This window comes from Gallinula chloropus (assembly GCF_964237585.1).
Source record: "Gallinula chloropus genome assembly, chromosome: 1".
Taxonomy (NCBI): domain Eukaryota; kingdom Metazoa; phylum Chordata; class Aves; order Gruiformes; family Rallidae; genus Gallinula; species Gallinula chloropus.
Genome location: NC_140085.1, coordinates 129,223,792 through 129,512,149, shown reverse-complemented (window position 1 = coordinate 129,512,149; position 288,358 = coordinate 129,223,792). Strand labels below are relative to the sequence as shown.

General features: G+C 40.9%; 2 protein-coding genes across 5 annotated transcripts; one reads left to right on the top strand and one right to left on the bottom strand.

Annotated features, from left to right (window-relative positions):
- Positions 1 to 48,519: 48,519 nt before the first annotated feature.
- On the top strand, positions 48,520 to 270,852 carry CNKSR2 (connector enhancer of kinase suppressor of Ras 2; the record flags this gene model as incomplete). Of its 4 annotated transcripts, XM_084274853.1 has the most annotated exons (22): positions 48,520 to 48,583; positions 85,310 to 85,473; positions 98,072 to 98,274; positions 114,035 to 114,122; positions 129,500 to 129,541; positions 141,544 to 141,663; positions 148,087 to 148,146; positions 152,834 to 152,902; positions 170,502 to 170,648; positions 180,567 to 180,700; positions 184,532 to 184,743; positions 190,481 to 190,570; positions 192,194 to 192,408; positions 213,533 to 213,581; positions 214,427 to 214,599; positions 216,480 to 216,553; positions 219,008 to 219,079; positions 225,137 to 225,204; positions 230,447 to 230,547; positions 231,536 to 232,076; positions 267,315 to 267,511; positions 270,637 to 270,852. In XM_084274853.1, the coding sequence occupies 22 exons, from the start codon at positions 48,520 to 48,522 to the stop codon at positions 270,850 to 270,852; spliced, it is 3,099 nt and encodes a 1,032-aa protein (XP_084130979.1). The 4 variants fall into 4 exon arrangements, with proteins under 4 accessions (XP_084130979.1, XP_084130981.1, XP_084130980.1 ...); XM_084274855.1 differs by lacking the exon at positions 170,502 to 170,648; XM_084274854.1 differs by lacking the exon at positions 190,481 to 190,570.
- Positions 270,853 to 272,863: 2,011 nt separating this feature from the next.
- Positions 272,864 to 276,117, bottom strand: KLHL34 (kelch like family member 34; the record flags this gene model as incomplete). The annotated part of the gene is made up of 1 exon (XM_084279358.1): positions 272,864 to 276,117. One exon carries the CDS (start codon positions 276,115 to 276,117, stop codon positions 274,330 to 274,332), a length of 1,788 nt encoding a protein of 595 aa, XP_084135484.1. The 3' UTR covers positions 272,864 to 274,329.
- Positions 276,118 to 288,358: the final 12,241 nt, after the last annotated feature.

Here is a 288,358-nt window from a genome sequence, read left to right as displayed (position 1 = left end):
GCATTGCAGCTCTTGTTAAAAGGGATTCAGGTATTTTTAATGATTTTATTACTGCAATAACTGGAGGGTGTAGTAAGAGCTTAGTCTTCCATTGCTCTAAACGCACCTCTGAAAACCAAGGAATCCAAAATTAGTCTGTGCTTCAAAGGGTGCACGTTTTAGGGTTGTAAATGTAGATGGAACAGATGATAAGATAGAAAGAGGGAGAGTGAAGAAGGGAAAAGTGCAGGTTAAATACATAAAAATGAACATATGGCTAAAATTGATTGCATCGATAGCTTCAGCTCACCTCATGCTGAATCCTTTAGTCTTTCATTTCCTGGTCTATGAAGGAAAAGGAAATAATGAGGATGCAATGAATAATGCATATTCATATGTCAGCCTGGGAGTACAGACTAGCACTTTTGGTAATTTGTAATTTAACAATATTCTGTGGAATGAACAATGAAATTCTCTTAGTCAGGAGTCTGGCTCTGAGTCATTATGCAAGCTCACAAGTCAGCTTTCTCTTCAATTTTTAGGAGAGTCCTGTTCCCAGACGTTAGATACAATTAGGAACACTGCTGAGCTTTCACAGAAGTCACTTCCTGATTATTTCTTGGCTTTTGTTGGCAGAGCCGTTCACTCAGAAGAAGACTTAATGGAAGCCTACAACAAACTGTCCGTTTAAGAGAGATTATAATGAACAAGTGGGAAATGTGCAGGTAAGCAGCAGCATTAATAAGAGGCAAGCCTGTTATGCAAATTAGTTTTAATTAAAAAGGTTCTATTTCTTTCACAATTGATTAAAATATCAGCACCAATTTTTATACTTTAATTTCTATATTAGTCTCAGAGAATTACCAGGCGGTAAGAGAATTTTTGGTCTTTTAATTTACTTTTATTCTCTCTTGCTCCAGTGTTAGACAAAGTAAGAAAAATACAGTGTAAGAGAATCTCATCACGATTTAAAATGAAAACATGAAATATTTTTTCTAATTCTAATGCTGAAAATCCTCAATATAAAACAACCTGATAGAACCCACCACGTTATTCCAGCAAAACATGTTTCCAAACCTAGTTTTTAAAAAAATTCTTTGTCTTGGCAAAATCAGTGAGGTCTAATCAAGCTCCAGAACCCAGAGTTCAAAGTGCCAGGCTCTCATGGTTAAACTGTGTTGTTGGGACAACCTGTACAAGTGGCAAATGTCTGTGCGATTACCCATAGTCAAAGAAGAATCAGGCAAGGAGATGAGTGGTGGAACAGGACCTTGGGATGTTTGCAATCTACCCAAGAGTTGGCTTCTAATACAAATTCCTTGCTCTCATTTCTTCAGGCCCCTAACACAGAAAAATGTGTGGGGATACCTAATACAGGTTTGTTAGACTAAAGGTCTAGCACCTTGATTTTCAGACAAGAACATCCAGGATAAAATCTTCCGGGATTTGAAGTCATCACAGCTCCACTGATTTATTTAGAGACATGCCTGCAAAGGATGCAGCTCTTCAGTTTTTGGAAAGGTAGTCTAAGAATGTAATACCAATAATTTGTATTGATGGGCTTTTAAATGACAACACCTAAAGCAAGAGCACTTGTGGTTACCACAAAATAGTAATTTTCAATGTCTTGGTGCTAACAGAGGAAACTCAGCTATTGCAAATACAGCAGTCTTTTGTAATACATGACACAACCCAGGGGGAACGCCATTCCTGAGCTACTGCATCTCAACCCAATGGAATTTTCTCATTCCACAGAAGATTGTTCTTGGGATCCCAAGATTTCTATTTCTAGACACTGCCTCTCTTTTTATCTGTGAAAATCCTACATGTGATTTGCAAGCTGCTGTTCAGTTTCCAAAAAATCCCCACTGTAATGCATGTGCAGAGTTTGACAGTGGCACTGTGCTCATGATGTTGGGCTCCAGGAGGGAGGTGGTCTCTTTTGTGAGACAGACTGATGCTTGGCAAGAGCCACACCAAGCTTTCCTGCCTGTTGGCCTCATGCAAGAGTCCCTGGCCCAGAAGCTTCCTTCAAATTTTCCATGGCTATTAGCTATATATTACACAGCTTCCTGCAATCACCATCATGTTGCATACATTTTCAGGTGCAAGGCATGCCCTGGAAGGGTATATTATGCTTTGTCTTCCTGCAAATCTCCCTTTCCATCCCTTTATTGAAGGCTTCTGATCAAGACAGCTGAAGTGGTACCAAACCAGCCATTTAAACACAGCCTGAAATGGCTAGTCTCCTGTCTCCTTGAGTAAGATTCCCAACCTCTCCAGTTCTGTCCCTTTCTTCCCTGCACACTGGAAAAGCTTCCCTGGAAAGAAGAGGACGTTGAGGGTTTATGTTTGAGGAATGCAGGACTGGGATTGATGCTTGTGGCAATTAGTTACTCGGGGGAGCTGCAAGTGCACACTAATTTTCCTGAGGCTTGACATCACTGGTACACAGGCATACGGGGAATTTTACTCACCTGAAAATTCTCCTTTTACCTGAATAGGACTCCAAGCTTCAATAAAGCTGGTCACATATATAAAGATGGGAAGCTTATAACTCTAAAGCAGTAAAATCAACTGCATTTACAAGACCTTAACCTTGAAATATAATCCTGAAGTGTAACAAATAAACCAAGTAGAGAACAACCTCACTTTGAGCTTGAGAGAAGTCAAAACCCCTCGTCCCTCACTACCGACCTAATTGCCAGGCAATGGTAGGTCCCTCATGGCTTGCGTAATCTGCCGCAAACGATGATCTCGCAAGATGTACGAAGAGCATTTCTGGAATGTGAACACACATAGAACTTATAATATCCATTTTATGCCTCCTTCATGCAAAAGTAAACTGTATTTAGAGGCATTATACATGCTTGCTATGTAATTACATTAATCAGAGCGAGCTGCTTCTCTGCGTTCCCCTGCTGTTGCCATAGCAGCATCCCCATGTTTGCAAAGTGCAGAGCACCCATTCTTAATTATACTTACAAAGCAGCTACATTTCAAAGGAATACAATAAATACAAAGTTAAAGAAGTGAGGATGGTGCACAGAAGTGATACAAACAAACACGGTTTTATCACATCTCCATCTCGTGCACGCTTCACACCCATTATTAGAGCATTCTGCCTAATTCCCAGTTTCCTTCTGGGCATTGAGATTTTTGTCTGCCAGTGTCTGCTTCAGGACCCAGAGCTATCTCTCCTTCTAACCTGGGAGCTGATCGTTGTGAAACCCAAGCAATTTTGGAAGATCCTTTATTCTGCACTTACCAAAATACGGCAACTGGAAATACTTTCTAATTCTCCACAAACCAGTGCAAATGACATTACTGCTCTCTCTTCCTGCTGGTGCTCAGCAGATGCCCAGTGAGGAGCCTCCTTGTTGCAGTCACCCATCTCGATGTCACTGAGCCAGTTTTGGTGGCAGAGTGGGGGCCTCACCACAGTCAGTCTGCGATGCCAACATGACGTTGATCAAGCAGAACATATTTCTGATCTCACACATGAACCACCCGCTCGGTGCAGCACACGCCACCAGCACAGTCCTTGCTTCCTTGTGGATGAATAACATGGAAATTGCAGTCGACATGGAAATTTTTACCCCTCTGAAGAAATAAGGGATTCCCTCATTCTGAAATTAATGTTCTCCCTGAAGTTGAACAAAGCTTATACAGATGCTGGATTGCTGATATGAATTATGTATTTTCTGGGGGTGGAATGTCATGCAATTTTAGTGTTATTCAAGCCACAAAGATCCATTGGGGGAGAAGTAATTAGAATATTTCAGAGCCCCAGATTTACATTTCTTAAGCTCGTGAGTGAAATGAAATTGGCTGCCTCCAATTTACATGTCTGCAATCACACCATGAAAAACCTGTCAGATCTCAGCTTTTGGATCTGAAGCCTCTGGGGGAAAACCAGGTGTGCTGGCAAATAATGGTGTTGCTTTGGTGTCACTTGCGTACAGCTAATTCTGAAACAAATCTCAGCTGAGGAGTAGAGGGCACTGTGTTACTGCACGTATACGACCAGGGGTAGTAAAAGCCATCAGATCAGATTTGCAAGGCAGAAGCCCTATTTTCTGGCTTATTTATTTTCTATTCTTAATTTATTTTCTAGTGTGTATTTATTTTTCACATTGTTATGGGAAACTGTGGTATTTTCACATGGGTATATGCACTTAGCAGTAGAAAAGGGAAGCAATTCTGCCCTCTTAATGAATAACGATCTGACTTAATTTATGTGGGTAAACAACGTGGCCTGGACAGGTCTGGTGTATAAGGACATGTGAGCAGTGATGTTCCCTTTTATTTTAAAAGGGAAAATTATTCTACAATTTGGCCTATGAGCTGCAGCCACATACTGTATTCTTTCTGGCTCTCTGTATTTGTCCTGCCCAGATTGCTGCCACAGCTCCCTTAAAATTGTGTTGACTTCTAGATACGCTATCTGTATCCTCAGACCCCAGCCTGCCAAGATGGGCTGCCAAAGCCTTTGGGTTGCCCTGATTGGAACTGTGGAAGCCACAAGATCATTGCAGTGAAGGAGCTGGTTGTTTCTTGAACCACATGCTGATTCTCAGCACCGGGCTCTGCAGGAGCACTTGCTGTTCTTACTCTGCCAGCAGAAGACGAGTGGTTTGGGCTACTAGCATGAGGGATTTTCTTTTGCCCTGCCTTGTGCAGGCTCACATTTCCACAGCTTTTGGTCTGCAATCAGGTATCCCCATGGATTTGAGAAATGTACTGCTGGAAGCAGACACTACACAATTAACATGGATTTGCCTCTACAAATATTCAAGAATACACATGCATACATATAGGCATACATGTATGTGTATACATACACGTATATGTGATGCCTGTCCCTCTGCCACCCTTATGTAGAGCACAGATGTTACATAATGCTTCCAGCCGGGAAGAGAGAAGCAGGGATATGACTAAGCAACAGAGCGTGACTTATGAATAACAAATTGTGCATATTCCCAAAGATATTTCTCTAGCTGATCTCCAAGGAAAGAAATATGCAAAATTAATACATCTGAGAAATCTCCCACCTCCTGGAGGACTACGTGGAGATGCTGGAGGACAATGAGCTAACAGAAAAGTAGACAGAAATTATTCCTTGTATTTACAGTGCTCCTTGTTGGTTACTCACTTGCCTCTGACAGTGACATCATGTGTTGATTCAGATGATTAATATGTGGATCAAGAGTTTTCACCCACTGCGCAGGAATGAGTGCGGTGAGATTGAACTCCTGTTTGCAACTGAGGCAGAAGGCAAACTCTGCACAGGCGCCAAAGGGCAGTTTGGGGTAGATTAAGACTCAGCAGGGTGAGATCTAGGGAATTTGCTCTCTTCCTTCTACTTGACCAGAAACCTGCTTACAGACACCTCCAGCTTTGTCACCTTGTGGTGTTAAAAACCTCCTGCCTTGCTTCTTTGGGTTGTTAGTACCTCCTGAATGAGCTAGCATCTGAAGAAGCCTATGAAGATACCAATTTGCACAGCAAGGGCCCTGCAAAGTGGCAACATCAGCAAGGCAGGCACTTCTAAATTCTTCAATCCTTGCCTAAAAGAAATCAGCAGAGCTCCAGTGTCACCAATGAAGCTGTGCCAACTGACTCCTGTTGGGGCTCTCAGCCTCGAATTTCCCAGAGAAAAGAAACCTAATTGTTGATAGAATGAGAGAGGAGGAGGAAAAGCTTTTAAATGCCTGAAAGACGAAGACAGAAAAGGAAAGGCTGGGGGCAAAGAAACAAGGGCGCGTTTGAAATGATTCAATAAGCAAATGGGGAAAAAGATGAAAGAAATATCACAGATAATGAGAGGAGGGTGATTATTTTCTATCTCCGCTCTGAATCCACATTTTGTCAAAGCAATCATGGCTTTCCCATGGAGACGATCCGACCGCCTGATCCAAGGAGCTGTGATTTAGATAAGACATCTGCTTGCAATAGCATCCTCTCAGCCCTGGGATCCTTACTTGGCTTGGAGCTGATCGGGTGATTATACAATACTGTTATCTGCTGAATTTCTAAAACGCTCCCCTTGGAGCGGGTGTGCCTACACAAGCACCGCAGGACAAAAGGGAGTGCTGAGCTCCAGCTCCTCTTTGCTGGTCAAACAAAGCTGAGTCAGTACAAAGCACTCTGCAGTTTATGGCAGGCCAGGCTCAGCAAAGGGGAGCGCCCGGGGAAGGGTGCCATGAAAGGTTGGCTCCGGAGCGCAGCGTTCTCTTTGGGCAGAGCTGGTGCAGTCATGCTCTTCACAAAGGCACGACCAGGCCAAGTCTTTTCAGATGCTCACCAGTACTGCTGCTCTTTATTTCCTCTCACATCAGCCTCCTCATCTGTACTGGGTCTCTCTGCCATTCCCATTGCTCATTCCCCAGGACAATGCTGTGTGATCTCATTTAGGCTTGCTAACAAGGTCTTTATCTTCTCCCAATCCCTTTTGTTCTCTTCTTCACTCTTCTTTTAATCCCAAGGAAGGTTTGCTTCAGTCTATCCATTTCATAGTTCACTATGATCTTATTTCCCCCCATGCAGGGAAGTACCCCATGATATGTGGGGGCTCTTGGTTCCTGGGGACGGGAATTTGGATTCCTGAGTGACAGAAAGCTCAGAAGAGTTCAAGGCTCTGTCCAGTCCAATATGATGCTGTTCTGGACAATGAGGGCAGGGTAACTGTTGTTGATAATTTGGGGCTGACTGACTGCAATCTGGGCTGGACGAGTTTTGACCAAACCAATTGGCTGTCTGTAACAGATGCTAATAATTTTTATGACGTGGATACAACTTAGATCTTTGTGTTAAGCCTGAATGTAAAAAAAGTTCATAAACTACCCCAAGGAAATAAAACAAACACCTGTAGTTTGCCCAGGAACTGTTCAAAGGTGTGCTAAGGCTAAAGTATTTGAGGTCCACCATGAAGGGGAAAGGGATGCATGTTTGGGCAGACTTCTGCAATCTTTAGTTCCAAAAGAGCTACTACCTAATTTGGAAGGACTTCAAATATCTGGAGGATGAGCTCTGTGTGTATTCAGCATCCAATTATCCAAAGAACTAAAATGAGTGCACACTATAAATCTTGCCTCAGTGATATTTGTGTCAGAACTGATGATAAGGCAGCAGCACCAAGATGACAATTTGGACAAGTCTCCTTTTTTATGCCTCATTTCATAACTTGGACCAACGCTCTGAGCTTCCCTGCAGCTGTCAGCTCTGGTGAGATTTATTCACCATCAATAAAGATTCCAGGCATTCCCAGGAACTTGCCTAAACATTTACACCAACTTGATCCCCTGTTCCCATTAACCCTCGTCTGTGTCCATGCCCTCTCTTCCCATCTACATTTCTCTGCGACATTTCCATTCCTTAGGTAGGGCAGGACAGTGACTCCTCTTTCCTTCCATCAAGTGTTTCTGAATGTGGCCACTCTTAGAGTCAGCAGTGGTGAAAACGTGCCATAGCAGAGACAGCAGTGTTTCTCCCTTGGGATTGATCTATTTCTCTCAAGGCATAATTGTATTGTGCAGCAGATAACACAGTTAAGCATAGCTAAGACCAAACATAGCTAAGACCAAGCACAGCTAAGACCAACTGAACAAGCTTCAGAAGTAGCACAGCAGGGTTAGCCTAGCTATCTGCCCACCAGAAATAAACCTAAAGCACCGGGCTGGTTCTTCTGAGCATCTCTGTGTCATGTCTTCAGGGGCTTTGAACACACCTCTTCAGCAAGGTATAGGGAGGTGCTTCCCACCTGGGGAGGGATTTCAAGTATTCTGAGCTGGAAAATGGAAGGGAATTTCAATGCCGCCGTACATGGCAGTGCTACTGAAGAAATGCAGGCTGCAGCACTCCAATTTCTTTCCCACATGGAATTTATTTCCTCTTGGTTCCTTCTAATATCTAGGTGTACATGAAGATAGCCTCTCACAGTCTTGTGCCTCTTTGGTTACCGCTAATAAAAAAATAAAGCTCTCATCATCAAACACTCCAATTAGCTGTTCATGGAGCAAACAGTCCTATTTATTGTTATCGTTTTAGGAAGAAGGGTTGGCCTTTTGGCAACTAACAAGAGTTGTAGCTTTTCTTCTATTGTATTTTTGCCTTTTTGGCAGGGGAAAGAAAAGATAGAGCATTTTCTAGATCTTGTATATTCTACTGAATGTGCTAACATTTTATGACCTTTCTGTACATGAGCATTCTTGCTTAGCCTGTGTCTTATACTTTGAGGAGTCATTTTAATGAAGAATTACATGTGTGAATATTTTCCTTTACTTTCGTGAGAGCAAGCACTGTACACATTGCTAGTTTTAAGGCAGGTTGTACAACTTAAGATGTTTGCTTTCTTAGAGTAAACAGGCACTTCTGGTTCTGCTGTTTAGTTTGGTCCCAAAGTATTACCAGCCATCCCCAGCATGATATTTACACAGAAGGAATGCAAACTCTCATCCAGCTCAAGTGATTTTTATGGTCCAGTGAGTAACAAGATATTAGTCACCAGAAGGTCTTTTGACCTCATTCATTTTTACCTTCTTTTCTGCTAATAAATATATTCTTCTGGTTATGAACTGCCTACTTTTTATGCAGGAAAGTCACCTTCCTAGCAAAATCTGCCAAATGCAAGTCTTTTTCAGATTGTTACTGTGGAAGTGAAGACAAATTAGTGCTGTATTAACTCAGACACAAAGTTTTTAAAGCAACAAGTAATAATCACCCTAAAGGCATTCTTCTGACCTTTCAGGAGGCACAGGAATATGGAAGCAAGGGCTTTGTTCACACTGGCCACAGGAAATACCTGAACTCCTGCATGCTTAATCCCTGGATGTGGGATCTCTGGGCTGCTTATAGGAACCGCCCCAGATCTTTTCCAGCTGAGCAACAAAGAGGGCCATCTGGCCCAGACAACCCTGGCTGTTGGAGGAACAACACAATAGTTTTGCAACAGGAATGGAGGGTAAAGAGTGACAGGTTGCAAATTTCTCAGAGCTGGCATGGTGGGGGGGGGAGATTTTTTCACTTGTGAGACAGTGTTAAACAGGCTACTTGCATAGCCCTAACTTCTCCCAGGACCTCTGCTGGAGCAAGGGTCCAGTCTGGAAGCAGCATCCTGCCATGTTAGCATATGGGCACGAGTAAGGCAGCCAAAAGACCAGAGAAAAATGGATGCTTATGGAGAGATCTCAGAAAGAGAGTTCATTGCAACTGAAGGATGCAGACAGCTGTTAACAAGTTCGTAGACTGCAGTGGAGAGAAATAATTGTAACATGACTGCACAGAAATAGGGAACTAGGATTAAGACCTCAGCAACAGAAAAACAGGTTTCTGGACTGTGAATCACCAGCAGACATCTACTGTTCTTTGTGAAAGCAGCTTCATTACCTTCTGTGGACAACACCATGTCTGGCCACAAGAAGAGGCTGGAATGAAACACCTTACTGCCCAAGTTGGGATAATATCCTTGCTGAGACCATATGCAGCTCCATGCTAGCACTCAGCAGGAGCACAGCCATCGAAATCTTCCTCAATACCATCAGGAAAAAATGCCTGGAACTTCTCAGCTCTGCAGCCTCTGCAGTATCACAGAACATTGTCAAGAGCTTCTAACTGTGCGCTATAAGAAAAATGGTAGAATTAGTCTGTTTGCCAACTGGTAGTACCCAATCTGCCAATTTTAGTGTCAGCTGCTATCTATGGATAATATAAGCTGCTCTTCTGCTGCAGTAATAGTACAGTCTAATAAAATTGTAAGCTTTGCCACTGAAACACGCTATTGTGTATTTCTGTGTCTTTATTAGGAACTGTGAGATTTAATTAGATATAATGTGAGCAACATATCTTGTCAGTCCTACTGACACAAGACCCGAAACGTGCAACTTCATTGGGCGCAGATGCTCTTCCTAGAGACTCTGTTCTGCCCTAGCTGTTAATCCCACCACTTCTCCTCTGCTTTTTGATAAGTTTGTATTTAATTGCATACAGGGTTTTTGTCACAGTGATTGTTAGGATATGTTTTAGTGTAGGTCATATCAGCACTCAGTATATTCTGAAGCCTTCTTGTACACGTATGGCAGGAGAGCTCCTGCCACAAGCAGCTAATGAAGGAGACAAGAACTTCTATTTGAGTGCAGGTTTAATAGTGTTTCAGGGATGGATGCAGACAGGTTACATGGAATTGCTATCTGCAGCAGTCTTCAAGGAGGTGATATGAAAGTTTTCAGAATTGTCTGGAGAATAAAGATGCCCATCTGAATGCTTGGAAAGAACCCCGTTTCTGAAGGGTTGTTGATTTTCAATTTCTGAAGGATCCAGGCTTACCAAGATGTTCGAAATGGGTCCCAGTGAGCAGAGGAATGCAAGCGCTAATGTCTCTTCTGTCAGTCCAAGCTATATATGTTACTTGCTATTATATCTTACCCATTCTTTGAGCCTTTTCTGGCTCTCACAGCTAAATAGACTGCAGCAAGCATTTCCTACTCTGCTTTTAATAGATTCCATCATCTTCAAAAAGAGAGAGATTTAACCTAACAAAGTGCTTAAGTTAGTGCATACCTGGGAACATAGAAGTAATTCTCTTGAAGTCCGGGAGGAATAGCACATAGCTGAAGTCAATGTAGAGTGAAATCTTTTGCTAGATCAGGCCTTGCAAGGGCTGCTGATGGGAGAGGCTAGGAGATGCCTGGTATTCCTCAAACACATCCTACCACTTCTTGTGCAGTAAGAAGGTGCAGCTGGAGCTGTGGTTCCTGGGTCAGTTCTCGCTGAAAGGAGATTCAGCATCCAGAGTTAAGACAACCAAGGGTTTGTGTCAATGTGCAGACTGACTTGGAAGATTAAATACCCTCAAGCATACCTAGGAGTGATACTGCAATATTGGCTTTAGCCCGAGAGCAGGAATCCCTCTGTGCCACCTTTGTTCCCTCCATGGTGCAGGGCAGGATAAGCATGTCTAAAGGGTTTGCTGCTAAGGCGCTGAGGGTCTTGGCATCTAAAGAAGGATTCAGAAAACACTGGAGACACCAGAGTTTCCAGAATTACATGCTTCAGTGCCTACATCCTTTAGGGATGGATCCAGCCCTAAGTGTAACTGGCTGCTGGCTTTTTGCTACAAATCCATGTGCCTGTTTCAGTCCTCACCTGGAACGACTGCTGCCAATCCAGTCTCTGTGTCAAGCCTCTGACTGTTGAGCCCACCAAGAGACGATGACAGCTCTGATTTTTGTAGTTTGTGCTGTGCTAGAAACTGTTCTTGCCAGCTGACAGGTAAAAACTGCTTTTGCTTGTGGTGAACCCGAGTTAATTTAAAGACAAGACCATTGCGTGAAAGTTTCTATTGTCCACTACCCCAACATCTTAGATACTCAGCCACTTCATAACCAAGCAGATAATTACTTTTCCTTTCATAAAAAAAGAGCCCAGATACACACTTCGAAGCAGCAGTATCACTTATTAAATGATGCGCAAGCCCCTACCCTTAATGGATGATAGCCTGGAAAAAAACATGACCTTACTTATAATAGTACAGTGAGGCTTTTCTTTAGCTTTTATTGTGAAAGCTGCTGTTTGGGTAGTCCAGTGTGGCTCACTGAAGACTCAGAGGTGTTCGAGCTTCCTCATCAGGGCTGGGATTGCAGAGGAGCCCTGGGAACACGTTGCTGATGTGTGGGCGTAGCTGTCCCTCGGCTGGTGGTAAAGTATTATGATTTTAGTCACTGGTAAAAGGGGAGGGCAAACAAACAAGAAGAAATTCAAAGAGAAACATCAAACCACTGTAAGCAACCTGAATTATGCAGGAGTCATAGAGAGAAGACCAAGAGACTTGGATAGGAAAATTATTGAAAAATGTATAGCAACATCTGTCTTGTGTCTGTATCAGACTTGAGGCAGAGCTGAGAAAAACCTGTTTTGATGACATGCCAGGTGAAACTAAACTGTTCCCTACCCCTCAAAGAAAATAAATATGGAAAAATGCTTCTCACTCTTTCTCCTGTCCTGCCACAGTAACCCTTTCAGGCTTGCCTATACATATTTGCAGGTCTTAGGAATTCAGAGGAGGCAGCACCAGCACTACAGCAGTGCTGATTCAGCTGGACTGGGAGCTGAGACAGACAGCAGGTAGCTAGCTGCCAAGGAGAAGGCAGCCTGGTGCTGAAAAGGGGGAAGCCACTCTCCTGTCACCATGAAATATTTCCACCCTGGGCAGAGGACCAAAGCTCCGAGCTGAAAGGATGGCCAGCAAGCATGGGAATGGATGGGATACAGCATCAGTGCCAGAAATGGTGTGGCTGCAAGGATGCTGTACCCCAGCTACAGGGTTGGCAGACCTCAGTTAGAAAATCTTCCTGTTTGGTCCAGCTTTGAGCACAGAAATTGCTCAGGGAAGGTGGAAAGGTGGTGCCTGCTCTGTCTCCCAGGTTTTTTGCTGTAAAACTCATAAAGGAAAGGGTGTAGCAATGCCTCCTCCTCAGCTGGATCTGCATTTTAGCAACGAAGCACCCTTATACTCAAGGTGAGGTTTGCCAAGCCCTCAAAGGGCACATGTGGGGCACACAGGCATCACACAGGCACCTCTGCATGGCGTTTGGTACCATCTGCAAAGATGTTGGGGAGCAAAACACAATCCAGATTACATTATTAGAGCAAAATAAATAACCTAACAGTCTAGTTTTCCAGGGCAGTGCCATTGTCATCAACCAATTACAATTTTTAAAATATACCTTATAAAAGGCTGGATTTAACATCTTTGAAGCATTTTGAAAAAGAAACAAGATCTTTTGGTATCCTTCCTTTTTTAACCTTTTGCTTTTTTAAAAAATAAATTTTATAAGTCTCATTCAGTTTTTCTGCCTGAAGTACATTAGTTTCTATGGAAACATTGTAGTCATTTGTGTGCATGGTGTTTTCTGACATCCATATGTGGAGCATAAAGACAAGTTCTGTTGCTGTTGTGAAATGTAGGCATTTATGTGATGCTTATCATGGCTCTGTGTGCAAGAGAGAGGATACCCTCAGACTGTTGTATAATAGAAGCAAAAGTCCAGATGCAGGGGTGCAGCAACGAGCTGAGTTGTGGAACTAAACACACTCGATACATCAGTAGCCCCATGGGAGAAAAATGTGAATATTTTGATCTTGCATATTTGGTACAACTATGCCCATCCTCAGTATTTAGAGCAACACTGAAACCTCAGTGAATTAATTACCACAAATCATCTTATGATGTAACTTATCCTTCCTGCGACAGCATCCAGTAGTGCTGAAGGAAAGATAAAGAGAACAATCACGCTGTTTCTTCCTTCATGAAAAAAGAGAAAATGATATTGTGACACAAAGTGTGAGTAACAGAACCAAAGCCATTGGCTCCAAGTGTCTCATTCAGCAGCACAAAACAAGCTTTCCAGTGAGCGATGCTTGTTTCTTACGTTTTAATCAGGCTTTTATGAATCCACATTTTGTATCTTCTGAAGGGTGAGTGGAATCCTCCCTATTTGAAGTGTGTTTTAAAAAGCAGTGCTGTGGCAGTCTAGGATACTTAGAGAATAAAATCAGTGCTGCACCTTGGGCATGCTAGAGAGCTAGGGTGCACCCACACAAATCCTTTGGCTACTGTGTGGGAAAACTGCAGCCTAGGAGGTGGCACTGCTCACTGGAATTACCATAATGTTGCTTCTTCCACATCTTTTTACTTTTGATTTTTAATATGCAGAATGTAATTTGACAATTTGTTATAATTTCTACTATTAATTTCCTCTATCAAGACATGGAAATCAGCTTCCTTGAATATACCTCTGCAATGCAAATTGAACTGCAATGGGAATATTAATCTCTGATGTACAAATCAGGTGATGCTACACGTATTACCATGATACTAACAGCTGGCAGAAAGCTGTAGCAATGTGACAGGTAAGATGAATTAAACCTAGCAAGCAACTGAAACCAGGTGGAGTTATTTGCTAAGAAGATACAACAGTATTGATAAGGTTTTCGTTTTCTGTGGTCAGCACAAAGATAAAAATGTTTTCTCAGGCTCCTCTGGTTGATGTATGGGATTGGGCATATTCTTTCTTCTTGAAAAATATGCAGATTTCAAATGTATCTGATGAATCCTGCCTTACAGGGAGAAGATGTATTTTCTCTAAGAACACCATTAAGAGTGACATAAGTTTCTCTTTTGTCCACATTTCCCTGTCAGACCACCTTCAAGTGCCCTTTCAGTGGATTTAGGAAGGGCTGCCAACTCCAACAGGAGCTTGAGATGAAGAGAGACAGTTGTCACGATGGCTCACGGCAGGACAGCCCAGCGGCTCCCAGAGCATTCGCCCACTCTTCGGCAGAGCAGAACAGAACAGAGGCCCTGTTTAGCCACATTAGAGAATATGATCAGGGTTGGGCTCCCAGATGGTTTAACACCATCAGAACCACACGAATCGAAAGGGCTTTTTGAGGTATAGTAACACCTGTTTGTAGTGTGCGGCTCCAGGTGACTTTGCCATGCCTGGATCGGGCATGATTTGAACCCAAATTCTCAGCATAAGACAACTCTACAGGCAGGCCCTTGTTGTTTCAGGTCAAATTAATAGAAAATAAAAAATCTATTGACACAGTGGCAAATTAATCCAAACTGTTGAAACTGTGGGATCATGGAACTAACAGGAACAAGACTGTTATTTTTTCGTAGCTCTTGACTTCATTAGGAAACCCATGACGTCCAGGATAAGGTAGGTTGTGATGGCTGTCCTGGTTTCATCAGGGATAGAGTTCATTTTCTTTCTGATAGCTTGTACAGTGCTGTGTTTTGGATTTAGGATGAGAACAATCTTGATAACACAGTTGTTGCTAAGCAGTCAAGGAGTTCTCAGCTTCTCCTACTGACCTGCCAATGAGAAAGCAGGGGGTACCCAAAAATTTGAGAGGGCATACAGCTAGGGCAGCTGGGCCAAATTGACCAAAGGGATGTTCCATATCATATGATATCATGTTCTATTTATAACTGGGAGTTGGGCTGGGAGGCTTGGCAGCTTGGCATCTTACATAGCATCAACTTTGGGTAGTGGGAAATTGTCCTGTTCATCACTTTCTTTGCATATTATCATCATCATCATCATCTTCCTTTTTTCTTTGTCCTATTAAAATATCTTTATCTCAACCCATGAGTTTTCTCACTTTCACTCTTTGATTCTCTCCCCCATCCCATTGCTGGGGGAGTTAGCTAGTGGTTGCGTGGTGCTTAGATGCTGTCTGGGGCTAAAACCACAACACTGGTTCTTGTAGGTGTTTATTGAGCTGAAGGAGTGTTTTTACCTGATGTGATTTGGCATTACCAGCTAGCTTTGGCTCTTAGGCACATAACAGCAGTGGCATCTAAGCTGTGGCCACCTTGCTGGCAGCCCAGCCTTGCTGGCTGCTGTTCCCTCCCTGTTCAGGGTCTGAGATTAGCCCAATGTGTCTTGTGATGGTGATGAACACATGAACCTCTGAGAAGAAAAGTACTGCAAATGTCTGCAGCAGCACTGGTGAGTTTATGCTGCCTTCAATTTGCACTGAATCTAACCATTGGATGAGTCTTCAGTGACATGTTTCACTTAGTATCACCCTTCTCTACATTGTGTCTAGTTCCTTGTGGTTTAACCATCAAGGTTGCTAGGGATCTGACTTGCCATGGCTGTGGGGAAGAACGTGCTGGAGAAGGCTTTATATTGTGTCTATGTTGCCTGACAACAATATAACAACAGTGGAGTGACCTGTGTCTGAATTAATTTTAGGTTGAGAAACTATTTTTGAAAGGAATGCTAAAGTACCTGTCCTGATGCAGGGAAACCTGACCTTGAAGTATGGGACTGGCAGTGCTATAGGATAAAGCTACTGCTGAGTGTAGAATTTATTTTGTCAGTGCTTGGTACACTAAGTCCTGTATCACAGCTTCAACCTCACCTTTTTTAACTTCTTTCTGTCGGCCTTCCAAGGAGAACTGTCTGTTATTGGCAGGAACATCAGATGGGTCAACTTGGAAACAAACAGCCTGGTGAAAGAGGAACAAGAAATGTGGAGTGAAGGGAAATAGTGAATGTTTGTCTTCTTGTTGGCTCTGGGAATGGTTCCAGACTTCAGCTACATGGTTCTGTGTCAGCAGGCCCACCGACCATCACACTAAGCTTCTCCTCACAGGATTGCCTTCCATTTCCAGCCCAGCAAATCAACAGCTTAGATATTTCCTAGGACAAGCTGTGGGTTTCTCAACATATTTCCTGAATGAATTTCATAAAATGCTGCAGGTAACATTATCTGGTATTCCCTAATATCACCAAGGGACAAGGGTGGAGTGGATCTGTGTGTGCAATATGGTGGGTTATCCCTCAAGAGGCTGCTGTTAACATTCTGGGCGTATGGCTATGGAAAACAAACGGTGTCTCTGTCAGACCTGAGGAAAGTTGATCTTATTTAGGTTACATTTATTCAACTATCTGTAAATTGGTCCTTTTCACTCTATTGTCCTTTAAAGATAGCTATGAATTTCTCCTCTCTTAGAGCTTTCCTCTGTCACTTACTGCTATAACATATGAAAGTGCTTCATGCAAAATCAATAGCAACAGCAAATTCCCCAGTGGAGTCTCCTGCTTGTTACAAAGCCAAATCTCTGCCTGAGAAAGCTGCTTTGACTGGTGATTTTGCTCTGTTTCATCCTGGGAAAAGTGAAAGGAGCTGAGCTGACTAAATGGGCCAGTTTATTTGTTAGCACCGCAACTGGACCATAGCCTTTCCCTCAGTGGTCACCTGCCTTCCTAACCACAGGCTCCCAGCATTGAGATGTTGCTCCAGTGGCAAATGGTCTTCCACAACACAGCGGATTTTCCCATGTTTCTGGCCCTCTCACTCCCACCATTCCCCAGGGTCAGAGCTGTTGTCAGAAATTTTGGATAGGTAGGGATTTCTACGTCCATTAACTGATTTGAAAATAGAAGCCAACATATCTTCCTGGTGCTGGATGCCAACTGAGACTGAAGCCAGGTTGGGGAGCTCCCAACAGCCAAAGGCCAAGGATGGTAGCCAGCCACAATCCCAGCTGGAGGCAGCCCTTGGCTTCAGCAAGTTACGGTGTGCCAGCATGGAGGAGTCAAATGTGATGGCCAAGCCCTTGTCAAGATTACTAGCAAAGAGGAGATTCAAGAAGGCATTTTTGAAAACTTAGTCCAACTCATCACACATTGTCAGAAGTAAACCAGATGGAAACCCAGGGCCTTGCACCAGATGGCCAAGTGAGGGTCTGGTGCCCTGGCCAGAAACTGAGAACAAAGTATTGTTTTTTAAAGACATCTCTTACTGACCAGCATCACCTGAAACTTGTCCGAGCTCAGCTTCAGCCAAGTGCTCTTCTGCCATTTTAATAGGTTTAGTGGCATCAGATGATATCTTAATATCTCTGTATTTCTAAATGTATAGCTCTGTGTCTATATATCCAGTAGATTATATATATGTAAATACACACACACACGCATACACACACACAGATATACATACATCATCACCATCATGGCTAAGCTCTGCAGTATGCTGTCATCTCCTAAGGGGTTCCTGTAGCTTTTGATGAGAAGACAGGATATTATGAATATTTTTAGGACTTAACTCTGAGTTTTCACTGCCTTTTTTGTTTTGTTTTGTTTTGTTTTGTTTTGTTTTTTTCCCCAAAGGATGTTCCAGAGGGTATAGTTCAGAGTTTTGCAGGTATTGCTAGAAGCACTCTCAGACAGAGCCAGCATGGCACAGGATAAAACTGAAGTGAGGATCTTCTCTTCTCACTCCTTTTATATTATGTTAATATTTAACTACAATTTATCAACAAGCTTGCATAGATTGACATTTTTTTGGAAATGGGATTGTTTTACAATATCCTTTCAGAGTAGGGAATGACGATCATCATCCAATAGCTGGGGAGCAGTAGTATCTCTCCAAAGGCAAGTCTCATCCCCGTCACACAGGAAGAAGCCACAGACAGCAGCAATGGTAAGTTGTGCCCCAACCATCACAAACCCCTTCTTCTTCCAAAGCCATGAGGTTTACAGGGACACTTTCCAGTGGATGCCTGAGCTGCTGTGCGAGCAGATGAGTGTAAATGAGGAACTCCCTTCCCTACTTGTGCCTCTCAAAACAGCTTCTCCAAGAAGAGCCCTTACCAGTCCATGCTGCAAGAGAGGGAAAGAAGGTAAGAGCAATCCAGCACCCAGAAGTCTCCAGATGCAAATGGCATTTTGTACTGATCCAGCCAAATTACATTAAAAGGATTTCAACTATGGGATGAGCTTCTTTACTGAAATGTAAGGTAGAACCTTGGTGATGGAAATCATATTTATGCAAACAGCTATTTATCGCTTTCAAAAGGCAGCACTCCATGCTTTTTCTGGACAACTCTATTTTACTTTTAAAAAATGAAAAATATTATGAAAGCATCAATTTCTAGTGCTTTGTGGTATATGGGAATTGTCGTCAACTTGTCAGCAGGAACCTGAATGCTTTTCTCAAGAAATCTGAAAAATCAAAGAGACTAGACTTTACCACCACATGCTATGGGAATATGATGACTGGTTTCTAGCAAGTGTATGCCTTCAGTTGACTTTATTTTCAACTGTTTTTATTTTCTGTTTTGTGTTAAGGCCAAAATGCAAAAGTTTCAGTCTACATGACTGTGATTTCCTCTAGTCATAATTGATATAAAAACCCAGCATCTGTGATAGAGATTCAAAAAGCAATATTCAAAGATGCCCGATGCCCAAAACCCACCTAAAGAGAAAATAGCGTCTAAAACAGTATTATCATCAAAATAACCTTGATTTTTCTCCAGTTCTATTTGACTACACTTCAAACCAAAAATGCCAGCTGTTAAGATTACTCTGTATGACACAGTCTCTGTGTAGGAGTTGGATCCTTTCTCAGTCTCCAGCATGGGCCCCTTTCAAGTGGGAGGTCGGCGTTTCCACTGTGCTTTGCACATGCAGTCCACTTTCTCTTTCACATACCCATGCCCGTCAGGATACTGAATTACCCAAACATTTGCTTGTGGTTTGGTTGGTTAGAAATCAATTTACTATGGTGAACAGACACATCCCTGCAGTCTCGCCTATGCTTGTTATCCTCCAGAAGCCCCTCAGAAGCTGCAACTTCTCCCTTCCCTGCTTCGAGGAAACAAGTCAGGGCATGAGGGCTATGCACGTTGGCTCTCCACCAGCCCGTGGCAGTCTGCAGCCGCTGGTAACTTCCTCCCTGCCCCACTTTCTGCAGGGCAAGAACTTTTGGCTCGCTGCTGCCTTTTTGATCTCCAGCTTGGAAAAACAGCTCACCATGGAGCTGAGCGCAAGTTGTGGATTCTGTGCAGCTCTAACCCAAGCTCCTTGCGGAGAACTTGTGCTCCTTGATTGTGTGGTGACCTTATGTCCGTCCTAACCTAAATCTAAGAAACACAAAAACAAACATCCACATATCCACACCATACTAGCTAACAGATTTATTTCGGATTATAAATTATGTGGCTATGCTAGGAGGCAAATTCCAAATATGGAGCAAATATAAACTTATTTTTGCCATGGAGTAGGAAGCATCTTAATAAGAGAATGGAGATGCATAAAGAAAGAAGTGTGGCATCCTGAAAAGGATATTTTTATACAGGATATTTAAATGGTATGCATCACACTGTATACGAAATATCGATGAAATACTAAAATAACTCCATTTAATACAGTGCTGTTCAGATAAACACAGTGGTTCAGGTACTCAAGGTATTTAAACCAGAAGATTGGTCTCAAGACCCACTTCTAATGCCTGTACATGTCAGACCTCAGCAAGACAGTCTGGGCAGGCAGCTGGGATCCAGGGCTGAGGGGATGCAAGGCATTGTTGAGGAAGTGTATGAACATGTAGATAAAACTTAACGTCTTACTCCATTCAATATTTCATCTAAAAACTACCTTTGTTTTCCAGTGCAGCTGGTCCAGTGTGACGAACAGTGGAATTAGGTGGGCATAGTCCAGCTAATGAGTGGAGATTTATAAAAATGCATTGAGATTTCAAACTGGGTAAATCCTTCCCTTGAGCACACCAGATGTTTGTACTCCATCCTCCCTCTGATCTCACCAGAGCGGTTCTGCCAAGGCATCCAGGAGCTGGACTTGAGGAAGGGGTGCAGCCTCCCCCCCCAGACAGGCTCTGCCTCCTGCCTGCCTGCAGTCCTGTGGCCCTGCACTGCACACAGGACAAGGCGCAGCTCAGCACTGTCATTCATCCTGTGCAACAACATGAGGTAGGAAGTGAAAAGTGCTGTATCCTGCTAGGGGAACTCTGATAGGTAGAGTAATTACTTACTCTGAAATTAGGCCAGAAAGAAAACTCAGCCTAACTGCACCTGCAGTGAATTGCATGTGAACTGCACGGTATTTCAAATTCCTGGCTACTTAAAACATCCTGAGATTTGTGCTGACCAGAGCTAGCTAGAAACTCACTTTTACATTTTCACCGATTCCAGTGTTATAGCTGTCATTCTTAATTAGTTGTGGTTAAAAAGCACTCGAAGAGCAGCACTTTGTATATAAACACGCATGCCCTGTCATTCCAAGGGCCACAGTCGAGGACAGGTCACTGGGGCACTCACAAGGCTGTGGGGTGGATGTCTCTGATGATATCTCAGCGCCTTCTGGCTGCAGAGTGCCTCTCGTTTACCTGTGGGGTGGGATCCACCTCGTCCAACGCTGGTTGCGCCAGCCAGGCGCTGAGCCCAAGCCTGTCTCTCTGCAGCCGGTGAAGAAAGAGGGACATTCAGAAGGCAATTTAACTCATCTATCTCAAATGCTATTTCCAGGTGACAAGTGATTCTTCAAAGCACCGTTTCTTTACCAGCTGACCACAAGAGGAGTCTATGGAGTTACCCATCCACCCAGTGTGCCATTACAAGGAATAAAAAACCTGAAAGCCTTGGGAGGAAGAGGTGTTGATAAAGAAAATAACTAGATATGTTTCTATGAATCAATTTGAGATCTTACAAACTCGATTCACATGTGAAGGCAGAACCTATATTCAGCCAATAGCTTTCGGAGTCTTGATTAAAATACAGTAAGGTTGCAGGAGAGCGGCTGAAAGATAACATTTTGTAATGTTAAAGGGACATTTAGACATCATAGAAATGTTGTCATAGACTGGTAATGTAATTTTCTATATGCTAAGTAATTACATAAATGGATCTTTATGTAATTTACACCTGCTGAGTGATATAAACGTACCAGTGTGGAATTGGGGCTGTCTCTAATTTTGTTCATGTCCTTTGGTTTCCTGGCAGCTTGCAGACATTACCCAGATAATATGCCCCATTAGACCCATATCATACTCTGCACTGAACAAAGTCAGATTCATTGTATTTACATAGAATAATCAGGTAAAAAATTTTTTTCTGCATAAATAACTAAATAACAAATGCATGCACAGCGCACGGTTTTGATGAATGGGACCCTAAAAGGCTACATTATCAACTCTAACACTTCAACTGTAGTTTTCTTTGTTTTCCATGGCTGGAACTGTACACGTCAAGTGTTCCAAAAAAGGCACCCTAATAAGAGGATGCCCCTTCTCCAGAGAGCCCCTGAGTAAGCTGTGGCACACATATTTGCACAATACTGCAGGTGTAGATCTGAAGAATCAGAGATGCTCCTTGTATCCAGGCTAGCAAACAAACTACTGAAAAATGTGTCCTGTTAATCTTTTGCAAATCACCGCTGATTTTCTTCTCCCTACTGTTTTCGAACACAGCCTCCTTCGCATTCCTCTGTACCTTGTTGATAACTATTTGATCAAGCAAATGTAATTCTACCCGGTCATCACAGCTACCTCTTCATACTTCAAAGAAAAGCCTGCATATTCTTCAGGAAAATTATTTTCTATTTCATAGAGTGCTTTATTTTTCTTTAATGAGTGGGTGAATAGAACATTCTGTACCAGCATGCAAAAGCCATAGACTGGAGAGGTTTGCTTGCAGGTTTAGCAAACAAAACAAATGTTTATTAAGGGGTTTGTTTTTCACACTTTCCTGAGATAAGAATACAGATTGTCAACCTGTGGTTTCAGGATAGGTAGATAGGAAGCTAGCCTTTTCTTTTTTGCTGTTCTTTCTCTGTAAGTCCATACAGGAATTGTGCATAACCACAACTAAAAAATTCTAGTACCTGAAACTTTCTTAAAAGTCCAAGTTCTTGTCCCTTAAAAAAAATAACAATGTGGCATTATTTTGGTTTATGAGCCAGAATACATATGGATTTTTTAAAAAATGGAAACAGGCCTGTGTGTGTTGCTTGAGAGAATGTATTCCTTCTGCATAGCACTCAGTGACAGGGAGACAAATTGCAAACACACCTACAGCTTCTGAATTACCTTCTGGGTAAAAAATGCTGTGAGATGGAGAATCAGTGCCTTACATTATGAATGAGCATCAGAATAAAAAGCACAAGGTCTATTCTTAAAAACGGCAGCAGTGATCTGGCAGTACTTCTATGCATGTGCTCAAAGTTACCTGTGTGAATATTTCTTGTTATTACAAGTGTATGTTTAAGTGTTTTTCCAGATCAGAGCCGTAACCTCTGCCCATTCCTATTGTGAGAGACTCCCTGTCCTGTGCTTCCATACAAGTATTTGTGCCAGGTCTTGCACATTCGTGTCTTTCAAGTTCTGAAGACAAGAGGTTAACCAAAATTAAATTGTGCAAATTGAGTCAGATAGGAAGGAGAGAAAATTGTTATTTGAAGCTGACAATGTGGCTGCACTTTGGGAATGAAATGCAAGTTTAAATAGGAAGCAGTGAGAAGAGATAAGAGAACACAGGTGTGTTCCATGTTACCTAGCAATGAAAGCCCTCTGTGATAGGAAAATAGAGAATTCATTTGGAAAGGATGAAAATAGCTAGACAGGGATGTACTGAACAGCAGCAAAAAAAAAAATAAATCATAACTTTTCATCAGAAATAATTCTGAAGTTCTTTGTGCATTTGACTGATGAAAATCGCACACCTCAGGATTGGAATCTGGCCATGACAGAACAGTTTGCTACAAGTCTGTGATTCTGTGAAGTCTAAGCAAAAGAACATTACATCGCTGGAAAGAAGGTGTAATTCTTCCAGGGGTGAAATTCCCAGAAACCGGGGGGTGAAATCGAGCTTCTGCTGAAAACATGTCTTCCAGTGTCACCTTGCTCCATCCTGGAGCCTCTCCTTGGATTTAACGTTAATTGCAAAGGACCGCAGGCACAGCCGGGCAGGAGCCCCTCAACCTGCAGGAGACAGCTGAGCCACAGGGGACGCGCAGCCGATTCATGCAGCTGGGACCGCACCATTTGTGGCCACAGCCTCGGTGCAGGAGAGCCCATCCTGCGTGAGACTACCCTAAATTAGCTTCTTTTGTCCCCTTGACAGACCCATACCCGGTACCCCTGGGCACACTGTGCTTAGAGCCGCAGAGTAGGTTTCCTTTCGCAGGTTTGTGTTTCCTCTTGTAGTCTCCTCCTGGGAAGAACATTAAAGAGAACTGCACGTGGAGACCCTGGGGAAGGGCCCGTATCCGGCTAATAAAATGGAAATGCTGTATTGTATTATCCCCAAATTGATCGACAATAAATTCCCTTTGGCTTCTTTGGGGCATCTGGGAAGGGACAACAACAGATTGTCTGTGGAGATTTCATTATCGTGAGCGGAACAGTTCATTCATCATACCATGGAGTGTTTTTTAGCAAATCTGAGACATGTAAAGTGGTACTGAAAAGGTCATGCTGTTTAATGTAGGATAAATAAATGTGATCTTATTTTAGTAAAAGTCAATCATATTCTGGTGTTGTTAAGCCAAAGACCATGTCAAATGCCAGCATCTTTAGTAAGCAGGTTTGTTTATTGCTTTATGTATTTCACAGAGAGCAGAGAATGACTTTGCTTGGAAGAAAAGTACTGATAATATGTCAAAACAATATTAACGTCTTTCTCAGATTTCCCAGGCTTTCTTACTCCAAGTGGCCAAGTTTATCAAAACCAAAGCAAAGAAATCAATAAGAGGGAGCGTGATGTTATGAAGTCTAAGACAGAAGGGAAGTGCAGAAGCAGCAATACAGCTTGGCAATAAGGTAAATATATATTTATTTACAGAGATCCATTATGATATATTTTATTCTATTGTACAGTGAGTTGAAATGTGCATAATGAGGAACCAAAAAGGGATAATTTATTAATAAATTTATGAATTCATTCTTTATTCTCTTTCAAAAGTCCAACTGTATGACTGAATATTTAAGGTGGAACATTCGAGGCGCACGTGATACAAACATTTTAATACGGTATTAAAATACTTTATTCAGAATGCCTAACCTAATTATCAGACTGGTCAGCTCAATATACCAGCTACAAATTGCTTTTGATAGTAAGTTGCCAAACTTTTCAACTCCAGAAAACCAGAACAGATGCTCTCTGGGATAAACAATCTGGGTCATTTTTCTAATTACGCATTTGCATGAGAACCAAATCTCTGTAGAATGAAATATTTTTTCGGACGGCATTGCTTGTTAGTCATTAAGCCAAGTGACCCAACCAGCTTTTTGGCCTTCCTGTTCTACAATATTCACTTCAGTGAACTCCTTAATTATTCAGTTAACCTGTAAAAGATAGAAAGGACAAGCAAAGTCTATGTGGTTAGCCTGTATGTAGCATGAATAATGGGAATTATCTTTAAGAAGCCAGGAAGTTTGATGTTCACCTCAACAGGCTAGAAAATCCTCATCTAAAAATTTTGAGAGCTGGTTTCTCTCAAAATCCACCAGAGGAAAGTAAATAATGCATGTGAGAAATTAAACTGTCCAACAAGCAAAATCACATTAAAAAAAACCCACTACTTTGACTACTTTTCCTTCCAGAAGCCCATGAGTAACATGGGAAACCACAAATTTCCCAGATCTGCTCAAATCAGTCTGGTTTTGTCCATATGGGTAAATCCCACTGTAAGATAGCAATGTGCCTTGTACTAACCAGCAGTAAATTTACTTTCCCATAAATTATCTCTTCTGCTCTCTAATAGGCAGGGGCAGGAAGATGGTGGAGAGAGAAGAAAAAGGAGACGGGCAAAGTGAAAATATGTAACTGGGGGAGGTATGACAAGCATCTAAACATAGTGAGGCTTGATACTCACACTAGTTTCTCCTTGTTGATTGCAATCTAAGAAAAGGTTTATCTGAATGTTAAAATTTAGGGCTGTTCCTACAGTAATGTATTAATTCATTGCTTAGAAGGGTGTGACGTTGCTGCTGCTTTCTATCAAAAGCATTCTATATGTGCTGTGCCCCCATGAGACACACTCAGATGTTCATTCTCTTCCTGAAATGTTTGCTTTCATGTTAAATCAATATGACATTAAAAAATATATTCAAATGTTGCAGGTGTTTAGTTTGAGATAGTTTTCAGAAAAGGTCAATATTCAGACAGTGCTACGAATATGCACAGCTTCATGTGAAATTACTGGGAGATATAGATACTCTAAAAATTAGTCATTTCTAGAAAAGTGAACACTCAAATGCAAAAACATTTAACAGTTCATTTTGTAGAATTTATAACAAGTCAAGAGTTCAAAGAAATAAAGTCTTTTAAATTCTCTATATTAGAGAAATGCGTCAAGATCAACAGATATTTTCAGTCATTGCTTCATTCTAGAAAATCTCTCACTCATTTTTCAGTTTGTCTCACACTCCTTGCCCTTCCTGTCATTGGAGAAAGTGAAGAAATCAAAACTAAAGGAGGAGGAAGAGGAGGAAGACTTTTCCTTGTTTCTCATTAAAAAAAAAGTTAAGTTTAGTTAACTAAAAGTTAAATTTAGTTCACTGAGTGATAGAAAAAGTGTATATTTGAAAATTTAAAATGTTCTTCTTATTTTTATAGAGTTCTACATTTCATTCACATTTCCAGCTGGGGAGGGGACGTGGGAAGAACGAGGGGACAGAAGCATTTGCCATTATTTCAACATAAAAATGTCAAACACTGTAAAAATATTTTCCTGATTTTTCTAGGAATGGTATTGATACACAGTATGTTGACACCACAGTCTTTCGAAAATATTCTCATTTAAGGTGCCAGATGTTTCAGTTAACACTTTGAATGAGTTGAAAGGTATTAGCTTTCAAACGTAAGGCTCACTGAATTACCACACCTTAAGATCACATCCACCAAAGACTTCAGGGATGTGAAATGAGATTAAGATGCAAGTTAAACAAGTAGTGTGCTTCTGCAGCTCCCAAAAAGCCACTGCCCAGTCCTGGGGAGGGGCGGGGTGCGACACACACACACACATCCACTGCTGGATCTTTTCCTCAGCAACCTTTCCATGAGTGGGGTATCGCTGGGTCCCCACCTGTGAGGTGGGTGCTACACAGTTAGGGACCTACCCAGGCTCAAACTGCTTCACATTGATTTAGTTGGTGGCTCCTGCATGCAAGGAGGTCCACGCCACACTGTCTTTCTGATCAAAAATAAAAAATAAATTAAAGAAAAGCCTGAAGTCAGATGTACCCTGGGGCCTGGATTTGAAGTGACTTAGGGAAGGGATATAAACTGGTCTCCTGAAGAAGGGGAAGCTGGGTCTTGCCCCGAGGTGAGCATTGAAGCAGTCATGCTGGAAAGCTGTTCCCTTTCTCCCGCTTAAGCTTCAGAGGAAGCAAAAAAGCCAACCCCAAACCACGTCAGCAGTTAATCGAGTTCCCCCTCACCTAACCTCATGACCTCTGCATGCTCGAGGTGAGTGGCGAAAGAAAAGGGCTCTGTGCCCCTATGACCTGAAATGCAGGCTGTCCCCCTGGGAGCCCCTGAGCTCTGGATGGGCTCTCCACAGCTAATTTGGCATCTTGTGTAGAAAGAAACCCCCATGTGTCCCTCTGTGCCCGCAGCATGGCCAGGCTGTGACCTCCATCCAGACTCAGGCATGGGGCAGGCCAGCTCTTCAGTGAGCGGTGCGTATGGCACAACAGAGTGGCTGCTTATTCGATCTCTTTTCATAAAACAGCCCCAGCCACCTTTCCTCCTGTTTATTGTTTAAGTGATTTATCAGACTCAGTGGCGAAAGCAAGGCCTGCTAGGGAAGGAGTCTCTGTCAGATCGCTTCTGTCAGTTTCGTCCTAAAACAAATTTAAATAATTTTTTAATGCTGTAAAAGACCTCAGTTAGACATGCATTAAAAAGTCCGAACCACTGCCTCCAGCACAAGCACAAATCAGAGTGTGAAGTATTTTATGATCTCAGTCAGTTTTAGGCCTGTGTGAAAATATAGCTTTATTCTGGGTGAACCGAGCAGCATAAATAACCAAGCTAACTCTTCAGGGAGAAGTCTGAAGGTGCAAAAGAAGCCTGAGAAAAGCAAAGCCAAAATCAATATAGCTGTGGTACATCAGGCAAAAAACTTTGAAGAAGTGTCAGCGTGAAAAAAATAAATTAAAATAGCAAACATGTATGAGAGGACATACTTCAGTCCTAGCTACTATTCTTAAAGAAATAAAATACTTCCAGCAACTATCCTTAACACCATTTCATAAATTCGATATAAGCATCCCCTCTCCACCTAGATTTAGAAAGACATTGGAGAACTTTGTTCCCACTTCTCTAGTGAAAAACAAAAAACCCAAACAACACATTTCCAAGGTGTGCTGGAAAAAAATTTCTTCCATAGATTTCCTATTCACCGGCTGTGTTTGGTACACCAAGACAGCAATGCACGTCACCGTCAGGACTCACACCGTGCACTCGCACAGCCCTGCAACACGGCATTGCTGCTGCCAGCATCAGGCTGTGGGTTTTGTGCTGAGTTTGCCAGACCTCAGGGCCGAAGCCTGCCTGGCTTGTTCTGACCTGCCTGCAGCTTCACTTTAACCAGCTTTAGCCACAACTACCGTATTTGTCCCGGCCAGGGTGGCCATAGCTGATCTGTTCTACTGTGCTTATCACTGTGCCGTGCCAACGCAGCTTTGTGGGTGCACGGTAGCCACGCAGTAGGAGACATACTAGTTTGGTGGGACTGCAGAGGCTCCAGAACACCCAGATGTGCAGGGGAGTCCTTGCACAGGGTGGCAGGAGAAGGGGCGCAGGTTTGGCACTGGAGACCCCAAAGCTATAAACAACTCACTGGTGTCAGCTAAAGAAATGCAGACCCAGAGCTGGACAAAACTGGTTTTAGGGACAAGGAGAAGAACAAAGAAACAGTGTATATCAGGTACACATACAGGTCTCTGTGCTTAGCAAATTCAGATCTGTTGTGGGACTCAGACCAATTCAGAAAGAACAAAGATGTAAATGTATGTCAGCTAACATGCAAACATGAACCCGATTCTAGAGTGAGGAAAAAGAAATTGTCCATGTGAACATCAAATTTCTCCTGGTGAAGGACTACAGATGCCAACATCTGCTTGTAACTCCCCCAGCTCCAACACCTGAAAAAAAACAACAGCTGGGGATGTGGGAACTTTACACAAAAAGTAACTAAGGGGGATATGCATCTCACACTTTTAGCTGTATTTTTATTACTACTATGATCTAAACTTTTCCCACATAGACATATTATTTCTTTTTTCTGTAATAATTGTGATAATGACTCCTGGATTAGACTGCCAAGGTTCCAATTATACTACCAATAAATTCCTGTCTTATATGTAAGTTGTTTCCTCTTTGCCCATAAAACAAAATACTGAGTGTAAGGACTAGCTTCACAAGCTTTAAGTTAAGCTGTAAAAATGTTACTCAACATTACTGAGACAGTGTCTCTCTCTTGTTAGTTTAATATGAAAACTAAACTCTCTTACAGCTTTTAACCAAAACCTGTTATCAGCTGAAGTTTCATCTCTGTTTTGCCAAACTGAAAGGAAACCCAGAGGTCAGATTTTCTGGTGATGGAAACAGCTTTTGCTTTTTGATTGTGTGGAAAAAGTGAAGCCCTGACTTCAGGCTCCAGGACACATGGCTTCCTTGAAAACCTGTGGTCTGGAAGGATAATAACATCCTAAGGGTAGAATCTTGCTCCCTCTGAAGTCAGTAGGAATTTTGCCACTCACTCACACAAGGAAATTTCACCCAAAACCAAACCCTTCACCCAAAGAAGAGGAGGAAGAGATCAGAATGGGTCACAGCCATGGATCAAGCTTGAGCCCACTGTTGGGACTGAATATCACTGCTCTCCCCTGTACACAGCTTGAAACAAAAGCGTGGTGAGACGGCCACACAAAGCACTACAGCTTTGAAGGTCACCAGCTCAAACCGAGGTACTTAAAAGTTTGCTTACTTAAGGCTGAGCACGATGCATCCCTCTCAAAGTCTGTAGCACACAGTGTTTGTGAAATCTTGCCTGTATCTAATCAGGAGGTCATAAAACAGTATCATGTGCTGTGTGACTGTAAAGATTGCTGTAAATTGGACTGTTTGGGATCCTATACCTATTAAAATTGGAGTTTTATTGCCTAATTGCTGGTCAGATAATGATTTGAGTAACTAATTCTAACCAAGGTATATGATACGTTGGAACCATTTCACACATATTATTAAAAAATTCCTCTCCAGCATCTAAGCCATTCAGCAGAAAACAAATCCCTATGATCAATTAGAATTTTAAATCATTGTTTTAATTTACATATATATTTTAATTGCCTTTTAGATTTAAATGAACATATGAATGCTTTAAAAAATAAAAAATAAACCCCACCTAATTATCTGTACTATGTGGAGCATAGAACAAACTCAAACCTTTGCAAATGGTCATCCCAATAGCATTTCATTAGCATGTTTTTAACACTCATTCATTTTTGACAATTTTACTGTGAAGTCACCAGTCTGTGGGCATCAGTCACGGGATGATGCCCATCGCTAAGCTACATGCTATAAAACCATCTTTAAATGCAACAGTGAGCTTAACATAGTGGGAAAACATTGTAATCTCTGATTGTGAAGCTATTTTAATGGAGTAATTTAGGACAGAGGAGCAGAGCTTAGGAGTAACCTCCAGAGTGCTGCTTCTCTGCCAGATGGAAAACCTCAGGGGCGACACGTTCGGTCCCTGGTGGGAAGGATGCCGGCCCCTTTGACAGCCCATCAACTCCACACCGACTGCATCAGCCTTGGAGGGGATTACAGCTCCCACCCTCTCGCCAGAGGAAAGGCTGTTGCAGCAATAAATGGAGGAAGAAATACCAGGGCTGCGTTTGCGTGCAATGGGAAGGCAAACAGCGATGTTAGGAGCTGCCAAAGGCAGCAGGCTGACAGAGGCGAGGCTGCCGCAGCTCCCCGGATCCGGCCAGCAGCCAGGCAGGGCGGGTGATCCCAGCGGGATATATCCCACATATGCATATGTGCAACACACTTGTACACATCAATATGGACAGACACACAGATCAGTGTGGACTGAGATGCTCAGCACTCGCACAAACACAAAGAGCACCAGTGGCCTCATCCTGCTCCCCTCTCTGGCTGATTGGGATGAAAACCAGGCAAGGGTAAATCTATATGCACAGGGATTCCTCCAGAACTCAGACCTACACATACAAGCACACGAAGAGACACATATGCACTACAGGTCCCTCCAGCAATGGGCCATAGGTACCCAGTGCACCCAGCTGCTCCAGTTGCTGGGACTTAGACCCTCCATACGCACACTTGTACCTGGAACAGAGTGCCCTACAGCCAGAAAATAGTCAGAAATCAAGTTTAATAAGGAGAAGGAGCAGACTGCACTGACAAGCCCCTGCTGACCTGCAGCTAGCCCCATTTATTCTTTTTACTTTCACATGTTTGTTCCTCTCCAAATTATGACTCCTCCCTTTCCCACTTTTGGTTTGTCCCCTGAACATCCGATAATAAGTTGTGCACAATCCCCAAATGTTCTTCCCCTGAATTCAAGTCCCATCCCACCACAGGCAATGCTCCTCTCAGCCTGTAAGACGCTCTGGAGAGCTTCTGCTTTGTCCCGTGGCAATGGATGTTCCCCAGACCATGGGGTCAGTCATCTCCTGTGGCAGTCTGGAGAGTGGTGGGGACTTGGACCCCTTTCTGATACAGTTACTGCACAATCCGTCCCCTCTGCCTGCCCCTCTGCCCCTTTGTGTGTGGGGAGACCAGCCTTTAATCACATGAGCCAACAAACACATACCAAATTAATTCCAGATAAACGAAACCAGTGGGAGCAAATCTACAAAGAAGCTGGAAGCTCTGAGTGTGGCATGGTGTGTATTTCATGAAGCAGGGAGACGTTGGGTTAACAGAGACACATACACTAGAGTAAGGATGGCGGAGAAGTTCTTTCCCCTCCTTTTTCTCATTTATTTATTATTATTATCTCCTCATTTGTAATCCTGCTTTTGAATTTCCAAAATCTGTGGGGTTTTTTTCCTTTTTTTGCTGTTACTGCCCTTCCAAACCAATGTACTTGACACTAACTCTCAGACTTCAATGAGACCATACCCTGATGCTGGAAAACCAAGTGCACCTTGGGGCCAGCCACATAGTTCCTCTTGGTATTCAGTCATCCCTGCAAAATGATGTGACAGTAGTGGGAAGCTAAGGATTTTAAAAGGTGTAATACCTGGTACCAAACTCCAAGTTTACATCTGGAAGTGGGCACGGGGAATTGTGAGTTTCATTAACTCAAAGCATCTCTGGTCTGATCCCCAGGCTGCAAATTCCCATGCAGCTGGAGGGCATCAGCTCTGCCACTGGACCTTCTCTCCTCATGTGTTTTTGTCCAAAAGAAATTCAGTTTCTGCACTCAAAGACTCATCTTCATAAATAATCAAAGCACGGTAGGTTGTGATTACCCACAAACCCACTTCAACAGTGCACTCTTGCTATGGATGCAAATGTGACTGTAGATGGTGGAAAAGACACAAGAAGATGGTTTCTAATTTCAAATAGAGGGGAAAAATATATAGAGAAAGCATGTCACGTGGCACACACGACCACATGTAATGCATTCCTAACATTAGAGTTAGTTCAAAGAAAATCTAAAATACGTATAGTGTGTGCGACCTACCCTGGCTCCAGAGGGTTGTCTTTGGTGAGCACACCAACATACCCCCTACCTGCTAACAGACATACTCCCTGTAGGGTAGAGGCAGCTGAACCTGGTCCAGTGTCACCCCACTGCCTTTCTGGAGGTGGGACAAGCATCCTCAAAAGTGCAGACATATTTTGTTTCAGGGAGAACTTGTAGGTTCATGCCAAATAAGCCTGAGCCTGGACTAACATAGATGATTAAAGGACTGAACCTAGGAATGAACCGAGGAGATATCTGACAGCATAGATGTACCTGATGAGGTCAGTATTCTCTGGGGAAAAAAAAAATAATTATTCACCCACATGCTCATTTGAGTTGGAGAGCTAGTCCCAGTGTAGTATGTCATGTTTTACTTGGAAAGTAGAAGTGTTTAATCTTGTGTATTTATTAAGCGGCTATTACAGCAATTTTAGTGCAATTACAGTTAGCGATGGATTCCACGTTAGTTTATAAACAAGGAATGGTGTTTGTAAAAGTAGCGTGCTTCAGGCTCTCTGAACCAACTGAAAAATCATAGGCCATGCCTATTACAAAGGCACGCAGGAAAGTTAATCAAATAAAGGTGGAATGCAAGTATGCCTAAACTGCAGGTCGATAAGCACCATATGGGTGCTCTTATGCAGGAATAAAATGGCTTTCATTTTCTGTAGTTTAATTCTGTTTAAATTGCTGCAAACTCCAGCCTCTTTATTCTGAGTGAAAACACATGTCCGAGGAGTTTAACGTGCTTGAACTTATGCCTGTTAACTTTACCGCTTGATTATCCATTACTTTCCCAAGTCTCCCCACCCAGTCTCGCCATCAAAACGAGCTATTGCTCCTACTCAGATGCAAAGTGTCGAAGCCAGCATAGCAGTGTGCTCCACGCAAGCTGCTGCGTGTCAGCCATGCGGAGCTCTGCTGAGGGGCACCTTCCCTCACCTTCACATGTGTTTTTGGTTGTTTAAACTCCCAAAGGCAGAAAGAGAACTTGTTGAAAGAGTTCAAAGACTTCTGTCCCCTTTCCGTGCACCTTTTCTGAACTTGTCCCAGGGCCACCAGACCCACTTCTTTCTTTTGCGTGAAAAAAAGATGCAAGAATAGCAATGCACATCAAAAAAGACCATGGTAGACTAAAGTTGATGTCAAGCATTACTGAGAGTGCTGCTTCCCTGCCCTCACCTCTAACAAATTCCTCAGGAAGACAAGCTACAAGTTGTTCCATTGCATCTTACCTCCAAAATGTCCTTCAACATTCAGAGAAGAAATACTTCTTGATACGCTGCTTCTGATTTAATTTAAATGTTTAGCAATGATATTCCTTATTAGTTAAAAATGTGGGAAGTAATAAAGATGGGGGTGGGGAGGAACAGCAATGAATGCAAACTGATTGATGGCTGAGGTTGCAGCCTATGGCCCAAACAGTCTGGCACGCGTTTGATGTACAGGATGATGGGAAAAATTTCCAACAGCTATGTCACTTCTGTGTCCCTAAATAGGGCAAGGATATTCAGAGGAAATGCATCACCACTAAATAATTCACTCATTGCAGGTCTTGTTCTTTGGAGCACAAAGGCAATAATACTGCCTTGATCTATTTTGGTGCAGACTGACATCAGCCGTGGTTTCCCACCTGTGGCAGGAGTGCCACCGGCATCCCACAAACCACTTCCAAGGCCGTAGCCACGCGGCCTCCCTCTTCCTATATGGATGCTGATTTGAATTTCCCAGGAACTGCCTGCTCCAGGGCTACTACCAGTAGCTGTTTACACAGGCATCCGCCCCGCGGCTCAGCTTGGGCCATTACTGCCTGCGTGCCCCGACAGATCTCAGCCGCCGCTGTTGCTGACCTGATTTACAGACACCTGGGCTTTGACAGATGGAGGTGGCGGGAGGGGGACTGCAGGGCTGACACCCCTGTGTGAGAGTACGCAGCAGGAGAAGGTGCAGACAGCAGGGGTAGAGCCGGTACTTGGTGCCACTGCCGGTGACACCTGCCCAATCTGGATGTGAGCAGCCCTGCCACACGGCAGTGAGTCCAGAGTGCCTTTCAGTGACGACACGGGAAACAATTTAGAGGCAAATGATGAAATCTGTACCTCTGTACAACTCTGCTTGCTACACGGCTCCATATTTTCATTGTCTCTCAGAAAGTTTTACATCTGCTGTGTAACCTAGAGGGGAAAAAATCCAAACCTGTCTCCTCCGGATGGAAAAGTCTAAGCTCCATGGATACTGTTGCTATAATACATCTTCATAACTGTAGCTGGACTCTAGGTTCCCTGTGAAAACAGACCTTTGATGAGAAAATCTGACTGTTTTGGAAACTCTAGAATCGTATCAAGAAAATAACAGAATATTAAAATTGTATCAAGGATTACAGAGATTGGAATTATATGAAAAAAAGCACAGACTAGCTTCATTTTTACTAAATTAAACTCTAGATTTTGTTGCTAAATCTTGCATCTCATAGTAAATTTACATTATTTAATATAAACATATAAAACATCTCAAATTGTGCCAAGGAGTTTTGGGTGACCTCAGATTCAACCTTTAAGGAACCTCAAATATGAAAGGAATAAAGCACTCGCTTTCTGAACAATTTATAATCAAATGTATTAAAAAAAAGCATGGGGAAACTGAGACAGAACAGGAAGAGTTAAAAAATATTTGTCATGGTACCAAATATTAGGAAAAAGTAAAGACTTGTGAGTGTTCAGAAGTGTTGCATATGTTCTTTATTTTTAGATTTCTTTACACTTCTGGTGATCTGAAAAACTTACAGAAAGCAAAGACTACTTGAAAACATAATTGCAAACTTATTAATGTATACTTGCTGCATACCCTGACATATTGGTTGAAAGAATACACCTAATTTGGGAGGGGATCAAAATTTCTGAGGCACCCTACATGACGACGAGTGAATTTCATGCGGAGTTAGAGGCAACTGCATGCACCTCCCTCTTGACTCTGGGTTTCCCTTTCACCACAGACACATGGATGTGGCAGCAAGCCTGCGGAAGCATGGAGGAGTCAGGCTGCAGAGAGATCCTGATAGCTACAGAGACCAGAAACTCAGTGATATGGCTGAATAATTCACAGACGTGCTCTCCTTATCAGCTCCATGCGCAGGTTGGGGGGGGGGGGGTAAGACCTCCTTTATGAAAGCAGTGAAGAGCTAGGTGCTCCACTATAGTATCCACCACTGATGTGAGTCACCCACTTGGATGCCACGTGGGACCCAGCTTCAAAGAGAGAGGTGGCAGAGGGGGGCTGCCCAGCCAGCACTTACTCCTGCATCCCACACCACGGAGGACTTTCTGCCCCAAACGTGCTGGGGGCAGCAGCCTCTACCCCTCTGTCCACCAGTAAGTCAGAGCATCCTCCCAGGGATACCAGTGTTTTGTTGGGTTTCTCACTATAGAAAATCTCATGAGATAAAAATCTTGGGAGTGTTGTGGAACAGTCTTTTGGGAGTGTCTCTGGGAATTAATGGCTTGCTTTCTGCAATGCCTAACAGGGAAAAGAGCCTTGTGGCTATGAGGTTGGGAGCCAGGACTTTGGGGCTGCCAAAGTATGCCTTTGTGGGCCATATTTTCCACCTCCACAAGAAGATTATAAATATTTCAGAGGAATATTACACATTTTCTTGTGTTAATGTTCACACTGCCTGAGACCCCTGAATGAGAGATGCTCTACAAATACTAAGGCAGTGACCAGTGATTATGTCAAGCATCAGGACAGAAAGCTTTTAAAGCTCATTCCAAACATGCACATATGTGTGCATGCAGGAAAAGAAAATCTCAGCTTACTCAAGGCATCGATGGGCACCTCAGGAGTTAGCAGGAATTAACAGTCACCCGGATGAATACCATCAAGCAAGCAAAACTGGAAACAGTTAAATGAGTCTTCCTGCTCCGTTCTGTGGCAGAAACATAAACTACATGCTCTCTGCATTCAAATGTCATGTTAAAAGACTTGGTGCATAAATTTGGATAGGCTGTTATGGAAAAATAATTCTGGAGTACAGGAATGTTAATTCACTGGTCAATCTGGCCCCAGCACAGCACTTAAAAAAAAATTAACCTTCTCCCAGTACCAACTTCCTATCGATTATGTGATTGACAAATGCTAATGTTATGAATTTTTAACTCTTGTAAACGACTATGAGTGCCTTCAGTTGGGTGCCAATGTACGCAATCCTTTTTTACAGTCTGACATAATTTTCTCTGATGCTTTGAGCTCCACTAAGCCACTTGACTACAAATTATAACACACTTGACTTTTTCTATATAAAAGCTTGAGATATTTTGAAGCTTTATTCAAAGTGTGAGCAGTGCATGCACTGGATTAATATCTGTGGAAGGCTTCAGTATTTACTCTTACCATAAATGTTCTCTTTCATCTCCGAAAACAAAATGAGACAATAAAAGGTAACCTCGTGTTTTTACCACTGTATTTGCATCAGTGTTTTGGTATGTGTTTTCCTGTTGCAGCTGTTCCTTTAGAAAGAGCTGATGTGACTGATGGAGGCTTCTGATGCACGATGATGAAATGAACTAATTGACTTTTAGGAGAAAAAGAGCAGAACAATTTATCCTACTACTATATATCTTTTTCTGTGCAGAAAGGTCATGATGACAAAGTAACAAAATTGAAAAATGATACAACTTTCAAAAACATGAAAAAAACCCACTACTCTTCTCTTTGACAAGATAGTGACAAAGATGAGACTAAACCAAACCTCCAGATACTCGATATTAATAGGCAGTGATGAATGATGAGGGTCTCGCTCCCCTCACGTGCAAGGTTATTCTGGGGAAAGCAACGCTACTGAAGCCAATACACTAAATTCCATCTTCTGTACGCTTATTACTCACTTGCTGGGTGCTTTGAAGTTAATGGGGCTATTCTAGAGTTAATTGGGTTTAACTCCGACGAAAATTGGACCCACTAGAATGAGTGCTAGCTAACACAAAAGGCTTTGGAAGCAGGCCTGGGTTGCTGGTCAGAGAGATTAAGAGTGTGGAGGAAAAAGAACCTCATAGAAAGGAAGAAGGACACAAGGGTGATGCAGAGGAAACTTGCCCGCTGCTTTGAATTGGCAGCTGTACAACACGCTGGTGGGGAGCCACGCAGCACCACTCTCCGACAGTTCCAATCTAATATCCTCTCGGTTCTTCATCACAAAAGCGATGTGTATGAGGTAGGAGGAGCAAAAGAGAACTATCTCAGTGGTTAGCACAGGTCTGAGCAGATGTGGGATAATGTTTACAGAAATCAAAATTATTCATATCTGATGCTTTGAATTTATACGTGCAACTGTGTCAGACAGCACTTTTATTGCACGTTGCTTAAAAACATCTCTCCACCTTAAAAGATGATATAAATTCTGGCTTCTCCTAGTGACATTGGATCAGTTGGTCAAAAGAATTTTTATGATCTCAAACTAAGAGTGATGCCACTGGCTATACCCTAAATTGCTTCCACTGTTACCGTGTGTATTTGCATACTAGTTGCATTTACAGTACAGTATGCAAATCCATATGAAGTGCCCCAAATAAAACTTGTCCCTAAGACTTTTACATCCTCAAATAGCTGCATATTAACCAGGGTGGCTTTATCTTTCACATCCTGACTCATTTCCTTCTTCAGTAAATGATCACTGTGTATCCCATTGAGTTTCTCCACGATTATTGGCAGCTATAAGAAAGGTATCTTGCACTAACAATAAGTTAGGTGCCATGGAAATTGGGATACATTCATGTTGCTTTATACATTTGTGAAGAATTTAGCCTGTAATTACTGGAGATGTTTATGGCAATTTTCTGTAGAGTGCGGGAGGACGTGTCAGATGTAAAACCTGCTCAACATTTTCCCCTGTCATGCTGTTACTTTTTCTCTTCTGGATTGGAAAGAAGGAAAAAAAAAGAAAAAAAAGAAAAAGGGTGATTGGCAACTTTTCAAATGCATCACACTGAGTTCATCTTAGATTCATTGCTACCATTGCCAGCAGGGAGTACCTTTCCTCTTGATATGAACCACAGACATAGGCCATGCTTTTGGTTGTCTAAGGCATATGGCATAGCTCTTGCTTGGCAAATACTGCTGCTGGCTGCCAAATCTCTTTCTTCAAAACAGAGACACATCATGGTCATTCAGGCCACAACGACCATTCAAGCCATCTTAAAATTATCTCTGAAGGTTAGAGGAACACCTGCACCTCCTTCTCTACAGACTTTGCCTGTGGAATTACATAGGCATCTCCTCTTCTGTTTGCTGCCTGAACATAACTGCTAGTGTGCTGCAGCTGTAGGCTGGTACCTGCCGTGTGAAGGTGACACAGTGTGGGGGATATAAGCCAATGGGGGTTGAGTGGGCAAGCCAGGACTACAAAAGCTTCTGTCCCTCCCAGCAGCACTGGCTGGCATAGGATGTCATCTGTGTCAAATGAACAGATCTGGTCAGGTGGCTGTGGAGCTTCTGTATGTAGATTCCATACGGTCCTGAAATGTTACCTTCAGATAAGGGTTTCAGCTGTGGGATCATCACAGACTTTGCTATTCGATTTTCCAGTAGTCAAGATTGATAGAAAAATATTTCTTCATCTGGGGATGGTAGGAGACCATGGCTCTCAGAATTGATTCTGAGCATTGTTGACTTCCAAAGTGGACAGATGCAATCCAGTCAACTCAGAAATCACCTCAACTATGTAAAGGAAAATGTAAAATTCAGCAGCTGACCTGCAAAGAAAAGCAAAGCGTACAAAATAAATCATTGTGGTGCCTCCAGACTCTGACCTGACCTTCAGCAGTCCCTGTAGACTCATTCCAGACTATGTGCAAGATGACTTATTTCTAAAAAGCCATATGACCACATTTGCACAATAGCAATTTGCATCAGCATAATGCATTATGCAAGGTCTGATTGAACGTGTGCACGGATGCAAGGCAGGACCCAAAATTAACACGGTTCCATTTTGGGTATGCAAGCATGTCCACTGCAGCAGTGGAAACATTAATATGCACCTGTGCTACACACCTGCAACTGAAAAGCTGTTTAAACAAATCTGGACATGCTAGTGCAAAGTTCTCCAGTGTTGCTCAACACCATGAGAGGAAAGCTCTCTCTGGGCTTCCCTCCTTTGAGACACTGAAAGAGCTACAGATATTGATGCCCTCTGGCTGAAATGCAGAATTCCTCTCTATCATTGCCTTCTCATTGCAATAACTTTAATAATAATAATAAAAGTAGAAGAATTATGTGACTTCTCCTCCTGCTTGTGTTGAGCAAGAAGAGAACCAAAGATCAATATTAATTAGATTATGTAGTAGACTCATTTAATTCTCTAAGATGCTCAGAATGCTACAGAGGAGAGCACAATGGAAATGCCTTGGAAGATTAGATTAGGTAGGTGTGATACCTGCCTGTCACTGGGATTAATAGGGTTTTTAGAATTGGGATGGTTAGACTAATGTGAAATAAGTCTGTGGCTTGCATTTTTGCTGAGCAATTATTCAAAGAATGATGGAGAGCTTTGCCAAAGTTTCAGATCTGTGGCTCCTCTTTCCTGACTTCCCAGTGCTGGTCTTTGCCAGCTGCAGAAACAAAGGCTTCAGGAGACTGCAGGCCTGGGGCAGTGCTTGTGATTAACATTAGACTGAGTAGGAGGATGGCAACTTTCGGGTGGGACTTTGAGGCTGTGAAGCTAGAGGGAGATAACAAATGAGAGGAAACGATTTTATCTGTAGTGCGGTATTGACTATTTGTCCTCATTCTTCTGCTTTGTCAAGCAGAGGTGTGTATAGGTACCTTGAGGGAAAGCAAGTTGTTGTAACACTTCCAGTTCATTATAAATAGTTTCTTTGAGAGTGCAGTCAGATCACCTCCTCAGGTCACATCCAGAGTACCCTGGGGTTGTCTTTTGGGATTTATGACACGTCCAGGACATCCTTGATTGTTGGTTGCCAAAGTATAGGGATTGGATGACTAGCTGGAGACTGTCTAGGCCTCTGTCCAACCTTGTCTTCACTACTGTGGGGAACAGATGCTGCCAACTCTAGTCTGATGTTAACACTAGAGTACAGCAGAGTATGAACCTAGACGTGGAAAGCAATGCTTGAGCCTGTGGTAGGCTCCCTTCATAATTCTCCAGCAGTAAATCCATCAAGGTGTTGGAATATTTCCAGCCATGAGAACACTTGTGTTACCAAACTGCTCAAATATTCCCTAACACAACTTGGGGCTAGGCCAACTGACACCTCCAAAACAAGTCCCAAGTGCTGTTTGGGTGTCAGCATGGCCGGGAACCATTCAAAATAACAGGTTGCATCCGGCCACTTGGTTTTGGAGGTAAAGGCTGCCTACTGCTATGGACATGAGCCACTGGATATGAGACCAGTGATAGAGAATAAGCCAGGCACGTTCAATTCAGCAAAGTTCAATTCATTAGCTCTAGTCCATGAAGAACAAGAAAAATTACATCAAAAAAAGTCACTTGATCTGTGTATGTTTTGTGAGAAGCTTTCTTGCTTCTCTGAATAATTAAGGTTATTTTGACTCCTTCTCTGTGGCTTAATTCCTGCTGAGTCACTTCAGATATTTCAAATCTACCCTGTCCAATCTACCTGCCTTCTTAAAATTCTTTTCTTCTCAAACCTGTCCATGTGTTGGATGTTTTGGCTTTGATGATAATATACTTACATTTTCTCTTTTATTTTCTTCCAGTTTCAATACTCTTCCATATCTTCCCACTTCACTGCTTTCTCACTCTTTTAACCCTCCCCACCCTTAATTCCAGCTGTAGTGTATTCCCTGTCAGTCCACTTCACTGTTTTTATAATACCACCTTTTCACCTTGACCGATCATTTCGTTCTGTACTGATACTTACCCTTCTTTATTACAATTCTTTGACACTAGAAAAGTTCCTTCCCTTGCAAAACCATTCCTCTCGCTTCCCTTTCATAAAACAGTATCCCTTTGCCTTATCCTTATTTTTTACACTTTTACCAGGTCCAACTGCAAAAAGCAGTACAAAAAGAACATCAAGGACACTGTAGTGTAGTAGTCCAAACTACAGTACAGGGGCAACATCCAAACAGCTTGCGTATTTACGTAAGTCTAACCCTTGCTTAAGTACTCTGGTTAATATTGATCTTGATATTGATGCTTTTGGTTTGACCACCAGCCTGTCTAAATTTTCTTTGATTCCAATGTGACTCCATATGGATGGACCTTTAGGTCTATGCACAGTCCCAACACAGCCCCAGGGAGAATGGACCTTAGGTCACAAATTTCTCAAGCTGTAAACATGAAGCTTCATGTAAATGCATGAAATTTCAAGTAAGTTCTAATCACAGCAGCATCAGGGCACAGAGGGGCATATTTAATTGCAACATGGATATGCTGCTTTGCACCAGGGATATTTGAAAATTCATGTCTTTTTTCCTTTTCTTGTGAAATACATTTGAAAGTAGAAAATGCTTCTTTAGCTTGGGAAGTGCGGGAGCATTTCTGTAGCAATAGCTTTTAGAGAAAGTTGTCAGGTCTGAGAAATAAAGCAAACCTGTCAGGTTTCCCAGGTCGTTAGAAACCAAATTGCTCCTGCCCACTTCATCCTCAAAAGCTGGCTGATACGAAGTCTTGTGGCACTGCAAGATTTATTCTGTCTTTAATTTTTTTCAGAATACTGTCCAAGCGGGACGGAGCCCGCACAGCATGAACAAAGAACACACTACATTTGAGAGGCCATGTCTGACTTGGAAGACATATGGCAATGCTTCCTGAAGTCAGAAATAAAATGTAATACTTGTAATATGGCATGTAATACTTTCTGTACTCCACCAAATTACCGGGGAGACAGATTGTGCTTTTCTGAGTATACTGACAAATGTCCCTTCTCATTATGGTTTTGCCCTTTTTATATTACCATATCATTATTCTTTTTCTTTTGTACTCCAGCGTGCAATTTAGATGACTACATTCTTCAGCAATTCTAGAATGTGGTTTTATTTTTGGGATTGCTTATAAAATGATCAGATATTTATTATTCTTTCCCTAATACAAATTCATCAGTAAAAATATATACCTCGAGGGGAGCCACCCATTGCATTTAGCCAAGCCACCCAACCATTCCAAAGGTAATAAACCAACATTTATAACCAGGAATAAACTGTGACATTTATTTCTAATGAGATTTCAGAGCTGACTCTTGTTGGCAGCCATTTTACATTTGTGATGCTAATAATGAGTAGGAACCTGATGTTAATAATTAGCAGCTGTTTTCTTTTATAATTTTCTAATAATTTTAGCACAGAAACACACTTCCCTCAGGTTTCTTATTGTTTCAAGGGGGGCATTTGTGTTGCAGCAGCATAAATGCAGCCTTAGCCTAGCACGGTAGCTGAATAACAGCCTCCTCGAGCTCTTGCCTAAAAAAAGAAAGGCCCACATAATGCCACCTATGTGTATTTATTTTCATGAAGTAACAGAAGACTGTTCTTTTGAGATGGAAGCTTCCCCCACAACTCCAAACGGGTAGCTAATGCTCCTGAAAACCCCTCTGCATCTTCAGGGACATGTCCACTGCCCCTCTGCCACAGGCTCACACCTTCCCCACAGCAGCAGTGCTCTTTTTCCTGTCTCGGTATCACATCGCCGTGAAGCTGCACCGAGACCATCAGCTGGGAGCAACCATGGGATGCAGAAAGACAAGAGCCAATCACATTGTCAGGGATTCCTGTTCTTTTCAGAGACAAAATGAACCAGCCACTTGACTCCATATGGGAGGAAATGAGAAATGAGTACAATTTGGTGTGGAGAAGAGATATGATGGGAGAAATAATAATTCACCTTGCCGCAGGAAAGGCTGGGTGAAATTCTTTGACAGGCATCAATGTAGGAGGACACGTCAGATGGCTGAGGTGGTCCCTCCTGATCTTAAAAATCTATTAAGCTGTTGCACATCCCCACAAACCTGAGGAACAGGGAGATCTCAGCACGCAATTACTTGAGCCCACTGCTGAAGAATGGCAGTGGGACTCAAACTGTGCAAGGAGCAGGTTTTTTTTTTTTATTTTAAATGAAGAAACCTAATTAAAAAGATAGGAATTTCCCGGGGAAATTCTCGGCCTGCTCATTTTTTAAGAGCCTTTGTATTACAAAAGGTGTTTGAAGTCCTTGAATTTTTACCCTTTAGCCACCATTAATCTAATTTCTAATCTCTTAATAGCCTTAATTGTATTCTGAATGTTTTAAATTATTTAACATCTCTGGAGGATTATGGTCTATATTTTTGATTATACAAAAACAATATCAACTGTACCTATCCCCCCCCCATCTGTCTCAAATCGAACCATCAGTAGTGTAAGAGATATACTTTAAGACCAAGACTTATACTTAGAATCATAGAATCATAGAATCATAGAATTGTAGGGGTTGGAAGGGACCTCAAGAGATCATCGGGTCCAACCCCCCCTGCCAAAGCAGTCTCCCTAGGACATATCACTCAGATAGGTGTCCAGACGGGTCTTGAGTATCTCCAGAGTTGGAGACTCCACAACCCCCCTGGGCAGCCTGTCCCAGGGCTCTGTCACCCTCACTGTGAAAAAGTTCTTCCGCATGTTGGTGCGGAACTTCCTGTGCTCCAACTTGCAGCCATTGCCCCTTGTCCTGTCCCCACAGACCACTGAAAAGGGGCTGGATACTTTTGGGCTGTTTGAAGGAGATGAGTGTTGAGGAACAAGGAAACAGTGAGACTTCAGTGTGGGCCCCAGGCTAAGTGAGCCTCATTGTCTTTTTGGCCTTTGTTGTACAGGTAGTGGATGCCCATGGATGTGGAGTAAGTGACAGCTGGCTGCCAGTGGGGCAGTGGGTCACACAGCCCACCGTGACACAAGTGGAAGTGCTCCTCTCTGCTGGGACGGACCTTCTTCACATTCTGCGGTCTTCACACCTCCCCACTGCTCCAGTGCCAGGGACAACTGCTCAGTATGGTGTGTCCCTCTAAGCTGGCTTGGGTCTCCAACTCCATCTAAGCCCCTTTGCCTCTGCCCTGCCTTTACCCTCCTCACAGGCTTACTATCACTGTAGCCCTGCTCTGCCAGGGGACAATGGACACTTCTCCTTTACTTGTCCATGGCCCCCTGACACCAAAGCTATTTATATTCCCCTCTTCCTCCCCATCATCCTCACTTCTTGGCAGACACCTGCCCTGGCAGGGACAGCAATCCTTGCACTGATGAGGCATCAACTCAGATGCCACTCTGAAGGCAAAAAAGACTCTGGGGAACAAAGGACATGCAGCAGCCCTACCCGACAAAGAACGAATCTTTATTCAAGGAGAGTAGCAACTTGTTTTACACATCATCCCAAACTGCGGAATAAAATATTCTGGAGCAATGCTGATAAAGCATCCAAAGTAGACATTTGTAGCATGAACTAATACCAGCAGAACACTTCAATTTTTATCTAATAAAGCCTTCCTTGTAAAAATCAGGAATTTATTTCTTCCTGAAACACAAACAAGCTTTCATAACTTGAAGAAAGTATCAGCTTTTTCACTTTGTGTTTATTGTTTTTTTAATCCAACTGAGTTTATTAGACCTCAGTTTTAGTTACAGGTTTTTTTACTGCATTTACCTCCACTTGTTTTCATTTCCTTCCTCTAGAAGAATTGGTTTTAATATCCAGCACCAGAAAAAAACATCTTTTGAGAGCTAAATTCCTTCCTATATCTTCAGGGCAAGACATCAACTTGTCATTGCTGAATATCTTCTATGTTTTCTAGAGACAGTAGCAGAAAATCCATGAGGTTTCTGGAGAACCCAGTGTTATGCTTATATCTGTCCCTGGTACTCGCTGTAGAGTCTGGCTTCATATACATAAAACAAATGCCCATCCAATGTACCAGTGTTAAGCTTAATCCCACCACTATTATTCAGGCTGAGCAGTGCTGCTGTACTTCAGGAATTGCCCTATTGAAATAGGCACAATCCCCACATTATTAGACAGACTTGAACTATTTACTGGGATTATTTATGATTTGCATGGCTGTCACTGCTATGATTGCAAATTGAACCCTAGGGAGTGGGTTTTTTTGACAGTGTACCACAACAGAAAGGCAACAGCTTCTCCTGTGAGCTTGCAGGCTGAGGTGCTGATCCAAAATGTGCATGTGCCCAAACTTACCTGCTGGGCCTGTCCAACCGCTGTCCACAGGTGTTTGGAGAATGGATATTTTAGGCAGTTATACAGTCTATACTGCTGAGTTCAGGCTTGCACTTCAGTTGTACACTCATTCCTGTTCTTTTTATTTTTCTTTCAATATTGAATTTTGCTGTGTAGTTACTTTTACATTTACTACCCAATAAATTGAGACTTACCTAACAAGGACATGTATGTTTAGATATATAGGCATTTAAACACAGTAATTTTTAATGCATTATATGGACCAGACTAATTATAAAAGATGAGTTAGGACGTAATCCCGCAGTTCAGCATCTGTGCAGAAGCCTGTCCCATACACTGTACATAAAAGGCCTGAGTCACACAGGTGTGACAGCAAGATGAGAGACGTCAAACTGAAAGATGAAAACAGCCAGAAGACTTTGTTGGGGCATTCTGGCTCAGACACTTTAGTTTAAGAAGGTCAGCGTGAAAAGTCAGTCAGCTCTCCTTTTGACTTCTTACCCTAGAAAGTGAGAGCAATAATAAAATGAGGCAGCAATAAATTTAGAGCAAATTAAAAAAAATACTTTTATGTAGCACATGTCCTGACTCCAGAATTCATTGCTGTAATAGGTCACCAAGTTAAATACCATGGCTGGATAATTTTATCATCACTCATAATGAGCCAAATCCTCCCCACCACAGCCAAACCAAGGCTCTTTGGTGACACTGCAACAAAAACGTTTGCCTGGGCAAAACAGTAGGATTTACCCAGTATTTATGAGGTAGCTATGCTGTATGAGAAGAACAATGAAGGTAATTAAGTCCCATGTTCAACACATCGTCCCTTTAGTGAAGTGGGGGAGGAAGTTCCCCCTTGTACGGTTCCAAACTTTGCTAGAACCACTATAGAGGGGCTTTAAAAGTGATACTGACCACTGGGACAGTACCGGGGCACAGATGCTTTACTGAAAAACTTGCTCTGGCTACTAATTAGCCTGGCAAGCTACAGGGATCCCAGTGCGTTCTGTAATTACGAACTATGGGACCTCATACATATGCACTGAGAACTTACTTCCCTCTGCTCACTCATGAAGAACTTTTCCGCACAATGAGAATTACACAATGGTGTTATAAATTATATGCCAGGTTTCAATCTGATCTGGGGTATTTACTTCTAAACCTTTCAAACTGCTGGTTTCTAATTAAAATTATGACACGCTCTTTCAACAACAATAACCCGGGATGTAAGGATCCTGCATACCTTTCAAACCTCTCATAAGGAAAAAAGTCAGCCTTAATTTGCAAGTGAGGTTTATTGTTTCAGTGGCTTGAGGTAACACAACCTCTTTAGAAGCAGACTGCCTCATCAGTGTGCTGGCAGGAATGTGACACGGGAGACACATGTCTAGAGCCAAATTCAAGCAAAGTTACAGTGTCAGAGCCCCAGTTTTCAATGAAGTTTCTTCTTACGGATAAGCACCACCTTTATTGTGAGGGTCAAGCCAAACTAGTGCTGCCGGGCAGGCTCTTCCTGGAACCCCAGGGAGAGGTGTTACCAACCTAGGAGTGCCTTACTGGCCCTCATCTCTTAGTATGTCAATCCCACGGACCGAAATGGGAGAGCTTCTGTCGCTGGCCATACCACGCATAAGGATGCCTTTGCTGTTGCTGCTCCTGGGCTGAGGGAATCCTGTATTTTTTTCTCAAGTACAGATATAAAATGTTGGCAGCTGGTGCTCAGCAGCCGACACTGTCGGAGGGAATGTCTCGATGGCCGTCGATCGCCTCAGCCTTGGCAGGAGAAGCAGGGCGAATGCAAATGCAGGCGAAGCTGTGCACCGGCCAACTCCCTAGCAGGAAAACACCCTTCAGCCCTATTTATCCTCTGCCTGGAGCTCCAGGGGGCCTGCCACCTCCTCAGAAGACAGGCTTCTAGGAATGGGTGCCTGAAAAGCACCCACGCCTGCCCCGGCTGCTTTTTGGGAGAGTCTCATACAGACACGGTGGCACAGGGTCTGTGGGAATTGCCCCCCTTGGGGTAGCCTCTGGGACGGGACGGTGCAGCCGGGGCCGGGGGGGGGGGTTGGGGCACAACGAGAAGATAAACAGCTCCAGCAGCAGCGATGGTCCCCCGCGGGGGCGGTCGATTTTGACACCTGCAGCCACCGTACCTTGGTGTTGGTGGTGCAACTCAGGGGGACGAGCTGCCAGTTGTCTAATTCTTACCCATATATTGTGCTGCTTCCAGTTGTCCCCGTTGCTGCACCTTCGGGGCGAGGCAGGCAGAATAACAAAGCGCAGCTCCTCTCCTCTCCCTCTCTCCTCTCCCGGCCGCCAGCGAACCCCGGCAGAAGGCCACCACCCCCTCTGAGCTGCCCGGCACGGCTCCCTCCAGGCGCTGGGTGCCACCGTCCATCACAGCCATTTTACAGTCGGGCTGTTTTTGAATTAAAAAACCCAAACCAAAAAAAAAACCCAATCCCCCCCCCCCCCCCCCAACCTTTCCCGCCCACGCAGCGATGCCTTCTTGAAGGAACTTCCCCCACTCCCTCCTCCCCCCTCTCCCCCCCCCCCCCCCCCCGCCAAGCCTATTCGCCAGCGCGGTGCCGCTGGCTGCGCCCCCCCCGCAGGCACCCCCGCAGGCACCCCCTCTGCCCCCAGCTCGGCGGGAGCAGGTGCTCAATGCTGCCGCCGCCCCAGGCGCGCCCCGCCTCCTCCCCCCCTCCCCGTCGGCGGCACCTTACGAGTCATCTCGCCCCCCCCCCCAGCTCCCCGCCCCGGGCGGCCGTCGGGTGTCGCTTCCCATTCCACTTGGAGATATTTTCGGGTGGCGGGAGCCGCCTCGTCATTTCCGCCAGGAGAAAAAGACACCGGTGCGGGAGCCGCGGCCGCGGAGAGCCGCGGGAACCGGCGAACGCAACCGGGCACAGCCGCGACGGGGTAGTTTCCCCCCGCTCATCGCTCCGCCGCCGCCTGGGGACCGACCCCTCGGCGAGGCCGGGAGCCGCCGCCGCTGCCCGCGGGTTCGCGGGGGCGGGAGGCGTCGGAGCGTGCCGCCGCCTCCTCCCCCTTCCTCCTCCTCCTCCTCCTCCTCCTCCTCCTCCCCGCCGAGCCGGCAACATGAACTGAAATCCCCAGAGAGGCACAGAGGCGGCGAGCGAGCGGAGCGGAGTGGAGGCAAACAAGCGGGGATTTAGCGGCTCTCTCCTCCCGCCGCCGCCGCTCGGGCTCCGGGCAGCGCGGTCCCGCCGCTCCACACAGCCTCGCCCTTCGCCCGGAGAGCAGCGGCCGCCCGAGCCCCGCGCCCCCGAGCCCCCCATGGCCCTCATCATGGAGCCCGTCAGTAAGTGGTCGCCGAGCCAAGTCGTCGACTGGATGAAAGGTGAGGAACGGCGCCGGAGCTGCGCGGTGTCCCTTTCCCATCACCCGCCATCCCCGCAGGTGCGGAGACCTCCGTGGCATCCCCCGCGCGGGGGTCCCGCCTCCCGGCACGGCACTGCCGGCTCCCCCCCACATTTCTGCTGGGGGTTGGAAGGGAGGAGGGGGGCCGTCGGGGCCGCGCCGCCGATGCGAGAGAGTACAGCGTGGGGGCCGGGGTCCCCGGGCTGCCCCGGTGCTCGGGGCTGCGCTTCCCCCTCCGCCCCCGGGCGCAGAGGGGCGGGGGCGGGGAGGGGGGGAGGGGGGGAAAGGGATGCACGGTTGGCGACCCTCGGCGGCCCGTGAAGCCGGGAGTGGGGGCGGGGAGAAGTCTGTGCCCGGGAGAGCCCGGGATGCTCCCGAGCGGCGGCAGCGGTGTGGCGATGGGGCTGCCCCCCGGCAGCAGCGAGGGGATGCGAGGAGCGCGGCCGGCTGCGCCTGGCAGATGCTGCGCGGAATGACTCGCGAAATAAAAAGTTGAGCCTAACGTGGGCGCTCGGCCGTGCGGGGGGCACGGCTGCAGCCGCACCCCGGCGCTTGGGAGGACGGCGGGGGGCGGTTCGCAGGCGGCGGGGTCGGTGGGTCGGTCCGCGCCCTCGAGAGCGGCGGGGCCGCCCCCTCTTCCCCCGCCAGTCCCCCGCCTCCGGTTGCCCTGAAGCCGCGTTGCCGGGAGAAGAGCGCCCAGCCCGCTCCTCCGGCCGGGCCGAGGGCACCCACCCGTGTGTGGAGGGGTCGCGATCCCCGTCCCCAGGGGCGGCATGAAAAGATGCGTGATTTACAGTAGCCTGGGAGAGTCCTCGGGGCTGACGTGTGTTTGTACTGCTGCTCTGCTGCTCCTGCTCCCCCACCTGTCCTCCCCCGAAATAAAGTCTCATGAGAATAAAATTCGGACTTTCTGGAAGTGCTTCTCTGTTTTCTGCGTGCACTGACATGGCTTTGACCACTGTAATACCGACATGGATTTGACCACTGTAATTAAAAAGGGTCTTTTTGTGGTTTTCTTTTTTTTTGTGGGTGATTTTTTTGGTTGGTTTTTGGTTGTGGGGTTTTTTTATTTCTTTTTTTTTTTTTGGTGGTGTTATTACCTTTAACTTAGGCTGCAGCTGTGTTTTGAATAAATCACCATAAAGTGTTACATATCTTTTCGTAAAGATAGAATGACCGGATGGGGTACAACTTTTGAACAACTGCTACATTGTAGGAGTTCCTTATAACATGCTGTGTGCTACTAATGTGACAGTTTCATCATCCTTAAAATTTCAAGCATATAGCATATGTTTTCAGTTATTCCATCATGGCATTTATAGCTGTTGAGTTATAATTATACACAGTAACATACATAGTTTTGCCGTTTCTGAAGCAATCGCAATCCACAGAAGAGGAATAATGAAAAAGAATAATGCGATACTTCATATCCTAAGTAATTAGTAAATATTAATAAAAAACTCGGAGCTACAGATGATGGTTATTAAAAGCAAACCTTTCAACTTCAAAATGTTTTATTACAGCTATTCAGCTTCCAACATTTTTACATCTGGGGGAAAAAAATGAAAAAAAAAAGATTGTGTAGGAGTTTTTTTTCAAATCAGTGTCTGAGATACCTCCCCCATATTTTGGGAATGCAGAAAAAATAACGAGTTTGCAGATCGTGCATGTTTAAAACACTTCAGAAATGTAATACATGAAATAGTTTTCATAAATGACAGGTGAAGTACACTGCTGCTCTGCTTTTGTGTTGCATCAATATATAATCAGTTGTTTAAAAACAGCAGGCTCACTAAATAATAACGTTGAAAATGGTGAGGCTGGATAAAGGTTTGGAGTTAGAAACCTGTGACTAACACACAAGAGCTGTAGATCTGTTTTTAAAAATAATTACGTGACCTTTAAAATAAAACAACAAACATTTATTTTGCGATCGTGCCTACTTTTTGGATTACCAAGCTTGCTTCTTAGCATTGAACCTGTTTATTTTGGTGCGAATGCTCCATTGTTTCTCAGGAGTACTTTCATTTTTACTGAGCAAACACGTACATGTTGCTCCAAGCTTTCACTTCTTCATTTGGTAGTCTGAATTGCAGATGAACCTTCCTTTAGAGTGAGGTGCAGAAGAGATGGTAAAGCACGCAGTGTACCAGTACTGGTTGAGGACCACCTAGGTAGCCACCGTAGTTTCAGAAGTTGAGGCTGGACAGGAGTAAGTCTGGCAGCTGTGGGCAAGTCTGGTCCTGGCTGACGGATCGCACCTTGCAGAGTTTGGAGGGAGGATAAGGAGTGGATAAGGGCAAGTGGCCTTGGCTGCAACTACTTCATTTTCCTCGTGTATAATCTGTAGTGTTGCAAACATTGTTATTGAGGTCTGGGTGAAAATAGGTTCTTCTGCTGCTTTAAACACACAGTCTCCAGGAAACTACGCTTCTGAAAGCCTCTGTGTTTTAGGAGGTACCCGTGACAGTTCAGTGAGTAAAACACGAACATGTCTTTGTCATCAGAACTTTGGGGTGAGTGCATTAGTGGTCTTTGCATAAGTGGCAGTCAAGTCTGGTTTGCATAAATTACATTAAACTTCAAGATGTGAGAATATTTCACTGACGTACTGGGGTTGTTTTACAGAATTATAAATGTGGAACTTGGTTTTAACCTCTTCCTTGAAGTAAGTGCCCTGCTATCTAAAGTGCCTGCTCAGAGCAGCTCTGTAAAGAACATTCTTCAAAACAGATTTCAACTTCCCAAGCAAAATCTTCTGTAAGAAAGGAAAATCTTACTGTTTAACATTGTTTACAGTTATCTGAAAGTAAGGGGAAATGAAACACTGTAGTTTTTATTGCTCCCGGTGTTTTTGTGATGGTCTTGCTGGTATGACCTGAACGTTTGCAATAAAAGGCCCTGTCTGGAAGTCTTTATTTAGGTGAAAGAGCCATTACCTCAGTGGCATTTTGTTCAGGGCAGTGATAAAGCACGGGGCCTAATAGGAAAAGATGTAAGAAATGAAGACAGGGAAAATATTCCCATTTGGAAGTGTTAGATAAAAGTGCCGAGCTCTGGGTTGAATGTCTGGATAGGGAGCAGGCTCAAGACCTCAAGTATATGTGGAATAGGTGCAGTGCCTCCAAGATCATCTCATTTGTTTTAATTCCTTGATGTACACAGTTGGTCCGTGGATCCTTTAATAGCCAATGGACTCTAATGCTGCTGAGAACCGTACCTGGAATTGGTTATGCAAATAAACACCTGCCTAAATTTCAGCCTGTGGAAATGTGTGTGTTAAGAAGTTGTGGATCAAAGTACCAGTTAAAACTTTGGGAATGAAAAGGACAAAAGGAGCGGAGCCCATGTCAGCATGAGAGTTTCTGTATGGGTTAAAATGAACCCACCAACAGAAGATTAACTGTCATAGAGTTGGAAAAAGAGCAGATGGATTAGCTCATCTCTCCCACAGGATGGCATATTGTAAGTGGAGGATAAAATGAATATTTAAATTGATTCAAACTGTGTATTATTTTGCATTTCATATATTTAGTACTAATTTTAAAGGCCCTGCATGGATCAGTGAGCTGAAAAGTGTGTCAATCACCTCCTCTGCCTGCCCTTTGGAGGACATGTGTGGATTCCACTGCCACGTTGCAAGACGTTGACACGTTGCATAGGCAAGTGCCATCGAACGTCATGGCTTTCACTGACTCAGGAAGGGAACATGTCAGATGTGTTTTATATTTCTGAGGTGCTGAGAAAACTCAAAGACATACAATTACTTCCCAAGCATCAGGATATTTTTAACTGAGTCTTATAATTCAACTTCTTTTTTCCGAGGGTGTTTATAATGGCTGTAGTTTGATAAGGCCTTGCTGCTTTTAACAATATTCTAGTTCTAATTCAATACCAATCTCTCAATGGCACAGTGTTCAAAAAGGCAATCCACCTGGAAAAATCGATATTACTTTATCTAACAAAGCTTAAATATTTATTTTTTGTGTGTGTGTGTGTGTGCTGAATGACAGCTTGTAGAGCTTGTACTAAGCTCCCATAGCTTACAGTGGTGTAATGGTAGTCATACTCAAGAAGCTGACATCTGAGGCATGGAGTTGCTCTAAAGGCTTCTAATGCTAAGGAAAGCGGGCTTTTTCCCCCTACAAAGTCTAATTTCCCAGTGTTTAGAAGGATGTAAATATTTAGGAAGTCTGGGGAAAGAGAAGGAGAAACATGAAATGTACTAGCAAAGCAAAACCCAAATGCAAAAGTTCCCCATTTGTGTGATGGAGTATTACATGGATTTAAGAACTGAATTTCTGTCTGCCCTTCATCTACAGAAGCCCATGTTCAGTAGTGTGTGTCTAGCATGGAGTCATCACGAGCTGCCAGCAGTTGTACTCTGCTTGGCATAATGGGAATTATGTGTTTTCCATCAAGAAAATGGAAGAGTTTGTGGGAATGCTCTCAAACAAAAGACACTAATACTTAACAATGATTTTAAAAACATATTGCTGTGTGGGAACTTTTACTCCCGTTCCTGTATGTGTGGAGCCTGAGGACTTTTGTGGCAACACCCAGGTCCTCCTGCAGGTCTCGAACTGGTAACAGGAAAACTCATCAATGAAGGCATGAATTCTCTCTCAGTGCTGGGATCTAGCAGATGGATTCATCTCCTAGATGTTCATCCTGAAGAAGAGAAGGCTTCCTGGAGACCTAATTACGGCCTACTGATACTTAAAAGGGGCCCTACAGGAAAGTGGGAGAGGGACTGTTCACCAGGGAGTGTAGTGACAGGACAAGGGCCAATGGCTTCAAGCTGAAAGAGGGCAGGGTTAGGTTACCTGTTAGGAAGAAATTCTTTACAATGAGGGTGGTGAGGCCCTGGCACAGGTTGCCCAAAGAGGCCGTAGAAGCCCCCTCCATGGCAGTGTTCAAGGCTAGGTTGGATGGGGCTTTGGGCAGCCTTGCCTAGTGAGGGTGTCCCTGCCTGTGGCAGGGGGGCTTGGAACTAGATGGTCTTTGAGGTTCCTTCCAATTCAACACATTCTGTGAGTCTATGATATGATATAGGTTATACAAACAGTAAGGATTATTCCTATATCCAAGGTCACTGCCAGACCTACCTAATTTTTTGCCTTGGCTTTCTCTGAAGAAGTCTGTGTTATGGATTGAGTTTAGGAAAGAGCTTTTTTTGAAGTGTAGGCTGGACTATGTAGTGCTGCAAAGGCCTGTGAGCATCTACTTTACGGTGGAGAGGAAGTACGCTTGCACATCTGTATGCCCCTCATTTTAGGCTTTCAGTTTTGTCTGTCTTTTGGGTTTTTTTCCAGTGGTTTATGGAGTTAAAGGTGCTTTCTTGAGCTGCTTCCCTTCATATAGTCTTTTGGTATGGCCCTTAACAAATGTGACTATTGGAAATTACATGGAAAAGGCAGAGTTGTGTCATGGGAACAAAATGGGAACAAAAGCTGGGTATTTAAGAGTACCAGAAATACTTGGACTCTCAAACTTTAGTTCCCTGTGAAGCTTACGTAGATGACTGATGAGCTGCAGAATACTCATCAACTTGAACAGTCATTGCTTAGCGCCATATGTGGAATAGATCAGGTGTTTTACAATTTGTCAGCAATAAAAGGGGTTTTTTTTTCCTCCTAAGAAAAGCAAACTGAAATTTTTCAGTATCGGAGGGTACATATACTACTCCATTAGCTTTGAAGTGATGCTATTAAATGGAGTTATGACTTTTACTGTTATACCTAGCAAGAAACATAGCTGTAGAAACTTATGAAATAGTGCCATAGTTGGAGCACAATTTTGATGACCTCCTGAACTTTTAAATTTCTAGTTACTTAGTCCATTTGTAAGAAAGAAATAAGAATGCTCATAATATAAGTTGGGGGTCTTTTTTGGCAAGGGGAGTCTTTACAAAGACTGACAGGCAAGAGTCAAACTGCACTATTCCAAACTGGTTTTAAGGACTCCAGCTTTAAAGCCATAGGGAAAGCAGAGCTGGGAGATCTCTCTCTTCAGCTTGTTTATTTTTCCCGTGGATCTCTGACTTTTTGCTTGCCCTTCTGACATTAGGAGCTTTCCCAGCATCAGTGGCCACCACCATCAGTCACAGTGATGTGTTATAAGAGCACCTTGGACTGTGATTAGAAAACCTCTCCTGCCATTGTTTGTCAGCAGAAAATGAAGCTGCAGTTGAAGTGGGGATGTGACAAAGCCTAACAGCCCTGGTGTTGCCATAGCAAATGCAACGTTACATAAGCAGCTGCTCTGCAAATAATTCATGCAGCCAAATTTTAGGCATAACTTGAGTATTCATTTCTACATTAATGATCTTTACGGGAGCAAGCTCTCCTATATGAGGTGATCTCACTCGCTACCGACATTAATGTGCTAGTTGTGAAGCTCTTTTAACACTGCCCGTTTACACCTTTATTTTGTTTGAACATATTGTTCTGTTTCTGAAACATCTGTTAGTTTAAATATGGCCTCACAATATGTTTTCTCAAGTGGTTTTTTGCAACAGTTCAGCGAAGCTCTATATTCTGATCTTACTCAGATTTATTTGCACACTGCAGTATTAAACCGGGCAATTTACAAATGCCTTTTCTGGGTAATAGGTGTCAAGAATTTTGCAAGGCAGCGATATAAACCAGATCACTTTTCAGAGGAGAGTTTTGAAATATATATACAGATGTATTTTTAGAATCTTTGCAAGTTAGTTGTCTTTTAGCACTCCAGCAATAATAAACCAGGCAGTTTTATCTTCTAAAACCCAAACCGGCAAATGGCCTAGACTTTCAGTCTGATCCTCAGAAGTGCAGATAACCATTTAACCTCAGTGAAGTTACTGTAGCATTTGATTGTACTGTATTTCTGAGGGTCAAGTGGTAATATTTATTACTGATTTCCAGAGGAATAGGGAAAAGCTGTTTCCTGAAAAAATCTTCATCTGTACGCTTGTATTCGAAGGTATGAAACAAGGAGAAAGAGAAAGCTTGTTCCTCAGGCTTCCTTCCAACTACAGGGTAGTTGCTTGGGGTTTTTTTTCCAAGAAGTTACCATTTCCTCATTAAATCATAGGATAACTATATCAGTGATCACATGTCGCAAGGATTTACCTTTAGCCGGTTAAATTAGCTTTGTATTTCTAGATCCAAATAAACTGCAGCTGTGCTGCCATCACACTTGCTGCTTAAATGACTGACTTAATGAAACTGTTAGACCTTCAGTTTAGAAGGTGAATAGTTGTCAAGTCAAATGCTGTAGGGTAAGGGTTCCCAGCTACTTTACTAAAAAATACCCAATTCCATAAAGGCTGTGTGATGAAACTATGAAATACCAGGTGTCATCTTTTCCAGCTTTTCAGATGCATCCACTTTTTCTAAAAAGGTGAAGCAGAGAGATGGAGATGAGTTGCATTTTTCAAGAAGAAAACAGCTGGCGGCCCAATATTAGGCCCATGTTATGGTCAAAATGCAGAGGAAAACAACTGTCATGTGAACCTTCTTGTAGCACTGTGCAGGGAGCCTGAATTCCTCTTGTGGGATAGTTGGACCTGAGAGGACATTTGCTCTTAAATTTAAAATAGCTGACTGTCCAAAAGCAAGCATCCACTGCTCCTCATAATGCTCCTTTCTTGCAATTGAGGGGTGGCAGGCTGTAAGACACAGTTCCGTTGCTCTGGTGCACCCAAGATGCGGAATGCTACATGAGCGTCCACTCATACGCACATCTTACCCTCTCCATATTTGGGGATTAGCAGATGTCTGGTGGATGAGACAAATCATTCCATGAGGTTTCCAGTGCAGGCATTTCTCTTACGCAAAGGGAATTTGGTGTATCAAGACATTTTAAAGCACCGGAGGCTTGAAAATCTTGCCCTTTTAGTTCTGATTATCTGCCAAATAATATTATCTTTCAGATAACAGCTGTGAGTGTGATACTGTAGGGTACTCGGCGTTTCCAGTTTATCCTTTAAGTAGAAATTTAGGGCACTTGGTACCTCAGATGAAGTGCCTAGAACAGTAATTTCAGAGTGTTTGGCCTTACACGATTAACATCTGCTACGGTACCATATGGTGGGAATTTCCAAGTAAACTGTTAATTAATATATGAGTGTACCAGCGTAAGCCGTAATTAAAATATATTTGGCTGAAGTGTATTATTTTAATATAGTAGGATGCAAAGTGTTGTACTTTTTGTATTATACTTTTTCTGTTGTGTGAAGAAGAGGGCAAAAAGTTGATGAGAATTAATTGAGCCTTTAAATTAAAGGTTCAAGTAGCTTTTTTTAATGAATGACATAAGACTCACATCAGCATTCCATCGATTGAAGTGGAATAGGGTCTTTGGTAATGCTGAATACTTGATTGTGAATACTGTGGAGACACCTCTGCTAAGATTTTACTGGTGTCTGCTGTTGGTGCTCAGTGGATGTCCAGCTGAGATACGCAAGCATATAAGCCATTTTCATTTAACTGCAGATATTGCTGATGGGACTATGCCTGCACTGCTTCATCTAGTACCACTGGTAGAGCAAAATCATCCTCTGTGAACTGTCGAAAATGGTCTGGAGAAGCACTGGGATGGGAGCTAAGGGTGCACAGCAGAGAGGATAATGTTTGAACCTCCTCCTTGGCCCTCTTGTTTCTGGAAGGATGAACACGCCCATGGATAGTGTGGGGCAGGTGGCTAGGTCACCTCTGAAGGCCTCTTGCCTCCCACAGAGGACGATCGTTGGCTACATAGAAGTTTATAATATTACTGTTCTTGTTAAAGTGTAGAACTTATTTTTAGTTTGGCCACATCCACCAGTTGCCAATAGCTACAGCTATAAATGACCTATTTTTAAAATAGATTCTTCTTCCCTGGCCTTCCTTCCTTTTCTCTTTCCCTTCTCTCCTGATAATCTTCATGTCAGTAAGAAGGTGAAGAAAACCTTCCTCTGCATAATGAGGCCAGGTAAATATAGGTGGGACCTGCCAGTGTTGTCTGAGTAATTCACTAGATGGCATTCTTCCCTCTGAGTCAACACTGAAACCGTTCATGGGAATGACAAAAGACCTTATTAGGGAGAGGTGAACCTGAAATCTTGGCCAGGTGTGGTTGCTAAAGGCTCGCTGGCATTCTTCATAGTAGTGGGAAAGGTAACTCTACCACCCCTATTAAATTCCATGTTAATAATTAAAATCCTTTGTAACTGGACTCCCATCACTGATATCCATGACTGAGATGTGCCTTCCTTACTTTAGTTAATTGCATTGTAGTTTTGTTGAGTGTTTTCACACTGTTGATATTTTGATTTGCAAGATGCAGTGCTGTGCTGCTTCTTGTTTTGCTTCAGATAATAAAAAAATAGTGGTTGAATGCAAAGGAGAAGTTGTTGTCTGAAAAAAATAACTTAGGTTGTACCTTTACTTGTCCAACTTTGCGTACCCCTTTTAAACACAAAACAAATAATGTTTTCCTTGTTGTCTTAATCTCATTAATGTGTGACTAAAGTATAAAGTGCAATATACAAAAAGTACCTCCTTGAGTGTCCATCACCATTTGACTTCTGGATGGCTTGTTTATTGTTTCTTTATGATTACAGACAGAGCCGTGTGCCCTTTCCTATGCTTCTCTTCAGAGATCAAGCAGACCTCTTTTTGGTATTTTTTTATTAGAGCTAATATGAAAAAAAATACAAATATGTTGGTGTGTTTTTCTTTTTGTAGTCTGCTTCTACTTGTTTCTAAAACTTTTTGTGAGGCCACGATGGTGAAGTGGCCATTATTGCTTCTCAGTGAGGTGTTTATTGCCCTTTTCAAATATTGCAGTCCTCAAATATTTTCAAGTAAAACAAACTATATATGTTCTCTTAACCTAGAATGTAGAGGCTTATTGTTTCTTAAATTTCTCTTTATGGTTTTTAGTGTAGTTTTGAGTGTTGTGCCCCACAAGCCCTCTTGAAAATACCCGTGATCAGCAGTATCACTGTTGGGTGCTGGATTCCAAAGTCAGATGTAGTTTTCATGACTTCAGCTGTTATTTCATTGTATGTTTTAAACCATACGGATCGTAGCTGCTTAATGCAGTCTGTGGTCAAAAGCCTAATTCTGGAGCCCTGGTAATAACTGAGTCCAAGAGCACAGTGTAGTGTGAATAATTTGTCATGCTCTGCATGTGGATTTGAGGGGGAGAGGTACAGTCTGGAAGCACAATCATTGCACATAAGAAATTTCCATCTAAGTGTCAATCTGAACCTTTCAAGGAAGGAAAAGAATTTATTATTAGAAAAATAAGACAGCTAGAGGTACACGACAGAACTCCCTGAGAGCAAAAAACTCTTTTTTTTAAAGGACTGGATATTTCATAGCCCTCAAAGGATTGTTTTAAACGTTTGCTTTAGCAAATTGCATTGTTGGCATAGCATTTGGATGCTTGCGTGAGTTATGATGCAGCTACCCTTAGCAACTATAGAAAGTAAAATGGTGCATATGCAGTCATGAAACTTCTGTATTCCTAGGATTAACATGTGTCCTTGTAACTTTTTGTGCTTGGTTGTTTGGGTTTTTTGTTTTCTTTTAAATAAAGTGTTTGTTGTTTCTGGTTACTATGTTGACTTGAACAAGAAAGCAGAAGAGTTGTGACAAAGCTAATGAAGCTGTGCTAGCCATCTCCCTGATGGAAATATCAGTATTTGCAAATGGTCCTACCACCTTACAACCCAAGTTGGCCTTGGGAAAAAAAAAACAACCCAACAACATTGGTGCAAGACAAAAAAAAAAGCAACCCTTTTCTGTGAAAATATAGCCTCTGTGCTGTGTAGTATTCATGAGGTGAACGAAAGGTGAAATTTGTTGCAGAAGGATAAAGGTAATTTCATTTACTGAAAGTTTACCAATTTAATTTACAAGGAACTCACTATTTCCTTGTGTGTTCTGTCTTCATCGATAAAACCTTTTTCTGTTACTAATTTGGACATCACCCAGTTTCTCTCTTTCATCCTAATCGTTGTCCTTCAGCTTACTGTAAGCCATGCTGAACTATTCAATTATGAACTGTAGGTAGCTAACGCTAATGAGATATGAATGAATAAACCTGAACAGACTGGACAATTAGTGACTGCCTCTGGAAGTGTTATCAGATCATAGGGTTTTGTCTGCCTTCCTGAGATGATGCTTTAGAAAGCAGGGTGCTATGGCGTGCTGTAGGTGGCTGCGAGGGCATCTGACAGCCAGGAACTGCAGAACAGGGACGTGAGTTTGCAGGATCCTGTGTCATGAATGTTTTTTACCTCTGCAAATCTGTGCAAACTCCTGGTTAGGAGAAGACGCAATGTCTGTGTAGTAGAATATCTGAAAAGACAACGTTGATATATCGTGCATTCCTTCAAAAGTACAAAAATTAATCAAAAATTTGTTTTCTAGTTGGAAAGAAGGTAAAGCAGAATAAAAAGCTTTGTTGCCCAGTTCCTTAGTTAAGGAAATAATTAAAAGAACCTTACTTTAGAAAACATTTGTTTTTCAGCTGGTAATATTTTTCAGGCTGTGGTGAGAATAGTGACATTTTAGATCCAAAGGAAAAACAAACATGCTCATAACTCTTCAGTTGCCTATATATGAAATTAATTCAACTAATAAGCAGAATTAAATAGCATCTTGTAATAGTGTCTTGTCATTTCATTAGATTGTCTCACTTTGTGTATGTTCGGTAATGTGGTCTAAAGGTAGCTGATTTGTATTTATCCCAAGAAGTAAAATTAAATCTTAAGCTGGTACCCTCTCATATTGTTCTCTCAAACATTGGAAGAGGTTTCCTGCAGAAAACTGTATTGATAAATCTCACCAAATCAAAATTCATCTTGAGAAAGAATTAAAATGGGACCTCTGAAGGAAAAGACTGATGTGCGTTGGGATTTAGTTTAATCAATGATAAAACTGCTGCTAAAATTACAGATCTATCTAATTTACTTTTCTTTTGATAGAATCTTTTAAGTATTAAGGCAGTTGACAAAGTTGTAGCTCAAAGTTTTTGAGTTCAAAGCGTCACAGTAATGTTGAATGTTATGATTGTACTTCCTAGAAAGAAAATGGCTTCCAGATTACAGTAATTTAAACATGAGAAAATAGATAGAAATAGCTTTTCAGTGGCATGATTAGGTATTTAAATCTCAAGAGGTCATTTGTTTTTGTTTACTGCTCACTGTTTTCGGATTTTTGTGTCACTGTGGAGCAGCACTAAATGGTAAATTGTAAGTGGTTTAATGGTAAAAATCAGCCGTCAGCGTTGATAAAAATAAATCCGTGTAGGTCCTCTGGAAAAGCGCACCCTTCTTGTGTGTAATCAAGCACCGTAAGAACAATTGAGTTGAATTAACTTTTGATGAGTTCTTAAATGTGCTCCCTTTAAAGTTTTTATCATATGACAGATGGGAAGTAAACTAGCTGGGAGTTCAGAGAGGTCGGATAAGGCCAGCTATAAAGAGTTGTCTGCCTGTTGTTTTTTTCTTACCCTTTATTTTCTCCCTCCCTTAATGACTTTTTGCTGTGGCATATGTGACTTTATTTAAGTTTGCTCTGTGCACTCTAATCCAATTGCTTTGTTTAGTCAAATGAATGTTTTTGGGTTTGTTTTGAATTTTATGTTTTGTTTTTTAGCATTAAACGTGCATATTTAATTAGGATATGTTATTAAAGATTAGATTCTCACAATGGGATGTGTGCCAGCTCTTGAAATGAAGTCATGCTTGTCAGAAGATAGTAAATAATAAGCTTAGGAAGGTTTAAAAGATGTGTCTTGCAAAACATTAGCCCCTGTAATGAGTGCAAAGTGGCAACAGCACATAAATATCAATTGTTTTTCTCCAGTGGATCCATTTGAATATGAGTTTTCTTAATTTGAATTAAATTTTCTTTTGCCAGTTTAATGAAACAAGGAAGAAGGGATGTTTGTCTTTTGAGAAACCGCAGTTTCCCATCCCAGAACAATGGCTTGTTTTGAACTGAAGGGGAACAATCCAACATTCATACAATATCTTGTAATCTCTGTTCCCAAAACCATGTTAAAAATAAGAAACTGCTGTCCAGCAAATCCCCATTTAGCTGTAAGGGGGACTCTTGGATTCCCAGCTTTGCTTTCAGGACTGTCCATATTTTGTTCTTCATTTTATCCAGAATTTTGTAATATTCCTCAGAGCAGGGGCTTGGAGCATAAGGTTTTGTGTGCTTTTAAATACCTTAAGCATCCTGCCTGGTGTGTGTGTATGCATGTGGCTGGTGGGCCCAGGATGGCACTCGCACGAACAGGATTTGGAGATAAGGATGGGTCTGTCTCCATCCTAATTTGATCAGACAAAACTGTTTGCAGTCACGCCCTGAAAAATTAAGAGTGGCTTTTAGTGACTCTGGTCTTAAATTCAGGCATCTAATTTCTGCCTTTAAGTGCGTGAGTCTATGTGGGCCTGAGCAGAGTTGCTCCTCTGCTAATAATCTGTGCAGTGGGTTTTCCATTGATGTTTCTGATGTGTCCCCTGGCCCTTGTGGGAGAAGGAAGAGCCGGTGCAGCCCTTCTTCAAGATGCACCTCTAGCCCAAAGCAAGGGGGGAAATGGGAACAGTATGTGAGGATATAATTGTATGTACTGTCTGTCTGTATGTACTGTACTGTCTGTATGGTGGTGGAAAGCAGAGTAGTGTAAGTGAAGAGGAGAAAAAAGGTGTACTATGCACACATACACACATATTCTCAGGCACTTTTTTTTAATTTTTTTTTTTTCATTTTTTAAGTTATATTTGTAACATTTTTGAAATTGCATGTATAAGTGCTTGACTCAGGAGCCGTGCAGTGTGAGTTGTAACCCAAGGAAAGAGAAGCTGACTTTGCTAAGATTAATAAAAGAAAAAACAAACCCAACAAGTAATGAAGAAAATTCACCTTGTTTAATAATATTGGGATGGTTTACCAAGTAGCCAAAACCTGTGGTGTCTGGTGCTGAAACTAAGTAGCCATTAGGCAAAGTAACAGCATATTGCTGCAGGTACCACACTGTAGAGGCAGGGCTTTTGGCCAACACACACCCTTTATACTCAATGGTGGAGGGTCTTAAAACCTCTGCATTTCATTTTGTAGAAACTCTTATCCCAGGTGACTGAACAAAATTACAGAAAATGGTCCTTTATATGGTTGGTTTTTTTCCCATATGCTGCTGGACCCTCTGTACTGTTCGTATTCCTGGGGGTTAGCAGTATTTTGACAGCAGGTGAAGGGGCTGCTCATCATCTGCTCTATCCCCAGTCCTCCAGCTCCTCCTCATTACAGTGGAGGGAGAAGGTTAAATGCCTTGTGTCATCTTTACTTTAAGTGCACCGAAGCATTTCTAACTGTCTGGCTGCTTTTTTTAATGAAAGAAATTTGTCTTGTAACAGCTTTATATGCCCAGCTAATTAAAACCACTCCATTATATTACTCTCCATGTATCCTGTTTGGTAGGCAGAAATTGTTTGCTCTTTGGCAGATTCATTTCTTGTTGATGTTGGCTTTGTAGGATGCTGCTGTCTTGGACTTGTATAACTTAGAAATAATAAGACATTAAGGCTTTTTATATATTGGAAAATAGAAAGATTTGTTAATCATTAACACAGAAAACATTATTGGTCTTGTTTAGCATCATAAGATACAGTTTGCTCTGTGTGTGTAAACGCCTCAACTTTATGGCAAGTCCAAGATGAGTGACATTGAGTTTGATACATGAGGGTTGGGAAAGTGTTTTAAATAAAGAAATCATTGCAACATAGTATTCATTTGCTAGCAACCTTTTAAAAAGCTCTCAGGCAAGAAAAATATCTTTTTTTTCTTCACTGAAGAGGCAAGCTTGTCTGTACCTTCGTAGACACTCAGTGTTGGTGGATGCCCTTCAGGTTATTTGAAGCCTTGTATGTTTTTCCAGTGGTGTCCTCATTGCAGCGCTTTGATTTCTTCCATACGGATCTGAGTGTGCACAGGTGGGACTTGAAGACTGCCATGCTGCCTGTCATTCCTGATTTGAGACCTGGAGTTCTGAGGAACTTCACCCAGCTGGGAAACTGCGGTGGCTGTTGAGATGGAATCACCTTATAAACAAATCATGCGTACCTTGCTTATCCTCCTACCTTTTTCTTGTGCCAAAAGCTGTGGGGTGGACTGAGGATTAAGAACCCCAATAAATGTTGTCCCACTTGTCAAGCCTTCCCCTGGTAAATTCTCTGGTGGTCATGTTGGTACAGATTCTCTAACACATTGAAAAGGGAAAAAATAAATTATTAGTGGCTAAAAATTTCACAAATGTGGTCTCTATTCACTATGTTGTTGCTCAGCCTATTGACCAAACAAGTCGGGTTAATATGCAAATACAAGAGTCTTAAAAATGAAGACCAACTGTTCCCACCTCCCCAAAAGGAAGGGATGGAGAGGGGCTTGAGTAGGTACCTTTCTTCCTCCCTAAGTAGAGATTCGTTCCCCAAGGAATTTAAGGCCTGAGTGACACAACAGAAAAGGTCAAGTACGTTATTGGGTAGCTTATTTGGAGGGAGAGATCCGGTGAGCAAATGATAATTGCACACACTTCTGGCTGAGCAGTAGAAGCTGTCACAATTTGCCATCTGGTTCACCATTATTCTGTCTGAATGTAGGAGAGGAAAGAGTCTTTGTAATTCATAACGTGGTATTTTGGGAGAGGCTTGATGCCGGAAACCAACCAAAGGTGTCCCTGTTGTCTTTGGCTCTCTGAAATGTAGGCCCTATATAACCTAGTTTGTCATACAGGAAAAGAGAGCAGCAATGCATGAATAGAAGGACAAAGAAGAGTACTGCAAGTTTGTTGTCTCATATAGATAATCTGATTAAATTATTTTGAGTAATAAGGAACCCTTCAGTGTAAAATTCCTGGTTGCTGTAAACCATAGGTCTGCTTTCATCTTGCTCAGTGCTTATCACTATTAGAATGGTCAGTGACACACTACAAAACAAATTTGTGCTGATGAAAAATAAACAAATACACCATCAAAATCTATTTCAGAAGATCCTTGAAGCTGTATGAGAAATATCAGTGCTTTGACCAAGTACTAATACTTGGTGTTGCTGTGGATATTGGCTGGATCTGCATCCTATTTCTTAGAAGGGCGGGATGGGCTTCAGTATATATTGCTCAGTTATCAACTAGGTCATAATAGGACTTTGAAGATTTTTAAAAGTGCTCTACAGATAAGATAAGATTAATAGAACATTTGTTGGGTCTGTAGTATATGTTCATGTGTTAAAACAAACTCAAAATATCAGTTGGGGTCCTGAAGAGAATTCATTATTAATAACATCACAGTGACTGTTTATATTTTTGTAAGCTCTAGCTTTTATTCCTACCAATATTTGTGATGGCTTTTAAAGGAATGTTTTGAAGGGCATTTATGGAGTTAATGAAGGAAAATTTGAAATGACATCATCTTACAGTTCAAAAATAAGCCTTTTCTGGTTTTGAGTTTGCATAAAATAATTGATAGTACTGAAATACCAAGACTGGTAGAAAAAGAAGCAAACCCATTCTACACATACAAATATAGACAAACAAACCACTGCCATTCGTCTTGAATAAACTATGCACCATTTTTCTTTTTAGATCTCATAACGGTAAAAGCTTATAGTATTTACCATACCCCAAGACACATAGCAGGGAAGAGCAGGTGGAGAGACTTTATGCTTTTGGTAGAGGAACTAAAAGGTGTTCCTTGGCTTTGGCCACAGTTTGAAGTTGCTGGTGTGGGCACCAAGCTTCTCAATGTACCAAGTAGAGTCACCGTGTCTCCAGTGGGGTCACTGCTAGTGGTTCTCTGGCGGCATCAGGGCAGCTCTGGTGTGGAGCTGCTGGCAGGCAGGGAGAGGTATCTCTTTGGTAGCCCCATGCCTCCCTGCAGATCTTGGGTCATAAAAACCCCATGCAATACCATAGGCTTGGGGATGAGTGGCTGGAAAGCTGCCCAGTGGAAAAGGACCTGGGGGTGTTGGTTAATATCTGGTTGAACATGAGCCAGCAGTGTGCCCAGGTGGCCAAGAAGGCCAACAGCATCCTGGCCTACATCAGAAATAGTGTGGCCAGCAGGAGTGGGTGTTCCCCTTTACTCCGCACTGGTGAGGCAGCACCTTGAGTGCTGTGTTCAGTTTTGGGTCCCCAGGGACCTTGAGCTGCTGGAACATGCCTAGAGAAGGGCAAGGAAGCAGGTGAAGGGTTTGGAGCACAAGTGTTATGAGGAGCAGCTGAGGGAACTGGGACTGTTTTGCCTGGAGAAAAGGAGGCTGATACATATCGCTCTCCACAGCTCCCTGAAAGGAGGTTGTAGACAGGTAGATGTTGGTCTCTTCTCCCAGGTAACAAGTTCTAGCACAAGAGGAAATGGCCTCAAGTTGCACCAGAGGAGGTTTAGGTTGGATATTGGGAAAAATTCCTCCCCTGGAAAGGTTGTCAAGTGCTGGATAGGGCTGCTCAAGAAAGTGCTCGAGTCACCATCCCCAGAGTTAATTAAAACATGTAGCTGTGGTGTTTAGGGACGTGGTATAGTGGTGGGCTTGGCAGTACTAGGTTAATGATTGGACTTGATGATCTTAAAGGTCTTTTGCAACCAAAACAATTCTATGATTCTATGATTCATGGGTTATTAATGTACTCACTGGAGAGTGAAATTACCTGGCACATGATACAGGTTTGCATCCAAAAAAAAGTGGACAGTAAACTGTCATGGCTAACAAAGAAACCTCTTCTGGTTGATTAAGCTGTAGAAGGCTGGGGGGGGTTAACACTGTGTTTTTAGAGTTGCTGAAATTGGTGGCTTCTGTTGTAAAGAAGCGCGGACTGTGGAGCAGAGGGAAATCAGAAAGTGACCTGAGATGCTTGTCAGAAAAAGTCTTACAAAGAGTAACTCCGTCATATCAGCTATCAGGTCTGCAATGTTCCAGTTCCAAATGAAGCAAACAAAAATCTTAAGTTTATTCATCGCTCTGAAGTGTAGTGAGAAGCAGTGGAACAATTGAGATTTTTGTCATGTCTTGAACACTCATTAGCACTTTGGATTAGCTATTAAAGGACATGAAACGTTTAATCACCACGTCTTTTCTTGTTAGCAATAGTCACTAATGCAATGCTTTTTTTTTAAAAAAAAAAGTAATTAAGTAAAATAATTGAACTTTAACCATTTTACTTGGGATGCAGGAATTTCAGGTGTTGAGCAAACTACATTTTCTTCTCCCTGCAATAATGTTTTTGATCTCTCGAAATCTTAAAATAGTAATAAAATAACTCTAAATGTCATGCAGGAGCCTAGAAGATCCTCTTTCACTGCCTCTAAATGTTTGGCCATTTTTAGTGTTTGGTGCAAAGGCGAATACTTTTTTGGTCATGACTGAAACTAATGATTTCTCATCTTCTAAAGGTCTACTATTTAATGAAATATTATAAGTGTGATAAAACATTGATTCTGTAACAGTGACACATTCATTGAATTGCTTTTTTTTCTTCTGTAGTTCTAGTCAGCTATTTAAAAAGCTGTTTGGAATAGACTTCTGGCAAACTTGTAAAAGGAGCTCTGTCAATTATAAATTAAAGGGAAATTTTTAAGGCTCAGAAATCCTCAAAATACTGAAGCTCAGTCTTTTATTATGCTTTCAGTCTGATATTCAGAAGGTTCCAAATAACAGTAAAATAAAGCAGTTAATTCTTTCAGGGGTCCAGAATTGTAGGACCTTTTTCTTAAATCAAGATCTATTGCTCTGTGCAAAATTGACATTTAATCAAAATAATTTTAATGTAACTACTTGTGTTCCAAAAATACAGAACATGTGAAAGATTAAAAGCAAACACTCATTTTTAATAGTATATTCTGGGGAACTCTGAAGGGAATGCCATGAAAAATGTCAGTGAAAGTTTGCTAATCAGCCCCTCTCTTTCCTTTTACTATTGTAAATGCCAAAGACCTGCCCCAAGCTGTGGTGGGAGTCTTCACAATGAATTTCTTCTGCCAGCTTTGCTGATCACAAGCGTGGGGGCAGCTCCATACCTGCATCGATGCCTGAGTGGTGCATGGTGAGGCAGCATGTGGCATCCCATCCTGTGGGAAGAAGGGAGAAGGGGAGAGGATGAAATGCAAAGTGAAAGCTGGAAGAGGGGCGCTCTGGGTTGCAGAGCTTGCAGCTTCTTCCCCAGCCTTGTGGGGAGCAGTCTTGCCCTCCGCGGGGGGAAGGGTCTGAGCAGAGGTCAGATCAGTTTTGGGTAGAGATATAGGGGGTGGTCACACCACAGGTTTCCCCGGTTGGAACAGACGCAGTGAGGGTTCCAGAGTATCCATGCTGCAAGATGCGGGTAGGGTGGAGTAGCTGTGGGTTTGTACATTGGAATTAGGGGTGAGAGAGGTGACTTTTCTGGTGGTGTTCCTACTTGGATTGATGAGTTGGGACTGGGCTGAAACACTCTTCTTTCTCCTTTCCTCCGCTACCCATGGAGAATGACAGTGGACTGCAGGTGATGACTGCTGCAGTCAGAGGTCTTGGGAGGAACTGAGATGCAGGGAAAATAGATTTTTGTTTCCTCTTAATGCTGAATGGTGAAGTTTTCCTTCAGAAGTAACTGTGAAAACCTGACCAAGAGAAACAATACCTTGTTGTGTTTTTCCTGTGTGCTGCTGGGGTAAATTTTCCTATTGGCATTTAGAGGATGCTGAGTGATGACGATGAGGTTTGCAGAGGAAAAATCTTCTCATTCTCTCTGGAGGTTAGCTTTTTTCATACAGAGTGGGAAAAAACGACCTCTCCACCCACCTGGCTGAAGTGTAACCTTGGTGGTAGGCAGTGAGGAAGGTGAAATTGAAGGGTAAATTACAAACCATAAAAAGGTCAGTTATTACTAAAAGATAAATATTTTTTTGTGGGCTTGACAATACAGAAGAGTTTTCTTTTAAAAAGGGAAGAAGGACTGTATATACTTTGCAGCTTGTAGAATCCTAAAAACATGTCTCTTCTTGTCAAAATGTCTGAAGGTCTCAGAAACTATGTTACAAGCTCCACACCAGAAGGCACCTGGAACTGTGCAGGGTTGGAGCTGGAAGACCTTCTTCCTGTGGCCAGTGCATTAGGTTTTGAGGTTTTATGCAGAGGCAAGTTCACTGAAATTTAATTACCAGTTATTACATGTTCAAAACACTTGTTGATTTATTTTTTGAGTTTTGGGTTTTTCTCTTAATGTATAAACATGGAACATTCTTGAAGACCAAGTTCAGAAAAAATGAGAATCGAGTTATTTTACCTGTTTTAAAGCATTTCTGGGTAAAAAGCAAAAACAAAGGAAGAAGTCAGTGGGCCTTATGGCTGTGTAATACTGTATTAGAGTTCATTTTGGAACACATTCTATATATTAACGCTGACTAATAATGCATGCTTAATGGGAAAGCTTTTTATTAAAAATATCTCCAAATGCTGGTGCTTTTGAGATTCTCTCAATATTCCAAGGTAATGACATTAATTTCTGAGAGAGGTTGTAAAGGGCATACTCAGGTCTGACGTTTATACCTTCCATAACATCAATTAAGTTATTTAGTCTCCGTCGGCTAAAAGCTGAGAGGACATCAGTAGCTCCACAACTTTCCACTACAGCTAAATCTTCATCACCTAACAAGATGCGAAGCTCACACTTGCATTAGCATGATCTGCTCTGGTTTCGGTGAGAGTATTCACAGCCTTGACCTTAAAACTGCGGATGGTGGGGGAAATGAGGCCTGTATTTCAGAACTACAGTGTCGCTGAGGTACATATACCTCAGAAACCTTGCTCTAGGGATCTTCTGGTTTTGATTTGATTATTTCTGCAGTGTTAATACTGCATTCATGGTAGCATCTAGCATTCACTTCGCATGTACCTAGTCCTCAGTTCTTTTATTGAGAGCGGTAGGCTTTTGGGTCACCAGTAGCTGTGAAGATACTGCAATAATGAACAGTCCTGCAAAAGTACCTGTGTACTGACACTGTTCCTCTCTTTTATCTGGGATGGAAGGCTTACTTTCTGGGAAGCTACAAAAAGCAGTAGCTGTTTTTTAGGTCTGTACCATCAGAAACTTTTTCTAGCTGTTCTCACCCAAAGCATTTTTAAAATATTACTTTCTTATTGCTTTTGTTTAATTGCCTTTAACTGTTTAAAAACACTTGGGCATTCACAGGGCACTTCTTACCTCAAGATGGGAATAGACTTTCTTGAGGTGATTTAGAAGTACTTTTGCTAACAACTGTCTCAGACATAAGCTGAAACGTCTAATTTACTTATTAAAATTCCTTCAAAACTCAAAAATGTTAGGATCTACAGATTTAAGTTGTGTTACTAAAACCTGTAATTCTCTGCATCCAAATTAGCCTTCCTCATCCTATGTGCAGAAAGGAGGGGAGAGAGACATTTTGGGATGGAGTTCAATAGCATCAGGCCAAACATTGAAAGATTGTTTGCACAGCTGTGTCTAAGCAGTGACCAAACTGCTAAACAACCTTGCGGGGCAAAAATGAATAGAAACTCCTGTTGGCCAGAGGACTGAGTTTCCTGGACAGTGCTCAGGACGGTATGAAGTCATTGCACATGCTGGGTCAAGGTTTTTGCCCGTATTTTCCCCTCGTGCTTGGGAATAATTCATACCTCGCTTTTTTTCGTGGCAATATAATTGGCTTAAAGCATCTGAACAAAATTCTGTATGGATGAATGATGCACTGTAGTGTACTTTACCTATAACTTCAATTAGGGAACCTTTCCCTGCCAGTGAACCGATTCACTGATGCACGAGGAGACAGTGCGTGTCTATCTGTCTCGTGTCCTTGCAAATTTTAGATTATGAAACTGGACTACTGAGCAATAATTTAATCAGTGGCATCAGGAGAGCATTAAGCTCCATTAAACGTTGGGTCACCATCAATGTCAGATGAGTATTAAATTATGGCTTGCAACTTAGCAGTACTCATCCAAAAGGCAGTGCTTAGGTTCTTGGCAAGCAGAGAAGAGTTTATTATGGAACAGATGCTTCAGAGCCTAACATATGACTGAAGTGTCAAGTTGTGTCAGAGACGACGGGCCCAACACTAACGTGGTGCTCAGGCTTTGAGTGACGCATGTTAGCGAATTGCTCCCTACCTGAATGATGTGGCTTGAAAGTGTTTCATTAATAGGATCTCCTGTTGAATGCTTGGAAGTCAAAGCGCTGCTCTGTCTGCCAAAGACTGGTTTATGATGTGAATACGTTATACTAAAATTCTCTCTGCAAATGGCGGAGATGCAGTTCTCCTGGTAAGGAGGGAGGATCCCTGCAGGCTGCTCAGAGTTTAAAACTTTATGTGGAAGGAACATCATTTTCTTTCTATTGCCAGCCTGATGTTTGGAGGATGACTTCAGTACCTCTACTGCTAGATGCAGATTTTCCAATTAACAGCAGTGAGGTGAAACTAGTAACACACTTTCTGGGTGGCTTTGCTGATGTTAGCAGCAGCTCTCATGCAGCAGCTAAATCACTGAGGCTCTTGTCAGTCTGTTTCATGGCTCCTGCCACTTAGGAAAGCTGTGTGCTGCAAGAGATGCTGACCTTGGCACTACAGAGGGAGAGAGAGGAGGATGAAGAAAGGATGCTAGAATAAAACAGTTTTCACATTCTTTTTTAGGTGCAAAGAGAACAAGGAGGAGGTAAAGAAGAGAGGGAGCGGGTTGGGCTGGCAGGGAAACAGAAGTGCTGAGGAAAATTTTTTGCTGATGGCAGTGCTGGGAAAGGAATGAATGAGAGTGATGCTGGCGTAGGTAAAGCTTACCTAGTCTTTATGCAGCTTCTAGCTTGGTGGTAAGATGGGTTCTCCCAGTCGGAATCCTAACAGGATTTCCCTGCCCATCTGCTGAAGATGGTGGTTAGGGTTCTTCCCCCAGTCTTGCGCGTGGTTGGTTAAGAGGGTGGGAATGCTGGACTTCGAGCTGAAGGAGCCTAGGACAGCTGGGCAGAAGGCAGAGGCCTTCAGGGAGGAGTCTGGCTGCAGGGCCCCAGATGTCTCCTTGTGAGGTGCTTGTAACACCTTGTGGTCTCCCAGGATTGGGCTTCTGAGTCAGCTAAGTAACTGTGCGTGTACATGTGCATTGTAAAACACTAGCTTTATAGTACATTTCCACAAAGGTATATAGTGTGCAATACTAGTGGTTAAAGAAGTACCTCATCCACTTTTTGGGAACAAGCTTCAGGACAGGTTTCATACCATTAGTTTAGTGCTATGCAGTTAATAGTTAAAACCAAATTGTTATTAATTTTCTGTGACACATGCACACATTACTTTCCATGTGAACGTTCATTTCTCTTTCCTGGGGATATAACATTGACGAGACTTGAAAGAGACTAATATGTCGCTGTAGATTAATTCAGTCTTTGAAGGGTCTAACTCCTAGTTACTGCTTTTTGCTCATCTGGATAAACTGTATGAGCAAGTCATTATGCAAAATGAGAAACTAGCCAAAGTGTAACTTCAGTTATTGCTTCCACAGATACAGTTCTTTTTTATTTTTTCTGTATTTGTAACTTACGCAAAGGCGACAACATTATTTTTTAAAGTATATTGCCAAAGTAAATGAAACCCCTACTATGCATTGTATGCAATTGTATGGGCTGCACTCCCACTTCACAGGCTTCTGGTTCAGATTGTAGATGTTGCATTGTGGCCTGTGTTCTTCTCTTTGAATGAGCATGAGGGAAAGGGGAGAGAGGCATGTAAAGTTGTGCTCGCACGCACTTTAATGTAAAACTCTCTGCTTTGAATGTAGTTTGAAGCTTAAAACTGAAATGCTTTCGACTTCTTAACATAACAGTGGATCTTTGCATATCGGAGTGCGGTAAAACTGTGCTTGTAAGACTGTTTGTAAAGTTATTTCAGCAGTTATTTCAGATTCTGTTGATGTCATTAGGGTTATGGCTTAATTCTGAAATCCTTTCAGAGAGAAGTCAGATAGAGCCACTGAACACTGGATGATTTTGGGTGTATGAGAAGGAAAATAAAATGTAGAGAAAGGAAGAATAATTTGGAGCATGGATGGAAGTCATAGTAGAAGCACTGCCAATCAAGCCTCGTACCTCAACCACTGTTGCTCCAGCGAGAGGTTCAGTGTAAGCATAGCGAAGCCGAGGAACTGCTCGTATTGCAAAACGCAATGAGTTGCTTTTAACCACACTGCTGGGCTGTGTGAAATCCACACACCCCGTGTGATGGCATTACCAAATTAGTCCTGAGGCCTTACCTGAACCATTAACAGATCTCTCCAGTGGTGGGTGACAGCGTGAAGTACTGAGGTGAAGGAAAGCTTTAACAACTGTTGTATTATTTCTTCAGGGACACGATGTTCCAGCTCTGAAAGGATGTCTTCTGACATCATAAATTCTTGGCTGCAAAGCTGGTTTTCATGGTGAAGAACTATAATAAAGGCTGTGGCAGAGCTTATTTGACTATTTTGCGTAATAGCATGTATTAGCCCATGTGAGGGAGGGAGAAGAGGAGGGCGCTTCTTGTGACAACAACAGTGTGTTTAATGTGGCTGCTCTGGATCACGCTGTAAAAATGCAAACAGGGGAAGGCATTTGAAAGAACAACCAGTACTTATTTACTTACTTGGTTAATGTCAGGGGTGTGCTTGGCTTACATAAACATCTTCTGACTGTCTTCCATATTATACTTGTTTTTTCCCTTTAATATATGATTTATATTTTGCAGAGGGGTGGGATGATTATTGAGGCATCGTACATGAAGTGATGGAAGTGATGAATACTAGGAGTATAGCTGTCCCTTTCTTCTTAAAGACACTCCTACACATATCAAAGTATTTGACCAGTGATTTTAAGTTACAGATGTTTCTTTGTCATGTGGAGGGGGATGTACTGCCTTTTTCTGCCTACAACCCTAAAACCATCCCAAATCTCACACTGTGCTGAATTGTGTGAGCTTCAGCTGAAGAGAACTCCAAGCCTGGGAATTGCATGGGCGTTGCGAGAAGGAAGAATGAATGGGAGTGAGTTCACTCAGAATTTGAAGAAACTTTCCCTCCTGTTTGCCTTCTGTAGGCTTGGACACTTAAGGCTTTTCACTTTCCTATAGTCACGTGCTAGTGAGGAGCACAGCTGCACATAACCATTGGAGACAGGGAAAAGCTATGGAAAATTAATACTTTTTGTATTTTAAGTCCTGAGGGGGTGTTGCAGCTTCATAGCCCCTTCTGAACTGCTGAAGAAGCCAATACCACACCTACTTAGCTGAAACCTCCCATCCTTAGGGGATACGGTGTTTGCATTTCCCTGCTTACAGTAGTATTTGGGAATCTGGTAGGTTGTCATTGTGCAAAATGGTTCAGAGAGCAGGAACTGTGCATTAGTGCAGTTGTGGTTGGGGATGTGCAGCCATAGCCATGGGGCTGGGACAGATGGAGGGTTGGTTTGCCTCGGGCACACTGCACCCTTGCTAGCCCCTTCCAGCCCTGGCACTGTCCTCTTTGGTGGTGTGCCTGAACATGGTGGTGCTTACTTCAGCTTAGTTTAATATTCTTAGTGCCTGCTGCTTGCTTGAGAGACGTGTCAGAGAAGTGGTAAAGCCACACGCTGTTGTTTGATGGACAGTTGCTTCCCCATGTAAACCGGTGGTGAGGCCATTGTGTCTGCAGGCACCAGAATATTGTGTGTTTGGCAGTAAGCTGATTTTTAATCCTGTAAAGTTGCTTCTCACCACTAGAAAAATAAACCTCTAGAAACTCTAGAGTCAGGAGAACACATGCTGAGAAAACCTTTTTGTTGTACTTGTTCATAAACTGCTTTGTATTTTGGGGAGGAACCAATTGGTATTAAAGTTACTCCTTATAGTCTGATGTATGGTAGCAAGGTATTAGAAAATATCAAATCCCTACAGTGGCAGTGATGTAAACAGATGTACAGGGAATCATTTTAGAGGAGAAAAATGTTAGTGTTTGAAATTTCAAATAAAAAACCCCAAACACCTGATGAAACACCAATCAAATAGATGTTAGTTAATGGTATTTAGAACCCCAAATTTATCATGGTTATTGAAAAATGCCCCCATGCTAAGATAGTTGCAATGTGTTCTAGTCATAATTGGGGCAGAAATGTAGTACTTTGTGGAAGAAGTGAAACATTGATTGGATCCAAGAAGACTCCCTGTTCCTGAGGTAGTTTGCGAGCGGGTGCACATGTGAAAAATGGGAAGGAGAGTGATTATGAGAGTGTGAAAACTGCAAAGTGAAACCGTAGAAATAAAAGTAGCTGTTGAGGGGTCTGCCTTTATTAGCTAGCCAGACTGAATTTCATGGAGAAAGAGATATTTATCAAGCATCTTGGGTCAGGGCCACATCTCCTTGTCTATTATTTTGTAGACACTCTAGCATCATGGGACCCTGAATAAGACTAGACTGCCTGCATTCTTGTGTATCATAAAAATATATTACTACATGCAAAGTGACAATGCCGGTTTCTCATCTTGCTTTTTGGAGCTTTGATGGTCAGATCCATGTCCTCAAAGCTGCTTCAAAAATCATGAGGGCATAAATTCAAGTAGGAAAAAAAATTGAGACAATAATGGAATTTCCTCTTTGAAAATTTAAGGGAGTATTTCATTCAGTGTTTATAGTCTTAAAATCTTGATAATCCTTGGAAAACTCAGTGGAGAACTTTTGGTTTTGGTAGAATATGATATGTGAACAAATACTTCTTTGTTCAGAATGTAAGTAGGAATCCTTGGGGGGAAAGAAAAAGGAAAGAAAAAAAATCATTACAGTTTAAATATTTCCACTTTGTCTCTAGATGCCTCCTAAAGTGTGTTGAGCCTCTAACCCCGAGCTTAAAATCTGTCATTTTTGACACTGAATTATGAGGACGAATGCACACTTTCTCATCCTGTCCCCACCATGGCAGCCCTAGGCCCCTGCAGTTGGGTGTAGTAGTGTTTTTCTGGAGTAAATGGATGCCTCCCTTTGATTAGCTTCATTTGAGGGATTCCTGATACTTAATGATGCCGTGGGTTGTTTGGCAAGCTCGTCTCCCTTCCACTAGCAAAGAGATTTCCGCTGCCATTATCAGCCACGCTAACTTTTCAGCACACTTCAGCATTTCTCATGTGCAAAGGCCACAGCTGTAGTTGAACAATGTGGTCGTTGTAATCCAATAATAAGAGTCCTAAATATAACAATAATTATAACCTCTTACTTTGAGAACAATATTGATAATCAGGGATACTAATCCTTGAATTTCATAGAAACAGAGCTCGAGTCTGGTTCTTGCAGTGTTATCCATGTTTTAAGATTTCAAATACTTTGCAAAACTTGTGTGTGCCTGTGTAAAGATTTGGCTTTGCTATACAGATGAGCATAATGGGAACAAAAAGCACACAGAGAAATATGAATGATTACATTTATCAACAGCTAAACAGAACACTTCGGATATTATTCCTGTAATTAACAAGTCTAACTTGCCATAATAAGCCCTGATTATAAGTAGTCTAACAGCAAGGACTGATTTTATTGAAAATATTAGACACTGCACTATGTTCAGTCTTGTGCATCTTGAAATCATGTGTGTAGTTTTGTACACATACACTTTTTGTCTCTCCGTCTCCTTTCTTAAATTCCATTTTCTCGGCTAGTGTGAAATTCTTTGTAAAGCAGAGCTGTTGATGAACCAGGTATGATCCACTCAGTGTGGACATTTCTGCAATTTTTCAGAAATTGCCATTTTTTCCAGAAATGGCCATTTTTTTCAAAATTGCCATTTATTGCCAACACAGTCGTACAGTGAATATATCCGGGTCTCGAAGTAGTGCACAACCATGAAAAGAGAGAGTACCTGTGGGCACAGAAACAGCAGGCACTTCAGAGTGGAGATTCCTTGAACAGGGTTTGATTTTTAATTACAGAATTCACAGTGACTCGAGACAGTACTTCTTTCACCTCAAACTCTTTCAACCCACCGCTGTTGCAGATACACTCCTTGACTCCCAAGTTCTCACCTGGCAGAATGCCATCTCCTTGTTCACTGGTGGCCTTGACTTTGACAGACCACAGGCCCTTCTGGCAAGAACCTTAAAAAGAACAGAGCAACATGCAACATCCGAAATATACTTCTATTTCAATTCCTCATTTTGTGTATCTCTTTAGGAGCTGAGCGTGATACTTTCCTTTCTTACCTCATTGCTGTACACAGTACCTCTCGTCTAGCAGCCAGGGTCTCGGCATTTGTAATCCTGTCAGGAGAGGCTGAATTTGGATTACGTTGTTAGTTCTCATGTTTGCATTGTCTTCTGCCTTTTAAGTTCTTTGTTCTACAAACTTCTGGATTTAGTAGTATATACCCAGTGGATATAAAGTGGTTTGTTTGTTATGTATTGTGATTCTCTTCCATTGTATAAACATGTAGCTTTTAGTTAGAGGCACATCCCAGCTAATTTTTTAGAATCATAGAATGATTTGGATTGGAAGGGACCTTAAAGTTCATCTAGTTCCAACCTCCCCGCCATGGACAGGAACACCTTCACTGGACCAGGCTGCTCAAGGCCCCATACAACCCAGCTTTGAACACCTCCAGGGAGCCTTCTGGGCTGCGAGTGCAGACTGTTGGCTCATGTCAAGCTTCTTATCCACCAGCATACCCAATTCCATCTCTGCAGGGCAGCTCTCTATCAGCTCATCTCTCAGCTTGTATGATTGACTATGAATGGCTGAAGATTCCTAGAAAAAGATACATCTACCCAAACTAAACATGGCAAGTGTGTAATCTCATGCTATATTCTATGAGTAAGCATACGATGCTTGAAGCAATAACTATTTGGATATTCTCGGTCATTTTAAACGTTTGTTTTTATTGCTCTTGGAATTTTCTTTGCTCAGGTATATACAGAAAGAGAGAGAGGCAGCAAGAGATAAAGAATAATTCTGTAGAGTGAAGGACAAACACGTTTTGCAGTTAGAGGGTTTTTGCCTGAAACTGCAGGGTACTGGGGCCCAAAGTGATTGTCCTGCTCTTTTGGAAATAATACTGTAATCTGGGAATTTAACAATACTTTTTTTTTTTTTTAAATCCTGTACCCATTCCTAAATTTGGGGCCTGCAGTTATTTTTTTTCCAGTTTATAATATATTGTAATTTTTTTACCCAATCTGTAATGAAGGCTGCTTCCAGTGTTTCTTTTACTGTCCTACCTGCAATGGTCCTCTGAGATGGGGCATTACTTTTTTGCAGCCGTCCTGACCACAGTAGGCATTTGCCATCTACTGCACTTAAAACATTCTGTTCTTCACTCCATCTTTTGGCACCGATAACTGTGACATCTGTTTGTCACATATGAAGACCAGGAGGTGCTGAAGTCCCCGAAACAGTGATCATCCCTTATGTGGGCAGAGGAGAATTATCTTTGCCTCTCAGGTGGGGAAGCGGCTGGCTTGGTTTGTTCCCCATTTCTCTGGTGACATTCAGACTGTGGGACGTGGAGTGTTTCCAAATGCCCATCTCCCTCGTACAGATTGTGGGGAAACCTGGCCATTCCTAGTCTCCCGTCTTGTGTCCTGGATGTCTTAGAGAGGAAAAATGAGTGTATATCCCAAACGGGAGCTGCTGTGGTGGGGAGAATTGCCCGCTCTGGGCTGCCTGCAGGGTCTGAACCTAGCAGCAGATCTCTGGTTGAGGTGGAAGAGTGGAAGAAAATTTCTAGCTGGGTGTCTTGCTCTTTGACATAAACAAATCTTGCATCTTTGTATTTTTGTACAATTAAAGTCAATAGGCAGTATCCTACCTTAATAGAGCCTCTGTGCAAATGCATAATTCATAATACATTAACTTATCAGTAGCTCAGTTGAACATTTAAGTTTGAAAAATGTGTAGACTCCTGTAGTTTCAAAGGTGGTCAATCTTTAAGAATAGTTTGCTTAAATTTAATGGGTATTTATTGGTGAGCAAGGAGAAAACAACTGTTTGGGTTTTTTTTCCTGTGTGGTTTTTTTTTGTTGTTCCTTCTGTCATGCTAGTATAGGAAAAAATGTTGCAAGTAATAGTTTATAATCTGAAAAATCATTGGATAGTGCTACTAAATACCCATCTTATGTTAAACTCTAGTTTAATTTTTTTTAATGACTTTTAAAATTCTGTGCTACAGTCCATTGCTTGAATTTCTATTTGTTAAGGTATAAAACTGTTTGAGTTCAGGTAGGGTATGAGCTTCCTGTTCAGACTGAAATATGAGTTTGTTTGCCTTGTACTTAAAGAAAAAGCAAAGCCTGAAACTCACCATTTGTTTTTTAGAAAGCTGTGTGTCTTTCCCTCCCATGCAAAATTACCCCCTTCATTGTCTGGGTGTTGCTGCTTTTCAGTAAATGCTGGGTTTCCAGAACAGGGGCTTGCCGAGGGAAGTTGTCAGTTTTCATCCTTGTTCTGATTTACCAGGAGAGCATAAATACATACTCCCTCATCCAGGCTTCAGGTATGGTAGTTAAACCTGTAATGTTCATCATCTTTCCCATAACCCCAAACTGAAAAAGAAGGCTGATACAGATACAATCTCTGCTATTTTTATTGTAGTTTTCCTATCTTGAAGGAAAAAATATTTTGCCACCAATTTGAGTAAGAATATTTACCTAATTGGCCACTGTTTTTAGAGCTGTATCTTCTCATGAATATCTGAGTGGATGATTACACATTTGAGTTCAGATCTAGCCACAGAAAAGGTCTATTTTAATACTTTTTTAGTCTTTTTAGAAGCAGGAGGACTGAACTGCTTGCAGAGGAGGAAAAGACTGTGGGATCAGAACCTGGGGATACATTTCATGGAGAAGGTCATTTGAGTTTGAATTACCACAGATGTACATAACCTGTTCTGACACTGAATTACATGGCCGTTTGTCAGTTTGCTTGTTTCAAAAGATAACCTGTTACACACATCAAAATAAGACAATACCTCAGAGAGACCATGAAGTGTGCAGTTGTGCTGTTAGTTAGGAGATTGCAAGCACGGGAAATTTCCCTGGAGGGTAGTGCTGCATCTTGCAATCTTGTTCCAGAAAATCATGAGTAAAAATATGAAACAAATTGTTTCTTGATCAGTTTCTACTGTACCTTTGTAATAAAAGGAATTCATTGCAGAAGAAATCTGCCAGATTTCACATCTGTGAGCCATTAAATACAGTTAATGATTTGATGAACTCCGGCTTGGCCAACACAAGGTAGGTTTCAGTGACAAGAGTAGGAGGATAAAACAGCTCCAGTGGCCTCTACTTGCAAGAGAAACTTTTCTAGAGAAATTTTAGTATTTTTTAATATTAAAAGCACTGAGTCTTCTAGCAGTTTCATTTGGAGGAGCTTTGTTTACTTTTGTTATTGCTTTGTAGGTGTTTAGACCCACAGATGAGGTAGAGCTTGCTTTAAACTTAATGACAAGAGTTGCTCCTTTCCTGTTGATGTACATAGTCCATGCCAGCTGACAAAAGTGTGCAGTGTAGCGACATCTTGTATGGTCTTCTAAGCCCCAGTCACACTGGCCAAGTAATGAGTGCATAGTGGGATTTGGACAGCATTGCCAGACACCGTGGCTGATAAACTCAGGTGGAAAGAATGAAGGGCAGAGGAGTGCATCTTGAGTAGTTAAGTGTCCTTGGAGGTCTGTGCTATTTTTGGAGCACAAGATGAGGAATCTTTCAATAAAAGAAAATTAAAAAAAGATACACTATACATTGTTTCATTTGAAGAGTAGGTCTAAAAGGAGGAATACCATCGTACAGTTTTACTTTAAACTTTTATTATTGGAACATCTGTGCCTTTACATATACTAAAAAAAAACCTGGGGGCAATTTTCAGTTTAGGAGCAGAGTTCTGGAATATGAGACTGTTACTTGTGTATTGGCATCACAAAACCTGCTTGATACACTATAGGGTCCTATGCATCCAGAATACGGTAACACACGTGACTTTTGGACAGAGGCCACTGTTCTTGAAATATCCAGGACTGCTAGATGCTTGGCAACCTTAATAACACCCATGGCCCTGAACAGGGAATAGTATGTCAAACTGAGTTATTTTCTGAGATGCTGCGGTACGTGGGTTGTATGACATCCTCTGATATGAGGGCACTGGAGAGTAGAGGAGGAGCAGACCGTGACAGCTAGAAAAATGTCATTCTACCTTGAGGTAGGGTGGATGCAGGACTTGCAGGAATATCATAAAAGACAGAGCGCTCTTAAGAAAGCTCTGCTCTCCCCATTAGCTTCCAGGGTTTCTCCCTGGACCACTTGAACCTGATGGCTTTTGGTACATCTTGTCCTGTCCCGAGTGAAACAGCATTATGAGGCAGGAATGCCCCTTCCCTGCAACTCCCTTCCTGTTGATCTGAATGAAGCAGTGGCTGGCTAGCTGCTGGCAGGCAGGGCTCTCTGCTGTGGCTCTGGGGACAAATGGTGTATGCAAGGAATGCTGGTGTCCTTTCATTATTATGGTTGTCATTATTATTATTATTATTATTATTATTATTATTATTATTATTATTATTATTACATATCTGCCCTCAGGTTTGTTTACAAAATGAATCGCTGCTCTTTAATTAAGAAATAAAATGACAGAAATAAATGTCTTTAAAAGGATATTCTATTTAGGGAATGGAGGGGAAGTAATTGTGGCAAGCTATTCTGAAAATGTCATGCAATCTATGGTTAAATTATTTTGTTCTTTCCTGACTGTGGTTTTTATGAAATTGGTGAGTCAAGCGATTGTCAGTAGTATTTTTGTTGTCTTAAATTTTTTTTCTTACCCTGTATGAACTATATGCATCTGTCTATATTACATCTGAATGACAAAAATACATAGATAGCAGGAGGAGGAAGAGTAATGGCTTTATTTAGAATTAACTGTCAGTAAGTGTTTATTAAGTGCATCTGTCATGTCTTATTCTGGATTTGTGTTGCTAGTCTCTTAGCTGGGGATTCATTTTTTTGATACCTGATGACGTTGAATATTTTAATGTTATTATTCTCATTCATCGGTCTGTGTAAGCAGTGTGGGACTTAAGTTCAGGAATATCAGAAGTACTTACTGACTTCTTTTTTAGTCATTTAGTAAAAGCACATCTATGGCCTATTCTAATATATTTTTAGATTAAGTTTTTTATGTATTGTCAAGAATATTCAATTTCTTTCAAAAAATAAATGCCATTATACTTGGGACTGTGCTTGTAAAACAGTTCATGCAGTTAATAGAGCAGATGGAAAACCTGGGCTAAGAAGGGCTTTCGGAGAAAATACATACACATATGGATAAAATAAGAAGACTTAATATCAGATAATTCAAGATAATGATATCATGTGTGTGAACAAGTGAATTCAAGAAGGCTTGAGGACAAATTATGTCCTTTTGCAACTTAAATTTAACATCTAAATGAGTTCTTATAGAGCTGGTACTTGGTAAATAGCCTTTCTTTCAGGTCTCACAGAGAAAAGAATATGTGGGTTTTTTATTGCTGTTTGTTTGTTTGCTAATAATGATGAGCGTTGCCTAGCATTTAACAGAAAAAAAAACAACAGCGTTTGGTTGAATTAAGGCTCCCATTGAAAGGGCTTGGGAATAAACAGGACTTGCTGTCTTTGTCATATTCTGAAGCAGTGGGGTCTGAGAGAGAAATTAAGATCTTGCCCTTTTACATCACACAGACTATGTATATATCATGTTGTTTTACGGTGAAACATTACTTTTTATTGAGAAGCAGTTCTAATACTATTAATTATGTAAGTAAAAAGAGGGAAAAATAAAAAATGCAGTGGAGCACCCCACAAAGGAGCAGGCCATGTTGCTTTGACCTTAAGTGAGTGTTTCTGTCATCTTTTCCATGCATGTGTGGCAGCACACATATTGTCATTTTATGGATCAGTCTCAGTGGTTCTGATAATTTCGTTTCCCCTACTGTAAGGAAATGAAATTTAGGAGAATAAAAGCTTTAGTAGATCATTGCTCTTACTGAAAGTTTAACCATTTGTATTTTCTTTGTTGGAGAATTAAGGAGCAATTTTTAGCTCCTCACAAGACAGCCATGCACATCTGAGACCCAGGCTGTGTGGCAGCATGCGATACACGATCAGTCCTGGATCACTATTTTTGTTCTCCGTTAATATGTTGGAACAGACTATATGGCTGATTGGAGCAACTATTTATTTGATAAGAAAGGGAAATAAGTGGAAGACATGGCTCCAAATGCTTGATTAACCTAGACCTTTAAGTGGGTTTGTTTCAGAGGGCAGGCTCTGGAAGGATGTGGTTGGAGACTGCTGGGGTTGGGGACCTGCTAAGGAGAATTTCCTGTGCCTTGGGCCTGGAGTATTTGATTTACAGTGCGTTTGCGGGTAGTTTAGTTTTGGTGTGTGAATTCTAGAATTAAGAGCCATGTGAAGATTGTTCTGGTGTGTTGTGACGTCACCTTGAGTTGAGGCCGCACCTCGAGTACTGTGTCCAGTTCGGGGCTCCCCACCATAAGAAGGAAATCGAGGTCCTCAAGCTAGTGCAGAGAAGGGCAACCAGGCTGGTGAAGGGGCTGGAGGGCATATCCTATGAGGAGCGCTAAGGGAGCTGGGGATGTTTAGCTTGGAGAGGAAGAGGCTGAGGGGAGACCTTATCACCACCTACAACTACCTTAAGGGAGGTTGTAGAGTGGTGGGCAATGGTCTCTTCAGCCGGGTGACAGGAGACAGGACAAGGGGAGATGGCATGAAGCTGTGCCAGGGCAGGTTCAGATTGGATATTAGAAAAAAAAATTTTACTGAAAGAGTTGTCAGGGCCTGGAACAGGCTGCCCAGGGAGCTGGTTGAGTCACCTTCCCTGGATGTGTTCAAAAAAAGGGTTGATGAGGTACTTAGGGACATGGTTTAGCATAGGATGGGAATGGTTGTACTTGATGATCTTCAAAGGTCTCTTCCAACCTTGTGATTCTGTGATTCTGTGATTCTGTTGCAGCAGGGTGTAGCTTGCCCACAGGCCAAACCAAGAACAGCAGGCTGGCCTGACATCCCTGCCTGAAGTACCAACTTGCCTCCTCATGAGAATCTCTAAGGCTAAGCCTTAAAAGGCAAGAATGAGAACTAAACGTGAAAAAACCTCATCCCGGTTTCAGAGAAGTTTTATGTTGTTATCTGTGTCTCTTGTGAGTCAGATGGAGCTCAGCAGTCAGATGGATCTCTTCTCCTCCCCGTATCCTCAGGTTTTTCAGACAGTTTGATTATCAGGGTAAAATGTTCTCACTTCATTACAACCTAATGAGCAGATATCATTTCAGCATTAGGGAGAGAGATACATGCTGGCTGGATTGTTTGAAGACAACCATCAGAAATGTGGTATCTCTCAAGAAGCTTCTAAATTAATGCATTCAGGCTTTTGTCAAATCCTGCTACTCACTATCAATCATGTTGATCCACTGAAAGGTATTCATGCACAAATTAAATTTTAGATGGACCACCAAATACCCAGGAGTCTCCCCTTGGCCCAGGGATGCATGTGCTGCAGAGCTTCTATATACTGGTCTGGCCCCTTAGCTAGGATTGATGGAGAGGGGATGCATGGTGTATTATCTCACGTGCTCTTTGCTCCAGGCAACAAAAGCACAGTCTGCTCCGTTCTGGTCCTGTAGTGTCCTGCACTCATCTGTGTCCTCAGCAAATGTGTGCACTTCGAGGATCTTTTGGCACAATGGGGCTGTTTTGGCTCCCTGATTACTGTGTACTCTGGGGAGTGCACCCAGGTTTTGTTTGAGTGCCTTTTCATGCTCAGTAAGCGTTTGTCTGTGCTGCGTGACTCCATACAGTTTCTGAACTGTACATTGAGCTGGATCCGCCACTGCAGGAAAGGCCCAGTTTGTGCATTCGCAGTGCTAACATCTTCCTTGTTCTCCAGAGCCCTCTGCAGTTTGTTTTGGGGGCTGGCATGACCTGTGAACTGTCAGGGAGCTCAGCAGGGTATGAATGGTCTTGGGAGTAGCAGAGCTACTATGATGTGGCACTGCTGTTTAGTGCCCCACTGCATGGGGCACTGCAGTCAGGAGTCCAGTGAAAAGATTGGGTCCTAGCAGAGGGCATCAACAGCAGCTCCCTCCTCATCATACAACCTACCATGGCAGAGGTATGCTGGGAGAGAGGTTAAGAGGCACTAGTAGCTAGCTGCTCCTGAATGTATGACTTTAAACATGTTCAAATTTCCATTACACCCTAAGAATTTGTCTCTGGGACACATGCTTTCTCTTGTTTCCAGTCTCTTACACTGCTTAATAACCAGCAGCATCTGTTGATATATCCCTCCCCTTGTTTCCTCTTCTCCTCTCCCCTTCCTGATGTAATGGAGGCATTATTGACATGCCTGTTATTAGGCACTGCCAGACAGGCATTCATAGCATAGTATGCTGCAAGAATTCAGGGCTGTGTTCGGGGTTCAGGAGTGGTTGGTATCATCAACAGGCGGAAAAGCCATGGCTGTCATAGCTTGCCAAATCTTACCATTTCTGGATAGCATATAATTTGGTGCTGTGGTGAAATACTTCTTTTAAAGATATGTCAAATACCCTCCATTGGCTTGATATGTTTGTTCCAGCTGACTGTGACTTCCTACAGCAATACAAAAAGTCAGTAACTTTTGTTGTCCCTTCTCCTGTCCTGTTTCTGCAGGTCTTGATGATTGCCTGCAGCAATACATAAAGAACTTTGAGAGAGAGAAGATTAGCGGTGACCAGCTACTACGCATTACTCATCAAGAACTGGAAGATCTTGGAGTCACACGAATTGGCCATCAGGAGCTTATCTTGGAAGCAGTAGACTTGCTCTGCGCACTGGTAAACTTTTGGGGGCAAAAAAGGGAGGAGTGAAAAGTGTTTGTGCATTCACAGTTTGTTCATTCAAATTTATAGTCCTAAAGACTATTTAAGTGATTCAAGAAAGTTGTGACATGCAATGTATAGACATTACATGAACAATTTTTTGCTTGAAAACAGAGGCAAGATAAAAGCAGCATCTACTGATGGGATGGTGCTTGTTGAATGAATTGGTATCAGAGATTTCAGACTTGCATATCTGTCTTTATTGAAGAAAAGCTTATCTGAAAGCACAAAAGGGCTAGCCTGGGTTTGGTTTGGAATGTAAACCAGTTATAAATGTGAATGCAGTAAACCGAGTGCTGGTTGCCCATTACAAACAAAATGTCCTGATATTAAAATAGCAATGTCATTTTCCAGGATCCTTTCATGCAGAGTATGTTTTAGATTATTATTTGAGCTTGCTGACACATAGCTGCTTGTATCTTACACTAGGAAGGATTAAATGCTGAGATAATTATCTTATGTGTAAATAATACATACGTCTTTGATAGAGTGTACAGAGGGATTTTGGTAATGGTCTTTTCAGTCAGGTTGCGTCATGCGAAGCAGGGATTATCCCCCTGGTGAGGGGTGTGGTGCTGACTTCACCCTCCTTGCAAATTTTTTATGTGTGCCTGTAAAGATTAGTGATAGATTGGGCACATTGTCTGCTGTAGGAAAGATTGTGAACAGCGCTGTTAAGATGTACTTGATTGCCTAAAGTGGTGTTTTGTGGATTTTTAATGCATACTACTTTTCTGAGCCTCAGAAGCAGCTTTAAGAAAGCTGAATCCCAGTAGAGGCAATCAAAGATGGCAAGCTGAAAGGCTCTTCAGAAGGGCTTGTGGATTCTCAGTATGCAGCAGCTTTTCTGAATATCCTGTTGTTGCATCTTTGGGAGACAGAGGTGAGGGGTAACGAAGAGAAGACAGCAAAAAAAAAATGCAAAAGGAAAAGTAAAAAAGGGCAGAAGGTATTTTATTTTCCATACAGAAAGGTTTTAAAGACATCTTAGATCCTCTTCTTTACAGTGGTATTTCTAATACTACTGCAGAGTGGCTCAGTGCAGTAAGTTTTTATTTGTTTTTAAATAATGGGAAGGATGCAATCCTGAAAACAATTTGCTACTGACATAGAAGGCAACATAAAGAGAGTTATTCACAAAGTGCTTTTCTCATCAGACAGCGTGAAAGGAAACAAGAAAGAAAATACTTTAATTAACTGAGACAAAATCTAAGTTAGAGTGAACACTGATGACCATTGTTCCCAGGCACACAGGGAGACAGATTGTGGCTCTTTCAATAATAACCTGTTTTCACAGAAAAAACCTTGCTCATTAGCTGAAATTACAGATGTTATCTTTGAACAAACAAACACAACTTGTCTTTGTAGCTCCTTTATCTTAGGCAAAAGTGTATGGAACTAGGTTGAGTATGAAATTAGAAATTTGCAGCAAAGGCTAACACTTCATCCTTAGGTCATGCAGCAGGTCTCTACCTTCCTGGTCCTTGTTGCACATACTGTGTTGTCTGCTTTCTGAGTTTGTCTGAAAGAGAACTTCATCACTGAAACACAATAGTATGCACTCAGATCATAGCTTCTAATTTAAGCTGTGGTTTTTGCAGTCTCACAACTGGCTCCTGATGTCTCCTCAGGGATACAAACTGTGATTGTGATATTGATTTTGGAGGACTTAATTTGAATTTATTGTTCACCAATCAGATAAACCTCTTAGGAAATTTAATTCAGAGACAATCCTTTTGGCTATACTGGCCCTATACTTACATGCTTTCCTTCTTTTATTGCATCAGTAAGTATCTGTCCTGGTTAGTGCTTGCCCCTTTTTCCAATTACCACTAATGTTGACTGTATTGTTTAGGAGACCTTTAAGCCTATGACTCCCCAAGGTAGGCTGACTGGAAACGCAGGTAGTCACTGTGCCAGGTTTTTCTAATGAAAATTATTAGGTTTCTTTCCTGTTTCACCAGAGTTTGACAGAGGTTTCACGATAGAATTTGTCATGAGTTATAAGTGTATGATCCAAATTGGTTAACATTTATTTGGATGCTGAAGATAATAAATGGCATGATGGGGTAGGAATAATAATGTTAAATTTGTCTTACAAGCATAATCTCTAATTGATTTTAAACTAATCATTAAAAAAGCAAAAGGTTTGTCACTTCAGATTCTCCTCCCTGTTCTGTCTGGGGTAGCGAGTATCCACCTGAACAGTTTTTGGCATTGAGGACAGTTGAGGATGACAGAACCACCTCTCACTGTTCAGTCCTGCTTCCACTCTGCAGGGGAAAGTTTCTGTGACAGAGTTGCCATTGATGAGGAAAGCTTCTGCACTGATGATAACTGATGTGATTTAAGAACTGCCTTCCTCCTGCCCCCCCTTCCCAGCATTGTTTTGGGGCAAACTTCTACTGCAGTTTCTGCTCTGTCAGCTGTGGATACAGCAAATGGCAAACCAGCTGCTTGTGTTGCATGCCTGTAGTTCACAGGACCACATTTTCTTCCTGGAGGAAGGTGGAGAATCTGAACAAGCATATTTGGCTGGTATGGAGAGAGCATGGAACCTCCTTAGCCCAGGCGGAAGCTATTGAACAGTGCTCAGTAGACAACTGCTTGCTGCAATAATAGTTGGGAACCAGTTCTGACTGATAGCACTATTTAAAGGATGTTCTTAATTGATTTTTGACAGAAGGTAGGTGGGTGGCTATGGTCTCTCACAGTATTCCCCTCCTGTCATTAGCACTTGCAACAAACGGATCCTCCAGTGTTCGTTAGCTGATCAGAGAACAAATGGTGGACTGTGCTTCCATCTGAGCAGAGTCTCGCTTGGCTGCCAGCCCGCCATACTGTGCTCGTGACAGGAGGGCAAGCATCCTGGGAGTGAGATTCACAGGTTTTCTTTTCCTGTGGTGCTTCAGAGGAGGAGGAATAACGATTTTGCCCAGCTGCTACTGCTGTTACAGGTCACGCTCGCTGATAATGGTGGGGGCGTACATACCGCATACCATCACTGAAGCTGAACGTGCTCCAGGAGAGAGCAAGCAATGTAACTAATGTGGTTTGTCTCTGCCCTCTCTCCTTCAGTCTTTGAAGGCAGGAGCACGTTCAATAGATTATCTTGCCTCAGTGCAGTTTTGTGTTTTATACAATACACATGTCAGAAGGGCAAGATAAATGAAATGGTCTCTGTGCTTAAAAGAAAGTAGTGAGGTCTCTGATTGTATCTCGTTGGTGCTAAGAGTTTGTTGCGTGGTTTTCGATCAGTCCTTGAGAAACCATCCTGATGGATAGAGGCCTGTAGAGTTGTTCTGTTTCCAGCAAGGCATGTCTCTTGTCTTTTGCTTTCTGTTCAAACTGGGACATGAAACTGAGATCGCACTGATGGCACCAACAGATAGATTCCTGTTTGATGTGGACATGCATGTTTATTCATACTGGCAAAATCTGAAAAAATAATTGACATCCCCTTTTTCACTAGTGACAAGTAATAGGACAAGAGGATGTGGCATCACCAGGGGAGGTTTAGATTGGGTATTAGGAAAAACTTCTTCCCAGAGGGGGTTGTTGAAGCATTGGAATGGGCTGCCTGGGGAAGTGGTGGAGTCTCCATCCCTGAAGGTATTTAAAAGATGGGTAGATGTGGTGCTGAGGGAAATGATTTAGCAGTGGTTGGCAGGTTAAGGATGGTGGTTGGACTCTATAATCTAAAGGGTCCCTTCCAACCAAGACAATTCTGTTGGATCATGATTCTATGATCTCAATATTGTTTGAAAAGAAATGGTAAATTAAGAAACTGCATATCCAGCTCTAGAGATGCAGGAGAAACTTCACAGTTAAGTACCGTGTTGTTTTTCTCTCCACATTACTCCCAGGTGATAAAACACATACTTGTTCATCAGTTGTAAAAATTACTACCCAGATCTAGCCTCCACATAAACCTTTTCAGAATGGATGTTGGTGGTCAAGCTAATCTAAAACTGGTTTACTTTTCATCAGTTAGCAAACAGCAGTGTAGCAGACTGATCCACACACAAATGTGAGCAGCTTTGTTTCTTTGACAGTTGCTTTAAGAACTGGATGTGAATGAACAATGCCAACAGAAAGTAAACTGAGGAAGGATGGAGGTGATGCTTATGCAAAGACAAATGCATACTGAAGAACAGGACATCTAATGCCATCAGATCACTGTATCAGTCTTCAGGTCTGGAGTGTGTCTGTAGGTCTTGTAGCTCCTGAAATCCCGAATTGTGCTGCAGAAAGCAAAGAAATGCACATAATTCTTTTTCCACCATGTCAGGAGATGGAGTTACTTTTATCAAAACCAGGAATGACCATATTGGACTGAAATTTTATGTCTCCTTGGTGTCATATTCTTCCCAGAAAATGCTACCCTTTGCCTCACTGCCTGGAGAATACAAAGACTGAAGACGGCACAGCCAAAGATTTCTTCTGCCATCTTTAAGAAAATGTTCTAGTTTACCTGACTTGTCACCACGGTGTCTTGATACATGAGGATTTTGGTTTTGCTCTCCTTCTCCAAAATACCATGGACCTTTTGTTTGCACAAAGATTAAATTAGTTTCCTTTGATGTTGAACATTTTCAAATATTTTTTTTAAAAGGAGACCTTAAATTGGGAAATATTTTGTCTGGGAAGATAAGAATATTTAGAAAACTTGACAAATAACTTTTGGAGGCTTTAAAGTTTTCCTTAAACAAAAACCTTACTATAGTCCCTGTGAATTAGAAAAATACTTCTTCAGAGTTTGGTTAAAAAAAACAAAACAAAGCCATTTTTGCTTTGTATAGCATAGTGGTTTTAGTACTGGTTTCCTCTAGTTCTTTAAATCTGCTGTGGCTGCACAAGAATTTATTATACACTGTATATTTGAATCTGTAAAGCTAGAAGATTGCACCAGATGAAATAGCATTATTATTTGGCAGAGAAAACATTGGTGTGCACTAACAGCATGAAATTGCTTATCATTTACCAGGAACACAAAACATTTATATGCAAATGAATGTAAAAAATAGACCTACTTTACCCGTGAATGATTCGATTCCTCTTAAGAATTATGCCTTTTATCTTCATCTTCTTGCCATTTCTCAGAGAGAAATGCTTTCCTTTGCCCTTATCTCCAGTCAGATCTTGAAACTACTTTTGTCGGTAATAGTGAATATTAGACTTAATCACCACAGTGCTAAATGAGGAAGACTTCATGTTGGTGTGGAGGTTTGTCTGTCCTGGAGCTGGGATTTATTGTTAATATCCTGCACGCTACCCAGCAGAAAAATTACTTACCCTTTTTACTATGGCACTTTGCAAGAAGTTCTGCTTATATATCATCTGCCTTCAGCCTCAGCTGACTTAACTGCAGACAGGGAAATCCTGAAGTCCATCAGCACATCAATGAAGCTAAGGAGTTGAAGGGTTTCTGACAGCTCATATAGATCACTTGGAAAATGTTGCTGCTGTTAGTAGCAACACAGACTGTGCTTTGCACAGCTGTGCTTCACACAGAACTTCAGCAAACCCTGGGGTACGGCAGTAAACGTCTGTATGCAAAGGGTGAATGTCCTTCGTCCCATCTGCCTGAGAATCCCTGATGTATCACACATATTTTTCTTACTCGCTTTTCTCTTTGAGCAGTTTGCAGTTTTTGGGAGGTATGAAACATGTGCCCCAATTCGGAGTCGTAACATGGTTCGAAGGGACCTTTAAAGCTAGTTAAAAGCAGACTAGGTAAAAAGGGTTGCTAGAATGCAAAATGTTTCAAAGAAGGTAGTGCCTTCATAGCAGTTTACTTATTTCCTCTTTTTTTTTTTTCCTAAAAATCCCCAACTGATGAGTTGTTACTTCGTGAGATGCTGGTAACTGAATATGTAACTAGTACTTTGAATCCTGGAGAAATAAGAGCACTTGGCTGGTCAGGGTCAAAATTACATGAGAAAGTAGAAAAACAAAAGAAATAATGAGCACTTGGTCTTGCAGAGTCTGCTGATTGAATAAGAGTAAGAAGAATAGTTTATGTAATTGCTCTATTAGTGCTACAAAGCATGACCGGGGCTTGGCTTTTTGATGTGCTGCTTGATTGTGCTGCAGAGAGAAAAAGGGCATTTTTCTCAGGAAAGGGGACGATGATGATTATGAATCTTTCCCGGGCTCTGCAGGTCTGTAAGTATTGTCCATCTGAGTTTTTTCTGACTGTAGACATTTAGGACCAATAACTACAGTCTTTGAAACGATCTGCCTTTTGATCAGTATACGTTTAATAATTGCAGTAAATGACAAGTGTCATTCGAGCTGTTTGGCTTTTTCTCCTTATCTACTAATTCTGTGTTTATGAAACAGATGTGTAAGGATCATGTGCTGTGCGCTTCTAAATTACCCCATATGTCAGTGCTATTTGAAGGCGAGATAACCTTAGTGTTGGCATTTCATGAGGCTGGAGGAAGGGCTGTTAGAAATGCATGCTGTAGGCAGATCTGATGAGGTATAAAGTTACATAAGGCACCTTCCGTATGACAAGCTGTGTTCTCAGTTGCTCACAGTGTTGGGTTGGTAAGCTATCTGCCTCGTACTTTGTGGGATGTGTTCAGCCAAGTGTTTTGGAGAATAAGGTTCGGATGCATTTTGTTCATTTTAAAAAACAACTTTGGAGACAAAGGTTGGAGTTCTTGGTGGATTTTTGGCTGTCCCAGATTTTGAGGCCTGGTTTTGAAATGGCTGCCATGTGCTGTGGTATTCATCTGACACTGTTTTAATTAAAAAATGTCATTTCATGAAAAAACTTGTCCTGGTTTACAGAGAACTGAGAACTCTGTGAAGTTTACTGTTTGGAGGTTGCTTGTTTAAAAGCAATAAATATTACATGCAGAAAGATGGTCAAGAATTAAATATGGAAGATAAAAGTACTGAAAATAGTGAGGAACAGAATTAAGCTTGCCTGAGGTTATCTTAAGTCCATTTCTTAGTAGCCTCAGGCCATCCTTACCTAAAACTCCTGCGTCCAGTCTGTGAATCAGTGTAAAAGGACTTCCAAAAAAAGTTTTGTTAGAGAGAAAACTTAACAATTTAATCCTTTTGATTGTTATCCATATTACTGAGAGATACCAGGCATAACTGAGAAGTTACATTTCTTTATATATAATTTATGGTATACTGCACATAATTTATTACATAGTAAAGCTCTCTGGACTATTATTTGTCTTTTCAAAAGGTTGCCATTTTTTCCCTTCTTTAAAAAATAATGTTTGTGTGTGTGGCAACAAATATTTGCCAAAGAAAAATAAATCCTTACCTTCTGTGGTTTATATAGTCATGGCTGCTTTCTCCAGAGGAGCAGCACAAATTAATCGATGTGCGCACTGCTGTCTGCAGTGGAGAAACTTCTCTGCCTGCAAAAATTGGCTTTATTTTCCTTTTTGCCCCCAAGCACCAATGTTACAGTAGTATCTTCAGTTCCCATCTCGTGTTTTCTCAGTGGGAGTTACTGCTCGTCCCTGCATGTCTTTTGTTCCACATGGTTTCCAGCAGCTTTCTGGGCTGAAAGAGAAGAAACAAGTTTTAGGAAGGTAGGCAGAGGGGCCATACGCTCATTTCTCTATCTTGGGTTTTTTGTAGGAGTCAAATGATATCCTTAAACTTGATGAGGCCTTTGTGCTTGGAGATGGAGAGGCATTCGTGGTTGCATGGAAGTTGTGATCAAGACATCCTTTCCAGGGGATTTCTGGATTAGTTAACAGGACTGTGTCTATATCTCTACTGAGTACTGTGTTTAGATGCGGCTTCTTTTGGTATCTGAGCTTGGCTTTTTTAGTTAGCCAAGACATCTTTGCACTTATAATGGGTGCCATAAAAATACCCTAAACTAAAGGTTTCTGCAGTCTCCTGACACCCTGCTTGAGCCATCAGAGATAGTACCATATGAGTTAGGAACGCTTCTGACCCTGTGTTAGCAGTGTGAGGTGCACCTCCCTGCTAACAAAAGCTAAGGGAATTTAACACAGAAAGGAGATCAGATTCTACTTTCTTTTTTTTTTTTTTATTTGGGGGCGGGGGGGATGAACAACTAATGAATATTGATCAAGCTAATCCATAAAAAGGTTCACTTTATTTTCAAAGTTTGCTTCCTACCTTGTGGTGCTGGTGCAAGGATGGGCTGTCAGAGGGACTAGACTGGCTCCTCTCAGCAAAAAAAATAATAAAAAAGGTAAAATTCATCAGCGGTGATTAGAGCAGCTGCTTGTCAGCATGTGAAGAAAAGAGCTGCAATTCATCACTTTCACTGTCATGTGAAGCCACAGAAAAGTAATTAGCAGGTAAATGTCTATTAATAGCTCCCACCACCTTTAGTTGGAACACCTGCTGACAAGCTATTACTCTTGTGTAGCTCAGCTTCTTCAAGTTCTTGTTTTCTGATTGCCAGAAGAGACTCCATTAGAGCCGTTTCTGTTGAGGCGGGATGTCTCTGAAGAGACACTTGCTTCGTGGCCTCTCCTTGAGAAGGCGGATGTGCAGACTTGCTTTGCTTATCGTAATCTCTACAAGCACGCAGAGTGTTCTTTGTGGGTCCTTCAGTGACTGTGAATTTATTTTGCCTAACGAAAGCCACATAACTTGTGTTAGTGCTGGCTAAATGCAGAGAAGGGGAAAACAATGAATTGTCTCCTTTGCCTGCAATTATCTTCTTAGGTTGCTTGAAAAGAATTGCAGCGTATTTCTAAGAAAATGATATTGTTAATAGTGTAGTATCACATATAAAGTATGATTAAACTTGGCAGTTATTATTTGAGCAAGCTTTTTTCCAATACTAGAACATGCAACTCTGTTCATTTTTAATGTGGGCCAGAAATATTAGTGATAAACAAAGTGGGGATTTTGTTAGCTTGGCTGCTGTTCTAGGATCCTTCTACTTGAAGGCATCAATAAACACAGCTGCTCAAAAATATATTCTGCCTGAAATTTATCTCCCTGCTGTCCACCCCTGGCTTTATCTGTTTTATATTACAGGTGGAAACTTTACCAAAATCAGTGCCTTTCCTCATGTAAGACTGGATTTTTATATGTAGCTTAGGCATTACATTTGTCCCTCTTTCTTATGTTAAGCAAACCACACATATTTGACGTATATGTGTGAAAATAGATGTTGGATCTGTTAATATTCTGTCTTCCTTCTCACATATCTGATGGCAAAAAAAGACAGCTGAAAAAAAAGAGTATGTCAGTAGGAGGCCGTCACTTGAAATGTTAGCAAGAGGCCACTACCTTTTTATAGGGATTGATTTTCCAAAGAACCATATGCATATTTTCTTGTTGTAGAATAAATTTCGGAGTATTGTTTTGTTCAGCCCACAGTGTTCAATCTTTCAGGTTTTCTTGTTGCTGGTGCTTTACTTTCTGCTGGGACTGGAGGCCTGTACGCTGCCTATCGGGGTTCCCGCCGTGGTGGGCATGGCCCACCTGTGCACCCTGGTACCCAGCACCTACCTCTCTAAGCGCATGAGGTACAGACGAGGTGATGAATCTGGGGATAGAGAATGAGGGAGGTCAAATAATTTCAAGGGTTGTCAAGGAGGAATGTTGGGATCCAGCCTGGGCACTCAGCTTTGTAGGAACAGGGTCCTGCATAAAGAAGTTCAACATTTGTGTTGGCTAGAAGGCTGCTCAGTGAGGACCTCTGTGGCCAGCCTGTGGTCAGCGGTCACTCCCCTTTTGTTTGGGGGAGGTGAGTGCCATGTTGCACAGGTGTTGTGGGACTCTCTTGAGGTGGAGTTTTGGTTTGGCTGATCTGTAAGAGACTGTGTAACGTATCTTTCAAACTGAATATCTTTCATTTGTTTCTTCCCCTGTTAACTATGCCAAAAAGTGGGCTAGATGCTCAAGAAGCAGGATGAAATAAGAACAAACCTGGTATTTTTTTCCATCTTACTCCTGCCCAGTCCTCCATCTCCATCATGCTCCCTCACCCACAGAAAACAGAGAAAAATGCAGCAAAAACAAATTTATTTTTATCTGATGTTTATCTAATTTGGACTGATTTAATAAGTTATTAGTTATGAGCCATTTAGCTGCATAATAAAGTACATTTCACTTTTGCATCCTAATTTATTGTTTTCATCTTGTAATTCTTTATTTATAACCTATCTGTTGTGTAATTGCTATCGAATATTTACGTGGTGGAAAAGTCATTGCTCAAACATACAGTTTGTCTAATTTGGAACTGAGCGTGGTGGCAGAGGATGGTGCCTACACAGAAATTGCACAGTTGAGAAACATACCCACAAAGCCTTCCATGCCCAAAACTTTGAAAGCAGAGATTTTTAAAATGCAACCATAGCATGAGGTCACCTCCCCCTTAAGTCAAGTCCCAAAGTGCATCCTGTGCTGTGGAAAGATAACTGTCACTTAAGCAGCTCCCTTCCAACTGTGCTTGGTTTATAAGCATGAAGAAGGGCTGGCTGGAAGACAGCCGATGAGCTGTGTGCTGAAGTCCCTCCTTTCTGCAGTGCTCTCCCACTTGCTTGGGAGTGGATGTTGTGGGAGAGCTGGGCACTCATGGGAGGTGGCTTCACTGTAATCTTCCTGCAGTCCTTGTATAATTAAAGAGGAGATTAAGTTCATTTAGTAGATGGTTCAGCAAGGCTAAGTGCCAGGTCCTGCACTTGGGTCATAACAAACCCATGCAATACCACAGGCGTGGGGATGAGTGGCTGGAAAGCTGCCCAGTGGAAAAGGACCTGCAGTGCTGGTTGACAGATGGCTGAACGTGAGCCAGCAGTGTGCTCAGGTGGCCAAGAAGGCCAACAGCATCCTGGCTTGTGTCAGAAATAGTGTGGCCAGCAGGAGTAGGGAAGTGAGTTTCCCCTGTACTGCACTGGTGAGGCTGTACCTCCAGTGCTGTGTTCACTTTTGGACCCCTCACTACAAGAAGGACATTGAGCTGCTGGAGTGTGTCTAGAGAAGGGCAGTGAAGCTGGTGAAGGGTCTGGAGCACAAGTGTTATGAGGAGCAGCTGAAGGAACTGGGGTTGTTTGGCCTGGAGAAAAGGAGGCTGAGGGAAGACCTTATCACTCTCTACAGCTCCCTGAAAGGAGGTTGTAGCCAGGTGGGGGTTCGTCTCTTCTCGCAAGTGACAAGTGATAGGAGGAAAGGAAATGGCCTCCAGTTGCACCAGGGAAGGTTTGGATTGGATATTTCCAACCAAAATGGTTTGGATTAGGAGCACAACAACTTCTGTAAATAATACCCCCCCCCCCCCCCCCCCCCCCCCGCCTGTCTGTTGTGTTGTGTTGTGTGTCCATTCCCCCCATTTCTTATGGAAAAAAGATTAAAGTAAATGAGCTTCAGCAGTCTTAAAGTGGCATTGGCAAGTTCATCCCTTCTCCCATCTTTTGTCCTTGTGGACAAATTAGCATGGGGACCAAAACAGTGGGCCTGTGATGAGAGCTGGTGAGGGCACGGGATGTCATTAGGCAGTAGACTTTTCTGTGCACCTGAGGGGCTTTCTGCATCCTACTTCATCATTTGTTGTAGGAAATACCACAAGTATCTTTGATACTAAGTATCAGTAAGTAGTGAGCACCCCAGGTTGTAAGTCTGTGACCTGGTTAAGGCAAGGAGCACCTCCAGTCCCCACTTTCTCTTGCAGGAACAGTAAGATCAAGTCTATGCAATTGCTTATTCCTTTACAAAGGCAAAATAGTATATCTTGAAATAATTAAAATATTCTTTGCATTTGTTAGTAAAACAAATTATGCCTATTCTAGACATAAGAAATCACTGATGGTACTATGTTGTATTGTCACTTAATGTTAAATTAGGGCATTTTCTATTGCCATTTCAGCAACATTGGTATATTTGAAGGATTTTCAGGTATTATTTATTAATATTTCTGCTTAATTATTTCTGTCTCTATTGCACAGCCAAGGAACGTCATTTATGTTTACGGGATTGACTCTTAAAAGCCAGCAAAGTTTACAACTTGACTTTAAAAGGGCAACACAGACATTGAGCAGAGTAATGCTGTTCTCTGGTCTGTGATTCTGGTGGTCCTTTACTGCTAAAAAGGTGACAAGCAGCATGCTTCTGTCACTGAAACCAATAAAAGCAATTTGGTGTCACACTGCGCCCATACTGCGTACTTCCGGTAGTTGCAAGCCCTCTTGTCTGATGTGATCTGTGTCCTGAGTATGGACAGGAGGGTCTGAGCCCTAATCATCTAATCTACTGAGACAACTGTCCGATCTACTGAGAGTGATGCAGTGCTTTGAAAATCAATCTTCCAGACGAGGGTTTTTCTTCATTTTGAGATGTTTTTCTCAGTGCACTTAAAACCAGCTAAAAGATCACTCATAATTTTGCTCATCTTTTGTTCTATTTTTATGCACTTTAGAAACAGAACATGCCATACATTTAAAAACTAATGAGTGGGTGTATTTCTACCTTAATTATTAGGAATGGTGAAGTTTTGAAGCAGGAGAGCAGTCTTGCTGTTCTCGGTACTTCATGTTCAGCTGCAAAGCTAACTTTTCTTCCCTTTGTCTTTTTTTCCATGCAGAACTACGGTTTGGAAACAGAAAATCTAAAAACCCTTTCTCACAAACTGAATGCATCTGCCAAAAACCTGCAGAACTTCATCACTGGGAGGAGGAGGAGTGGTCACTATGATGGAAGGACCAGCCGCAAATTACCGAACGATTTTCTGACATCAGTAGTGGATCTGATTGGAGCAGCTAAAAGTCTGCTGGCTTGGTTGGACAGGTAAAATCTCCCAAATGTGTCACAGGTAACCAGTTCACGCACATACACAAACCCCAACTTCCTTACAAAATGTAATGTAGACATTAAAACAGAAGAAGAGTTTGTTTACAAATTCTCAGGGAGACTTTGTAGCGATTTTTTTTCTTGTGAAGTCAGCATGTGATCCAGAGAGCATTTCAGCACAGTGCTTTGAAATGTACCACATCCCCACAAATACCTGGCAATATGATATATCAATAGGGTGGCATCATTAAGTTATATACATACTTTATTTTCACCTGTATAACTTCGATTCCCTGTTCTCATAGAATCAAATTCACAAACCTGTGATCATACTTTTTATTACATAGGTGTCAATTTATGTTCCCATTAAGCATGCATGCATATGTGTGTGTGTGTGTGCAAACATGTTTCTAGTGGTAACAAGAGCAGCGAGCAGGTATCTAAAATGATCATTGAAACTCCTGAAGTGGTTAAAATTAGCCCATCTGTTATGTTTTTATAAAATTCATCATAGTGCATTTTTATCAGCAAAAGTAAAACACAGATGAAGTTTTTGTTTGAGTATGATCTTTGTGTAATTCTTAAAATTCAACAAAAGTGTTTGGATTTATTGCTGTGGGTTTTGTTGTGTTTCATTTTCCTGAGGAAAACTGGCTTCTGTCCCATAAATGATTTCCATATGAAAGGTTTAGGTAAGGCATGACTCTTTTCCAGTACGTAAGCTGAACTCCAAACTCTTTCTTTTGTTCAGTAGACTGTAGCTACCACTGCTGCTTCTTTTCTCCTCCCTTTCTAGCTTCCCTCCAAATTTCAAAAATCAGAGTACCTAAAGTTGGGCTCCTAAATTTCTATTTAGATGTCCAATATTAAATGTGCAGAGAAGCAATGAAGTATCTTGGAAAGAGTTTAGCTTTGAGACTTAAAAAATTGAAATATGTATTTACCTCTGGCTTGTTCTTACTCATAAGACCTGTGGGCTTCACGTTTTCTCTCTGCAAATAATTTTAGGCAGAGAACAGCATATCATTCTGGGTTTTAAAATGGAAGAAATGCAGGAGAAAATGTCCTTTTGCATAGGAAGATCAGTGTTTGCTCCTTCTTTCTATGTAGAAATAACCTTGTCTGTTTTCTTATCGGAATTGTGGATAATGGGTAAAGACTTTTAGTTACAAAGTTGAGATTGTGGAGTTAAAAAACTAAACTTTCACATATATGCATTTAACACATTGAAAAACAAGTCCAGAGGTTTGGCATCTTAAAATGAAATTAGCAGTTGAACTTCAGGAAGAAAGCAGTTGTTGATGCTAGGAAACATCTGCATTTGGGCACTGATGTGTCACTGTGTCCAAATTATGCACTTCTAGCATTGAAAGACAAATCCAGTTGTGAGAATTTTTTGTAGCTTGGAAATGTGTTGAGAATTACCTCTTAGTAAAATTATGTTTGCAAAGGCAGCTGTTGTATTTCTCAGAGATGGTTCTGTTACCGAGTTTTAGTGTTAGTGGGGGAGATCTCGAAATAATTTCTAAAAACGTGCATGTCAGTTCTACTCCCAGAAAAATATGTGATGACTTATGCATTTATCTGAAATGACAGCTGATCAGACCCAGGAGAGCCAACAAGTTAAAAATGAGGGCGGCCACGGTGGCAGCCCACTTTTAGTGATATTTTCCTTAGTGTCCAAATACGGCTTCCTAGACTTGATATTTTAATTTCATTCAGATTTCTGGGATCTGTTTGGCTTAAACACCTGGTTTTGGCAAATGCTTTCTGTAACTTTTTACAGATTTTCTGATTTATGAGGATGGAGGGGTTGTTTTTTCTTTTAGGTCAGTTTGTTCTTCCCTCTTTGGGAAGCCCCCAAATGAGGATGATGGCAGGGCGATGACTGCGTTTTTCTCGGGAAGTGGGACCACTGGAGACTGATGGGATTCTGCCTCTTGCATTCTTTCTAAGAAGCTGTGGGGCCACTAGGGGGAGATAGAAAGATTTTTAAAATAGAATGTTTAAAGTCAGGAATATGGATTTAGTTTTATTCTGCACAGCTGTTCCTATTAAATCTGGGCCCCAAATCTTAGTGGGTTGGTTGGTTTCTAACACCATTTCCATCTCTGGGGCATGAGAGTGGGGAGAGCAAACCAGCAGGAGGAATAAAGGTATCCAGGCCATGTAAGATCCTCACTGGGCTGCCCCTGTGCAATGGTTTGCAGGTCATGCCTGGAGAAAGCAGCTGGCAGCAGCTTTGAGTTGCATGGAAGAAGCATGATGTGGTTCTTATGTGTAGGCAATAGCACTGTCTCTATGTGACTCGTGCTTTGCTTGCTGCTCTAGCAAACCTTTCTTATGAGGTTTCTGCAAGACTCTTGCAATTGATATGGACCTTGTTAGGCCAGGCACAATTACCAGAAAGGGTGTGAGAGGAGTCATGATTTGCTGAGTTACCTCCTCCGTGGCTCTTGCAGCAGCACTGTGCAGTGCCGATCCAAGGACATTTTCTGTTCCAGGTCTCTGCCTGGAGCAGTCCTACTTCCACATGTATGTCAGAGATGAGTTGTGCTGAAAATTAGGGTAGCTTTTATGGCCAGGCTTTAAAAGTCTTCTGGTTTAGTTTCATTTACAAACTGGAAAACTTAGTAGAGAATTCTCGCTGTTTTCAAAAGAGGTTGGCTCATGATTTTGAGGAGCATGAAATAACTCTCTAATAGCGTCCTATAAAGAAACTGTTGTCACGCTAATAGATCATTTCCTTAAAATTCTCAGATTAATCTTAACTTCTTGTTACTTTCTCACTCCACAAAATCATTCTTCTCTCCCAGAAGACTTAAAAAAATGTTTAAGTTATTAATGTTTTTTATACTTCCCATAATCTTCAAAATCTTCCAAGCCATTTTGCTGATGAGATTGGTGCTTTTTTGAAAAAATGTGAGAGTCTTTTGTGAGAGTATGGTACATTTCCACTTGACACCTAACTTAGCTCATAGGCTGATGGAAAACCACACTTCAGGCCGTAGCAAAAAACTACTTATCTGATATTCAAAGCAACTTTGCAGTGAAATGTTTGCAGTGATACTTCCCAAGTATTAGAGAATAATATATACAGTCATCTATCTGTGCAATATGAGCTAGGGAGCCTGCTTTGGCAGGGGAGTTGGACCTGATGATCTCTTGAGGTCCCTTCCAACCTCTATGATTCTATGATTCTATGATCCAGATGTTCTAGACTAATAGCTAAGATCCCTGATTTTCTTTTCATTCTTTATTCCTGTAATCCATGAAATTTGTTTTCTTTGGAATAGTAATATATGGCATCTTTCTGAATCCTCCTTCTTCTCTGACATGTCAGGTTCTTGGAAATTCTCCTGCTGTTTATAGGTCTGACATACACCATACTGGTAGAGAGCCCTCAGTACTTCCTGACAGTGTGTTGCCTTTGCCGAGTTTCTATATAGTAGTTCTGATAAATGTATTTTTCAAACTTTCATTTGAATTACGATGAAAAAAACACACAACCTTGCCTTCAATGTCTGGGTAACTTATTTTATATAATGTTATTATTTGGTATAAAAGCAGGAGAGAGATAAATAATGTTAAGCAGCATTCTGGTCAAGCAAGGAAAATTCTTCTTTGTACTCTTGACCATAAAGTACAGTACAGGCTGGAAGCCAAGTGGCAAATATAATGAGTACAGATTTTTTTAATATTTTTTTTTTAAGTACAGTGTTTAAAAATATAAAATAGATAGTCAAAGGTCTAGGAAAACTGGAATGCTGACAATCAAAAGAAACATAGTTGAAAGGAAAATAACCAGAACATTTAAAGAAAACCATTAGAACAAATGAAGAAAAAACACAGATGAAAAATGTATGCAGGTGATCTAAAAACAAAAGGTGAGGTTAAAAGTTTTATGTCCATCAAGCTAAACATAAAGTATAACAGAGGGAATTTTTTCAAGTGTATGATTAAAGTAAGATCGCTGTTATGAGTTTACTACTGTGGATTCACATTGCAATTTAGTGGCATAAAGTTATCTCTAACCTCATAAACCTATTTTTTCTGTACAGTATTATGTCCCGTATTATCTGGACATTTAATTGAAATTATGCATACTTATTTTTGTTAATCCCAGCTAGGGGTTTGCTCTTACAGCACAGGTTTGCAGTCCACCTGAAAATCACTTTATAAAAGTATTGTGTGTGGATGCGCCAGTGTTCATTACCTCTCCGACATTTCTGAATAAGGTACACATCACCTGTCCATGGCTTTCTTGCTTTAAAAACACAGTGAACTCAGGGAGGATTTTGAGTACCAAACTACTTTTTTCTTCTTTGACAAAATTAATGTTAGGATTTTACCATGTTACTTGCATCTTTAGTAACATCTGTGAAAACTTCCCAGTTTTCATCCAGAGGCAAATATGAACTGAAAAGTAATGCTGTCATAGGGCTCCCCGAAAATTCTTCTAAGCTCCAAGTTCAGAGCATGTCTCAATTCTTGCAACTTACTTTCTGGTTAAGATGCAGACAGCTGGTACACTGTACTCACATCTCATTCCTTTTCTACTAATTTGCTACTACCTATTGGTTGTAATGCTGAAATTCTTATGAGTACTGAGTGAAGAGTGCTGAGATTAATCCAGCGCTTTTTCTCCCAGAACTTACCAAACCATCTGACAGACAGACAGAAGGTTGTATTTTCATGAGAATTTGGCGCAACACTGGGTGTTGATTTTGTCTCCTAATGAGTCAGAAGCTGCCGCAAAGTGAAGGCAGCTTTGTGAGCTAAAGCATCTTTTACACATCCTTTCAACAGCCCCATTTTCCCCCTTCATGTTTTTCTTTCATGGGACAGCTAGATTTAAGAGGTAGAGCTCATTACTGTAGTCTTAACTGGGATGAACTGTAATGCTCTTGTGGAAGAGGAAGGATCCTTAGGGGACCTCACCAGGGGTGACATTTGGTGGCAGCTTCATGAGCTCAGTCTTTTCCCATCTCATCTCTTGCTCTGCCAGCACACAGCTTGTTTGCATCCCTTGTGTCTGCTGGTGCCATCTTCTGTGTTGCTCTTGGCTTGATAAGTTGTGTTCATTCACCTCTGCCACACTTCTGCCTTAGCCAGCCAGACCCCCTGGAAATCTGTAGTTTCCGCTGACTGCACTAAGCAGGAAGAATTTCTGAGTTGTGCTTCTGGGCATCCTGCTCCTGTCTACACTGCAGGGCTCAGGCTGTGTTACCTGAAGCAAGGGCTCCTCGAACTGCGTGTCTTGTGCAGCATCAAGAAGAATGTTTTCAATCTTAGCAAATATCTGTATAAACTATAAATGCATGGATTTAGATACTAGGAGTGAGGAAGGGATGGTTGTTCTTAGGGCTTTAATTGAGTCTTCATTAAAGACACAACTAAGATAATGCAGTAGTTTATTTTCCAATTAAGAATTTAAGAAAATATAATCAACTTCCCTTGAGATAACTGCCACAACATTTTGTGTCTGCTGTTGTGTCACAGATTTTAATGGTCGTGAATTAGGATTTGTCAGGGATCACTGGATTTTTTTTTTCTTTTTGCTGTAATGTTTGACTCAGCCATCTGTGTGGGCAGTGATTCAATATGTCTTTCACAGTAACTCTCCTGAATCGCTTGTTTTTCACCCTAGCACTATCCCCCTTTTGGAAATAAAAAACTTAAAACTGCTGCTGTGGGTTACACTGAAGCCTAAGTAGTAGGAACAAAGAGATCTTGTGGAGATAGATTTTTGTATTCCAGACTTTCAGTGCTGTGGCCAGAGAAAAGCGAACAGGCTGACAAATGTGCGCCAGGCTGACTAATTTACCGCTGCTGTCTGGATACATGATACATGGACAAAATGGAACAAGGAGATGCATAAAAAGCCCAACTGTAAATAGAAATTTCTGGTCATACAGAAGATATGAGTCAAACTCCTGATAGTAATAAAAAGTGAAATTTCAGAGTAAAAGGGGTTTCTGTCAAGTTTGTGTCCACTTTTAGGGCCACTTGTAGAGCAGTGGGGTGTAATCCTCTGACTTGTAACCCCAGGTGGGCAAGCCATTTTGTCTTGGGTTTAAATGTGCTAAGATTCCACAGACCACTTATATGTATGCATAATTAAGTAAGGTTAAAACCTGTGCCTAAAGTTAAGGACATCTGAATGCTTCAGTGGCTACATCTGGACAGCAGAACAGGTCCTCCAAGCCTCTCTGTGGGCTGTGTAACTTTTTTTTTGGTGATGCTCTGTGGCCTCCAGAGAAGTGATTCCCGCAGTGATGTAAACACTCTTGTTTATGTATGAACAGATCTAGGTGTTGAGCTTCAGCACCCCCTTTAAGCCTGCTTTGTATGAAAGCACAACAGCAGCAGAACACATTTCCCGCTCAAAAATGAATCTCCCTCTTTTCACCACCGTGACATACACAATGCATATGTTTTCTTCTACTGTAGGTAAAATGTGTCCAGCTGGATTTCTTTGTCTCATTGTTTTCAGTGAATGATCCTTCGTGAGGTTTATGGAGTGACTATTTTGTAGTGCTAAGTAAAGAGGAGAGCATTCATTGTGGAAATTATGCTTGAATGTTTGGAAGACCATAATTCCTTACAAAGAAAAGCATTTTGGAGTCTCCTTTATGAGAAGCTTCATGCAGTCCTGTTAGCTGTGCTCGGTTTTGCTTGTCCTGACAGGGTAGGTCTGGTTTGCACTCAAGGCTGTGATGGAAAACAAATGAAAATCCTGAATAAAAAGAAACAAAAAGAGTTGAGCAATTCTTTACTCACCACACAAATAATGCATTTTCTATCAGTTGGCTTTCAGTCTTAAGCTCCCGAATCTTGTGTTTCCTTTATGCATTTCCCTTTATGCCTGTTTCAGTGGTATGCCAAACCTGCCTGTGCTGCCTAAGAATGCTTATGGGCCTTACCCCCATTGTGCTGCTGGAACAGCTGTAAATGTTTAACAGAGCACTCACTTAAAGAATTCCTTTATCCAGTGTGAATTTTACTGCATTCCTCCCTGATTCTACATAAAGCAGTTCCATTAAAAACACAAATAAAGTATTTGTTTCATGAAAGCCTGAAACTATGAATCTTAGCCAAATCTGGCACAAATACATAAGCAACATACTGTACATTCGGGTTTTTATTTAAGCTTATTTTGTTACTTTTGAAGACTGAGCTGCATTACTGATTTAGGTGCCTCTATTTAAAAGATTTTGGACTATTAAGTTTAATCAAACTGCTCTGAGGATTTTTTCCCTAGTTAGGATGCTAATGTAAGTATGCTATTGGTTTAAAACCCCTCAATTGTCTATTTTTATAAAATAGCTCAGTACTACAGCTAGTAGCAACATACGATTAACTTTTATTTTGGGAAAATGCTTTTGGTAACAGCAGTCTGTATTTGTCCAAAAGGCAACTTTAATTTAAAGTGAAATAGTTATTTCTATACATAATTTTCCCCTAACTGAATGTTATGTGAAGAAGAGAGAGGAGAATGCTGAGGCATAAGAGGGTGAAAATGTTGATAATGTAGAAATACTAAGTGTATGCACCTCCTTCACAATAATCATTTTTTTAATTGTTTGGGAAGGATTTTCCTTCACGTGCAGTCAGCACTTATAAGTATTAGTAGCTGTTGAATTCTATTATTTCTTAATTCTGTAAGGGGATTAGCTGTGCTATATTGATGTAGCTAGCTTTTCTACCAATCCTTCAGGGTGGCTTTATTAATTAATGTTAGATAATTATTTTTTTTTATTATTGTGAAAGATGCTGATAGTGCTAAAGATTTTAATTAGGGCTCAATTCATAAAAATGTATACATACATGTGTATATGTTACAGCCAGCATTACCTGGTCCTGGTTTCAGCTGGGACAGAGGTAATTTTCTTCCTAGTAGCTTGTGTAGTGCTGTGGTTTGAATTTTCTACAAAAATAAGTGCTGTTAATGCACTGGTGTTTCAGTTCTTGCTAAGCAGTGTTTACAATTAAGTCAAGGACTTTTCAGCTTCCCAGACCGCACCAGCAAGGAGACATGAGCCTTCTGCAGGAGGTGTTCTAGAAGCTGGAGGGGACAGCGATGAGATAGCTAACCCAAACTGGCCAAAAGGATGTTTCATATCATATGACAACATGCTCAGTATATAAACTGTTGGGGAGTTGGCTGAAGAGAGCTCAGGGACTATCTTAGTATCATTCAGTGCCTGGTGAGCAGTTATGCTGTGCATCACTTGTTTTATATATTCTTCTCTTAGTTTTATTATCATTATTATTATTATCATTATCTTCCTTTTCTGTCCTATTAAACTGCCTTTGTCTCAACCCACAAATTTTACTTTTTTTTAATTCCCTCCTCCATCCCACTGTGGGGGAGGGAGTGAATGAATGGCTCGCTGGTTGTTTTAGCTGCCCGCTGGGTTAAACCACAACACTCCTTTGGTGCTCAATGTGAGGCTTGAAGCGTTTGAGATAAAGACAAATCCTACCAGAATGTGTTCAAATAGATTTGTTATAAGCATCCATTATATTAGTTTAATAGTCACTGATCACAGTGTTGTATTATTTGTTCTCAGGGCTGTGATGCCTAATGCCTGGCTCACTGTATATGTTCCCTGTGGTGCTGTTTATCATCTCTGCAAGATGGACCAAGGTTACCATTGTGTTGTACTGTGTAACACTGGCTTATGATATGATAAAATTCCTATTTATGAAAGTAATTTGGCATTTGTAGTTGGCATTCCTGTCATCTCCATACTTTGGGATCCATCTCACAAAGACAATTAATAATTATACTCTTCACCTTCTCTCTTTGGAGAACCAGTCTATGGGGAAGACAAGGGAGGACACTTTCCCCTTGTTCCTTCACCTTCCCCTTCTCCTTCAGGGTAGTTACAATAGGTCTTCAGAAATTTGAATATCCTTGAGATGTTCAAATCAGGATGTTCCTGTTGCTGTGCTTCCTGAATGTATTTCAGGTCTTTTTTAGGGGTAAACAACTATTCCAGAATACCATCCAGAGGTCTGCCCCAAGGCTGGATAGTCATGTGGGAGAATATATGCAGGTATCTAGAGAACATCTCACCTCCAATCCTCTGTAATTTCACTCCTGAACAACTACAAGACCCTAATGAAGTAGTTAAATATTTGGAAAAAAATATTAAAAAATTATGAATAGGATTTTAGCAAGAAGGTGCTCTGCCTCCACAGGGCCCTGCTTGCCTGTACTGTTCCTTATAGGGTAAGGACAGTATCCTGTGCATCCTTGGCGTAGTCTGCGTTAGGTGCTGACCCTTTCAAGGACCCAAAAAGGTACTGATGAGCTTTTAGCATACCTGCCTTGGAATCAGAGGAAATTGAACAGCTGTCTACTTTGCTCAGTCTCTCAGAGGACCCTTGTGTTGTGGGGTTGCTCAGGGTTGAAGAACAACAGGTACCAATTGCCACCACGATAGTGCACTGGCAGCAATACCACAGCAACCAAGAACCCCTGATTCCAATCCATAAACTGATTCACCAACTGTGGAGCCAGGGAGTGATCAGCAAGACTTGCTCACCCTTTAACAGTTCAGTATGGCCAGTGTGAATGTCTAATGGAGAGTGGAGACTAATAGTAGCCCATCGTGGCCTGGGTGAAGTCAGGACACTGCTGAGTGCTGCGGTGCCAGAGAGGCTGGAACTTCAGTGTGAACTGGAGTCAGAGGCAGCAAAGTGGTATGCCACAACTGATACTGCTAATGCATTTTTCTCAGTCCCTTTGGCAGCAGAGTGCAGGCCACAGTTTCCTTTCATTTGGACGAGCATCCAGTACACCTGGAATCAACTGCCCCAGGGGTGCATGCACAGTGCCAGCATTTGCCATGGACTAATCCAGACTGCACTAGAACAGGGTGAGGCTCTGGAGCACTTGCAATACATTGATGACATCATCATATGGGGCAACACAGCAGAAGTTTTTGAGAAAGTGAAGGAAATAGTCCAAATCCTTCTGAAAGCCAGGTTTGGCATAAAAAAAAAGCAAGGTCAAGGGATCTGCACAGGAGATTCAGTTTTTAGGAATAAAAAGGCAAGATGAACATCATCACATCCCAATGAATATGATTGACAAAATAGCAGCTGTCTCTACTGACCAACAGAAAGGGAACACAAGCTTTCTTAGGCATTGTGGGTTATAAAGTCCAAATTACAGCTTCTCTCTCTAGTGGAAGAAGAGTGATTTCAAATGGGGCCCAGAGCAGTGACAAGCCTTTGAACAAATCAAACAGAAAAGAGTCTATGCAATAGATCTTGGGCCAGTCTGGGTAGGGCCAGTTGTTAAATATGTGCTCTACACCGCAGCCATGGAGAATGGCCCTACATGGAGTCTTCCTCTGGCAGAAAGCACCAGGGGAAACTCAAGGCAGACCCCTGGTGTTTTGGAGTCAGGAATACAGAGGATCCAAGGCCCACTATACTTCAGCTGAAAATAGGGTATTGTCAGCATATGAAGGGGCTCAAGCTGCTTTGCAGGTGATTGGTACTGTAGGACAGCTCCTCCTGGCACCCTGACTGCTGACACTGGACTGTATCTTCAAAGGGAGGGTCCCAACTACACATCATGCAACTGGTACTATGTGGAGTAAGTGCTTCCCAGTGGTCATGTAGTGGGCTCGAATAGGAATCCCTAATTGCCCAGGAATCCTGGAAGTGATCACAGACTGGCCAGAAAGAAAGATTTTGGAATATCACCAGAGGACAAAGTGATGTGTGCTGAAGAGGTCCCACTGTATAATGAAGTTCCAGAAAATGAGAAGCAATGTTCACTGCTGGTCTTGTCATATTTTGGGAAAGCATTGGAGGTGGAAAGACACCATATGGAGTTCTACATGGTTAGTCACAGAAGCTACTGAATGAGAAGGTGAATTGAACCAGTTTGCAGAGGTGAAAGCACCCAATTAGCTCTGGACATTGCCAAAAGAGAAAGATGGCCAATGCTCTAAGTCTATACTGACTCATGGATAGTGGCCAGTGCACTGTGGGGTGGTTACAGCAGTGGAAACAGAGCAACTGGCAGCACAGATGCAAAACCATCTGGGCTGCTGAATTATGGCAAGATGTTACTGAATTATGACAAGATATTACTGCCTGGCTGGAGAAGCTGGGTGTAAAAGTACATCACATAGATGCCCTCGTACCCAAGAGTTGGGCCATGGAGGAACATCAGGTGGATCAGGCCATTCCCAGGATATTCCCTGTCATATGACATCATGCTCAGTATGTAATGTGTGGAGGAGCTGGCTGAAGAGAGCCACAGATCTGGAACTAGCTGGGCATCAGTCAGTGGGTGGTAAGCAATTGTGCTGTGCATCACTTGATGATGATGATTATTATTATAGTATATAAAACATAATCAGCATCAGCATCTCAACCCACAAATTTGACTTCTTTTTGATTCTCTCCTCCATCCCACTGAGGGAAGTGAGAGAGTGAATGGCTGTGTGGTTGTTTTAACTGCTCACTGTTAAACCACAAGAGATGTATAAATAATAAAACAGCTTCAAAACAGGAATTTGTTTATTTCAAACACTGGTTTAAAAAATGTGGAAAGTACTACTAGCTCTGTCATACCTGATGTTAGTGAAACCATTTTCCTACAGGCTAGGGTCCTGAAGTTACTTCACTTAAAAATTTTAAAAAAAAGTAAGCACCAGTTATAATTTTTTTTTTTTTTTTTTTGCCTATGAATGAGGTATTTAGAAACTTTTCATCTCACTGGAATCTGTGGTGCCTAATAAGGTGCAGGCTCACAATGTGGGTTTGCACAGTGGAAAAATGTGAAAAGGCTCCCACTTTTCCAGCTCCATGAATCATCACAAAACATGTATTAATTATCCTTGAAACCTACTACCCCCCCTCCCAGCCCCCAATTCTGAAAGTGGTTTGAAAGTGGCTAATAGCTTTAAATGCTGGAAAGGAAAAGGCAGAAGAAAAGGTGAGAACAAGGGCAAAATCACCCTGCACATATGTGCAGGAGCATTGATGTATTTTCCAAAATCTCCTTTCCTTAAAATATGAGGGATAGAAGGGGGAAACAAAGAATGGAAAGGAGAATCCAGCAGGGGTCTGAAAGAGGAAAGGAATGGAAAGGGCGTGTTGTTGGTTAGGTGCACTGTGGAGCTACAGGTGTGTTTCAGTGTGGGTGTTGCAAAGAAAGAAAATCACAGGGAGATTTTGAAAGAACAACAAAGGAATTAAAAGAGAAACTGAGTAAAAAAAGGTTCTGCAAATAGGGAAATATATGTGTGGGAAAAGGTCTTGGAAATGAGTGGGAGAGAGGTGAGACAATGTAGAGCTGAGGTCAACATCACAGCAGGAAGTGGGGCAACATGTGGCCCCAGTCCAAGGCAGTTCTTTAGTTCTTGTTTAACTTAAAGAGCGCTGAACTGGGCAGCACATATATTGAAAATTGCAGTTGTTCTCAGGGGCTTTGCTTTACCGGAGCTATAGGAGGTACCTGAGACTGGAAGGTCCAAGGGACTGTGGAAGGTGTGGCTTTGAAATAAAAGAGTAGAAATTGGAAGTTGATAGAAATAGCTCAATCAAGCTAAGGAAATAATTTTATTTTATGTAGAGAGAAGTGATCAAATTAAATGAGGAATTAATTCCTTTTACTTGGTGTGCTTCTGATGCCTTGAGAAGGGGAGTGCTTCAGCAACCAGTTGAAAAGCTGACATGTTTGTAGGCTTTATTTGCATTTATACATACTGTTTCATCTGTTGCAAGTCATGCTGCATTAAAATTACAATCAGTGGATATATCATTAACAAAGAGTGCTTTTGTCAGATTGGTGGTTTATGAAATCCAGATTGTGTCTTTTATGAAATCCAATCAGTGATCCTACAGTGAAATTTCTGTTGATATTTTGGTTAAAATTACAGACATGTTGTTATACTTTCTTACTGGACTTTCACTGTTGAAATTGAGCCGTGGGATGTAATACCAAAATAGCTTTCCTTTGGTAGTAAATATATAAAGAGAATTTTGTCCTTACCATTTCCCCAGCTACTTGTGCAGTCGTGGCTGCATAGCTGTGCCTGTAGATTGCCTCCAGGGAACTGTTCTGAACTGGGGAGGAGGAGGAAATGGAAGTTTGGTTTTACTGGTCCAATTTGTAGCTATACCTCAGAGAGACACCAGCAGAAACTGATGTGAGGGAGTCAGTTTATAAGCTACAGAGACCCACAGAGGAAGCAGCTCAAACATCCCTTCTGTTTTCTGTAGGACCAATGTCCATATAATACGGACCTGTCTCCTTATCCTTCCAAGTTGTGAAGAGCTTTCCAAATATTACATATTAGTTATTGATTTTTAGCTGTCTTCTCCCTCCTGGCACACTTACTGCCTGCTTCATGTGCTGTTTTCAGTAAATCTTCACTGTGTAAACTTCAATGTAACAAAAATGAGTAGTGTCTCAGTCACTTTGCCTGTTCTTTAATGTCAGCAAAGTTTATTAAGGGTATTTCTAATGGTCTTCACTAAGAGCAATGATGATAATGCCATTATTTTCCTCATGAACTGTGAAACTAAACAAAATTGTAAAAGTATGAGGGAAGATGATGCGGTATTAGAAGCCAAAGCCTACCATGCAATTTTGTTGAGAGAAATGCTGGAGGCTTTGAAATGTCAAATAGATTCCAGTTGTGTAATTTGAGGATCAAATTGTATTAACATCCGTACTTAAGGTAAATAATATCATTTGCTGGCTTGATTCCACTTATCTTTAATAAAAGTGAGTTCATAAATGAACATGACCTTTTCAAATCAAGGTTTCAGGTAGATTGCAGAACCTGAACAGCTACAATCTTGAAAGGAAAAATATTGGTATTTTTGTTCGTCTTGGCTAATGTACTTTAAAAAATGCAGTTATGGCTTGTAACCAAGCAGTTCAGTTACTTTTTGTCCTTTAATATATCCACATGTCTCCTGAACTGCAGTAATACCCTGCATGTGTCTATGGGTATGCCTGCTGTAGTGTGTACCTACTGCACAGTTGCTGCCACTTACTGCATAAAGCTGAGACTGTGAATGGTGATTGTACATCTCTGTCGAATTAGCTGCTTTTGCAAGGCACCTTTTGGAACTCACCCATATGCTATCTGCTGAGTCTTTACTCCCTTGTTGCTTTTATGTTTCTTAAGCTCTGCCTGGCTTCCAATTTCTGTACTTTAATTTTAAAAAGAATGCACTTTCTTCCTAGGCAGGAAGTATATGTTGTTGCATGATCCATTGCATCAAATTAAAGCTTCTGGACTTGAGTATGCACTTTAAAATTCATACTGTCTTGTCAACCATCAGGGCTGAATTGGGAGCCCTGGAGAAGAAAGAGGACATTAGAAGAAGCAGGTGGAGATAGGGAAGTTCGCAGGGTTTTTTTAAGGGACAGTCCCTGCACAAAAATTTCTGTAATTCTGCATATGGAAATAAAATTAATTAAAAACATATTAAGAATCAGTAGAACTATATGTGTGGGTATCATTTGGACATGCCTATAGTAGGGTTCTTTATACTGGAAACTTGTCCTGAGCCTCTAATTAAGAAGCCATATACCAATCAGTGCTGTAAAACTCTTAAAAATATATAGGAATATGTATGCTCTAAGATGTGATGAAAGAAGGCAGTTGAGGAAGGGACTAGTCACCCAGCTTTTAATTTAAAGGCAACCACACTTAAAGTATTATTTAGAGATCTTGGCACATTGAATGACAGTAAAATCCTTGTGGTTCTTTGCCCCCTTTATTTGTTTTAAATGTTTAAAGCAGGTATATTAGGGAGAAATGACGTCTTTGCAATGCTAATAATGCCCATGAAACCTCATCTGCATCACCTATGAAGTCAAAATCTTGAATCCTCTCAGAGACAATACTAGTCGTGCCTTGTGTTTGGCTACCTCTTGTATATAAATAAGGGGCCAAGTTGAATTCATAGTTTAGCACAGATTTGTAGTGCAGAAATCAGATGACTGAAAGCCTTACTAACCAAATACATTTTAGCAGAGCCTCTATGAAACAAGAGAGCTGCTTAGTAGGCAAACGTTTTAAACATTCTGACAGGAAGTTTTAAGGGGCAGGATGCATGTAGGGGATGTCTCTACATACCGTATTACATTTTTCATTTCACTAAGCACTTCTGATCGTAGCACCGTGTGTGTGTGTAATTGAAGTTGTGCATCCAGTTTAGCCTCCCTTGGTCTTTTTGTGTTGATGCATCTCTGGCTCTGAATGCTGTTCTCCCTTTTGGATGAAGATTTTACTCCCAAGTCCTTCCAGTACTTTTACCAGGTATTAGGTCAGGTGCCAAGAATCCCACTCAATCAGCCAAGTGCTCCTCTGCTCTGATTCCCATCTGGACACCATTCATATCACAGGTGGAAGCAGTGCCTCTGGTTTCCCTTATGAAGGTATTGCCAAAAAAATGCAGAAGGCAAGGTGGGCTTTTTCTGAGTGAGTAAAGGAAGTCCGGAAGTAAAGCGAAAGACTGTAAGAATTAATGCTGCCATAAATGGAATTTCTTAAAGAGGAGCTTAAAAAGTACAAAACCAAGGAGAGATGAACATTTTATGTGGATATGTATCCTGTATTTTACAATTTTAATAATAGATTTTGGGTATTCTTTGCAAGTTAATATCTCCAGAAGCAACGTGTATTAAGCACATTGTGCACCAGTGAAGCAAGTGGACATATGCTAGTGCTATTCAACTTTTTTTCTTCTTATTTTTTAGATCACCTTTTGCTGCTGTCACAGATTACTCAGTAACAAGAAATAATGTCATACAGCTCTGTCTGGAACTAACAACAATAGTACAACAGGTACGAGACCATCTGCTTAGCTATTTATTTTTTCCTACATTGTACATGGCCATCCCCTTTTCATGCAATTTTGTGTTACTCTGTCTATATCACTGTCTAACAGAAATAAGATCTTGGTGCTTAGTAATTGCTTTATTAAAAAGTCTGCTTCCTGGTTTCATAATACTAGTTTAGGTTGACTTGTATATTCCTTCTGCACATCTCAGTAGTAAGATTCATCTCGGGTTCTCTAGTCTAATATCATCAATATAAATTTGTGAAATCTACTTGATAATTTGCATATTTGATTGCTTATATTTTCTATTTAACTTTTAGTTAACTGTGTAGTTCAAAAGGTGTGCATGTGTTGGATTTCAGTCATCCGCTCTTTCATACAGTTCATATCTTTTAGACATGTTAAGATAACATATGTCATCATAAGGCTAGAATATTTTCTCTTTTTTATGTCCTACCTTCAAGAAACATGTTATTATACAAAATATATATTATAATAACAATAATTTCCCCTCAGTTAGGTATGGAAATTTTAGTGGGGAGATTTTATGTAGAGGTGGAGCATGGGCTATGCCCTCCCCACAGACCACACAGCTAAGGTGCCAGTTTGCTTGCCATGCCCAAGGGCCAAGGGTTGCCTGACCAAGTCCCATCCTTCATCTGCTCTGTGCTCCCCACCGGGCTTCTTGCCATCCCCTGCCTCAAACTGGGACAGAGATGCTGGTGGTGGTGACTGTAGAAGAAGAACAGAGGCCTTTGTTTTCTTGGCTGCCCTTTGATTGATGCATGGTTTTATCTGTTCTCCCATGGCTTGTTGTGCCCTTGAGCTGTGGGAAGGGGTTGGTAGTCTGGAAACAGCAGTAATAGAGGGCATAACTTTCCATAGATGTAGCTGTGTATCACATCAAGTTTTCTAATACAGGGGAGGAGCCACCTGATGCATTTTCATGTGTCCACTGTTAGTGAGAAAGTGGGTAAAATATCAGCTGTGATGGTATTTCCCAGGAACTAGCCCAATATCAGTTCATTTTCTTACAAATTCATGCCTATCCAGGATACTGCTAGTTTGCTATGGTGTAGGTATATTTATGTATATTTTTCAGTGTGAATGAGAGCAGTTCATACTTTGAAGTGAAAAGGTGCATTTGTGTGCCTAAATTTAAGCATGCTCTGAAATTGAATTGGTCTATAGTCAGAAGAATGATAATGAAAAATTCCATTACTAGTCCCAAACACATGTGGCTTGAGCTCTACTTAAAACAAATGCATTTCAGCGTAGCATTTTAAAATGTCTTTGCTGAGCTTTGCTTTTATATGAGGTTTTATTATACAGGCTGCCCAGAGAAGCTGTGGCTGCCCCCTCCCTGGCAGTGTCCAAGGCCAGGTTGGATGGGGCTTTGGGCAACCTGGTCTAGTGGAGGGTGTCCCTGCCTGTGGCAGGGTGTTGGTACTAGATGGTCTTTGAGGTCCCTTCCAAACCAAACCAGCCTGGGACGCTATGATCACTGAAGACAGTGAAAATCCTCATTTTGCTCTCTTAAGGCTGTAAATCCAATGTGTCAGTATCACCTTTGCAAGGTGTTTTTTCTGTCTCAGATTCTGTTGTCTTTCATATGTAAAGTACTTGATAGGATTTCACATTACAATAATTTATAATTTACTTAAAAGATATTTTTTGTCTGTGAAAAACCTACAGAGGATGTTACAATTGTTGTTGTAACAGAAGCTAACAGCAGATTTTTTATGAAGTTTAATAGTTTATTGAAAATTATTCCGTCTGCACATTTTCTTGTACCTTTGGCTTTTCGGTTTAAGACATTCACACAATTTAAAAAAACATCTCCAGTACTTACCATTTCAGTATTCACCTCAGTAATTGAATGCCGTCAGGACTGAAGACAGAGTTTGGTCTTGTTTAAATTACATCCAACATTCAGATTTATCAATCAAAAATTAGTCAAGGTGGAGGGAAAAAACCCTAAAATTAAGTTGGCTTACTTAAATCATTTTGCTTGTTTTGAGGCTAACTGTAATGTCAGTGTTTCATCATAGAATTAAGTGTTGTTGGGTTTCCCCACCTCCCTACCCCACGTTATCAGTGCTAAATGTGTAATGAAAGAAAAAGTGACAGATTAAGGCTCTCTCCTACAAGCATGAAGTCGTAAGAAAATCTGTTGTTGTCTGTGCTTTAACCTTTAAATAATTAGAAAAGTTGGAGTTACAATACCTACTCGGAGACAGTCTGGACTAAACCAGCCCATACTTTGTGTGCACCATTTAATTTTCCATGTTGCAGGTATCCCAGGACCCTGCTAACAGCCCAGCAGGCAGTGGGTATTTGCCAGGGAAAGCAGGTCCCTCAGAGTGCTGCAAGTCGCTGTTGTAACCTGCTTTGCATTCATATTGATCATCTGCTTCTATGCAGCTGTTTTATTTTGGCTTAGGGATTTTTTTCCTCCCCTTTAAGATTTTGGGATATTGTTTCATAACCACTTCCTGCAGGTTTTCACTCTTAATACCATCCCCCTTGCTGATGGCTTATTTAATTCAGGGCTTGCTTCATTTTGATGATCAACTCTTCCCTTGCAGCAGAATACTGGGGGGGGGGGGAAAGGATTTAAATAACAAACAAATCCATGAGACTATCATGATTTTTGTGACTATTTCCTTGCACTCTCTGACATAGGAATCAGAGGCTGAGCATTCTCTGTACTGTTTACACTGCAATAAGTAAAAAAGGCCTGATACAAAATAGGGATAGGGGTATCCAGCTTGAGGGGTATGTGTGAGAGATTGATTTGGGTTGTGCTTTTTTTCCCTTTTGGTTCATTCATGAATTTAGATTTGTGTTGGCTGAATTGTTAGAGTCACAAACATGTATAAGAAAGAACACCAGCAACTCCTTCTCTTCATTGCGTTCATGAAAGTAATGCTGTTGACTTTCTTAGTTGGGGTATTCAGCTTCAGAGGGTGCCAGGAACTGGTCCTTTTAAGTGTGCTTGTTTTGTTTTAGAAAGGTAGCTACAGTGATAACTGTAAGGAATAGAAGATTTATTGTTTTCTTAAGCAAATTGTAGTTAGCTTTTATTATCATTCTCAATGCTCTTATTCCTTAGGAACCCATTAAAGGTTTCACTAAAGAAGCTTTCTTCTTTAGAATTAAAACCCTGGAAATATCTGAAAAGTCTAATTTTGTATTGATTTTGTAAGCTATCAGGCTTTTAAACAAAACTTTGGGCTGAACACTGTAGTTCTTATTACTGCTGTTTAGGAGTGATCATTAGTAGCACTCATCACATGTTTTTTACTTTCCTTAATCAGCTTTCACAATGATTTGCTGTGTTTATTTAGCTTTAAAACCACTGATGTTTATCTCACAGCTTTAATGTCTTGTGGGATTTACTTAGCAAGATGCTCCAGCAGCAGCATAGCTGTAGGCTTGTAAATACTCCTTTATAAAAGCTTCGCTGCAATTACTTCTCTGCCTAAACACCTTTTTGAAGAGGGAGGATGGGGTGGAAACAGTTCTATGTAACAGGGGTGGAAACGGTGAAGAGTCAGTTGGCTGACATGCATCTGGCCTGCACTGTTGCCACAGAACATACTTCTGACATCGTCGATCTCACGGCAACATTTGGAGGTAAACCCTGATTTTTGATGACAAGGGGTTTGAACCTGAGTGATGCTGTTTGGGAAGAGGTGTCCAGGGCGGAAGGTAGCTTGGAAGGACCAAGACAATCATCTGCAAAAGCTCTGTCTGGACATGAAGGCACCTGGGGTTTTCAGCTAAAAGCCCTAATACAGAGCACACACAGAAGTGCCCTGTGCACTGACTGCCTCAGCTGAGTGGTTTGGAGCTTATTCCCATTATAAAGGTGTTTCAGATTTGAAAAACTAAGTGTCTGTACAGTCCATGCCCCAGCTGGGCTTCTAGTCATCGCTATTTTTCAGACAAAAGATACTGAAAAAGATCACAAATTATTTCTTGAGCAATGCACTAATTACGTACGACATCGCGCGTTGCATAATACAGTCACTGTAACTTAGTGACAAATGTTTCAAATATCAAATCTCACTGAGAAATTTTAAGTGCAGGCTTCTTTCTGGTTTAAAGGATAAAAAAGGAATTCACTTTCTTAGTCCCCTGTCCTGACTCAGAACACAAATAATAATGCAAAATGGTTCTATTCATTTTGTTAGGAAAATATCAAATGCATGAATAGAGAAGAATAATTCATATCCTTAGTACTGTTGTTAAAAAGTATCACTCATATAACTTTTTGTCACAATTCCTCACTTTTGTTGTTAAGTCCTAGTTATTAAGGACTTTAAGGACTCACTAAATATAACTTTAAAATTTGAATTTTAGGTCATAGTGAGTAGCTAATTACCTCTGGTATCTTTAGCTAATAAACTGGCTTTAATAGTTTAGGGGTGTGAATGTTTTATTGGATCCTCATTAAAGCTGCTTTGGGCTTCCAGATTGTTGGAATTTTCAAAGCAACGTGTGTTTGATGAAAACAGTTATGTATTAAATTTTCAAGTGTTTAATTTAAATTTTCAACATTATTCCTTCCACCCTAACTTTCTTATCAAATGCTTGGAAGAAAATCTTGGGTACCCTACTGTGGGCTTTTCCCTCTGTCTGCTTATTTTCGATACAAATACTTTCATGGTGAGGAGACTGCATTCTTGGAATTTTATATATATATATATGTATACACGTAGTACATGGTTTATACCAAACGACACACTTCTGAAGGGGGGGTGGGGCTGTAAGCAGGGGTGTAGGTGTACAGTTGGGTAGCTGAATAGATGTGGTGAATATTCAGAAACAGAAGAAAAAAATCCACCTCCCAGCAAACAACACCCCGGCAATATCTGCCTATAGTACGTGGAACCCAAATGGTCATGGGGATATATACATACATATATATATATATATATGAGTATTGGAACTCATTGCAAGTACCAGGGGCAGAATTGTAAACTCACCTTGTGTCCTTCAAGTCCTGTGCTTACTCAAGGTTTTCTGTGAACAAGGTTCAAAGCATGCTCAGGAGTAGTGGTGTTTCAGGAGACGTATTATCCTGTTGTTTTCTTCACATTTAGAAGTCAATGTATAATGTATAAGGTAAAACAGAATTTAAAGGACTGTTGGAAATATGAAACCGTTGTTTACAAGAAGCTATGTCAGAGTAGTTTCAATTTATGCTCTTTAGCAATGCTTTTTTCATAGTAGAGTAGCTTATTTCTCTATAGTGGTATTTTATGGAAAATTTCAGATTTAATTTAATGTAATTTAAAAAGTGCCTAGGGTGCTTAACAAAGATGCTTTTTTTTCTGATTCTGATAGTTTATTTCTGCTGTTTTATTATACTTTTTTCCCCCTTTGAAATGGCTTACTTCTAGATATATTGTTTTCTTTTGATTTAAGTTTTGAAGTTCTTTTTGAAATGGGATTAGGCATGGAATAGCTCTAAGGTTAAAGCATCGCTAATAGTCTATGGATATGAACCACTACTAGAAATAATTTGATGCCTAATTAGTTGTCATTGTGATATATTCTGTAAAGAGCTAAACTTGTGTAGTCTGTGATGTATGATGTGACATTTTTAAAGAAGCTTATGAAGCCACTGCATGCTCTTAATAAAAACCCATCCTGTAAAGTCCTGTGAATTGGTTAGCTGTGTTTTCTTTTCCATTCTTAGAGAAGGTAGTTACTTTTCCTCATGGATGGAAGAAGAAAACAGAAATAAAACCTCAACAAACTCAAAAGATGCTGAGTACATAAGAAACTTGTGATCAGAAAGCAAAAATGGGTTGATGTTGGATTGCTTGGTTTTATGTTTGGTTGTTTTTCTTCCAGATTAATGATTGACAGTCTCTGAACATGGGGAAAAATGAAACACAAAACAGAATAATTTGTGGAAAAAGGAGTAGTCTTTTTTGATGGGACATATGCTTGTAAACCAGTGCAGCTGTTAAATTTTTCCAAGAGATGGAGCCCGAGTGGGTCCAGGTGACAGTGGAAGAGTCAGGGAGTGTTGAGCTAATTCCTTCACTCATGGAAGCACTTGCAGAAAGGAGCAGAAAGGTGGTGGAAACTGAGATAAAGTGTAGACGGAGGGGAAAAATGTGTTTATTGTGTCATGTTTCCTTTTAACAAAACCTTTTTTTCTTGGACTGATTGTTGTGGGCACTGTGTCAGTGCATGTCGACTGGCGTCATTTTCCAGTTGCACTGAGGCAGGCACAGGATATGCTATGCTTCCCATGGAATCCTTTATAAATCCTAAATTTAATCCTTAGTAATGATGGATTAAGATCAAGTTGTATTAGTAGAAGTGAACATCGAGTCTCTGCATTTCTTTGACTCAGGAAACTGATTTCTGTTTCCAGAGATGGTGCACTCTCTGTAACCAGGTGCAGCTAAGCTAGATTTCACTTGGGTATAGTGAATTACAGAAGCTATGTGTTGCTAGGTAGCTAGCAGAAGCCTTGAGCATGAAGAAGTCTAGCCTCAATCTTTATTTCCTTGTATATGTGAGGAACGTGTGTGTGTTTGCTTAAATCCATTAAAAATACATCAAGAATTTCAGACGATCCATTATGAAACCAAGTAGTAGCTGGGCCTGAAATGCCATCAACCTTAATATCATTAATTTTTCTCAAGTTCAATTAATTTTAATTCATCTGTTGGCAGAATAACCACCTAGGCGCTATATGAAACATGAATTGTTTTGTTGCAATTGTGTATAAACCAGATTTTTTTTTTCATGACAGTACTGGAGGAAAAGCAGGAGTGAAAATTTGAGAATTTACTTATCTCCAAGTGGTCTCAGAAGTGACATTGAAAACTGAAGAGCCACACAACATATCACGCTGCCAACTCTGTTTTGCATGTCAGTAAAAAAAGATTTCATTTTGAATGCATGGCACTTATTTTTCTGAATTAGAGGTGTGGAAGAGAAGGATGGTTTGACTTCTTGTCTCCTTTGGATGGAAATATTTTGGCCTCATTTCCATCCTCTCATCTGTTGATAGTTTCAGTGGATGTTATTTTTACCCACCGAGAACATCACTGCGTTCAGAAATCACCCAAAGAGCTGAAATTCAATTTAGACCATGTAAGCGCTTGGATTCTAGCAGGATATATGGGCAAGTATCAGTGTGATTTTAGTTGGTGCTAAAATACTTGCTATGGTTTCTGACCTAATGGTATGCCAACTCATTTTAGAAACAGCATAGCAGGAAGCGTTACTCTCTGTATGCAAATTAAGAACTAATATGTGACCAGATCCCAAAGGAAAGCAAGATGATGTCTTTTACAGAAAGAAGGGTAGAAATAATTGGAAATAGCAAATGAGTTCGGAAAGATAGAAGGAAAGAGCTTAGTGAACACATTGCATCTCCCTTAATCCAGCAAGCAATTTTTCCCAGCAGTTGCTTGATCTGTGGGTGATTTATATAAGTTTGTGTTAAATTTTTACATGAAGTATTCCGTTACTATGGTGATAGGTGCCACTCCACGCAGATTGTTTAAATAAAATTAAGGCAATTCTTTGTACTCAGTAAGCTGGGTAATTGCTAATAGTTTGTACACAAGGCTTATGAACTTAGGGAACTGCAGGTTCATTAAATATTCAGGGAAAGGCTCTAGACTTTTGGGAGCACTTGTGTAGGTTGCATAGGAAATGTCCTTTTCTGTAGAGTTTATTTAATAGCTTGCATTATATTTTTCACAATAGAGATTCCCCCCCCCCCCCCCCTTCGCTTCATATCTCAGATAGTGTGTGCTCACCATTCTCTTTTCTCTCATCTCCGTGGGTTCTTACGCAAGTTTCCGATGGGGGAGGACAGAGTGGGTTGCTGCAGATAGAGATGAGCTCTGGCTCCCGCGTGGAAGGGCAGGGAATAATAATAGAGTGAGGATGCCACAGACCCGGTGTCAAGAAACTGCAGGGATTGAATAATTGTAGCCTAAGTGAGAAAGAAAGCAAATATTTCTGAATGGCAGTGGGAAGAAAATCGACAGGATTTGTGTGGGAGGCGCAGAGGAGTTGAAAATGGCACCCAGGTTGTGAGCTTGTGGGACATAAGGTGGTGGAGTTGTTGACGGAGATAGGGGGAGAAGTGGGGAGCGGGGAGGGTTTGGGAAGAAACGTGATTTCAGCTTTTCAGCATACTGCGTAAGGGCTGGTGGCAAATATCCAGAAGGAGATTCTGAGCTGCGAATGTGAACAGAAGGGACGAGAGATCTGTGACTCATCCGCACAGAGATGATAATTAAAGCAGCATGGTTTTAGGAGGCTGCTGAGCGCTAGGGAAGAGGTTGCAGAAAAGGGGAGACTTGAGGACAGAGCTCCCTGGGACTGTGGCAGTCAGAAGGAGAAAGAACAGCCGTGACAGGAGGGAGAATCTTTTGGAGCCGCTCAGTGGGACGGAATTCAGGGCAAGGACTTATTTTGGGATGTCCACTTAGAAACGCACTATAGGTGTTTAACAATGACTGTGTTGTTTTAAAAATTCATTTTGTATGGCAGCAGTCAAGGATTTACCTATGCAAGCACTGCATTGTTGTAGAGCTGAAGAGGAGCTTGCTATTGCATCTGTTCCAAACAATTGTAATTGTCAGTGTCCCCAGGGCCCACACTTTTTGTATCCAAAAATCTAAGATGTGGTAAAGTACCTGAGGAAGCACTCTACCTGTGCTACACTTGTAATTCTTTGCCCGTTGCTGAAGGGGAATGCTACCTGCTCACCAGCTTCTGCAGTTTTGGGGGTATTGAAGAGTTTTTTGTCTCCCTATTTTTGTTCAGGGGGATTGGAGGGCAGTGGATTGAGCAGAGCTGCTTAGCTGCCATTTTATATTTTTTATTATTCCAGTGACTACACAGACATACCTGTAAATCCCAGTCTGAAGTTCCCTAATATCTTTCAGTTTTCTAATCAGCTTGCTCTACAGAAGACAGCATTTTGCCATAGCCTCTATTATACCCATCAAGTTTATTGTTTCAAAATTGTCATCCTTTAATACTGCTGTCAGCTGTATTAGATATATTTTCCATGCATTTTGTAAGTAGTGAAAGACTAAATTAACTCAATCTAACTTACCCTTGTACCTGTTTGGTTCGAGAAAAGTGATGAAGGGTAATATTAGCTTAGCCAGCAGGACCAGGGGGGTGATCATCCCCCTGTACTCAGCTATGGTGAGGCTGCACCTCGAATACTGTGTTCAGTCTTGGGCCCATTTCTACAAGAAACACCGAGGCACTGGAGCGTGTCCAGAGGAGGGAAAGCAAAGCTGGTGAAGGGTCTGGAACACAAGTCTTATGAGGAGCAGTTGAGGGAACTGGGACTGTTTAGCCTGTAGAAGAGGCGACTCGGGAGAGACCTTACTGCTCTCTACAGCCACCTGAAAGGAGGTTATGGTGAGCTGGGGGCAGCCTCTTCTCAAGGATAAGTAGCGCTAGGATGATAGGGAATGGCTGCAAGTTGCGCCAGGGGAGGGTCAGGTTAGAAATTAGGAGACGTTTCTTCTCATAAAGAGTGGTCAGGCATTGGAAAGGGGTTGCCCAGGGAGGTGGTGGAGTCACCATCACTTAGGTTGTTCAAGGAAAGGTTAGATGAGGTACTTGAGGAAATGGTTTAGTTAGTAATATAGGTGGTAGGGGGATGGTTGGACTAGATGATCCTGGAGGCCTTTTCCAACCTTAATGATTCTATGACTAAGTGAAGGTGCTATGAAAGCTATAAAACATTTGGCTTCTTCATGTGTTGGCAAAGCTTTAGAATTTGTCATCATTGTTTTTGAGGACTTTTGTGAGAACTTTCAGTGACAACTCCAGCAAACTTCAGTTGTGTGGCTCTCTTGCCAGAGCTGAATTGGGCAGAATTCAAACCAAATGAGCCTTTCAAGAGCCAATGGCATAAATCCCCTGGAGATAGTGACACTTGAGCAGGCTCAGAGTGGGCTCCGTGGAGCCCAAACAACTTGGTTTTGATGGTGCGATGCTGAGGCTGAAAGGACTGGGAGTTATGATCTGAGCATTCTCAAGCTAATTATTTTTTATTGTTGCTAATTAGCAAGACCAACAGACCATCCATTTGACTTATGCTGGTATTAAAGGGTTCAGTTACAGTTTTAATCAACTTGAGAAGCAAAAGGATTTAAAGGATGGATTGGCTTAATTCCAACCAGTGGTTACCTTACCCAAGAGAGATTTCATGCCAAAGGTTTGGCAATGCCTGAGAGTCTGAACCCTCTTTTAGCAATCATGTCATTTATTATTTTCATTACAAATAGAGAACTGGAGTTACATAGTTGAGAGCATTTTGCATTTCTTCAAAATAACAGTGACAGCAATTCTATCAGACATCTGTTTCTAAGCAGAACATAAAATCTAGCTGTTGCCATCTTAAAACTAGGTGTGGAGGATGTGTGGGATTGCTCTTGAAAGGTGCATTTCCCAGGCAATTTCACTATTGCTTTTAAAATTGTCTTCCTAACCTTGCCTACATTTTATCAGCAAAATACTGGTAAAATCAGAGGCATATACACGAACACACACACATAAATTGCCTTCATGTAAATTCATTTGGGCTGCAGAGGAAAACAAATGAAAGAAACCATGAAGAACCTCCACCAGAAGCAGCTTGAAAACTGCCTGGAGAACAAACACTTTCATGGCAAGGCCTTGTTCTCCCCAAGGTGCTCCAGTTGGTTACACCTCTGTAGCACCACATAGCCTGTGCAGTGCTGCTATTGGATGGATTCACAGGGAACATTTTGGGGCTAACATGTTACCTGAGTATCAACAGACATGGTTTTGGTTCCTGACAGTCATGTAGCCTGCTTCTGTATCCATTCTGCCTTAGAAATTTCCTTGCCTTGGAGGAAAACAAATAAAATAGGATGACTAAATATACATGAGCAACTAAGGCATTCTGCTGAAAAAGAAAATACAGCGAAAGTACTTCATGCCTCTCTTGAGCACTCTGATCTAAGGGTTACTAGAAGTGCTGAAATGCTTCTGATTTGCTGCTGAAAGAACTAATAAACATATGTCTTCAGTTCTCCCGTTTTGTATCCCTTAATTATTTGTATGCATACATTTCCTTTTCCGAGCTAGCATAACTTTATTCTGAAGTTAAGTCATGGATTTCATAGGAATTTAAGACTGCTGAGAAGAGTGCAGGGCAGCAGCTGCCTAGAATATGTGGCAAAACCACAAATAACAGCAGCAGCAGCAGTAGTAGTAGTAGTAGCAATAATAATACTGCTGATAGTATGATTATAGCCTGCAAGAACCCTGGGAGAAGGAGCGTTTGGCAGGTAACTGCAATAGGTAATTTGACAGGTTGCCAACTTGGACTTGTAAACCAGATCATATATATGCAAAAATAGAAGTGTTTTCTGCTGAACATTGTCCCATAGTTATGGTACTGGAGAACCGCATGAGCTTTTTTCTCTGTGGGGTATATGAGAGGTAGGATGAGCTGGCAGGTCTTCTAGATCTCAGTACTTCACATATTCAGTTCAGATTTAATCAACTCAGATGCAAAGAAGAGGATTAAGTAATAAGAAAAGTACTGGTGTAATTATCTGACCCCATTCCCCACTTCTGTGACATTCTAAGGCAGATGTTTAAAAAGAAAGCAATAATAGTGAGGGGAAAAGAGAATAAAATGGAAAAATTAAGCATCATCAAACTTTTGAAAAATAAAATCCCCAAATACTTGTGTTTTCCATATGTGGCCTCAGGTGTGATTGCTTCTAGCCGTGGCTCCGGCAGGGTGGGGCGAGTGGTGTACATTCTGCAGCATTGTCACCAGTCTGATTCAGCGGGTTTAATTTAAATGTCTTTAGCAATAATTACTTCTGACATTACGATAGAATCTTTGCAGATAAAACTTTTATTTCTTTTGTAGGGATAATGCAGAATTTACAAAGGTCAGAAGTTCTATAAGAAATCTAAGTGATGCCCCTCAGTTGCATAGTAAAACAGATCTTGCTGGTTTTAAAAATTATACTGGGTTTGAAAGTGCAGAAGCCTCTCCCTGGTTGTGGTGATTTGTTCTTGCTTTTCTTATTTTCCTCCCTTACTGCATTCTTCACTTTTTCTTTCAGTTTTGGACCTCATGCTTCCCTTGTCTTTAGGATCTTAGCTGCCTCCACAAAGGTCACTTTTGCCTTTTTGATGCACGAGGCAGAGCTGGAAAGAGTGACCATGAAAACCTGATATTAGTAATTAAGTTGTTCCATCATATTCCCCTTTTGTTTCTCTTCCTTTGCAGAAGATACTGTCCCCATTTTCCTCTCTAAAACTGTTAATGGCCACTATTTTACTATATTTTCAGGAGGTATAAATTAACACAGAAGTGCTTTTGTTGCTTTATTAGCAGTCTGCATTATTAATCTTTTAGAAAATAATGGCCATTTAGAAGATAACCTTATGCTGTTCCAGCTGAAATTTTGTTTAGTCAGTTAGATGAAAATCCTATAGCCTAGCTTTATTTATGGTCTGTCAGTGAATATGTATGTGAAGTCCAGAGAATAAACAGGTAAGAGTAAAACATGTCCTCCTTGCTGTACCTGCATATTTCAGTTCAGGGGCAATCACAGTACTGTTTCAGCAAGTGAATAGCAAATCGTTAGCTTGTGTAGGAGTAAAGCTTGGTTGCAGATTTTTGTGTGTGTTCTTCTTTTTCTAAAGTAGGAAAAAAGTTGATGTTGAACCCGCATATGATCTGTTTCTTACCTTAATTGCAATGTTTTGATAGTGTGGTTAAACAGATATTTAACAGATCTTTCAGGAGGAAGATATGGGCTTGTAATCTAGGTATGGAAGGAAGAGATGCTCTTCAGCTGTGGGTGGTATGCTATTAAGAATACAAATTTATTTCTAATTGCGTAGTTAGTGACTCTTTTTATAGTTCTCAAGTGCTTTAAGCTCTTTTAGTTGAAATGAAATGGGTATGAAAAAGCAATAATTGTAAATGGTAAAGGCCCCTGGTAATAAGCATTCAGCTTATCATTCTACCTAAGGGATGTTTGAAGAGGGTGGGCACAGTTATCCTCAGCACTTGCTTAAAGATAAAGCACAAAGCAGTGGAGAGACTCAAAAAAAATCTAAGGGGAAATAAACTGTTCACTATGAAAGAAAGTGACATGTAGGTTTTGCTTTTGGGATCATTCAGATGTAGTATGAGCCCACATCCCTAGGGATGGCTGCAGGAAGTTGAAATGAGCTTGCTAGGATGCAGGGATCAGCTTGGTGACCTTTTCTAGGTTTCTTTGAATCCTAGACTTCAGGGCTGCTCTGGGCTATGCTGGAATGGATCTTTTGCATTTCCCTGAGTTCATGCTTGATTTGTGTTTAGTTGGATGTCATTTATGTATGGAAAGAGTATGTCATGGAATATATTTTTTTTTTACCTAAACATTGTGTTTTCTCTCCTCCAGTTTTTCTGTCTTTTATGGTTCACAAAACTGCTAGTTTTTCTCTTGCCTAGGCATGGAGATGTAGCATTGAAAATCAGCTGTCTGATATGTGATTAACTCATTTAGCATTCCCTCTTTTCAGACCTTGGTGTAGGGAATTGTGTATTGAGGAGAGAATTAATTTAAGAGTGAAGCCACCTTCCCTTATGCATAGATTGGATGCCTGAGAAGTTTTCCATTTTTGCTTTACTGATATTTCTACATTCAGAAATGTTTTATTTTTTTTATATATGCTCTTGATTTGCCTGAAATAGCATATTTCTTCAGCTTCTTTCGAGACCGTGTTGGAAGAGTTTAATTTCAAGGATGTAGCAGTGTTTCTGTGTTATTTACTGGTTTCTTGCTTGTAATAAATAAATTTCCCCAGCATTTAAGAACCGAGAATTATTCTTCTCTTAGAAGTGAGCCTTCTCAAACAGTATCCTCTTTAAGGTCACTGTTTAAATTTATAGTAAACTCTTCCTATTACCAATGAAATAATTACAACTGCTTAAAAGCACTTCTTTTCTTTTTTCTTCAATGGAAATGTTTCAGTCTCTTCCTGATATTTTTTGCAAAATGATTCATTAGAAATCATGCAGAACATAGATGTATCCATCCCGAAAATGTTACACGCCCTCCCACGTATAACAATGAAATCTGTGTTTTGCCACTAAGATTGCAAATACTTCATTGATGTCTGCATATAATTAAACATGCTAGGTTTTCTTTCCGGCTGTACTTACTGGCAAATGTTTCCTAAATGCCAACAGCTGTCATTAGGAAAACACTCCCTGATCAACCTGTTGCTTCTGCATGCGTTGCTTTATATAAAGCTTCAGAACATATTAGCTTTTCTTGCCTGAGTAACACTAGAAGCTTTTCATGGATTAAAACTTTTTTTTAAAAGAGAAAAAAACCCAAAAAACCACAGTTGCATATAACAAAGCTGGGTTTCTAACAGGATAAACTCATTTTAAAATGAGACTTATAAGAACTTAGTCACAGTTTTCATGTGGGTTATTTGGTAGGTAGCACATAAGGCATTTGTTCTAAAGAGAGCTCATGCTAGTGAGCATAAGGCTACTACATCCTATGGACTGGGAGAAAGTGGCGTCTTCACCACAGTGGTTCTGTTTCATCTGCTCACTGCCTTACTAATTCCATTTCTCTATATCCACTGAGATTTCAGCCTGTCAGAAAAACTTTTGCAGCCCACAACCTAGTCTGTGAGCCTTGCCTATAGAATCTGCCTCATGTGCTACGTGAGGTGACAGACGACTCTGTGCTCACAGCCCCCAGCTGGCTGTGTGCAGCAAGCTGGTCCGACTCAAGGTTTCTGTGTATTTTGTATTTGGTGTTTGTCTTTCCCCCTAGCCATTGCATGGAGTGTTATAAACACTCAGTGGTTCCCTTTTCCTCCTCCCAAGATTTGGCAGGGTGTTCAAACATGCCAGTTCAGTTCAGCTCAGCAGCAACTGTTCAGTTTTGGTTTCTCTCCTACTTACTTAAGGCTATTGCTGGTACCTGTTTTTCAGTGTTACCACTATAAGTGGGTCATTTGTGTCCATGGTCAGGGACTGCTGGTTGAAGCCACTTGTTTGATATACCTGTCACTAGCAGGTATGTGCCAAAGGGATGTAAAGTGAAGGAAAATGATTATCTCAAGGAAGGCAGCAAAAAGAACTAGGGAAAGGAGATAAACATTTATCAGTATTTCCTTTCTGTGTTGGCTTCACATTTTGGTTACATGAAACTTTCCATTCTGTTTGAGACTTTGAAATCTTCTATTTAATCCTAAAAACATCTCAATTCAGTTTAATTGTTTTTAAGGATAAATATAGAAAGCAAGAATGATTGTTATGATTTAACCTGCCTTTTCTGCTTTACTTTCTCAGGATTGCACTGTATATGAAACAGAGAACAAAATTCTTCATGTGGTGAGTAGTGTTTGGATTGCTATTAATGAATATATTTGTATAGAGTACATAGAATTAGAGAGCTTTTTCTGCACAGTGCCAGTGTGATGATGAAGTCTCGGTATGACTGAGCGAATGTGTGGAACTACTTGTGAATAGGTAATGCTGTTATGGAAGATGAGGTTGGCATAGGAGAAGCCAGGAACTTTGCAAGGGCTTTTATCTGGCTCAGACCCACATTCATAAGAATGATTTTGAAAAACGGTGGTGTTTTTTCAAGAGAACTGGTTGCTAGGTTTCTATGAAACCATATATAATTAAGTTGGTGATACAGCTTCAGTTATACAGCGTTATTCCTCATGGGAGCGTGGAATCAGCCTAGTGATAGGAAAATTAATGCAATTTTTTCCTTTTGAATTCTCAGCATAAATACAATGGTCCATTCCCAGAATCTGTCGTGCTATTGATAATGAATAAAGCAGATGAAAGTCATCAGGGCATCAGACCACAGTATTGGTTTTTAAAGGCTGGTACTTTGGTGGATGGAGAGTCAAAAGCTTGAGTATGCTTTGAAAACTGCACCTAAGGCCTAGGTATTAAATAGGTTTTCCTGTTGTGGCTGTAGTTTAGTGGCTATTAAGTTAACCTAGGGCTGGCTTCCAAAATTTATATATGAATATACTCTTCCTAAGAGTGATTAATTAATTGGTTTATTTGTTCACTGTTTACCACATTTAGACAGGTTTTTATATCTTACTCTTCCTATCACTTGCGCTTAAGCAAGAAAATACTGCATTTCTTTATTTTATAACGTGAGGTACACCGTAACATTTACTATAGTTTTGGGTTTTTCAGTGCTTCCATATCAAATGCTTGGCAAGCTGAATTCCATAAGCTTTTGATGCTTTGATTTCATGGTGATGTGGAATAAAATGTCTCCTTGTATTCCTAAGTTTCACTGACATTTTTCCCTGTGGGACACAAAGAATTAGCAATTTTAGGGAGGCTGACATCACCATCTTTGCTAGACTGATCTCTGCAAGTATTTAACTAACAAAGTTTTTAATTGCATAATCTTGCCAAAAGTTGAAGTGCTTTAAGTTTGAAATCATGTATAGCCTGGTATAGCCTGGTTTTCAATGCATGCTTGTTTTCTCCTGTAAGAGCCAAGAGTTCTGACATCTGCTGTATACAATATGCATCTTCTACAAATTAGCAAAAAGGATTGTAAAGGGAACTGGTAGTATTTAGAGCTGATGAAGCATCAGGTAATCCGGTCTTTAGCAGAAAATTTTGAGGAAAAACTGAGAGGCATTTGTTTGAGATATGTGAGTTCCCAAATTTGAGACGAGTTTCAAAAGTTATATTATCTTATATCATTTAGATGCACATAGGCTTATTTCTTTAACCCACAGTAACTTCATTGCGGTGACAGGTGGATATATGTATTATTGTGAAGAGCTTAATTAGCTTCTATGATTAGTGCTTAAGCTTGCAAGGAAACACGAACAGAGCGTTGAATGTTTTACTGAAGCCTAGGATTAAAAATGAGTGTATGTATTACACATAACTTGGATCATTTCCAGCCATGTTGCATTTCAGTTGATGGATGGGATTTCGTGAGGCAAAAGCTGACCAAAAGCAATCAAGGAAAGAGATAAATCTGTGATTAAATAACTAAAGCATGGGATTTGAAATCATATATTGAACTTGAGAGGGAGTATTTTACAAGTGCAGCTGAAACAGTTGGTGTTAGAATTGGAATTGAAAGCAGTCACACTTCCCTTTAACCTCGGAAGACAGAAATAGTGGTGTGACTTTAGCCCATTAGACAATCTGAGGAGGAGCAATCTAATAAGTAGATTAAAAAAAGAGAGGGAAAGCTACCAATGTCAAGATCTTGAGAGAGTGTGTGGTATTTTTATGCCAGTGTCAAAGAAGAGAGGATATTAAATACCTTACTAGGTAACGATATTTGTATGCACAAGTACAAACTAGATTAAAAATGTTCCAGAGGGGGATTAAGAATTTAAGTCTCCTGTTATAGACTGTGCATCTAGTAAATTGAAAGGTAATTGTTAGAAGATTTTCTGATATAAAAAGAATAGTAGTAAATTTTGGCAAAGGCATAGAAAGAACCTTGCATGAGAAATGCTGGGAGAGCTAGGAAGGATTGGGAGGAGAGGACATTTACACAGATACATATGTTAGATTCTGTCTTCTTAAATGCAAAGACCGAGCTATTACAAGTCCATTTTCTGAGTACATTACCCACCTGCAAACCATTCAAACTCCAGGAAGTACCAGAAGTGGTGTCTATCCAGCATCACATCCAGCTGCCTTTGAATGATCAGATATCAACATACAGGTCTGTTCCCTTGGAAGACAGAGAGGGAATTTATTTCAAAACCGTGAGCTCACCCCATTGGATTTCGCATGCCACTTCATGACAGAAAGAAACAAGGTTCCTCACTAAAATGAAAGTCAGTGATTTACAATTAATTAGCAATTCATGGGATTTAGCCTAAGGAAATTATTGTTGCAAGGTATTGTTCCTACTGAGGATTGAAATCAAATTTTAAGGGGTCCTTCTTGTGTAAGGAAAAATTAACTGCAGCTATACAAATGAAAATAAATTAAATGACAGTTATGTGCTCTTATTCTTTAGGACACCAGGACATTTACTACCTTAAGAGCCGATCATTGGATCATAGTTGATTTTTGTCTGTATTACCTATTGGTGGTCCTGTGGTTTACTTCAAGTTCTGGGTTGAACAGCTCCATTGTTCACTTGGTTCAAAGTGTTATTTTGGACTGGTGTGCCATGATTCAGGGGCTGGAGCTCTGTAAGCACACATCTCCTGTGGGGATGCTACCTGGTTTCCCCCAGAACGAACCTATTTTGTGCCAAATTGGGGCTTCAAGAGAGGGTGTGTGGGCACAGGCAGGAGATTACAGACCACTCTACTGATGCTTATGTTTATACCTCCAAAGTTAACCTGTCACTGAGTCATCATGTTTTTCTCTAAAGCATGGCAACATCCCTCACCAAAGGCAAGATTCTCAACTGAATGGCTGATTGGTTTACTTTAATTAGGTAGGGCAAAAAAAAAAAGTTAATGTGCTCATATTCTAGTGGCAGAAGTTTCTTTTGAAAATCAAATGAGTGCCCTCTTTCTTTCAGAGGTGTGGGTGTTCATCTGGAGAGCCTGTTGAATCACCTTGTCCATAGATAGTATTTTTTAATGTCAGTAAGCTTACTCTGATGTGAGCTTTTTTGGTTTCTCTGATAAGTTTAAGAAATGGTATTCTGTGAAGACAGAACTGTATAGCTTCAGCTTTTATTCAAGAAAGAAATATTTTTGTTTACTCCAAGCAATTTGAGTTTTCAAATGCTATATAAAAGCATTTTGATTGTCACTCACAATATTAGGTTAAGTAGCAAACTAATCTTTGTTATTCAACTAAACACATAAAATGTATCTAAAGCAAAAGGTCTTATGGAAAACTGATGAAGTTTTAAGAAGAAATTTCCTACTTCAACTTGTTTATTTCTTCTAAATGGAGTTGCAAAATGTTTTGGGGAAAAATATGTCTCTTCTGTGGTTTTCTGCTCTAGAATTGCAGGTGTGTTGAAATAATTATTTTAAAGACAACTGTATGCATCTTTTTTTTGGCTGTGGATTTGTTCACAGCAACACTTGGTTTCTGTGGAATAAGAAGCATAAAACCACACAGGAGTTACCTGTTGGTTTTGCTCGTTAAAATGTTGATGCTTCAGAAATATTCATGAATACAGATGAATGCTTCATATTTCTGCCACTCAATTTCTCATTATGTTTTTTCCAGGTTACCATTTGCTCAGTAAGAGATGTAAGAGCTACATAATTAAATGATAATAACAGTAAATACTTTGTTAACAAAACCAGAAAGTAAATATCACCAAAAGATAACATCAACAGAAGTAGATGGAAGCAGAAAATATTGACTTAAGATCAACAGGTTTTAAGAAACAGTGAGCCTAAATAAAAATGGACAAGCTATAGGTGTGGTGTTTCCTTCAAAATTGGAAATTGGTATGCTCATGCTAGATTATATTTAGAATCTTTATGTTGGTTTAACTTGAGATGATAGAACATATGGCAAACTGCTTGGCTTAAAAGTGTATCAGTTCTGCTTATTCAGAGAGTTATAAGTTAATCGTTGTGAGAGTCTGAATGGAGCTTTAAAATCTTTGAAGACTCATTCATTGATTCCATCCAGCTGTTTCAGGCTGTATATGATGGAAATATCTAGTTCAGATTAATCCATGTGAAGCAGGGCAGTATTAAAGGGAGAGCAAAGCAAGGACTAATTATAGAAAGTAGAAGCTGGGCTCCAGTCAGATTAATAATACGTTTTAACTGAATTTTCTTCTTAGCTTAATTCTATAAAAAAGAAATGATGTTCCTAAGAAATTTAACTTTCTTAAAATTGCACTGATTTTCCTGAAAAAAGAAAGGTTTTTTGAGTTGTAAAACTGTAGAAAGTAGAACCACAGAGTGACATTAATATTCAGAAGTTTTTGAAAAACAAATGAACTTTTTACATTAAAAAAGAGCTGCTAAATTGAAAAAAAAGAAAGAGCAAGTGACGTATCAGATTGTTCTCTTTTTGCAAAGAGCTTTGCATAAACCGCAGGGACGATAATTCACTCCTGTCCACTTTGTTTTGAATATTTGTTACAGAACTATAATCGACTAAAAATGCAATATCAGAGGTACCATTTTGATAATGTTAAATAAAGAAAAAGTAACCATCTGCTTGCAGGCACCTGGCAGGATGGGCCCAGCCAACCTCACCCTAATGGAAGCCTCTTTTTGCACCTAAGATCTAATTCTCTGTTTAAACTTCTCGTGTGTACAAACACAAATCCAGGCCCAGCCAGTTCTAAGATTTCCAGAGTTCCTGAGGTATTCCCTACCTCGAATGTACAACAAATGCTGTGGACCAAAATTAACTGATTAATAATTATCTGATTTAGCTCAAGCTAAGTAGACTTCACCCTAAACGCTCATGTGGCAATTGCTTTGTCTCAGTCTGCTGTAACTAACTGAGCTTTTTCTTTTTCTCCAAACAGTTTAAATTTGACATTGCCAAGATACTTTTTCTTATTTTAAGCCCTGAATGTCTGTGTTTCTCATTGGCATCATGTCCCTCATCCAAATAACGTAGGTGAAAGGTTAATGGAGGAGACTGGCTCTTCTTGCCCTCAGCCCTGAGAATGTGTTTGAGCCAGGGTGCTGCAATATTGCAAATACTTGGCAAGACAGATTAAAGCCTGGTCTGTAGCCTTGGTAAAATTAAGGACAGGAACAAATAGAAGTATGTTTGCTTGACCAGAAATGCTTTGTGACCCTGGAGCTGCTTGAATTGAACAGGTAACAGATGAACAGTTTGAGGAAAGGCTGTGGCTTGTCAAGGCATCTGAAGCTAGCCATGTCCCAAAAAACTTCAGTCTGCTGCAGAAGAGAGACATGATTTTCAGCACAACTTGAATACAAATTGAAGTAGCTGCAGGGAATCAGACAGATGCAAATGTAGTTTAGTAACCTTTAGGTCCTTATTCCCCTGGCTGAAAGGAGTGCTTGTGGAAAATCTTATCAGAAATCAGTGCACTACAGTTCACAAATACAGGTAGAAACCAAGTATTATTTTTCATGCTCTAGGCTGTAAACTGGTTGCCTACTGAGTGAAAGAAAATGTTTCCCCTTGAATTTCTACCAAATAACTAAATGCTGTATAGTGATTTATTCTTTTGTGTGTTCCTTTGAATCATTTAGCTTTGCACATGAAGCCTGTGGTGAAGCTTCAATCTGCAATTACAAGTTTGTCACCGATTAGCAAGAACTTACTGCTGAAGTGCAGTGATGAGTTACTGTGAAAGGGAACTGAAGTCATTGCTATAAGGCTCATAGTGGCAACAGGGACTGTGGGACAAAAGGGGAAAATGTAGTCATCTGTTGATTTCTCTCAGTTAATTTTCTGTAACTTGCCTTTTTGTTTCCTTTTTTTTGGGCCTGGCCAAATCTCTTTCTTTTGTTCCGCTGCTTTGCCCTTACAGGCTGGAAGCTGAGTCCAGCTTGAGAAAGGCCAGGCATTTTTTATTTCAAATGCCAGCTGATTTTTGGGTGAGTGGTTGGATGCTCATTCTCCTGCCTGTTTTACTGTACCCAGTACTGCATTGCAGCAGGGAATAAACAGTTACAAAAGAGGAAGGAACCTGATCCCCTGAAGAATGTTTTCATAAACAGGAGTGTAGTTTTACAAAGTAACAAGTTTGAGAGAAAAAGGAAATTGCACTATCATCTAATTTTAGGGAAACTTAACATGCATTTCTATGGTACAGCTTGTGCTGAGCAATGTGCCTTCATGTATTATTTGGAACAAAGGGAGTAATAGAAGTGCACTGTCTGCATGCTTTTTTTCCTCTCAAATTAATTGAGCGGCCTATATGCAAAATATTATGTCAGTCCATTGTTTTTCATCAAATAATCATTTAAAAACATTTTTATTAACAACAATAATAAAAAAATACAATAACAACTCCCTCAGTATTTCTCACACCTACGTAATTTGTCAAATTGGCTTTGCATCATCCAAGGTGAAAGCTCCATTGAAGCCTGGGGAGCTTTGGGAAAATTGAGTCAAGCTAGAAGTAAAGTGAAACAGCATCAAACATAACTTCAGATTTAGGCAGGGAGGTTGCTGGTATGAACATTAAATGAAGTCGATGAGGCACACTGTCAAGTGTTTAGGAAGAGAAGCATAAAGAAGTCAAAGGCTGTTCACTTGGCAACTTTCTGCGTACAATAACATGTTCCCTCCGTTAAATTCCCATCGTTCCTGTGCCACGTGGCAGCATCTTTACCATGGAAGGTCCTGATCCATTGACTAAGTCCAAGGTCTTTTCCCATAAAGAGGCTTAATGGAGAGGAAGCATACTCATGGTGACAAGGCCATTTTGTCTGTATGCTGGCTTGTGCTGATCACTATATTAAAAAGCCTTGGCTAAAGAAGTCAGTGGCAGAAATCTGCATGGGATCTGACAGTAGCTACATTCAGAGGCATAGGTTAAACTCTTTTAAACTCAGCTGGCCATACCCTATGCACGTGTCTCAGAGCCGTCCAACCTCTGGTACAACAAAACAACCCTCAGTCCATGGATGAGATCCTTCTGAGAGTAAAGGCAAGGGAAAAAAAAACGTTCTTTTGCTTCTGCAGCCTCTGGGCTTGTTTCTAGTGTGCCCTGTCTTTGCAGAGGGAAGAGCATACCAGCCACGTAAGAGTGGTCTTCTTGCTGCCCTGGCTCTGGACAAACTTAGTCCTACTTACAGCACAACTCTTTAACCATGGAGTGTTTAACCAAAATTATTTAAATGTATACAAGCAGAGGGAGACTTATCATATTCTGTAAGTATTCTAATACAAGCAGGTTTTTTATACTTTCAGAAGAAAACTAAAGGAGTAGTTGGATATTTTCTTGTGGCAGCTGAAAGTTTTGGATGGTTAGGCAGTAGCAGACCCATTTTCTAAAAAATTGCTTTTTATTCCCAAGGTCTTGAAATTATGGTGGAACAAGAAAACTGAAATAAAATGCATAGTGTTAGATGAGTGGCTTATTTAAAACCAAATTAGCTAGTCATTCCTTGAAAATCTGGACAACATTAATATTCCAGTTTGCTGTGCAATGGCAATGAGCCTTAGATTCAAAATCCTCCTTTGGCAAACATCCTTTCCCCTCCAAAGGAGAGGACAGTTCTCACAAGCAAAGCAAAACACATGTGAATGAAGTGAGTTTGATGCGCAGAACTATTTCGTAATTGATAAGCAAATGATGTTGTGATTAGGTCTCGTTATTAGGAGTAACATTTTTGAGAAAATTTCTTTGTGGTTACAGTTAGTTTACGCCATGCTGTCATACTGAATCACTCAGGTCCTCTAGTGCTCTATTAGAAGAAAAAAAACTACTTCAGCAGTGCAGTAATTCAAGGACTTTCATTTTTGGTTTTTTGTACCTTATGTTTTCTTTTCCAGTCATCTCTGATGCTAATAAATACTAATGAACCTGATAACATTTAATGGGGCTTTAAAACTTCTCTGTCTTTAACTGTTGTCTTCACCCTGGTCAGATCTGGGAACTCATGTAATGGAAAAGATTTTATAATAGTGCAGCAGAATTTTGGCCCTAAATATCATTTTGCTGGAAGACAGTTATGTATGCATTCCCACATGTTGAATGGGTGTTTACATTTTGGAAAGGTCATCGAATTTGAAGCCTTAATCTGAAAGAGCATCCTCTAATCATCAGGTCTTCTCTAGAGACTTTGCTGCAGCTCGTGCATTGTGCTTAGAGTGGGCACGATCTTGTGCTGTTGGATGATGATATAAGCATCTAACATAGAAGGAAAGCTTCAAAGACCCAAAAGACAAATAATCTTTTATAAATGCATGGAAGCATATGGCAGACTTTTTTATCATAGTCACTTGGTGATTTTGGCATCCAGTATTCCCAGAATTCCTCTTGGGGAATATTCATACCACCTTGTTTTAGGATTGCTGTTGATATAACCATATTTGGATGCTAATCTCCTTAGGCTTACTGTATAAACTGCCTGTACTCCTCTCTCAGAGAGGCAGAGGGAGAGCAGCTGCTCCAGGGAGCTATTTAATGCATCTCAGCTTAAGTTCTGTTCCAGGGCTCCTCCTGGACGTGCCTTGCTACTTTCCTCATCATCTGTTGAGGCGGTTGAGGACTTTTTTTTTTAGTGAGGAGCCGTGACTGTGAACTTGAAATGACATACCTTGTGTTAGGTGGGAGGAACACTCGTTTTCTGTGCTTTCTGGCATCTCTCTGCAGTGCAATGATTGGGAATAGGAGGGGGAAAAAAAATCATGCGTTAATTTGTTGTAAATAGAAATTTCACTGAAGCTTCTCAGGACCCAATAAGTTTAATATTTTTAAGAGATTGATAGAAAGAGTAGGTGAGTTATCTAAAACTCTATGAAAAATTCAGTTTTCGTAACCAAAGAACAATTTATAATTCTCTTCACTTTGCTTGTGAGGAGCTGTGTGTTCTCTAAGTTTTTAAAAGAAAAGTTTTCTATAAGAGAAGTGAAAATACAAATAAAATGACAACATTCTATTAAATGTTAATAACATAACAGGAAATCAAAGCTTTTGTTTTCGATTCCTCTAATTTTTAACTTTTTAAAATGTCAGCTCCAAGGAGTTTTCATGTATCCAAAATGCGATAAAATCCCAGTTTCGTGATGAAGTTCACTATCACTTTTTCATTTCTTCCTAGCTCAAGTGAAGCACAAAGCATTCTTAACCCCATTTTAAATATTTCTTGACTCCCTTTTTCAGTAATGATTCTGCAACATGATATGAAATACATGAGATGTATTCATATCTGTATTTTCATTTTGATGAAATGATTCTGCATCTGAAAATACAGATAAAGCAGAAGGGGTATGGTGTGTGTATGTGTGTGTGTGTCTATGCTTGAAGGGGATATATATGTAAGAAGGCCATGGTAATGCAAATTTTGTTTTCTGTTTGATTCTGATTTGTTTATTCATTCTGAAACATTATTGTCCAATGAAATAAGCCATCTATATACTAATCTAAACTTCCAACTGTTTGTAAACAATTTAAAGAGGAGAAAATCCCAATGTAATGATCTGTAATGGTCAAGATTAAGATTTCATTGTCACTTGAATTTTTTGTTGCTTTTATCACTTAGGGGTTTTTTCTTTCCCTTTTTCATAAGATATTTGTAGTCTGGCATTTGGGGGTTTTATCCAGTTTTATATTCTTTCTTCAAAGCATTGTAGATATTTTTTACTTCTAAGATGCATGCAATGCCATAGTGGGTTGGCCCTGACAGGAAGCCAGGTACCCCCCAAAGCCTCTGTTTCATTGCCCCCCTCATCTGGGCAGTGGGGAACAAAATATAACAAAAGGTTCCTGGGTCGAGATAAGGGCAGGGAGAGATCCCTCAGCTGTTACCATCACTGGCAAAACAGACTCGACTCAGGAAAACTAATATGATTTATTGCCAGGCAAATCAGAGTAGCAGGAAATATAAACTAAATCCCAAAACACCTCCCCCAACCCCTCCCTTCTCCCCAGGCTTAACTTCTCTCCTGATTTCTCTCCTTCCTCCCCAAACAACACAGGGGGATGGAGAATGGGGCTTCATCACATGTCTCTGCTGCTCCTTCTTCCTCAGGGGGAGGACTCCTAACACTCTTCTCCTGTTCCATTGTGGGGTCCCTCTCATGGAGGAGAGACCTCCATGAACTTCTCCAATATGAGCCCTTTCCATGGGCTGCAGTTCTTCACAAACTGCACTGCATACATGTGGTTCCCTTCCATGGAGTGCAGACCTTCAGGACCGGTGTGGGTCCCTCAGGGTTTTACAAGACCCCCTAGAAAACCTGCTCCAGTTTGGGCTTCTCTCTTCATGGGCTGGGGTTCTGCCAGGAGCTTGCCCCAATGTGGCTTCCCACTGGGTCACAGCCTGCCTTTGGTACATCACCTGCTCCAGCATGGGGTCCTCCAGGGGCTACTGAGAAATCTCTGCTCTAGTACACAGAGGACCTCCTGCCCCTCCTTCTGAACTGATCTTGGTGTCTGCAGAGTTGTTCCTCTCATATATTGTCACTCCTCCGGCTGCAAAATACTTCTGGTTTTGGTTGTTTAGGTTTTCCCTTCTTAGCTCTGTTATCCTAGAGGCAGTACCACCGTCACTGATGGGTTTGGCCTTGGGCAGTGATGCATCCATCTTGGAGCCAGCTGGCATTTTCTCTGTTGGACATGAGGGAAGCTTCTGGCAGCTTCTTATGGAAACCATCCCTGTAATTCCCCTGCTATCAAAACCTTGATATGCAAACCCAGTACAGTTGCGATCTTGGAAGAGTGGTTGGTGCAGCAGTTGTGTGCAGTTGTGTTTCAGGCATTCGAGGAGACTGATTAGGAGGTTTAGTCTTTTAAATTTCAGAGGATTTAAGCTGCTTCTTAATTGATTTTGGAGGTAGCCACAGTTGTGGGACCAGAAGAATGTCCTAATCCCTGAATTTGCTGACAAAACAAACATTTGGAAACCTGAACCAAGAAATCAGTTTTAGATGCTAAAAGGGGGCACGTGGAAAACATTAAAACTCTCAAAAATTGCATAGTTACAGCAATATGAGAGGATGATAGAAAAAAAAATCACTACTTCCCTGTCTCTAAGATGAGAGAGTTCAGGGAGTGAGAGATGGAAGATACACAGTATCTGTTTGACAATCCCAGCCTTTTTAAATTTTTTTTTAATTTGATTGTGCTCTGAGAGGCTGCCAAGGATAACAGTTTTAAGAATTTTCCCATCATGAAGTGGTTGGTTACTGTAAACTTCATTTCTGCACCAGTAAATCATACTTGGCATCAGTAGAATCTAAAAAATACTCAGTCCAAAGTTAATTAGCACATTTTATTACTGTAGAATAAACTTCAGAGTTAATGGGAGTTACCTGTCATCATTAAGAGCCTGATTTTTATCTGTGCTGAACATCTGCACCTTCAACTAAAATTAGCGGGGCTTGAGGGAGCACCTAATGTCTTTGTACAAGATGTGGGCAGAGAGGGGGATGGAGCTCACCCCACGCTCCCTGCACGCCTGAGCACAGCTCGGAGGCAGCGCACCCAACTCCCACAAGTCCCTTTTTCACTACTCAGAGGCAAAAGCATTCACCTCTTGTTCTTCCCCAGTCTGGTGCTGTGTCAGTTTGGGGTCATCACAAAAAAAAAACAGATTTTGTGCCGTGCCACTAACTGAGGCCTTTCCCCCTCTTCCTTCATTCCCTTTGTCTTGTCAATTCAACAGTGTGATTTAGCATGTCCTTTACAAATTCAGTGCTTTACATTGTAGGTTGATATGTGAATAGCAATGGTATGCTTATTCTGACATTTGCTTTTTTTTTTCCTTCCTTCCTAGTGTAAAACTCTCTCTGGCGTCTGTGATCACATTATCTCGCTCTCTTCTGATCCTCTGGTTTCCCAGTCTGCTCACCTTGAAGTGATCCAGCTTACAAACATCAAGCCAAGTGAAGGGCTGGTAAGAAGTACGCAGTTAATCAAACCCATCATCCAGGATGAGAAAGTGATCTTTTTAAAAATAAGTTGTATGCATGGAAAAGGCTAGGACATTCTACCTTTTTTCCATTTGAAAGTGTGAAAAGAGTTTGATTTCTTGTGCTAGTTTGGTTTCTCATGCAGCTTGGGCCAACAGGGAAGTATTTTGTAAGGTTGACCGATGTATGTAATGAGTTTAGTGTACAGGAAGAAGTGAGAGAGAAGTTCTTGCCATTTATACCAGCTTCTGGAAAACGGCTCAGATTGTTCTAGGATCTTGAAGTCTGAAGGGATTTAAATTACTAAGATCAAGTCAACCAAGAAGTTTGCGTGGGCTTATGCACAAAACCTGTCAAATTCTGGAATATGCTTCACAGTATCTCTGGGATATAAAGCTATTTTATAAGTTATTCAAGGGCTCTACAGCACTGCTGAGAAGTAGCTTATTGAATTTTATTTCCAGAACTCTGCACGCTTAATCAGGTGCTTGTAAAAGCTCACTGCAGCCATCCCATGTTTGCTGTTGACCATTGATCTTTTGCTTACTCAAATATCCAACACCCACTGGATGGAAAAAAAAAACAACACTGGTAACAATTATGGCTCTAAAATTTCATATCACTGGTAATATCCCTCCCCTTGGAGGTAGTAGAAGGTGACCAGAATAGAGTTAACCATTTTTTGTCTAATGAAATAGCTTTTGCAACTTCTGACCAAGTTTATGCTCATTCCATTTTTCTTGAATAAGAGGGACTACTGCTGTGCACTTTGCAGCAGGATTTTGAAGATGTTTGGATGGTGAAGTTTTGGAGAGTATTTTGGTTTCTGGGTTGGTTGTTGTGGGGTTTTAGGTTCTGGTTGGGTATTTTGACAAATCTGGTATAACAAGATATTTGAAGCAATTATATACAATATTCATTCTTTCAGCAAATGACAATTAAAATGAGAAACAATTCCAAACATTTGGATGAGTAAATCTTGCCTTATCCTTTGTTTTAGCCTATTTGTTTTTCTTTCCTCCACCGGTTTGCTTTTTTCTCTCTGAATCCATTTTAAACTAGTGCTTCAGGATTTCAGGTTTTTATGGATTCTCTTCTCCCTCTCTTTCTCCTGTAATTTAATCTCTTCAACCAGCACACCACAGTCAACCTTTCAAAACCCTATCGTCTGCTGTAATGAAGAAGTGTTTTTCCCCTTTCTCTCAGACCCCTTTTTTTGGAGTTCTGTCCCTTTTTATCTGAGCTTTTCTTTACTTTTCTTTCTGTCTTGTGACTGTTAGTTTTGGCTTTTTTCCTCATTTAAGTCTTTCTTTAGGGTGTTCTTAACCCCCAGTGACTGAAAGATGTTTAGCAGTATTTTTGTAAATAGGAATGTGTTTCATGGGTCTGTTCCTTCTGGGTAGCTGATCAGATAGAGAAGCTCTTCCCCCTCTGTGCCTCTGTTTTATACCCTCTGTCTGTCTTGTCTGTTTGAACTGGAAGCTCTTAAGGCAGGGTTTTTTCTTTTGATACATATTTGTGAACCAGCTGAACAGGGTCTTCGTGCTGATTGAGGACTTCCATGCCAATGTCATAAAAGTTGTTAATTTTATTTTCTTAAAATGGAAAATACTACCTGTGCAGTATTTGAGCCTTAGAAGGATACAATGCTATATTGATATGGTCTTTCTTTTTTTTCCCCCCACTTCATCCTTGCCTGTATGCCACTATTTTGTTGCCTTTGTATTGTGCTGTGTCTTCTAGATTGTGAGCTCTCCAGAGCAGGAACAACTAAGGGTGATATATTTGCGCCGGGAGCGTAAATATCTACCGTTTCAGTTTGCTACAATGCCAGTTGTACTAATAGGCCATCTTTGTCAGGTTGCTCTTGGTGCTCTGTATGAAAGCTTTGCTTTGGGGTTCTTGGGCTTTTTGTTGGTTTGTTTCTCAACCTAAATCTTACAATTAAGATACAGCAAATGTTAGTGCTGCCCCATTGAGTGCTGAGTGTGTCGGTTTAAGAATTGATGGAGCTTGGAGCTGTGAGTATCCTCTGCACATCAGGAGCACTTGGATGACTGTGAAGCTTGATAACTTCTGGACCTTCTTCCAGGATTTGTGCAGCATTGGAGATGGAAAAATGGATTATTATCAACCTTCTAGATTTTTTATCCATGGGGTAGTTCTGTGCTGACCCTAATGATCACTAAATAAAATCTTCTATATATATGGAAATACTTCAAGCAGAAGGAAAAGGACAAGGATGGCTGCTAACTGTGAAGATTTTTTTTGGTCACGTAGCATAAATAGAATATCTAACGTATCTCAAATTTAATACCTGAGAAGCTCTGGAGAGATAAAAAAGGAAAAGTTTGGAAAACAATGCTATTTCCCTAAACTCATATGGTTAATACAAGAAGGAATTAAGAAAATGGTTGGAGTTTATACAAATTAAAACACGTTGGAGCACTATTATCAGGATATTCTAATCAGCACAAATAATTTTTTCATTTTGTTTGATCTTTTTTTTTTTTCTTCCTGGAAATATATCAGTCAGAGCTCTCTAAAGGTAAATTGACAGACTAATACCTTAATGCAGAAGGAAAAGGTAATTGTGTTGCAGGGTTTACAGCGTCTTGCAGATATTAAAACTAGTTAACACCTATGAGAAAAACACACTAAATAACCTGGCAAGAGAAAAATGTTGTTAAGGTGTGATATGGGAAAACTTGTGTGTACTGAGTAAAGCAGCGTTATTGGTGGGTGGGTTTTGGTTTTGTGGTGGGTTGGTTTTTTTCTTCTTTCCTCCCTCCCTGGTCTGTTTTCCAGGTGTGTGACTGTGTTCCCCAGTGAGTGTTGCTGAGATACAGCCTGTAGTGGCTGTGAAGGGATGGTGAAAACAGAGTTGTCAGAGTAGAAAATTCTAAGAATCTCTGAAATGGATTAATGTGGTCAGCTTTGTGATCACCAACAAGCTCCCATGAGTAATCACTCCTCTTTTTTTTTTCTTTGAGGACTTGGAAGTTGTTTTATGTGCATCTCTAAGTAGAATTAAATTTTGTTTGTTTTTACACTATTGATGTTCTAAACAGAGACAAAGCTCACTAGCTTAGGTAGTATCTTTTGACAGACAGACTTTAAAATACTACTGCTTGACTGAAAACAGTGAGTGTTTTTAGTAAAGTACAATACTATGCTTTTTGTTAGAGAAGAAGCAGGTGACCAAGCTATAGCTACCACTTTTCCATGGGAAGTTTTTCTTTGACAGCCCCTTCCTATTTTATTTTTTTAAGTACAACAGAATATCAGAGAACTGTAGCAACAGTTAAGCCTGAATTTCAATTTTTCCTGCTCATATTATCATTTTACTCCTAGTCAGTTCAGGTGCTATAATATAATTTCAAGTAGCAGCCATTCACCTAGCTCATGAGATCCAGAAGCACCAGAACATGAGCCTGACTGTACCAAGTTCCTCTTTGCCTGTAGAAGCAAACACAAAAAGCACTTAGCTAGTTAAAGGTGCACTGCTGGCTGTCTAGCTAGAAAGTATTTTCCAGGATTAATGTACTACTATTCCTATTGTTTCTCCTGAGTTATTTGGCTTGAAATATTGGAGGAGCTGCAAAAAAATTACAAACAGGGCTCTCAGAACTGTTTGGGGATTGAGGCACATGCAGCTTTGGGGGATTCCATTAAGATGATGTTACAGTGAAAGAGTAAAAATTCAGTTGTGTGTGATAAAATGGAAATTGCCTCTTCTTTTCCATCCAGCATGGGGGAAAATATGTTAATACTATACCAGATTCTGTTTTCATTCTTAGAAAAATATAAAAGAGAGAAAAAGAAAAAAGGTACAAGGTCTCTTTTTTAACCCCATTAACTGAATAATGTTTTACACCAGGATAAAATGTATGGTTTGAAATTAGACTTCTACCCATAGCTGATCAGGAAGCACAATCTGTGATATAATTAAGCGTGAGTTACTCTGTCTTTAATCTAGGCATACATACGTTTGTTCTTGATTCCGAGAGTCGCTACCTTATGGTTATTTTAATAATTTTAACTGAGTTACCTTTCCTTTAATTGGTCCTCACCAGTTCTTGTAAATTCATAGGGACCCTGATGTTGCCTTTGGATGCTGAAGACATTTATCTGCCAATCTGTAGAAATGAACAGCACACACACCAATCTCTCTCATTTTATTGATCCCTAAAAGTACTGTTTTTATCATGCAGCCACAAGGAGGCAGAGAAGGGGAGACTCCTAAATGTCTATAGTATTCTTATTTCCATTCCAGATCCAATAAGCTGGAAAAATTCTCTTCTCTATAGCATTTTCCATATATTGTTCACTTATAATTTGTGTAGAGGGATATGGGTGAAAGGGCAGCTCATCTTTCTCTTGCAAAATGTTACTTCTCTCCATTTAAAAGCTGCTTTGTGAACAGAATTATGTTGGCTCTTGCAAAATTGATGTTGCATAGTACCAGTGTAACATTTATTAATTTTGCACGTTTGGAATAAAAGCAATCTTTTTTTTTTCCCCCACAGCTTTTTTCTTCTTTTTCTTTCCCAACACATGCAAAATCTTGATCTTAGCCCTTAAAGGAAATTCTGCAAAAAATATTTCTTCTCTTTTGCTTCTTCAGAGTCTTTTATGGTTCTAGACAAGGCTAGATTAGATGAGAATTGCACTCCGCCATGGTCACATACTTGAATGACCTGACTATCTGACTATCCTTCACAATAAGGCTTTGCACAAAACTAAACGCTGTGTAACCATTAAGCATGAGACTTTATCTTTGCTTTTATCCTGATGTTTTAGGTTGAAAACATTAACTTGCTGTTGATAATAAAACAGACGTGACTTTAGTCAGAAGTTGCTCTGTGTGTGGACCTGACTCATAGTTCCTGTCACAGTGAAATCACCATGATTTCAAGTCTTGCCATGTCACAGGGTGTGTGGTCAGGTCACTTAGATCCAGATCCCAAGGGGGGATATGGGCCCTGGTTTTTGTTGGTTTGAGGTACATACGAGTACCAAGTAGCAGATAACAATGTACCTTGGCCTCTCGTGTGGCTTATTATCCTGTCTGTAAAATGTGTGTATATTAGTGCTTCCCTACCTCACAGGGGTGTTGTGAGGATAAATGCATAAGGAATTGCCATTCTACATTTGAGATAACTGAATTAAGCATGAAACTACGTTCATGGTGCCAGTCAATGGAAAAATTGCCAAAGGTTCACAGAGGAGCTGAAAGTCAAAGAACGGTGCTAGAGGCAAATTCTTGCTTTGCTCTCTTCTAGCTGTGACAGCCCAACATGACAACTGGGTTTGATGCTTTTACTGCTAAATATTGTGCAGAGCAAAACAGGAGTTTAGTTGGGAGCCTCCTCTTCTGAGAAACTCATAAAATCCCTACTTTTTTTTACAGGAGATATCATCCACCTTATTAGGTGGGGGATATTTCCTTGTCCCTGCTGCCAAAGTGTGTGTGAGTTCTGCTCCCAAATTAGATTATTCCAACCTGATAGGTCTTCTTTGCCTCTTTGACATACTTAATGACGAGTGAGTGCACTGTGCTCCTCAGCTAGAAACGGGCTTCTTTGAGGCACTCTAGGAGGAGAAAAAGTAGGTTATGAAGATGTTTGCTCAAATGCTCAATTTTTACCTGCATTCCCTGAACTGTTTGGGGGAAAGGAAGATTCCTTAGAAGTTGTTGAATGCTCAGTGCATGCCAATTCTCTCACATTTGTCCTTCTCTCATTATCTTAGCGGATGCTGTTAAAATGTTTGAATTATGACTTGACTACCCATGCAGGAACTTCTGTCTGTTCACAAACTATCCCTCCTTTTCTACACATTTTTGAAGGAAGTGGGATAGCTGATGTTTAAATTTCCTTCATTGAGTTTTATAGCTGTTCACTGAGGTGAGGCTATCAGAAAGTCTTGGAGCCAGTTTGCAGGCACACTTCAGAGCATTGGTTCTCAGTTTGAAAGTTGCGTTTGCAGCATCGCTTGCCGAGACTCCAGATCTTTTGAACTCTTCTGTAGCATCCAAAGCAAAAGGAATCGATGGAAAAAGTATTGATCATCCAAAGGAAGATTGTAATTTGTGTTTTCTTTGTAATCAGGTATTGTGGTTGAAGGATATGTTTTTTAAAAATGGGATGTATTTATGGAGGTGACTGTGGTAAAAGTTTTAGTTTGCTATTGGGGCTGTTGTTTTCGAAGTGTATCAGAAAGCACTTTGCTATCCAGAGACAAATTCCTCATGACATATATTAAAAGTCCACATATCTTCAAAAAAAAAAAAGAAAAGAAAGAAAAAAAAAGACTTTTCTTTTAGAGATGTGCAAGTTATGTTTGGATGGTGAATGGTTTGTGAAACACTTTAAAAATTCTTTCCCATGATGTCTTTTTCTTAGGGTATGTACATTAAATCAACATATGATGGTCTCCATGTAATTACTGGAACAACAGAAAATGTAAGTATTGTTAATACTGTATGTTCAGGCCTGGAAGCCTTTTTGACCTTACCTGTGGTTTATGCTTTCCCCTTGCTATAGACTACATTTTGCTTGCAAAAGTGTGCTAGTTGGCTGTTGAGGACCAATAGCATGTTGTGCAGCAGAAACGCTTGTGCTTGTTTACTTCAGAATTGAAAGAGTTGTTCCCAGTTGAGGACCAGGGGAATCAGGTTTGATTTGTTCTTGCAAGACACCTAAAATGCTGCAGTTGATCGAGATAGGAAGTAGCTGTCTTGGAGTTACCTTGCTCTGTGAATAAAAGATAAATGTCCTTATTATGTACAAGCTGAAATGCTGGAGTTTGCTGCAGTGTTAGACAAACAGCTTTTATATTTTCCATCTATCAAGCTTTATTTTGCAGTAAATAAATGCATGGAAATGAGAACATCCCTTCACGTTGACAAATAACCATATATTTCTGCATGAACTTCTGAGTAATGCTTATAGAAAGGAACACTTATTATTACCAGTGTACTAATTCTCACTGAAGGTATTAAAGAGCAAACAAAACATAATAGAATACTGCATTTGAAATGCAACCTCCTTTCCTTGTACACCATATTTAGAGAACTGGCTGTCTGTTAGGAAGCGAGCAAAATGATCATTTTGGGCAGAAAGGCTTCTATCCATAACCTTCAGTGAACATGGAACAAGCCACTAAACAACACTGAACTGTTCCATAATGGCTTAAGCAATTCCTTTCAAAGATTTCCTTAAAATGAAGCTGTCAGAAATGTTTGTTTTATTCTGCTATTGTGTCATGCTGTGGAAAGTGCACACTACCTACATGGTATTTACTGCTGCTGCCTCTGATCTGCAGTGAGGTTCTGTTTACATCTCAATAAAATAGGAATCTTATTTTCGTCCCTTCACAGGAGCTGCGGTCTGATAGCCTTCCTTCTTTCTTTTTTCTTCTGCTGTGGGCAGGATGTCCATGAGTTATACCCAATAGATAGTATCTGTTGTAGAACTTCTGTGAATACCACCTGTCTCAGAATATGGAGGATGTAAGGAATTTCAGTGTTGAAAACAAAATTCTAGGGAGTCAGAGATATCATCAGTGAAGTCAGCAAAAATAAACAAAAGCAACAGAGCCATAGATGAGCTTAATCTAGAAAACATATGAAAGAAAGAGGATGGTTTTTACAGTTGAATTTCTCTCAGATTAAAAAAAAAAAGAACCATTTCTCTTCATGACTTACTAATACTGGATTTAATTTCCCAGGGGCAAAGATAAAAATAAAATCTTAATGCATTCCCTCAAAACTCTTATCTTTTGTGATTCATGAATATAATTTAGAGCCATGTCAGGAAGCTGCAGTCATGATGGGTTTTCTGCTTTTGCTACTTACGCTTTCACTCATTCTAACAGCCTGGAGGTGCCCACAGCAGACCAAGGAACTGCTGTCTGCTGTCTAGGGAAAAACCTCTTGTATGTCAAAGTGTTTGTGAAAATGGGTAATGTCTTAGAGAAAGTAAGGTGTTCCCTGCCTTTAAACACACAGTTGCTAGCAGCTTCTTTCAATCAATTAAAAAAAAAAGAAAAGTATGATTCTGGGAGGAGAAACACCTAAGCAGTCTGTCCAGAGCAAAGCCATGATGGTGCAGGTGTGATCTGACCTATTGATGTATTTACTATTTATGATACAATTTAACTTCCAGGAAACAGTAAGAATCCAAACTTTTTTCCTTTTGAACAAAATTTTGTGGCCCTTTTCTTTCCAATTCTTCTCCAAGTGAGACATCGGCACAACTTTTTGCCTGACACTTTCCTGTAGGATCTCAGGGAAGCAGCTCTCTTTTCAATGAACACAGTAGCATGGCAGTGCTAGCTGCAGTAATGTAATGTAGCCAGTTTTCTAATCACAGTTTGGCTTTTTCTGTTTGCTATACGAGGTGTTCAATGTCCAGCTACAAAGTCTGTTAGAGTCTGCATCTTGCTGTTCAGCATTAGGAGCCACCTCTCCCAACATATCACCCCTGCAGTTCAAAGCAGATGAGCTCTGGAACTTGAGTTGTGAGAGAGCAGGGTTCCTCTCATATCACTGCCCCACAAGAGCTTCTCCTGTACTATTACTGCAAGCTGAGCTTTCTGGTTCATCTCTGTTTTCTTTGGAAGTAATACATCTAAAGGGTACATTGGTCCAGCAGGAGATTGCAGCCTTCTTGTTGAGTAGCCCATTTATACCATGTTGGAGACATTCTTTGACTTCACAAAACAGATGAGTTCTTCAAATAAGGCCATCTTGTAATTTGGGGGTTTTTTTCCAATAGAAAAGAGTATTTTATAAAGTAATAGCATGCAGTACATCTTTAGGAGTGTAACTTTGAAGGGGATGCTCCTAGTGTCCCCACTCCCTGTACATTGGTTGAGTTTGCACTTAGAACTCCAGGAAGAGAGGTTTTTCCGAAGAAATAACACCCAAATCTCCACTTGGGGCATGTACAGCTGTGCTCCAGGGGACCTAAGCTGGTCTTCTGGACAGTGTGGGTATACTGGGGAAATGGGACAAAGGCAACATTTTGCCTACAGGACAAAACAAAATCTTTTCTGAAAAACAAATCCTAAGCAGATGCTGAATACCTTGTGTGGTATCAATGTGTGAGTCTCAGCAACAGGTACTTCCATCTGTTCGACTCCCCGTCGAACCGAATTACCAGCTAATGAAAATATAGCTGTGCTGTGACACACTTTGTTCCTCATAGTAGGACTTGTTGAATGGATGTTTTGCTTGATGATCAGTATATACATCTAAAAAAGGAAAGAGCATATAAATTCTCTCTTTTCCTTAAATAGTGATGATAAAAGACGCTGCTTTTACAGGAAGGACAGTATTCTTTACTTGGGAGGAAAAAACGGTAAGGAGCAAGAGATGCAACCTCTTCATATGACCACAGCCTTGTACAGGAACCTTTGAGGCTCCTGTATAATTGATTCTTTTACCTCACTTTGCAGTGTGTTCGAGGCATAATTGCAATGAGGTTTGTTTTTTTTTTAAGCAGATTTGAAGTTGCTCAGACCGTATTTACTGGCTTGGCAAACTGCTGCAGAAAATAGCTATTTTTTTCAACATTTAAGCTGCAAGTGCTGAAGTTAATACAGGACAAAATTTGTATCATAATGCAGTCCTGCAGAGCTTAAGGGTAATGACACAAGATTCACTTGCATTGACATTTTTAATGTCTTTGGTGTAACTACCTCTGAGCTAAAATAGCAGTGTTACATAGGAGGATTATAAAGTGTTAGAGGTATGAATGAGTAAGTGAGTAGTGAAATGGCAGGCAGAAGGTAGATCATTAGAACATAATTACAAGTGTTAAAATTTTTCCTCACGTCACTCAGCCAACACCTTTATTGTTGAAATAGTTCCAAAAAGTCATGGCTGCTGTTCTTTATGTAAGTAAAATTACATGTTGACCAGCCAAGTTTGAATTGGGATGTTCTGAGCAGTGTCTCCTAGGACTGAGTCATGAGTGGCCCTTCCTTCAGCCTCAGGTTTCTCTTGGATATCTTCCATTTAAACACTGTCCTTAACCTAGGCCATCAGTTACATGGAATTGTACTAGAAAGACCCAGCATAGCTGTGGGACATAGATTTTGAACAGGTATGTGGTAGCTAGGGTACAAACAGTCCGCCTTTCAGACCTGGAGCATATTCTCTAGACAACCTATTATCTCACATGAAAATGAATTTGATTTCCATTCTTTCTGTAAAAATCATAACAGCTTTTCAGAAATCTCTCCCTGTCACTCCTACCTTCTGCCTTTAAGTTGACCAAGTGCCTTCATGGTCTGGCAGTCACACTACTGTGAAAAAAAATCAAAGCATTGTCACTTGAGAAAAGCTGAAGGAACCAGGTTTCTTCCAAAGATATGGATATTTCCCTCAGAAAGCAGTTGGTTTCCTGTAAATACAGAAGGCAGAACAAGGGAAAGTTTTTTTGCGGGGTGTCTCCTTAGAGGAGGGGGGATTGTCATGAGTTTTTTTGTTTGGATTTTTTTTTTGTTCTTGGCTCAGTTTTTTGAGGCAAAAACAAAGAAGAAAACTACTTTGCTCTTCAAAAGTGTAATCATTGCAGGATTTTGATGCTGGTTCAATTTCTTTCACCCTGATAATGACTCAGATAATTAGCTACCATGTAACTTATGATTTTCATAGCTGGTACCTAACCCAATCTCTCCTTGTGTACTCTGTGAAGAATAGTAATTTACTGAAGTTCTCTATACCATATTGAATCATTGTAGACTAAGGCAGCAATGATGTGAAATTTGTTTATGAGGAATTGCTGATTAGTCTTGCTAGATTCAGCCAAAGATTGGCTTTCCAGAACTAAGAAATGTCAGGCAGATTAAAGCACTCTTTTGGCAGAATGAAGTTAAAAGGAAATCCTTAGGACTTGATTACCCTTTAATAAAAATAAAAAAAAATTCAAAACTTTCTTACCATCTCATTGTATTGTACAATAGTACAGAGCATTTTTCTCCAACAACAATTAATTGATTTATTAAATATTTAACTATTTCACAGTAGAATGTAATTATCACTCTAACCTGATATACATAGCTTAGCAATCATACTGCTGAAAGAGAGATGATGACCAGTAAGAACTGTATTCTTGATCATCTCTTTTATTTTAAATTCAGTCACCTGCAGATCGGTGCAAGAAAATCCATGCTGGGGATGAAGTGATTCAAGTTAACCACCAAACTGTGGTAGGTATAACTATGTTCTGTGTCAATTGGAGATAGAGGTGCCATGGTACATCAGCATGTATGGAGAAGAAATGTGTAGAAAAATGTGTTTTTATAAATCATTATTTAACCTGACATATACATATACATATACATATATATTTTCATTTTCTCTTCTGAAACCGCATGGTTCTTAAGTTTGTAAATTAAGCCCCAAACCTCTGAGTATCACTGGAGGTATCAAGTTAGGCTAAATAGCTGTGCCTTGGGAGATACGTTGGGGTGTTTTCTGCTTACCTATGCTGTATTAATAAGTGGTTGGTGTTATATAATAGAAGGTTGTGGGCAAGGCAATGCAAGGACTTGGAACTGTTGTACCCTTGAGGGTTTAAGATCAAGATTGCTTCCTGGCAGCTGGAAGGCTTACTACTTTCTAAACGTGTTGGCATGTGTAGAACACAGTTTTTGAGAACAGAAGCACACAAAATTTCCATAGTGTGCCTAGGGTGTTTAGCTTGATTTAAATACAGATTTTTAAATTTGGAAAGTTAAGATGAAACAAGTAGTTCAGATATAATAGGCAAAAAAACTAATACCATGCAAATTGCTTTTTGTGTGAAAAGATGCATGTTAGTTATTCAGGACTGGTGAACTGTTAAAATCACCTTTCCTAAGGTAGGGCTTAGTAACAGAAAAGAGGAGGCTGTCAGTGTAGAAAGCAACTATTCTTTTCCCAAAGTATAAGGTTTCTTAAGGGTACTGAAAGTCAATATATGGTATTAATTACATGTGTCCTTGTGAGCAATTTAACTGACAGAAAAATATCCTAGATTGCCATTATTAACACAGCAGTCATCTGTTAAAAGTCTGTTTCGTCATTCCCCATGGGGTTTCACTTCTCGCTTTAGGCCATTGTACATCATGTCAGCTCCTCTGCACAAATTAGTGTAATATTTCAGAATGCCCTCCAGCTAAGTTTGATATCGAATGCACTGTACATGTGTGGAACTTAACTGATGAGAAGCTATCTTTTGAGCTGGGCAATATAATTTGATAAATCTAAGCAGATCAGAGTGAATTTTAATACTTTTTTTTTTGGCCATATAGATTCATTATTCAATATGGCCATACAGATTCAAGATGACTTACATGAACAGTTATTTTTCTGCATTGAGAAAGCTTATGGCATCAATTTAATATGAAAAGCATTTTAAGACATTATTTTGACTATCAAAATTTATACACATCTGAAGAAGCAAGTCAATAAGTATTCAGTCCTTACACTAGCTAGCTTTTCCAACAAATTCTGATGGTGTTGTATAGCAAAGTTGCCTTATCAACTGGAAAATTTCCAATCAACTAGGTATATATTGTAGTTTTCTAGGCACACTTACGCTGCATTTATTTGATGGAAAGATCAGATTCTTACTCCTAACACTAATAATTTGACAAACCTTAAGATGAGCTTTGTTACCTAGTTGGATGGAATGTAGGATTTGCGTGTTTTGACTTTTGGATCAGTGAATTCAGGTATTTTGAGATGTACAGAAAAAAGAGTTGATTGAAGTTCTAGGAAAAAGGACCATAGGGACCCAAGACAAACTTAATTTAATTTTTCAGTAGTAACATTCGGTGTAGAGAATATATACAGTAATAGACTAAATCACACATTTATGTGTGGTCTGGCTGTGTTGTATCAATAATATAATTAAAGTAATTGTCAGCTTGGATATTTTATACATGCAACTTCCCTGTATTTTAATGTCATCTTGCCACAGTGAGAGTTAGGTGGTGTTCTCTTAGGAATGTGATTGCACCTCCCATCTTACCTGTGCAAAGGTGCATTTGATTCACTTTCCAATTTATATGGCCCAAGTATTTGATCTCTTTTATAGTTATTGCAGCAATTTTAAAATATTTTTATTTCTTTTGGTGAGAGTCAGTCACTTCTTTTGTACACTGGCCTCTGTCATCAAGGAATTTACTGTTCAGTTCTAGGTATCTGGTTTTTGGGTGGAAGAGTTATTCCTATAGTGGTTCTTACTTAGAGGATCAAGAATTCTGACGGTAGTAGATTTTGTGTTTCATCAATTTTTCTTCATACTTCATATACTCTTCAGCAGTTGAAAACACACAATCTGTTTTTTAACTTCTTCCTTGTAATTTACCATACATTATCACTCATGACTATGGAAATAACAATTACTAAATTTTTAAAAGATCTAAATCTCTAGGGGAGAATTGTTCACACGTAACTTTTTTGGGGGGTGATATCTTGTAATTGGAGAATCAAAATCTAAAAAATCCCCAAACTTTTAATTTAAATGAATTTTAGAGTTCAAATTTTTTTTCCTGTATTTTTCTCAGTTATTTCAGTGTATTGTGTTTATCAAAGTGAAGCTAATACTTGGCTTTCATACTATATATTTCAAAGAATGAATGTCAATATGGGGAAGAGGAATTCCACACAACTAGTTTTAAAATCCAACGTATTAGCCAGCACTTTTTACAAGAATCATATCTTAATAATTATGAAAAAGCTGTTCTTTCAGAAAGCCCACTGGCTTTCAAATAAGCAGCATAACAAAGTATAATAATTAAGTGACTTACATTGACTTTTATTATACACATCCTAATACTGGGTGTCAAATAGTCTTACACTCTTTATTGACATCCTCTGCTTCCTTGTAGTGATGCTTAATCTTCATAATATTTCATTTGGCAGTGAAATCAAAGGATTTCAAGTGATTGCCCTGATCTTTTGTTATGTTGATAGAAAACATGCATAGCAGGATGTATTCCACTTGTTGCTGGCAGGATGTCTGGAATGTAAATGTCTTCTGGATGTTTAAAATAAAAAGAATAATAAGGTTAAGGCTAAATTCTGGGAAAAAATTATGTTCAGAAAATTGTCCTTTAAATTGTGGTTTACTGAGGTTACATAACTATGTGAATCCTCTGCATCGGTTTTATCTTATAGAATAGAATTTTTTCTTAAAAGAGCTCATAACTAAGAGGTATGACTCCATCATTAAAATTCAGAGGATTTAGGCACTGTATTCCCACAAACTTCCCTGTAAATTCCATCCTTAATCTCCTCTAAAAGCCTGCCTGTCTAAAATATTTCCAATGTAAAAAAAACCCCAAAAAAGTCATTTGGATGATTCAGAGTTTGCACTGTACTGCAGTACTCCTGTTTCTGCCTATATATAATTCAAGAGTGTGTTTTGCCTCAAGATAGTCCTCCTTTTAACCAACTGAAAGTGCAGGAAACAATCTAATTGCTTACATGAATTATTACTCTTCACAGTACTCTTTCTGGTTGCGTTGTAGATAAAGCTGTGGATAAAATGCTTCAAGCAGAAAACAGGGATGTATAGAGTCAGGACGGTGTAGGGTTCTTGAATAGAAGGCTGTTCTTGTGTAGTCCCTGTGTATAGTTTCTTTATTTCAAAGGCATTTTTGGCACATTGCATCTAATTCTAATACAAGTATAATATAGCTTAGGGATTTAATATCACTAAGATGACATGTGATAGAGAAACAGATTCCCCAAATTTGTATTTGATGGCTAAAACTCATCAGAACATACATAAATATAGATGATGAAGGAAATATGCTAAATTTGGAAAAAATAAGTGAATATGGTCAGTTATCAATCTGTTTCATGTAGAAGCTAGTATGCTTAATGTTTTTAATGTGTGTAAGTTACAATTTAAATTGTATTTTTTGGAATCACGTAGCATGTAGGTAACACCTAGCTTTTATATGACATGTTCCTTACAGTGGAAACTCCTGTGAGGTGTTGTGGGCCAAGGCAGTTCCACAAAAATGAGTTGCTGGAATCCTTTTTGTATTTACAGAACAAAAAACTTTGAGAGGAGTTTGCTAAAATTCCTCTGAATCAGGATGGACACAATTACAAGATCCTACCTTGCTTTTCAGCAAGGGTAAAGGCTTAAGAAGAGTGTGATGTCTTTATAGATCCTTACCTTATCTTAATCGTTGCTTAGAAAACTGAGGAAGAGATTTTTAAGATTCACTGTATAATTAGTGAGAAGAGATCAACTTCAACAGAACCTTTCAGGGTTTTTTGAGAGCTGGCAAATTCCAACTGATAGGAACCCCTGAACTTGCGGTGCATGCAAATCTCTGGAGTGTGTGCATCCAAAACGGAGTTTGCATAGATGTCTTCTTATTTAGGGAAAAACAAACTGAAATGCCTGCAAGTAGAAAAATGAAGTTGTAAATATTTCTGCTTATTCAGTTTTTCTGCAGAACTAGTTTTGGATCCAAGCTACGTGGGGTTTTTTTGAACACAGGTATTTCATTTAAAGCCTTTTTTAACTTGGCTTTGAAGGAAAAGGTATTTCTAAAGAGGCTCAATGGTGAAGTGGGCTGGAAGAGTATAAGAGCGGGCATAGCAGTGTTAGTCCAAGATTTTGACATTAGATGTTTGACACCTTATACAACAGCTTCCACTAACAACATCTTTCATTTAAAATAATATTTTTATTTTCTTATGGTGCTTGATTTGAACAACAGAACAGTGCCTCAAGATCATAAAAGTTCAAAAGAAACACGCCTCATGCTCATCTTCTTTCTGTTGCTGTCATGTATGTGGTTTTTAGGGAAGAGAAGGTAGAGTAATAGCTCCCAAAACATGATTTTAATCCTTTCCAAACCCTTGGGCTTCCTCTGTTTATAATGGGTTGATAAAAATTAGCAGGAATATCTAATTTTAAAGGTAGGTGGAGTTTATGTCTAAGCTTTTCAGGTCTATTTAGAAACATTAATGGAAGTCTTTCTGGAAGTGACCTGGTTCTCTGCAGAGCTCTTTCCTGAGCTCTCTGTTGTCTATCAGGATATGAGGACAGTACTTTGATTTTGACAAATGTAGTTTACCCTCCAAACTCCCTCTCAAAATTCCAGTTTAATTGCTTATGTTTTCTTTACAGTCTCCAAAAGTATTGTCTCATACTGATAAAGGAACTAAGTTACCATAATCCTCTCAAAAAGAAAAATCTTTTTGTGAATTTTCAATTCCCTTTAATACAGATTTTGTGTTGAGATTGCATGCTGTTATTCATGATGTCTGTACTACATAGATGTGTAAATACACACAGAAATAAGTTATTTTATATCCCATATCTCAGGGAAGTGTGATATTGCAGAAATGAAGTATTTGAGGGAAGATGATATTTTGTTTCCCTGTGGTGAGTGAAAATGTTTTTACATAACTATAAATGAAAAAGAGAAGCAACTTGACAAATTTGACAAATGTAGATGAATTATGTTGTCCTTTCCAAGGAATGTTCTCCAGGGAGAAAGGCTTCTTGTTACTCAGAGAAAGAGGTAGGAGTCAGTCTTTTAAGAGAGTTAGGAAAGTGTGTATGTGTGCGTATGTAGATAGATTTCTTTTTTATTTTCCACAGATATTTTTAACATTAGGTAAATATTTGGAAAAATAAAATTAATGGAGGCCATTGGCAACAGCTCCACAGCTTAAGTATCTGCTTTGAGAACTGTTCTACGGTTGTTTTCAGATTGGTGGAGTTTGAATGGGTGAGGACCTTCCTGCCAGTTCTGCAGCGCAAATGCTGGGTGTTCTTGTCCAGTGAATCTGTTTCGTAGTGATCTCTGAGGCTTGTTGGAGTTGATGTGTGAGATGTGCACCACTTTGATGAGCCCAGGCTCATTTTTATGCAAATAGCGTGCTGTGTCAGTGTGGGCATCCACTCGCACTCCTAACTCTGGCACAACAAATCAGCTAACAAAGAAATCATTGTCACATCTGTGTTAGAGCAGCCAAAGCTTGGCCAGCCCACGCTGCTTCATGTTTTTGCCAAACTTTAAATAATTCCTCTTTGTTCACTCCACATGAAATTTTCACGCTTAACTACACTCCTGTCTCTCCAGCCCAGCAGAGTTAGTTTAGTTGCCGCAGAATGCCACTCTGTGCAGCCTTTCACAGCTAGCCTGTCTCCTAGATGATAACAGAGCTGAACTCTGTCAGTGCTTCTACCTTACCTTAAAGTCAACCTGCTTGACTTACCCGAAAACATTAAACCTGGTTGACTGTGCCCCAAAATGGAAAAAGAACACCAGTATTGTTCCTCACCAGTCACAAGTGGTTGTGAAAAGTCCTCCTTAATGTCTCAGGCTTTATGAGTGGCAAGTTTGGTCCTGAAACCTGGTTGCTGACATCCCACTTGAGTGAGCTCTCTGATCTGTGCTCTGAAGCACCCTGATCCCAACCCTCTGCTGTAGGGTTATGTATCGCACACTGCGGCACTTGAGGAATACATGCTGGGCATTTTAAGCCTCATCCATAAGACTGATGTGCTGTTGGTGGTCAAGTACTGGGAGGTTTATATCACTACTGGAGGCCTTTCAGGAAGCAATAGTGCAAACTGTAGTAGTAAACCAGTGTGACAGGAGGTGCCCGTCCTCTCAGGGCTGGGACATGGGTTCAGTGGCGGTACACTGTATTTCTAGTATTATTCCCTGCTGGCTGACTGTGGTCCTGCTGACCTGTTGCCATTTGCTGTGTCCCACAGCTCACTCAGAAGCATCAATTTATTTTTTTTTTTTCTGTCCTGGGTGTACCCCAGATTGGACAACTATTAGCAGTGGGCTCTCTTAGTTTACCCATGTGATTAGATGTACATCTGTGAGTACCATTCCACAGACTATTTTTTCCATTATTTTTCTTCAGGGAGGGGCAAAAGTTCCTTTATCCTTGACAGTACTGACAGCTTTGTACAGCACTGACTGCAGTTTGGGAATACACACTTGGGCTGACTTTGAAGGCACTGATTTCTCTTTTAGAAGCAGTGTAATTGTAGTAAGGAATCTGATACATTACCAATTGAGTTTTTCTGTGGACATCATCGATGGGCCTTCATAGTTTCAGCACTGGTGATAGCCAAGTCACTGAATCTGTACCCAAGTTGAGTATTTTTATATAAGCTACTCATGCATGACTAGCATGGCTGGGAGCTGGCTGATGTCATTGCAGGACCCCTCTCAATTATTTTTCAACAGTCTTAGGAATCTGGAGATATCCCAGTTGACTGGAAGCTGGCAAACATTGTCCCAATTTTCAAGAAGGGTAAGAAAGAAGATCCTGGTAATTACAGGCCTGTCAGTCTCACCTCAGTTAAACTGATAAAATTGTGGAGAAAAGCATACTGGGTGTTATTGAAAAACACCTAAAGGACAATGCAGTCATTGGTCACAGCCAACATGGTTTCAGAAGAGGAAGGTCTTGTCTATCCAATCTGATTTTCTTTTTCAACAAGGTCACTCAGCTGGCTGACCAAAGGAAACTAGTTGATGTTATTTACTTTTTTCATTTCAGTAAGGCCTTCGATACTGTGTCTCAGAGTATCTCGCTGGACAAAATGTCCAGCAGGCAACTAGACAAAGCCATAACGCGTTGAGTGGGCAGTTGGCTGAAGGGTCAGGCCCAGAAGGTGTTAGTAAATGGGGTTACATCTGGCTGGCAGCCAGTCACTAGTGGGGTTCCCCAGGGAACAGTTGTTTTTAACGTTTTCATAAACGACCCAGACAACTGGACTAGAGGGTGTCTTAAGTAAATTTGCAGATGGCACCAAACTGGGAGGAGCTGTTGACTCCACTGAGGGTGGAGAAGCCTTGCAGAGAGATCTGGACAGATCAGAGCGCTGGGCAGTCACCAACAGCATGAAGTTTAACAAAGTCAAGTGCTGGATCCTGCACCTGGGAAGGGGCAGCCCTAGCTGCACATACAGGGTGAGGGGTCAGACGCTGGAGGCCAGCCATGCTGAGAGGGATTTGGGGCTCTTGGTCGACAGCAAGTTAAGCATGAGCCAGCAGTGTGCCCAGGCAGCCAGCAGGGCCAACCGTATCCTGGGGTGCATCAAGCACGGCATTGACAGGCGGTCCAAGGAGCGGATTGTACACTGCGCTGGTGCAGCCTCACCTCAAGTGCTGGGTGCAATTTTGGGGGCCGCAGTACAAGTGGGACATAAAAATATTGGAAAACATCCAGAGGAGGACAAGGAGGATAGTAAAGGGTCTGGACGGGAAGTCTAATGGGGAGAGGCTGACGTCCCTTGGTTTGTTCAGCCTGGAGGAGATTGAGGGTCTATGACAGGGTATATGGCATCCTGAGGAGGGGGAGCGAAGGGGCAGGTGCTGATCTCCTCTCTTTGGTGGCCAGTGAGAAAACCCAAGGGAACAGCATGAAGCTGTGACAGGGAAGGTTTAGGCTGAATATCGGGAAGAGGTTTTTACTGAGAGGGTGGTTGGGCACTGGAAAAGGCTCCCCAGGGAAGTGGTCACAGCACTGAGCTTGACTGAGTTGAGAAGTGTCTGGACAATGCACTCAGCCCCACGCTCTGACTTGTCTGGCTCTGTGTGGAGCCAGGAGTTGGACTTGATGATCCTTATGGGTCCCTTCCAACTCAGGAGATTCTATGATTCTGTGATTCTATGATCACTGTCCTGAGGATGTATCAGCAAAAACTGCTGCAGTATTTTGTGGAGTTTTCTTACGATCTAATTGTTAAGTTCATCTTTCTGCACAGAACAGAGTGGGAGATGATATATTTTATTTATTTTGTACAGTTGCTTTATGGGGTTTTTTTTTTCCCATATGGTACTGTTTCTGTAGAAAAAAAAAAATTAAGAGGTGCTGCAAGTGGTATTAATATTTCCAGCAGAAATACTGAAAGACTGTGAGCTGCTGTTGTGGTTTTGAGTAGCAAGGTTTTGGCAGAGAAGGGGGAGGCTGAACCATGACAGCTGCCAAAAACTTTGTGCATATATTCTTGATAAAAATTATTTTCATACTCTCACACTAGTTGCTACTGACTACTAATCCTGGTGCAACTTGTATTTGCCGGCAATTTAATTGACAATGTTAACAGTGTGTTTTCCATAGTGAGAGTACTGCAAATTCTACCGTTAAAATAATTCTTTCAAAATTTCTCAGTCTCTGATGTGTGAAATACACGATTAGAGCATAAGTTTCATGCCTAGGTAACAGGTAACTTTTTTATTGGTAATTATGTTGATGCCTGTAGAACAGAATACAGATTACGTTACTTGTTTTGTCTCATAAGAACAGGTTAAAAGGCTTGCTGCTGGTGTAAATTCAGGTATGTGTATTTGGAAAGGAGGGCAGGTATTATTCTGCTGCTAATAATCTTCTTTTTAACTGAGATTGCTGAAAATTGAAGTACACTGTAGACAAGATGAAAGGTAAGGGGTGGTTTTTTCTAAATTGTGGAAATTAATTATCTTGTACTATGATGGTGTGCAGCCTGGACCACATATGAGTTAGGATTCAGTAATTTATAATACCTCTGTGTTTTGGGCAGGTAGCAGCTGTGTAAATTACACAGCCTGCTCTTGTGTTGCATAATTCATTATCTTACTCTGATGAAGTTAGGAGCTAATTGTGAGGAAGTGTAAGACAGTGATAGGTGGTGTAAAAGTAGATCAAAACAGTAAGAAAAGAAAAAAAAAACTTAATGCTGTGTCGCGAGGGAGGAAAAATTAAAGCAGGGGAATTCTATGCCTGATTTGAGTAGATGTACTCTGAATATGGAAATTTTTATTTAAAAAACCCTCAGTACTGGCTTAGAACACCTCAGTGGCTTGAAGGCTGTGCATTGTCTATGGCTAATTATTTTAATAGCAGTAAAATGGAACAAAAAGTGAAAGAACTCTCATGGCTAAGTAATTATTGCTTTATTATGACAATTTCTTGAAACACCCTATCCCTGTCCTTCCTTTAGATAAGTGATGCTATGTAAGTTTTTGGCTCAATTAAAGGCTTTTGGGTTGGGAGGGTGTCAGTTTGCTTGGTTATTAGTGACCTTTAAAGAAATTTTTACAATTTCTTTGTACACATGTTAATTTATTTTCACTGTATGAATTCAGTCTCAAGAAACATCTGTTTCAAGGATAGCAGCACTATTTAGCTGCAGGGCAGCTGGGAATCTCAGGGACTTTATTTATACATTGAAAAATGGGTGGTGTCAAACACTGTTGGAATTACTGACTCACTGGAATATTTCTCAGATATTAAGTTGTGATAATGTAAATTTAATCTGAAACAAAACTATTTATGCATGTGTATGCATGTATGTTTATATACTTATTTATTATTTTAATTCCGGGACAACCATCCTGGCAGTTTAAGTATGAGGGTATGTGGTGCACACGCACACACACAGGCACGCCTCAGATTCCCGTTGTGAGATGTAAGCACATAGCAGTACAAATGAGTTACTGGGAAGCAAACAGGACTCTGGTGGGTTATTACTGCAGGGTCACTCCCAAGGTGCACGTTCCTTATGCCGCATGAAATAAGGAGAACTTGGCTATTCTTTCCCCTCAGGAAGGAGGAGGCCTCCCACATTCATCCCGTAGCTTAATCTGCCAGAAAATGGGGTGCGATCCAGTCTGCCTAAATCCTGGGCCTTCTACTTGGACCACTTACTCTCTGTGCCTGCTGAGGCATTTATCAGCACTGCGCTGCTTAGCCTTAAAGTATCTTTAGTAGTCACCTATGGTCACCAGAGGCTGCTGACATGTCCCAAATGAAAACTCTGGTGGCAGCTTCTTTATTCATAATAGTTTAATGTCTGTACCGTTGCTGATTAACAGGTTGGGTTTGCTCCTCATGGCATGGCTTTCAAAGCCTGTTTCCTGCAGTATGTGCATAGTTTGTATTGCATTTGTATTACACAAACAGTGGTCCCTGGAAATTGGGACCAGAACTCTCATTTTTCCGGATGAGATGAGAAATTTAGAGGTGTCAGATGCTGATGTTGCAGGCACCCTGCCCTCTGTTTCTGCTCACAACGTAGGGACCTGGTGATTTCTTCTCTGTTTTGTGTCTGGGCTTCATACTTGTGTATTCCCATCAGCATGGTGCTTTGCCTTCAGGGAAGCCCTGTAACTTGAAATTATGGACATCTTGGTGCTCAAAACCCTCTAGGTTTTAAAGAGAGAGTTTAGTCCCTCTGAGGCTAAATAATAATGTGCACATTCTGCAAATGGGTAGAAGGCTGGATGAAAACCCTCCAAATTGCCAGTACCTGTCTCTTCTGGTTATCTGTACTTCTGATTGAAGAGTCATTGTGCTGGAGGCACCAGTGACTGTGAGGAAAAGCAGGTATCAAAGTGAGGGAGGATGCCTTAAATGTCAGAGGTGCACCAAAATTGAGCAAATTGAAATCAACCCTGTTTTTTAGAGTCATACCCTGAAACAGGGAAATGAGACCCATTTTTTTCCTCAAAAACTGTGCCTAGTCAGTTACCTTACATCTGTAAAATAGGATATAGTCAAACCCTTGAAGTTGGAGTCTTTGCTGTTCCCAACAAATACACTCATTTATTTGTTCTGGGATTTTGCTAGCAATGACTAGCAAACCAGGGAGGTAGCTCTGAACTGAAGGCTGAGTGTCAGTGAAAAGTGAAAGGTGAACACAGTTACTAAACCATGTCCAAGCTTCAGTACAGAACTGATTCTGTCCCCGGATAATTCAAGTTGCAGTTCCCCTCTGGGTAAAGCAGATGCTTGTCCCCATTAGTGTGGTGCTCTGTACTAGTGCTACTAACATTTGTGAAGTCTGTCAAATTGTGATGGACCTGTGTGAATACCTGAGAAGAGCAAGGTGATAAAATCAGTCAGAAGTTATGCTCTGGATCAGAGCAGCTTAAGGAGAGGCAATAGCCACTGTGTTCAGCTCTTAACTTGGGTCCTAACCCCGTTTATTCTTGGGAAAATCTCTTAATTGTGAGCTTTAGTTTATATAGGCAAAAACAAACATAAAAATTACTAATTTCATAGTTTAGTGGTAGTAAGCAAAGGTTTTGATGAAACATCAGGTTTTGTTCGAGTAAGAGATGTGATTTTTCCTCAATATACTTTACACACAACCTGTGTTGGTGTGACTTGGAACTACATTACAGTGCAGTGTGGTCAGTGACATTCTAAGGATGCAAAGAACCAATTTCTTTAACCTTGGATTAAAATTGCATAGACAAGATACTCTTTAATTAAAATTGTGGCATATGCAATCACAATATTATTAACCTCCTGTTATGCAAGCGTGGACATTCATTATCATGCTAGCCTAAGAAGCTGGATAAAGCCCTGAAAGACATCTGCTACTCTCCTGACACTGCTTCTCAGTGCTACTGCATACATATACAGCTTTCATCTCTGTGGTAGTCCTTCTCATAAGACAGCCTTCTGTGCTTTCCTTACCCAGTAATGTTCTCTGGAGGCTGAAGACCTATGGCCTTCCATTAATTTTTAGCCTTTTCAGTCTTCTGCAGCTGGGGGAAGGGAAGGAGATCCTTGCTGCTAACGTATTTGTTTCATAGGGCTGCCAGCTGACCATCCTCATTTCTGGCCAGTGTTCATAGGAATCAATCTGTTAATTTAACAGCATGACACCAGTTAGTTTCTTGTCAGATTCTGACTTGCTTAACAACCTGCTAGGTTTGATAGACAGTGATTTAAGTGCAGTGTTATGCTTGTGGGTTTTCCTCCTTATGCACTAATTTTTATTTATAAAAATGCAAGATGGTTGATAGATACAGAAGTTCTTTAAAAAACCCACCTATTTCTGAAGGTGAATACAATTTCCTCCTAGAAATTCTATTTTTTTCCTGAAAAGTGGGTAAAAGCTTGGAGCTTGAAATGCTTGATAAGTCAGAGAGCTCTGGCTGCATGCCATCTATAACAGGCAACATTGAAAGAATAAGTATTTTGTTTATCTTCCCATTCCAATAACTTTTTAAAATTAAACACTGGAGTTGATTTTCTTAGCTAGAAAATAGCACATGGCTTTGCAAATTATATTTAGCATGAAGATAAGAAGTTTCCTTCAAAAGTGTAAAGATATTACTACTTTTCCCTTCTACAAAGTCAGGAAATTACTGTAACTGGGAAAAAAACCTAAACCAATATAGTTTTCATGGAAGCAGAAAGCTCTCATTAACTTTCTTGGGACTTTGGTGACCCTTTGACCAGGAATACGCCTGTAAAAATATGAACTCTTCTATTTATCATTTGTCTATAATTCTGCCCTCTAGATAATGTAGCTTCAATGTGTATTAGATTTGCACATCACTTGTAAATGATGCAGCTGTTCCATGGTTTCTTTGGGATATATGTGCTGGATTTTTCAGACTGTAAGTTATTTAGTATTGAATCTTGCAGCATCCTAAAAATACTTGATTTACATAAGTCCATCCATTTGTATTTGAGCTGCCTGCATGTTATAATTTTACAGAGCTGCTCATAACATGCAGAAGTACTCACAGAAATCATGAATGAGCACCAGAGTTTTGGAATGCTGCCATGGGTGTAGCTGTATAAAAACAAACAAAAAGAAAGATTCCATGAACGGTCATGCTTAGTTTCAGAAAAAGGGAGGACCAGTTTTCCAGGTTTTTCATAAAGTGGCAATAGATTCATCTGGGGGAAAAAATCATTACTTTAAGAGCAACTTTTTAACAGTTTAAAATGTTAACATTCTTGGCAATTTAGAATAGGAATTCAAAAGAAAAGTTCTGTTTCAATCTGTTGTTATATTGTCAGTCAGATGTGCCTGCTAAAAGCCTAAGAAACATTGGGGTCTTTTAAAATACGTCTGATCTTGCTTGGGGGCATTTTCTTTTCCCAGATGTTGGCTAGGGGGAGCAGACCTCTAACAGCACCTCCTGCTAAAGCTTTCTGCCTTTTTGAGTAGCGGGTGCTGGGATGTTCCAGGTGGTAGCGAAGCTAGTGGGAGGTGAGGGAGGAGGTGGGGAAGATGAAAAGGATGTATCAGAGCTGAGTGCAACTATGCAGGTTTCCCACATGCCCACCTTGTCCTAGTGAACCAACCTGGGTTGCCCCAAGTGTCTCTGGAGCACACTGGTGAGGCTTCTCAGCCCCTGGCCACAACGTCAGGACATGTAGTGGCAGGATGAGATGAGAAATTTGGAGGTGGTCTGATGCTGATGTTGCAGGCACCCAGCCCTCTGCTTCTCCTGGCACGGAGTGTTGCCCTTCCCTTTCAGAGGCTGAAGTCCCTTCTTGCGCCATCCCTCAGCACTGCTGTTCATCTGATCTTGGGGTATTAGTCCTTAGGTGGTGTGGACATGAGATACCCTGTCTCCCTCTCTTTTACGTTGGCAGTAGGTCCTCCAGCAAAGGTGCTGTAATCTCCTTGGCAGAAACAGCTCAGCACAACCCCTCAGGGCACTCCTGTGATGCTCCCTCGCTCTGTCCCTCTTCCTCTAGCTCCTCTGTCTTTGCATGCCCTGCTTACCTTCCTTCATTGGTCCTTGAGCCCATCCTCCTCCTTCGTTACCAAAAATCCTTTGTGACCTGTCCTGCTCCAAGCTCCACCTTTCCACAAGGTACCCTGTGCTCACTCCGGTGCCCAGGCCTGCACTCATGCAGTGGGTGTGCTTTCCTCCCCTGGGGCTTCCAGCATTACCTGGGGACTCACTGCATTGTGCCTGTGCAGGGCGCCCATCCCACCACAAGCTGCCTGTGGCTGCCTTCAGCCCTCCCTGCCCTCTGCCAGGAGCCACACTGGCAGCCAGGAGTGATTCAGGTGCAGTTTCAGGAATTAAACTTCCTTTTTGCTGTCCATCTTTGTACTACATGGGAAATATAAAGGATGTGGTAGGAACTTTGAAAGGTCTGCCCAAAAACTTGGTGATTAGAAGCTGATTCATAACTGTGGTGGTAATGAGAAAGGGGAAGATCCTGAGAAGATATTGGAGGAAATAAGTTCAAATCACACTTAAAAGAAAGTGTAGATTACATGTGACTGAAGTGGATTTCTGGAAAATGGTTTTCAGATCCAGATATAGTCACCACTTTTTCCTCTTTCCGACCTAACCTCCTCAAATACGATTGCTTCTGGTTAGTCTGTGTCAATATGAAATTTGATGGGATCTAAACTATGTGGGAACTGAAAAGCATGCCTCTTACATGGACATAAATTTCCTTCAATTCATTGTTGACAGCCTCTTACATGACTTGTTCCTCTTAGGCCAATTTCATAATTTCTGTTCAAAAGGTGAGTAGTAACCATGGACTGTCTAAACCAGTCAGAAAGCTTGTCAGGGAACTAAATAACAGCAAAGGATGAGCTTCATTTGAAATTTATAGTAAACTCAGAATTTTCCTGAGAAAAAATAAGTGAAATTGTTTATATTCATGAGCTTCTAAATGAAATACATCAGATTTAGTGCTTTGAAGTGATTTTTTTCTTTAATCCCCCTAACTCTCATAAAGAGACCAGATAATCTCCCATTTACTGCAATGTAAGACATAGTTGAAATATGTGATGCAGTTTATCTCTGCAAAGTATGAAAGTGCATTTAAAATCATTTTTAAACTGCTAGCACAACTAAAGAACCCCATTTTTATTTATATTCCGCTGGCTATTACAGTGAGAAACAGATGGCTTTAAGGGACTGCTTTTGCATGCATCGTCCTACCACTTTAAATGGCAAAAATTTTACATCCTGGCTCCATAACTGGGGCCACGTCATGTTGTCCTGAAGGCTCCCTGTGCTGCTTTATTCAGCAGAAGGAATCCTCTCCAGAAATCTGTCTTCAGTTGTTACATTAGGGAATTAAACTGTACAGTAGCTTGTGTACAGAAGTATTTCATGTGAACTGTAGATTTTTAATTCCTTCTTTTAGGTAGCAAATGAAACCTTACGTATGCCCGAGGTGATGTTATGGAACTATGAGCAATACTTTTTTTCTAAGCAGAGGTGGAAGTCTTTCCAAGTAGGAAAACAGTATTGTAAAATTGTAATATTATGACACAAAGCTTGAGCTTACAGAGACTCCATTTAGATACTGTTGAAGCAAAATGGAGACTTCACCAGGATGTGGGAATTGAGCTTAAGTTGATTACGTTCATATTTCGTTTTAGTCAAAGTATAATAGCCATATACCTAGGACATTGGACTGAAAATAGGAACTTCAGCATGCTTGGAAGTCTTCTGCGGAAGCTGGAAAATATTCCATGAAGATGCATGTTGCCAACACCCTGTTTCTTTGCTAACAATAATGTTACTGTAGAAGTGCATCCTGGATGTAAAGAGCTTTGCTGTGGTGAAAACAGGACAGGTAGGTGAGAGTGGTGAGTCTTGGATCACATTTGTGATTCAGGATTGCTGGTAACAGTGGTGGTTTAAGTGACATGCCCACATGGGAGTATCAACTTTTAACATAAGTGATATTAAGCAAACAAAATGGGTTTCAGCATAGTAGGGAATACAGTTAAAAAGTAAGTAGCAGCAACTGACGTGTTATTACCTTGCATAAAAATAGGTAATGAGTATGGTTGTGTCATACTGCACTATACCATGATAAAGAACATCTGCGTTCCCTTTGTTTGCATTCCCTAGTTGTTGTTGATGTGACATAAGGCAACGTTTTTACAATGATGTTACCTTATCGCTGATGTTCTAAATGTTTTGTCAGTTAGAATTTCACTTCTCAGTCGGATAATTTTCTTAACATTGCTCTTGTGCTAATTGTGAAAGCAGGAAAATACTCATAACTGTGATCCTTTAAAACATCAGGAAAATTTACTTGTTTGTTTAGGGAACTGGGGAGAGAGAAGAAGAAGGTAGAAAAGCTGTCAAGTTCACAGAAATAATCACTTTCTAAGTCTGCAGGCCAGGATTTCCAAGGGATGTATGGTTCTGTGTATTGCTGCTCTAGGTGCCGAACTTGGAAACACAGGGATTTACTACCTTAAAAGTGTTTCAAGATAGATACCTAAAACCAGGGATTCTTTAGTCAGAAAAACACTGTCATGCTTTGTGCTGTTTTAATATTTGAAGTACTTTTTTTCAAAAATGCAAAGTAAATGGTTGAGAAAGTTCTATCCTGGTTTTATAAATAAAGACTTGTTGCGTTCCATGTTAGTGAAGTTAATTAATTTTAGAATATTTTTAAATGCTATAATTAAAATGGGAAAATTTTACTTTGGGTTAATACTCAAGTAGTAGATCGACTGCATTTTAATTTACTGTATTTGTTTCTGAAAGCATCGTGAAATGCTTTTTTATTAAAAAAACCAAAAGGCCTTGTGATGTTGGTTTTATTTTTATAACAGTGTGAAGAGTAAGATATTTCCTCAACTGGTTTGTGCTTGCATTAAGCTGTTAAGAGTAGAAGTAGTATGACTTACATGTGGTTAGTGGTGTTTAAAAAGTAACCATGAAGTATAAAATGCTCAGTGGTGTCGGGGCTGAAGCCAGGGCTTTTTAACCTTCTAAAGACCATGTACCAGAGCTAATTTTGAAATCACTTTGAGATTTAATTGTGCATTTACAGTGGAGTAATGGTAGTTTATTAATTTTAAAACATGAAATGATGCATATCCATCAAAATGCATTATAATTACTTTAGTTGACGTGATTTTTATGCAGTAATTTATTTTTTACACTTCTCGAGTTAATCTCCTAATATATATATATACACAGTCCTATTATGTTATTTTACTAATTTTATTTAAAAGGGGAACATTACATATTGAATACTGTACCTCAATTTTATTGTAACGATTTTACTGGTTACCAGGTGGGGTGGCAGTTGAAAAATTTGGTGAATGCACTACGAGAGGATCCGAGTGGTGTTATCTTAACTTTGAAAAAGCGACCTCAGAGCATGCTTACCTCAGCACCAGCTTTACTGAAAAATATGAGATGGAAGCCCCTTGCTCTGCAGGTAATGAAGCTTAATCATAAGTCATACACCATCATTTTAACTATAGATTATCTCAATGATGCTTTATTGTGCTTCATCTCAGCAGCATATGGATTTACTCTTGTATACTTTGAAAAATTGTTTCTGAAATGATTTCTCTGTAGTTTGTTCTCATAGGCTCAATTGAAATTAAAACTGTTACTAGAACTTTTCAAAGTTAAGAAGTAATCATCCCAGTGTTTTTTTACAACGTGGAACAGTAGCCCCAGATAACTTTTCAAGCCAAAGGGAAACAAACATATTTCCAAAACATTTTAGTTTGACTTCTTCTTAAGCTCTCAGTGCTGCAGAACCTCAAAGAAAGAGTGGAGGAGAAGATCTTAAGTACTCAGTTCGATCAATGGCAGAGTTACAGGACCATTTATAAAGTGATTTTATTCAATAAACCAGTTGACCATCAAAATTTCCTCATGTAAATAAGGTTGTATTCGTGTCAGAGTTGTTCTTGAGCTTAAACCCTTGCACATAAGGTGTGGCACAGGATGCCCAGCTGGGCCTTTAATTTTATTAGGCCTGCAATGTTCTGAAAACCATGGAATGGTTTCATTAAATCTTTCATCTTTCACTCTAGAATAAAATGCCACTGTGAAGGATTACTCTAGGAAATAAAAGTTATGTCCAGACTGATGAAAGCATGTAACCAACAGATGGAACTGACAAATAATCCCTTTTTTCATTCACTTCAGATAGAATAATGTTTATAAATTTATTTTCTTTGCATAAAGAATGCATTCTTCAGGACATTTTTATTATCACAATAAAAAGACTAATTTAAAATTAAGTGCATTTGAGAGAGAAAAGACTTCTTCAAAGTTCAGGCAAAAAATGAGCTATGGAGATGCCACTGCCAGTAGCTGTGGTCTTTGCCATTTGAAAAATAAGATTCACAAAAGGTACTAATGCCATGAAGAACTTCTTTCAAATATGAATATAAACATATATAAATTATTTTGTAATGCCCAAGCGTATCTTTGTCTTTGAACCTTAGGACATTTCTAAATGATATGTCTTGGTGTTTCATATATAAAGCACTGACTAAACACGTGACAAAAAACTTTCAACCAAACTAGCTTCTGAATATAAAATTGCAAATCTGTGTGCACGATACGAGCATATGAATGTCCATTCTTGAAGGATGCATTTTTATCATAGTTTTAGTGAGAATACAAATACAAATGAAAAATGCACGTCATTGTTTAAACATTGGTCTAAATCCTCTTTGGGTGAGTTTGGTATTTTTGGGGTGAATTGAATCATTCTCAGAAGATGCCATGAGAGAAGTTTTTAACGTAGGCCATTGACACAGACAATAGTACATAAGCAACTAACACAGGCTACAAACCAATTTTCCCCGTTTAAACTGAGTCCAGTAGGAAAGTGAGGATCCCTGTGGTTCTCTTACAGCGAATGCAGTCATGAACTAAAGTTATGGCCCGTTTGAAACTCCATGCTCACTTCCAGAAGCAAAAATCCAATCATCTTGTAGCGTGTTATACTGGGCTCTGATTTACATCTCAGCATTCTTAGTTTAATACAGATACTTGGGTGTTATTCAATTGATCTAACTTTAGATACCTACAATGTATATATATATATATGTATCATTCTGGTTTCTCATTTTTCCTCCCTTTGACCAGCAGAACAATTACTGGTTCATTCATCTTGGCCTATTATAAACTAATCTGCATTAGGATGACTTGTGCATGGCTCTTTCTCTCCATTTGATGATAAAGGAAGTCTGGACAGCTATCTTGAATGTAGGTTATCTGTATTAGATAGAAGACTGACTCTAGATAAAGATTTTCTGTATCTGACAGATTAGGGGAGGGGGGTGTAATGGGATAATTGGTTTTGCTTTGGGATTTTTTCTGTCAGAGTTAAAAATAGGAGTATTTGTAAGGCTAATGTGAGTACAAATAGAGATACTGTTGAACATTAGAGATTAATTCTGGTATCATGATGATTTTGCTCCGATTGTATGAAACATGACACCAGGCAAAGGCCAGAACCTCACTCAGCACTTATGTGTGAAGTACACATATGCGTGTCTGCTGTAATTTGTGATTTTAGGGTGAGAAACAACAGTTTTCTTAACTAGACTGAGTGTCAAAAAAGCTCCAGGGTGAAGACAAACTTCTGAAGCTGTGTAATGTGGCAATTTCTGTTGTTAATTTATGCAGATCAGAGGTGAACAGATGTTAAAGTCAGCTGATGTTAAAAGTTTAAAGCAGTGAAAAGCAGTCAGAATGCAATGTAGCTGTATAGCTGTTACAAAATATGAAGAAATTGTGTTTATTTAACAGAATGTACTTCCAAACTATCTGGTAAAAAAAATCAGAAAAGCTACTAGTTTTGTAATTGCAATTTACCCTGTGGCTGTTGTGGTATTTCTTATGTTCCCAATTCATGGATGGGTGTTATTCTTTAATAGGAGCTTGGGAGGTAGCGTGAGAGGAGAGGGGGAGGGTGATGGCAGTTAGGAAAAAAAACAAGGAAAAGCAGTACTTCCATCACCTTTGGAAGCAGGGGAAATTATGATAGCTTGTTTTCCTATATGAGGATGTCATAAAATAATTGAGAATGTTATAACTGTGCTGTCATCCCAGAGCTAAGTTAATTGAACCATATGTATTATTCAACAGACACAAGCTATAAGGAAATTATGACTCAGTAATAATTCTGTTAAAGCACAAAATATGAGCAAAATATTCAAAAGACTCTAGAATAAGATATGGGGATGAAGTTCTGATAAAATGGGAATTAGGAGCTGCAGGCTGGCCACTGTGGGGTTTTGGGTATTCTTGGTTCTGCAAATGGAGTGAACACAGGGAAGATGCAGTGTCATATCCTAATCAAATTGCAGTGAGTGAAGTGCAAAGATTGAAGTTTGCCCTAACGCAAGGAAGCTGATACAGAAGCAGAGACTGAGTTTTTGTATGCACCTTACCAATGAGTATGTTTAACAACCTTTACAGTGAATGTAGAAGGTAAATGTTTCAATAAATTAAATTAAAACACATTTACATTGAGGTTCACATTGGGATGTTTTTATTGAGGACCTTTACAGCTTAATTTCTGCTGAAAGTGAGTAACACTGAGACATTATTGGTAAGTCGCATTCTGCTTCTTCGATCAGCAATTGTATGAAAGAACCTGAAGTCTTCTATTTGCAGCTACATGAAAGACTAGGCTTAATAGAGAGGTACCAAGTATGCCTGGAATTTGGGGAAGTACTGGGTGAACCTTCCAGCTCAGGCAGTATGCAGGCTCTGCCAGTGCGTCAAGCAGTTGGTGTGTGAGTGGCAGGGCATCCTGGTAATTTAATTATGCATTCTGATAATGACATTTTTAAGAGCTTGCTGTCTACTGTCACTGATCTAGATTAGGCATATGCCAGCAAAGTGGTTCATGGTCTCCGAGTGTGGGAAACGCTTTTAGATCATTCAGATATTAACTGGCTACTAATTGGCATAAATTCTTTTTACAACTCTCAGTGGCTTAGTTTGAACAGCTCTGCCTTCACATCACAGTCTTGCCATGAATTACGAGTTAAATCCAGTCTGCATCACAAATGATTAATTCTTTGGGTTTAGTTTTTTTTTTTTCCTTTTAGCAGAAATGTGATATATTCATTCTTTTCACAAATATTCTTATCCTTAGAATAAAGATGAAAAGTTAGAGGAAGGAAAGAAAGAAGAAGAATTATGCATCCTGCATATCGCAGACCTAGAACTGATATCATATGGCTTGATGTACAGTAAAATTATACAATTATCCTCTGGCTATACAACGTACCATTAGATAATGGGTTTGTATTGCAAGTGCATTAATTTCAGCTCTAAAGTCAATCAGTACAGAAAGAAAAACATCCTTTTCTTCCCTTGTGTCCTGATTAAAGGGAGTGCTGGTTGTTTGTTTTTTGTTTTGTTTTCAGTCACTTGATGATTGTCTGTTTTAATATCCATCAGTATCCAACTTCTTGCAGATAATCAAAGTTCTCCCTTGACGCATTCTGGAATCATGTCAGAATTTGTGAAGTCAAGGGATTTTTCAGCTTGTGTTTTCCGTTATTGCTTTTATAACATTTGAATTAGGCAGCTGTGGCCTTGGGGAATTTTGTGGTTGCCTCTGCAATTGAAGGTATTCATTAATTTGGTATTGTACCATAAATATTAAGATGTTATGCCTCCAAGACAACTCTTATTCGATTTGCCTTTCAGTTACTTTTTCTGATGCTCTGATCTGTGCTGTGAAAGCGTAAAATGATATTTCAGAGTGCAATGTTTGTATTTCTGATTCCTACAGAATGTGGTGAGCAAACTAAATAAGTTTAACCCTTTTTTTTTTCTTCCACACTTGACACAGAGGTGACTTAATTATCTTTCAACTCTCCAGATTTTTGTCTGATTCAAAACCTAACTTAAATAAACATTGTCTACTCTAAATTGTCTGTTTGATTTCTCCTTTCCACTTTGTGTTATTTTGGGGAGGTTTCAAAGGGAGGCTCCCCGAAGTGCTGTTTGAACAAGGGTGGAAGGTACGATAACGAAGATTCTCAGAGCGTATGAAATCTTATGTAAGTCGCTGTCATTGCACTAGGAAGAAGCTAGCTGCAAAGTCCTCCTTTGCTTTCTGGAAAAAATGGTTTGGTAATTAATCAAAAGAGACTGGACTTTGACTACAGTGCAGAAGACTCTTCATCCAGTTTCTTTATAATACAGAGAAGGAGTGGGAGAGCAGCGTGCTGCCGTGCTTCGGCTAATTTGGACTACTCCCTGCAGATACCACTGAAAAGGCTGACTGATGTCACTGAGGCTGGGGGCAGGTCCAGCTGCCAGCCACATCTTGTGTGTTGACTTGGGAAAAAACCTTCTGACCCCTCTTAAACACTCTGTCACCCTCTTCACCAAGCTTATTTCAGTGTCGCCTTTTGTATATTTAAAATAGTTGACTGTACTGTTTTGTATGTGATTAAATTGCACCGTTATAAAATCACCAACAGCTCAGTATCTGTAGTTTTATTAACAGACTTTATTTTGGATGAGATATGCATCAACTCTCCACTATGATATGCATTATATTTCCATTACGGTATATTCAGATTTCCAGCCTCCTGAGAAGAAACAGCAACAGTAACAGTAACAACAGAGTCCTTGGTTTGAGAGGAAATGCTACTTTTATTATTTTTATTTACTCTTTTCCTTATTATACTTGATTATATTGCCTCCTCCTTCATTCATCTAGAGGCAATGCTATATTCTGTTTTCATAATTTATAACTAGAATTAATGACCTGATACTTTTTAATCATTACATTTTAATAAAATGCTAACTTGTTTGCTGTGCAATTGCTTAGTTGTCTTTTAACTACATGGGAACTGGTCGTTCTTTGCAGCACTGTTAAAATGGATTCTGACTGGGTTGTCCTACAGCATATGAATTAGTTATAGTATTTCATTACTGCATGTCATGGTTGGTCTTACAAAAAGTTTATTTTATTGGAAACATTCTGTTCGATAAATTGTCATAACCGTGATGCAATATGAAAAATATATTAGCAGTAAAATCTGTTTACTGATGCAAATACTGTGTAAAGATATTGCCACTTTAAATTTTGTATTCTTTTTTCTTACATTTTTAAAAATTGTATATCTTTTTCTGGAGCAGTGTTTCTCAAACTATATACCGCAGCTTCTGAGGGAGTTAATGAAAGGTTCAAAGACTTTTTAAAAACATTAAAAAGAATTCTAAACAGTATATATTAAATATTAATTACATCCATTGTTTACAAAAAAAAAGCAAAAATAATATTCTGACTTACTGGGGACACCAGGATGGGGGATGGGAAAAGCAGCAATAAGTCCTGGCAGCAAGAAGGAGGTAGGGAGGGCAGGGCAGAGCTAGCCAGGGATGGAGCAGCTCCTGGGGGAGAGGGGAGTTGGGTGCCTATGTGCTGTCAGTCAGTACTTGCAGGGACTTCTGATCCCTCTGTGTTAGGGAGGCTGAGCTGCTCTAAGTAAAGATGGTTGCTAAGCTGTTCCTTGGACATCCTTGGACATCCTTGGACACTGATGATCCTGAAGGAGGATGGTGCATCCAAAACGTTTGAGAAATAGTACTCCAGAACATGTTGAGATATGGATTTTATGTCTGTCGTTGTTGATGGGGGGAAGGGTGAGGGGTGGGGTGTTGTGTGACATTTTTGAGGCTATTCCTGTTTCAGGATGTAACTTCTAAACTTTCTCTGTCAGGTTATTCCCATGGGTTGAGTATTTAATTGTTGGACCTGAAAATGTTTTAGTTTTATTGCTGATTCAGCAATCTGACTTGACCTGGCCAGCATACCACAAGGGACTGCAGCAGGAAAAAGCTGCAGGAAAAGGACAAGAGAGTCCTTGGAAGAGAGTTCACTCAGTGACAACACTGATCTCCAGTTCAGAAATACTTGAATGGAGTTCCATATGTTTTTCTTTATAGTCCCCTGAATGGCTCCCATTGAACTGGAGAGCTGCACAAGCTGATTTACTGGCAGATGCACTGATTGACTCAACCAAATAGTTGAAGTCTCTTTAAATTGCAATGCAAAATGCCATGTTGATGCACCACACCAGCGGGGCATGTTCTGAAGGCTCTCTTTTCAACCAGGAGGGCCTGAAGACTTAATTCTTTAAAGTAGGAATAGCTGAACTCTTACAGGGTAAGGTGGTGGTTGCAGCAATGCTCACAGTGCATTGAATTGCTACTGGAAGAGATAATTTGAATGCTTTTACTGTGTAGCAGTTCTTACTGAACTATTGAGTCACTGGTGAAGTGGCAATTAATATTTTAATTATTTTTTTAAGTGGTGACCTATTTTAAAATTTGGATTTCTCCTTTTTTTCTAGTTACACAGCTTTTCTGGTTTTGTGGAAATTAGCTGCAGAGTTGACTTGGGCAATATGACCCAAATATGGAAAAGATATGAGATACCCTGGCATGTTTGGAGGCAATCTTACAGAATTAAGCTTCCACTTGTATGAGATTCTAGCCCCTTAGGATGTTCAGGTGCCCTGGGAAGGTGTACCCACCTTGCCATCTCCTGTGAGATACCACAGTCACTCAGACTCTCTCCAATTACACCCTAATTTTGCCTCTGAAAGTGTGTGACATGGGAATAGTTTGAGGGAAACCGTTTACCTTCAGGTAGCCGGGTAACTTGTGGTTTTCTGTGGTAGCCTGAATGCAATTTCTTTCTATTACACTCACTGTTGTAACCACCTTGCTGAGCCAAAAGATGAATCAAAATATGCATTTGTCAAAGATGCACAAAGCTGATTTCCATCATCTTCCAGAAAACTGTTCTGGAGGACAAACTGAACAATATATCTGCACTGTGTATTAGCAGGGACTGGTGAAGTTACCGAAAAAAATCCTCAGACTTCAGCAAATTTTTAATTTTTTTTTAAATTAGGCCCATATGATTAGTATTTAAAGCTCAGATATTCCGGGCTAGAAATTCTTGATGTGTGTCCTCTAGCCCTCCAGCAGCAAGTCAGGACCACCATGGCTCATCCACCTATTCTAAGTCCAGATCACTGTTGTGCTTGAGCTTGGTTTACGTGACATAAACCATTAACTCCTCTTGACTGCCAGCAGTCTAGTTTCTAGGGCCCCCTTTCCTTTTATCTACCTACTTGGGCAGATAAAGGGCTATCTTCTTCCTCAAAGTGGAGAAGAGCAAATCCATGTACCCAGCTTGTTGTCCTCTCAGTGCGCCTGCCAGTGTGAGCCATGAACAGCAATAGCCTGGACTTAACAAATGTAAGCAGGGTCTAGGTTGTAAAATTCTCTTGGCTCGCAATGAAAATGAATTCTACAAGCTACTAAGCACACCACAAAGTATCCTTGTCACAGAAGTGCAAGGTATCAGAAAGGAAAGAACCGGTTTTGTATTAGTAAGGTGTTCCAGAATAACTTTGCTTATGGTGTTACAGATCAAAATTCAAAGTCTCTCTGAAAGAGGTTGCTATTGGTTTTTATTTTATTTGGTTTTTACCCAGTTTTGCCACCAACTTTATTCTTATTTTTGCAGACGTCTGTCTTCTTGTTTTTAGTGGTTGTAAAGTCTTCTACCTGTCTGGTTTTGTGTGTGTGTCTTTCTCCCTCTCTTCCTGCAAATACTGGCAGTCTTTCACCGGCCTGGCCACAGAATACTCATGGGAACTAATGAGCAAGGAAAGAGTTTAGCAGAATGGCTGTTTAGAGGAGATAGCTTTCTAACATCCAGAAAGAGGAAACTTGTGTCAGTTTATAGCTGTTACTCTAAAGGCAGACTTGCAAAGTTTTAGCAAGGAGATTTCAAGTGTAAATTTTATTACATTTGAGATAAATGGCTTGTGCCACAACTGTTCCTAAAACAAGGACTCATTAGCTGACGAAGGGATGAGGTTCCCTAGGTGGCATGCGTTATTCTTACGTACAGCATGAAAGAGAAGTACACACAGTGGTGGGGGTTGTGCTTGACAAGCGCAGAAGTCGAGCGGCTCATCACTAGATTCTGAAAGGCCAACATTTTGAACGTGTTCTTGCTGTTGAACCCAGGGTTTTCTGCAGTGTAGGCATAATGCTATGGTGTCAAGATTGGTATCTAGCAAATGAGGACTGATTATTCTGCACAGGAGCACCCTGTTGGTCTGTCATGAGGTGGTCTTAATAGTGCTGGCAGAAGGATTGTTCAGTCAGTGTTTAGAGCTTCTCTGCCATCAATTTGATGTGAAATGTCCTCCAGTAGTTATGTAGGTCAGAAATTGCACATACAGTGAACTCTCTTTAATCCTTAAATCTTCTTTCTTAAAGGAGTTCACTTCTGAAAAAATAGTTGGGAAAGAACTATTTCAAAGCATTTGTTTGATATTAGATTAATTTTAGGATATGTGAAGATACTATTAGACTTGCTGTTTGGCCATTCTTCTTCTGCTTGAATTTCTCTATCACACAAGCCAAGCAACATAAGGCTTTATGTTATTTGGCAGACATATTCTTAAGTAGACTAAAGGAATCAAAGTTTTGTTCTCATTTCATTTTTCTGCATCTGTATAGAGGCTGTTAGAAAATATTGCTATAATTTACAGCCCTACAGTGATTTAATAAAGACTTCAAATGCTTAGTCATTATTAGGCTAGCCAAGATAGTTAAGCTGAGGAAGATGAAGGGAGTGGGGGGGTGTTATTAAGAGGAAGGATCCTATTGGGCTGAAATGATCACTAGAATGCATGATTATTCTTCAAGGAGTGTACAGTTTATTTACCTGTGAATCAGTTAATTTGTGAGGAGTGTGCCCAGGGGAGGGAAGAAGAATAATAATCTCCAGTTTATTCTGTCTCATAGTGTGTGTGCTTTGAGGATGCAGTACCTGATTTTACAGCGTCTGCAGACATAAACTGAAGCTTTTACACTTAAGCTGTAGAGCAGATGGGGGGAGATGGCATTTAATTTAATGCCTACTTATGCACCTTTTACTGTAAACACTAGACTTTTTCTTTACAATGTTAGTTTAATTACAGAATTCACTGGATTCTGTATGTTATTTACTCATTAAGATTTCACCAGTGGCTCTACTGATTACTATTTTTATGGGCATTGGCGGTAATCTTGCTGTGCAAAAGGAAGAAAAGATGTAATCAGGAGTCAGTTTTAGAAGCACAATACATGTCCATTCGTACATCTGTCTTCTTAGCATGAGTGTTTTTTTCACTCAGCATGTCAGTTTAAAAGCACACAAAACATTAGAACTGAAAACTTTCTTTACTTTCAGAACTATAGAGCACTTGTAACTTTTTCAGATAAGAACGTATAGTGCATAAGGATAATCTTGATTATTTTTCTCTCTCTTTTGAACCAGCCTCTTATTCCTAGAAGTCCTACAAGCAGTGTTGCTACGCCCTCCAGCACCATCAGCACACCTACAAAAAGAGACAGCTCTGCTCTTCAGGATCTCTACATACCCCCTCCTCCAACAGAACCGTATGTTCCAAGGTAAAAAAGATTATTTGAGGCACAACTTAATGGGAAAAAAAACATTTGTAAAGCAGCTGGCTGTTCTGTTCCTACTTTTTCATCAGCCTTCCCTGCAGCTAAACTAGTTATGAAGGGTAGATATGCTGAATCAGACCCACAGCGGTCTGATTCGGTGTCTTGCCAGCAAAACAGACAGTAGCCTTTACAGAAGGAGACTCAGTACCCTGTTTTCTCAAATAGGGGATAATCTGCTCTCTGTGACAGGCTCATCATATTTCAGAAGAGCAAAAATTACCATGAAACCCTGAATCTATAATTAGGAAAAGAATTTGTATCTGTCGCCTTGCCTAATAACCACAGTGCAACAATGGAGGCTGAGCTAAAAGTAAGAAACTTTTGACTGCAACAAGAGCACTGTTTTGTACTCTCATAGTGTTTTCTTTTTTTAGACTGATTTGATATTGATAGAGCAAATTGCAGGATTGTGTTTCAGTGTGGCCACTCTGCGAGACTCTGCAGCCACTGTGCTGTTGCCTGTAAATACACCTGCCACCTGGAACAGGCATTTTCCTCTCTCCCAGGTCTCTGGGTTTGCTGAGCCAGAAGAGCAGCAGATACTCCTTGCAGATTCATCACCCTACCCTCACACGACCTCAGATGATTCAGTGTGATTCCATAATGTGCACAGATGTTGCTTGCCTAGAATTCTGAGAGAATTATGGCCTATAAATAATATGGAAGTAGTACTGAGAGATCTAGGAATGTATTTAAGAGGAATCCATATTTTTAAACCGTCTGTATTCTTAGACACCCACTATCGTATGTCAAGTCAACGTGTTTTCAAATTACTTCTTGCTTTTCATTTAGTTAACTTTCTTGGAAAGGCTATAAGTGCAGCATGTCTTTTCTTGTACCCGAGTTTCTTGTAGATGTGTTTTTCTTAAACTTTCTTATCAGTAACTCTGATAGCTAATTAATAAGATGTATGACCTGATACTGACATGACTTTCCTGGGGGTTATCCAAGAATGAGGTATATGGCAAATTAAATTGCCTACTGGGGAGGAGAAGCTGTGATTCCATGATAAATTCTTACTCTTCTGAGGTACAAAAAAACCTTCCAGGGCAAAAGAGTGGCTTTCCACTTCATGATTTAGATGAGGTCGCAAGCCTTTGTGAAGCCATAAGCTGTTTTTCATGTTCCTGCCTTGGTTTTTATTTCTTGGGAAAAAAAAAAAAAAAACAACATTTTATTTCAGATGTGACACATATAATGCAGTTGAACTTGCTATCACAATTACTCTTGTGTCTGTATTAAATTGACAAAGAGATAAACAGAATATGTATAGTTCACTTTTTTTTTCTTCTAATTAAAGAAAAACATTGTCAGTCAGGATGCTTGAATTGCTCATAGGGATTGAATGTCTGTTATCTCGCTGATAATGGTATTTTGGGGATTTTTGTAAATGTTTTAAGGACTTGTTTTTCAGAAAATCCACAGAAAAAAATTTCAAGTATCTAATTCTAACGCATTCATGTAAAAATGCTGCTAAAAGAAACCCCAACTGGAACATAATTTTAGGGCTGTCCTTGAATGCAGTAGTTATATGGTAAAGACTTGTTGCTCTGGAAACAGAAACTGTACTGTCTTAAAAGAAGTAGTGCCTTCATACTGATACTGATCTTATTTACCATCACAACAATATTTTTATTTGTTAAGAAATGCATCCCTTTTTTTGAAGTATTTTTAGGGAATATTCACTGTTCAGCAGTTTTTGAGTTCTGCTCTAGAAATTGAGGTCTTCAGAGTACATTTTGATTACTTATTAATAACATTTCTTAAATCACGATGATAATGCAGTCATTTGGACCGATTCTGATTAAATCTTCTAATACATATTTGTACAAGCAGTAATCTTAGAGAGAGATTAAACTATGTACATTTGAAATATTTTTTTTTTTTTGTCAGCTTAATCCTGATGGACTATATTTCACAAACCTGTCACAGTGTACACTGTTTCTGAAGAATCTGTTTTGGCATTTTGTCAGGGTTTTTTTGGTCCATGATTAACTATATATAAGCACGTATTTGTTTCGGGTATTTTCAGATCAGTTCAGCATCTGTTTCTCAGTTTGTTGCTGCAGCTCCAAGGGAAAAAAAAAAAAAAAAAAAAAAAGAAACAAACAGACAAACAAACTCTCCTTTTGTAACTGGAACAGAGTAAAAGACTTGATACTTTGATGTAACTTGTAAAACCCCAAAGCCATGCCTGCTTGATGACAATTCCCACAGATAATACAGCTGCCGACATAATTGCACACAGGTGGCATGAGGAAGAGGGACCAACACTTTCCGTGTCCCAGTTACAAGTGCTGGTCGTGTGTCCCACTCAAATTTGTTAAATCCTTTGGGTGGTGAGAGCTGAATCCTTCATCTCCAGAGGGCTGTGGCAAAGGGTGCTTGCCTGGCGGTCTGCACTTTTGTCCTCACAGTACAGATCCTGCCAGCTCAGGCTGTCCCTCCTTATCATTGAGACTTCCTTGTGCCAGCCTCTCAAGCTAACTGCGGCAGCAATTAGTGTTTGGCTGGGTTGTGTCAGTCTCCATTATGTTACTTGCTGAGGTCTCCTAGCACTGTCACCCCAGAAAGTTTCTCTATGACTAGAGATGAGCTCATAACTTCCCTTGCTAAGATGACACTATCACTGCTCTGGGAATGCAAAGCATAGTGGTCAGTGGGGGTTTGTGATGCTCTGCTGTCACAGCTGAGGCAGGATGGCCCTTTTGCATCTTTTGTGACTACCCAGATCCTACAAGGAGGATTTGCTTTGTCCTCAGACGGAGTCTCAGAATGCCAAGGGGACTGCGGGTCAGTATGCTCCAATAAGGGCATGAGTCCCCTCTTGGCTGCCTGTCAAGCAGTTTGCTGCCCAGAAATTACTGTCTGATTAGGTCTTTTGCAGCCATCTCCAGGCAGGTTTTCTGAGACCTGCTTCATCTACTGCAGGGAGAGGGCTCCTACCCTGGGCACAGCTTACCCCCTTCTTTAATGATTTTGAGTAGTTTGTATTTGCAGGGAGTGGAGTGGGGGTGTGGGGAAGGAAAAGGCAATCATCTTGGGGATCTGTACACAAGCTGCAAAGCATGTGCCTTGCAGTGCATTGCTGTCCAGGGATATCAGCCCATGATCAGGTGCTGCGTGCCATATTTGGTACTGCATGGATGTATTTATACAAATTCTAGTCCTGAATTCGTTGTGCAAGACTGTCAAATATCTGTATATCATCGGTACCAGGTTCTTTTTGCTCTGGAGTTAGTTTGTAAGGAATCAGATTGAGTTACCCTTGCTTGGCATATATGTCTTAAAACTACCAGATTTATTTTAGAATGCAAGTATAAAAAATAAGGTCAGCATTATTTGTCTGCCCTAAATCACAAAATGCTAGAAAGAGAGAAAGAGAGAGAGAGAGAGAAAGAAAGAGAGAGAGAGGGAGAAAGAAGGAGAGAAACAGAGAGAGAAAGAGAGAAAGAAAGAGAGAGAGAGAGAGAGAAAGAAAGAGAGAGAAAGAAAAGTAGCTGCACATCAGCTTAATTTCTGATTCCTTTCAAAAGGAACCAGTAAGATGGATAGTCTAAAAGAAATAAGTAAGCAGAGATATGTGAAAAGACTGGCATGTACATGGATACATATGGATATACAGTGTCTGATTGTGATGTTGGTTGATGGCATCTGTTTCCTGCTCACATGAAATATTGACATATTCCCATGTTTATTGAAATATTCATAGTAAAAAAAAAAACAACCAGTGTCTTATCCAAATATATTAAAAACCTCTCTTGTTTACTAAAGGGATGAAAAAGGAAATCTCCCATGTGATGATGTTGGCAGACATATAGTGGGCAAGCCGGTTCATACAGGATCCGAATCTCCAAACTCATTTCTTGACCAGGAATATCGGAAACGCTTTAACGTGGTTGAAGAAGATGCAGTTTTATACTGCTATGAATACGAGAAAGGAAGAACAAGTGGTCCTGGAAGGAGAGAGAGCACACCAACATATGGTATGCCATTGATCTAATAAGGATAATCACCATTTGTTGATTTTAGGATTTCTGTGCATCTGCTTTTGTTTTTAAGCATGAAAATAGATTTGGTGGCCATTGGTTTTGCTAATAATTCTGTACTACTTTTAATTTCAACCTAACAACTTCTTCTGTGCAAAGAAAAATTAATTATTTACTGTGATAGGGAGGGCAACCCCATATTTATATTGGTGATTTTTCTGAATATGAGTTCAATAACTTTATTTTCAGTTTAATTTTTCAGATTATGTTTCAGCATCATTTTATCAAAAACCCCCAAAGAACTTGCAGAAACCCATATATTTTTACTAAGAAGACAGGATGCAATTTTTCTTCCAGTAAGGGCAATACTTGCGTAGGTTTAGGAATTCAGGATTAGAAAAATTTACCCAGGTATAATATTTTTAAAGATCAAAACCCTTTCAGATTTACCAAGAGATGAAATGCTGCTTTTGTGCAGCACTGCTTTCTAAATTCTTTAACTTCATACATGGAATGTATTGACTCCCCATATATCTAGCAGTTCCTATCCATTTGAGTTTATATGTTATCCAAGGAAGAATTTTGCACTTAAACACCCACATGTATTCATGCTACAGGGATAACCTGCATTTTGGCTTCTTTTGGGTGAGAAATCAGAAACAATCTCTGGGGAGAGTGTTCTTCCTCAAACCTTTATGCACCAGGTTATTTTCTATTTGAACCTGTTGGAATTCTTCCTTTAGCTAGAATTGTAGTTTAAGCTCTGGACTGAGAGAACTGGGTTTCTGTTGCCAAGTATAAAATTGTGCAGTCACAAAGTTGTTAGGCTATAGAATGAAGAGGAAATTTAATGTGTAATAAAGGTATTTTGACTACTATGGTATTAACTGAGCACACACTTGGAATATTTTTTCACTCTACTTGCTGTGTTACTTCAATTTTTTAACTGAGCACAAGCTGTATGTTGGAGTTGTTATAGTGATCCTGACATCATATCCCTTGGAGAAGAAGATAAACTTAATTTGTGAGGAAGTGTAGATTTAGTACATCATGCAGCCAAGCTTGAAAATCACTCAGGAGCCTTGATATTAATCGAACTTGACCTGTGTAAAGTATCCTCAGGACCTGGAGCAACGTGCTTGCACAACATTAAAGGAGGCATTTTCATAAAATGCACCTTTTCTACACAACTACACAATCCTGCTGCAAAATCTTCAGTATCCTTTTTATTTCAAAGTGTTTTCAGGTGTTTTCTAACGATGCCCAGAGTGTACAAAATAACCACTAAGTTTACAAAGGGGATATATCTACTTTGGAAGAGGGACTGGCCACTTGGGAGGAATATGGGGATGTAGTCAGAGAATGTAGAGGTGCAACAAGGAAGGCTAAGGCCCACTTGGAATTAAAAACTGGCAATGCATGTGAAGATCAACAAGATCTTGACTTTTTCAAGTACAGCAGCAGCAACAGGAAGACTAGGGAAAATGTGGGCCCACAGTTGAATGAGGTGGGTGCCTTAGTGATGGAAGACAGAAGGCAGAGTTACTGAATGCCACCTTTGCTTCAGTCTTTGCTGGTAAGGCCAGCCTTCAGGAAACCCAGACCCTGGAGGTAGGAAAAAGTCTGGAGAAAAGAAGACCCACCCTTGGTTGAGGAGGATCAGGTTAGAGAACATCTAAGCAAACTCAACATCCACAAATCCATAGACCCTGTTGGGATGCGTCTACGAGTGCTCAGGGAGCTGTCAGGTATTACTGTTAAGCCATTCTCAATCATCTTGGAGTGGCCAAGGAAAACAGGAGAGGCATCTGAGGACTGGAGGAAACCCAGTGTCACTCTGGTCTTCGAAAAGGTCAAGAAGGAGGACCCAGTAAACTACAGGCCACTCAGCCTCACCTCCATCCTGGAGAGGTGATGGAACAGCTTGTTTTAGGGGCTATTAATAAGCATGTGGAGGAGAAAAAGGTTATCAGGAATGGTCAGCATGGATTCACCAAGTGGAAATCATGTCTCACCAATCTGATAGCTTTCTGTGATGGCATGACCAGCTGGATGGATGAAGAGAGAGCAGTGGGTGTTGTCTACCTTGAGTTCAGCAAGGCTTTTGACACCGTCTCTTATAGCATCCTTGTAAACCAACTTAGGAAGTGTGGGTTGGATCGTTGTATAGTGAGGTGGATTGAGAAACGGCTGAATGGCAGAGCCCAGAGGCTTGTGATCAGCGGTGCAGAGTCTAGTTGGAGGCCTGTAGCCAGTGGTGTGCCCCAAAGGTCAGTTCTTGGTCTGGTCTTTTCAACATATTCATCAATGACCTGGATAAAGGGACAGAGCAGACCCTCAGCAAATACTGGTGTGAGTATTCCTCACAAAACTGGGAGAACAGCTGAGACACCAGAAGGCTGCACGGCCATTCAGTGAGATCTTGACAGACTAGAGAATTGGATGAAGAGGAACCAAATAAAGCTCAACAATGGCAAGCGTAGGGTCCTGCGCCTAAGGAGGAATAACCCCTAGGCATCAGTACAGGTGAGGGGCTGACCTGCTAGGAAGCAGCTCTGTGGAGAAGGACATAGGAGTCCTGGTGGACAATGAGTTCTCCATGACCCAGAAGTGTGCTTTTGTTGCCAACAAGGCCAGTGGTATCCTGGGGTGCCGGAAGAACAGCATGGCCAGCAGGTCAAGGGGTGTTCTCCTCCCCTGCTACTCTGCCCTGGTGAGGCCACATGTGGAATATTGTGTGCAGATCTGGGCTCCCCAGTTCAAGAAAGACAGGGAACTATTGGAGACAGTCCAGCAGAGGGTTACAAGAATGATGAGGGAACTGAAATATCTCTCTTACAAGGAATGGCTGAGAGACCTGGGTCTGTTTAGCCTGAGGAAGACTGAGAAAGAATTTGATTAATGCTTATAAATATCTAAAGAGTTGGTCCCTAGAGTGAGGGTCTAGACTCTTTTCAGTGGTGCCCAGTGACTGGACAAGGGGCAATAGGCACAAACTCTAACACATGAAAATCTGTCTGAATGTGAGGAAAAAAACCTTTGCTCTGAAGGCAGCAGAGCACTGGAAGAGGTTGCCCAGAGAGGTTGTAGAGTCTCCTTCTCTAGACACACTCAAGACGTGCCTGGACACAATCCTGTCCAATGTGCTCTAGGTGACCCTGCTTTAGCGTGGAGGTTGGACTAGGTGATCTTCAGAGGTCTCTGCCAACCCTGACCACTCTATGAATCAGTGAATATCAACTTCATTACTTCATAATCTCAACTGTTAGAATTGGTGGATGCAGCCAGTTCCATTAACAGAGATGCACTCTGTTCCAGTTGTTAAATTTTAATATTGGTGGTCTAGAGTGAAGAACACCTTTCTTCTTCAAGGACTGCTAAATCCATTATTTTGTCACAAGAAAGCTTTTTTAGCCTTTCTTTTTATCAGCAGAAAGGGTTATAAATACATGGATCAAAGACAGCACTGAAAATCAGTCATTCTTTAATACATTTGTTATACAGCCTTTCACTTTTGATCTCACTTCTTTTTTAATGAATTCTCACTATTGAGTCCATTTTTGTTTAAGTGTACTTTATAAGAATATTACTGTTTCAGCATTAAATTCTAAAGTTTCCCACATGGCATTTGTTAACTTATGATTTGTGCTCAGGTATGACCTGAGGATTTCAACAGAAATCAGCAAAATGACAATAACACTCTTCTGGCTTATGGTGACCCATTAAAGAAGGTCAAATAGATTTCCAAGGCTTAGAGGAATAATTGTATTCAACATGTTCTCACCATTAATTATATGGTGGTGTTAATTTTTTCTTTAAATATTTCTCAGTCCTCCTTTGTGAGAGGTTAATAGTGCCCTCCTTGATTTTTGGTTTCCTTTATTGGAAACGTTTTGACGCTTTTTGACAATGTTAACAAAGAGATTTCTGTTTTATGCTCTTAGTGGCTTCCAGCTGTTGTGTAATTGTTGCTAATTGGCCTCAGAAAGCTTCTGTTCATATCCAAAAGAAGATATTTTCCCGAGTGCAGTCACCAGGGAAAATGGATTTAGGGAATCCATGGGGCTTAAGAAGGACGAGATTAGCAGAGGTAGCAGGCAAACCAAACTTGAGTTTGAGGAAAGAAACAACTTTGGTCACTGCGGTTTAACTGCGGGGTCCAAACCCAGGCCCTTTGAACAGCTAGGGAGTCTGTAGACAATTTGTTACGGCCATAGCTTTTGATAACAGTCAGACCTCAGGAGATTTTGTAGCTTTTGTATCTTCAGGTTCTTTCAGTTAGATACTTGAGAGAGTTCAGCCTTCAGGCAGAAGAGAAACTTGTATTTCTAGAAAAAGTAACTGTTGAAAAAGTACTTCTGATCAAGTAAACAAGAGCCAAATACATCCCCACTCAGGAAATGACTTCTTAACTCTGTGCTTCAATTAGACTTAAGTACGTGTCCATAAATAGTAAAATAAGTGATAAATAAAACGTTAAATATATTTATGTTGCATTTCCTGAGCAAGGATGTAGTTGTGATCTGATCCTGTCGTCTGTACAAAACATACACCTTTTTTCTTCAATTTAAGACAATGTAACCTTTTGCCATTGTTCTACCTGCTTGGTACTGGTGTATTTCCCACGGATGCCATACTTCAATAGGTAGATGTACATGTTTGAATATTTCTTTTTATCATAAACACATCTTCCTTTTCACTTTGTCACGGATTTAACCTCCAAAATGTGAAATAAGACTCATCACTTCTATGTAGGACTTCTCTACCTAAATAATTAACAAGACTTCTTTCTGAAGTTTTCACTTTAAGCTCTGCTACTTTTAAAACTAAATTATTTTCCCACTTTTCTGTTTTGTAGTAGATCAATTCAAAAAAGAGTAAGGTCTGACCTTGTTGAGAAAACATTTTGTTTTGTGCCCGCTAGATATTGTGCCATATGCTATGCTACGCTGTGTTTTGTTTCAATAAGCTATTTAAGTTTCTGAAAACTTCTGACCAATTTAAGTAACCCCACTAAGATGCATAGCACACTTTCACTGAATTTCCAACTGTATTTGTGGAATCCTTAAGCAGAAATCACAGGTCACAGCATTTTAAAAAACACAGTTCAGCAGCTTCTAAATCAAAATTTAAAAGCTAGAATAGTCTTCATCTGTTCAGTCTCTTGCTGTCTGAGATCAAATTGAATTTACCAATAGTAATGTACTTTGCATTCTGTGGATGAAATGCTACAAAACAAATAAAACGTAGAGGTTTCCCGTTTCCTTTCTTAGTCACTGATGGATCTTTAAGCCCACCAGCAATGACGCTATTTGTGAAGAGTAGATTAATGATATAGACACATTTCTGTTACAAACAATTCACCTATGCTTTAAAACAGTTCTCTCCACACGTGTGCCAGGGGCTTCCAGAATAATAAATAGATATCATTCAATGAAAACTAAAGTAAATGGAATGCATTTGTAGGTCTGAAACGTCAGTCTGCTGATGATGATTTTGTAGGGCACTGGATTTCTTTTAAAAAATAATAATCTATTAAATACTTAACTGTTTCTCTTCTGTTAAAGAAAAGGAACTCCCATCTTAACCTCTTTTTCAGAGGTGATGCGCGATCCTCTTTCATAAGCAACCCAGTAGAATAGCAGCTTAGCACATCATTCGTTCCTTCTTCAAAAGAATGTTAGTTTAATGCTGCCTTATGGTGCATGATCTCAATTTTTTCCTCTGTTTCCAGGGAAACTAAGGCCTATTTCTATGCCTGTAGAATATAACTGGGTGGGGGATTATGAAGACCCCAATAAAATAAAAAGAGATAGTAGGAGAGGTAAGTGATCTGAACACACATCTTGTATAAGGTGTTATGGGTTTTATCACATTTTAAGCTATATACTTCAACTTCATTTTGATGCTTAATTAGAGAATTATTTTTGCGAACCAGTTTAGGGTCCTTTCATTATGTGTACTTCATTTTTGGCAGAGCCTCTGTTAGGATTGAGGAAGTTACTTAGCCAGGGAAAAGAAAATCATGACTGCAAAGCCCTACAGTTCGGCTTAACTTTTATTGCCATTTCATTAATTCATCTGTATTACCCAGTCTGTTTTGAAACTAACCTTAATTTTATGATACTAGAGGGCAAATATTTGGTTATTACTGATAAATATTGTTATGCTTAAATAAGAATTATATATCACATTTATCTGTCTTTACAAGTTCTTTTTGGATGGAAAACATTCTAGTGCAGCATGGGATTCACATCAGAATCATCGAGGATAAGTTCTTCAAAATTCTGGTTTGAAGCTCAAATACATAACATCACATACGAAATTACAACCTCTGAAATGGCTATTATCACCCAGGAACAAGATATTAGAGTAATGATAGATATTTTCATTACTAAAATTAACTAAATATTCGGTGTGGATCAGAAAAAAAAGAAACACTGTTAGGAATTATGTGAAGAATGCAAGACACATTAAGAAGTATTATTATGCTGCTGTGTAAGTTCTTGCTCACAGTGGGTGGGTGTACAGTTCTGGTCCCTTCATCTATTACAAAAACAGAGTGGAATTGAAGAAGGTTTAAGAGACAACAAAAATGATCAAATGTATGGAGTAGCTTCTAAACCAGAGTCAGTTCAGTAGGCTGGCCATCATCAGTTTGTGAGAATTTAGGCAGGAAAAAATAAAGATTTAAATAATCTTGTGTGTAATGAAGGAAGTATGCTTGTCACTTTTTTCTTTTTCTTTTTTCTTTTTCTCAAAACAAGACCCGAGAGACATCAAATGTCTCCACTGAGTCATGGTTAAAAAGAGCTGTCTCCTTGTTCAGGTTGGGTTAAAGCTAAGGAACCTCTTGTCACAGGAGGTTGTGGATGCTAAAAGTTCACATTAATACAAATAAAGAACAGAGAAATTCGTGAAAGACAAATCTGCTGAGGTTTCCTAAATTCACAAACATTGCTTCTGGTACAGGATGTTCCTCAGCTACAAGCTGGTCGATGCTGAAATAGTATTTGAGGAAAGCATGGATGATATAGTGGGCGATCTCAAATGCGTGCTTAAAGCAAATTACTTTTAAATGTATGGCACCACAGTCATTTGTATTCATTAGGATCTCGTTTTTCAAAGAAATTATAGATGTAAGTGTATCATGGCTCATTTTTTGAAAACCCCCAAGAAAAAAATTATTGATGTGGGGCTTCTTTTACATCCTGTTCCTTTTATTGTCAAAGATACCAAAAAACTGCAAGAACCATGGATTTTCCCTGCTAAGATTGCATGCACATTATATCCAGACCAAAGAAGCAAATGGCTTTTGTTAATAAAGTAGTCTTGAAAAGTTAATATTGTAAATAGATCTTAGCAAGACTATTATCTATTTTGGAAGCAGGATTAACATGCATACAACAATTCACAATGATGTTTTGCATTACTTTTCTTTCAACAGAAAATTCATTGCTTCGCTATATGAGCAATGAGAAAATAGGTCAGGAAGACTACATGTTTCAAAGGAATAGCAAAAAAGATACTGGGAAAAAGTCCAAAAAGAAAGGAGACAAGAGTAGTAGTCCAAGTCATTACTCGCTGTTGCCTAGTTTACAAATGGACTCATTGAGACAAGAAGTCATGGGCACACCTGGACCAGAAACTGCGTTGTACCACGTGAGTAAAACTAACGTTAACAAAATTCGTTGCGCTGTGCATGTGATAAGCGACCGTCTTGTTTTAATGCTGGTGTTGAAACCTTTTTTTGGCCTACAGCTGTTAACACCAATTGCTGTTCTTCAGACAATAACTAATCTCAAACAAATATTTTAGACATCTTTATTATGCTGTTACCAATGTGGGATGGACACTAGTGCTGTATCTCCTCTAACTAGAAGATGTCATGTACGAAGTGGAGTGCGGTATCTCTGCCTTGACATACTTGCTATTGATGGAAAGGGAAGAAGCAACTGTTTCCAGACTGGCTAGAAATCTTCTTCCCAGCATCTCTGTCACTGCAGTATGCTAAGACTTATCAGACAAAACCCTTTATTACGGGTACTTGAAAGGCCTGATAATGGCAGGAAAATTTGGAGGAGGCATTTGTTTTTCCTTTGAGGAAAGGCAGCCCTGATGCATGTAACTATTTTTAACATACAGCCCTCAATAACTCAAATAAAGGAAGGAAGAGATTCTGCTGAACAGGATTAGAAGGAAAATTGAAGTAACTTGCTAGTTTTGAAATGTGTCAAGAAAATGGAATTCTAAAATCACAACATATTTTAGATATAATCTAACGTTCATCCCATAAACGTATTCACATTTGAGTAAAAGACGTCATTGTAGATGAATATACACACAGTAACGGTGCAGCAAAACTAGAGAAATGATTGAAATTATCACAGAATCACAGGGGGTTGGAAGGGACCTCAAAAGATTATCTAGTCCAATCCCCCTGCCAGAGCAGGATCTCCTAGAGTAGTTCACATGGTAACATGTCCAGGTGGTTGTTATGTTCTTACACTAACAAAGATTGCCTGTGTCATAGGGAGGGCAGTGTGGGCTTGCCAGGAAGTCTGCTGTGGAAGACTAGCAGGTGGAGCTTCACTCGGTCTTTAAGAGACAAGTAACTTGGTTTCCTCATGTAAAACATTACTGTGGATTATTGCATTATAATTGGTGTGGATTATTTGAAACTAATGGAGACTTTACCTACTTTTACACCATCCAATCACTTGGTCCACTGGCTTTTAAAACTCCTTAGTGTGCTGCAGCGTATAGGTGACTGATAAACTTCAGAGATGTCCTTTAGTTTTAAAAATAAAAGCTTTTGGTGCATTTTAATTAAATCGGGTCCCAAGATTCAAGTGCTGCTATTCCCTTTCTTTTTCATTTGTAGTAATTTAGGTATGATAATAAACACCTTTTCTTACATTATTATTTCCAAATTTAGTTCTCTTTTTATATGTTGGAAATCTGATGATGGGGGAGATTTCCATTTGCAAAGGCATACTGATAGATAGATCGCTTTTCCCTGATACATGAAGCCAAGGAGATTGTAAGCATCCCCAAACTGTCCTCTTTGTAATGTCTTCAGTCTGTCCTGGAAGGAATCTAATCATTACAAGAGCCCTTGAAATCAAATATTTACAGAACAAAATAGAAAAGTTATTTGTGTAACAGAGGACTTCACACTCTGTGAAGAACAGAGCGGTAAACGTGCAACAATGTATTGAGAGAATACTCAGTCTCTCAGAAACATTTCTTTGTTAGTATATGCTGAATTCCTGACACTATACAGTAAGAAAAGCTTTCTCTTTTTTTTTAAGGTGTCATCTTTGTTTTTCTTTGGTTTCCTCTATTACCCATTATGTCTGGTCTCCAAATTGCCTACACAAATAAATGATATGCACAGAAATTGGGAGATTCTTCAGAATTCTGATGTGGAAGTTAATAAGCAACAGCAAACTTAGAAATGACAACCGTCATTTTTCATGTACTTTGGATATCCATCCACAAAACATCCAAACTGTTAACACCACAAATTCCACCAGTGTCTGCTAATCCTTTTTTCTGCATCATTACCATTAAAGGATGTCTCTGTCTATAATGCCAGTAAATCTTCAGCATCTTTTTAGAAGTTTGTGGGAGCTTATTTATTTTATAAAAATAAATAAAGGTTATCCGTTCTTCAGAATACAAATCAGTATTGATCTGCTAACTGGCTTTGAAGCAAAATGCATGAAATAAACAGAAAGAGGAAGCTTGGCCCATTGATTTGTCCCTGGGGAAATGGGAAGGAGCCCGCCACAAAGCGTTTTCAGCCCTCTGCAGTTGATTGTTGCTGGTCCTATCTCTGGAAGCCACCTGGCTGCCTCTGCGCAGTACAATACAGTTCCCTCTTTGTGGTGATGGCACCCAAGCATGCTGAACTTACAAAACCCAGATCTAGTTTGTAGATGGAGCTGTATGTCAGAGGTTTTGTAATAAATTGGACAGAACTTTTCTTAAGATCTTATATAAATGGTGCAGTGAGCAGATAAAGAACAGGGGAATAGAGATAAAACATAAGGAACTCATATCTGACTGCAGTACAGTTTTATTAAACTATGGGTAACAAATAGAACTAAGAAAGCATACCTTATGCTCAAATTGAAAGTAGCATCTTAAAGATCACTAAAAAGGGGATGCCCTATTGGTAAATATTTTTTTACAAGCACTGGCTACCTAGTTTTCACAAAGACTTTGTGTGATCCGTAAATGGCAGCCTATGGATGAGCAAGAGTTCAGAAGAGTGGTGGTACCTCCCAAAAATGCACAAGTAGTAGTAAAAGATCTAGAGGGTGGAGGGGTGGGTGATGGTTTGGGTTTTCATTTGCTTTTGTTTTGTGGGTTTTTTAAAGTCAGTACTTTCATCATACTAGAATGTCAGATGAAGAGAGAATACTGTGACTCTGTGCTGCATACTACATGTCAGTGGGTTTTCCTGAAGTAAAGTGCAGCTCCTACCAGGTGACTCTAATTCAACTTGTACCTATAGTCACTCAACTGGTTGTATTAGGTCCCAGCAAAAAGGGAATACTCCACCAGTCTTGTTTAGTAGTTCAAATCCCTGGCTGTTCTTGTTATTAAAGGTTTTCCCCTGTTAGCCTGTGTTTACCTGGCTTTATGGCCAATCTTACTTACAAAGGAAGCTTTATTCTCTAGGTTTAGAGGTCTTCTGTTACCAAATTTTGTCTCCCAACATAGGAGTTTATAGGTTGTAGTCAAATCACTTCATAGCCTTCTTGTGCATGAAAGAAATAGAGTGAGCATCCTGGATTTGTCATCAGAGAGCGTGTTTTCATATCCTTTCACCATTCCCATAGTTCATTCAATTCTTTGTATCTAATCCTCACATAGCCTAAGCATCGTAAGCATCCTTCGTAAAGTATGCATGCCAGAACAGGGCATAAATTTCCAGGAGCTGCATAGCAAGATAATATAACCTTTCTATTCCTGGTCATTCCCCTGCTATTTAAATATTTAAAGGACAGTTTACCCGTTTTTAACCATCAACTTGGAATTGGAGTATGTTTATTACTTTGTTTTCACTTTATTTTTTCTCTAATGTCACTTTTCCAAATCACTGATTTGCAAGACTGGTATTCCCAGTCTTATTATTTATATCTTGCATTCTTTGTTCTTAAATATTAACCATTGTGTATGGTTTGCCATGTTTTGAAACTTGTGACTTCTTGGGTATGCTTCCTGAATAGTCTATGTCCCTGAAGCAACCTTAAGTATGAAGTGCCAAATAGTAAGGTCTCTGGACCCTCAAATTGGGTACCCATGATTCCCAAGTCCATAACATGGAGTATTGAAGCACCAGGAATCCGAGGTTTGCTATGGAAATGAACTACCAAAATCCTTGTTTTGAAATTATCTTTTTAATATACATATTCTGTGAAATAAAAAATGAAAATAACCAACCAAACAAAATCCCACCACAAAGAACACACATTTAATTTCCCCCCCCCCCTCTATTTTCTTTTGCCTTTTTTCTGAGTTCCTTGGAATAGAAACCATACTGCTCACTCAGCATTCAGGTCTCATGTCATTCACTCATCTTTGATTATGTTTTACCTTTATTCCATTGAGTTTTCATTCTTTTTTGAGTCCATTGATATAAATTTTAAATAATCTTGGACTAAGAATGCATCCCTGTAGTTAGTGACAAAGTCCCTGTACAATTCCAGGTCTCTTTCCTCTTGAATTTTTCAGCCATTGACATGTGCAGGTTGACTGCCTTTTTACCATGAAGGAAAAGCAGCTTTTACAGTTATGCTGACTTAAAGTCATTGCTTCTACTGCTTTTATAAATGTCTATATAGAAAAGAAAAATCTTTGATCAAAAACTGCACTGAACAATTAAATTCCCACAACAGAATGGGTATGTTTCTGTCCTATAAACAAAATGGTTGGTGTTAAAAAATCACCATGGCAATTGTTGTTTATTTGGTGGTGGTTGTTTATTTGCTAAAAGTTATTTTGAAAAAGTGCCAGCAGATTTGAAATGTTATATTCTGAAGTGATCACAAAAATGTGGCAGTCTAGCATTTCCCTGACTGTCAGAATACTGAATTTGCATTAAATCACTAGTTTTAAGAATTCTGCTTATATCCTTGACCTGCCATTGCAATCAAAAACTCTGTGGTCAAGGGAGCCTTTCAGTATGCAAACAGTATTTACTTGTGTCCACTGAACATAACTGATGTGATCGCTGATAGAGTGGCACCAGAAAAACTAATTTGTGTTAAGTCTGTGAGGTAATCATCTCTTGTATCCATTTAGGGTTGTTATTTTTTTTTTAATCCTCACATACAAAGCCTCTTCCCCACTTTGCTTTGTTTTGTTTCTCGTTCCAGAAAGCATTTCCAGCAAATGTTGTTTTCTAGCCAAGTAGTTGTTTTTGCATTCTATTTTTCTCCCTCAGTATTGCAAAAGAACTACCAACACAGAGTGTTAATGTTTTTATTAAGGCAAGGCAAACTGTTCTAGCTGTTGCTAATCTAGTGTGCAAGCAGGTGTTCAATGTGATCTATTACTGTAGATATAAAACAGTGCAGTTAAAATTGTCTTGGACCTTTGGGGCACAAGAGATGAAAGCTCTGACACATGATTATAGTTTTTTAAGTTCATTATGTTATTCTGTATAGGAATTTCCTTGGTATGTTGTGCTTTGTTTTCATTGCAGGAAAATAATGTGGTTATTTAGGAAGGAGATAGTGTCATGAGTCGAAAGAAGTTCCACATCAGGTTAATAATAATCTGCTCCTATTTGGATCGATATAACTTTCCCTTAGTCTAGAAATAGCATTACTATGGGAAGAGAAGATTGCAGCCTGTTGTATATAGTAGGGAGTTATACAAGAGAAAGTAACCTTTCTTATATACTGTTTCCAAACCTACAACAATAAACTTATATTATTGAGCTTATTCTTTCTCCCTGCCTCCTATCCTTCCTGCTTTTCCAGTGTATGCTTGCTTGTTCATATGTATTTAGCAATACAGAATCACAGATTCGTAGGGGTTGAAAGGGACCTCGAAAGATGATCAGGTCCAAAATCCCTGCTGAAGCAGGTTCCCTAGGACAGGTCACACAGAGAGGCATCCAGACAGGTCTTGAATATTTCCAGAGAAGGAGACTCTACAAACCCCCTGGGCAGCCTGTGCCAGGGCTCAATACCGAATAACTTGCTTGTCATAGGAAAAGTGACAAAAAGTAACAGCTTCTTGCTTTGCTGATCACTGGCCTATTTTTTTTCATTAATTACAGTAGCTTTCTTTGTCATTTTAATTATATTTGAGAATAAAGGATGTTTGGCAGCAAGATGTACCGTTTAAAGTCCATACATCAGGAACAGGTGGCTTGTGAACGGATATAGAAGAAAAACTAAGGATTTGTTCCATAGGGCTTTTGCTGAATTGACATGTGTAGATATGTACACATGCATTATGTTTACTGTTCCAGTTTTACATTAAATAAGGGGGGAATAAAATAAGAACCATCAGTTGGAGGGCTTTTTTGCAAATTCCAAGAACCTGGTACACCTTTGGCAAACTTATTTTTTCTTCTTTAGCAGTATGTAGCTCTCCATGTGGTTGGAGTGCAGCTCAGTGACTTAACTCACGTAATTAATTTTACTTCTTGCTGCTACAAGCACCTAGAGAGAGCCAAACACTCCCCTTTCTGCTTTGCCAGGGAGGACACTGAGGCAATGGCCATGAGGGATTTGGCCAAGCTTGCAATTTCAGTCATCTCTCTCTCCTAGGCCTCGTGAGGATGCCGTACTAGTGTAGCTCAGTGGCTTTGCTCAGCAGACCTCCTGGGTCTGCGTCACCCTGAGAATGCAACTTCCAGTTGGTTGAGACAGTGATCTTGTTGAACATGCTGTGACCTAATGCAAAAATCAGTTTCTAGCTGATAACGTGAATTGGACAGGAGACAGTAAATTAAGAAAAATAACTTGTCTCTTTAAATTATGTGTATTTCCAGATACTTCTTGCTTCCCACCCCTCCAGAGAAAAATACAGGAAAATTCTTTTTTAAAGTTCATTTCAAAATGTACATATTTAGGTGTCCTCATTACAGAGAATTGGCTAAAAGCTTGTGATTTTGAAGTCTAAGTCTACTTAAGTGGATGATTTTCTCTTAGTATACCCCTTCCTCACTGCAGAAAGGCCAAAAGAAAGGAAGGGAAAAGAAAAGGTACTTTATGTTCAAGTACATTTTTAATGAAGATTCTTGAATTGACTACACATGTATTTATGGAACCTTTTAATTGTAGTACTCAGTAGCTAGCATTTAAAAAAGCACTAGAGAGAACATATGAATGTTAGTTTCCGGCAATTTGGTACAAAAATCTTCAGAATAGAAATGGCATCTAATAAGCACTACATACTGCAAAAGCATTATCAAAACAAACTCAAAAGAAAAAAACCCAAACCACCCCACTGAAAAAACTAGAAATGTATTACAATTGTAAGCATTGCAGTTTTTAAAGAATTTCTGCTTGGTGAATTTTTTTATATGGATATTTGTAATTAAACAAAAATAAGTCTGTAGAGAAAGACATTGAAAATCAATTGCACAGATTTTAAGTAGGTGTCTGAAATCTAGAATGTCAGTGTACCATTACAACAGATGGAGTTGGTACATTTTCTTCTTCAGAATGTTTGAAGTCCAACTATGGCAGTATTTAAATATCAAGCATCCCCTTTTCCTTTTTCTCTTCCCTATTCTCACAACTGTCTATAGTTAGGCTTTTAATTACTGTAGAATAACCAAAGGGCATAGTGAAAAATATTTTCTATAAGTATTTCCATTATTTTTATTCCCATTTGAGGTAGTATTACTTCTTCTCTATCGTCTTTCATCTCCATTTAAATACTTATATTAGAATAATACTGAAGCTCGCAGAATGATTACAGACTTGCAGGTATCAATCAGCAGCAAAGGAAATTTTAAACTCCTTGAAAATGTAAGAAATTATTCATTTAAAAAATTATACTTGTGTTTAAGTTAAAAAGCACTGACATTTTTATATTCCCAGCTAAAACACATGGACTGGATTTCAAATAACTGGAAAAAAATTAGCATCAAGATTTAAAAAAAAAAAATCATAACTGGGGAAAAAAAATACATCTTATCTATTACCACAGTAAGAAAGGATTAAAAAGCTCATTTATCTGATGCTTTGTTGCAAATTAGCCTTTCATAGCCTAAATACAATTATGCATGCACTGGCTTCCACTTTAAAGGTAGGAAAATACTAACCTCAGCTGAAGTAGCACCTATGCTCTTGAAATTTCATGAGTGAGAAAATTGTCATTTTTCCCGATGTCTGGCCTTTAAATAAGTAGCTCTCCCAGACAGTACTCCAAGTAGGCTCCTGGGTGCCTCAGTAGAACAAGTCTGAATTGCTGTGACGCCCTAGTTTCTTCTCAAGTACTTGCATGTGATGTTGGCCCAGCGTAACTTGGCTTCAGTAAAAACTAAACACCTGGCTATCGCTCTCTGGAGCTGACTGTAGCATTGATGGCATTTACATCCCTTTCTTCCATAGGTTACACTGGTCACGTGTCACCTTATTTTTTGTAACCTTTTGGGGATGTAGGAGAGTGCTTTGGCCTGTTCTACAGCTTTAATTCCTTGCTCAATTTCCCACCTGTTAGCATGTAACAAGGAAATAAGGCTGTGATGGTATCTAGATCCACACATGTGGAAGTGGAAGGAGCTCACTGTTTTGCAGTAGAAACAGCTGAATAGGTTTATGAAGCTTATAGAATGATCTGATTTTGAGTTAATTTAAAGCACTCAAAGTTTATTCCAGGGCAAAAGTGATGATAAAATGTTTCATATAATGCAATGCAGAGTAGAATATCTAGTTTTGCTATGAAGGTATAATGAACCTCTAGCTTGTATCCACTTCTCTTGTCAGCTTCCTCCAATATATATCAGGTATAGGCGGCCTTTTGCTCTGAGAGACAACAATTAAAAACTCCAGTAAAAGAGAAGATGGGTAAGAGGAAGAAATCTAATGATTAATTCTTACCTAGTGCCTTCATGAGTCTGAAACACCTTCATGGCCCACAGCCATCATCATCCGATTGGCCGTAGACAGCTTTGCCATATTGGCACATGTTGGGTTTCTTTAAGTTGGAGACCCCTGGTTTTACGTGTCTGATTCAGACAGAAGGGTACCATCTCACATGTTCTGCAGCTGGAATAGTGGTTCCAGCCCTTGGCCAGCTTCTTCACTCCAAAAAGAAACTGTCTAAATGATACTATATGTATTCCTTCTTTTGAATGCTGTACTTTATAAATGTAACAAGCATAAACACAAGTCATAAACATAATAGTTATGTTGTTAAACCCAGTGCAGGAACATCATCTAGGCCATAAGGCAAGCATTTAAAACAAACAGAACGGTGAAACACTTAACCAGTAAGCAAATTGTGCCTTACTCTATAAGGTACTTGTGACAATTGGAAGTGATTGGGACAGCCATAAGGTTGTTGTGCCAAAAGGTGAATCCAGATATTCCATCTGGGCTGGGTAGCAGTCTGGTCTGAAATAGATCTTCTACATCTCTGAGAAAAGGCAAGAGAGAAACAGCATGTAAATTCCTTGCTAATGAAAGATGGCATTGTATTATTTTTAGACTAGTGCAATCAACATAGAGAAAAATAGAGAGGCTTCCTGGGTCTAGTCCTCTGCTGTTGCAGTTAATCACCTTCATTTAAACCTATTCAGATATGTACTTAAACTCCACATTCAAACATGGTATGAATTGGTGTTGCTAATGACAGGACCAGTAAAAGATGGTAAACAGGGTAAATGGATGACCAGTTGTCATAATTCCAAGAAAAATGTTCAACAAAGGGGAGAAAAGAGAACAAAATTATAATTACCCTGCCAGCAAGAGAAAAGCATCACTCCTAATGAATTTGCTGCAGAAAAATACTCCAAATGCCTCTGAAACCAGCATAAAGTGCATAGGATAATTGGGTAATTGAGGCTGGGAGGGACCTCTGGAGGTCTCTTCTCGGGGTTTTGGCTCAAAGCAGGGCCAGCTCTGAGGTCAGACAAGACTCCTCAGGGCTTCACCCAGTTGGGTATTGAAAAACTCCGGAGATGGAGACTGCAGGAACTTGCAGCCACTCTGCTGCACTGCTTGTCTCGTGGCAAAAAGAGTTGGAGATGAGCAGTAAGACAGAGATTTCAGCAGCAGCTGAGACGATAGCAGCAGATTTAAGGCAGACTTTCTGTCGTTTTGTTGCTGTTTAGCTAAAATCGTATTGTGAAAGTTCTTGCCTCAGTAATCTCACATTTGTTTTGCCAGTTCCAGACTCTCAGTCCTCCAAACTGAAGATTAAAGAGAGTGGGTGTACACATGCAGCTTTTATACTTGAGCTCTGGTTAAGGATATATTTTGGAAAATAGTTATATTTTGTCTTCTCAGGATGGAATGTGAAGTTCTTTTAATTATACGAAATAATACCTGCAATGTTCATGAGCAATATTATTCCTCTCACAGATGAGAGAATATTTTCACACCTGCATTGCCTCTCGTTGAAAGAAGCAGTTAAAACATGAATTTTGTGTTACTGGGGAAGCTGTTGGCAAAATGAAATTTGAAGGTATTGAATGTGGGAGATTTTAAATCTCTTTCTATATAGCCTGACATTTTTATTAAAATCTGGAGTTAACTAATACAGCAAAGCAAAATGCACTAGAAATGAGGTAAGATTGGTTTATGGGCCATCGTGAAGCGCAATTGGGAGGTTTTTGTGGAAAAATTTTATTTAAAACTTTTTCTATTACCTGACCAGGAGGGGAAACATGGCCTGTTACAATTTCTTCCCATGACGAAGCTGGGAAATTCTTTTAAAAAGAGAGAGATACTGTAAAGGTCATCTTGTCCATCTCTGCTGGTCTAGATTTATTCCTTACTGCATATGATATAATGTTCTGAGAGTGTAATTTTGCAATGTCAAGAGATGTAGATCTATAGACTAATAAATCTCCCAGCTCAGAACATTTCCTAATTTCCTCCATCCCCATCCTGTATTTTTTCTGTTATCTATTTCAATTAATCATTCCTGGTTATATCCTGCATTTCTTACCTGATAGAGGACTTTGGCCTTTGTAGGTACCAACATTGTTTGTACACCAGCCAGCTACTTTGCCTGTGGCTGGTACAATCACGATGGCACTGCTGAGAGATTTGGTTGGTTTGTTGTTGTTGTTGTTTAATGTAGAATAAGTGATTGACTCCCCCAGTTATCCCCCTTTGATAAAGAAGAGATTAAGCGCAGCATGTCGTAGCAAAGCATATGTCAGGCATTGCACAGAGGAGGGGACGTAGCGTGAGATATAGCTGCAGGATGGTGGGGAGCATCACATCTGTGAGAACTTAGATCTAGGTCCTGACTTCCCAACCGGCTCCTCTTCACAATCCTTTCTGCACAAGGCAGAGGGGAGGCCCCAGGCCTCTGAAAGCAGTGAACCAAGGACAGCGGCTGGCGTGCATTCTGAGAAACATGCACCAAGCGGTAAAAGCATTGTTTGCATTGAGGGAGTGCAATTGTCCCTGGACAAGTAATTTCTTTCAAAGTAGTCATTTGGACTCGGCAGGAGTGTCTGTCCTGTTCTCCTGCCCCGCGTGGATGGCAGTGGCCTCTCGAGCTGACACGTAACAGGGGAGATTGTATGGTGGCACCTGGGAGGAAAATGGCTCTTTGCAGCAGTGTGGCTGCTGAACAGAAGCTGTTTTATTCCGTGTTTCTGTTTTACTGGGAGGAAGTGCTTGTTGCTTAGCACCTGATGGCTGAGTCAGCCAATCCATCCCTGCTACTGTGCTGTGGAGGAAAAAAACACCTCTTCTTTTTCATATAGAGAAAACAGTGTTTTGTCCATTCCTCAAGTATATATATCCCTTTGCTTTCAGCTTAACCCAAGCAGATAATATTTCTAGTGCTACAGAATTCTGACTTTAGAATGAAGTGTAAAACTAAGTTTATAAGCTGGTTTGTACCCATTGGGTCACTGTAGCCAGCACAGAACTGAAAAGACATGATGTTATCTTTCCCCACCTTCTCAGAAGTGCTGCTTCATCCTATGCCTAAAGGAAGTGTTACTGAATTCCAGCAAGTAATGTGACTTTTATCCCAGAATGAACTGTTCTTTTTCTACCTTAATTCATAGGTGCAATGGAAGCATTTGGTATGAATTTTAGCACAAAGTATAATGGCTGGGGTACAAACGCACTTTCCGTCATTTCCCCATGGAAACTTGCCCTCTCTTCAAGAGCCTGTCCCTTCCAGTAGTCAGCAGCTACTTGAGTTCAGCCCTGATATGTAACTCTTGCTACAGCTGTTGGTGCGAGCTAATTCCTTGTGCAGCAATGAGGAGGCACAAAGCAATACGGTCTGGAAATGTCATTTTAGTCCCAGAAGGTAAAATACTGAGAAATCTCCGAGCCTTGGAAATTATTATACGACAAGTCCTTAACAGCAATGCAATCAGTAGATAAGGTTTTCTCCTGATGAACAGTACTACTTAAAAGGACAAAATCTGGGGGTTGTATGTTTTATCTTCTAGACATGAATAAGGAAAGCGTTTTGGAGGCTGCAGTTTGTCTCGTGCATCTCCTTTGCTAGGGCTGTATCTTCCACGCACAACTGTGCACTGGTTTCCTGTTTCACCCAACCAGTTTCACCCTCCCTAGCTCCAGAAAAGTACAGTTTTCTGTCTTGTTCGATTTTTCACCAAAAACTTACTATTTTTGAAAGTCAGAATGAGTTTTCTGTTCCTTTCACTGAAAGAACATTATGCCTGAGTACTGACAGAGAACAGCTTGCAAGAGTTTATCTCCCTTAAAGCAAAAATCTGTTTCTCCTGGTTCTGCCCTCATTCGTTAGAGAGCACCCACGTCCCCTGCGTTTTTCTCGGCCACGCGGTCAGACTGAGCAGTGTGAATGAGATGGTGCCCAGGGACACGATCAGAAGTGCTGCTCACTGCCCCTGCAGAAGGAGCTGTGTGTGTGTACTCTTCTCATCACAAGCAAGCTCCTAGGTGTTGTGGGGGGAGCATGGGACCTTTATTTCAAGCTAACGATTTTTCACCTAGAAAGACCATGGGCCCGATGCAAGATTTTCTTAATGCCCTGAGGTTGATTTCTCTGGTGTTCTACAGTAGTTTTACGTTTTCTTCCCAGAGGGTCCAGACAGCCTCTCGAATCTAACATAGGTCATTTGCAGAATAAGTTTCTTAAATGTTCTTGGATAGTCATACTATTCTAATGTTTAGATAAACACACAGAGGGAAATCTACCCTTCCCCTGAATAAGACAGAATTTTTCTAAGCTGAACCAGATTTTTCCTAAAGGAAATTGCATTTGAAAGAGGCTTGTTGGACAGTCTGTTGAGATGCAGCACAGTCTCAGTGATACTTTGTGAAAGGACAAGAGGCACTAGACACAAATTGAAATACAGGAAATTCCATGTAAACATACAAAAAAGCTGCTTTTACTGTGAAGATGGTGTAACTGGAGCAGGTTGCCCATGGAGTTTGTGGAGTCTCCATCTTTGGAGATACCCAGCTGGACTCAGCCCTGAGCAACCTGCTCCTGGGTTGGATAAGACGATCTCCAGAGGTGCCTTCCTGCCTCAGCCATTTTGTGATTCCCCAGCTGCTCTGTTCTCTTCAGTAAAGAGATGAAACTGGGAATTGCTCTGGGGTAGAAATCAAAATAAAGAGTTAAATGCTATTCTGTAATGGGTGATAACGAAGTCTCTTTTTGCATCTTAGAGTGTGGTTGAAACATAGACAGTGATGGAACAACTGATGCATCTTGGACTTTTGCCATTAAAGAATACATCAAGTTTTCAAACCCTCCCATTTTTCTCCTAGATTACTTACTGTCAATAAAAGCAGTGTGGGAGGTACTGAAATTACATGTTTCAAAGTAGATGTAGAGCAGAAGAATGATCTCAGAATAAGTTATTCTAATGAACAGCACTTGTCTAGTTTAACTTTTTATCCTCGCTTGCTTCAGGCAGCTCTGACAGCGGTGTAGTTCTTCCTCTGTCAGTTGAGAAGACAGTGGGGGAATAAGAGAACACTCATTTAAATTTGATATTGTCCAGAAGTTTTACTGCTTCAGTATTTCAATTAAAGAGTCCTGTGGTTTAATGGCTCAGAAGGAAAATCTTTCCCTGATGGTCAAAGGCAGGACCACTGTATGTTATTTTCTCAGCATGGCCTGAAGGTTTTAAAACACTTTCATTTTTTCTGTTCTGCATGCATTATGCTAGTAACTTTGCACAAACAATTTACATTAGCTTATGAAATTAAAAATTTTCATCCAGCTAATGCAATATTTGCCAGAGCCCCACACACAAATTGCAAGAAAAAGTTTAAGGATGGGAGAAGGAATAAGAATCACTGAACAGAAAATCTGTGCTTGCTATCACATCTCTATTCTGTCCTAAGCTAGCATATTCTTCTTGGGTAAGCAGCTATAGGGGCAGTTGTAGCAAAAGATCGATACTGTTAATTTCTTTGATATTGTTAGCCCTTGTCATAAGGAGAGCGTCTGGCAAAGGTAATGTAGCCATTGCCTACAACAGAGGCAGCTAGAAAGTTGGCAGCTTCGGGGTCTCAGGCTACATTTTTTTAGTAGTTAAAAACCTCGTAGCATATTGCTCTCAAGACACATACTTTTTCTTTATCCCTGTGGTCACCAACAAAATGCATGCATTGAGAATTCATGGCCAGAGTTCCAAATTACAGGAACCCAGTTAGAGCTGTGACCCTGCATGGTAGATGGCATCATCATATGCTGTAGACCTCGTACTTCCTAGAAGCCTTTCATGAAGCTGCTGTGGGGAAAGGAGAGAAGGAGTAGGAACAGGGCCATTGGCTGTCAGGTAAATGTAGAAAATTGCCCTGAAAAGAACTTTGTGGATGCTGCCGAGAAAACTATTGCTTGCCCAAATTTTGCAGATACACATTCATTTGGCCTTGGTATTGAAGCACCTTTTTGCAGTTCTGAAAAAAAAAAAGCAAAACTAAAGGAGGAAGAGGAATATAGTGTATAGGATAACATACTGTAGAGGTAGGCTTTCTGGGATCTGTGCTTCTAGTGACTGTTAATATGTCTATGCTTCTCACAACCCGTTTGACAGAATTGGTGATTTATTCTTCTCTCTTTCTGAGGTACCAGTATATTTAGTATAATGATTCTGTCTTACTTGCTGACATTATGTTTTTTTTGTACTACAAAAGCTCATTTGTAGATGTCTGTTCATATATAGTGTTCATATTGTGCTGTGTCTTAGAACCTTAGTGAATGCTGTCCTTCTAAACCCAGGTAGGGTATATGTTTGATAGAGTGTGCTCAAGAGCAGAGTGACCTGTGCAGGGAGACCAGTATCTGTATCTGTTTCCAAAACACAAAAAAAGTCCAGATTTGATTCAATAAATTTTGCTTTTGGGAGGCAAGACTGAAGGTTTCAGGGCATTGTTAACCAACTGTGGCATCCTTGATCTGTAAATCATTTTTCATTCCAGCTCACCATGGATTTATGAATTACTCACAGGTGATGACTGTTTTGTTATCAGCCTATGACTTCAGTGTAGGAAATATTTCAGGAACTGCTTTCATAAATTCACTGCTGTGCTTTTGTATTAGATTGTCTCTCACATGGATCATCCCATTTTTTGCATTTGCATTTTACCTATCCAGGGTGAAGCCCCACTTTTAGACAGGTTGTGTAAACTAGAGCTCTTGCACCATATTACAAATACCTTATTCACAACTTAATGCCACTTGGTACTGGCTTTGGGGCAATTAAATAGTTGTAGCCACAGATAAATCAGAGAACATTGAGTGTATGAGAAGTTCAAAATCCAGAATTAAATTTAAAAAATGGAACAATTATTCAGCAAAATGTAAGAAGAGAATAGACTAGGATTTGGAATAATCTTAACAGGAGTATTTCCTAAAACACCCTGCATGACCTGAGAAATCAGATACGCCAAGCATGGGATTTTTTGCAGATACTCATTCTTCTAGCAGTCTCTGAACCCAAGTGAACACACAAAGCTATTCAAACAAGGCAGTGAAGTCTTTGCCTTCCTAAGTAGGGTCATAACTTAGAGGATATTGTTTCCTTATCCCACTCTTTTAGTAGGTTCCCTTTTCAGCAGTTTCACCCATAGGTGCTTCATTTGACCCTTAGCCCTGGTAATTTGATTCCTTTGGACCATCAAGTCATGCCTTGTCTCTTCTCTGTCCTGTGTGACACAGCTTCAGCTCTTGCTCCAAAATGTGTCTTCAGATGCCCTGTGTGGACTCAGCTAGCTTCAAGCCCCAGCTGGCTACGCACAGTAATCTTTTTGCTTATTTTTGAGGGCTAAACAGAATAACAGGTCAATACCCACTCCTGCTGTAAATGAAACAGTTATTTGTTGTGAATGAAATTCTGCTGCTCATTGGCAGACGGTTTCAAACATCCTGAGCTGCCAGAGGTCTTGTCTCATCATACCTTTGTAACATAGTCCTTGAAATCTGTATTTTCCACAAAATCCCATGAAAATAATTAATGCTATCTATCATTAGCTCTTAATGGAGACTGAACAGGATGACAAGCAAAAAAGATTTTGGCAAAATCCTCTGTTGGGAGTACCCTTAAGCATGAGTTGTGATGGATAGTGTTTCAGTATATTATAAATAGCTTTGAATTTTCTCCCCTTTTCACTCTTCTTTTAGCTCTGAAATTTTGGATGTCAACACACCAAATGCAGAGAAACATGTAGATGTGGTCTATCCAAACTGTGAAAACAGAACATTGCCCGTGTTCTCAAAGAATACTTTGTGAAAGATCAATCAAATAATTGGCAGCACCAACTTTCTCTTTTTTTCTAGATATGGGTTTTTTCCATCTGCAGCAGAAAGTTCCAGTAATCAGAAATGCTGCTGAAACTAGAGAAAGTTATCTTGCAGTGACAGAAGGGAACTGTCTGTCTGTAAATAGTTCCTTAGTGTCTAAACTTGCAGCTTGAGAAAAATTGGATTTGACTTGAGCTCTCAAAAAACCTGTAAAGGTACCTGCCATTTTCCTTCCCAATCAGACTGAGCTCAAATTCAAGGAAAAGAATTGGAGATTATTATTTCCATAACCTGGATCTCTCTTCCAGCATTCTGAAAATGAGCCAGTGGAAAATCCCTGAATAAAAATGAAGAAACAAGCACTTGAAAGAGGATTTTAGGAGCTGCCAAATTTCCTACTAATTGCTATGGTCAATCCAGATCTTCACAGAAACTTCAGCTATGGTCTTTTTTTTTTTTTTTTGGTAGACTTAGAAAGTCTGTAACCATTAAGGTGGTCATGTAACTATAAGAATGTATGTTTTTTGAACACAGATGTCACATGCTGTTGGTCACGCATGCAATTATATTAGAACTTAGGGAAGCCCTTACATAGGGATAGCTTGACCCCAAATCTTTAGTCTTCCTCTTCAGACTATTGAAGTTTGGCAAAAGAACAAGTCCTTCCAAATCCTTTGATAACCAGTCTATTTGTCTTCTACTCTCATTTGAGGTATCTAGTGGAATAGAAATTTTCTATATTTCATCATAACATGAGTTTCATTGAATATTCATCTCTCCTGATAGCAGTTTCACTCCAATTTAATATTGGTATAAGGAGATCAGTTTATCAAGTTTCCTATTCAGCATAAAACAAATAAATTAATGGAAACCCGAATTATTTAACACTTTTATTTAAATACATCTTTTCCAAACAGAGACCTATTAAATTGCTATTAAGTAGTTCATAATAAATACATTTTAAGGCTTGTAAATGTTAATGATTGACTTTCAATCTTGCTTCCTTTCTGAGCGAATGTACAGAAGGCTTGGTACTAACCAAGAAATAATACTTTACCGCAAGAGCTGAAAGCAGATAGGAACTGGATAACTCTGAGGATGACAGAAAAACCTGATAGTCTCATTTCCTGATAATTTTGTGTTCCGCATATGAAGATGCTGATGCATGATTGTATGCATGCAGATGTTGTTGATTATACCATCTATATGTGATTTGTGATTAACGAATACAGTTACAGGTCACTGGTGACCTCTGTTGTTAGCGTGAGCCTCCACCTGGAAGGTTTTTTCCAATGTATTACTGCATTATAATCCTAAAAACATGGAAAGGCATACCCTAGGGCGGATTGCTATTTACAGCTGTGCAGTCTTCTGTCTGATGGGCTTTCAGAACTCTGTCAATCATTTTGAAGAGTGCTAAAGTAAATATAACCCACATAGCAAGTTTGGTAATGAACAGTTTCGGGAAGAGGGGAACTGTTCTGGCTCTTCCATGCAAAATGAAATCTCAATTGACTGATGGATTTGCAGCTAAGACCTCAGAAAAGTAAGGCTAGCACCTTTGTTAAAAAGAACAGATATATAGCAAAAATTCCTTTAATTAAAGGTGTTCCTCTTGAAATAATGTGCTTTGGAGGCTGCCGATATACCCGAAATCATAGAATCCTAGCATACTAGACTGGTTTGGATTGGAAAGGACCTCAAAGCCCATCTAGTTCCAAACCCCTGCTATGGGCAGGGACAACCTCCACCAGACCAGGTTGCCCAAAGGCACGTGCAAATGCCTCTGATTTTCTACTTAGATGTGGATTTGTCAGAGGGCTTAGTTTAGGTTTATTATTAAATATAGCAAGCTCAATCATAATGTATTACAGGAGAAAAATACTGCATTTTAAAAACTGAGGCTCAGGGTATTCAAGGGAGTTTTTTCATATGTTAAACATTAAGTGACACCTTGATTTTGGACAATGGAAAGTTTTGCTAATTTTACTTTCAGCAACTGGAAAGCATTTAATTCAGAATATGACTAAACAGTTTCACATTTTCTTCAGTAGCAACAATTTCCATTTGGGTTAAGGTATTAATCTATTTCATCTTTTCAGTGGCAGTCTTCTTTCCATGTTAATTATTATTTTGAATTAGTAACAACTTTATTTAATATGGAATGCTGTTTTCTATTTCATTTCATTAGTAGGAGAGATGAATTCTTGGAAATTGGGACAAGTTGTATGTGAAAGCAGTTGCTCAAAGATGTATCAGAATCAAAATGTAGTGAACATATGTTGAAATCCGGCCTCGTGGGCGGGTAATTAAACAGTATATTGCAGCTAACTTGCAAGTACAAGTACAACTAAATTTCTGGCTTTGGTGTGAATCTGTATTTTTAGGGTTTGTGTCATTAAAAAGAAGTATTTATATTATTGTCATATTTGCCACATCACAGAATTAAGCTGTAAAAGGGGAAACGTTATGGCAGCCAACATGATGATAGGTTGTTTTAGGAGGCTGTGGGATCTACTTCTTTGGAGATAGTTAGATCCAGGCTGGAAATGACCCTGAAGAACATGATCCAGTGTTGGGTCAAAGGAAGCCTGCCATGACTTCGTTCATCATTCTGTAGTTCTAAACAGCACTGAGAATAACCGAAGAGATGCTGCAGATTGCATTTGATAATTTCCTTTTTAAAAAAAGCAACAAAAGAAAAATTTTTAGATTTCACCCTTACTTGGGGTTTTTTGGAATACAGGTCATATGAGTTTGAAAGTGAATGATGCTAATTAATGCATACTGCTTATACATCTTCTGGGTGAAGAAACCTAACTAGCTGGCACTGCTTTTGCAAAGGGAGAACCAACTTGAATCTTTAAGTCTATATAAAATCTAAAGTGTTAACTAAAATCACTGAAGTCAGCTGAATAGTTCTCAGAAACTTCACTCAGTTGTAGATTTTACCCTTAATTGCAATTTAATTTAATGAGCTAATTTAGAATAATAACTGAATTTTTAAAAAACCTTCTATTTTGCCATATGACATAATGTATGGGAAAATGGCTAGACTTCTAAATTACACGCTGTCTTCCTATTAAAAACTGATACCCTTTTATTACCCTTTCTTCCCAAAAAGCAGCTCAGAAGTTGAGTGGTGCAAGCACACGTTTGCAGGTTCAGTTTACAAATGAAACATTTCACACTGTTCTCATCCACTTCCAGAATCACTTAGAAGAAAACCAAGTGGAGGTTTTCCTTTTCTGTTTTGAAACTCTGAAAATATTAATGCAGAAAAATCACAAGCAGTGGGATGAAATTGTCTGGCTTCTGAACTGCTAAAGCTTTGGGTTTGTGCATATGTGTAGTTTTCAACCTCTTTGAGTTGGGGAAGATTTTCAAAGCATTTAAGAGGAAGTTATTTACGTGCTTCTGCCCAGTCACTCTGCTGTTCCTGGGTCATAAAAGTCTTTCTCAGTCCTATGCAGGTCCGAATGTATCACGTGACATAAGCTGGGATGGTGTTACTGTCTCGGCTTGCTGAGAGCTTGTGCTGATTGAATGGATACTGGTAGCAGAAGAAAAAGGACAAGACCCAGGGAATGAAGACAAATGGGCTCCTTTTTTCTTCCCAGTGGAGATGTATTTAGATTGTCTGAAGTGACAATGTAGTTTAGTAGCTTTCTTCAGATGCAGTCTACAAGGGATCAGCACATCTACTGAGTCAGTTAGTTTTTTATATTACACTTAAGTATCATTGTATTGCTGGTAATTTATCCCCATGGACAGGTTAGTGTTTGCAGCTGTGAGGCAAGACACCCCTTGGAAAGCTGAGTGTCAGCCTCCTGTGGGTGAGCTCAGGTGTTTGGGAAGCAGGGAGGAGAGAATGGAAAGACAAGCAGCTCCTTGAGTTGAAAAGGGAGCCTTGTAAGCTGTAGTGAGGAGGGTTTGTGTTATTGGCTAGGAATAGGATTTGGGCTCACAGGGCTCTCCGTGCCTTTGCTTAGGTTTATTTTTATCAAGTGGCACAACAGCTTTGATTTCTGTATTGATTTGTGGTACGCTGAATTAAGAGGTTTAAATACTCAGCCACTCTAATATGGCCTTTTCTTAGTTTCAACGGTTAATACATTTGTCTGTCCTTATAGAAAACTGCAATTCAAACCAACTTAAAGAATGTCTCTAAACTTGGGAGTGATTAATACAGAATTAATTTTTTAATGTGTGTTATGGTGATTGTCTGAGTCAAAGATTTTTAACAGGACTGACCGTAAAATGTGTTCATATGTATTGTCATTTTTAATAAACTAGGATCTTAAGTAGAGGAATAATTTCCATCCCAATTCATTGCCAAGGCAATGGGTTATTTTCTATTTCAGAATATTTGGGAGACTTTTTCCCATTTAGGGGATGGCAGAATTGTTTTGGTGTCTTTAAAAATATTAGCCCCGTTTCCGAGCAAATTGTCTGATCTTCCAAAGGCTATTGCATAAATTATATTATTATATTAGGTAGTGTGCTAATTTCCATACTTGCATACTTATGTCAGGAAGACCTTAATTGGATGATGTATTAGAAATGCACAGGCTGTGTAGCTTCACTCTCATGCTAACCTTCCTTGCTAACAGAACGAGAGAAAAGCAACCATTTTAGAGAGAAAATCCAGTTGCTTTGGCCAACCAATTTGTTGTCTATTTTCAGGCATTTCACTATGTGCTTTTGCTTTACAACTTTATGAACTTTTTCCTACAAGTCTGTTGTCTGGTATTACCTGGTGATGTCTTCAGTGCCAGCAACGTTACACTTTTATGATGAGGATGTGATTGAATATAAACAGCGTATTTTCACTTCTTCCATTTTGATTTTCTTGTAGACATTTCAGCAGTCTTCTCTACAGCAGAAAAGTAAAAAGAAGAACAAAGGTAAAAAAATAAATTTGTTTTCATGTGTTGGTAAGAAGGGAATTGCCAGCATTAATGTTTGTGGTAAAGCAGTATCTGAGGACCTAGAATTCGTTACCTCCAATCCTATGTTTAGTTCAGTTGATCATGTTGAAAAGGTGTTAGTCCATTAGTGGTGTCTCATAGCTTCCTAATGCTCTTCTACCTGCATATATCTGCTGCTGGTTTGTTTGGGGTTTTCCTTTAATATTTGAACTCTAGCCTCTTCGGGGATGGGGCTGCTGTTTCCAGCTGTGTTCATGTAATGCCTTAGAGCAGCCCTTGCTCATTACCTAGGCTGTCAGGTAATTTATATCATAATAAACTGTTCTACTTTGATTTGGAGGTACAAAGGCCTTAGGAACTGTTTAGTTACAAAAGGAGCTGCCAAGAGAGGCTTTTGAATACCCGCAAAGTAGGATTTCAGTTAGATTTGCTGCCAAGTGTGATAGGACATGAATTTATATGCTGTGTATTTTAAGCTGATGTGAAATATTAATTTGTTAAAAATTACAAGTAACAGTTTTTCTTATTTTTAAATGTATTGCCTTTCTTTCCTTTGCAATATATTAACTTTTTTTTTTTTTGGTCTTATCCATAGAATATGAGCTTTGTGAGGTGCTCAACATTGTTTCTTCTCGTTTGTTTTGGTTTTTAATGTAGAGTGCCTTGCATAGACTTTGTGGTTTGTAATAATTTCTTCATAGCAAATTGAGGTTGTAACTTTTAATTCATTTTCTTAAGCAAATACGTAGTGCTTTCTGGCTAGCCGTCTTGTCAATTTAGTGGACAAGTCAAACACTTTCACATCAACTCGTCATTTTCAGCTCCTATTCCTGGGAAAAGCAAAAGACGGATCTCATGTAAAGATCTTGGTCGAGGGGACTGTGAAGGCTGGCTTTGGAAAAAGAAAGATGCCAAGAGTTATTTCTCACAGAAATGGAAAAAATACTGGTTTGTGCTGAAGGATACATCTCTATACTGGTATATCAATGAAGAGGTAAGCATCTGTGCTCATTGTGCCAGCGGTACCCCATGTAGTGCTGTTGTCATGGTTTAGCAGGAACCCAATGCTTTGAGTGCTTATGTATGTGAATAACTTTGCCCACCCAAATAATCATACTGAAATTAATATTAACTGCCTGACTAAATTACCATTAAGGTCCAGAGGTATTTGCTCCTTCAAATTTACCTTTTACTATGAGGAGAAATAACTCACTTTGCTGCATCCTGCTCACATCAGTCTAGAATAAATCTACCTCAAACCTTTCAAGGGGGAAAGGTAGTTATTTAATCCTGTCATTCAAGCTTAGTCAGGGGAGTGTAAACTTTAATGATAAGCTGCCTGGTGTTCCTTGTTTATTTGTGCCAGCGAAATCACCAAAACCTCTGGCAATTAAGGAAGATGTTTTTATTTTCTCAGTTGCGTTCTCCTGTCATTCCTTCTTTGTAGCTTTTGATATGATTTCAGTGCTCATATAGCCCATGGTCAGGCAGGTGTTCAGCCATCCCGCGACAAGCAGGGCTCTAGTATGTGGGAAGACAAATGCCATCACTATGAGCACTTTCCCCCTCCCTCCTTCTTCCCCCAGCTTTATATGCCGAGCATGACATGATATCGTATGGCATGTCCCTTTGGTAAGTTAGGGTCAGCTGTCCTGGCTGTGTCCCCTCCCAACTCCTTGGGCACCCCCAGCCTCCTCGCTGCTTAGGTGGGGTGAGAAGTGGAAAGGCCTTCCCTGGGCAACCTTGTGTAGATCTAGGCCTGAGGTTGGTGGTCCTGCCTGTGGCAGGGGGTTTGGAGCTCTATGATCCTTGGGGTCCCTTCCAACCCATGCCATTCTATGATTCTATGACTCCGTGTGAGCACTGCTCAGCAGTGATGAAAACATCCCTGTGTTAGCAACACTGTTTTCAGCACAAATCCAAAACACAGCCCTGTACCAGCCACTGTGAAGAAAATGAATCCTTTGCAAGCCAACACCAGTGCAGCAGAACCTGTTACAACCTTGTACCTTCCAGAGAACAACTCTAGGTCCAGTTTGATTTGCTGATTTGTGTCTTTTATTTCCTTGTTTTTTAAGAAAGCATGTAGTCACATGGACTGCATATGCAGCATAAATAACCATGGGGATTCTGAGAAGATGTCATTCTGTGGAATTCCTTAACATGTATTTGTGTTTTCTGCAGCTTCACTTTCATCATCCTTTATTAATTTCTCATGCAAAGTTATGTGCAGTTAAATAGGAGAATCTGTGTTACTGATGTATTAGTGGCTGAAAATAAACAATCCTTTAAATTTGTGAAAAGTAAAGGGAGATTGAACAGCTGATAAACCAAACTCTGCGCATGTCTCAAGAGCAAAGGGGAGGAAAGTCAGATGTCTTCTCTCGCAAGTGTTGGAGAGGGGTGAAAGTAGCTGAAGAGATATCATGCCTCTTAGCTGTGATATGATATATTAAGTTGGTACACAGCACACAATGAAATTGCTTTTTTTCCTATTCCTTCCAGTAGGCTGCTCTTCTCCTTACTAATTAGTCTGTATTCCCCCAAAATTAACTAATTACAATAACTATTTGTCTGAATGCATTTGGTCATTTTGTGTATTTTCAAGTGCTGCTTCAGCTGTGAAATTGTTTGAGAAAATGGAGTATTTCAAATTGTATTTTACACCAAAGGATCTGTCTTACTACTTTGGCACAAGTCCCACTGACTTCTGTGGGAGGTTTGCCAGAGCAGAGCATACATTAGTATTCCTTACGTAAGAAGCAGGCAAGTGAAAATATCTTTAAGTTTTCAGTTTGGTGTGGGTTTGTTGGTGGTTTTGATTTTTTTTTTCTGACACCTTAACAACAGTATTATCAAGGACTGTCTTTGCAGGATGAAAAAGCAGAAGGATTTATCAGTCTACCTGAATTTAAAATTGACAGAGCCAGCGAATGCCGCAAGAAATAGTAAGTGTGCTTAAAAATAATGCAGTGGTGCAGTAGAAAAAGTGGAACAGCGGACAACAGCGTTTTCCCTTAAAACGGTGTCATAATGGACTTTGTTACAGTGATCACTTTGTTGTATCTCAGAATAAGCTCATACAGAACAGGCAAAATCAGTGTGGTTTCTGTGTGCCATCTTTCCTGAAGAAAGTTTTTTTTTTTAATTTCATCATGAATGACAGTGCTTGCCTAGAGCAAAATGAGTTAAGAGTGAGAAGGCTGCTTGATTGCTTCTGTCCCTTTATTTTCCTAGCTTTCATTTCTTCTTTTGTTTCCTTTCTGTTTGGTGGGGGGCAGGGGGAGTGCTCGTTGGGGTTGGAGGCAGTGTCTGTGATACCTTCAAGCTCAGTGAAGAGCTTTAAGATTAATAAAGAGTCCATCCAAATAAGAAAATCCCCATGTTCATGGCCAGGCAACAATCTTCAATCTAACTCCACATTTGTTAGCACCATCTCAAAGTTTGCTGACACAGTATCAGTCCTGAGGCAGAGTAAAAAAAGAGAATGACAGTGATTTGCTGTATTTTTGAGGTTATGACCTAAAGGTCTCAATAACTTTTCCTCTTGCCTACCTGAGTGTGCTGCTGTCCAGATCTGTGCCATTGTGCAAATCCATTTCTTATTTAGATGCAAATTCCAGCCTGTGTAGCGATGTGACAGGTGCACACTCCCACAAAGGTATTTTTAGAGTCGTTATTGCTGAAAACTTTTCCACTTGCCTTCTAATGGCTTTTACTGTTCTTTTAAGTTTATCAAGACTGTGGAATCACTAAAATTTGTACAGAAAAGCAATTGCAGAAGCAATCTGTAGTACATGAAGTTCTAAAGAAGACACTGACCTTGTATCAGTTGGTCTACATATCTCTTCAGGATGAGATCTACTCTTCATGATGGTTTCAAAGGGCAGAAAATTAAAACTGCTTTTTTTTTTTTTTTTTAAAGATACATTAGTTTGGGCTTATTGTCCTGTGTCCTTGGGCTACATTGCCAAAGTGCTTCATTTTTTCTTTTCTGTTGGGGCAGAAGCATAAAGTCAACTCATTTCTGAGAATTGCACCCTACCTTAAACTGTTTATTTTTCTTGATTTGGTATCTGCTGGAGAGTACAACATAAAATATGGCTATTAAAATTCTGTGCTCGGGTGGCAGATAAAGAAAAAAAATCTCTAAGAATCCAGACGACAGATGCTGTAACAATTTTAAGAAGTCAAGTTTTGGGTCTCAGTAACTTGATGATGTCTTTCTAAATTGAGCAGATGTCATCTCATCAAGTACATCTGCTTTCACTTACATAACATTGTGTCATGCTCTAAAGTGTTAGAGGAATTCTTTTTGTCTCAATTTTACATTACCTTCATTAGCAGTAACTTTCCTGAATATCTATTTCATATCCCTGGTTTTTTAAAACCTATTTTGATGTATTTACATGTATGTACACACTCAGACATATATATGGAAATTTGCAAGCATGATGCACATGAAGAACATATTACCATCTTTCTGAGCCATATGGATTAGAGAGCTGAGAATTATTACATTATATCTATTATTATGTATATAAAATCCATTGTGTCTAAGAGAAATTACGAAGATGATCGTCACATATCACATTTTCAGTTTTCCTTATCTTCTCTGGGACTATTACACGGGTTTTTTTCTTTTTTTAAAAGGCTTTCAGGCTGTTCTCAAAAATTATTCTCCTGTACTGTAAATTATTAATTACTTTCAGATGCATTTTCTGGATCTTCAAGTACCTCACGACAAATCTTTATCCAGCACAGTTAAAAAATTCTTTCTAGTAATTTATTTCACATTATGTATGAAATGCAGTAATTCTCTCAGCCCAGTCATGTTGATTACTTTAGTGGAAAGAAAAGATGAGATGTAATTGCCCGTTGCTTAGAATGACCTCAAGAACACGGTGTTGATTTATAACAGCTTTTCAGAAGTCAATCAGTGCATCACATTTTTCTGTTTGAAACGCAGTCATTAGCGTTGAAGGTAATATCAAGGTCACTGGGATGTGAGAAATCACCAGGAGTGAGAGTTTTTCTGTTTTATCAAGTAAATTGCTCAGAAAAAATTGAGACCTATAGGTATATCAGCAAAATTACCTGATATGTAAAATGATATCCTTAACTGGTTAACTTTACCCAAATATAGTGCATCACAGGTGACTGTTGAACAATATTTATGCATACATGAATCAAGCATTATTTAGGAAGGGTGAGTGGAAAAGCACTTTACATGGTGAAATCTGGCACAATCTTAAAAGTTGTATGGTTCCATAATATTTGGAGGCATCCAACAACTCAGGAAATCTGAACTCATCTCATTCCTTGGTGACCACACTATCTCGCATTTTAAAAGTAAAGATTTGTGCCATTACGTTTTTTATAATTATGTTTTTCCTCTACAGTGCATTCAAAGCCTGCCATCCTAAGATCAAAAGTTTTTATTTTGCTGCTGAACATCTAGATGATATGAACAGGTAAGGAAATCTAGAAATAATCAAGGAAACATTCCTTAAATGTGATACTTCTCGAAAATAGCTGGCAGAGTGATAATAGATTACGTATTAATCTAAGAAGTTAAGCTTAATAGGTGAGAAAAGTGCAGAGTAGTATCGTTTCTGAGTGGCAGTATATGCAAAATACTCAATTCATGAAAAAGTTACTTTTTTTTTGAAACAAAGGTTTGAATATTTTTAGAAACAAGACTCCCTCTGCCTAAAAAGAAAGAAATACAGTACATGAAACCACATCCAAACACAATTTCAGAATTCCTGGTTTCTGCTTTTGGCAGTGCAGCACCTGCAACTGTGCAATAGCTCCAACTCTGCTTCCTAACTTACTCCCAAAGACATCTGATGCTTGCTTTGGGGATGCTTCTGTTTCTGACCTTGGAGGTAATGAGAACTTGGAGAAAGATTTAAAGCAGTTACTGATTTTTCTTCTGCCAGTCTTGAAGAAGGAGGTAGAGATTACAAGGAATGAATTTTGTAGATGATCTCTCCTGATAGGAATTTAGCCTACATGTTGAAGGAAAATTTTGGTTGTATTGAATTCAGTGGAGGAAATTTCTTTCAGCAACTCAGAAAGAACAAGGGCTTAAGTCTCAGTTCTTTGGGTACTGAGCTTTGCTATCTCTATTTTAGGCCACCTTTGCAATTTTGGTTGGGTTTTATTTTCTTCCCCAGAAAAATGGTTGATACTTCAGGACAAAATAAACCCAGTTCCTCCTAATTCATCTTATGTCTATTTAAATGTTTGGAGAGTTATTTAATTTATTTTCACAGCAGAAACTGAAGTTCATTCAGTTCAAAATAAAATGGCATATGGCAGAAGACACAAATGAAAATCTATTAATGCAACCTGAGAATTGTTCTGTCTCAGGTAATGTTTATGGACACTTTTAAAACAGGGCAGACAGGAGATAAAACTCAATCCACAAAACTGTTAGCAAGTGCTATAATCACAGTTTAATCTCCCTTGTGTGTACTAGATTCAACTACCTGACAGAGCACCTTCAAGGTACCTCCAGGTCTTTAATGACAATACCTGCCTGGGAATGTATGGTGATACTATGCTTGCTTTCATTGAGCTGCCTGGAAACATTTTTTTCAGAAGTTCATGCATGATTAAGCCTCACTTCAAAAGTCTCTCCTCAGTTTGAAAACTCCAAGCCTTTATATTTGTTTGTAAAATTTTTGGCTTGCCTTTCCTTGATAATTCTGTCAAGCCAGTCACTCAAAATGCAATTTGCTGCGCAGCAAACAGAATAATGGCATGGTCTATTTGGCATATCTGAACTACAGCAGTAGATAAATCATTTCTGTCAGCAGGTCCTCAGTCAGCATGACAAGGCACCTTGTTTCTAGGGATAAAAATTTATATAACTCTTCAGTGATCAGAAAGCAGCAAAAAATATGCATCAATTCTTTAAAAATCTGTTGCACAGACTAAAATCCAAGAACAAAAATATTTTTAACTCCCCAGCACAAATATTTTTATCATGTTTTAAAATAAATGTGTATTTATTAATTTTGAATGAACTTGACCAAATTTTGATCTGAGTTATACACATGTAAGTTTAAAGCAGCTCTATTAAGGTCTATGGAATTACTTGAAAGTCTTACATCTGAGTTGCCATCAGAGTCTCACCAAATACTTGGTGAACTACTACTAAAAGTAGTTAACTTTCACAAACATTGAATAGACTCAATATATTGGGAAACGAGTTACTGAATAATAATCTTTCCAAAACATAGAAGATAAAATGGTGCCTGTCTAAAAAGCTTTTTGTAGCCTAGCTGAACTCAAACACAGAATTAAGTTATTAATGTAAATTAATAGTTTTGATCAATTTCTGTTCTTTTTTTGGCCAGGTTGCTGACATACAGTTTAATTAGGTATCATGCAGTAATTTCAGTTCTGTTTATGTTTGAAGCAGAAGAAACAAACATAGAAAACTGCTAATACATAGTCTAATTGATAGTTCCAAATTGTTCAATTCCTTCATCCCTTGTACACAGTGATTTAGTTGGGGGGGGGGTGTTTTTTACAGTGTATGCAGGTTCTGAAGGTTTTGTTTGTGTCTACTCACATAAAAATAGTATTTTAATATCATGTACCTCTGTCACTATTCAAACTTTCGTACTACTTTTATGACTGTGCCATACCATTATGCGTAAGGAGTCTGGAGAACTATGATGACTGAACTTTATTGTTGTGGCACCTGAAGTTCCTTTCATCTGCATGGTTGCACCTGCAAAAGTGTTCTTTCTACCCAAATAACATTCATAAGCTGGGTGAGAAGGAAGACAAAATATCCTTTATTGTTGCAAAGTACTGTTTTGGTAGAGTAAGCGTATAGTCATAGAAAGGCAGTTGATACATTTCTACTTGATGATACTATATGTAATTTTATTTTGATTTTCCATCGTAACTATGCCTGCTGCTTTATGGACTATTTGTTCTGTACTTAAAACTCCTGATCGTCAACTCAGAGGCGAATGAATCCTTTTGTGGCTGGCTGCTTTCAATACTTACAGTACTCTTATTCTTCCTTTTTATTCTAAACTGTCAGTTTATCAAGATGACACATATGACTACCAAAATGATCTCTTCTAGGCAAGGAAATCAAGTCAGTAACTTCATGTGGAATATTTGTTGGAGGACTTCCTTGACCTGTTGTAACTGAGCTATCCTCTTTTTTTGTGGCACCAAGTTTTGACATTTGTAAGAGTTTTCTTCCTTAGTCTAGCTCTATGATCAGGAGGGAAGATGACAAGTCTGCTTGTAGTGTTAGCGCATGAGATACTGCTTCTGAAAGATTTCAGTGAAGGCGGCCTCTAAAAATTCTCTCACTTCATCTGTAGGCCTCTTCCTTCCAGTTAAACTGCAGTTGGACACTGTAAGGTATTCAAATTCCCATTTAGCAAGTTCATCCCATGTCCCTGAATTTTATGATTAAGGATGATTTGACACCCTGCTTTGACTAAAAGCATTACATCTACCTGGAGTGTGAGATGAGATGAGATGGCAGAATGTTTCCTTCTGTTCTGTGAAAGTGTGTTACCATGCATTCCTCCTTACAGAAGTTACAGGTTTCCAGAAAGATTGGGGATTTGTTAATACTGTGTCATGAAATTGTTTTAATTAAATCCTGACTAGAAATGTATATGCTATTCTGAAAAAGGAAAAAAAAAAAAAGGCAGGAAAAGCTGGGTGAGTCCTGCAAGTACCAGTGCTAGTGTATTTATTGTCATACCTAGTTCTCACAAGAAAATTAAAGCTGCATTTGCAGCCAGGAAGGAATATTTCTCTCAGCCTCTTGCCCTCTAAAAGTTACAGTGGCTACCAGGACACAGCACACCACAGGGGAGAATGATTTAAATCTTCCCGTGTCTTAGGGCTTTGTGTCTTTCAATATTCATAGAAAGGAATATTTGGATAGCTGCATGTTTGGGAATCTGCCCCCAGTGCATTGTAAAGCAGGCACATCTTACTCCTCTTCCATTCTGTCAGACATCTTTATGTTTCCCTGTGATACAAGCCCAGTGCAATGGATTTCTCATATGGTTATAACTTCAATAATCCATAACTCTAGCCACGCTTTATTAAAGCAACACTAATTCCCTAACCATACCCGTTCTAACTGTGTCTGAAGAAGCTTCAGCAGCCATGTATCAGAAAATATGCAGAAGAATTATTTTAGTCTCTAAAGTAGCAAATCTCTCAAAAGCCACATTGGGTAATGGTTTGCAGCCACATTAGAACCTCCTCATTCACCTCCCAGGCATTGCAGTTGATAGTCCAAACCACAACACTGATCCTGATGTGTGGAAAATCATTAAATGTGAAGTCAGTCTGCTGTCACTCTCCCAGACTGATACACAGTCTTATTAGATTATACTTCTCAGGAAATAGCATTTTGTTGGAAACAATCACCTACCATGGCTGTAAGCAGTATCGATTGACTGTTGATAGTGTTTTTTAATTTAATTGGTTACCTCACTCTCGCACACACTTAACATAAAATTTTACTTCATATTCAGGACAGAGTTAAGTTTTCCAGCAGGAGGACCTTTATAGGTATATCATTTAATACTTCATGGCCATCGGTCCTATCTAGAGGGCTTGAATAGGCATGTGTTCCCTGCTGGCTGCACTGGGGGCTTCCAAGCTGTGAGCTGAATTGGGAATGTGAAATCCAAAATAGGTGAGAGGCCAGCAAAGGGCCACCTCCTCTGTCTGCCTTGCTATTTGGCAGAAGAGGCACTTGTCTTCTTACCCTGCTTTACCCTTCAGGCACAGACAAGTCTGTGGCCTTTGCTGGTCCCTCAGCAGCATGGTGCTGGAGTGCTTTGGGTGAGGTTCTGCCTCAGCACCTCATTTGGGATGGCAGAGCTGTCGAGACAGCTGAAGTTTATTCCCCAAAGAAAGCCTTCTCATATCAGGAATGTAAGCCTAAAAGACAGCGTTGTGGTGGATCACCTTTCTGCTGTGAAGATGTAAAATCATTGTCTGAGACATAATTTGTTGGATTTATGTTCCAGTGTGCCAGTTACTTTTATAAGTGTACTACAAACACAACTAACAATTGTGTTAGTAACAATTACAATTAAAATTTTAAGTCTCTTCTTCAATTTCCCCATTCTTCTGGCAGAAATTCTGGTTGCATGTTTACATGAAGTATTTGGTAATCGCTTCAGGGGTGAATCTCTAGCTTTCTTCCCAATGTACTATGGCTTATGGACCACTGATGTGATTTACTGATCATATATGTGGCCACTGTTGGTGGAAGGTCATTGACAGGAGTCAATTTCAAGGAGAGCAACTGTATTTTATGATCTGATGCCTACTTACCCTGCACTGGAATGTCTTGAAGGCTGGCACCCAGGAGTGATTACAAAGGTGTATCCCTTGCTGAGGCAATACCCTGTCTCATTTCCATGCAAATGAAACCCATCAGGCCCAGATTTCTGGTACGGGGGCTGCACATTCCCAAAGAAAACACGAACCTGAATTCAGTCCTTCTGTATACCCTAGCAGGAAAATGGCAAGCCGGTAGGTCAGCAAGGCAGTCCTGTCAAATCCTGATTATGGGATGACTGGAGCAAGTAATGCCAGGTTTTCCATAGAAGGGACAACCACGGGAGATTGTCATGATGGTTTAAAGCCTTGCTGATGGAGGACCTGATTTAGCGTAAGCGTTTGTGTAATGAATATGCTGCCAGCCCCATGGAGAAAGAGGGCAGGTTGAGGCAGAGCATCATTACAGGCAGCAGAGCGTGTGCTTGGCAACAACAGCCCTGCTAGAAGTGAATAGCAATAGTTTGGGGGCTTTTTTGTATTTTTTTTATTATTATTATTTTTTAATTTTGTGCAGCTCATAGCAGCATTTTTTTGAAGTCTAAGTTGAGGTTAAAGCCTTAGATGTGAATCGCACTGAGGCAACTGGCTTTTCTCCCCCGGCTTCTCTGACACAAACACAAAAGTGAATTCTGATATGCCTCCTTTCCTTTGTACTTGGCACTGTAGGTAAGCTTTAAAACACATAATGGCATAATTAAACGTCACTGTCTGTTTGGGAGGGAACCTGTTCTCTTTATTGCTGGTTTCTGCTCTGTTCCTCTGCTAAGTTGCCAATTGAGGCCTTAAAATATTGCTTAAATCTCTGAAAAGTGGTGTTTATTCTTTAGAAATCAGAACAGCAGGAGTATTGGTGTGATGGCATATCTGTGAGCAGCAGACTTAATAGCTCTTTGATTATCTACAAATCCTTTATTTTACAGATGTTTGACATCATACATGGTTTTCCATTTGAAATAAAATCTTTGCTGTGAAAACAATTTGTTCAACACCAAAATCATAGATCTTTGGAGACTCCCTGAGTAAGAGTATCAAAGTAAAGAACTGTCTAATATGAAAAATAACATTGTCCTGAATTGCCTTCAGATGCTCCTAGCTATCTTTTTGGTAGAAATGCACCTGAAAATTAAGAGGCTGGACTGGTATCACCGCTTCTTTTAATATTATTTCAGATGGCTAAACAGAATTAACATGCTCGCTGCTGGCTATGCAGAAAGAGAGAGGATCAAACAAGAGCAAGGTAACGTGTTGTTGTTTTGCTTCCTTCTGTCAGCTCTTACCACAAGTTCACCTCTTCTTTGTTTCCCTGCTGTGCCTCAGGTTTCATTCTTGTCATATGAAAGCGATTCACATACGGGTATCACTGCTGTTGCTTTAGAGAATTCCTTCCCTCTTGAGGGGTTTTATTAGCTGCTTCAGACTCTGGTCCACAGATGTTGGATTATTGCTGAGCAAGGTAGCTAAAAACAGCAAATGTACTGCCAGTGAGCTCCAGTATGTGGTACCAAGGAGTCTGTGTCCCCTATCAGAAGAAACTTAAGAATCTGCAAATTAAAAAATTTAAATAAAAAAATTAAAATTGCATTTGATGTTTGAATTCACAGGGGGCAGGAATGCATGAAATTGTTCTCAGGAAAAAAAAATCATTCTTCTAAAGACTGTTGACATAATTGAATTTCCCCTAAAGACTTTAATTTTAAGGCCATTTCATTTTTTGTGATTTATACTGCTTTTGCTATATTGAGGTGCATGCTAAAGACCTCTTGCCATTTCGTTTGGAGTTGCAGGTTTACAGCATTTCGCATCTGTTTATTTTTGACATCTAATATTTCGTTGGTTTTAAAAAGTGGCTAATATAAGTCATCACTTTTCTTTAGAAATCCTGTTTGCAGGCAGGAAAAAAGTCAATTGTGTTGGGGACGTTGTTTCCTAGGGTTGCCAATGACATGGATCCATCGAAGTGTTCTCTAAGGATGCATCTAGCAGCCGGCACCAGAAAATTGCAGTGGTTGTGATGATCCAGAGCTTATCCTGATGCCTGTCTGCTTGCTGCCCACTGAGTCAAAAACCCTTTTTTTAATTCAGTAGTGCTGCAGCCTCCATCAATAAGGTTCTGTCTTTTGGCCCAAAATACTTAGAGCTGCAGCAGCAATATATTTAATGTAGTCTTTGCTTTACAAAGACTGTATTTCCAACCATTTTGCAGGGAGGGTTGTGTTCAAAATGCTATCATTAGGCTTCAAAATTTGCCATGAGTTGTCCTCCTTACTCCCCCTCCCAAAAGCCATGGTTCTGTACCAACCTACATGACAGCAGTGTTAGCACTGACCTTCTGGTCTGACACCATGAAGACAAAGATGCACATGGTCTGCCCCTCTGCAGTGTGTTGCTGCGGGGCTGTTTTCCTGGGAGACACGATGCAAAACCTCCTTACCCTGGAGGGAAGCAAAAGGGACTTCAGTGGCCAAGTAGAAACATCAAGGGAGTAAGATAGCCTGTCATGTTATAAGATTACAAGACAACATTAGAAAATTATGTCTGCCTTGATTGATCCCCCACTTGCCTCACCACAGAGCATCCTAGAGGGATCAGCCTGGGGTTGAAGAGCAGTGGTTCACAGCATACTGCAATAATTCAGTGGTAGCAGCATGCGTGGGAAGGATTTGGGGTGTTCTGTCATTCTCACACATAACTAGGTTGTACCTGCTGTTGCCTAGTTTCTCATCATGTCTTCCAGTAAGTGCAGCTGCTCATCCTGGGAGTGTTGCCCACACCCTGTTGTAGGCTGATCTGGTCTTTGGCACATCACGTCATCCATAATACCAGACCCTCTTCATTCACACGCCCCAGGATAGCAGCACCGTGCTTACTGTTCCTCCAGTCAAGTTCTCAGTGCCTCATCAGACTTCAAAATCAGTTTGGGAATCTCTGCTTCCCAGGCAGCACTGCCATAACCGATTTGGAGGGACCTGTATCCCATCTGTCACTGCTCAAAGAGGCTGTGAACAATCTGAGTCTCGGAGTCTTCTAGGAAATCCTCTGTGTTAGCATTCAGAGCCAAATTCAAACTTTTATTGACAGCGGATTGGCACTGGAATTACAAGAACATTTGGGACAGTAAGGGAAAAGGTGTATGAACAGTTATACTAACGCTGTCCGAGTGCACAATTGCAGACATGATAGACCTTTCAAAAGCCAGACAGACATAGAGAAATATTTTTGCTACCAAGCAATCACTAAGTAATAAAATAGCAGATGATCCAGCTCCTAGACATGAGATCATGTGCATTCAGGCCTCCTGTTACCTATTATTAAAATGTCTCCCTACTGAAGGTAATCGGTGAGACCCCACTTACTATGGAAATTACATCCCAGGCACTGATGGAGCTCTTTATTACTGCTCTAGCGCCATTCACTCAGATTGATCTGTCATACACAGGTAGGTAAAACTATATCCTCTTTGTGTTGTTGAGTTGCATTTAGTGTGGGAACTAGTATCACGTTCCCCCCTCATTCCCCCCCCATAAAAACACCGTCCGCACAGTGTTTTTGTGCCTCTAGTGATTATCCTTGGCTCCCAGCACAAGGGCTTTTAAACAGCTCAGTAGTGTCCCTAATTAGCAGAGGCATCAAGCTAGCAAAGTAAAACCTTTCTATCACTCCCAAGCATGTCTGCAATTATAAAAAACCCCTGTGCATCTGGAATCTTCCATATTCACTGACTGTAGCAATTGTCATCTACATTTTTGATTTTACAAAAGGTCTTTTATTTCTGCTCAGTTCAGCCCTTTGCAGCAAAGCTTTACAATATCTCTGAAACAATCCGGCAGCAGTTGTCAAACCTGTTTCAATTAAGAGTTGAATGGTTCTGAATCTAATGCACACAAATATATTTCAAGTGCTTCAGAGATGCACGAATCACCAAATTGTGGGTGTGCTGCTGAATAAAATGTCACATTCTGTACAGAACACTTCTATAAAAATACCATCGACTTTCCATATTAAATGCAACGAGTGATAGCAATACGGCAAGGGACTTCCTTGGATGGAGAAGCTCTGTGCTTTCCAGTCACCTGAAATCAGAGAAAAAAAAAAGACATGCTTAGAGAAATAGAAAATATTTATTCAGCAAGTGGCAGGTCAGCATTCGTTTATGTATAATATATACAGTCTGTGGCTCATTCAGCAAGCTTTCCAGGTATGCCCCGTGCATTGAGCTTGTCCCTCACCGAATTGGGCAAAATCTGCAGAGAGAAATACAGCAACGGCTCGATAGCGCTGTGCGCATCTTAGACCGGCTCGTTTAATGAGTCGGTTGCCAAAAGCAGATCATTTTTTAAAAAGAGAGGGAAGCTATGTTTTGTACATTTCTTCTGGAAACTGACCCCTGTGACTGCAGAATTTTTCTTGGCGAGCTGTGGCTTGCCAGCAGAGCTCCCTGCCTGATGGAAGGTACCCAAAAGCATGATCACATGGCGTTCTATTGTATGTGGATTTGATGGCAAGAGCAACCTTGGATTTTTAGCCAAAATTGGAACCTGCACTGAGGCTGCTAAATTTTACTTTCAGAACAAACAGCTGAGCTCCAAGTCTGCAGAAATCTCACTGAGTGATGCAGTTCTGACAGGTGTCTTAGCACTCGTTGTGCCATTAGGCTTTGCTGTAATAGGAGCTAGCGTGCTTACATGCCAGTACTGTCAGGTGTTTTGAGTTGCTGGAAACAAGTTTTCCTAAAACTAGGAGTGGTATCAAAAACAGTTGTCTCTGATTTAGTCTTTCATTCACCAAAAATTCATTACTTTCAGGTTTCCAGAGATGACATTGTTTGGAAGTGTTTATTTCATAGTCATGAAAACTTTATTTGTGCTACTTTATTATACTGTGTGAAGAGAATCTCTCATCTATAAGCTTGCAGGAAACAAATAAAGAGACCCAGAGTTAAAACAGAGGTGTTACTGCTTGAAAAAAATAAATAGATAAATAAGGCTGTCCCCACCATTGCTACAATCTAAAAATATTAATTTGGGGACAGCTGTTTTAAGATGGTGTCATTTTAAGGTAAGTTTTCGGTTTAAATCTTGAAATAAGATTAGGTACAGTAGATCATTCATCATACAACACAGGAATCATCACGGTAACAAAAAAATCATTAAAGTCAAAATTACATGTTGTGCTAACTTGAATTTTTTGTTTAGATCATTTATGAAGCAACAATCAATCTTTTTCTCCTTGTCAGTTAGAGGGAAAGTAGTAATTCATGCAGTTCATTGAACACCTATCAGGCCAAGTGAAAATTGCCTGTGGTTAGTCTGTGAATAGCCTGAGCTAAAGGGTCCTGTTGTACAGTGATTTACCCAAATACACCAAGGTAGTACAGTCGGATACAAAGGGACAACGGAAATGTTTGCCTAGATCATACAATGTGTAGAAATGTTGAAGATAACCACCTTGAGTGGAGTTGGCTTTTAAGTAGTTTTTATTTTGTAAGGAATATTACGGTCTGGTGTCCATGGGGTTACATTCTGTTCTGCTTCAAAAATATTTGCAACAGAATAAATACAAATTCCCATGTGGTATATTCTACCATGTGTTTTCCCCCTTTGACTGAGCTACCAAACATGAAATGTGCTTGGGCAAGACTTGATTTTTTGACAAAAGTGAAACCTCATATCCCGTTAAATTTAGCCCTCAAGCTCTGTATGCATTTTATTTTCTCATCCATCTCTTGAAACTCTCTGCTTAAATGTCATTGTCCTGTTTTTCCTTACCATATCACCTTTGTGTTCTTGCATGGGTAAGAGTGCAGCAGCTGTTTTATGAAGCAGATAGATGATATAAAGTTTCGCTGTCTTACTTAAATGCAGCTGTTTGTTATTAGAAAGAAATAAAAAAAAGACTTGGATAACTGGTAGCATACACCGGAGAAAATGGGTAGGAAAACAATACTGGTTAGTCATGTGCAATAGCCACTGCTTGTTTGACTTGCCAGTTGGTGTTAATTATGTTTGTTAATGTTATTTGCAGTCAACAAGACTTTTGCAAGTTACATTTTTAACCTTTTCTAAAATTAAAGTAAACGACTTGCAGTATTTTCAGGTCAATACATGTGCAACCATAATTATTTTGAGGGCTGTATAAATATTTGAAAAGCTGATACTTGTGTTCAGACTGTTCTGTACAGAGTCTGTATTTTATATGTAAGGGGTGTACAAGAGGTCAGTCTGTGGCTTTTTCACAGGTTGTTGTTTAGTATCTCTGCAGTGGGGCATTAGATTTAGTATACCCCATAATGTTTTGAATTTTCCCTCTTTAGATTAAAGAAACTCCAAATCACAGCAGCTTACGTTTACAGAGTCAGCACTGCCCGGTGCTTAACTCACAGTAATACTGGGGATAGAGTTTCTGGCTGCTTTTGGCAAAGTGAATGTCTGAGTATCAAAACACGTTTGTAGTTTTTCATCTGATCTGTATGTAACTTCCAGATTACTGGAGTGAGAGTGATAAAGAGGAAGCTGACACTCCATCGACACCCAAACAAGACAGCCCACCACCCCCCTACGACACATACCCACGGCCTCCTTCGGTAAGTCACCTACAACCATCTACAGGAATGACTACATAAAGTAGTCATTTGTTAAGTGTACTGGTGGCATTTGTTAAGTAACACACATTGGTAACTTCACCAGCCATCACTGCTGTCTCCACTGGTGCGTAGAGAACACGGATTTATAATCCCAATCGCTGTACAAAATGGATTAAGTTCTTTGTTCGTGATGGACCCCTACGCATCCATGCAATCCCTCACTGCCCCCTTATCATCTCTGATGAAATGTTGTTACCTCAGTAACCCCCCTCTACTGTGCCCTGGTCAGGCCCCACCTGGAGTATTGTGTCCAGTTACGGGCTCACTGGTGTAAAAAAGACAGAGATCTCCTGGAGAGAGTCCAGAGGAGGGCTACAAAGATGATTAAGGGCCTGGAGCATCTCCCCTACGAGGAAAGGCTGAATGAGCTGGGACTTTTCAGCCTAGAGAAAAGAAGACTAAGGGGGGACTCCTTGTGACCTCCATGGTGCTATATTCTGCAAAGTTTTCTGCAAATAATTGTGTTGGCTTATTTTATAGACTAAGAGACATCATAAGAATACTTATTATGACGGATCATCTGTATTTGGCCCACAGGAGTAACACAAGTAGTAGATGTGTGCATGCCTTAAAGTTAGGATCAGCTAGGTTTGTGCCTTGTTAAGAAAAAATTTAAATGTTAGGAAAAAATGTTTTACTGAAAGACTTCTCAGGGCCTGGAACAGGCTGCCCAGGGAGGTGGTTGAGTCACTTTCCCTGAACGTGTTTGAAAAAAGGGTAGATGAGGTAGGGTTTATAGGGATATGGTTTAGCATAGGACAGGAACAGTTGGACTTGACGATCTTAGAGGTCTTTTTCCAACCTTGTGGTTCTGTGATTCTTGACTGCCAAACTAGATGCCACCAGTGACGATGAAAAGTACATGATCTTTACTAGAAGTAGGGTCTCCTACACCCATCTGAAGATTGCCTTTTTGCTGATATTGCAGATGAGCTGCGCAAGCCCTTACGTGGAGCCAAAACACAGCCGACTCTCGTCCACGGAGACCTCCCAGTCGCAGTCGTCGCACGAGGAGTTTCGCCCGGAGGCGGCGGGGAGCGCCACCGACTCGCCGGTGCGCAAGACGGCGAGCCAGCGGCGCTCCTGGCAGGACCTCATAGAGACACCGCTGACCAGCTCAGGACTCCACTACCTGCAGACGCTGCCGCTGGAGGACTCGGTGTTCTCCGAGGCGGCTGTGGTCTCCCCCGAGCACCGGCGGCAGTCGACCTTGCCCACCCAGAAGTGCCACCTGCAAGACCACTACGGCCCCTTCCCCCTCGTGGAGGGTGAGCGGATGCAAGTGCTGAATGGGAATGGGGGAAAGCCCCGAAGTTTCACGCTGCCTCGGGATAGCGGCTTCAACCACTGCTGCCAGAGCCTTTCTGTTGGTGCCGCCGATCACCACGAAGAAGCTCAGCAGAAGGAGGTGGAGGAGGAGGAGGAGGAAGAGGAAGGCAAAGCTGCAGAAGAAAACCAGGAAGATAAAAGTAAGTATGGGACATTTCTGTGGCTTTTCAAGAGTCCTGTTTGTGTAACGTAGCAGTTGTTGTTCCTTTTTCCTATCAAAAAACCCCAACAGCCTTTCAACATCCCCCATGTTTTGCCAGGTCCTCTTTGTTGCACACCCCTCTTTGATCTGCCTGCTGTATAAGGCTTAATAATTGGAGTGCTGCATGACCTCTCATGATCACCAGACACTTCCCCATAGGCTGGTCACCAAGCACCTCCTACTAGTAATTCTTAGTTATAAATGGATTTTGTTTCCATGCTTTTATTCGCACTTCCACTTGCACAGCATCCTGCCCCCACTGACACGTATACGCCTCAGGAAGATTTCCAGCCAACCCCATCTGGGCTGTAAAAAAGCACACAGTGATCCTGGAACACAGGGTCAGGCTGTGATTGTGCAGTGTCCAGGCATGCACATCACGAGACAGCCCAGAAGCTGTAAGAAGTGGAAGAAGAGAGTGTGCTTTCCCCAGTTCCTTACCTTGTGATTTGTAGGGAGAGGAGTTAAAAAAACATTTCAAACAAATAAAAAGAAATCAAAGAGAACAGCGATTGTGACCTCTTACTTGGCACATTAACTCCACAGATATTAGTGCTACTTGTCAAAAATAATCCCAATAAGCAGGGATTGGAGAAGGTTCCTGCTCCTCTTGAACATGTAAACATATTTCTGTGTTGTTTTGTGCTCTGTCCTTCACTGTCATTAATGGAGCTTCTTGGCTTGCGTTGCTAGCAAAGTTTGAGTTCACACCCAAGTTATAGGATCAGTCAACAAAGCCTGCATCCATGAACTGTGGTGTTATGCTGCGATGAAGTTACCTCCAGTAGTAAGGGAAGCAGGATGACCCCCAAAGCTCTCAAAGGGTCTGTGCTATCTTTGAAGGGTTCCTTCAAATTCGGTTTTTTCACTGCAGTGAAGGAGTGAAAAAATGCCAAAGAGATAGGAAAGGGCAATGAAAGCTTTGGATAATTAACTGCCTACCTAAGTTAATTCATTAAGGTTAGCACCTTTTTTGAGCATTAAAATTCATGTGGATGTTGATTAATCTAGTTGGGAGACATCAACAGCTTTCGATTGCCTTTATGCTTTAGTCAGTAGGCTCTAAACATTTCAAATTCTTGCCTTGGAGAAAACAGTGATTTCTTTTGCAGATATTAAATTCGATGCCATTAAAAGCTAAAAAAGGCACGATTTTGGTTGCATTCGTGCATGACACTTTCAAAAAAAAATTCCCCATACATTTATTAGGTAATATTAGACTGTTACTGACTGTGAAATGAAGCTGTCTGATTAACAGGGTTAAATTTCATCAACCATGCAGAATATTTTATCCTATTTTTAGCCTGCAATTTTGGTTTTCAAAAGGATTTTTACCAATAGCAATAAAAGATATTTTGAGAAAAACTCCTCACAGTCAACAAAAAGGGCTGAGGAGACTTCTCCCTGGAGTTCCTGTGCTGTTTGGGCTTTACTCAGAGATACTGTGCAGGGCCTAAGTCGTTAGGTGCTTTAAATCTCAATTTTAAGTCTTTTGGGTTGCTGGATGTAGCATTTAATAACACACGATACTAAGAAAGGGCTAGTGTTTGATTTAATGGGCCAGAACTTGGGCTCTTCGCCATCTTTCTATACCGATTTCCAAAAAGGGAGAAAAATGTTTAATTTTTGAGATGGTCTCCCCTGTATACGCATACTTTTAGTTTGAGTGAGGAGGTTTTCTTGGTTGAAGTGTTAACAGGAGATTGTTTTGGAGACATTAATGACCAGCTCGACAAGTAAAGTGCTCGTGGTGAATTATTGACCATGAAATTATAAAACCAGAAAGAAAATACTGTTTAGTCTGTTGAAGAGTTTAAGTGTTGAATTGCTTGTTGCTATGGCTGCAATGTTCTGTTTGCAATGCTGGCTTTTTCCAGTGCCCTTACCAGTAAAAGGCAGGAGGGATTTTGTGCAAGTGGTGTTTTTAATTGCAAAATCCCTGTTTCTGAGCTGAGAGACTTGCTCATAGTCATTGCTAAGTCATTGCTAATAGGATGGGTGCCCTTGTGCGTGCTACGTCATTGCCTCCCACACCTCCATTGCTCGGGTAAAAGTGAAACGTTGCAACTGGCTGGAGAAGGGGAATCCTCTCCCTTTTAAAAATGTTTTAACCTTGCCTCAAACCTTACCTGACATGGTACCAGATGAACCTTTTAAATGTATTTATTTGCCTTACACATTCGTGGTCCTGACGTAGTTCTGAGCTCTTGGACAATTGTACGTGTTCCTGTGTGTACCTGTGTGTTTTAAAGCTTAATCATTCCAATTGCTCTCTGTGTGGGACAAGGAATGCAGCTCCTTTGCAGTTGTTGCTGTACAAGTCAAATGTCATTGCCGAGAGTTTGTTTTCTCAGCTTTTTTGTTTTTACATCCCCACTTCTAAAACCTCACGAGTTTAAACCAAACCGTAAAATGCAGTCCTGTTTCTTCCAGCTTCTTTTGCAGAACTGTTTTCAAATAACCACACCACAAATTAGGAGCTCCATGCTTTTGTCAGATGCTGAACGCAGCCGCTACGGTTTAACATAGCCCTGTTGGCTTTCTACTAAAGCTACGCAGATTTGCAACAACTGAGAATCTGCTCTCTGTTAATTGCTGCTTTATGCCTTAAATAGCTATTGTATGTCAGCTCTGCCATAATGCCTCGATACCTCATGGTGAACTGAAAATACAGGTTGCCTTTTCTGATGTTCATCCGCTAGGATCTGACCTCGTTGTGTGTTCAGTCGCTTCTTTTTGTCTTGTTATATCACACTAGCATCGCGCTGCTAATCTCCAGTGGATGGTTTTGTTTCCCTAATTAAAAAAAATGACTTGTGTGTATATCGTGTAGATGTTCCATATTGACACCGTCCCGTAATGGTCGCTTGCTTTGTGATCGAAGCGGATTCTCCTGTGGGATATTTGTGTTTGTCCATGTGTTTGCTCCTGAGGCTGAGACAAAGGCAAACGTGCAGGCCTGTGTCGCCAAACACCCCTCCTGCCGTGTTGTTCAGAGGCATCGCACGCACAGAGAGCGGGCCAATGGTTGTGGCGCAGTGCGTTGCGTGTCTGTGATGCAGTTGTGAAGGACAGGTCGGGACATTTCAGGTTTGCCCTCTGCTAGTGGGAGGTAATAGGAGGAGACAGCTGTACACCATAGCACTATCACCCCCATCCCCTCCAGCTCACTGCTGGCTGGGCTCTCTGTTTCAACAAATTTCACCAGGTAACGCCAAAGAACATTTCCAGGACCTTCCTGGGAGGCTGTGTCTGGGTTTTGTCCCAGGAAAACTTGCTTCATTTTTTCCTTTACTTTTCGAAAGCATTTTTGGTGATGGTTCCTTCATTTTCAAAGACTTCTTTGGTTTATTGGAAAGTTACAGGAATGACTAAGGGCTCAGCGTTTAAGAGAAGCAGATAACTGGCTCTCTACAGAGTGTAACTGGCTGTAGATCCCACTGCCCCAGCCGCAGAAAAACCTGCACATTTTTTCCATACTCCCTGACAAAGCCTTTGGAGAGAAGTAGCATCCACGGGAGTCTCTGGTGCTGTCACCTGGTAGGACACTGCTGTGCAGGGAGCTCTGCTGCTGGCTCCATGTGCCATGGGAGTCATATTGACACACCTTCCAGGGCCCTCACACCTGGGTGCAGGGGAGATTTCCACAGCAATATGGACAGAAGAGCGTTGCTGTCTCTGAGTTTGAAAAGGAGCAGGAAGAAATCACGTAGACTGTCTTACCACTGTTCAACCCCTTTTCCTTCTGCATCATTCCTAATCTATTTGTTCTCTTGCTTCTACATGTTTTCTGTCCTTTTCCTGCACTCTAAGTACTGTGATTCCTGCTGACATGTGGTTTAGGGTTTTCTTGTTGCTACCTCCTCAGAATTTTGGAGCATCTTCTGTATAGGATGGACAAAGGATATAACAAAGTCTACTTAAGACTCTGAATATAACAAAGTATGGAAATAACAAAGTTTGAATATAACAAAGTCTTAAGTAAATTTCAGTAAATAAATGGCTGTCCTTTTGGGGCAATTGAAGGGTGGGGACCATTTTTTGCTGCCCTGATTTCCCTCCCCTTCCCCCCCGCAGGGTTTACAAGCTGCAGCAATCTTCCACACGTTACTTTCTTCACCTTGCAAAGGTTTTGCTGTGTCTGGACACACTTGCACGTGTTCCCTGATATTTTGCTTCATCCCAGTAAGCTCTGGTACAGGTTTGGCACATCTGGCAGTCCATGCTTAGTTCCACAGAGTCTAGTGAGTGGTATCCCAGAGGAATGCAATAGCCTCATGCTCCAGACTCTGAAACTTGGCGTTTTACCTTACGCCACTGTAGGAACTTGCCAAAGGCTGGAGCAGGAGCAGGTGCTGACATTTTGCAGCTCAGAGAGATGTCCAGTTCCTGCAAAGGACTTTAGGAAAGCTCCCCTTGATGTCAGTGAGAGCTGGTCGCTGTAAGAGTGAAATGTCTGATTGTGCAAGCACCAGACTTTTTTCCTTCTTTTCACAGTGGAAAAATTAGGAACCAGTGAGAGAAAAATAAAGAGAAACTAAGAGCAGTTCCTCCTACCCCACCTACCAGTCACAGAAATAAAATTCAAGGTGGCACTGCTTTCACAAAGTAGGGCAGATGGGTATAAGGAGTCCCAAGACTATCAACGAGTTTCAGACACTGTGCCCAAGGAGATGTATCTGTGGGACACCCTGGGCAGTGTTTGCCTTCAAGAAGGGGTTTACACTAGTAAAAAAATATACTCTGGATAAGGTCAGGTAGTTCAGATTCTGAAATACAGGTAGAGGGAGGCTTGTCTTTTTGTCACAAGAGGACTGTACTGTGCAGTGCAAATGGTATCTTTCAGAAAGATCAATGTTTGCTCATTAAACACTATATTATGAAGTGGTACACGATGTACCACTTGTAGGTTTTGCTTCTCTGCCTTTTGGAAAGGGTGTCTTTTCACTTTGGCAGGGTTTGGCAACAGTGGAACGTGGGAGTCAGGATGAGTAATGTGTAAAGACTGGATTGAGCACACTAGAGTTGATGGGGATGTGTGTCTGAAATTAATAGGGAGGTTTCCTTCTCCGACAGCCTCTTTCCATTTTAGAGAGCATACCATTAGCAGTGTCCTGTCATCTGACCGCCTAGTTAGTTTTATCCTCACCAAGAGTCAAGGGAGAGACCATTAAGATACCATATCTTCCCCTCTGGAATTATTCAGGTTAGTAGAGGTGTGCATGCCTGGTAGTGTCTTAAATAAGCAGAGCTATGAGAAATTACTTATGTTTCAGATTAGAAATATTCTTTATGAGGCTGGTGGATAGCATGGAGTGCAGCACCCTCTGGGATGCTGGGAAGGATGTTATTCTAACTTACTACATCCACTATCAGTGCTGTACAGACAGAACATTTTACAGGGTTGGGTGTTTTTTTTTTGCTCAACATCCTTCTGAGCAGCACAGCCTGTGCACGCTCAGACACTGAAGTAGACTAATGAAAAGTCTGCTTTTTCTGAGCTTCATTTTCGTGATCTCTTTTTTTGTTTGCAATTCCCATTTAAACCTTCCTGTGGCACCTGACTGGGAGTTTGCAGTCCTGTGGGCTGAGGATCATAGAAGTTTTGTGCCTTGTCTGCTGAGAGGAGCCTTCCCTCCCTCCTTCTCTCCCTCCTTCCTTCCCTCCAGCTCCCAGGTGCTAGCTTTGCTGTTAGCTCAGAATGAATGAGCTTGCCTAAAAATACTGCCTAGTTATGTTCAAAAATACAACCTTAAGCCTGTTGGTTTGTAGGGTCAATAGCTAACGCGCGCTGCTTCGGTATGGAGGGTCTATACATTTACAAAATGATTTTCAGCAATGGCTCAGTGTCAGGAAGGAAGGAACTATGGAAAAGCAGGACAAGACAGTGGCTGCCATGTCAACTGCTCAGCTTTTCAAAGCAAAGGCCATACGTGCAAAACATCTGGTGGAATGGCATGTCCTCCCATTATTTTTTTTTTAACCCATTTAGTGCTTCATTTTTTGTAAGATCCAGTGAGATCCTGTGAAGGATGTTTTATTTGAAAATTAATTAACTGAAGTGGGCAGCATCCTTGGTAATCTAGGTGATAGATCAGGCTAAACTTCTTTAGCCGTGTTAAAATTTAAGATACGTGTTTATCTGAATAGAAATTCCTACAATCTTCCAGCAGCAACTGCATATATGGGAAAACTGTCCCAAACAAGACCTGCTTAATTAGCTTCTAGCTACCATGTATGTGTGCACGTTCAGTAGCATGCATAAAAATGTGGTTTGGACTATTTATTGTATTTTTTTAATATTGGACTTACTTGGATAAACAAATACTGGGAGTAGGCATCTTTCTCTCTGAGTATGTCCTTTAATTCCAACTTTCAACTGTATAAACTAAAGCTTTTCCAATTCTCAAATGCATAAGAAATTCTGTCATAGAAGTAGGTTTGTATTCTAAATAAAAATGATGGGATACAAAACCTCTGTATTCTGCTTTTAAATTTCAGTTTGAGAGGAAAAAGTTGCCTGCAGTATTCCAAATCCAAATATTTAATCATTTACTGAGTAGCAATTCAGAAATCAATATGGGCTGTCAACAAAATTAAACATAGGGATTTTTACTTAGGAATGCAGCTTACCCACAGATACGCCATTGCCACATTTTGAATTTTAGTTCATGTCCATTGCCCATGCTTCTAAAAACAAAAAGGAGAGGAGAATTCCTACTCTTTGGCTTCAGTAGCTTTGGGTGTCTTTGCCATTGAAGGTCATCTACTTTTGCCTGAAATACATGGATTAAATGGTCCTTTTAAAGCAAAAGAAATGACCAAGAGAATTTCTTGCAAGGTATTCTAATTTTGTTACTAAGCTGGGGGCTGTCAATGGAGCCATGTTACCAGAGACACCTTTCGGTCAGGTGGTAGAGCAAGGAATCTATAGATGTGGGAATGTCTTTCTGGGTTTTAATACGTCCTGCATTAATTCTCTCACTAAATGTTATACAGCCAACCTGATTTGCCATTAATTTTTCCGTTCCTTATTGTAAGCAAGCTCTGTCCCTGCTGCTGCCCTGCCAGAGCCAGCCTGGCTGCAGAGATGCTGCTGCCCTGCCAGAGCCAGCCTGGCTGCAGAGATGCTGCTGCCCTGCCAGCGCCAGCCTGGCTGCAGAGATGCTGCTGCCCTGCCAGCGCCAGCCTGGCTGCAGAGATGCTGCTGCCCTGCCAGAGCCAGCCTGGCTGCAGAGATGCTGTCCCTGGGAAAAGAGAACTCGCAAGTGGCAGACCACTTTGCAAGGGACACAGGGAGGTCAGTCCAAACTCTGTAGGGCTCTCTGCTTACCGTACTGAAGGATGTGCGATTGCTTCCCAGACTGCTGGCCTGATATGTCTCAACAGCAGTGTGAAAAAGCCTTTGTTGTGCTTGCAGATTCCACCCCCTCAGTTCCAAATATGATTTCATTCTGAAGGGTAATTTAGTCACGCTTATGAAGCAAGGATATGTAGCTTTTTCTGAAATTATTTTGTGTACAAAAAGGAAAATCAGACTTTTTTTTTTTATAACATATAGTTTCCCATTAAAAAGAACGGGAAATCCTTTCCCAAAATTTATACTCATTTTGATTTCAAAGATGAAAAACATGCATTGTTTTTAATCATTTACATAGATCCTCTCACTGAAACTCACTGAAAATTGCATTAAAGAAACTCTCAGATTGAACCAAGTTTTACTGGGATTTTTGTAGACCTGGGATAGTTTCTCTGAGATGCAGCAGGGATTTAGCCTATTTTGAAAGTTTTTTAATCCAAAGGAAAGACACCTACAATAAACAAAAGTGAATCAATCAGCTGTTCTCTGTGTGAGAATGTTCTTTTAAAGTTTATATTTTAAAAATGTTTATTTTTTTTTATATATTTTTAAAATGGTTAGCTTTTTTTCAGAGCTCTCCTGCCCCCTTTCTATCATTGATTGTAATTAAATCATAAAAATATGACATGGTTCCAGAGGAGGACTAAAATCTTTTCAAATTATATGTATTGCCTCTCCAGGTGGTATCATCTGCTGTTTGTGGCCCTCAAGTTCTTTCAAGGCAACTGCTAAGACATATGCAGGGATGAACTTGAGTCAGCAGTGCTTAGAAGGACATGGGAGGAATATGGTTTGATTAAACTACTACCATGCTGAACTTCTGTAGTGTCACTGTGTAAACGTGCATTCCTCTTTAATTACTGTTCATCATGGGGAGCAGGATGAGACTTTAAAGCCCTCAGTGTGAACAGTCAGCATCCTGCTAGAATTTTTCTTTTGGTTGGACAAGAGACTAGAAAAGCCAAATGTGTTATAAAGCAATTTTATCTGGCTTAATCTATTTAAAAAAAAAAAAAAAAAAGTCCTCCAAGTTATTGAATTTAAAATGGGGATTGTTATGAAGGCCTAGGAAATAAATGTGTCAAGGCAGTTTTCTTTGAATTTTCCTAGTGTCCCAGCCTGGCCTTGGGCTGACTTCCCATCAGCCGCTAGCTGCTGCTCCGGAGGCAGAAATCACGGTGGCCGTGTGTCCGACCTTCCAGCTCTGCTCAACTTCCTTGGATGCTCTTTGACTGTGCTTTTCCTTTCTGATGTATTGGAAAGGAGTTGTGTTTTTTTCCTTCCTAAAGGATATTGAATCATTTCCTCTGTAATCTTAAGCCTAGCATTACCTTTCCATTACAGTACAGTAAACCAAAACCTCTCCGCTACAGCAGCTCTTTTGCGAGCCAAAGGGTTGTTATGAAGGTTGACCTGATTTTTTCTCGCAGACAGTGTTTTCTAGGCTTCTCACCACTCTTGCTGAGCTTCCCTGGGTTTTACATCTGCCTCCCACCTCTTCTGGGATGGCAGTGTCCAAGGCAGGTGCAGCACAGCTGCCTGAGTCCAGGAAGATGGCTTTGTCCTCAGCATTTGATGCCTTGTATCTGTTCTGCAACCACGCTGTACTTTGCTTTTCAGTTTGTGCTGTACAGTATCCCAGATGCTTTTCTGCTTAATGGTTCTTCTTCTAATCATAGCTGAGCTGATTATTCCTGCGCCTCTCACACATCCACATTAAATAGCCCATGTTAATAAAAACCTCAGGTGATTTAAAGTATGTAATTAATTGGGCTCAAACCAAAGAGCCAACCAAAAAAATATGACATTTTATAAAACTAACAGCCTGACTAGACAACTGCAACAAAAAGCCTGACAGGCGAACTTGGTGTTTGCCAAGCGCTGCCCATTAGTATAGCATCTACCATACTGCTACATGAAACGTGGCAAGGGATTTCATCAGTCCAAATCATTCCAACTTCTGAAGCTGTCCCATGGTGTCTAGGAGTCATTTCCACCCAACAGGTTTATTCTCTTCCACCATCCAGGTCATCCTGGGACTGCTTCTGGATGCAGAGCAGCCTGAGGAGTACCCCACATAGTGCAGTTTTCCCTGTTAACAGAGAGCCTCAGGTATCTCCTCAATCTGAGTTTAGCTTTTTCTGTCAGAGGACACCTTGGATACCAGAGATCATAGAATCTCAGAATCGCCTGGGTTGGAAGAGACCCTTTAGATCATCGAGTGCAACCACAGCCTAACTCTGACTAGTCCACCTCTAGATGATGTCCTTAAGCACTTCATCTACACGCCTTTTAAAAACCTCCAGGGATGGTGACTCCACCACCTCCCTGGGCAGCCTGTTCAAATGCCTGAAAACCCTTTCAGTAAAGAAATTCTTCCTGACATCTAACCTAGAAGGCTACTGTCACTCACTTCTGAGTTGAACTTCCCAAAGGAAAAGATTGTGCAATGTCTCACATCCATTCTGCATCTAAACAGCCAAGGAAGGTGTTACATGGAGATAGGTGGGTAACCAAAGGCTCATCCTTTTGGCACTTTGGATTTCATCAGTTCCTCAAAAGAGCTTAATGCTCAGTTTATACTAACCATGTGGGGTTTATTTGTAAGCTCTATTGTTTTTCAGTATCAAGTTCTTTTGCCAGTTCTTATGAAACAAATGTGATAATATGATACTTTATTTTAAAAAAAATAAGCCCTATCGTCAGGCAGTTTTGCAAAGATCTCAGTTCTCAGTAATAATTTTTAAAAAACAGGTTTCTAGCTTTGTTTTTAAAAAGTGTGATTCAAAACCAAGAAGATAAATATTGTTGGTCTCTTTTTGTGGCCTCAGTTTGTGAGTTTTGGATCTTGTTGATGATAGTTAACACTCCCACATTGTTTTACCTAGTGTGGTGCTATGAGCTAGTATGATTTCATGGACAAAATGTAAAACAAGTTCCCTGCAGGATCTCATTGTATTTGCAGGAGGAAAATGTCTGCATTTTAAGCAGGATGGTTGCTTTCCAGCTCCCCATTTTGAGTACTGCTGGCACAAATTAATAGCAGCTAATTCTTTCTTCCAGATTCCAGGAAGATGATCTTTGGCCTTTTGGAATATAAAATATCATCAGTGATGTCTTTAAAAGCATTTGAGTTGTTATCACCATTAGAGAGTGAGGAGAGGAACTGCCAAAAAACTTGGATTTAAACCCAGGGTTTGAAGTGTTGATTTAATCATAGGAAGATTCACAGGCATCAAGGAGGAGGTGAAATTAAGGAAACCTCACTTGGGAGATTCCTCCTGGTTGTAAATCCAAGTTGGACAGAGGTCAGGTAGTGGCACAGCAAGGTCTAGCCACAGAGTGCAAGTGGGAGGAAGTTTGCCCCTGATCGCTTTCCCCAGCAGGAATAATGAGAATAAGCAATTAAAGTTAACCAGGGACCATCATGCCTTTTGTTCCAGGTTCAGTGAAACTCAGATTTGGAGTGAAGCGGGATGGTTGGGGGAGGATCCAGGAACAAGGCGTTTCCTGTACATGAAAGGCCGTCATCATGGGGTACTTGAGAACCGGTGAATGGCAGACCTGGAGAATTAGCGAGTAGTTTCCTGCAGTAAAACCAGCAAAATCTGGTTTAGAATACTCACAACAGTATTTTAATACCCTCCACATTTGGCGTTAAAGTGAGATTTTTGCTGTACTGATGTGAATACTTCATATCCAGTATGAAAATCATATTTATTCTATAAAAAAAGTTTAAGCCCATCATTCTGAGGATTCTTCTCTTTCTTTCCTCCCTGCTAGAATATACCCTGCCATTTTTTCCCCTTTTAATTAAGAAAATAATTTTTATTTTCAAGACTCTTTCCCTTTTCTTTAATCAAGCTAAGTACATGCACATACTTTTGCAGTACAACATTTATATTTTTAACTTTGATGTAATGGCTTTAGGGACAAGTAAGGGTAGGTGGTTTCTGTCTTTTCAGAAGATGGAAGAGACAGTATTTTTATGTATTTATTTCTGGCTATGTCACGAGCCTAGGAAAAATCCATTTAAATTTTACATTCCCATTAAATCTCTCCAAGGTTAAATTTTTTGGTTTGCATTTTCGTGCTACTGAGGAATATGCTTACCTTCTCCAGTGTTACTGTATGATCTTGGTATTTAATGTCATATTTTCTAATGTAGCCTCAAAAGTTTCATATGACTCTTACAGGGGCTAGAAATGCCTATTAATGAACTAGGACAATTTAACCATACCATAAATTTTTTATACCAACACAATGGAAATTTAAATCTCAGAATTTTGACAGTGGTTTATAAAATGGGGAGACTGAAGAATAAAAGTAAAATATAAACCAGAAAATGCAATGTATACATTAGCATGCTATGCATTAATAAATCTATAGTTTTTAAGTTCTCTGCTCACTTTACATTTTTACCTTCTGCAGTCCTGTTCTCAAGTTGTTCCCACAGGTACATCCACCCTAGAGTGTCCATCATGAACCTTATAGAATAAACAGGCTATCCTTTCATCTGTGCAGACTCTAAGAAGTTGAGAAATTTGATTATATGAACATCTTGCATAAAATATGTGTAAAATGTCTTCGTAGTAAAAGAAGAGGAAAAGAGGATGTGTGTTAGTTTTCCTAGGATGGCTGAAATTTTTTGGTTCAGTTAATTTTGAACTGTTGGTAAAATGTGGAAGGAACTTTCAGGATTTTCATAAAGTGAAAAAAAATGTAATTGCCTTGGAGACTCACAATTTGGAAATGTCTTTTACAGTTAATAAAACTCAAAAATGTCAGCCACCTTCTTCTTGCTCTCCTCCATCCCAAAATGCCAATTTTCTGAGCTTGTACATGTTGTGTCTAAACAAGATTATGGGATTTATAGTGAGAGTACAAAAGTCACTTGAAGCAAACATTAGGCTCTTCAGTCAGTTTTGAAAAGAGCACTTGTGTCCTTGATGGGTTTCATTATTCCAGAACTGTAGGGGAGGCTGAAAATCCCAGGCAGCAGCCATGGTCAGATGGCCCCAAGCAGCCAGCACTGCCCCTTGGAGGCCTGTGACACCTGTAGTCTTTGGGTTTCTAGAGGAGTGGAGGAGTGAGGTTTATTTACCACCTAAAGTTGGCTCTTCTACCACAGCAGTGAGAAGATTCTGTGTGTTTCCAAGCATCACTGTTCCCGCGGATGATGGGAAGTAGGAGGTTGTTCAGAGCAACCCAGTAAAGAAAGGAAGGAAAGCACACCTCACCAAGGTGGTGGAGGCTTAATTTACCTGCCTGAAAAGAAAGGAAGTGCTTTTTTACAGGTCATGATCTGTAGTGCTGGCTGGGAGCAGGAAGCAGCTGGGGAAGAGGTGGCAAAATCTAATGGGCTGAGATGGAAGCAAAAGAGTGAAGATTAGAAACAGAGCATGCATCTGTAATGGTGAGAACAAGCTGTGGAACCTGTTTCCTTCAGTTTCCATGATTGGTTTTCCAAACGAAAATCCCACCAGCCTTCGTGCTCTGTGCTACAGCTGAGGATGGTTAGAAAAAAACTGATTAAAAAGCATTTTGTCTTGATAGTGACACATTTCCCTTGCAGGGTAAGCCTGCTGTAAATGCATCCGTGCTGCATTTGACTCTGTTTCCCAGCATTATGCAATGCAGCATGCTGCGCAGGTGGGACGGGGAGATGTGCTGGGGGTCAGGGGGGCCGCATTCTGGTGGGCTGCATCAGTGCACAGAAACATTTCCTCAGCCCAAGTTGTCCGAGGAGGAGGAGAATCTGGCATAACCTCATGATTATTTTGGAAACCCTGTAATATCTCTGTCTGTAACTAGCTGAAGTGGCACTTATTTTTGACAAATAAAGCCGCCTTATTGTGTCCCCTTAGCTTGTATTCCAAAAAGTACTAGCAGAGGCCTTTGATGAGACTTTGTCTTTGCATGAGGTACTTGTTTGTGCCATGTTGAAATGGAGTAGCTATTTTAAAAGTCAAAATCATGAGCCCATTCCTTTATTTTGTCCTTGCATGTTTTGCATTTCTTCAGTCTGCTGTTGCTCATCTTTAGTGGTTGCCATAGCTAGCACTGTTTTTAATGACCAAAAGTATATATCCAGATCTTCATCTGTGTTCCTCCTGGGCCTTATTAATGTCTGTCTCCTCCTTCCAAGGCAAATATAATGGCTGTAGTAGTTCCAGGCTGGACAGGGGAGGCTGTGGTCTTCACTTAGGTGTGCAGCTGTGCATTTCCAGTTCTGAAATCCCCCCAAGGTTTCTGCACACACTTGCTCAGGGGCTGTTCTAAAAACCTTCAGGTTAAGGTGACCATGTGCCTGCTATATTTCGTAGTTCAGAGAAGCCTGGAAATCATGGTCACCAACATTTTTTTTATCACCAGCAGTTATGCTGATATGGTTCCTACCACATGTAATGTAACCAGAACAGATAGAGTCTTGCGTGTTCCATCTTGCATTCTTTCTCATCAAAAGCTTAAATGGAGAAAGTTCTTGTTTTTCCACCCAGTTGTTAAATAGATGTATCATCTAATATACACTGAACTTTGTGTTTACTCTGTAACCACAGTAAAATCTTTAATATGTCAGATGAAATCAAGGACACTATAAAAAGGTAACATGATCCCTGTGTATTTCAAAATTACTTTCCTTGAATCTCTTTCCCAGAAACAATCTTGTTTTCTGTACTTCTTTTACCTTTAGTTCTGAAAGGCATGACACAAATCAAAGATAAATTTGTAGCCTAATTCCACATCATTGCACCAGGATAATTTTTACAGAACCTCTCCACCTATATTTCTGGAATAAAAATCATTTAGGATGATGAACATAAATTCAGCTCTCTGCAAATCACAAAAGCAGTAGTGACAACTCTAACGCTGTGAAAGTTCTTTGGAATATCCAGTTGTAATTACAGCAAGTCCTGGTTTTAAAGAGGAAAATTAGTGAGATTATTGCCATTAGATAATCAACTTCTTTAAGAGGGGTGTTTACTTTCCTCTGAAAAAACAAGTCCTTGCAAAATAAAAAACCCACACAGCTGCTTGTTTTTTCTACTTCAGTTTGCTGTCTATCTTTTCCATTCTGGGCATCAGAAGTGGGATTAGTAAAATTGTCCAGAATGTTGATCTCTGTAGTTCTAAATGAAATTTCAGACTTTGAGCTATTTACATAGCTGAATGGCTTTGAGCCCCATGTTCCAGGTAACCTGGTTACCTTGCCTTGAGCAGTACCTAAAAGCACGTTTCTAGGGATGAGTTGAAGGTGTCTTGCTTGTAACCCATGGTGAATGATTCTTCTAGGCAAGAGTTTTATTGATTTTGATACTTTTAGCTGTATCATGTCACAATACAGAGTTGCAAATTTTAACTCCAGACTGGAGAAAAGTTTCTACTTTGGTTACTTTTGAACCTGCCAACCAAACTTCCAGTTGTTCCTGTTGCTGGAAAAGGCAGTGATCAACATTTTATCACTTTACTTAGTGGGTGAATGTCCTCAACCCATTCTCTGCCCAGCCTGTCGTTGTGCTTGGGATTGCCCTGACCCATGTGCAGGACCTTGCACTTGGCCTTGTTGGACTTCATGATATTCACACGGGCCCACCTCTCAAGCCTGTCATTGGCCCTCTGGACAGCATCCTTTTGCTCCAGTATGTTGACTGCACCACACAACTTGGTGTCATCAGCAAAATTCCTGAAGGTGCACTCAGTACCACTGTCATGTCACCAACAAAGATGTTAAACAGCACCAGTCCCGCCCCTGAGCAGTGCCACTCATCAGTGGTCTCCACTTGGACATCAAGCCATTGACCACAATGCTGAGTGCGCCCATCCAGCCAATTCCTTATCCACCAAGTGATTGATCTGTCAAATCCATATGTCTCCAATTTAGAGATGAGGATACTGTGCAGGACACTGTTAAATGCTTTACACAAGTCTAAGTAGATGAAGTGAGTTGCTCTTCCCTTATCCTCCAATGCTGTATCCCCAACAAAGACAACGACTGAATTTGTTCATGCATGATTTGTCCTTAGTGAAGTCATGTTGGCTGTCAGAAATCACCTCATTTTCCATGTGCCTTAGCATAGTTTCCAGGAGGATTTGCTCCATGTTCTTGCCAGGCACAGAGATGAGACTAACCAGTCTGTAGTTCCCTTGGTCTTCCTTCTTCTGCTTTTTAAAAATGGGGGTTATGTTTCCCCTTTTCCAGTCAGTGGGAACTTTGCCAGTCTGCCACAACTTCCTAATATATGATGGACAGTGGCTTAGGAACTTAACCTGCCAGTTCCCTAAGGACCCACAAATGCATCTCATCAGGTCCCCTGAACTTGTGCACCTTTAGGTTTCTTAGGTATTTTCAAACATGATCTTCTCCTACACTGGGCAGTTCTTCATTCTCCCAGTCTCTGCCTTTGCCTTCTGAAATTTGGGCAGTGTAGCTAGAGCATGTGAATACTGAGGCAGAACAGTCACTGAATGCCTCAGTCTTCTCCATATCCCACATAACCAGGTCTTCTGTTTCCTTCTGAAGAGAGCCCACATTTTCCCTAGTCTTCCTTGTCACTGACATACCCATACAAGCTTTTCTTGTTACCCTTGATGCCGCTGGTGATATTTACTTCTACCAGGGCTTCAGCTTTCCTAACCTGATCCCTGGCTGCTTGGACGCTTTCTTTGTGTTCCGCCCAGGATACCTGTCCTTGCTTCCACCCTCTCTAGGCTTCCTTTTTCCATTTGAGTTTTCCCAGGTGCTCTTTGTTCATCTTTGTAGGCCTTCTCATATTTTTGCCTGATTTCCTCTTTGTTGGGATGCATCGCTCCTGAGCCTGGAGGAGGTGATTCCTGAATACTAACCAGCTTTTTTGGGCCCCTCTTACTTCCAGGTCTTTGTCCCATGGTATTATATGAGCAGGCTAAGGTCTGCTTTCCTGAACTGTATGGTAGTGAGCTTACTGTATGCCCTCCTCACTGTCTGGAGAGACTTGAGCAAATGGAAGGGGGAATGAGTAGCGAATTGCTGGCAATAGATGTTCCCAGCAGAGCAGCCCTGGGTCATGCTAGAGCTTGCCCAGAAGAGGAGTGACCATGCAGGTGGCTGGTCTGGACAGCAGAAACCCCTCAGGACAAGTCTTCTTTGGATGACTGTGCTCTGAGGGAAGGGCACACTTCCCTGGCAGTTTCCAAGGTTGGCTGCATTCATAGGTAACCCTTTCCCCCGTGTCAGAAGGTGTTTTCCCCTCCTAAACTGTGTATTAGGAATATTTCCTTAGCAAGCTTGAAGAGATGCTATCCAATTAAAGAGACCATATTCACTCTAGCATGTTCAGGGATTTGAAATACTCTGTAATTTGTTGTTTGTTGCTGTCTTTGCAACTGAACTACACTGGGGAACCTCTGACATTTTCAGCATTTACCTCCTGCTAAAGGAGTCTTTAGCCTAATGAAATCCCTGTGCAACTCCACCTTTCTCTTATGGCACTGGTGAGAGCATTATTTGGCATAAGATAGGCTTAGGATACACTTCTGTGAAAAATTTGGAGCACCTCTGAAAACAGCTCTTGCATGTTAAAAATACGCAAGCAATTACAATCCCAAAAAAAACCATTAGAGTGTTTGATTTACCAGAAGGGTACCTTACATAAAACCTTTCTGTTTAAGCTTTTTATTTAGAGATAATTATTCTCATTTAAAAAAAAAAAAAAGTTCAATTCACCAGACAAAAATATGTGCTTTTGGGATCTACCAGGTGTGAAACATTTCATCATTAATTCTTCATTTTATATTCCCAAGCAGGTAATGAATTCAATGCAGCAAAGCAAGCAGCTCACTGCTCTGTTGGTCTGATGGGCCTTCAGGACACTGTAGGCACCTGAGAAAGCAGCTGAATCATTGCTTTGAAACAGGAAAGGCTACTTATGCCTTATTTGTATGGAAATCAAATTAATTAGAAGCCAGGTTTCCAGGTTTCTAAAATTGGTTTCTTTATATGCTGATTTTGTGCAGTGTATTTCAGTTTGATGATCTGAGGGAAGGGTTTCAGGTCTGATGGCATTTGTATTCTGAAATACAGAATTACTGACCAGCATGCAGAAGAGATCCTCAGTCAGGATGGAAAATTGCTGCAGCTATCAGCAGCTGTGGCAGGGGCAGCATCTCAGTTCTCTGCCCTTGGATGTGTGCGGGAAGCCGGGAGATGACTGTCTGGCCACACCGTTGTTAAGTCACATGAGTGACTTTGTCAGGGCATCCCTTATTCTTGTTGTCAGCATTGAAGACACCATCAGAAAGAGCAATTTTGTATTTGATGATGGGCTGTTAAAATGTTCTTTATCGAAAGTGGCTTCTCCCCGTTGGAGTAAAAAAACTTGTTTGTGTAAATTTAAATGTGACATGTTATATCTAATTCCATACATTTCTGTGTGCTTTTAAAACCCTGAGCCAGTTAACGTATAAAAATTCCCAGAAACATGCTGCTAATAACAATGATACACAGAATAGTCTCTTATGATAATAGGACCGATTGTCCTTAAATATTCCTTACTAAAAGACTCGATGATACAAATGCAAAAGGTTAGCACAGTACTATTTTTGTGCTGTATGGTGAACTCTTCCACAGGGTGACACCCTGGAACTACACAGTTCTCGCTTTGTGGCCAGGAAATAAAGACATGTCTTCTCAAGTCGTTCTTAGTATAAATTATTCAGGAGGCTTGGTAGATTACTATGAGACAAATTGAGATTATTATGAGATAAATTGAGATTATTATGCCATTACAGTCAGAGCCTGGCTCATTTGTGCCAGTACCAAGGACTGGATTGAAAGGAACCTCTCCTTTAGGTGTGTGCCCCAGGTGCTTGTCTGCTGGGTGTAAGGTAGGCTTCTCCTGGGTGAGGCTTGGCCCACAGGCATGCAAAATTTAGTTTCAGTGTAATCCCACAATTAAACCCTCAAGGTGCAGTAATTTTAATAACAGCTTCAGAATTCATGAATGTCCCAGCGGGACACTAAAGTTCAAATTACCCCTTGCACCCTCTGAACCTGTATAAAACTGCAAGGAATTGGGTCAGCTTCTCTTCTTTTTTATTTCCCTGACCATCATTATTCAACTGTGTCTCACTGTTTATGTCCCAAATTAGAGGGCCTCATCTCTCTGGGAATAACTCTTTGTATTAGTTTACAATGGTTACAAAACAAACTACTACGGAAAAATAACTGCGGGTTTCTGGCAGAGCCACAGCTCGAACTGCTGCGTCTTGGAGCTGTGAACCGTCACTCCAGTACGTCATTAGATGTTTAACTACTGATACCATATCTTTGTTATTTGTTGCACAAGCTGGAAGTTCATAATTTAATGAAACCTCCATGAACAAAGAGCAAATATTGCAGGCGCTTTAGTGGCATTGTCAAAAAAGCTTCTAGTCATTTAGAGAACAGGGTCTTGGTAAAGCGAATGTGTATTCTATATGTAACCTTTTTCCTCAATGCAGAAGGCAGTGCAGAAAGAAGGGTTAGAAACACTTCAGAACTCCATCTCCAGACTTCTAATTCCACTTATTTTACCAAGAACTACCAAGCCCACTTCTTGTACCAGAAGTATCTTCCACGGGGCAGAGAGAGTGCTTTGAGCGAAGGCTGTTGCAGCACACAGTGCCAGTGTGATATCTGCATTTCCACATAGGGACAGAGCAGTGTGAGGCACTACAGCTGCAAGGCTAAGCAAGCCTGGGGAAGGGCATAATCAGGTTATAGGGCTTTTTATTGCAACTCTAAGTGGAATGCTTGCTTACTTGTTTGTTTGAGTGGATTTACTTAGTTCTTTAGTACTGAGTAGATAGATACTTAGCAATAGCTGTGGTATACGAAGCACATACTGGGAGAGCCGGTATGCATGTTCAGAAATACTGGGGTGAGTGGGAGAAAGAATGCCTGCTGATCAGAGCCCTGCAATTTCCCTGCGCTGTGTTCTCATGGGGCACTCATGAAGGAGTAGGTATGTGCTTGTGGAGGTTACGTGTGGGCTGACACCACCATCTGTCCTTCCCATTCACCTCATTGTGGTGCTTTCTCGTACAGCATTTGTGCTCTTGGTGTTCCTTTGTTGAGTTCAGCGAGGACATGAAGGACACTACAGCATCCATCTACTGTACTGTACAGAAGATGTACCTGCCACTGGGCTTAGAGCAGAAGCAGACAGGTAGCAGCCTGTGGGAGGGATTTGTTTTCCCCAGTGTTTGCATTCATACTTACTCAGAGCCTAGTTACTCACACGTAGTATTTACCTCTAGGGGAATATACATAACTAGGCATGTTTCATTATTTGACTAGACAATAGGTAAGAGCTTGTTCTTCTCTATCTCTTGTGAATATATAGGCAGATGTAAAGATATGTACGCAAAATAGTATGCAAATTAATGACAGAGATTCAACAGGCGGTGACGGTTTTACTGGCTGTCACTGTAGATGGGAAGTCTGAAATTTCCTTTGCTGAAACTCCCAAGTACTTATTTCAAAAGTGAGTTTGTTAACATGCTATTATTCGACCTAACCCTTCTCTGGAAAGAGACTTTACCATCAGCATGCTGTTTAATCGTCGGGCATCCGGTAGTCTGTTTAGGCGGAATACACAGAGCGAGCAGTCGTAAGAAAGCGTACTCTCGAGCACCAGCAGTAAAGTGTTGCACATGTGATCCACATCCAAGTGAAAACCCTAACTTAAACTGCCATTCATTAGTTACTCTGGTGTGACTTCATTACTGATAAATAGGTCTCAAAGAGAAAATAAAACAGTTGGTTCACCTTCCATGCCCCTTTCCTTGCATAGGACTTCTGCAAGAGCCATTTTGAGACTGATGAGAACTTTCTCCTCCCCTTCACTTACATTTTTATTGGTTTTTGAGACATGGTGGCAGGCCCAGAAAGACCTGCAGAGCATCCCTTTCCTGATGCTTGTAGGGTTCATCCCAGGCCCAATGGATTCTGTCTCCACCTTTTTCAAAGGGTAAACTGCCTCCCACTGCTGCAGGTTTGCTCAGACGTAAGATTCCTCACATAAGCTGAAGAAATAGGCAGAGATTTATAGCAGGAGCTTTGCTTCCGTAACCTCTCTGGAGAAGTCATTTGCTATAGAGCTCTTCTCATAATGCAAACGTAATTTGGTTAATAAATGCAGTAAGTTCACTTCATTATTTTCCTCGGGCCGCACTCATTTTTGTTCATGAACGGCAGTTGGTCTGTTTCTCAAAATGTTTTCAAGTCTCATGAGTTTCGTAAGTTGTAGTGTCGACAAGTATCCATCCAAAAACATGTTGCTTGTTCTCTGTCTTTTGTATTTGTTCTCCTTTAAAATGAATTTTTAAACCCTTATCTAGAAAGGGAACCATATGCTGGACTTTTTTTCACATAAATCATTTTGCTAGTGCTAGTGATGCAGAAAGAAATACGTGGGGTTTATAACGATAAAGAAAATGTATCTTACTACCAAGAAACAGAAGTTCTAAGCTCTTAATGTGCATCCACACTAATAGGAAATAATGTACAATTAGTTATATCAGTTAGAGTGATACAGTACAATAATGAGAAAATCTTTTTAGAAAAGTCTTTCCCCCCCACGAAAGTGCCTGTTAATTATATTCACCTTCAGAAAAAGAGGACAGCGCGTGCTACCACTTATTGTAAGAGGCCCTCATGAAATGCTGTTTGTGCACACTGTGACTAATCCAAACCAGGGTAGCAAAGAACTGCCAGTGTTTGTTAATAGCCCTATGACAGCCAGAGCTATAATACCAAGTAGCCTTTTCAAAAGGCTTATTGGCAGATTTGGGTTTGTTTGGGTAATTTATTTTTTTCAGAAGTACTCATCTTCTCATGCAAAGTTCAGGTACCTAAGAAAGGTCCTGTCCCACCATCTGGTGAAGATAGCACAGTTCTTCCATAGACAGAGAGGACATGTCCCAGCCAGCCTCAGCAAGGCGCGTGGAAAAGCTGGGCATAGATGTCCACTAGGTAATGTCCCTCACCTTAACTTCAATCACCTGCCTTTATTTCATAACCCCTGCTTCATGGCAACAGAAGTTTCTTTCACCAAAGCCTGACCTTTGAAACAAAACTTCCACATTTTAGAGGCAAAGTTATATGAACAACATCCATGTGACAACAAGTTCTCCTGAAGATGAGGAAGTGCTACACGTGAGGCAGCGGTATCCTCTTTCACTTAGTGCCTGCTTCCAAACAAATCAACAACTCTCATTTTGCTTACTGGGACTCTTTGTAGTATAAAACAGGATGAAATGGAAAAGGATTCCCTTTTGCAGTCTACTGAGTCTCCCTTCTCTCAACCCCATGAGTCCTTGAATGTGGTGGTTTGGCCTTCCGTTTGTCAGGGGTTTGGTTTTGGGGCTTGATGCTGGTTGTTGGGTTTTGGGTTTTGTTTTGTTTCAATTTTTTTTTCATTTTGGTTGTAGAAGCAAATGTTCCTTATTTTAAACAATAAGTTACATAAAATTTCTCTCAACTGCTATACTTAGGTTTTAGTTACATAAACTGTTTTCCTCTCCCTCCTCCTTCCTCCTCTCCCTGTTGAGGCACAGAGTCCCCAGGAAATCTCAGCAGTGGAGGAGAGGCTGAACTTGGTTTGAGTTCTGTACAGCATTTCTCACCCCGTGCCTCTCTGGAAACTCATTTTCCAGTTGCAGCCGTGGGTGGAGTAAATGGCACCAATGTTTCCATCTGGGATCCTTTCCACCTTGTGCCTTCTGTTGCTGAGACAACATTTCTTCTCTGCTTTCCCAGACCTTTTGTGATATGCTCAAGAGCAAAAATGCAATACTTGATATTTTCCTTCCTTTTTCATTCTGTCCTTTTTGGGGGGGTTGAAATCTTTGACAAAGGATAAACAAGTCTCACCAGTGAAATTGGATTGAATTTGTACATCTTTATATTCTGTGCAGTTGAACTTTTTTCCCCAAAGTGTTGGGGTATTTAACAATAAGCCATCCCTCAGAGTTTTGTCCACAATGGATTTCAGGATCCATGAAAGGCTTCATTTTTTATCACAACTAAGTGGAGCGGACAATAGAACAGGGTACGTACTAGAGCAGCCAGGCTTTTGAAGTGCACATCCACACAGAAACTCTAAGCAAACGACTTGGCCGTATGCTGTTTATTCCACCTTTCTCTTTCTCTTTTCTTTGCTAACACAGGTCTGCAAAGATTCTCGAGTTCCCAAGCCCTAGCTTTTGGATGTATGTAATGTCTGTGTGGTTTCAAAATCACATCATTTCCCAGCTCCGTATCTTACCCTTCACCCAACATTGCACAATGCTGGATTGTCAGCTAGGATAATGAAACGAGCCAGATTGTGCTGTGCCACCTCTTTTCCTATTTCATGCATAAGTTGCCAACAGGATATTTTTCTGTGTTTGTAGCACGTTTGGTGGATTTGGGGCACATTCTTTGCTTCCTTTCTCCTCATTCATGTGACCCTTTGTCAGTACTTCCAAATGAGCTAATGTGTCTTCAACATGGAGGAAACCAGCCCAAGTTGGTCAGGATGTGTATTGTTCTCGTTTTATTTGTGGGTTTGTTGTTTTGGTTTATTTTAATCGGTCTTTGTTCTGTTCTTTTCTTTTTCTTTTCTTTTTTTTTTTTTTAAAGCATATCCAGAAAGAGAGAATATATAACTTTCTGCCCTAAATACCTCTTTCGCATCAGGGATGGATATTTTGATGGAGCAAGGTGTCATAGCAGTGCCATGTCTCTGTCCTCACAAGCATAGCTGCATGCAGATTAGAAGAGCTCTCTAGTGCTGCCACTGAATGCCAGATTTGCTATTTGGTCTTGTTTGCATGATAGTATTTCTAATATACTGATATGAAATGGAAATGATGGCACATCACAGTTCTTTCAACATATTGTATCACTGCTTTATCGTATTAGGCTAATACACTGCGAGAGTTGATAGCACCTCTCCATGTCAAATGGGATCCTCTTCTCTTGGCACTGAACCGATTGGACTCAAAGGTTGATAAACTTATCATTAGAGAATTGGCACGACGGAGACTCAACTTCAGCCTCTTGCAAGCGACCTATTGGCCTCCGTTCAGAAAGTCAGTTCTTCTTGAATAACTTTGATGTTTATAACAGAGAACAGACCTGTTAAAGCATAGACAACCACATGCCTGGATATGAGGCCTCCAGGAAGGTGTCAAAGGGCATGGCCAGTCTTTTGAAGAATGCACCCTTTCCACAATGGGACTAGGCACAAAGTCAGATCCAGTCTACACGGAGCACATTTGCAGAAAATACTGCCCCCCGCATGGGAGAACGGAAGGGGAAGAGGGTCTTGGCAGGGGAAGGGCTTTGATGTCACTCAGTTTTGTTCTGCAGACCTCGAGGAATTAAAGAGGGATTCAGCCATGGTAACTGTAAAATCCTGTTGCTTGTACTGAACTCCAGTGAACTTGTTCAGGCCAACCAGGCAGAGTCGTGTCTTTTAAGCGTGCTTCACATTAGTGAAGGAAGTCACCTTACTGTGTCATGCTAAACTTTAAGTGTATTCTGTCAAGTGGAGGTATGTACAGACCTTTCCGAGACTTCCATTTATCTAATGATTCGTAATGAATTACCAGAGGGTACACTGGCACTCGTTTGGATGATGATGGAGAAGATACCTCACGCTGAGATTTATTAGACTCTGCAGATAAACTCTTCGGTTCCTCTTTATCTTCTAGGACTTAAACATGTGAGTGATGCTGCCTGGCCAAGCAGGCACAAAGTATTCTCTGTATAACACCCCGACTCCAGAGGGCTGCTTTGGGGCCAGTATTTGTCTGGATGTCACTCAAAGTAGATTCAGATATTGTATTTATCATTATGTTCTGGGTCCCCTATGGGTTGATGTTTGCCTCTATCTCTGTGGTTAGAATGTGGATTTTCCTTAATATATTTGGCTAAGGGTGTATTGTAATAATGTTAATGCTAATTACTTGATATTTCATACTATCTTACGGGGAGATACTTTTAAAAAATGTATTTTGAAATGTTTTCTTTCTGTTTGCTCAATGTATGGTATTGCATTATGTTAATACCAATAAAATTATATATATATAGATATATATATTTCCCTTTTATAAAGAAGTAAATTATGCTTTTTTGCCTCACGAACAGGAAATGTGCAGTGAATAAAATTACATCATTCTGCCTTACAGCAGGTGACAAAGCTTATAATAGTTTTAATATTCTTTTTTTGAAAAATAAAAAGTATAGTATGACATAAACTAGTTGGAGATTCATCAAAATGCATGTTTTGTGTTTCTGCTCAATGGGACTGTCACAAATCAGCCTATATATTTAACAATGTTGTTTTGGCATCTTTAATTTTTTCCGATCAAAAACATACACTGTATTGCTATTATTGATTACAAAGCTGTACTGTCATAAATTTTTGCCTGTTGGCCAAATAAGACAAACCCACTGAGTTTTTATGACTCTCTTGTCTGTAGGAATTGATTTTTAAATTTAATTCAGTGCTCTTTCCAACGCTTGGCAAAGGCAGAATTTATTTTTTATATAAGGTTGCCTTTGAAGTACCTGCCTCTGCCAGGGCTGATAAATCACCGCTAAGTACATAGAGATTGTGCAACCTGAAGGATATGTCATTAAAGCCTTGTTGGAATGGCCTGCAACCCCAGCCAGTCCTTCACGTTCTGTCATTAAATTCCATAATTAGTTAGAGGTGAAATGTTTTGGAAATGAATTAGAGAAGCAGAAGCAAAGACGTGACTCTGAAATGTCCTTTGGCTGCCATTTGGGGTGACGCTGATGGCTTATTCGCTGCTCGTAGCCGAAGGCCAACATATATCTGTGCTAATATGAATTAGATCGTCTTCAGCTTCCTCTCTTTCTTTTCCCCACCCTTTCTAACATATTGTATCGAGTATCTTTGTTTTGCCGAGGCATTCAGAAGGGCTGTAATTAGCAGTCCCCGGCATTTAATTGCATACACATTTGTTAAATATTTTTCTGTATGCCTTAAAATAAAGTTTAGAAAATGGCAGTAAATGTTTCTTTAATGAAGGCATTTGATTTATTCACGAAGTCAGGATTTTTTGAAGGTGTTATTTTGGGCTTAATAAAGGAAATAAGCCAGCAAATTTTCAGCTTTGCCTGTGCGTAACCATTGTTTGTCAGGGCTGATGTCCATTTCCTTTCTCTTGTTTCTTTTGAGTGCGAACACATTCTTCTTCCCAAGGGATGGGGGAACAGACCTTTCTTCTGCGACAATTCTCGGGCCAGTTCTGAAAGAGCTTTATGTTAAGGTGCATACGTGTTCACAGGTTCATTATGACGCCCAATGACATGAGCCATGTCTAGAAAAGGGCGCACCGCAGCGCTTACAGACTGTGGCAGTGTGATGGGCATTCGGCAGCTGACAGGGGGGTGCTTAATATTTGGCAGTGTGATGCCCTACATAAATAACATGTATACCAGGGTGGAGATTAATTAGTCTGGAATCTAATCAGTCTATCAGTACATGTGCGATTTAAAAGCCAATAAAAAAAATATCTGAATAGCTGAATAAGTACAACGTCTTCTGGGACAGTGATTTCAGAAGTATTTCAGGCCCCTGTCATAAATGCCTTGGGAGGTGCTTCCCCAACGGAGCAGAGTGCATTACAGTGATAACCAAGTCGGCTATTAAACTAATCGGGGCGCCGCCCACGCTAATTTGCCATGTTCCTTTCATGTTGAAAGTAGGATTGCCATTCCTAAGCGATGGGAGCGGTTTGGAAGACTTCATTCTTGGTTTTACATTTTTCATGTAAATAAGCAACCTTGGGCTGTAGCCTGAAGCCAGGGTCATTATTTCCTCGGTGGGCATTGCTCACCAGGAATACATACCCCTTCTGTTCAAGCTTACTTTCAGGTATCAAGCCCTTAAACCTTGACAGGCATCGCTGCTGTGCAAGCGTGACTGTGGCTTGATTCTGGCTGGTGAGTAACGTCGCTGGGTCCATATCATTTGTCGCTCAATCTTTTTCAGCCCCGTGCGCTTTAGCAGCTTAAGCCTGTGGAAAAAAAAAACCTCAACATTTTCCCAAAGGAGTAATTGCTTCCATACATTGCTTGGGAGATGTATCCGTAGGGACCTCCTCATCCCGTTTAAAAGTCACAGCATCCCCAGATGTATAGCAGTTTGCCCAGTTTGCTTCATCTCCCAGCATACCTCATAAATAGAAGACGTTTTTCATTGTTTCTGAACCATGGGGACTGAGGGGAAGCCTACCATCAAAACGTAATTGCTCTGTTTATTTCACTTCAAGCATTGGTAGCTTGCGGTAAAATTAAACAGCACCTTATATCAAAGTGTGGCAGGGAAGAATGTCAGGGTATCCTATTTCATCGTGTTAAAATTCTCCCAAAGAGTCACTAAAACCCGCTCAACAGATGAAGGTTAAACTGATGCCTTCACAGGCAACTTAATGAGTAGAGTACCATGTCCAAATACCGAAGGATGCAATTATAACCCTGCTGCCAAAAAGTTCTGCCACTGAGTGGAGTTCCCTGTTACTTTGGGAAGCTTTGGAGTTATGTTGTCTTCGTTCTTATGCCCTCTCTGAAATCATATCCCACTGATAAAACCTCATGAAACAGCAGATCTGGGAGCAAATCAGGAGCTTCTCCTGATGCTTGTTTGAGGTGCGTAGGAGCTGTCAAGAGGCAGGGTGAACAAAGTGAGCTAATTATTCCCTCTGTCTGTGTTTTCCCTTCTCACTAACATATTAACCCATCTGCTGACACGTGTACTTCATCGCTAAGTGAATGCAGAAGATGCCTGAATGTTACTGTCAGCCCAACAATGCGGGTTTGTGGGGAGAAACCTCGAGGATCCTTTCTTTTTTTTTCCTAATTCCAAGTTTAGTACCAGTGGGTTTTGCATGGAAAGCTGAGGAGTGGTGACCGGCATGGGAGTGAGACTTCTAGTAAGACCAGCTCAAGTGTCTCCTGAAGCCTGCAGGTTGGATATGCTTTGGCCACTAGCTCGCAAGCTGCAGTCTTCAGGGCAGTGGTGGCTCACAAGGCCGTGACAAGGTATAGGAAGCCCGTCATTCAGGTATCACCAGAAAGGTGACCTCAGAGGGAAAGAGATTCACAGGTCTCCACTGATCCAATAAGAAAAGCACTAGTGCCATAAATAGTTCACAAAAAGTATTAGACCATGGATGCCACAACAGAGCTTTAGCATCTCTCAGGCCTTACAAAGGCCAGGGTTAGAAGTTTTAAAAGAGGTTCTGGTACCTAACTGCTTCTGATTGAACTCACTTGTAGTGGAAAATGCCTGAAATACCTTCAGAAATCTGTCCTGTGGGAGATGAGTTTTCCACTTGTCTGCACACTTCAGTTTGTCTCAAGAAACTAATTCGCACTGGCACATGTGAGAGGAGAGGCAGCCTCACATCTCTGGGTGGAAAACTCCAGTGTGTTGCAGAGCTCTGTTTGTGTTGGTGCTTTCAGCAAACACCCTCTCTAGGGAATAACTCTTTTTGCCAGCAGGTTTACATAATAGGAGAGAATAGACTCCGCGTACAACTATCCTGGTAACCAAAAACCTTCCCCTTTAGAGGAAAGAAAGGTATGCAATGCGGATTTAATACTTGTTCTCTGATCCTCCAGCCAGTAGCATTTCACATGGACCAAAGCTTGTTTTTAAGCAGGTGGGGTTTTAGCTGTGTTGGAGGGGAGCTGTGTTCCTCCCTTCCTAGACTCAAGACTTTGGGGAAAATCCTGCATTTTCAGGTACACGGGGCCAGAAAGGATGGGGGATTACACAGATCAGAAAAGGGCAGGCAAAGGGAAGGGATGACAGAGAGACGGGTTGCAGGGACCAGGCACTGCGCAAGAAGCCCCCAGCATTTCTTCAGCTTGCTTAAACTTTTCTTCACTCATGGCAAGCATTAATATATACGTGTGTATATGTATATACATGTATAGATATATAGATATATGCATGCTCACAGGCATACTCACATGCCCAGTCAGGCCTTGACCTTGCCATAACGTGCTGCAGGAGATGACACGGGTTACTATTTGTGCTTTAACAGGGAAATCTGCTCTACATTACCCACAGCAGATGATTAGCAGCTGGCTTCCACCTAGACCTGAACTGCATCTGACTGCACCTCCTCCCTGCTGTACCTTACAAGGCTTGAACACTGTGCTGTTTCTTCCTTTCCTCGGTAACCAGGGATGTGACTTGTAGCATTTTCCTGCCAGGAGCTGACTTTCCATGTCACCGTGGGTCCCCCCATACCTGTGCAGGGGTGACCTCACACACAGCACACAGCTGTGCCAACACCATCTCCTTGTCAACCTTTCATTGATTTCACCATTTTGTTCCTTTTAGCTTGTAGTCTGGAGGGAAAGGAAATACCTAGCTTAGTCTGCCTGCCCTCCATCCAAATAGTGTATGAAATTACTATAATTCCTGGCTCTTTGCATCATAAGCATTTAGCTATGTCTCCCTCTTGTGCAGTTTGGACTTTAATGATTAACCTGAACAGCAGCAAAGATGGATTTAAGCCTTGCACTGAGAAACCAACAACCACTTCTCTGTAGGATTTCTTCTCTCCCCTCTCCTCCAACACAGCTAAAACCTCATCCACTTTCCTTCTATCCTTCTACTTTTCCACATTAAATAAAGGGAGACCCTTTCTGTCTTTCTCATAGCTTTTCTGTGGGGTTTACAAGCCCAGACAGGCTGTTGGACCCTGCAGCCACATTGTCCCCTGCTCCTGCCTGCCTGTCAGCACACTTGGGCCATCAAATAGCCTGGTACAGGGCTCAACAGTCTGCCGTAGGACGCCTTCCCTCCCCAGGGGATCAGCAGACAGATGCACTACCTAGGAGTGACACCATTGCAAGACCAGGAGATTGTGATAGACCTATTAGACAAGACACATGCTTTGTTGGTCCTGGGACTGTATCTCTTACCAGCTACCTGGGGGCAGACAAGCTTCTCTGTTCCCAGGTGGGGACATAGACACAACAGGGTCATAGAGTCACAGACCGGTTTGGCTTGGAAAGGACCTCAAAGTCCATCTAGTTCCAACCTCCCTGCCATGGGCAGGGACACCCTCCACCTGACCAGGTTGCCCAAAGCCCCATCCAACCTGGCCTTGGACGCTGCCAGGGAGAGGGGCAGCCACAGCTTCTCCGGGCAGCCTGTGCCAGGGCCTCACTGCCCTCACAGGGAAGAATTTCTTCCTTATATCTAATCTAAATCTGCCCTGTTTTATTTTAAAGCCATTACCCCTTGTGCTATCACCCCATGCCCTTGTACCCAGTCCCTCTCCATCTTTCCTGTAGGCCCTTTCAGGTGCTGGAAGGACACTGTAAGGTCTCCCTGGAGCTTTCTCTTCTTCAGGCTGAACAAGCCCAATCTCTCAGCCTGTCTCCAGTCCATCTTTGTGGTCATCTTTGTGGCCCTCCTTTGGACTCGCTCCAACAGGTCCTTGTCTTTCTTGTAGTGGGGACCCCAGAGCTAGAGACAGGGTCTCACGAGAGCAGAGTAGAGGCAAAGAGAACCACCCCCCCACACACACACAAAACCAAAAACCCCACAAAACAAACAATCCAGAGATTTATGCTTCAGGGCCTGCTTTATCTAGTTTGAGACCATTTCCTAGAGGACAGGGTTGGGATTTTCATTGTCACGGTGAAACAACACTGACACTCAAAAAGTCTCTGTGAGGCTTCAGGTAGATGCCTCCCCTGTGTGAAAGGTGAAGCAGAAAGGTGTAATTCAAATTGGAAGCAAATCTTTGTGATTTTTAGGGAGGGGAATAGCATACAGCAGTTGTTTTGTAATGTAATTAATTACGTATTTTAACAAAATTTCCTCCTTAAAATCCTCAGAAAGCTGAGCTTAGCTGGCTCCTCTGCCAAAGAAAGTGAGCTCACCAAAAGGAATGAAAATGTGAGTTTAAATTTCAGTGGAGCTGGGGGATTTCAGTCTGACTGCTAGTGCCTTGTTTGCTCCCTGTCACAGACTTCACAGCAGCTCGGCTTTCTCAGGATTTGCAGAGGGTGGTAATTTCTTTCAGACACAGGGCTAATTGCAAGTGAAGTGGGTGTGCAGGAGAGGAGCTGCATGGTGAGGGAAAGCGCGTCTCTAAGCTGTAAAGGTAGTGAAAAGCAGCGAGGATAGCAGGAAAATAGAGGACACTATCGGGGCAGCAGCAGTGTCCATCAGTCAGGACAAGGAGTCTGAAGATGACAGGATGAGCCTGGGTGGCGTCAGGAGGCACTGGCAAAGCACAAAGGGGCCTCAAAGGACAGTGTCAATCATTGAAAAATCCTACCTTGTCAGCACAGTGGGTGACAAAATTTATGATTAACTGCATTGTAGTGTCCTTGCGTGGGCAGCTATGTGCACTTACAGTCCCTGGTGCATCACAGGTTCCCTTGGTACCTCACTGAAAGGGGAAAACCGTGCAAGCTTCTTTCCAGTGGCTTGAGCTTTTACAGGGAAACTGAGTCATGGAAGTACAGGAACCTCCACTGAAAATTATTAGAGGTTATTCCATATATTTAAAGCAGACGAGAAATTTGTGCTTAGAGATCCTCTGTGCCCAATAAGCAACCAAACTGGCTTGCAACGGTGTCCTTCCACATTGCCCTTATCTTCCTGAATCATCAGTTTACATGGATTGATCGTGTCTCAATCCATGTAAATATCAACGTTGACTGCTTCTTCCTGGTCACTTTTTACTCAAGTGCCTGATGTTCTTATTTATTGTTCTGGGGATCATGTTTTGTAAAAGGGAAATAATAGAAAGATGAACAGCCCCAACAGCACCAGGAGGTAGTTACACTTAGTACATCGTGGCTCTCAGTGAATGCTCTTCTCAACAACAAATGACAGCACACTTTAAGAAATCCCATCAGTTTTTCCTGAATCCAAACAACCCAAACCATTCCTGACCTCTTCAAGTTTCACCCACCTGGCCACAATCTCCATCTCTCTCTCCTGAGGAAACATACAAGTAGATACAAATATTTACTGCATTTTAAGAAGCAAGGGCAAAGTAGAGAAAGTTCAGAAACTCTTCCTTGCAGAGAGCAGAATAATGAAAAATAATAATATGCCATTTGCTAAACCAATGTATTCTTTAGCTCCTGGACTGAATGCAAATAGCTTTGCATCCACTTGAAGACAAAGCAGAAGGTTCACTGTTAGCAAATTTAGTGCCTGTGTAGTCTTGTATACGGAAGATACATTTCTGAACCAGATCCTGTTTCCTGCAGAGTTTATGCAGCTTTATTCCTGCTCCAGAGTTACAGAGTTGGGCAGGCTGGAGCAGGGCAGAGGACAAAATCACCATGTCAGAGAAGAGAGCCTCCTTTTTAGTAGTAGCATGTGGAACAGGTACCTGACAGCGTATTCAGAGAAAAAGAGGAGATGCATCCCTATGACTCAGCAGCAGAGAGAAGGTGAAAACCAACCTGCTGTCTTGGCTGCCATTCTGAGGTCATTTGCAAATCCCACTAGGCCACATTTTCTACTTAAACAAGGCATTACCTGAGGCCTTATTCTTCCTTAAGGAGACAGCCCTGCTGTAATAGCATGACTCGCATACAAATCCACCGATTTAAAAAAAGAAAGTATGTTTTAAGCTCAGCTGTATATCTAATCAAGTACCTCAGATGCTTTATGGTGCCAAGGGTTTCACCAACACCTACAGGAAATCAATCAAAGCCTTTAGCAGAAGGGTGAGGGAGGGGAGATTCGTGTATAATCTCATTCCCGCCTACTGAGAGCCATTGAGAGCAGCAGTACCACCACCTTCAGTGTTTCTCTGGAAAATATTAAGGGTTTGGGATGTGTTAGTGTGACGCCCGCTGCCTTCTCCCCAGCCGTGGGTGGAACAACGCGGTGTCTTGCCCTGTTTGAGCTTCCCCAGCTTCAGCAGCAGCAAGACATTTAAGGAAAGAGGCCTGCTGTTTTTCTTGCCTGCTCTTTGCTTCATAGCAAATCTCATCCCCTTTCCTGCACACCGCTCACAGCTACAGCACCAAGGCGGTGACAGAGCCCGGGGGTGGCAGCCCTAGCTGGGTGGAGGTGACGTCCCCGTGCTTTTCAAAGACCTGACGTTCAGTGCGCTACTGCTTAAGTCTGCCCACATCGTGCCCCTGTAGTCCTGTGCCTCTTCCCCTGCAGCCTCAGAGCTGTTACCATTTGGGGCAAGGGTAGAAATCCCCTGCCTGCAGTCCCCCTGAGCAGTAGCTGCCTGCCCAAGGAGGTTACCCTGAGGACTGCCAGCCATGCAGACCTTCGTGACGGTGGCATGGAGAGGGAGGGTCCCTGGCAAGTTTCCCAGCCCAACGTTTCATAGAATCATAGAATCATTGAACCCACATGGGCCATGCTGCCTTCCAGGTTCATTAATAGTACTTGTCATTCAGTATTGAAACTCAGGGTTAAATCCAAATATTGTCCTTCACTGTGGTGGAAGCCTTTGGTGTTTTAGGAAGCCGTGGGTTTTCGATGGCAAGCCTGAATGCAGTGGCTGGTTGCTGGTCCAGGCTGTACATCACCCTAGCAACATAAATTCAGATGACATGGAGTCAAAGCACTGCCTTGCTTCTTCAACAGACTGTCCCGGTACCAATCCCCCGAGGGTACAATGTGCCAATGCTGCTGGGTAGGAGAGACCCCAGGAAAGATCTTTATTGCCTTGCGTAAGGAGAGATAAGAGAAAGAGACAAACAGATGTAAAATACTCACTTGTCAGATCAAGGTGGGTCTTTTTGCTTTGCCCTTTAGCAAATCACTCCCCTTCCCCAGTTGTCAGGCTGGTGGACTTCAGTGTTCAGCGATAGGAACTGATAGGTCCCAAACATCTGATCTCGCTGCTGCGTGGACTTTCTAAGAAAGCATAAATATCAAGACTGCAGGGAATTTTAGCCAGTCTTCAAGTATTCAGCTACTGGATGCTTTGCCCTTTAACACATTAGATATTTTAATAAGAAGTCAACAAGAAAGGGAAATGCATCTCATTTCTATTTTTAAGTCCTGACCATCCCTTACATTAACAAACCCAGCTCTCCATGCAGGGTGCTGTGTGGTGGGAGGATTTAGGTAGCTATGTACATGTTAACAACACCTATATCAATAAAAAGCCTCGAGCCCTTCTTCACTTCCATATGTCTCAAAAAAAAGAAGGAAAAAAGAAAAAAAAAGAGTGCTTTAAAAACAGGTATCTCCTAAAAAAGGCAAAGGAATAAACTGATGAGAGATGTGGCTAGACTGGGATGCTGACCGGGAAATTCTTTGATATGTAAAGTTGTATAACAAATGCAAACACTTTCTGTGATGGGGTGTGGAGGTTTGGGTCTCTGGAGTTCTTGCTTGAGCCTGAGGTGAGTAGTTGCCATGCTGCATGGTATGGGCCTTGGGTAGTGCCTGGTGAGCTAGAAATGTCACTTCTGAACTCTGATTGTCTTCCCTCTCGGTGGCAGCAGAGATGGGTAATGTCTTGGTGCAGGATCAGTCACAGGAAGCCAAACAGTGGTAGCCAGACTTCCTACAAGAGTATCCTGAGGACACGGGCACTTTGGGGGAAAACCCACCCCTGTGAAAACCAAGATTGGATGGCAGGGTACTGAGGGCTCTGGAGACAACCAAGAGGCTGTGCACAGGGGGTGGCTGGCTGTTGCATGTACAGGCGTATCGCTGTGCGACGGGGCAGCTGGGACAGAGCTGCCTACCCATTCAGCTGGCTGCTCCCAAGGGCTGCCCTGGCTTCTCCAGGTCACCGCTCAGCTAATCCTGGAGCCTCACTGGCACCTCTGAGTTTGTACGGAGCCATTAGTTTCTTCTGGGGAAAACGGTGTGTGAGAAGTTAAAATGTTTTGATGCTTTCTAAACAAAGTGTTTAAAAAAAGCTTCTATCAGCGTAACATTTACTGCCCAGTCTTTGCTAGATTTTGGCTTTAGAGAAGTAACACTTTTTTTATTTTTTCCTTTTAAAATGCTCCCAGTACTAGTTAGAACAAATATTTTAAAACCTATAATAAATACAGAAACCTATACTGCAAACAGCTCTGGTTTGGTTTGTAGTGCTGCTTGGTACGCTGTCACGAATGCACTCTTAGGTACAGTCTGTAATCTGCTGCTGAACCTTCAGGTAATGGCAGTGTAAAATAAATACTACAAGTGGTTGTATTTATTAATGATGGTGGAACAACACTCCTGAGTATCAAAAATAAGAGGCAAAAAGAAACCAACTTTTCTAGGGAGGAAAACAACATGTCACTCCAATGCCACCATCATAAACATCATCTGAAATGCCATATCAGTGCTCCAGGGCCAAGATCCGATCCCTGATCACCTTCCTCAGCAGGATGCTTCCAGGGCTTCCTTTCCATGCAGTAACAAAGTCATGACCATATTTAGCTGCAATACCAGAGATGGGATTTCTGACAGTACATTGCTGTAATATCACACCACCTTGCACTGTTTCTCTTTTTTTTTTTATTATTTTCCCTTTGTGCATCAAGACTTTGCGTTCTGGAAAGTCTTCCTCCCTTTCTCCTGAAGGCAATAGTGAGAGGGAGCAGTTATAATTGCAGCACTTTTTTTCCTGCAGCTTAGCAGGTGTGAAATGTTCTCCTTATGGTTTGGTTAAACCAGTAAACATTTTGCAAAGGTTTTTGATACAACTTCCTATAATCACATTAATGATACATTGATCCTTTCTCTATTTTTTCCTCTTCTTATTTTGGTTTTGTTTTGGTTTGGTTTTTTCTCCTTTTTCTCTTTGCAGTTGAAACTATAGAGGAAAGAACAGCAGACTCCTTGCAAGATTTGTACCGAGCCTTGGAGCAGGCCAGCCTCTCTCCTTTAGGAGAACACCGGATTTCCACTAAACTGGAGTATAAGAAATCTTTCATAAAGAGATGTAGCGACCCAGTAGTCAATGAAAAACTGCACCAGCTGCGAATTCTGAAAAGCACTTTAAAGGTGAGATAAAAAGAGGGAGGAAAAATCCTGCCCCAGGGCTGTATGGGACTGTTCTGTGGTCAGAGATTAACTGAGGCTGCTGGAGTCCAGGCCAAACCTAGCATGCAAGGGAAGGGAGTTGCTGTGAAGCACTGGTGTCAAAGCAGAGAAAAATGTGCCCTGGGAGAGCAGTCGAAGTGAGGGCATCAGTTTATTTCTGCACAGATAAAATCTCAGTCAGCTGCTCCTCCTCTAGCTAGTTTAACAGAATTTGACACCAAATTATCAGAGGAGACCTTCATCCCTTCTTTGTCTCTGAACATTTTCATTTACCAAACCCCATTCGCTCTATAATTGCCAAAGTCAAAAGTTAAGCCAAGACAGCTTTTCAAAAGGGAGTTTTTGCAACACTTGATTGTTTTCTGATTACTGAACTTGTCCAGGAGGAAACTGCGTGCTTGCTTTCAGTGTAAATTGATAGGATCATTGTATTTAATCAGTAGGATTGATTAAATAAATAGATAGTGGTAACAATAGATTTGAAGATTGTTATGGTTATTCTAAGAGTACCACAGCTCATTTAGCCTCCCTGTCAGCTTCTTTGTTTGTTACAGCAGTTTCAATTCTGTCCTGATAGAGATTTCGGCAAACAATATGCTGGATTTCCCCAGGGACCCTGTTAACTGTATTAAATTACCACGTTTTAAGTCACTAGATAATTGTACAGTTGATTCTGTAACAGCTTTCATCAAAGAGGGCTTTATCAACATTAATTAATTTAGTTTTCCATCACCTAGAGAAGTATTTAAGCAATATTATTTTCATGCTGTAGGACTCCCATCCTGACAGAATCTTGCTCACCCTTAACTTTCTGCACCACAACATCTCACTGAAAGCAACTACTACTTGCAGTGTTATCTGGGCATGTGAGTGGTTACAGTATTGGGGGCTGGCAGAAAAAGCCAAGGTGCACAGGCATTCCACATGACTTCTACAAGCGTGAGAAACTGAAACAAAATCACAGCTGTCTCAGGCATGTCGGGGTGGCAGGAGGTTCACACTGTAGCTAAGCTTTTGCACCACGGCAGGATCACTCACACCAAAACTGTAGCTCAGCATCAGCAGCTTGCTGCCATGCTTAATTGTCCAGCTTGTTAGCATTTCTTGGTACCTGAGCTACGTTATGCTGAGGGTTCCCTACGACTGGAATTGCTTTCCTCCAGGGAATTCCAAAAGCAGCTCATCCCCTTCACCCATTTTCATGCTTCTCTGGGACATCTTTATTTTGGACCAAGCAAACACAATTTGTTTTCTGTTCATATTTTTTTAAACCTGTCACCTTTCTCATTCGGACCCTGATTAATCATTCTTAAAGTACCCGGCACCAATAATTGAAGACACGATGGCGGCGAGCACCAAAGACAGGCAGCTCCGGTTCCTTGCGCACAGGACCAGTCTAGAGTGGCACCTGCCTGTTTCACAGTGTCCTCAGGGTAACTCATGATGAGTTTCTAGCTCTCTTCTAACCCAAAGCTCCACCTCTGCCATGCTACTGGTAGTTACATCTACCAGTAGTTGCTGCTGTTACCTACAGTCAGTTATTTTTTGCTTTAATCTGTGCCTTTGATTTCTCCTCCTGAATGCAGCCATTTGTCCTGGCCTGCTGAGGTTGGAGTTCTGAAGTCCCCTTGAACTTATCCAAATTACTGGTAATTTGAGACAGCCATCCAGATTGCTTCTACTTCTTGCTGTCCATAGAATCTCTGTCCCACCATCTAAGTCCTTAACAAAAGACCCCTCTGCTCTCTTTCCTGTGCTACAACCACCAAACCATTCTCCTGCTGACGAGGATGAGCTACCTGGCTGGTAGTGCAGAGGTGTGGGTATCAGCCACAATCTGCGAGAAGCTGGTTATGGTAGTTCAAGTAGAGATATGGTAATCAGGAGTTCCCATGGCTCCATTTTCTCCAGTCATTCCCAGCTTGCACTTCCACTTCTGAAAATTACTTTTCTAGTAGACAGCATTAATTAGCAGCTGTTTGCAAAGCATGACAAATACCATACAGCCTACTGCTTATGGGTGATGTCTCTGACCCTTCTCTCCCATCAACATGATCTGACACACCTTAATATTTCCCTTTAACATGCTCCCCATAAAGATTTAACATACTCATAGTACAAACATGGAAAATGAGAGTTAGCCATGAGGAGTGTGAAGCCCACTCGGGCAGGGAGGATGGATGGGGCATTGCTGGTGACCATACCATACTACCTACGCAAAGGAGTGGTGCTGGAAACCTGCATGTTAGCTGTGTGTCCAAGGCTTAAGTCTGCTGCCTCCAGCTTCCGTTGCTTGCAACAGTCATGAGTGGCTGCGGGTATACATGAGGCTTACTCTGACCTGTACCAGCTGCCCGTCATCTATTAATAAATTAATCACTGTCTGAAGATTATGACACAGCCACATCCCTGTCCTTGATGATGAATAAGGATGTACTAGAAGCTGTGGTGGGTTTTACCCATTGCTGCCTTCTCTTTGCCACTGCAGCAGTAGGAAGAGGTTGCAGCCAGCCAGCCCATCGCATGCACCAGCTCTTTACTGAAGATGAGTTACCATTACCACGGGGGTCCTTGCACAAGCCTTTGCAATGTAGCGCTCAGGTGTCCCCATGACAAGCCTGGCAAAAAAGGCTTAGCTCTGCTGGCGTGCGAGAGGCCATCTGTCAGCATCCCACGCAGTATTTCTTACGCTCATGGAGAAGAGCAAACAGATGGCTCTTTGTCGTGTGAAACCCGTCTTGAGAAACGCAAGCAGCTAATAGTAAACAGTGCAGGGCTGGCTTGCTTCTTCTTGAGCCGAACAAGGGGTGAGGAGGGGGAACGGGGACTATCTCTGAGGGTGCAGGACAGGGCAAGGGAAGGCCTAGCCCCACAGGGTGACGTGTGACACCCTTGCTAGGAAGGCCTCCTCTTTGCAAGCGGTCCTACAGCACACAGGTAGTCCCCTTGCTTTTAGGGGGCTTGGTTGCTTGTGTTTGCCCCACACACACACCCACCCCCCCATTCTCTCCTTGCACCCACATGACTGATTCTACCCATGACTCTTTGCTCCCATTGACTCTGTGCTTGTCCCTTTTCTTTCACAGGCCAGGGAAGGAGAAGTAGCCATTATAGATAAAGTGCTGGATAATCCAGCTTTGACGTCTAGAGACTTTCAAGAATGGAAACAAATGTACCTTGATCTCTTCATGGACATCTATCAAAGCAGCACCCCGAGGGACTCTGTTAATGGCTCGTCTGAGGTTGATGCACTTATAGCCTCCTTAGCGCACACTCACTCTTACATTGAAACGCATGTATAAGGGTCCTTCTCCTTGTCCACTTGCTATACTCCAGCCCTTTACTGAAGTGCATAAAGTAGTTTTTATATCAATATGTGGGAGCTCTAGTAAATTATATTTTAATGTTACTCGGCTGTGTGAAGTAAACCTTCAGTGGTCAACAATACCACATCCTTAACGAGGATTTGTATGTTTTATATGCTACCAACGCTCCGCTTGTGTTTACCTTCTGTGAAATAACAAACATGATCTTTAGCTATTGAATATTTAAAGTCATTTTTGGAAGACTCTGGCCTTCACACAGGAAGTTCCACAAGCTAAAGGTTTTGTTATCGAAGGCCACTTTTACAATGATATTTTATATTATATAATTCCAGTATTGCATTGCATTTTTGGAGTGCGGGTACTATTTTGGTGGTGGAAGAAAACCAATTTTTATATTTAATGAGAATCTCTAGGAGTTTTCTTAAATAACAGGGAAAAATTATGACACGGTGGTTGTGTTCCAGTTTTGTCAAACACACACGATGGTGAAAATCAGCAGATAGAAATGACTAATGTGAATTTAAGCATCAAAAGGATAGGTCTCATTTCCTTGTGCTTTTTTAAAGCCCGTTGCTAAGGTTTACCGTGAGTGCGAAGGGATGCTGGTTTGTAATCTGATGAAGACCAAACTAATGTCTTATTTGTCTCTTAATCACATTTGGTTGATTTATTAATAAATCGGTCATGGTACTGTCCTTTATGCTGCTTTTGTACTGAAGGTGTGAGTATAAAGTGTGGATTTTGCAAAAGAGGAAATGCAGGCTTTGAACATCCTTGAGAGCAGCGTTTCTCTCACCCGGGAAAAGCAGCAGTGGAAAAGGTTCCCCACAAAATGCTCCGAACCTGAGAGGCTTTGAAAATTCCCACAATAGAAAAGGAATGAATAGGATTTTTCAAGTAGTCTCCTATGCATTTTCTGAGCTGTGAAATTTAGCTGTGGTGCTTGGTGGGAGCAGAGCTGAGCACGGAACATGAAAAATAACTGAGGAGTAAAAAAGCCTCCGGTTTGCTTTTGAAGGGGGGAAGGGATGTGTCTGGGTTCTGCGGAGTTCACAAGCCAATTAAAACATTTTAAACTTCCGTGAGGTTTGAGATGCGCTAGAGACAGCCCAGCGAATATGAGTAGAAAGAGCTCCTTAGAGTTAGGCACGTGCCCAGATTATGATAGCAGGAGGCAGCTCTTAAACCACGTATTTACTTTTTTATGGGCTTATTTGCGAAAAGTGCTCAGAGCGTGACAAAATATTTCTGCTGCCTAAGTTAGGGCTCGCGACGCCATGTAGCAATGCTCACGTGGAAGGGGAAAGCCTCCTTTATACTTTCTACAGCGAGTTGTACTCTTAACCAACTTTAGACTATTGCCTGTGCAGCTCAGTGAATGTATTTTAAACTTTATGAGCTCTGCTATGTCCTGGCAGTTATATCCATGAAGCGATGAAGGAAAGAAAGGACAGATTTATTTTCTCTCTCCTTCTCTGTTTCTCTTTATTCCTCTCTCTTTCTCTCGTTTTCCTCTCCTTCTTCACTTTCTCTTTTTCAGTTTCTTCCCTTTTCCTCTCCCTCTCCCCCCTTCTTGTTATTGTATTGCATTTGGGTTGCAAATGTTTTGCAGATTTTGCACAATTGTACAGAAGAGTGGCCTTTCTGTAGCCCATTTTCAGTAATCCTATATTCAAGTCAATATGGATGACAAATCACATATTAACATTTGTATAGAATTCTGGATCCAGTGTAATATTTGTACCATTAGAAGAATCTTGTTTGTATAAACTGAGCATTTATTTACTGCATGGGTACCGACTTGTACATTAAATTTGTGAGGTTTTTTTGTAAATTTCTCTTAAAAAATGCTTGACTTGAAATGGGTTGTGCTATTGTTCCAAGCATTTAGATTCTCTTGCTATTGTTTTACTGGACCAAAAGTAAATATATTCATATGAAAAACTCTTTATATCTGATGGATGTATATGCACATTATGTAGTTGATTCCTTGTCAAAACCAAGGCAGTTCAGAAGACTTAGATCTGTTGCTATGCAACAGCTATTCTGCCTGCACTTTACATTAGTAAAGTCAGCTTGATTGCTTTAAAGGTGAAAATTAAACATTACAGTTTTTTAAGCTAGTCTAGTGACAAAGAACATGTGTCCTCTCTGTTGTGCTGCCTTCTTTTAAGACTATTAAATGTTCTTCTATATATATTTTTATTGTATTAACTCTCAGCCTAGAAAGGGAACACTGTAAAATGAAGTACAATAAATTTAGCTTTTAAATGAACGGTTTTGGCCTGAGATTCGATTTACTCCACGCCAGAGGGGTTCTACAGCATCTGACCGTTTTACCTGCATTTCACAGGTCCACCTACCTTAAAGTCCCCTCATAATCCACGCCTTCAAACTTCAAAGAAATAAGGCTATTGCTGTTTTGGATGTTGGCAGACACTGAATAAAGACTTCTGAAAACCTTCAGTTAACTCCCTCCCCTTCACACTCTTTGATGAAAGTAAACTTTTTTTGACTGCAGGATGCTCTCATGTACTTGTTCAAGAGCTGTGAGCAATTTTACCACTATGAGCAAGGTACGATAAAGCAACGTACGATAAAGCAACGTACGCTACCAAGGTAAGTACCAAGGCGTTAGTTGAAGCACAACATGTTTCTTAGAGGCTAATAAATACACCCATTCAGCTCCAGCCATCTAAACTAGCACGACGTGTGGGTACAAAAGAAATGCCAGTAACGTGCATCTTTAAAATAACACAAAATAAGCATCTGAAAGGCATGTGACAACAAAGGCCACTCAGAGAGAAACGGCTTCTATCACAGTCACTGTTTTAACTTATGGCCTTAACTGAGTCTACACATCAGAAAAATCCATGCTTTCTGTCCAATATTTTCACACTGGGCATTCTTGCCTAGTACGTAGCATATCAAATAATACCTTTCCCCTGGCAGTACTTGTTATTAGTTCTCATAGGCACCAATTTTCTAGTCTTTATAAAGCTCACTTTCATTTTGCTTAACCTTAGCACAAAAATTCAATAGCACTTACCAGCTGGGAAAATTACCTCTGATTAAGAAAACAGAAAAGATGGATTATATTTTTTTAACCTTTGAAAAATCTGACTTGCAACACCTATTAACTGCTATCTAGGTATTATTCTTCAAAAGTCAAGGATAACTGTCCTCACTCGTCGCCTCCAAACGTGCTATTTGCCACGTCCTTCCTCAGTGAGATGGGCTTCCAGCTCTACAAATCCTAATGCCTTTTCCCATGCTGGAGCCAGACTTCCTTGACTGTTTCCACCAAGTGTGTGGCTTGTCAAAGCAAAACCTCCACTCTGTCACGTTCAGCACCATTGCAGTTTTCTTCTTCTTCTTCTTCTTCTTCTTCTTCTTCACCAGGACCTCCCGGCTGGCCCATCTCCTGGGGCGGTTGTTCCTCGGTGTGCGTGCTCAGCAGTGCCATGGCCTCTTCTGCTGGCTGTCACTCTCTTGCTCATCGGCCAGTTCAGAGAGCTGCAGCACTGCGCACTGCAGCCCACTCCAAGGCAAGGGGGCTTTGCAGATCTCTTCCCAGCCGTCATTGTCTATGTCGTAGCCAACCACGTCTTGCGTGGGGACTTCCCGTGAGTTTTGCCATTTCTTCCCCCCAATAAGAAGAGCTGTTTCCTCTACCACTGCCAGGCCATAGCAAAACCGATCATAGACCAGTGGTCTTAACCGAGTCCATTGGTTTTGATCAGGGTTGTATCTTTCTATTTCAGAGAATGGTTCGTATAATCCTAAAAAGGTGAATATGGCTTGTCTGATTGTTGCCATCTGATGCCCAAACCGAGCAATGCTCATGGGGGCTTGTTTCATCCACTGCCCTTCAAGAGAGCTCAGGGAATATACGTCCTTGCTCGTGTTGGCTGGGTCCGAGTACTTGCCGCCAGAGATGTATATAATGTTTTTGCAAACGGCGCTGGCATGGCCGTGTATTTTGCAAGGCAATTCTCTGGCCTTCGTCCATCTGTCCCTGCTGATGTTGTAGACTTCCACAGACGAATGCAATGACCCATCCTCTCCCCTTCCACCAATGGCAAAGATATCCTTGCCTAGGACACAACAAGAAAACTGGCATCTCTTTTCCAGCATGCCCGTGATCTGGATCCACGTATTAAATCTTGGATCATAACGATGGACCTTGTTCGTAACCGATAAGACCTTTTCAGTTTTAGCATCACTTGGGGCACCACTTTCTATTTCCCCACCCAATACATAGAGGAAGTTCCCCACCACACACACGCTGTGGTTCTGAACCCTGTCCCGCACCTGCGTGAGAGATCGCCATTTGTGATTGTAAACGTCGAAGGCCACCACGTCGGTGACGAGCCCCTCGGTTTCTGTCCTTCCTCCCAGCAGAATGATCCGAGTTTTCTGGTTCCTCAGCATGGTGGACTGATCCTGCAGGACAGGCTGTTTGAAAACAGACGTATGGTAATTTATTGCTTTAATGATCAAGCACTTAACACTTGCGGAGAGGGGCACTTCTGACTGTGTGTAGGTTTTCCTCAGCTCTTCCACCGGGATGAGGCCGTATCTTATGTGCTTTAAAAGGCTGCTAGCATGAGCCAGCCGGGGCTTATCCTGCTTCAGCCACAGCAGCACGAGATTTAACAGGCACGTTTCTTTCACCATGGGGAGATCTGGTGATTCAACCACCGCTAGCAAAGACCTGAAGTTCAGCTCGAGCAGTCCTGTCAAATCCACATCCAGCAGCTTCCAAAGATTATTGACAATGTATTTTTCTGTTGCTGCTAAGGCATCCGGCAGGTAGAACTTCCTGGCCACATTGGCAGAGAAGCAGCAGTTTTCCAAGGCAAGATTGTTAACTAAGTACTGATTGCACAAGCCGATAGCATCAGTCACTTGCAAGTAGCTTGCAGCTTCCAAGGTATCCTCCAGGCTTTCAAAGGAAAGGGGCAGCAAGGATGTGTAGATGAAATCCAGGATGTGCTGCAGACCGGTGGGTGAGATGACTTGCAGGTGAATTACATTGGCTTTAGACTCTTGGGTATAACTTTTGAACATGGCTCGGAAATAGTCGCTGGAGCATGCCAACAGGGACTTATGTGCAGGAAATTCATTTTCCTTCACTTTCAGCAAAATGTCACACAGGAAGCCCTCTGCTCTCAGCATTTGGTACTGGGCGAGCACGGCGGTACAGTGTGCCTTGCAGTAGGAGAGGAAGTAGCTCATGGTAGACAACGCTTTCCCCTTGAGTTATTAAAGCTAAAATGCAATTAGGTATTGAAACAGCTGCCCTACTCGACAGCCATTGCTTGAATGCCCTACAGAGCTCCAGTTGTTAGAGAAAAGCCCAACCAAAAGATAAAAAAGTAAAACAAAAAAACAACACAAAAAACAAGTCTCTTGCCTGACATAGGGGAACAGTTAGTAGATTTGTAATGAGTTCAATGCATTCATTTATAGAAAAAACAGCTGAATGTCGCAACAGCTGCAGGACGCTTACGTTTCTCTCCTCCGTCGCTTGTGCAAGGATGAATGGTCCACGGTTGTGCCGAGCACTTGCTTGTCTGGCCATCAGGTGACAGATGAGGGAGCTAGATGGCAATCCCAACAAATGACACTTTGTGTCTGCTCAGCCGTCGCCCTCGACCCTTCTTGCTCCGTAGGCAGATCAAATAGATCCTCTCTGGCTGCCCGCGCATGGCTCTGAGGAGACACGGATGAGAAGGCAGCGCTGGCTTTTCTCCTCCCTTGCCTGTATTTCAAACTCACGTAAGTTTAGCCCTCACCACCCCTGGGACAGCAGCCCCCTTTTTGTCCTCTTTCAGCCCCAGCTGAAGATCAAATCAGAGCCCGGGGATTATTACGTGAAGATATTGAGCCCATAAATCTTTGCCCGGCAGGCACTAAGACAACCAAAATATCATGATTAGTCACTGGTTTGATTTGACATGCATTTCTGGGCTCTTTGCTTCACATGACACCACCATAACTCACCGCTACCAGAATAGCCGCAGGCGCATCCACTCGTCCCCCCCCTGCCCCAGGCCGTCCCCAGGCGGGCAAGCGGAGGGAACAGGGACCGGGCAGACGGAGAAGCTTCCACCAACAGCCACAGCCAAAGCAGCTGACTTGGAATGACCTGGCTGGAAATCACAAGGGTAACACATTTGCACAAAGCAGTGACAGAAATAGATTCCCCCAGTTCGGCCATAATAAACTGAAATCTGTTTATAGAGGAGGCTTTGCATAATTGTGCTCTCAGTTACTGGCTGGGAAAAAGCCCGGAGCCCCCGGGGATGGGACAGAGGTGGCTTGCTCAGCTTTCTCACTTTCAGTTTGTCCCAATTAGAAGCACGTATATGGGGATTATCCCTGATTTTCACCTGGATCCTTCAGGGTCTAATTTCTACCAGGAATAGTAGCTGTGGGCGAGCTACACATGCTGACCCCTCAGAGCTTGCTTTTTTTTTTTTTCTTTTTTTCTTCTGTGTAACTCTGGGTAGAAGTGTTCAGGAATGTCCTCCTGACACCTTTCTTTCCAGGTCAAACATGCTCTGGACTCACAAACCTTGACAAGGTTGATAAATGCCAGACTGCTTTGCTGCATCATGAGCCAACAGATACTGGGGCAGGAGGATCCCTCAGGATGGAAAAATTTCACCTTTTCCTCAAACATACGGTAAAGATATTTTTCTGTATTTGCTTGTATTTATTTATATGATGTCATAAAATTCTAGCTCACCCCTGCAACTGAGAGTTTTTTGGGAGCTGTCTGGATCCTAGTGTGGATCATGCATGCTGTGTGACAGTTGTAGTGATCCTAAGCTCTCTTGCTAAGCAGATTGATAATTACACATGCTCTGCTCTGTTTGTGGGGAAGGACTCCAAACCCATCATTTTTGATTGCTATATAGCTCTGGAAATTAATTTACTGCTTGAATCCACTTTCCGTCATGACATTATCGACCATAAATCAGGATCTTGCTAAAAAATATTCTCCCTTAAGAGCAAAATTACATGTATGGGCAGCGGAAATGAAGAAATGAAGGGATGATTTCTTCTGTTTCCCAGTGACTTGGCCACTGTCCTATGTCCCATGTCCATTTTAGGACAACTCTAAAGTATTTCAGATGTTGTTAGCAAGGCCATGTGGCTAAGTCAAACTTCTGTTACGATGATTTTCCTGTTTTGGACCAGCCAGAGACCAGGTACCTCTGTCACCCCCTTGGCAGCCGTGCATGCTGGTGATGAGAGACCAGGCCTTAAATGCTGCCACTCCTAAGGATGCTGCTTCCCCCAGTTTAACCCTATAAGGTACCAGATATCAGTAACAAGGTGTAGACTAATTTCCACTGTTTCCAAACACCAAGCTGGCACTGCACCATCACTCTCCCCCTCCAGAAAATGAATGCTGAGCACGGGGTAGCAGAGGGGGCTGCACCTTCTTTGCAGGACTGAGTTTGAGGAGCATTTCTGCAACAGTTCTGGCAAAAGCAAGTCCTGGCATCATGTCCTCCTTGCCAACAGTTCTTGTCCTCCACCAGCCCTTCACCTCTACTGCCATGACTGCTCTGAGTCTGAGGGCTGGGAGGTGACATGAACAGGAACTGATGCTCAGAGAAGAGTGGAAGGAAACCTAAAAATATGGCAGCTGAGAGGTCTCTGCAGCCCAAATCAGGTCCCTCACTGTGTAGCCTCCCAAGCAGATGTAGTGCCCTGACCCAAAGCGCAGCAGAGGTGAGTCACTGGCTGGGCAGGCAATGGGGGACCCACCAGCAGGACAGCCCTTTGGCACATGACACCCACCTGATGCACAGGAACTGGACTGGTCTTCCCTCCTTGAGCCATGGCCAACAGCCCCCAGCACTGGTAAAATGTTTCATGCACGACAGTAAGCCAGAGATGCTGGGATTGAGGACTCGGATAGCACTCACTGTAACTTCAGAGAGGCCAAATGAGGCCCAGGTCAACCAACCATGCCTGTGCTCAGAGCAATGCCCTGTTAGCCAAACCGGTCGTGCATCGCTTGCTCTCCAGATGAATTCTGCACACAAGCTGCTGTTTGTACAGGTCGGTTGCCAGCTGATTGCAGAGCGCTGCCACAGGAGCCGGTGCTGATTTAACTGAACTGATTTAATACCAGTGCTGGATATAATTGTATGCAGATTTGCTGTGTGATTCCCTCTCAGACTTACTTCATCTTCGTGGCAAGCCAGCTAATACAAATAGTAAGAATCATGATCCTTATAAAGCTATTTATTTGTTCAGAGATTTTTTTTTTCACTTATAATTGAAATAAAGCCAAATCCTTTCCAGTCCCTTGCTCTGGAGCAGCAAAATAAAAAGATTATCATTATCAAAATGAGGTTTCTCCCTGCTCCACTTTTAGGCAGTTAGCTTTGTCTAACTAGGGAGCCTACTCAGCCGGTACCTTCCTTTGTCAACAGACAAATTATCTCCAGACGACAGCTAGTGTCTTTGGCACCTTTGGAGGAATATTTAATGTCCATTAGCAAGAGAGCAGCAAACTTATGAATCTTGGGAACAGGCCTAGCACTAGGTGGGATGCAGTCAAGACATGGTCCTAGTTTTCTCAGCTGTAATTTGGAAAATCAGATTTAATGTTTGACTCACTAGATGGTGCTTAAAATTAGGGAAACATTAGTGTTTCAATGATACATGATTTGCTGGGAATAGATAGTACATTTGTAATCATGCACATCATTTAGACTTTAAATTAGATTTAGATTTCAGGCTTTTAGTGTATTTATTTTCTGTGGAAATGATTGCTCCAGTACAGTAGGCAGTCTGCAATAAAAAAGAATATTCAGAGGTGCACTGGGAAAAATGTTGGCTTCCGAACTTGCAGGTATATTTTTTTAACTATATAAAGCTGAAAAATGGCCTGAGTTGCAATGCTGTCTTTGGTTTAATCTTGCAAGTAGGTCATCAGTTAATAAACACGTCAATTACCATTGTAAATTTTCCCAATTATTTTTTAAGAGTAAAGGTTATAAAAAGACTTGTGCAAGTAAAACCAGGCTCATTAGTAACAAGCGGCTTACTCAAAAGGTATTCATTACAAAAATCCATAGCGGAGTATTTCTAGGCTACACTTTGTTCCAGAAGAAATCAGTGCAGTCCAAAGGACAGCAGAGCAAACGCTTCAGATGCTTGATAATGTACCACATCAAGAAATAGGGCAAAAGTGAAGCCAAATGATGAATGTGATAGGGATGATGCAGCTTATAGGTTTTCTAGAAAATACTAATCAGAAAGGCCATATTGATTTAAGTTGTCTTGTAAAAATCATTGCACTAGAGCCTGTACTTCATCCTTGAATAATCGTTCACAATAGTATTTGGGTCACTCTATTTAAAGCAAAAGATGCTTAGTCCGGGAAAGCAGACTTTAAGAGGAAAACAGCAAGGAGACATTTTCTTGCAGCTACAAGCAATATATGGTGAGATCATGTCTGTGTGTAAAAGCACAGGAGAAAGTTACTGGCTTCAACGAGGTGGCTGTAAGGTTTCCATTTTCACAAGGGGAGTCTGGGGATGCTCGTAGCTTTACGCACTGTCCATGTGTGGAAGGAGATGGACGTGCTCACAGGACACTCTGCCCCTGCCCCGTGAGCCGAGGGAGCAGGAAATCAGTGCAGGGCAGTGCATCCCCCAGCCCGTAGGAGTCTGCAAACCCTCAGGCACTCTATCCATCCATGTGACACCAAGGAGGGGTCTGATGCTGGCAAGAAACTTTAGATGAGTGCAAGCTTCTGTCTGCCAATGAGGAGAAGGAGAGTTTGAATGTGATCAGGAGTCAGAGCAGGGATCCCAGCCAAAGCCAGCTGAAAGGCCACGCCTGCTAAGCCATGCCTAGGTGGCAGTTTCCTGTGGTTTTGAGGAAGCTGAGAGGAGAGGAGAGGAGAGGAGAGGAGAGGAGAGGAGAGGAGAGGAGAGGAGAGGAGAGGAGAGGAGAGGAGAGGAGAGGAGAGGAGAGGAGAGGAGAGGAGAGGAGAGGAGAGGAGAGGAGAGGAGAGGAGAGGAGAGGAGAGGAGAGGAGAGGAGAGGAGAGGAGAGGAGAGGAGAGGAGAGGAGAGGAGAGGAGAGGAGAGGAGAGGAGAGGAGAGGAGAGGAGAGGAGAGGAGGAAATATTGTTGGTAGATCTGGGTTGGGGGTACCATGCCCCAAACGGGTTATGTGACCACTAACTACACCAGTGTGAGAAACCATCCCATGTCAAACCATGAAAAGCAACATGAAATAAAAGTCTTTCAATCAGCCTGTGCCTTGTTTGTTTCCTCTCCCTTTTTTTCCAGGTTCTCTTCCATCCACTTCCCATAAGGACAGACATAGCAATGGCTTCTCATGCTCTCCCAGCGGGTTAGATGTGAGCTTCCACGATGAACAAAAAACAAGCTGGAGAACTGTTTAACCTGGGCTCCTGTCTCAGAGAGACTGCAGTGGGATGAGTCAGGCAATGCAGCTTCAGGGTAAAGAAGGTGAATGTGTATTTTAACGATCCAGTTTCAGAGCAGATGCTCTAACAGCCTTCACAGCGCTTCACAGCAGAGAGTGGTTTTCACCTTCTGCGTGGTGGGTCGGTCTGCCCCCTTGACAGCCTGGTGGCACCAGAGATGCTTTGCATTGAGCCCTTGCTTTTCCCTCTGGACAGCCAGCACTATCCACTCTACAGCTGGGGCAGAGAGGGACCCGCAGCCCCTGCACAGGAGGTCTTCTCTCTGCATTCAGCTCAGGGCTGCCCAGAGACCGTGGTGGCTTTGCGTGATGAGGACATGTATAGCCCTAGCTATGCATATCACAGGTCACTTCTGCATATGTGGAGGTCCCTTTGCCCTAAAAGGAACATTTCTGACCCCCATCAAGCCTTCCTGCCTCCCCAGGTCTTCATGACTGGTTGAACTGGGTTCCCAAACTTTATTTTCTTGGATATACCTAGTAGCAAAAGCTGCGGTTTTTGGCTATGTGACCACTAATGGCAGGACAACTGGGTCTACCCCTTCTGTCTGTGGCCAAATACACCCAGCAGCTCCCAGCTCTGACCCCACAGCAGAGACACCAGTCCACCTGATGTGGTTTCTATGCTCCTAGTGACACTGTGTCCAGTACGAAACCAGTATAATTGGGACACAGACCTCAAGTCTAGGAAAATGACAAGGAAATGGAGACTGGGTCCCCATGGTGCAATGGTCCTTTAATGCATTTACTTGTAATTAGAACTGGGATTTGGTTTTGTAGGGATAGAAGCATAAGGAACAGCCGGTGCTTTGGGACCACAGAGGAGAAAACAAATGACAATTTCCTCTATTAGGACACCATACAGATGAAGTAAAGCTAAGAGCCTCCATGGACTTTGCTGCAGGCTACAGAGGTCTCTCTGAAACTGCAGTGCTTTCCACATAAGCTGTTTTGGATTCAGCTCTTCCATCCTCTTTCACTCCCTAATTCACATTCAAGCAAATGGTCTCTAAGATATAGACTGTTGCTTAGCAAAGTGAAGGTTACAGTGTAATCAGCTGCTGTTAATGCTGTTACTCTGTGAGATAATGAGAATCTGATGTCCACAATTAATCACTAAGCATATTCCCAGAATCTGAACACTATTACATCACCATCATCATCATTAGCAGCAGTAGCATGTTACCTAGTAATTCTAGACTCGGTCCCTCCACAATCAGGCTTACCCTTGGGACTGAAAGGATTGCACCCACACCTGATAAAACTACTTCACTTGCTCAGAAGACCTCAGATATGAGAGTGGGAGAGACATTTAAGGGATAGCACCCAAGCCCTCTCACTGCATGAAGTGCAGCTGGAATGAATTGGACATGCTGAAGGATGGGTGATGGATGGTAAACCACCAAGTTTGTAGAGGGCCTTTTGACTTTCAACTGAATAAAGACATTCTGGAGCATGACAAATGCATTAATGTTTTATTCACCCTCCAAATCTTGATTAATTACTGAATATTGTGTGACTAGCAAACCTCACTGATCTTTTGTTGGGCTGAACTCAGAGCCAGTCTGCAGTGGTATAAGGTAGCAGTGGCCCTGTGCACCAAACAAGGAGAGAGACGTCTCTCTCCACACTGGACACAGTCTCTAAATTCCACTCCTGGAAGAAATGTCTAGGGTAGTTATAAAAAATGGACTGCATATGCTAAGTTTTCTTCTCCAGGACAAAGGCCTGGCACTCTGTGGCTTCAGTCATCTCCTCTCTTCCCCTGGTATAATCTGGATGCATACTGGGCCTGCGTACAAGCTGTGGACAGTGGTGAGCCAAACCCCTCATCTGCAAGGCACTCTCCAAGAACTATAGTACTGTGAGCTCATTTGTATTAATTTTTACTTTAGAATTCTTGTGCCAGCAGCAACACAAATATGGATTTCTTTATGGGAAGTGCAAGGGTTGGCCTGCCCAGAAGAAAAACCACGTAGCCTCCTTAAATGCAACTGAAAGGCTGTAGAGATACTGACTTTTGGGAGGAGGGATGGTGTGCTACAGCAAGTTTACTTTGGTCTCACCTGCCTAGAACAAGGATTGGCGTAAGTGACTTTCAAAGGAAGTGAACGTAGATGGCCTGTGCTCTGAGCCCCAGCAGTTTGTACCTGGCCTGACAGTGCCACATCCTTTCCTTGATACAACGGCAGGGTTTTCAGGGGACCTTTAGATTTTGTGTGGAGAAGTCATCACTGCATGGTAGTTCTTCTGTCACACTGAAGAAATGAAATTGCAGACAGGTAAGGAGATAAGAATAGGGCAGATGGACCTGAAACCTGCAAAACCCTTTGAGGGGAAACATACAGTTCAAAATGGCTGAGTAAACAGCCTTCCTAATGCTGCAAAACCTTATCTGTCTGTTGGTCTCCCAAGTGGCTCACATCTCAAGGGCACTAGGTGTCTCTCAGCAGAATGATGGGATTTGTCTGACATTAGAAGTCAGCAGCTCTTGGATGGGACGCTCCAGCCTTGCTGAGGTACCAAACCATGTGCCTGGGGTAAGTACATGCACTCCTGAGAGACACAAGTCAGACAGAGATGTCCTCTCAGGTGGACTGGTAAAACTTCTCCTGCAGTAAAAAGACTGCTCTTTGGGGGTGAGGGTGGGAAAGATGCTTCAGCAGGATGCCATGTTCCTTCCAAAAAATCCAGAGTCCTCTTAAACACACACAAAACTAGTCCAGTTGTATCTCCTTCCCCATTTGTGGAGGCAGCACTGATGTCTAGGAACCTCTTCTGATCCTGTCAAGTGGTCATGTCAAACTGGAGGATGCAAATGAGAGCTGGAGTTAAATGAGAAATGTGATTAAATGGAGCTACTGTACAGTAGTGTAAAATTGGGTGCCTAGACATTGAAAGGGAGAGATTAAAAAAATATGCACATGCTCCAAAATCTTTAAAATTACAAGTAATGACATTGCTAGTATTCTCTGGGGGTCATGCAATGACAGAAGTACAGCAGCTTAGGCCAATGCTGACCATCTTGGTAGAGTACAGCCATATCTTCCCTACCATTTGGCCTCTTCCAGTTACCAAAAGCAAGTTACCACAAAGAGAATTTCCTTAATTTTCATTAAGAAAATGGCAAATCTGGTCAGAGGAAACATGATTTGGAAGGTAAGTAGGTTTATATATGTGGAGGAATAGATAGCCTCTGTGCCTACACCTTCATTTAGCTCACAGTAGCATATGAATGTGCCTACGACCTGGTTTAAAAAAAAAAACACCTTCAAAATTAATATATTATCTTCACAAACTAGGTCCGAGGCAGACTTCCAGCCCATCACTACACAGGGAGCTACTGTGTGCTGCGAGCATAGCACTTCCATTACACTACGTAAGCAAAAGCCTTTAAAGAGATAGATTGTGTTATGTGTATTCTCCCATAGTTCCCAATATCAGCACCCTAACATCATTTCCAGGGCTGGATGATTACATTCCCTTGAAGAGAAAACATTCAAGTTCAGGAGATGCCTTGAAATAGCCATATCTACTCACTTCTGACACCCAGCAGCCGTACGTGTCAAATAACGAACCATCTACGCAAACAGACTGCACCCCCTGATATTTCTGTTCCTCCTGACTGTGGTTAGGAGGCCGTAAGGAGAAATAATAAAAATAAAATTAAAGCAATCGCCATACAAATCACCTGTCTGTCTTCCCCTGAGTGGGTTTATTTGCCTTTGACAAAACAAAACAGCAGTGCTAAGTCTGGCAGAACTTCTGCAGGGGGTTATATTTTGCAGATTTCTCCAAATGAGCTTTGTGATCTAGTCTCTTCCAGTTCAAAGTTTACAGGTTATGGAAATAGAAGCTGGTTTTCATCCCTTTGAAGCCAATAGGAATTTTGCTATCAACTGGTATGAGCAGAAATGCGACATTCTTAGCAGAGAACCTGGGGGGGCGGGGGAAGAGGACAGGCAGGGGGCAAAGTATCTGCCTTAGCTTAGTTTTTCTGCCTTAGCTTATTTTTTCTGCCTTGTAAGCCAGCTTTCTCACCTGCTATGCTGGGTGGCTTCAGCTCCCAATGTTCATATTGAAATAAAGGCTGTGATAAAGGCCATACACTTTACAACCGAACCTTTCATCCACTACAGAAGAGAACCCTGTGAGCTTCTACATACAGCACGCGATTTTCAATGTCTTAACTCTTGATGTGTAGACATCACATGGGCAGTCTGGAGTGGGTGACCAGGCCCTAGTGAGCAAGGCTGGGGGAGGGCAGCAATAATCTCTGCTCAGATGCTCCCATGCTGCAGCCTTCACTGATGCTTTAGGGAGCAGGGTCTTCAGCCACCGGCGTTGCGTGGCTGCTCTTGCTGTTGCTACCTCTGATTTCACTTGGGTTACTTCAGAAGCAGACATCCTTGCATGATTGTTTCCTACTGCTCACCCTCTACAAATATTTTTATTAAATGACCAAAAAGTCTTTGGTTTTTGCCTTTTGTTTTGTTTGGTTTTCTTGGTTGTTTTCTCTTCAGCTAGGCAAATAGGGCTCGCTTTCTCCTGCTCCTCCTCATATTTTTCAGAAAAGGGTTACTGGTGGAAATAACACATTTCCACAGCCTCCAGAATTGTAACACATTACCACAGCCTCCAGAAACAAGGTACTGCAGAGAACTTCAGTTCCTACAGGCCATTTGTAGTTTCCCAAACATTGAAATTCTCGACCACAAAGATGAATAGAGAGAATAAATAAGTATTGCTAAGACATCAGGATCAAAACTGTTAAAGGCAGAAAGAGCCTTTAGAGGCCAGGGTCCCTTCAGGCAGCTAGACAGTTCTAATGGCCATCGCCCCTCATGACAGTGTCCTTCCTACTTACTTAAAATACAGTGATCCTGTTACCCAGGTGACACCAACCTGTCCATTTTGGTTCAGGGTAGTGTTGTGTGCAAGGGGCACTTTAGAAACTCTCAGAAAGTGCTGTCAACTGCCCTCCCATGAGGCTAGTGCATATGTCATTCCTGCCAATGTTTCTCTTAGAAACAAATATTTACCAGCTTCTGGTTTGCACAGTCCTCTAAAGGTCACAGATGCTAGGTCCAAGGGGAGCCAAGCTGTTCAACCTCCAACTATTTAACATTGGCTTCCTGTGCAAGCTGGCGCTGCCATAAAAGCAGGCATCACTATGGTACTTATGTGTAAGGATGGAGGAGTAAAGTTTTTCTCCTCTTGGCCTGTTTCCACATGTTATTTTTAAAAGCTTACATGAAAATGGATGCCTTCGTGCTGCTTATACTTTTGGATGGTGTTGATGTGTTGGATGACAGTGGTCTGCTGGGAAGTTAGAATTCCTTTCTCATATAATAAACCTGCATGGACAGGAGAGGAAAGGATTTTTCTGGGATTGTTATTAGTGGTGAAAATTCATATTAAGAAGAAAATAAAATGGTCCAGGTTTTCCAAAACTACTGTAGTCCTCCTATATAACTTCAACTCATCTTTGCTATCAGCATCATCTCAACGTCCTAAGACTATTCAGAGAAGAAATGTGCTCTGGTATTATTTCTTACACTCACCTTTCATTTCATCATGACCAAAAATACCAGCTAGGGCAATTGCTGAGGAAACTATTATCAAATTTTGTGCCCTGACTCTTTTGATTTGAATTACACCATTTCTAATAACACTGATGACCTGCATACTCATTTGAGTTACTTGCATGTGAAGGCAATAAACTGTGTGCTGAGCTATACCCTCTGTCTGGTGCAGTGGTTGGGGAATTTGACTTAGAAACTTTTAGTAATTTCTCCTCTTTCTTTTCTGCCTTGTTTTGGTTTTGATCTGTAGAGAAGCTTCACATGACTGGGAGCTTCTAGTTCTCCTGACCAGGATCCTTTAGATCTTGCTTAGGTTCAGCAAGAACCAACTCACCTTCTATTAAGACTCATTATTTTTGCTATTTGACCTAGAAAAATCGCAAGAGACTAAGGCCCCCACTTAAGAGTTCCTTACATGCCAGTTAATCCTGCCTTGGGAAATAGAAGGTTAGCTTTCTTACCCCTAGGGTGGAAATTTAGAAGATTAACATAATTTTCTAATTTGTTTGCTCTACTCAGTGCTGTATGTTTCCTGCATAACCATCACATGTATTATCATATATATATATATGTCACAGTTATGCAGGCCAATAATATCACCTTTAATCAGGAATCACATTCTAACAGTAAAGATAAAAAGCTAGGATAGGTAGCCTAGGGAGATGTAGGGAGGCTGTCATGGATGGATCTCTGAAGTGTCATCATGGATGGATCTTTAAAGTATGCTGTAAAGAATATATTCCCTACAAATCCACCTGGATTTAGCCAAGTATAGCTGCTTGGGTTTGGAGCCCGGGAAGTGGATTGGACAGTCTTTTGAATCCCTCTGTGTGCTGTACCCTAGGATTTTCTGCTCGTGATAAGCCTTCAATAACCAAGTCCTCTGAACTATGAGATCTGATCAAGCCTTGGTGATTCACACAAGTGAAAAACAAAAGCCTTAAAGAGGGAAAAAATGGGGATACACACTGGTGTGTGATGCTTTGGAGACATCATAATTGCTCTGTTTGGAAAATTTATTGAGCATGTCAGTAAGCTGAAAATGTATGGGACAAAAGGTATGCAAAGTACCCTCATGAAAGCACTGCTTCTCTTCATGGGAAGAGCCACTGGAAGGTCATTGCCCAACATTGCTGCTCTTTAAAAAGCTGCTTCCTGGGGATGTCATGACTTGAGCACTTCTGAGATCAATCCATGAAGAATGCATTTTTGACAACTGTCTGGAGTAGTATGGAAATGAACTCCACTACTCTTGACATTTTCTTTTCTTCTTCTCCCCTGCCTCACATAAAGATAGAAAAAGTGGGTAGTTTTCCATCTTACTTGAAATTTGAAGAGTAGATTTAGTTCTTTTTCTGGATATTAGGATATTAGGAATTTGCATTTCTGGATGGGCCTTGCCTT